At 38.9% G+C, this 288,358-nt stretch overlaps 3 protein-coding genes and 1 long non-coding RNA gene across 5 annotated transcripts; 1 reads left to right on the forward strand and 3 right to left on the reverse strand.

Annotated features, from left to right (window-relative positions):
- Window positions 1–4,140: 4,140 nt before the first annotated feature.
- PLCXD2 (phosphatidylinositol specific phospholipase C X domain containing 2) lies at window positions 4,141–57,315 on the reverse strand. Its single transcript, XM_001097679.5, has 4 exons — window positions 56,584–57,315; window positions 23,010–23,470; window positions 17,262–17,503; window positions 4,141–10,287 (listed from the first exon to the last, which is right to left on the reverse strand). Exons 1-4 carry the CDS (start codon window positions 56,744–56,746, stop codon window positions 10,128–10,130), a joined length of 1,026 nt encoding a protein of 341 aa, XP_001097679.3. The 5' UTR covers window positions 56,747–57,315; the 3' UTR covers window positions 4,141–10,127.
- Window positions 57,316–65,987: 8,672 nt separating this feature from the next.
- Window positions 65,988–74,854, reverse strand: LOC144339541 (uncharacterized). The gene is made up of 2 exons (XR_013414571.1): window positions 74,718–74,854; window positions 65,988–66,456 (listed from the first exon to the last, which is right to left on the reverse strand). It is a non-coding gene; the product is annotated as an uncharacterized LOC144339541 (long non-coding RNA).
- Window positions 74,855–77,466: 2,612 nt separating this feature from the next.
- CD96 (CD96 molecule) lies at window positions 77,467–186,341 on the reverse strand. 2 transcript variants are annotated; one of them, XR_001442807.3, is made up of 15 exons: window positions 186,016–186,341; window positions 182,928–183,284; window positions 166,819–166,943; window positions 156,731–156,938; window positions 150,294–150,349; window positions 137,626–137,716; window positions 134,902–135,090; window positions 128,958–129,050; window positions 111,927–111,995; window positions 111,348–111,419; window positions 98,411–98,476; window positions 97,482–97,571; window positions 81,618–81,741; window positions 79,500–79,660; window positions 77,467–78,949 (listed from the first exon to the last, which is right to left on the reverse strand). XR_001442807.3 is itself a non-coding variant. In XM_001102509.5 (14 exons), exons 1-14 carry the CDS (start codon window positions 186,074–186,076, stop codon window positions 79,552–79,554), a joined length of 1,710 nt encoding a protein of 569 aa, XP_001102509.4. In that variant the 5' UTR covers window positions 186,077–186,341; the 3' UTR covers window positions 77,467–79,551. The 2 variants fall into 2 exon arrangements, 1 of the variants encoding a protein (XP_001102509.4); XM_001102509.5 differs by having other exon boundaries at window positions 77,467–79,660.
- Window positions 140,407–142,926, forward strand: ZBED2 (zinc finger BED-type containing 2). Its single transcript, XM_001102599.5, has 2 exons — window positions 140,407–140,529; window positions 140,763–142,926. The coding sequence occupies exon 2, from the start codon at window positions 141,624–141,626 to the stop codon at window positions 142,278–142,280; it is 657 nt and encodes a 218-aa protein (XP_001102599.2). The 5' UTR covers window positions 140,407–140,529; window positions 140,763–141,623; the 3' UTR covers window positions 142,281–142,926.
- Window positions 186,342–288,358: the final 102,017 nt, after the last annotated feature.

Here is a 288,358-nt window from a genome sequence, read left to right on the forward strand (position 1 = left end):
TAAAATGGTCATTCATTGGTCCTAGCTCTTCCCTGCACATAAGGCACTCGGGGAGGCAGCTGGAAATGGTGGCAAACAGCACTGGGAAGTGAATCAGAATCTGGATTCTAGTCCCACCTTTGCCTTAGCCAGTCGGTTCTCTCTGGCTTTCAGTTTTCTCTCCTATAACATTAATGCCTTGTACAAATGTTCTTTGATCCCTTCTATATCTAAAGCCATAATATTCTAAACTCTAGTCATGCAACAATTTAAAAATACTTGAAGATATCCCTGTCACCTTGCTCCAAATGTTTCCTGTTCCAACTACCCCAGTTTTCCATGTGACATGACTTCTGGACCCTTCCCTCTCCAAGTTGCTCTTCTCTAAGGCGGCTCCAATTTACCCATTTCCCTCTGAAATGTGGTGCCCAAGTCTTCACATAGTGCCCCTGCCATTTCTTGTCTCCTAGTGTGCCTGGTTCTGCTGGCTCCTCTGACCACACTCTCTTGCTGGGTCTCATCTAACTATTCCTTAGGATCCCTTGAACTTGGGCTAGTCTATTTCTTTTCATGTTGTTTGATCTGACCTTACCTCTCGAAACAGAGCACCTACAGTGAGCAATTCTACAAGAATCTTAGATTTTTTTTTTTATAGGAAGGACCAAGACTTGCCAGTGCTAGCTTCAATTAGTCAGCTTTGCTTGCTTAATAACATTTAAATGATAATGCATTCTTATAGGCATTTGAAAGGCAGTGGTTTATCACATTTTAAGATGATAAATTCCTTGAGAATTTGATGCAAGTTATGGGTCCTCTACCAGAAAAAAGTGCACATACATCTAAAATTGTATGTGTCAGTTTGGGGCATTTCAGCCCCCCTGAAGTAGTCCACTGCCCCTCTGATGTTCACACAGGTAAGTTAGTTCTACACTCACAAGTTTTGGTGGGGGAAGTTTTTGCAAAAGGCAGCTTAATGTTTTCTTCCAGATCTCCTTACACTTCATGGAGGTCCTAGAAACACCTTCTGGAACTGGATTGTGCAAATGCCCAGTGAGGATCAAGGTAGGAAAGTCTCCAGGCTAAAAAGCAGCTCAGTCCTCAGGTTAAACAAAAACCAGCATTCAGTGGCCTCCTTTTACAAGAACATTGCTTCTTATGGCCTTTCTCTACAGGATAAATCCTATTCTTTAGATGCTTAGTTCCTTAGATTAAAGCCATCTGCCTGCCTAAGGCTTCTCTCAATTGCAAGATGCTACTGGACAGAGGCTGACACTGTTGTGGCCTCCTCCCCACCCATGCTGTCCAAAAACACTGCCCAGCTGTGAAAACACCCTGGTCTGACTAGTGCTTTAGTCTCACTGGCACTTATCCAGGCCATCCCGGGTGAGGTTTGAGGCACATGGGCTTTGGCCACTGTCCCTCCCTTGCAACCTCCCACCCTCTCTGAGAATGAAAGGTTTCAAATCTTAAAAATAATAACACTCCTTTGGTCATACCGAGTAGATTTGCAGAGGGATAAACACGATCACGTCTTGCTGATCGGGAAGAATTCCTCAGGAAAAAAAACACAACAAAAATCCAGGACATTCAGGCAACCTGACCTCAGGGATTAACAGAGAAGGAATCAGTTTCAAAGTTGAAGAAATGGAGTTTGCTCTGCGTTTCTTGTTTGTCAAGCTCAGCCATAGATGGGACTCAGTGACTCCATGACCTTTCTTTCCCTAGTTTAAACTGCTCTACAGGACAACACAGAGATAGATTATCTGAGCATGGACTTCCACAGGAAACATAAAAGAAGTTCCTTTATGAAAAACAACAGATAATTTTCTATTCCAAATGGTCGTTTCTTCATGTATTTAGTTAGTAGGAAATATTTAGGAAGAACAAAGTCAAACCCAGTTCTAGGCAAACATGAATGGTACAATTAACTGTATTTTTGTATTCAACCTGGAAAGGATCATAAACTTAGGTCATTCTCATAGCTTTTTCACAGTGGGCTCTTCAAAAAACTTAGATAAATTTATTTTGAAAGGGGACTTTATATCACTATTGAACACCTAGGACTGCCTGCTACAAAGAGAAGGTAACTACAACATAAACACAGTGCGAACAAAATGAGATTAAATGTTAGCTAGATACTATCGCCTTTTTGGTTTTGGTTGATAAGCAAGGGATAGAGAGGTTTCATTACTAAACTGAGAATTCTTTCTTGACTAATCAGGACTGATTAAGTGATTAATGATATTAATGCTATTTAAGGATATGGCCATCTTCCAACTTACATCATCTTGCATACCACCTGTGGCATAAATGCTACATTCTGAGTAATGCATTTTTGGTTCAATAACTCTCCAACTGGTTACACACCAAAATATATATTTCTAAGTATTCCTCCTAAGATATGCCCTAACATATAAATAATCATAATCTTCAGGGATCAGGTCCAGAAATATATATTAATATGAGTACCACCAGATTAGGAAGCTTTCAGAGGTGGAAACCACCAATAGCCAAAGCCCAGGACTTCGTCTCTAGTGCCTTCCTCACACCTACTGTTCTACTTTTTGTCCCTTACAACCATCCCTCTCTCACCTACACACACACAAACACATATACACCCAGAGAGAGAGAGAGAGAGAGAGAGAGAGAGAGAGAGAGAGACAGAGAGATGAATGACCAAGTCTAATCACTCAGCACCATCCAGCTGCCTTGACCTTCCACTACAGAGCCTCAAGAATTTGCCACACAAAGGGCTTTCACATTTTCTTTCACTGTCCAAATTTATATTGACTTACCTCTCATTAATTAGTTCCTGCTAAATCATCTACCAATCAACACAAAGTTTATCATGTTGAAGGGATCGTTGGGTGCCACTTGAAGGAGGAGGGTGCAAAGTCCCTTGTTACTAAGACTAATAGCTACTCTTGAGTATTTACTATGTGCCATGCTCTATGCTAAAATGCTTTCTATGCATTTCCTTATTTTGTCTTCTCAATTACCCTTCGTGGTAGGTATTTTTAGCCCTATCTTCTATGTAGGTAGAGACGTTAATTTGCCTAAGGTTACTCAGCCAGGGTATGGAGTTGAGATAGAAACCCAGGTCTGTGCACTTCTGAAATGCCTATACTTAACTTCTGTGCTAAATAGAATGTTCATAACCTTGTTGTAATATGATAAATTAATCTGTGAATAGATGATATAAAATAATTCATACATAATGTGAGAGCTCCATTGTTACAGAGGCAATGTTTAAATCCAAGTATATGTTCAGAAATTGAGGCAGGCCAGTAGTATCTTTGCAATTGCACCATGCAGGTTATACACACTTTGCTTATGTTTGGACCCAGCCCTATTTACATCATGCAATTTATTATTAAAAACTGCACAGGATTGACTGTAAGTGGTAAAACCAACCAGAGGACAGTATGGTAGATTTACTTAACAATAACTATAAATATAAGTTAAACATTCCGAATATGACTATGTTGTTAAATTGCTATGGTAACTTCAACACTTATAATTATTCTTGCTTACCTGTTTAAACCTTTGACTATATGAAATTAATAGTTACTTAGAATTAATTTGATCTTTGTTAAATTCATACAAAAAAGTCTTACCTCAACCAATTATTTTTGTAGAGGATAGGGGAAACACAGAATTCACTTAAATTAAGTGGTCTTGGATATTTTATTAAAAATAATTAGAAACGAGGAAGATATTGACATCTTTATTGCAGCAGAAGCTGCAGGTCCACCCTTATTTACTCTTTGTATACACAAATATATTATCTCTGCATTGTTTTATTTCTGGGCATTTTAGCAATCACTCAAATTAATGTGGGTAGAGATGGTGGTCATGCGTACAGTGTGGATGTGCATATGGATGTCAATAAGAGCTGGTCTAAGCTTAATGGAAATAACTGAATTGCTAAGGATGAAGCTTGGAAAAGCATGGGGTCAAGGTTGTGTACACATTTCACGCACTGCTCAATCTTGGGGACTGCAAGCACGTTTACTTAATCCAAATATGTGTCAGACATGCTCGAGAGGGTTTTTGTCCAATATTATATAACAAGATGTTTTATTGACACCGAGTTTATAACTCTTTAAAACAAAATTAGAAGTGGACCAATAACAAAATATCATCCAACCAAAGGAAAAGTGCCTGTCAAAACTGTATATTTATTATTAGGGTTAAGCCTATTTAGGTAGTTCAAATCAAATACAAGAGAACACATCAGGTCATCATGTTTTTTTCACTGTTAAAATGAGGTATTCTGGCTTTACAATGTTGTAAGTTGAAGTAAGCAGTTTAATCAAAATTACAAGAAAGAAGACAAAATATATACTTGAACAATCATTTCCTAGGGGTAAAAAGCCAAGTGAAATGTATATGAATAAGATAACTAAGCCACAGAATACATTTCAGAATATCAAGAAGCATATACGCAAAATTTTAATTATAACCTTAAAATTGGTATACTTTATTATTATTATCATTTTACTTCGCAAACAACATGCACCATACTGTAAAACAAACAATACAGGACAAAATATCATATCTATTAGAGCATTTATCAGGGTCACGTATCATCTGAATTGACCAAGACTTATTTTCACTATGACAATTTCTGTATTTTTCTAATTGCTGATCAGTGAGGTTAAGTAGTACAGTTGGCATATACACACAATGAATGCATACACAATCTGTATTTAACACTTATTATTATATTGGGGTATAAATTACTAACTATAATAGCAGCAAGGTACCACTATTTCTAGAATATGTTCTAAGACTTACCATATTGAGACTATAGATTCACGATTGAACTGTTATTAGTGCTATAAACTAATAACAAATGTAAAATTGCAAATGTACAGAGCTACCAAAGGCCTATTTGACTTTTCAAAGTGCTGTGCTTTTTGTTGGGCTTAATGTTTGTGATCAAGCCCCTGCTATTTGAATTAAGTATTGGTCCCAAGTTCTGGGCTCTAATCAGGTATAGTTCTAATGATTGGATGTAGGCTGAGGAGTAGAATAATGCATTTGAAAAGAGTAAGAAGCAATAACCACTGTGATAAGAGTGTATTGGACATCACCGAACACATGTGCCTATCACTGTAAGCTTTGCCAGCATCCTGTGGTTAGCAATAATCAGCAATGATGGAGAATGGCCCGGATACAAAAGGAAAAAGTAGTATTCTATGAAGGAGACGGGAAGGAATGACACAAAATATGCCTCTAGACTATTGGCGGGCTTGCCTTGGCAAAGTGTGAGTCTGAATTCCCCCCAAATATAAGGGTAAATATTTATCTAAACTATTTGGCTTAGATATGAGTTTGAAAAGTCCTAAAAAAGTTTTGTTGGAGAACATAATAGAACACTATATTCACTGTAGGGTAGAGAGAGTTTTCTTGAATTATTTGTATAGTGTTTAAGACTGTGATATTTTGAGAAAATCAATTGCATTTTGTAGTGTATTCTTCTGGGTTAGGGCCTGTTCAGGGTTCTAGTGCTATTGGTGTCCCTGTTTCTAAAAGGAAACTGGGGAATACAGAAGCTATGGAGAGTATCCCTTGGGGTAGGTAGTAATGAGCTGTTTGGTATCATTTGAAATTAAGGGTAAAGTTTCTAGCTAAATGACTTATCACTCAAACAGTTCACTCTGTGTGTCCCAAGGCAATGGTTTTAAGTGACAAAGCTATGGTGTCAAATACCAGGCAGCAGCCTGAGGCAGAGGGCCAAGATATCCTGGAACATTAGTGGAACTTAGAAGGCAACCATGTTCTATGCTATGCAAAACAAACTTCCTGTCAGTTAGGATATTTGATGTTATCATTTCTATTCATTTCCTCTTGGCATAACAAGTCTACTTAGCATGTATTGGGAAAGCCCACCTCTCCAGAGCCCACATACATGTGGGCAGATTTCGTTAAGCTCTACGCATTTCATTATATGGATCATCAAAGGTGCCATTCCTAGGTAAGTTCTATCATCCTACGTCACCCTGTTGGGAAATAAGCCCAAGCAGCTTCTCCACCCAAGCTACAGAAGCAAGAATAGCACATCTGCACAGCCCCCAATCATTAGGGACCTTATGTTTTGGGGAGCTAGTCAACCAAGATTTGCAAGTCAGTCAGCACTAAAGTAGCAGACAGCATCTTGAAAGATGAAGGAACCAAGAAAGATTTAGCACACGATCACATGCTCAGCTAACAGAGCGGGGTCTCATGGCTGTGCTCCAATCATTAGCCCACTCTGTTTCTTAGAATCTAACAGTAAAACTTGAAATTAGCTAATAAGAAACATCACACAAACTTCAACTGTGGTATGAACTAAATCTGCAGGACGGACTGGTTTCCTGTAGCTCTTTTACTTCCCAGGAAGTAGTTTCATTTCCATCTGAATTTCTTCTGTTGCTCCACCTTTAGCTTTGTGCTAAGCCTCCTAGCTGGGAGGTAGAATGTCTCATTGGGAAGCACTTTCTGAAAACCAGAGATAGAAAATCCTGACATACCATAAAACTGCATTTAATTCCAGAATACTCTACTACATTGTCTTATTGAGAAGAGACATAATTTCTTTGGATGAATATGAGATCATGTAAAAAGAACTAGGATTCCTAAGATGGATCATTACCTGGGCTCAGATTTTGTGCTTTTCTTTGAGTTTATAATAAAATCCTGGGACTGTGGCTTAACTGCTCTCAGTAATTCAGAGTTTAGATTCACTGCTAAGGAAAATGACTAAACGTAATTACTATTGAGTTTAATACAGCAAATATAAAAACTTTTTTTTGGCATGACCCTCTTGGAGGTCTGCCACTAATTTAAAATTTAATCTTCAATAACTTATTCCCTTCCATTAAGTCCATCTCGACCTCTCTCTCCAATCCTTCTGTATCCATGAAATCATGGTGGTATCTCTAAAAGGTTCAAAGTTCAAGCCTGTAAACACTACTCTAACCGAACTAAAACCTTTGATAGTCCCCTTTGCCACAAAGCCATGGAAATGTGGCTGTGTGGGAAATGGTCCAGGGAGCTCATGAATAGCTTAGTTACATTTCAGAATAAATATGACCTCAAATTCTGTGAAACTAAAGTCCTTTTTGGCTCAATCAAGTAGCTTCTTAGCTGATCTTCAAGTTAGTTCTGAGCAAGTATGAGAGACTTGTTTTGATCTGAAAGGTCTCTAGAACTTGTGAGAATAAGTGATGCGGTTGGGTCACTATTTTATTGTTTGCAGTTGCAGAATGAGTTATGAACCTAAAATCTATTTTCCCTCTGTCCCACATGCCTGAGTTCTCCTATCTGGTCTTATGGTCAAGGAGCAGAAGGCACACATCTTTTACAATATGTTGAGCAACTTCTTCTCGAGTCAGAGATTCTGCCGATGCAAGGTGTTTATCAAGGGAAAACTGTAAATAATCCTCCTATCTCCCAGAACTCTTGTGCAGATTTTTCAAATTGCAAGCAAGGCTGGCAGCTCCAAGCAGCATGAAGGAGCAAGCACCTGCATGCACCATGCAAAGCAGGACTCCGTGCATGCAACCTTGGTACAGTTTTCTGGGCTTTTGTGTCGTGCTTGATGACATTTATCATGCAAACACTGAGGTGCACTTAAATGTTAAAACCGAAGTGAAGTGCAACCATATATTTAAGAACTAAAGGACAAAATCATGTAAACATTTCAAGGAACAGTCAGCAGCCCTTGGATGTTACTGGCATCCTGTGTAGATACTTGTCAACACACCTGACCTCATAGCACCAAACACCTGGACAAAGCCGAGGCTCAAATAAAACAGAGAACAGTAATTCTCCTCTTGCCTCCTTATCTCTTTGCCAAGTAACAAAGGGTAAAAAGTGGGGAAAAGATCTAGCCCCTAGCAATTGACCAAAAATTAAAAACAAAAGCAAAATGAAACAACAAAAAAAATAAAAACCCTGAGGGTAGACCAGGGATTTCAGAGCTTGTCATGAGGGTTTAGCATCAGAATTGAAGGAAAGTTTAGAAAGCAAGGGAACACACTTTCTTACTCTTATGCACAGAAGGCCCTACAGAATTTGACATTATTTCAGAAAATCCTTTGAGGAGGGGTTCAAATGCAAAAAAAGGAAAGTTCAACCAGATTTTCCCAGAGGCATTTCTATTATGACCTCCTCAAGGTGTGCAAGCTAAAAGCGAGGGCTTAAATTATTTTACAGAAAGTATAGGGTGGAAGACCAAGAGTCGGGGGTGTGCATGTGCTTTTAGTAGCTCACCTAGGACACCCCTCTCTGCAAGCAACATGCAAAATCCATCTATGGGCATCAAAAGACAGAAACAGGAAACTGCTAGAAGAAGAGTCTGACAATCTTTATAAATGCATACATCCATTCGGGACTCCATGTTTATATTTCCTTCTTAAGAATCCAGAAGCTGCCACTTCCTTAGGGATTCTCAGATGGTGCTGAGGAGCAGAAAAGTGCACACACTTCCATGCCTAGTTTTCTTTCTAGGTCCTTTCTTTTCACCACTCTTCTGGAGGGTCTACTTATGAACGAATAGTTCTTCACGACCCATTTTATCTTCATTCATGGGCATGGCTTGGTAGTGACTTCTCAGATCTAGGCCACATCCACACATGTATACTGTCCCCAAGAGGACTGGGGGAGCCAGGACATGAACAACAGAGTCAGGGGTCACTCACAGCCCTGAGATGCATGGTCCTGTTCAGGAGAGAAAGACCATAGCAGCATCTATCCTGGATAAGAAAAGTGCAGTAAGCTCCTGTGTGAGTGCTCTTGATGTAAGAAGCACGGCAGATATTTAATGTATTAATAAATAAATAAATAAATAAGTCAATCAAAACACAAGAGGGCCCCTTTATAGATAAGCACCTCTTATCAATTAAAAAAAAAAAACCCCTCTTGAGTTTCAAAGCCCTCATGCAGTAGTGATTGGTAGGCTCAAAACAACCTGCAGAAAGTAGAACCATCAAGAGAAGGACTGGAAATGTTCCAGCACTAGGTATTTATCATCACTTGGTGACACACGAGTCATCCCAAATATCCCCGAGGTAGTCTTGTTTTCAAGGAGTTACAGAATGGCTCCAAACCCACTTGGAGCTTCCTCCTTTAATGCCATTGCACTTTCCCATGCATCCTGCACCTGCTTCCATGGTGCCACAGATAAGGTGCCCTCCACTTCGCGTTGTGTCCCACAGCGCAGACCTGAGTCCTAGGCAGACAATAATAAAATGCAATTCCAAGATCAGGCTTGAAGACCCCACTGCAAAGAGGACTTTGCCAAAATGATGCAGGTGCTCTACCTGGCAGCCATTCTGGAAAAGCTGTAGAATTAAATAAAAGATATCAGGCATGCAACAAACATGTATGTCTATCTCTTGTTGGGCCCCATGCTGAAAAGATCTTCCACCATTGTTCTTTTCACTTTTAAGAAGGGGCCAAAAGAAATAGAAAGGAATCCAAGTTTTAAAACTGGGAAGCATATTTCTGATACTAAGGGTAGTATGCACTGTTTATCTGAAGAATGAAGGTGACCAGTTACCAGCATACGCTATGCAAGAACAGCTTGTGTTTGAAACATCTTAGTGATAAATGAGTCCTACTCTCAGAGAAGTGGTGACATCCAACAATCCTAGAGAGAACTGGTGCTTGGCTCTTTTCCCCCTCAGAGCCCCAGGCTGATGTTAGCTCCACCCCGATAGTGGTCCACACCTGCAATGAGCCAGTCTTTTTCACCAGGAATGTGTTTCTGGTTCCACTTTCTCACTGGCTCAAACACAGCACCCCAGAAGACAATAGGGAGCAGGGCCAATTAGGGGGACACTCAATACCCCAATGGGTCCTAGAGATCCTATTTCCAAATTCCATTCACCACCATAAGCCACTGGGGAGGTCCTGACCTTGGTCACATGAAGCATGCTTTCTTCCCTTGGACTTAAGTTTTTTAAAAAGTCTCATTTGGGAAAAATGCAATTAATAGCCCTGTAATTTTATCTAAATGGCCCTGTGAGGAAGGGAGAAAAAGAAGCCTTCTTCCTCTTACTTCACCATCACTGCCCAGGGGCCATCCGAACAGAACATCCTTCAGAACTCTACCCTGGATCAACAAATTCAACATTAAGGTTAAATTAAAAATTAAATCAGCATTTAGCTAGAGCTGTGTCCTCCTGTAGGAGGTCATTCAACTTGATGACAGTCGCAGCAAAGTCCACCAGGTCCACGAAGTCAGACGTGATGATGTTGACACCCATGGCTCCAGGTTTCTGAGTTTTCACCCAGTCCAGGATGGCAGGAAGATTCCTATACAGAGGAAAGTGTTGGAGGAAGAGAGTGGATACAGTACAGCTTAGAAGGACTTCTCCAGACAGGGACATAAAACATTTCCCTTAATATAACAAAAGTATGTTAATAAGAGCACAAGCTTTCAGAGGTATTTCCATTTAAGCTTTATATCTCCTTCAGGGATGAAGTGCTCTCTATTCCATTACAAAATTACACTTTCCAGGGTTTCCCTGCTGGAAGAGGAGATTATTTGCTTCAAGCATCAAAGAAATACCATGTCAACAGGAACTTGAAAAACTAAGATCAGGCCAAGTGCGGTGGCTCACACCTGTAATCCTGGCACTTTGGGAGGCTGAGGCAGGTGGATCACTTGAATCCAGGAGTTTGAGATCAGCCTGGGAAACGTGGTGAAATCTTGTTTCTGAGGAGGGGGAGTCACCCGAGCCTGGGAGGTCGAGGCTGCGGTTAGCCAAGATCTGCACTCCAGTTGGGTGACAGAGTGAGACTCTGTCTCAAAAAAACAAAACAAAACAAAACAAAACAAAAAAACCAGAAAAAGAAAAGAAAAAGAAAAACTAAGACCAAGAGCCTTAGTTTTAATGGGTTCTTTAATTTTTTTCATCATGAAAATATTCAGACATATGGCAACGCTGGAAGAATTTTGCAGCAAATATATCCACCACCTAGATCCCACCATTAACTATACTTGCTTACTACGTATCTATCCATCAATCTGTCATTATCCTTCCATCAGTCCATCTTGTATTTTTGACATGTTCCAACTGCAAGCATCTATACACATTTCTTAAGTACTTCAGCATGCATATGATTAACTGGAGTTCAATATCTGTTTTTAATTTGTTCTTCTTTTAACATAAAGTTTACACTCAATAAAATTCACAGATCTTAATGGTACACTTGTCAAGTTTTGACAAATACATACACATAATTCAAACTCATATCAAGGTATAGAACATAACTGGTACTCCAGAAAGTTCCTGCAAGCGCCTTCCTCATCAACACCTGCCCCATCCTCCCTGAGGCAACAATTACACTGATTTTTTTTCCACTGTAGATTAGATTCGCCTGTTTTAAAACTTCATATAAGCCATGAAAAATACATTATTTCATGTGAGTTTTCACTTGGCATAATTGTTCTGAAATTCATCCATGTTGCTGCATGTATCAGTGGTTCGCTGTCTTTTAAAATCAACGTAGAGAATTCCATTGTATGTATATACTGCAGTTAGTTTATCCATTTTCCTACACTGGCTGGACGGACACTTGGGCTATTGCCAGTTTTTAAACTGTTATCTGTTCAATTCTCTTACTCATTTTTTCATTTTCTTTAAAAAAATTGTTGAGTTGTGAAAGTTATTTATATAGCCTAGATACTGGTCTTTTGTCAGATGTATTTTGTGAATATTTTCTCCTAGTCTATAGCTTGTCTGTCAGTTTTCTCAGTGACATATTTTGATGAGCCAAATTCCTTAATTTTATGGATTCTAGTTTGTCCATTTTTTTCTTTTATGGCTTCTGCGATCTAAGAACCACTTAAGTTCACTCTCAATTTACAAACATATCTATGTTTTCTTCTAAAAGCTTTATGGTTTTTAGCTTAGGTTTAGCTCTAAGAACCATCTCAAATTGATTTTTGTATATGGTATAAAGTAGGAGGTCAAAGCTTACTTTTTTCATATGGATATACAGTTATTCAATCACTAAGTATGGCTTCTTAATAGACCAATATTTAATCAGTTGTCTCACTGATGGTCTTTCAGTCTCATTTTATTAATCAAAGGCTTCCTAGGTAACAGCCAATTGTTTAGTGACATAAATGAATAATGACAATTCAGTGTGATCATTTCTGCATTAGTAGAAAGTGTAAACTACCACAGGCAGCGTAGAGAAGAAAGCAATAAAGTGTACTCACAGTTTACATCATAGTAAAAACAGCTCAATACATACTCAGTAGGCTGAGAATGCTTTAAGGAAGACAGAAAAAAACTAGGGCTCAAGTTTTGGTTAAGGAATTAGAGATTTTTTAGGAAGATCTGGTCTAGGTCAAAAATGAGAATAAGTAAAGTTAATTATCTTAACTGGCCACTTTCTCTTCTTTGGGTACCCCTCTCTTTGACTGTCATCCTCTCTTCCTTCTCTCCCTCGATGCTGCCTGCCCTTCTTTCATCAGCACATATCTTGACTCCCCAGTTTTCCAGACAGCCCTGTTCAGACCTTGGTAGCATTTTGTCCTTCTCCACTTTCTTTTTCTCCTACCGTAACAACTATAATCAGTCCTGGGTCTCCTCCCTCTCTCAGTGGACTCTACAATCAGCCACGGGCTAAAACACATATCATAAATCCATCTATCTATCTATCTTTTTTTTTTTTTTTTTTGAGACAGAGTCTTGCTCAGTCGCCCAGGCTGGAGGGCGGTGGCATCTCGGCTCACTGCAAGCTCTGCCTCCCGGGTTCCCGCCATTCTCCTGCCTCAGCCTCCCAAGTAGCTGGGACCACAGGTGCCCGCCACCACGCCCAGCTAATTTTTTATATTTTTAGTAGAGTTAGGGTACACCGTGTTAGCCAGGATGGTCTCGATCTCCTGACCTCGTGATCCGCCCGCTTTGGCCTCCCAAAGTGCTGGGATTACAGGCGGAAGCCACTGCGCCTGGCCTATATTTTTATATTAATAGCTGATTATTACTTAATAGACCACCCTCCCAGGGGTACTTCCATTTTGAACGGGGACTCCTGAAGACTTAATCATCTCAGTATGACTTTAGCTTACTGAAGTTGGTGGTCCCTCTGCCTCTCCCTCTAAAATGGAGATAATAATGCTTCATACAGATTTTTGGGGAATTAAACAAAATAATACATGTAAAGTGTTTAGAAGAGTTCCTGTGATATGGTAAGTGTGGTAAAAAAAAAAAAAAAAGGTGGGGGAAGGAATCATAACCGGAAGAGTGAGGTAGAAATATTTGGTGGCTGGGGGTAAGAAACTACACCTTAAAGAGGTCACATCCTACTGCTTAGGTGACAACATGTTGTGGTTTGGAAATGAGAAGCTGCAAATACAGACTTCCTTAAAGATAGACCAATGACCCACACCAATGACACAGTAGTACTGATCAGGCCTGATAGATTCAAGACTTCATTTTAAAAACCCGAGTCAGTGTTGAAGTATGAGGTGCAGGCGCCCTCTGCTGGTCCTCACCGGGAGATGAGCCTTGAAGGCTTGGGGCAACTCCAGCCACTGCAGCCAGAGCCTCCTCACATTGGAGGATCCCTGGAGCCTGAGCAGAGAAATGTGGTGAAAGGTATGTACCTGTGGTTTCCGGTGACAAAGAGCTCTGTGTCAGCTTCGGGTAGCATGTGTCACCCTTCTCCAAGGCAAGGGTCAAATAATCAGGATTAAGTACAAAGAAGGGGAAATGCAGAACCCGCTGTGAAGAGGAGCTACTTTATTTTCTCAACTCTTGGTATTTATCAGGACAAGGGATCTGTGCAAAAGGTTGAACCTGACAGTGCTGACAGGCCTGTGAGGCAACAGTTCCCATGGATGGCAGAGCAGGAGGTTAAAAACTTCCCTTTGACCTTGGGGCCCAGCTGGGAACCAGGGTGGTCCATGGTGTTCCTGGGTATCTTTACAAATAGGGATAGCACGTCTGTTTTGTGCCAGCCACTGTGGCTGGCATTTTCATGTTAAGGCTACAATCTGATGAGGTATTATTAATCCTGTTTAACTGGTGAGAAAACCACAGCTCAGAGACCTCAGAAAACTTGTCCAAGGCCACCCTGTTGCTCAGGGACTGCATTGGTTTGCTAGGGCTACCATAACAAAATATCACATACTGGTTGGCTTAAATGACATAAATGTATTTTCTCTTGTTTTAGAAGTTGGACATCCAAGATCAAAGTGTCGTCAGATTTTTGTTTCTCCTGATGCCTCTGTCCTTGGCTTGCAGACGGCTGCCTTCTTAATTGCATTCTCACATGGCCTTTCCTCTGTGAACACACATCTGTGGTGTCTCTTTGTGTGTCTAAATTTCCTTTTCTTTTAAGGATACCAGCTAGAATGGATTAGGGCTCACCCTAACATCCTCGCTTTGACTTAATTACCTCTTTAAAGACCGCATCTGCAAAGGTAGCCACATTCTGAGGTAACCGGGAGTTGGGACTTCAATATGTGAACTTGGGGATGGCGGGGATGGGACGGGGCACAAAACAACGCACCCTGGAACAGGGAGCATGTCAGGCTGCACTCTCAGGCCTTCTGATTTCAGTCCATGTTCCCTTCTGGAGTTCATGGATGCTCTGTCCTCAGGCTGAGGCAAAGCATTTTCATTTGATTTCAGTGGGAATGCCATGAACCTGAATTTCAGGTTTCTATAAGTCTGGAAGAAACCACCATGGAAATTAAGTCAGGTGGCTGTATTTCTTTGGCTTCCTTCTATGGTGTTGAACCAAAATGAACAAGATCTTAGCTCCAAAGTTTATTGAAGAGTTAGGGGGTTACATCCCTGCCGAGAAACCACCTCTACATTTGTAAGAAAACATACCCTGTCTTTTTCTTCTTGGTTTCAGCTGACCACCAGTGCCAGAGACCAGTTGTTAGGACAGACCCTCTGGGTATTGGTACACAGGGGAAGGTCCTATGTTTGTTCAACAGCCCAGAGGAAATGACAGCCACACTCTGCACCGGCCTTTTGGAACAAACTCAACCAGAGCTGTATTTTCCCCCTTCAGTTGATATGCAGGGCTAGGAATGCATGATGCATACTTGTAATATTCTTACGGCCGGCAGGGGGTGAGATGCCAAAGAAAGTATCTTTCCAAGCCTGGGGACATCGGCTTGCTGCTACCAGCAGTGCAAGGGCTCTGGCATAGTAGGATCCCTTGGCTTTGGGCGCATGCCAGCATCATTATCTCTCATCATAAAGGAAAGAGCCAATGTGTCACTTGCAGCCAGATTAGAGTTTTAGGAACGTACCGGTATGAAAAGCTTTGTGACATTGTGGGTTACCAGTTGTAACCTGTGAGATATTACCAGATTCAGATTCAGGTACTAATAAGACAACTTCAGACCTGTGGAGCAGAAAAGAATAAGCAGGAAAATATGCGGTATCCAAGTCAGTGTCCAATGCTGAAAAGGGCAGTGGTCTGACGGTCAGAAGGCCAGAGTCTGAGAGGCATTCTTGACTTTTACTAGCTGTATGGATTGGGGTCACTTAAGCTCCCTGAATCCCATCTAAAGAGGGGATGATAATATGCTGTAGACAATGTGCCATCCTAGAGGCTGACTTAAGAATCAAATGAGGGGAGGGGGTAGGGGGGAGGGATTGCATTGGGATTTATACCTGATGTAAATGACGAGGTGATGGGTGCAGCACACCAACATGGCACAAGTATACATATGTAACAAACCTGCACGTTATGCACATGTACCCTACAACTTAAAGTGTAATAACAATAAATAAATTAAAAAAAAAAAGAATCAAATGAAATCATCTGCAAAAAGGCATTTGATAATCAGAATATAGTGTACAGATATAACTTATCTTTCATTTTCTAAATACTCCCTCTCCCTTATTAGTATTGCTGTCTGCACAGACTTCTTTACAGTGGTATTTCACATTGCTTTATAGAAATTTTCATGCCAGTTTCTGCTGCTAGACTGTGAGTTTCTTGACAGCAGACAGTATACTATTCACCTTGAATCTTTGTACCTAGCTCTTCCTAGGTACTCAATGTTTGTTGACTGAATATATAAATAATGTTGATCTACAAATATACCAGAGGCACGAGGAAAACAGTGTGGATACACGAACATATATTATTAAAACAATAAAGCTTCTAATTCGGGATCTTTCAAAGAGATAGAGTACTGGTTTATAAAATTCACTTTTTCAAGTTCAGCATAACGAATTCAGTCAAGACTTAGTAGAGCCACACAGAAAAGACTTTCTGGTTTTGTCCATGGTTGACATAATCGGGAGCTCTCACAAAGAAAGAAAAATCCAGTCCTGCTCTCTAAACTCCTGCTAGGTGAACTGCTGTTACCTGAACTCATGTTACCTAAACTCTGGACCAAATAAATAGAAACATATTTTTGGATGAATCTTCCATTATCTGAACTCTGTTCATCAACCTGAAACTCAGGGACCAAACTGATTCTTGTAAATATCTTTTGCTACCCAAACCTATTAGCTTCCTCAGCTTGGATTGCAAGGGATTCCCTGTTATCCAAATGTATTTATAACATTCCTTTTATATTTATACATATACACATATACATGTACAGGTACATAGACACACACATACACATACTCACATATATGTGCACACACACACACAAACATGCATACAAAGAAACCATCCTTTTTCTGGAGCACATGTATCATTCATTGGTGTCCAGGATAAGGAACACCATCTGATACAAAATTCCTGAAGCTTCTCCTACCTAATTGTACAGCCAGGCTCCATTCTGCCCTGAGGAAGTATTTGAAGCTACAGCATGGGCATGGTGGGTGGCATCCTAAGCTGCTTCTTCAGTGACTTATGGTCACCAAGGAAAGGAGAACAAATTCTTGAAGGGCCAGCTCTGAATCCTTAGCACCTAGGACAGCGGTCTACATTTAATGCTTCTTAAATGAGTGCCTGGACCAGCTGCTAGGCATAGGCAGGACCACATGTGGCCAGGTGCCAGTAATGAACAGACACCGTGGTGTTGGCTCACTGTGCTTTGCCTTATAGCAAAATTTAGAGAGTACAGTATTTATGGTATGATGTGTACTTATGAACAAAGTGTTTAGAGATCCTTTGTTAATACAATCCACCTCAACTGCATGGTTTTCTCAAATATAAAGATTTTGCTTGTTTTGTTGTTTTTCTAAATCCTCAGACTACATGACTTTGTTGCTATTTACTCAGAATAGGATCAAGATAAATGCTTTTTAAAAAGCTTTCCTTGTAGGGTGGAAGCAAATTCTTACCTATGAACCAGCGTGTTCTTGAGGCCCCCAACCAAGCCCCGGGCGATGGTCTTCACTCTGGGGGTGAGGATCGCTTGGGAGACGTGGAAGGAGCCTCGTGGGGCCCGCTCACTCAGAGTGGTCTCCAAGAAGAGGATTAGTTTGCGCACACTTGTGGTGTTTGCCCAGGGCGCTGGAATCTTCTTTCCTGGCCACAGGAAGGGATACTGCTTGTAGAAGGGACAATGGTAGAAAGTAAGAACCTGAAATATTCAAAACACAAAAAGGAGAGCAATCCATAAAAATGCTGAATGTTAACTCCTTCATTTTACATGGATTGCTAGGAAAAAGGCAAGAAAATATAATCATATGTGGAAAGTCAAGAACTGTTTATATTAATATATATTTTTAGGAAATCAGCAAAGATTTACAGAGCACTTGCCATATGTCTGACTCAAAAATTCTTAACTTTTTTTTAGCATAAATGCCTTTGGAAGTATACTAAAATCATGGGCCCCCTTCTCAGAATCACATTTTAAATGAATGCATAAAATATACAGGATTACAAAGAAAATCTATGATATGGAAATATAGCAAACAATGTATTAAGTAAGTTTGTAATAAATTAATGTATGTGCTGCATGATAAATGCATTCAATAGACATATTCTGTTGTATAAGTCTAATAAGGCCAGTAACTGAGTTAGTGATGAGCATAAGTGGTATCTCGGATACCTGCGATAACCGAAATGTGAGACGGACGCATCTAGGGAGATAAATATCAGGCAGGGCGAAGATTGCTGTGGGTCACCGCCTGCCCTCATAATCAATGGGTATACTAACTTTCAGTTCAATTTTAGTAAAAATGAATACGTACTTTGTTTCCCATCCAAATTTAAAGACTTCTTAAATTCTACCCTCATATCCCCCGGGGAAGCTTTGGACCTCAGGCTGAGAACTCTCAGACCGAGCAACAAGTGCTGTCTAGAAGTTATGTCTCCTGTAACTACAAAATTGACAGCTTTTGGAGTTGAAAGGCAAACACTGAACTAATTTGTGGGTAAACAGACTTTCGATCGTGTGTGCTGGCTCTGCCTGGAACTGCCCTTCCCAGGAGAGTGGGGAGCGTGCCACTTGAGTCAGGGGAGACTTTGCAGAGGCAACTGGTCTCCACAGAGACCGCTCAGGATGGTGGTGATGTTGGAAATAATTAGCAAGCTACATCCACAGCATTAATTAGTTTCTGGGAGGCAGCTGTGGGATAGGAAACTGCTATTTTGATCGTCCCAATTCAGAGCTCTGCTGTGAAGGTTTCTAAAGGAATATATTTTTCCCTGTCCCAGGCACTAGTGATCTTTTCCTGGAGGAATGCCCTGCACATGCTCACGAGGCCTGGACTGCCATCCCCGGATAGCTGGCCACAGAGGGTAATCCTCCAGGCACCCGAGAACAAGAGGTCTGGATGTCAGCCTCATTTCCGGTGTGCATTTAGCTCGTGACTAAGGTGCCTGACTAACTGCTCCCCGAGGCCCAGAGCTGGGGTGCACCAGGCTGGTTGCACTGAACTGGGTAATGGCTGTTCTTGTTGTTTTTAATGGTTTTGAGTCATGTCTGACTGCTAATGACGTCTGTGGTAAACGCAGTGTGTTAATGAGGTTAATCACAGGCTCATGATAAGCAGATTGCCTGGGGGAAGGGGAGGATTTCCTTGTAGCGGTGTAATTGACCAGGTGGTAAGGCTGGGGGCTGTGAGGAAAGCCGTCCTGTGCAGTGGACGTGGGAGAGGTGGGAGGTGGTGCGGTCCTGTGACAGGACCTGCTAGACATGCCCTGTGCCTGCTGCCTGCCCCTGGGCTGCATGTCAGGGAACGAGAGGACTGTGCCATTCTTTACTCTGCCTTGGAAAAAGTGCATAAAGCACAAATTATCCAAAAGGGTCTTTATGCCTTTCTCCAAGAGCCTTCTTGAGCAATCTGACTCTAAAGGTTACAGGGAGAATTTCTGTTTACAGGGGGAGGCTGGCCTTGCAAACCAACTCTCACTCTACAGGTGACTCTCACTCAGGGCCTGTGTTTCACACCTGCCCCCCGCCCCCAACTCTGCCTGCTGTGTTTTTCTCTGAAATACTCTCCCCTCTAGCTCAGTGGTTCATGTTCAGTTTTTCTCTTGAGACTCAGATTAAAAATCTCATTTCCTTCAAGAATGATTCCTTGACGGACCTCCTCTTATTTTGGTCATTCTTTTACTTGGAGCCTCTGGGATACAGACTTAATGCTACGTTCTACTTTTCAACTGATTTATTACAAAATCCCCTTCTTCATATAGTACAGAACATTTGAGGCACTTTTATCGTGCAATTGTCTATCAGTTGTTTTGTATTCTCTAGTGTTATGTACTCTTACCATTTCATTAAGATCCTAAATACTTCCAAGATGTAGATTAAATCTTCCAACTCATTGTACCCTCAAAACCCATAGCCACTAATGTACAAATAAATATATACCTATGATGTAATTGCATGTTAAGTAAATGAAATTTGACTGAATGGTAGCATACTTCTTTCTACTAAATTGTAGTAATAAAATATGCAGGGGGTTACATGTGAGGCAGCTCATTACATGAAGAATATTTAAAGTTTAACTCTGCCCTGGCAGTAGCAGGGATGACTGGTGCCTCTGTTTGAAATCTCTTTGTTTAGCTTTTTTTTTTTTCTTTTGAGACGGAGTTTCACTCTGGTCGGCCAGGCTGGAGTGCAATGGCATGATCTCAGCTCCCTGAAACATCTGCCTCCTGGGTTCAAGCCATTATCTTGTCTCAGCTTCCTGAGTAGCTGGGATTACAGGCGCATGCCACCATGCCCAGCTAATTTTTGTATTTTTAGTAGAGATGGGGTTTCACCATGTTGGCCAGGCTGCTTTTGAACTCCTGACCTCAGATGATCCGCCTCGGCCTCCTAAAGTGTTGGGATTATAGGCATGAGCCACTACGCCCGGCCTGTTTCGCTTTTAAGAAGAGATGTGGCAGGAATAACAAGGGAAAGAAAGGAGTACAGGGGATCTTAAGATTTAAACTGATGATGCTCTCCCTTTTTTCTGAGATATCATCACAGTGTCTTTCCTTCATAACTTTAGAAGTATTTGTAGTTGGATAATACGGTTAAAAAACTGCTTAAAAAACTATGATAGATCATCACTCTACTGTTAGAAATTCACTGCCTGCACTATTCTTTATTCCTGAAGATACTCGTTACTCCTGCAGATTTGTAAGCAGTTTACTATGCAATATGTCAACCCTTCTCAATCCTGGCCGTGCATAAAATTGTATCTGTACTCACATTTAACCTTACAGAATCCCCAAATTCCAAAGCTCTCCATCCCTTTCTCCCATTCTGCTAATTCTCTGAGATCTTCTGATAATAGCAGCTCATTAATAAAAGCCATGTATTTCATTAGCCTAATATACAACACCAGTTCTGAAAAACACCAATGTGCCTAAATACCCCTCAGGGAGCATGAGAAGCTGTAGGAACTCTGGAAAGCCAGAAAGAATGTGACTGGATCCTGGTTCTCACTAACCAGGATTTTAAAATTTGCCCATTTTTTTCTTGGGCGAGTTACTTAGTGTCTCCATACCTCAGTTTCCTCATCTGTAAAATGGAGACAATAACAAAGTACCCATCTCATGGTGTCACTGAGAAGATCAAATGAGTTAATCCATGTACCTAGCTCATTGTAAAGGTCCAATAAACGTTAGTTGTTGTTACTATTATCTCATATTGTAAGAGAGAAATTCCACTGGGAAAAACGTCTCTCCAAGTTAGACATGAACAGATATAAACTTACTCTTATGGGATAGATATGTGATAAATATTTAGCAAAATATCACTTACAAAAGTCTTAGTGGAGAAACTGGTTTAGATAGATTTTAGCAGATACTAAGAGTTAACTCGTGAAGCCTCTATGGTGTCAAAGACATTTAGAACTTCTCAGGGTGTGCAAAAACAACTTGGTAGTTCCAGTTATTCAGGCCAAGCCTGGGAATCATCCTTGAATCCTCACATTCTTTCATACCTCAAATTGCGTCCATTAGGAAACCCCGTCGCCTCTATCTTCTGACAGATGCAAAATTTGACCACTTGCCACTAACAGTCTCACTGGGTTCCTTACTTCTGCCGGATCCCCTTGCCTTGGCCTCTTCCTAGCACTGCAACCTGAGAGATCTGATTAAGACCTAAATCAGGCCACAACATCCTGTGCCAGAACTCTCCTCGCTTAGAGTAAGTGAAGGCAAGGGTCTTCACAGGGCCTTCTAGGCTCACATGACCACCAGTCACCTCTTTGACCTCCTCTCACTGCTCTGTCATCACCTGCTCTCCAGCCACACTGCATGCTCCTTTTCCTCAAAGATGGCAGGGACACTCCTGCTTTTGGGCCTCTGCACTGGCTGCTTCTTCTGCCCCCAGATATGCATGTGATTAACCCCTTCAAATGTCATTTTTTTCAATGAAGGTTCTCCTGATCAACCTTTTAAACATTTCAACCAATCCTCCAACCCACAGAATCCTGGTTCCCTCTTACCATGCTTGACCTTTTCGTTTTCCATAGCTCTTATCACTTTCTAACACTTAACGTGTGTGTGTGTGTGTGTGTGTGTGTATATACACACATGTATGGAGAGAGAGAATAAATATACATATATGTATATATGTGTGTCTGAGAATATACATATATGTATATACGTGACACACAGACATATACACACACATATATGTATGTTTACTTTCTCTATTATCTATGATCTGTCTCCCTCCACCAGAATGATAGCTCCATTAGGGCAAGGTATCTTTGTCTGTTTTATTTACTAATTTATACCTAGTCCTTAGAGGTTACTTGGCACATACCTGGTGTTTAATAAATATTTTCAAGTGAATAACCTTTAAACTATTTTTAATCAAAAGCTCCTCCTTGAGTTAAAAAATATCTGCCTCTTAAAGATGTTTTGGTTAATGCACTGCTGAGCAAGTGAGTAACTTTGAATGAGAGATACATCTTTTTTTTTTTTTTTTTAAGAGAGTGTAAATTAAACATTTTCCTGAAGCTCTTTTCTCCTACTGTCATCCTTTGGGATTAGAATGGAATACATCTGAGGCCCACATTCCTCTTCCTGAGCATGTCCCTCATGGTCCTAGGCTGGGAGGCTCTTCTCAACTTAAGCAGACTATGGAATGCTCTCCTGGGCTGGAGCCCCTTCAACAGGCTCTTCCTTCCTTAACTCTCTCTCCCTCTAAGACCCAAATACTTTTATAATATTAACACTCCTGAGATGAATCACTATGTTTCAGTCAGCTAATACTTTTCCTAATCAGTCAATACCTTGGCCGGGATTATCTGACACTGAGTTGAAGGCAAGATGGAACAGACTATCCCTGAGGGAAATTAGAAGGGTAAAAATGGTCCTCAGGAAATAGAGAACGGGAATGACCTACTGGCCCAATTTTGCAACTTTGCCTTGGTTGGTTCTGGCCAGGCCACTAAAAGTCAATTAGATGGCAAACAGTTTGCTGGACAAGCCTTAGGTATTTGGCAGGGGTTAGCCCTAGCCCTTGAACCTATCCTAGAGCCCAGGAACTAGTTTGTGTATGTTTAATGTTCCGAACAATCCACTCTCCAGCCTAAGAGCCCTGGATTGAGTGATTTTACAGATGGCAATTCGGGAAAAGCAGGAAGAGGTAAGTTCTTGTCCTTGGAAGCTTATCTCTCCTTCCCTCCTACCTGGCAGTTCTTCTCCCACAGAGTTTGCAGCGTCAAACTTTCCACACTGCAGGCTGGGCATAGCTTGTTTCCAAAGGCCTCCTGGATCCGGAGAACCAGGCATTTGTGATGGGTCTCATCCATGGCATAGAAGTGGTTGAAATCCAGGAAGATAATCTCTTGGGGGTGCTGTGTAAGAAACGAGTCAATTTCCATCAGCCCATCCCAGACCTTGATGCCAAAAAGCCCATGGATGAAGTAGATCTCCTGGTCGGCATCCCCTGGTTTGGAAGACACACGCAGGTCAAAGTAGCGGATCCCAGCTTCCAGCTGTTCCCGAAATGTCAGGTTCTGAGTCACAGACCACTTCTTCATTAGCTTCTTCACCAAGGAGATCCTGGCGAGGCGTTTGATAGCTTGGGTTTGGTCAGGCCCTACTGGGGACTTTTCATCCACCCAGTAGCTGAATGAATCATGTGAGCCTGTACAAAGGAATAAAGGTGAGGAAAGCAGATGAGGTGGGAGCTGGGAAAAATAAGCCAATTGATGAGAAAACAAACAAACAAAAAATTAAGAACCAAATACACACACTAAAACTGCAAATGAATAGTAGCAAAATTTGCCAAGCTTGCTAGGAATAAAATAAACACGAAGAAAAGTAATGCTGCAGCTTGTTAAGACTGGGGTAATACTATAGTTTTCATATATTTTGCTGGCGTAAGATAAATTAATAAATAACCTTTTGCGAAGCTGTTTAGAAATATGCTGAAAATAGGGGCTTTAAAATAGTCATCCAATTTGCTCTAGTAATTTCATTTCAGGAAAGCTATTCTGAGGAAATAAACTCTAACATTCAGGAAAACAAAGATGTCTGCCAAAGAATATTCATAATAGAGACAAACTGGAGATAGTGCTTAAGTGTCTCTTATAGAAGAAAGCTTCATTGTGGTATATCCACTTTATTCATGCCATCATTGAAACAGAGGATATGAAAACACTGTGTCTATCTCAATAATGCTGAGAAAGTGATTTAAATTCTAGGAAAGGCAGAATTTCAAGAAACCCAACTTACTTTCTTTTTATGTTTTTAAAACATTTAAAAAATTATATATATTATTTTACTATTGTAAAAGTCGGAGTCAGTAGGAATGATTTATTGACAGATCAGCTAACCATTTTGATGGGCTCGACACAGTTTAGTTAATATGTTCCTCTTTTTGAATTCGTACCTTAATGAGCCAAAACTGCTATTAAATGGTCCAAATGCACATTCTGTTCCTCTGTCTTAACCAAGGGATAGGATGAAATGTTTTGTAAATGTCTGTTATGCCTGTTGGGTCTATAGTGCAGATTAAGTCTGACGTTTCTTTGTTGATTTTCTTTCTAGATAATCCATCTGTCCAATGCTGAAGAAGTCTGCAACTATTATTCTACTCGGTCTACCTATTTAGCTCTGATAATATTTGCTTCATATATCTAGGTGCTCTGGTGTTAGGTGTATATATATTTACAATTGTTATATCCTCTTGCTGAACTGATCCCTTTATCATTATGTAATGACCTTCTTTGTCTCTTTTTGTGTTTTTTTTTTTTTGCCTTAAAGTCTATTTTGCCTAATATAAATATAGCTAATTTGCACACTTTTGGTTTCCGTTTGTGTGGAATATTTTTTTTCCATCCCTCACTTTCAGTAGACTGTAAAGTGTGCCTTTACAGGTGAAGTGAGTTTTTTGTGGGCAGTATATAGTTGTGTCTTTTTTTTTTTTCTTTTAAAATCCATTCAGCCAGTCCATGTCTTTTAATTGGGGAATTTAAACCATTTACATTTAAGGCTATTATTGATAGATGAGGACTTACTCCTTGTCATTTTGTTAATTATTTTCTAATTACTTTGTATATTCTTTGTTCCTTTCTTCTTCTTTTATTGTTTAACTTTACTATAATAAAACATAGAAGAAATGCTTCAAGACATTGGTCTAGGCAAAGGTTTCATAGCTAAGACTTCAAACACACAGGCAACAAAAACAAAAATAGACAAATGGGCCTATATCAAACTGAAAAAGTGTCTACACTATCAAAGGAAACAATCAAGAGTGAAAAGACAACCTGTAGAACGGGAGCAAATATTTACAAACTATTCATCTTACAAAGAACTAATATCCAGAATATCCAGGGAATTCAAACAACTCAACAGCAAGAAAATGAAATAATCAAATTAAAAAGAGGACAAAAGAATTAAATAGACATTTCTCAAAAAGAAGACACACAGTTGGGCATGGTAGCTCATGACTGTGATTCCAGCACTTTAGGAGGCTGAGGCCGGTGGATCACTTGAGTCCAGAAGTTTGAGACCACCCTAGGCAACATGTGTGAAACCCTATCTCTACAAAAAATACAAAAACAGTAGCCAGGAGTGGTGGTGCACACCTGCTACTCAGGAAGCTGAGGTGGGAGGATTGCTTGAGCCCAGGAGGTTGAGGCTGAAGTGAACGAAGAACATCGTACCACTGCACTCCAGCCTGGGTCAGAGTAAGACCCTGTCTAAAACACCACCACCACCACCACAACCACCATATAAATAGTAAGCAAACATAGGAAGCAACGCTCTGTGTCACTAATCATCAAGGAAATGCAAATCAAAACCACAATGAGGTATCATCCCTGCCCAGTTACAATGGCAATTTTATAAAAAAAAAAAAAAAAAAAGACAAAAATAACAAATGCTGGTGAAACTGTGGAGATGTATGTAACTATTGGTGGAAATGTCAAGTAGTACAGTCATTATGGAAGACAGTATGGGCGTTACTGAAAAAACTAAATGTAGAACTACTATACAATCCAGCAACCCCAATAATAGGTATGTAACCAAAGGAAAGAAAAGCTGTATATCAAAGGGATACCTGCACCCCCATGTTTACTGTAGCACTATTCACAATAGTGAAGATATGAAATCAACCTAAATATTCATCAACAAATGAATGCATAAAAAATGTGGCATAAACATACACTGGAATACTATTCATCCATAAAAAAGAATGATATCCTGCCATTCACAGCAACACAAATAAGCCTGGGGACATTATGTTCAGCAAAATAAGTCAGGCACAGAAAGATAAATATTACATATTGTCACTCATACCTGGGGACTCAAAAAGCTCTTGAAGTTCATGGAAGTAGAGAGTAGAACTGTGGGTATTAGACTGGGAAGGGTAGCCGAGAGGGTAGGATAGAGAGGCTGGTTAGCAGATACAGAATTATGCTAGGACCGGGCATGGTGGCTCATGCTTGTAATCCCAGTACTTTGGGAGGCCGAGGTGGGCAGATCACTGATGTAATCCCAGTACTTTGGGAGGCCGAGGTGGGCAGATCACTTCAGGTCAGGAGTTCGAGACTAGCCTGGCCAATATGATGAAACCCTGTCTCTACCTTAAAAAAATACAAAAATTAGCCAGGTGTGGTGGTGCATGCCCGTAGTACCAGCTACTTGGGAGGCTGAGGCGTGAGCATTACTTGAACCCAGGAGGCAGAGGTTGCAGTGAGCTGAGATGGCGCCACTGCACTCCAGCCTGGGTGATGGCTAGACTCTCTTTCAAAAAAAAAAAAAAAAAATGTTGCCAGATAGGAGGAATGAAGTCTGGTGTTTTGCAGCACTGTAGGATGAATATGGTTGACTATAATTTACTATATACTTTCAAAGAGCTAGAAGAGAGGATTCTGAGTGTTCACAACACAAAGAAATGATAAATGTTTGAGGTGATGGTTATACCAATTACACCAATTTGATCATTATACATTGTATACATGTATTGAAATAGCATTCTGTATCCCATAAATATGTGCAATTATTACTGTCAACTAAAAATAAAAGGGCAGGGTGTGTGAGAAAGAAAGCATGAATCCCCCTAGACAGAGATTATCTTTTTCTGAAGTATGAGTGACCACCATAGGCACATTCCTAATTATAGTGAGAAAATATTTCAACAGTAACTATTTCTAGATGAAAATCATCTTATTTAGCAAATATCTTTCATTTTAGTTATTGGTTCTATCCAGGGTGAATCATTCTTACGTTTATCGTCCACTAACTCGTGCAGAAGCTAATTTGGTGAGTGCTGTGACTGGCTCTGAGGTGAGGGACTCCACAGAGGTGGCTTCACTTTGCAAGTAAAATCTAGAAGGAAAATGCCTTTGCTTTGGCACTACTAACCTTGTTCTTAACCGCTACCCCCCATATTACCATCAGAATTCCTGTATTCATACTCATTCACTGTCATCCATTTTCCATTTTTCTAAATTTTAGTGTAGGTATTTCACACATAATGCAAAATTTTACAAAACACTACCATTTTATATTATTTCAATTTTCTTGAAAACAAATAATTCTGTGATGACTTCAGTGTTTTGTTTCCTAAGAAATAAAGTGAAAAAGGAAAAAAAAATGACAAATAATGCTTTACTTTTATGTAGCATCTGGAACACAGAGACTATCCAGTAAGTATTAAGAAAAGACCTATTTATTCATCCTTAGGCAAACTGAATTTTGCAAGTGAGAAAATTACCAGCATATTTCAGGTAAGAAAAATTGCCATTACTAATAGAAATGTGGAACAAGTCCCCCTGGATTTTCCACATTGGTTATCTCTGTTAATGAGGCTCCCTGGATACCTGCCTAATGCTCTGCTTCCTTTGGCTGTACAGCAACAGGAAATTTTTATACCTCCTCATTGAGAGATTTATTATGAATACATTAGATATAGATGGTGAATAGCGAGTTCTCTCTTCTTTTTAAATTGCATTAACAGCCCAGCTGTTCAGGATTGAGTGTGTAATATAGTGCAAGGCACATACTGAACTTAATTCTTCCCTGGGCATTAGGGAATAGCCATTATCCAAGCGTGGAGGAGAGACAAATTCCCTCTGGTGTTCTCCTGTTGGTGTTGAGCCCAGTTTCATCTCCAGAGGGAGATGTGCTAACAACCTCCAACACTTTTCTCTGTGTCTGAGGACTGTTCAGAAATGTGACAGCAATGGGACCCCAGGGATCATTCTGAATACACAAGGACGTACATGGTACCCAGATCATCCCACAGAAGAGGGAGAGCGTGTATATTTCCTAGGAACAGAGTCTTTTTTTACCTCTTTGTTCTCTTTTCATTTCTCCGGCCCCACCTTATGCTTTCTGACCTCCTGTGCCCAGTACCATCCCTGCATCCCTCCAACCCCTTTACAGGACAGGACAGGACAGAACAATGAAGCAGACTGCTGAATGTTTTATAGCACTTGCCCTATATAGGCCTATAGCAGCCAAAGCCAACCATCACTTATTAACCACTATCAATATTTTTCCTCTTCTACTTATTTCTTTTCCAGAAAGCTTTTGTATCATATGGAGTGGGTGAAATAACATTTAACTGCCTAAGTACATTAAATTATTTCTTTTTGGAAAAACAGGCTAACAATGTCCCCCCTTCCCTGCACATACAATATTTATAAACCACGTAATCTGCCAACAGTACTTACAAATAGAAAATCCTAATATTTTATAATCCAAATTCACTTTCAAAGTTTGTTCCCCTATTACTCCCCTACAACTCATGGAAATTATTTTATTCTTTAAAGACAGTGATTCTTCCCCTTCTGTCCTGGAATGTATGAATATAATTCTAGCATTTCTTCAGAAGAGGAGGAAAATACCCTGCACCACTAGTCCTTGCCTTATTCTCTAAGAGAATTGCTGCTTGGGAATTGGTAGGGATAGCAGCTCCATGCATTCTAGCTTGTTTTATGATAAGGTCAGCAAATAGCTTAGGACTCATCCCACTGTAATGTCTGCTGCTAAAATAATCTTCGCTGCTATTACCTGGCATTACCTATGCACCTTCACTCACCTCTCTCTTTGGCTTCTTCATCTCTGTGTAAAACATATTTAAGTGGTACCCCTTTGCCTTAAAGCAAAACAAAGTACTTTTCCTTACATGCCTTACTCCACACATGACTGTCTTCTCTTTCTTCCTTGCTGTCAAAGTCTTGAAAGTGTAGGCCAGTCCTGCTGCCTTTGTCTGCTATGACACACTCACTCCTTTCCATCTGAGTCCACTTTCTCTCCTTCTGTTGCTACTCTTGATCCTAACAACTCTCTACTTCAAATGGCCATATTCTTCTTGTTTTCTATGAGGGTTTGCCACGTCAGCTTGTTTGTGGAATCTTCCATTCCCTTGTGCTCAGTGTATATTTCTGCATATTTCTGGGTGTTCCCATCCTGCCTTTACCTTCTGTCTGCTTTTCTGACTCCTCTTTATTGTCCCTAAATTTAAATGTTTTCCAAGGATCTATTCTGTATTCTCTTCCTTTGTCCACCTTCAGAGACTTCAGTTCCACTCCCCAGTTTACCACAGTATGCAGATGACACCAAAAGCTTCCTTTCTAGCCCAGACTCCTGTAAGTTGCAAACTTACCTTCCCATCTTTCTGCTATGGCCTGCCTCCAACGGCCTGCTCACACAACAAAGTGCGTATTTTCAAAGTCTAGCTTCTCCTGCTGGCCCTCTCATCCCCCAAAGTGTCTCTCCTGAATTTCTGCCAGTAGTTACCCAATCACTCAGACTTGAAATCTTGGATTCTGTTTAAACTCTTCTCTCTCTCTCACCGTCTTCATTTAACCAGTTACCAAAACTTTACATTTGACCTTTGCAACATACATCAAACCTGTCTCTTTCATTAACCTTCAACTGCCACTGTTCTCATTGATACACTCATTGCCTGTCAAATAGTACCAAAAACCAACCAACCACCAAACAGAAACCCTAATTTGGATCCTTTCACTCTTTCTCATTTGTTCATACTCAAAAGGCAGTTTTCTTAAGATACAGCTTTGATTATGACACATTCCTCCCACTTCCCGCCTTCCAAATAAAGCTCAAACTCAACACTGGGGTTTTAGAATTGTCTTCAATATGGTGCCAATGCATTATTTCAGACTCATCTCTTACCAGGCCCCTACATATAGCCTGGACACTGTTGGTATGCAACATAGACAGATAGGCAGGCCTCTTTCTGGACTCTGTTCACTTTTGCTGATACCTTCTGTAAAATATTTTTTTATCCCAACTATGTCTATATTTTCTCCCCAGCATTTATAACCCATATTAAGTTACTTTTTCCATATCTCAGTTTCCTCATCTGTCAAATGGGCCAATAGTACCTATTGTCACAAAATTATTGTGAATATTGGAATGTAAGCAAAGTGCTTAGAACAATACTGACACTTAGTACGTGCTGAACTACAATTATTGCTGTTATTAGTCATTCTTAGTTAGTCGGAAATCAGAGGGTGAAGGGCTGATTAACTGAAGCTTCTTGCCTTAAATGCTGATGGTCTAGAGATTTTATTTTCTGTACCTGATTCATCATTCCTCTCTATCTTATTAGTTGACATGGAGATGACAGCTTAGCCTCCACTCTGTTGGTTATAGCCACCACCACTCTTTTGGTCACAGTCTAAGTTGTCATCACCCACAATGAAAATCTTAAAATTTAATTTCTGACTTTTTGATCACAAGTTCCTTTACTTCTGCCATGCTTCAACCTGACTTTTATATTCCTCCCCTGTCCTGCACCCCACCCCTTCCGGTCTGAGAGCCCAGCATTGGCTTTACTTCTCCTTCAGCTATATCCAAGATCATCCATTTGCCAGCTTTCACATGCAGAATTATTAATTATAACTATCTGAAAGCTGTTAGGAGCCTGCTGAGGTACATTGTCTGTCTATACAGTCCTGAAATACACATAGAAATATTAATATGACATTTTCTAACCTACCTTTTGACTAACAACAAATGTTTTTCTTCTCTTCTCCAATGTATTTCATTTATAGAGGAGAAGTAATATGATCTTAGGACGTAATTGGCATCAAATACTAAATGATTGTTTTCAGACTCCTTTGGGCAGAGAATTTTGTTGTCATCTAAAAACTATTCCATATATAGCAGTAAATATGGACATATAAGTCCCTCCTTAATGTTCTATAAGCCTAGGACTAATTTTAGCCCTTAGAAAGGTGAAATTTTTTCCTCCAGTTTCTGGAAATTGACTTTTCTCTAATCCTTTCATTTTCACAATTACTACCCGTTTCTTCCTATTTTCTTATATAGTCAACAGTCATTAACAATGTTTCTTTTTCCTTTCTGTATGCATACAAAAACCCTGAATCATGTATGTGAAAGCACTTTATAATGTAAAGCAGTGATTCTCAACCTTAGATGAACATCAGAATCACTGGGAGGTGGCAGAGCAGGGGGCGCTTTTAAAAACCACCAGTGCTCATGAGCTCACCCCAAACCTTCTAAGTCAAAATCTCTCTGGGATGAAAGTTGACAAGCTTCTTGCTGATTGTAATGTATACCCAGGCTTGATACTTACAGCCACAAATGTGAGATTATAGTTTCCCAAAAGTTTTCTGAATTCTGGGCATGGTCTTCTCTGGTTGGTCTTCTAGTACTTTCAAACCTTCACATAATAATCTGGTGAAGTGCCTTTCCCACATATTGGTAGATGCTTTCTTTATCACTCCTTTTGTTCTAAGATACACCCTGCCCTTTAAACAATGAAATCACCACAGCTTGTTTGTGAAGAAGAAAATATTGGGAGGCCTTGGTTTCCTTATCATGCCTCCTAGTATGTGATTAGATTAGGTTACTTAAGGTTGATTAGGATCATTGGGATGTGCACTGGGTTACAGAGCTCAGAATAAAGTCCCTGTGGCAGCAAAGTCACATGGGAAGAGAGAGATTTGAATGGGAAAAGGTTAGCAAGATTCTTGCTCAGTGTTATAGTTATTGCCTCCTAGGTGGTGTTAGATTATCTGAGAGGTAAGGTAGGAGAAAATGAGCTAGCTGGCCTTGTGAGACCAGGCACAATCAGTTTGCTCTTTATCTGGAACACAAATTACTGCTTGATTCTTTCAGAGGGCTGTCATTTGGGGATTAGAGATCTCAAATGAGTGCATACTAGTTTTTAGTTAAAGCACTTTCATTACCCATTTCTTGCAAATTGGAGTAGTTGCCATTTTCTTAACTCAGATAAAAAGAATTTAAAGCTAGCTTCTTGGGAACCTGGTTTCTAAATAAAACAAAAAGAATTCAAAACACACACTATGAAATGATACATTTCATTACAGTACAATGGCATTTCAGATTATAGGATGACCACACTTCTAGCCATGGAGGGAAGATTGAGACAAGAGTTAAGTGAAGCATAAAAAGATAGAAACTCCCCATCTGGGGAGGTGAGGATGGTCACCCCAAGTCAAATAACTCCTGACTTCACATATTTAAGAAAACCTCCTGTTTCACCTCCCTTAGGTTCTCCTGTCTCTAAGTCCTTCTAACGTTGAAGCCCATTAGTTCCTCCAGGTGTTTCACTGATCCCACTCTCCCCACCCCATGTGTATTGACACCATTCAGTGTATCTGTGCCTCTAAGCATTGACATCGAAAAAATTTGTTCTTAGGGGGCAAAAAATCTTACTCTTCTACGTACAAAGTACAGATATATCTGAGTGTTACAATTTCACAGGGGAGGAGTGGGGGAAATAAGGAATAGAAATGCCTAAAAAGACTCCTTCGGGGAGTGATTACGAAAAAAAGGTTGAGATAGACCACTGCCCTAGACTGAGGTTCCTGGCTTATCTGGGCAGAACCTTTGACCCTGTCTCTTTTAACCTTAACTGGCCTGCCTCTCAATGCCTCCAGCAACGTTTCCCTCCCATCCACAAGGTGACCCAGTACTGGAAGGTTCTATTCCCATCCCCTGTCCCTAGAACACTAATGGGTTGGGAACCACTGAATTCCTTCTTTTCCAGTAACCTTTTTAAGTATTCTCACTCACAATTTCCAGGACCACCAACAAATCATTTTTCTGTCTACACAGTCCCAAAGGACCCAGACTTGCACTTTGAAAGATACTAGTTAAGAAAGAAGAACTTTACAAATGGTGAGTCCTGACACCTAACTGAATGAATTACCATAGCTCTGGATAAGCTAAATGGAGTGTCCACGCAGTGGTTAGGGGCACAGGGTCTGTTGCCAGGCTGCCTGAGTTCATAATCCTGGCTCTACTGCCTACTAGTTATGTGAATAAAATGCTGGGCCTCAGTTTCCTTATCTGCACAATGTGGACAACAGCAGTACTAACTTCACTGGTTTGTTGTGAAGACTAAATGAGTTAACTCAGGCAAGCACTCAGAGGAGTCCTTGGCTAATAGAATGAGCTCAAACATGTTATTATTATTAATTATTAAGAAATTTGTGTCATCTTTTATTTGGATGATACTATCTGAGAAACAAATAATTCTGGTTTCTAAATAAAGCCATGAAACCTCAGTAAATATTTATATTTGAGGATCTGTTGTGGCAGTTAACATTTAGGGCTAGGAAAAACGAAGTTTGTAATTTACGTCATTTATTTTAGGTTACACCCAAAATCGACATCCAAAGAGTTAAGTTTGGATCATAGTATTCTACAGTTGAAGTTCAAATTGGCACTAAAACTAAAATTATAAATTATTAATATCTCTAATCTGCTCCTATGTCAGTACTTGGAAATAAATACAGTGACTACACAATTTGAAAGTATAAGAGAGAAACTTCTGAGGATATTCTTAAACTTTTTATTTAAAAAAATATAAAATTAGATGTCATCAAGTGATTTTTATGGAAAAACAAATACAACCTGTTGCCAAAAATATGTTGAATGACAGATTTTTTTGAGAGTAGAAGCCTATATGATCCATTATTTGAAATGGAAAAAACAGTAATGTCTTCCCAACCCACCAAAAAAACCCTATCAGTTTTCTCAAATATCAAATATCATTAAAACAGTCAAACACCAATGTAATCATCCACAGATAATCTTTCCCTAATATAAAGAGCAGAACCAGCAATATTTTCAGAAATTTTTCTGTATTTTTTTTTTCTACAAATTGAAAATATTAATGCATAGTTCTTAGAGATGTAAGCATGGCCAAGTTTATGTTAGTTCATCTCTCTCAATATGCTTTATCACCCAATTTTTCTTTTTAGGCCTCTCGAGTGTGCTTGTTTTATTCACAGGCTTTTTGCTTTTTTAGAAGACACTTCACTCAATAATGTGGTAAGCTGACAGCACTCATGCACAGCTCGTGCCTGCTGGGAGGGTAGCTGAACTACGGAAGCAACACATTCTCCATCTTTTTGCCAAGGTGTACCTGCAACTTAAATGTTTTTGCTAGCTCCCACAATGGGATTTTTTATTTAGGTAGTGAATTCTGGATAAAATAAATCTTATAAGTTGTTATAGCAAATGTTTGGACAGCAAGAGTTTGGATGAAATATTTACAGAGGTGTTTGGAGCTAAGTTCCTCTCAGTTACCAAAGTATTTATATGCATGTCTATGTGTATATGTTGGCACTAAAACTGGCCCATCTGAAATGAAATCCAGAAAATTCTCTTATTCAGTGGGAAAAAAGTCCACTTTTCATTTATTTGGAAATATTTTTACTAATATCAATAGAGAACTTCTAATAGATAATACTTATTCTCTAAAAAATTCTTTTAAATACAAATATTATTTTGAGTTCATTTTTGAAAGAGTCATCTATATTCCATGTAAGCTCCAAATTTTTATCAAGACCTAAATAATATTATTTCTATCAAAACTAAGACGGTCTGGTCCATTGTAAGCTTGGGCTAAAAACATATACTGGATGTGCATGTATTTTCTATAACGAATAGTCAGAGTGTTCAATTAAAGCTTGTCTATTTTATCTCAGTCTGAATTTTAGGTCACATGTCTGTAATTTGCATATTTTTTCTCTATTAGCCTATACTTTGTCAAGTGAGGTCGAAGTAATGCAGGCAGCTTGCAAAAAATCCAGGTGCAGCTATCTTTCCAGTTACCCACTATAGCTGATGCTGCATAAAATTGCACTGAATGTCAAATTTAGTTTTCCTAATTAATATAAAATATATAAACTAAAAAAAATTCTAGGCAAATTAATAAGATTTCAGCTGCAAAGACTCTTTCCTGCCCAGCAACAGCAAAAGGATATTAAAGGTGCCCAAACACAAAAGACCAAAAAAACCCTTTGCTCACACTTTATCTTAATAAAGCTAAGTAATTCATATGATGCTAGCTACCAGAAGGTGTCTGGGCAGCAGTAAAGGCTCAACTAGGTCAGAAGACAATCTGTGCAAACAGCAGAAGAGAAAGCAGTATCATGCTTATAAAAAGATAAAAGATATAAGTGTTCAAGCCAAGAAAAAGAGTAATTTGTTCCCATCTCCGAAGCAGGCAAAGAAGAGAGAACAGATGCCCCTTTCTGATGGAATTGGAATCAGAGATGTCCAGCTAAACAACAGCTCCTCCTCCCTCATCACTGCCAGTCCATCTTTGAGGGTTTCAGAGATGTCAACCTCGTGAGTTGTTAATCAATTTTAAAGAGTTGAATTTTTCTGAGAAAATATAGTAGTCCCTTCTTATTTGCAGTTTCAATTTCCACAGTTTCAGTTAGCCACAGTCAACTGTGGTCCAAAACTATTAAATGGAAAATTTAAAAAATAAACAATTCATAAATTTTAAATTGTGCCCCATTCTGAGGACTGTGATGAAGTGTTTTGCCATCCCACAGGCCTTCCAGTCCAAGATGTGAATCATCCCTTTGTCTAGCATATCTACTTGGTAGAGGTTCCCCAACTATTAGTCACTTAGCCATCTCAGTTATCATTAAAACACTCAAACACCAATATAACCATCAACAGACAATCTTTCCCGAATGTAGACAGCAGAACCAGTAATATTTTCAGAAGTTTTTCTGTATGTTTTCTACAAACTGAAAATATTAATGATGACTTCTTAGAGACGTAAGCATGGCCAAGCATGACTGTCGCAGTATCACAATGTTGGTGTTCCAGGAAACCTAATTCTACTTAAGAATGACCCCAAAGTGTGACAGCAGTGATGCTGGCATATTGTTATAACTGTTCTACTGTATTACTAGTCATTGCTGTTAATCTCTTACTGTACTCAATTGATAAACTTTACCATAGGCATGTATGTAGAGGAAAAATCACAGGATGTATAGGGTTTGGCTCTATCCATGGTTTCAGCAGTCATTGGGAGCCTTGGAACATACGACTTGAGATAAAAAGAGACTACCGTAAGAAGATTTTATGATTTGATCTACAGAAAGCCAGAAGACCCTGTCTTCATAGAATTTCTATTAAAAATGTTTCAACAAGATTTTTTTTTTTTTTTAGAAAATGGGTTAAAAACATGAGATTTAGGCCCTCAAACACATTATCTCGCTAAAAGTGCTTGCATTTTAATAACCTATGATTTTTAAGAAATTCAACTTTTTTTTTCAAATGTACTAAAACGAAGGCAGTCAAAACATTTCCATTCAAGTTCACCTGATTAAAAACTCTGAATATATTCCTGAGGTTTAGAGAAACCACTACTTCCTTTTACAAATGGCTGAAAACATATGTCTCAATATGCATATAGGCAATACGGGCAAAATCAGCAAGGCCAAGTTTCTGGAAGAAGAGCCATTTAGGAGCGGCTCCTCCTTCAGCATGAATGTCCACTCTCAGACTTAGACAGTGATGAGGATATGCCAGAACAGCTCTCTGGCCCTTCAGAGACACCGGCCCAGCTGGAGGGCTCCAGCTCTGACTTCCCACGCAGACCATCACCAGCTCACTTCCCTGCAGAACATCTTCCTGACTCCCGACAGCAGCCAGCTCTGCCAGGATGATGGGCTTCCAGGTATAGCCATGTTGGCGGGCACACCCACAGAGCAGTGACCAGAGGGACCAGTCTACAAGGGATGTTAAGATATTGCTCAGATAAACTGCAAATTTGGTCCCAGATGCTGCAGGTTTTCACCAGGGACTCCTTATGAAATGGGCAAGATGTTTAAAAAAAAAAAAAAAAAAAGCTCTCTTCAGTGCACATAGTAAACTCTTTATCTTGAATGTGAACATGTGATAAGAAAAAAAAAAGTCATTTTTAATCACCACTCTCCTCTAAGCACACTGAATCCTGGTAGCTGGAGTATCTTCTGTTTGCTGAGCACAACTGCAATATTCATCTCTGGCATTAAGAGCTTTTGACATACTTGAAGCGGTATTAAGCAGTGGGTGGGGGGTATGCCAATGTAGAGACAGACTCTTGGAAAGACCTCAGTGGATCTGCTGAGGAAAGACAGAGAGGTTGAGAAGCTGGGAGTGAAGGCTGAGGAGGCTGAGAATCAAAGGGGGAAGGGAGGGGAATCAGAGCGGGCTGCAGGGCTCAGAAGAGAGACTCAGGAAAGGAGGCAAACCTAATAGAAAAATTTCAAAGCTGCAGAACACTTTCAATTCTACATCTTTTACCAAATGAGGAGTAAATATTTTTAAAGTGACAACTCGAAGGGGTAGCCTATTATTAAGCTGTCTGAAGCACACGTGTCTCAGTTCAGCCCTGTTTTGAGGCCCCATCCCTCAAGGGGCTCTGCTCTGTGGACCTTGCCTCCTGGCTTCATCTCCCCTGGTGCCTGCACCAGAGTCCCCAAGCAGGGGTAGACCTAGCTGAGGAGTGGGGTGGTACCACACAAAGGGGTGAAGGAGGTGGGAAAGTACAAGAGAAAGCTTTCTCTCTGATTGAGATGAACCCCTTAAAAGAGACTCCTATATGAACGAATTTTTTTCACGGTGTACTGGAGTTAAAACCCTACCCAAAGAGCTAGCAACATAAGCATCGAGAAGCAAGATATATCGATCTGGGGGCATTCGAAGGAGAATGATGTATAAAGTCACAAAAGCACGAAGTAGAAAATGAGAAAAACATCAGGAATAGAGCATTTCACAGATACTATTGAAGTAACTACAACAGCCAGAAAATGTAGTGTTCAGATAATCCACACAAATAGGTGACTTTCAAGGATGAGGCCGGGAGTATCTTTTCATTAGTTGACTAAAAATTTATGACCACAAAGCGTCCAGCTTAAGCTTCACGTTGCCCAGAATAGCACTGCACTAGTGTAGAATGCAGCAGGTCGTCACTGCGGAGGCTCAGAGACTCCGACTCTGCTCCTCCACAGCCATAGATGAGTCTGATGAGGAACTTTCTATAAATAATGAATGCCTCAGCCTTGTGCTGCATTTGCCTTATTTAAAGGTAACAGATTACGGGAAAGAGTAAGCAAGCCCCTGGGGCTCAGGGGTAAGCCTCACAAACTCTGCGCAGCCTTTTATGAGCTCTTGCAGTACAATAATCTATATAAACCTCCTGGTGATTGTCCTATCTAGAATAAGTATTTAGATAACAGAGGCCAGCCCAATTCTCCCTTTGCTTTTCCCTGGTATATAACAAAAAGATGGTGGCATAGATGATGTGTTCCTTCTACCCCTCCTTCTTCCCCATTTGCATGCTATTGGACTATTTCCCTTAATTCTCCTGTAAGCTGGTGGAAGATACAGACAGAATGGCCAGACTCTACACTTCCACTGACATTTAAAGGTCAAGTCTCCTTGTATCATAAATAACGATATCTCCCTTCCACACGTAGGGAAAGGATAACTGAAAATTAGCTAAGGTCAGAGGGGGAGGGAACCTTTGAAAGTTCACTTGGCAAAAGGACTTGATTTACTGCAATTTTGCTGAACACTGTAGCTGAGATAGCTTGTTTCATGAAGAGTTGAAGGAAATTAAAATCAAAGGATGGATTCATCCAGCTATTGTTTTCCACCTCTGTTCTTAATTGATTTTAATATGGTTACCCCCTCAATAAATAAAGACTTCTAAAACTGGGTCAATGACATAAATAGAATCTGGTTTTCAAATATTTTCTTTCATACAGAGACTTTAAAAAAAGTTGCTGGACCTTTAGTGCCAGGTGTTCCCTTGGAGAGAGAGCTTCTATCTGTGGTCAAGCCATGTGGCTTAGGTCCGTTTAAATTTCCCCATCTGAAGAAGAAATTCATTTTTCAGGAATCACATATTCAGTACATACCTCTTTAAAAATTCTCTCTCCCTTTCTTCTGCCCCTGGAACTCATGGAAACCTTTTCATCCAATAACTAAAAGCATCCTGAAGACATTCAGTTTCTCTCCCTAGTGTTTTTACCTCAGCTCTTTCATCATTAACTTTTTTTTAATAACCCTGGTGGGAGCTCTTGTCTGAAAATAACTGAAACAACTTCAATCTACTGAGTGCTTATTATGTACCTAATGACAGGCTGGGCATTTTACTTACATGATCTCATTTTACAGATGAGGAAACTGAGGCTCAGACTGGTTTTGCAACTAGCTCAGGGTTGCAAAGATTGCATGTGGCTGCCTGGGACATAGACCCAGGTCTGTCAGACCTCAGTGTACACAAAGATACTCTAGGGATGATATTATTGGTTCTATGTCCTTACTGATTAAACAAGTCAAGTGCACTGCTCATGTACTTTCTTTTTTTTTTTTTTTTTTGAGACGGAGTCTCGCTCTGTTGCCCAGGCTGGAGTGCACTGGCGCGATCTCGGCTCACTGCAAGCTCCGCCTCCCGGGTTCATGCCATTCTCCTGCCTCAGCCTCCTGAGTAGCTAGGACTACAGGCGCCCGCCACCGCGCCCGGCTAATTTTTTGTATTTTTAGTAGAGACGGGGTTTCACCGTGGTCTCGATCTCCTGACCTTGTGATCCGCCCGCCTCGGCCTCCCAAAGTGCTGGGATTACAGGCGTGAGCCACCGCGCCCGGCCTCATGTACTTTCAATAACATGGTGATTGCAGAGTTTGTCTTTGGACCTAAATGCCTGGTCCCTGCCCCAGTGCAGGAAAATTGATGAAGAGATTAAGCTATTTTAAATTTTGTAAAGACCTAAAGAATTTCTACATAGGGACACAGGAGGGCACTCTAACCTTCTCTCAGTTGAAGAAACTGTCTGTAATTCCATAGCTGAGCCTGATTCCCAGTGCTAGTTCTGCTATGATTACTTCCGTGAACCTGGGCTTCCAAACTTGTACTTGGAGTTCTGTTTCTTCATTTGCAAACTTAGGAAAGTGAGCGAAATGGCACCTAGGGTCTCTTCTATCTTAAGAATTGGATAATTCCACTTATTAACAGCTTATTAAAGGCATTTGTCACCCTATTTATGAAGGACTATTAATCACTGCAAAGAAATAACATTTTTCTTTCACACTTACCATACTTAAACAGAAAATAGGCCTGTAAATTTTACTCATCATATTTGCAGAAAGCAAATCATTCCCAAGTCTAAAGTGGTATTTATTGCTTTTTGGCTCATCTGAGAATTTCGTCAAATTGCTGGAGACATTCTTTCTGCTTACACAGATTCTTAGGACCCATATTTCTGTTGGGCCTTAGGTCTGTCTTACAGTGATTAAATGCATTGGTCAATAGTTCACTTATTGTTTAGCATTTATGTGACAGTGCCCTTCACTTTAAAGGCTGGTGTTTCATTATTTTGTGGGTCATTTTAATGGAATTTATCATTGGGACTTCGAAAAAAAAATATTTATGGTTACCTAGTTTTGCTGGAATTTTTCACAGGGCAGGGTTTTTATTTTATTTTACTTTAGTTTTTCATTATTTAATTAATTAATTATTTATTTAGAGATGTAGTCTCGCTCTGTCGCCCAGGCTGGAGTGCAGTGGTGCGATCTTGGCTCACTGCAAGCTCCACCTCCCGGGTTCACGCCATTCTCCTGCCTCAGCCTCCCGAGTAGGGGGGACTACAGGCGCCTGCCACCCGGCTAATTTTTTTGTAGTTTTAGTAGAGATGGGGTTTCACCATGTTAGCCAGGATGGTCTCAATCTAGGGCAGGGTTATTTTAAGATTCATTTGATAAACTGAAGAATGACTGAGATACAGAGAAGCTTCTTAGCTAGTTCCCCTCGAGAACAAGAAGAGGTCTTTTCTCTTTCTTGTAAATAAAGGCCTAAGCTAGGTGTTCTGACAGAGGAAAGGGAAAAGGGAGGAGAGAAAATCCAGTAAGTAGCAGTTTAAATTACATGAAATGGTGGGCTTCAAGGGAATTTGTACATTACACCCAACGGAGAAAGTGAATGAAAACACACCCCACCCTTGAAGACCAGCGTTCTGAGAGCTTACACACCTGCTAAAGCCTCATGCTGGTCTTTCTGTGTAGAGGCAGAATAGAGGCCAGAAAGGTTTTTTTTCTGTGCCGGAGCCTCACTGGGTGATTACTACACAGACCACTTAAACCACTGGGCTGCTTTTGTTCTGAGTCAATAAAAAGCCTCCTAGATGTCTGGTCTTGAAAAAAAAAATGTAACTTGTTCAGCCAGAACAGGTCAGCATGTAGTCCTTCAAACATAACCATCCTCATGGGTGCTCATGCATTAGAGTCCCGACATGGGAGCAAATGGCCTCAGATGAAAAGAAAATTACCCTTTATTACAACCAACAAAAGAAACTAAAGTTACAACCCAACACTGGGTCAGTCTTCAACTCTATGAGTGTCTTTTATTCAAATGCAATTTAATGAATTGGGCATGACCTAATTTTTTACAATTCTGGTATTGTTATCAGGATTTTGGGGGGCAATCTGCTTAATCTCTCTGTGACTAAATTTCTTCATCTGTAAAATGGGGATAGTAGGAGCATCTACATCATTAATTTGTTATAAGAATTAATTGGCTTTATATAAATCAAACAGAGCAATATTGGTCTCCTAGGAAGTGCTCTATAAATGTTAAATAAGCAAGCTATTCTTCTTCTGTTTCTGTTATTATTATTATACTTGTTCTTATTCTTAAAGCCTTGAGGCATCTTGGAAGACTGCAATGCAGTTATAAGATTTTGTCTTACCTTAGGCATTACTACTTGCTTCCTGCCTATCCTAGTTTCTCCTTAACTAGAAATATAGATTTTTAAAATATCTGTTTTTTATGCTTAAATTCTTTGTAGATATATTTCAAGATTCCATGTCTCTCCCCTCCTCCTTCTTTCCCTCCACTTTTATCATAAGGTGCTCATTCTGACCAAGACAGCAAGTATACATAAATGACAAAACAGCTGTATACAGCAGAGATAAACAGTCTCAATGGGGTATACCACGTCCTATAATGGAAATGTTTACAGAGGTCATACCTCAGCTGAATTGTAACTGGACAGGCAAAGTGAAGGTGGGTTATTGGAAGGGAGGGTGTTCAAAGACTGGAATTATAACAGGGACAGTGCATTTTCTTTCACGGTTTTCTTCAAGCCCAAAATTGTCACTGGTTCCCTATAGTCTACAACACGAAGCATAAAGTGCTTAGCACAATGTCGAAAATCTCTCTCCAACTGGCTTGTCTGTCTTTCCTTACCTTTTCCATTTCCTTCTCCTGTCACTTCCACAGGTGACCATGGCAGCCCTTCTCTGCTTCCTGAAGGTGCCGTTGTTTTCTCATCTCTAATTTTGGGCACTTGCTTCCCTGTCTCTGGAACGTCCTTCCCTCTTCATGTTGAAATCCTACCTGTCTCTCACAGCCAAGCTCACAGGTGCTCTTCTCCTGAGGCGGTTCCTTAACCCCATCTAGAAGTAACCTTTCCGTTTCCAGGTCCCAGCACAGTTTGCTTGTTTCTTTATCAAGGTACTCACCTCATTCTGCTTTTGTCTGAACTCTTGTATATCTCTGATAAGATCTATGAACTACATCTTGTTCATTTTTTCAAAATTTCCTACAGTAGCTATTATGATATTAGGTACATATTAGGTAATCAAAAGGATGTTTAATAATCATAGCTGTGTATATATATAAAACATTTATTTCATACTAGGTAATAATGTAATCACATTGTATATATTATCTTATTTAATTCTTAAGTAACTTTGTTGTGTAGCAAAAAATTTAAACCTTACCCAAAGAGAGGTATGGTCTTTGCCCTCAGTCCTTGGCAGGCAATTGCTTAAACCCTTGGAATGTCCTATCTGATCAAAGTATCTTTATTTACCTGAGAGCTTTGGGCCATAAGGGAAAGTCTAAGGATGTGAGTTATGGTGCAGGATTTGAGTCACATAGGTATGGGCTTAACCTCTGAAGGGGCTGGATACTTATGTCAGCCATGTGGAAGCCCAGAAGAGATTCTGGACACCAAAGCTCAGGTGAGCTTCCCTGGTTAGCAGTCCTTTGTGTGGTACTGTCACACATCAATACAAGGAAAGAAACACTGTCCATGGGGAGAGGACAACTGGAAGCTCCACATTTGGAAATATCCTGACCTTTGCCCCATGCACCTCTTCCTTTAGCTGATTTTGATCTGTAGCCTTTCATAGCAATAAACAGTAACTATGAGTATAACAACTTTCAATGAGTTCTGTCAATCTTCCTAGCAAATGATCAAACATAAGGCTGCTCTTAAGGCTCCCAAACCTTAAGATTATCTTTACCTTAAAATTATAAATTATCTTAAGATTATAATTATCTCAATTTTACAGATGAAAAAACTAAGAGACAGAGGGGTAAACCTTTTTACTAAATAAAGATCATGCAACTATTAATAGTAGCTAGGATTTGAGCCTACAACCTATACTCTGAACTACTTTTTCATAGTGCCTCCTGTGTGAATAACAAAGAGAGAGAGAAGATAAAAGATGTAAGAAGAGGCTGGGCAGAGTGGCTCATGCCTGTAATCCCAGCACTTTGGGAGGCCAATGTGAGAGGATCCCTTGAGCTCAGGAGTTTGAGACCAGCCTGACCTGGTCTCTACTAGAAAAAAAAAAAAAAAAATTAGCCAGGTGTGATGGCACGTGCCTGTAGTCTCAGCTACTCAGGAGGCTGAGATGGAGAACTGTTTGAGCCAGGAGGTCGAAGCTTCAGTGAGCCATGATCATGCCACTGTACTCCAACCTGGGTGACAGAGCAACACCCTGTCTCCAAAAAAAAAAAAGAAAAAGAAAAAGAAAAAGAAAAAACCCATAAAGAACAGACACTACAATGAACATGTGTTCTTAAATGCTGAAGATGTTTAGGGTGGCTTTCATAGAAAAACATCTTGTATTCCGACTCAGGTATTCAATCTATACAAATATTACAATAAATTTAATATGAACAGATAATAATTTTGCATGTTAAAATATCTGAGGCCTAAGCTAAGAATATATTAATTTACAAAGTTATTAATACATATGAGAAGTATACCTTATGGTTATTGAATGTAGCAAAAGATTTGTCTAAGAAAACAAAAAACCATTAGAGTCCTTGGGGACAATCTTATCATCCCTTGCCTTTCCATTTTAATTACCATCATTAGTCTGTGAGCTCACCTAACCCCATCAAGGAGACTGACCTGCTCTTTCCTCTGTGTTTCCATGGCAGTGAGTTGATATTTGATGAACTTAGGACATTGAGTGCTATTTATCTCCACATCTGTCTCTGCCACCTAAGTGTAAGCCTTTGAGGGCAGGATCATATCTAATTCATGCTTATGTCTCCATACTTAGTTTCTGGAATTTAGTAGGTACTGAATGCATCTATACAGAATAAACACAAGCACGAATACCTGAATAAACGGATGCTAAGAGAGTTGCCTAAGGCTGGTAGGCCTAGGTCTTCTGATCCTTTCCCAAACTTCTATTTGGTCCATCCAACATTAAACAGGTAGAGTTCCCTCTCTGCTCCTTTTCACCCCTTGTACCTGTTTACACCTAGCTCCATTTATCTCCCTTTGTCCTTCTAGCTTGAGTTATCTGGGTCAATGAAGAGGAATGTGTCAGAAAACATAGAGGACAAAATTAACCAGAAAGGATGACCAAAGGAACAACTATAATAAAATATTACATTGAATAATTTTAAAAGAAAGGTACCAGAGAGTAGATTTCCTGCAACTTATGCCTGCATAAATCATATTCTAATAATATCTCTGTGGAGTCACCAATCTCACACTTCTGAATTAGGTCCTTGAGAAAAATGCGACATTTGTAGAGAACTTCACTCCACATTAACAAGTGGAGAAAGGCTGAGGCATCTTTAGGGCATACAAAATTAGTTATTATGAATCCAAGATTCCAGATGAGGGGGGCCATTTCGTAGTCCCTTGAACCAAAGATAACACCTTTAAACATTCTTCTCAACCTATCATACTTGTTTATTTTCCATGAGGCATGTGGGAGAGTATTCATAATAACCATCAAACTGCCTGCAAAATCAGAGAGCCATGTGGCCCATTTAATTTTTAATCAGTCGCCTATTAAATTCATAATTATCCACAATGCAACAAAGCAAATGTTTAAGGCAGAATACTTGGAAGCAGAGGATGTTGATCAACTTATTCTTTTTTATGTGCTGAGAAGCCGAGGGGCATCTCACTGTCTCCGAAGAGACAGCCTGGGAATTAAAAGAGTCAGTCTTGGTCTATCCCTGCAACTGGCTGGATGAGCTCAGAGATAACTGAAGTAAATCAGAGGTTTACAGGGCACTTTTTAGACCTGCAATACTTTCAAATGAAGTATCTATGTGTAAAACAAGTGCAACCAGACCTTCTCTAGTTGAAGTTTCTCCCCAACAGTCTCCACCCCTTGCCCTGAGGTGGCCAGAGGGGCACCATAGGGGTACCAAACCTTCCCTGCTCCGCAAGGCACAATGAGCATTCCATTGCCCAAGGTACTCTCCAAGTTAGCTCCAACGTCCTATGATTTATGTGAGTCAAAGGATTTTTAATCCCATGTCGGGGGTGGGGGTGCATTTTAAAGCTCTCTACACAGGGAGGGGTACCTATTCTCTTTTGAAAGATTTTCTCTTCTTCCATTGTCCAATAGACCCCAATCCCTACTCCAAATAAGATACTGTAGATAATCCATTCACAAGAAATCCTTCTATTCTGCTACCGTGCAACCTGCTCTGTCTCCAAATAGATGGCATCACCTTTGTATGAAGTAACCCCTTGCAAGGGGCACTTGGTCATTCCCTAATAAGCCTTCTCAGCTCTGAGATAACCATATTTGCTTTAAAAACCTCTTTGGAAGCACAGAAGAAAGAACAATAATAAGCTTTAGGAAAAGCCAGAAAAATGTTTAGGCTAGGAGAAAAAGTTACATTAAATGAACTATTCTACTGTAAAATTCTCCTGCTTTTATTGAGTCTATTGGTGCAACCCGAGATGTCCATGTATGAAATAAATCGTCTTTGATGATTGTGGCAACTAAAAGTTTCCATTTCACAGTTGGTTTATGGTATAGTATACAGAAGCTAACTCCTATGCTCGTGCCCAACCTGCCAAGAGACAATTCATACAGAATAGGCAGAACACTGGACACTAGACGAACACGAAGGGGCACCTCTCTGGGACTAGAAACTCGACAAATTTTCTAAAAGAAGTACAATCTTAGTTCAAATATAAAAGACATAATCTAAAAAATGAGGTATCAGCTTTAAATGGAAACCATCTGATATTGGATATAATAGTAGCTGTGGGTGAGGGTAGAAGATTGGGCAAATTGTGAAATGTGAAGATTTAGCTCTGAAACCATCTCCACTGTGTGCCACCTGTGCCCTTCTCCCAATTCTGAAATGTCCCACAGGTGCGTCAAATTCAGCCTGCTCCAGACTAAGCACCTGCTTCCTTCCACCACCTCTAAATCTGCTCCTTCTCTTTTATCCATATTCCTGGGAATGCCACCAACTTCCTCTCACTCAAGCCCACTGCACCTTCTCTTTTGCCCTCCAATTAATTGCCAAGTCCTGCTGACACTTCCTCCTAAATAGCTCCTAAGTCTGTTCTCTTTTTCTTTGTCCATGTTGTCACCCTCCTCCTCAAGTCAGGGTCACCTCCCGCTTGGATGACCTCAGCAACCTAATTGGTCCCCTTGGTTACAGTACTTCCTGGTTCTCATATATTTTGTGCTGCAGCGAGAGTGATCGTTCTAAAACACAAAGTGGACCTTGTGATTTGCATGCTTAAAATGCTTAAAACCCTTCCCACTCCTGTTCAAGTAAAATTAGTTAACTCTTTTTTTTTTTTTTTTTTTTTTTTTTTAAGATGGAGTCTTGCTCTGTCACCCAGGCTGGAGCACAGTGGCACGATCTCGGCTCTCTGCAACCTCCACCTCCTGGGTTCAAGTGATTCTCCTGCCTCAGTCTCCCAGGTAGCTGGGATTACAGGCGCCCACCACCATGCCTGGCTAATATTTGTATTTTTAGTAGAGACGGGATTTCACCATGTTGGCCAGGCTAGTCTCAAACTCCTGACCTCAAGTCATCCACCAGCCTCGGCTTTCTAAAGTACAGGTATTACAGGCATGAGACACTGTACCCAGCCTGAAGTTAGATAACTTTAACATGGCCTTTTTTTTTTTTTTTTGAGACGGAGTCTCACTCTGTCACCAAGCTGGAGTGCAATGGCGCGATCTCGGCTCATTGCAACCTCTGCCTTCCGGGTTCAAGTGATTCTCCTGTCTCAGCCTCCCGAGTAGCTGGTACTACAGGCACATGCCACCACGCCCAGCTAATTTTTGTATTTTTAGTAGAGATGGAGTTTCACCATGTTGGCCAGGCTGGTCTCGATCTCCTTACCTTGTGATCTGCCTGCCTTGGCCTCCCAAATTTCTGGGATTACAGGCGTGAGCCACTGTGCCCGGCCTAACATGGCTTTTAAGACCTCTAAGTATGTTGCCACTTTACTCCCTGACATTCTCCTCCTTGTAACCCACAGTACAACCATAATAAACTATTTTGGTTTGTTAAATGCGCCATTCCCTCTCTTCAAGATTCTCACCTGTTTGATTTCCCCTTCTAGAGCATCCTTACTCTGTCTGTCTTATCCTGAGGGCTAATTTCTGTGTATTTTTCAGAGTTTAGTTTATTCATAATTTCCTCCAGGAGGCCTCCCTAGTCTTGTTAAGATGCCCTTGCCATACGCTTCTTCCAGCAGTAATGTATACCTCTCCAGTCATCCTACATAGCATATTGTGTTATAACTGCTTGATTAAATGTCCATTTCTCCAACTAGACTGTCAGCTCTCTGAAGGCAAGGACCATGTCTGTATTGATCATCACTGAATCACCAGTGCCTAGGAGAGAGTCCAGTATGTGGAAGAAAATTAACATACATGTTGAATAGAGTAAAAGAAACAATGAGTTTCTCATCTTAACCCACAGTATCCATAATAACTGCTGGATCATTTTGTTTCACTTCACTCTTATGCAGTTATTTTAGGGGGGGCTTTCCACCCATTTCTGACTAACTCTTTCAATGGCTGCTTTTTGCCATCAGGATGACATTCAATCTTGGCATGGGCATATAAGGCTCATTAGGATCTAGTTCTTGCCTACTTTTCCAGCCTCACATCTATTCCTTTCTTTAAATAAAATCCGTGCTCTAACCACACCAGACTGGTTGGCTTTGCTTAAGGTCACCATGCTGTCTGACTCCTTAGTCCCCTCTGCACTGTGACATCTGGCTTTCTACTCCTCACTATTTATATTTCAACCCAAGGGTGCTCTTGGAAGTCCAACCAACCAAGCTTTTCTCCTACTACCAGTAACAGAATTGGGTATTGGTTTTCTGAGTGTTACAGACCCCATGCATTTTCTCTATCATGTTTGAATTTTGGCTTTCTTCTTCTTTTTTTTTTTTTGAGACGGAGTCTCGCTGTGTCGCCCAGGCTGGAGTGCAGTGGCCGGATCTCAGCTCACTGCAAGCTCTGCCTCCCGGGTTTTTACGCCATTCTCCTGCCTCAGCCTCCCGAGTAGCCGGGACTACAGGCGCCCGCCACCTCGCCCGGCTAGTTTTTTGTATTTTTTAGTAGAGACGGGGTTTCACCGTGTTAGCCAGGATGGTCTCGAACTCCTGACCTCGTGATCCGCCCGTCTCGGCCTCCCAAAGTGCTGGGATTACAGCCTTGAGCCACCGCGCCCGGCCAAATTTTGGCTTTCTTCTAAGGTCATATTTTCATGAAGAGCAGGGAGAAGAATCTTGCTGATCTGCGTGATCACCTGATTTAACACAGTACTTGGCACAAAAGGGCATTCAGTAAATACCTTTTGAGTTAATGATTTTCCTTTAAATGAATACAATTTTTAAAATATAGGCAATGAGAACCAAAAGAAGCAAAAGGAGTAAGCAGGCACTGATGTATATTTTTAGCCAAATTAACACAACACACTCATATAATTCTTGTGAGGATCCATATGGACACCTACTGCCAAGATGATCACCTACACTCAAACCTGGGGAGGGTGGACGAGAACTGTTTACACCTTTCTTTGTTTGGCATTTATTTAGGGAGGGGTGTATCTGGTTTCAATTGCACTTTAAAAATAATGCTTTTCATATATAAGCCTTCAAATCATACATGTTCCTAAAATATTCATCTCAGTCTGACAGGGCCTAGGAATTTTTCAGTTCCACCATTACTGCAGACTGCTGCCGCACTCCAAGACATTTGCATTATAGCACACAAATGGGTACTATTTTTTCCTTTATTTTCATCTTGACAGGTCTGAACAGAAATAAAAATACTGATAGAATATTCTCTAAGAAGAAATGATACTTTACAGCTGACAGTTCTAGAGTAATTGGACATTAACAAAAAAAACCCCAACCTGTTATTTTCTTAGAAAATTTTAGCTGCTTAGTAGACAATGAATCCACAGAAGACTGCCTGTGTTTCATAGATCATATAACCTAGATATCCCCCTTAGAGCAATGCAGACCTCTGTAGCTCAACCTGTTTTATCCTGAAGTTACCTAGAGACCTACTAATACAATCCTCCCATGTACTTTGATCCTCACAGTGTTCAGTAATATAATCCAAATTCCTGTCGATGTTTCACAACACAAGAGAGGTGGAAGACTCCTGCTTAACCACAAATGTAAATACTAAAACAAATTTAGCCACAGATCTCCTCCACCTAAATTTGGTTCTTGATGCGTGTTCAAATTCTTTTCACACACACAAACACACCCACCTATTACAATGTCTACAAATAATCCCTCCTCTGCAGGCCTAGTTTGAAACTCTAACTGGGGTTAGTCAGCATTGGCAAAGTGGTGTGCGATTTTCCCAAAGTTGCAGGACGCTAAAGCACTTCACTAGCATTACCTTTAGTGTGCCTGTGCTCCTAAGTTCCTAGAGGCAGGAGAGAAATGTAGAAGCTACCTGTCAACCTAGCAGAGGTCAGGTCAGATCACATGTTAGAAACCAACTCCTCAGCTTCAGAAACATGTCTGAGAGAGGAGCTTGCAGGTGGAAGCAGCACGCTCCAAGGGTCTGAAGTGTCAGTGGGTGTGTTTTGCAAGATATTTATGACGGGTGAACGATAGCAGGTATTGAGATTTGGGCCCAGTGGAGGTTGAGGCTGAGGCTAACATCACAGCTAAGTATCTGTGCATGTGTGTGTGTTGGGTAATGGGTGGTGTATGTGTGTTGCATGTATAAGTGACGTATGTGTTTGGAGGGATGATGAAGCTATTATTCCAATAGCTGGGGGAAGGAATTATAAAATATGTATAAGGATTTGTTCAAAGAAAAGCATTTTGTAACATTCCCACTCTCGAGCTAGGAACAAAATGACTGGGTTAGGAAGGCAAGTGATGAGGAAACGAGGAGAGCAGAAAAAAAGCTAAACAACATGCTTCTGTCACAGAGGGCTGAGTTTTTCCCAAAGGCTCTGGATGTCTGGGGATGACAAAGTCTGACAGCTGAATTTGGGATGGGACAGGACAGAGTAAATAACTAAAGAAAGTTTTCTGGCATCTTGATCAGCCACCCCATATAGCATCTAAGACATCCTTGGCACTCACAGCCTAAGCAACCCTCTGTATATCCTTCCCTTAACTTTAAAGCTTCCTTTGCAGGGCAACCATTCAAGTTACCCTAATCTGATCAGACAAAGAACACTGAGTCAGAGACAGTTTAATTGGACAGTCAGCTCTCTAACTAGATTGTAAATTACCTGAGGGTATGAACTGCATTTTACACCTCTTTTTTGTTGTCCATTCCAGGCACAGGCTTTCAATAAATGAATGTTCTGATTGATTTTTTTTTAAAAAAGATACATAGTAACAATTGTTATTATTATATAGTGCTTATTTTGTGACAGAAAGCATACTATATGAATGAATTTATTTCTCACACTAAGAAAATGAGGTGGTGCATAGATTACCTCTGTGTTACAGAGAAGGACACTGAAGCACAGAGAGGTTAAGTAATTTGTCCAAAGTCACAGGGCTTGTAAAGGGCAGAGTCTGTATTTAAATCCACATAGTCTGGCTGTAGCATTCATACTCTTAACCAATCCATGATCTTTCTTTTTATAGACATGTGTGATTCTGGAAATCTTTGTGGCTTTTGTGATTTGCGGGAGGACAGAGGGCTAGAGAAATGATGAGCTTTTTTAGGAGTGAAACCTACTAATGAAACCACCACAGTCATAGCATCTTTTTATTTTTCACGGTGGCCACCCAGAGGGGGGAAAAGCAAAACAAAACAAAAATAAACTATCCTCATTTAAGAGACCATTTTGGTCTCGTATGATTTTTTTTTTTTTTTCATGATTGAGTCAGCCTTGGTAGATTCAGCTTGGTCCCTGGTTTCCCACAACCTCAAATCCTGTAGAAGAATGGATTTGTTTTAGGCCAACTCATGGTTCATGCTATCCTCAGAGTAGAGCCAAACAAAATTTCTTGTTACACAATTTATTTTGTGCCCTTTTGGGGTGGTCCCCAAATCTCCTTCGGATATGCCAGATCTGGTTCAACTTTCAGAAGCAATATCTGAGTAATGACTCCATCCTGCTCCACTCAGGGATTTTGTCTCCATGTCACACATGTGGGAAGAGGGTGTGGGGCCACAGGAGGAAGACCTATAGAAATCACCAAGTGCTCAAGGGCAAAACTGCTAGGAAAAGGACAGGATTCCAGAAAGGCAGAAAAGAAGAGAAGGGAATGATCACTAGCAACATGAGAACAGAGAATCGTCTGGGAATCGGAGAGCAGTGAGCAGCACCTGTGGAAGGGTTGATCCTGGCAAGGGAAGACCGGGGACCAGGTCAGATCAGTGGAAAGAAAGCAAAGAGGGGAGCAAGAAATGAGATCTGGTAGAGGCAGCAGCCAGGCAGCAAAGATGAAAAGCTCTAATCTGACAAGGGAAGAAGGAAGGCAGGAGGGATGTTGGGTGAAAGAATTGCTCCTAGAACAGAAGTTACACAAGGCCTCTTCTTCTGACTCTTGTGACCATTTCAGCCTTAAAATTTTCATTTCTAATGGGGCTTAGTGATGAGCCTTATCAAGCCTAATCTTCAGGAATATTACGTGCAATAACAAGAAATGGATTGGAAAATCTTCATATGGTTTCATGTGGTTATTTGTGAAAGCTGAACTTAACCAAACTCTAGCTCCCATCACAATGAAAAACAATGGTGGCTGCAAACCATGTTTCTAGCATTCTTACTCCATACTTTCCATACTTTCAATTATTCACTCAACTGTTACCAATGGGCTGCTCTGTTACCTTCTACTGGGATTTAGGATTATAAAGTGAAATAAGATATTTTCTGTCAGCAAGTTGTTCACATGGGAAAAACATACACTTAAAAATAACAATGTGTTGAGAAGTACTATGACAAAGAAACTATAACAGGGATATGGAGGGACCAGAGAGGGTGTCCTCTAGCCATTTCCCTCATATACCCCCATTTACCCCCATACACCCCCATCCACCTGGAAAGTCTCCTTCCCAACCCTAACTCTCAACCCATATCCCTTGAAGTCCTGACCATTCCTCACATTATAGATCAAATGCTATTTTCTCAACAAGGTAGTTCCTAATCTCAGAAGGTGGAATTAATCTTTCCATTCTGTGTGCCTCTGTAACATGTTATTTATATCTCTGGTGTAAAATTTATTCTAATTAGTTCTTTTTAAAAAAACTATGTATGATGAAGGTAGAGATAGATAGATAGATAGATAGATAGATAGATAGATATCTATGGAGGTTTCTTAAAGTGCAGTTAGGGTCTGGTGAGGTAAAAGTTCATTTACATCAAGTAATCTACAGCCCCCTTTAAGAGGCTAAAGTGAATAGACCCTGCTGCTTTCTGGCAATTGTGAAACCTTGTTTGTACATTTTCTTGTTTTGAAGAGGCATAAAAGAAATAGCCTTTAGACCTAAAATGACCCAGTCATTCCTTCCAGCTCTTTCTACATTGGACAAAGAACAGGGAACAAAATAAAACAAAACAAAACAAAACAAAACTCAAATTAGTCACATAATTTTTAATCTGGAAAGGACTCTATATTTCATTTAACCCAATAGCTTAATTACAAATAAAGAAACTATATTCTGAGAAATTTAGATACTTATTCAATATTACACAGCAAGAATCAACGATAAATTTTGCAATCCTTAAGTTTGAGGCTCTTCCCAATAGAACCTTCCCAAAATGTAAACCAAGCAGTTTACCTTTAATAAGAAAGAAAGTGTTTTTTTAAAAAATGGGACAGCATTAAAATGTACAGAGAAAAAAAAATTCATTGAAAAGCAGTATACATTATAGAGAAATGTCTTCCCATTAGTCCATTTGTCCACAGAGAACATCATGCTTTCACAAACATCAGTGAAAATGTTTGTAGAGTTTAAAGCTTTAATTTAAAAATCTGTCCTTTATGATGTCTGGATCCTTTATCCTTCAGACATCAAATGATTCTATACAGTTAGCAATAAGAATTATTTTGAGGTTCTTCTCCAAGATATTTTAGTATGTTTGGTGGTAGTGGCCATTAACAGGTGTTCTTAACAGTTGCGGAAGTAAAATAATACATCAAGGCTCTGTTGAGAGGTGCACATTCACACATGTTCTCTCCTATCACGACTTAGGCAAAGGCAGCAGGTGCACTCAAATGTGACACAGTTTACTCCATCTCAGTCCTGCTATTATTGCCAGAGGGCTTGTCTTTTCCCTGCCCTTTCCCACGTCCCCCTGCCCCATCGCCATCCTGATAGATCTGACCCAGTCCTATAGACACCCCAGATTGGGCATGTGGTGCATGCCCACACACACACCAGGTTGAAGCACTAAAATTGAATTTAAAACTTACTGGGTTCCAATGCTAAACAGGCATATGTATATATAATATGTATATATGTACATGTGGATAGGTACATATAATATGTATTTATCTACCTATATATTCAAAGTGATAATCCCTTAGATAAATACCACTCGCTTTTAAAAATTCTTTCATTCACTGCACAGGATGGTCTGAAGAAACTGGCTTTTAGTTAGAGACTACACCCACTGCTCTGCCATTCCCAAGGACCCCTCAGGGGCACAGAGACAGTACCTCAGTTTTGCAGCTACATAGGGGTTTAAATACAACTTCTACCACTTCCTATTTGTGTGATCTTGAGAAAATCACTTAACCTCTTTGAACAATAATTTCCTTAATTCTAAACTGAGGATGTTAATACCTACTTTATGAAGTTAGGAGGACTGGAGGTATTGTATGCCAATGGGTGCTGCATGGTAGTGCTCAGTACATAATAGCTATTATGATGCAGATGATGATAAGAGGGAAGAGTTAAAGAGGAAATGGGGGACGATCATGGCCCCCATTTCCCAAATGCCTTCTATATTTCGGGATTTCTCAGCAAGGATTGGTAGAACTTGACTGCTAGCCTTTATCTGGTGAGTATGAAGCTCGAGGTAGAGGAAAGAGAACTAGTAGGGGGAAGTCCATGAATGGCTGGCATTTAATGTTATTTTCTTGTCTTGGGCCTACACATACATACACTTAATGTTCCTTCCACTGCTGAGGAAACGGCATTTCACAGTAGTGAATTCAGCATCTTTTGAGGAATCAAAGCCATTTTTTTTCTTTTTGCTTTAGCAGGACCGGACTGCACAAAGCAGGGTGAAAGAATTCACGTGATCTCCATGGTGGCTAATTATACAATTTCCAGTTTCAACAGCAGGTCCCAGCTATTTGCTCCCCCGCTACCCCAGCAATTCTAGTAACTGTGAGCTATCCTATGGATCACAGAACAAATGCCCAGCTCCATTCTACAGTCATGGGGTCAGAGTACACAGCCAACCCACTAGCAGAGCTGGTGTTGTGGTTTGAGCCATCCAAAGTACAAGGAAGGAGGAAGCCCCAACCTACCCCGGACATGCCCTGAATGACACAGCCATTTAGGGCCTGCCTAAGATGCCATTCTGTTTGCAAACACATACTACCTGCCGTATCACTCAACAAAATAATTCTATCAGAAGGCCTGAAGGCAAATGACTAATGTTAAAAGTGGCCCATGCATCATTTCAGTGACAACTCCACAGGCGCCAATTAAACATGGAAAAGACCTGTTCCGAAGCATGCCCATCTGGCATTTCCCAAGGAGCTGTAGTCAATGGCTGATAAAACATACGTGATCATAACTATAAAGAAATTTCGCAGCCCTCTCCTTGCTCAAAAGCAACCGGGGCCCATGAGGACAATCAACCTGGAAGACACCCAAAAGATGAGGTGAGTAAAGAAAAGCCTGCATCTGAAGCCAGCACTGCTCTTCCTTGTGCACAGAAAGCAAAGATCGGGAGTTGCATGTGGTCATATTTTCAGCCACCAAAAACAAACAAAAAAACCAACCAAACCTCAAAAAAGCCCAGACGGGTCTAGGGAATGCTTGGGAGTTTGTCTGGTAGTCTATGGTAAACTTCAATTGTTATGTCTCTGAGTGAAAGAAAGGATGGGCAGTAGTCCATCCCCTGCTTCTAGGAGTGCTTTCCAGTATCCCCATTGTAGGACCTGCTCAGCACACCAGGCCAAACTCACTGTCCAAATATCCTTCCCTAGAACCATACAATAACCACCTTCTGAGTGGAAGGAAGAGGACACACTTAACAAATGAAGTCAAGGCATAAAACCTCCAGCAGAGAGACAGTGGCTGGAGCAGAAATGCTTTTCAAGGCTGCAGTTCTAAATCAGTCAGGCAGACACCTGTATACATACATACACAGAGAGACAAAGCTTCAAACACCACCACCTCCTCACACCTAATGACTGCCTGTGATGAGAGTTTGCATTCTCTATTCTGGCTTTTCTAACAACAAAAAATGTGTCTTTATACTCAGTTCTGATTCTGAACCTATTCTCTAATGCTTATCCATTTTTTGTTTTTCCAATACACAAGGTCAGATAAATGAGAAATAAAATATTTTTCAGTTTTAATTTTGATCCAGATCTAAATCATTTGTCACTTTTAATTCATTACCTTTGATTTCCCCTTCAAGTGATTTAAGTCAATGCACCCCTCACATACACATAACAACAGTAAGAAGGATAATATTCTTAGATTGGGGCTAGCAAATATAAGCAAAACAAACAAACAAACAAATAAAAAACCCACAAGCAAAAACAACGATGCTTCCGTTTTCATGAGTCCTTTTACCAATGATGCAGTGTACTGAAATCTCTTCAAAGCAGTTGCTTCAGTGTTAAGTTTTTGGTTCGAAAATAAAAAGGGGTCACTGACAATTAATTTCTCAGCACAATAGAAAAGCAACCCAACCCCTTAACAACACTAAAATGGCAGAATTAAACACAGTGGGAACAAGTAGGAATAGACGAATACCTGGGATTGCCAGATTGGAAAGGGGGAGGTTGTGGAGGTGAGGGGGGAGCGAGGCCATCCAGTCGGCATTGCAGACCTCCGATGATGTCTTTGTCCCGCTGGGGTTGGGAGAGCAGATGGTCCCCATTCTGAGTTTCCTCCTAGCCTTCCTAACTGCTAGCATCCCTGTTGTTAACAAACTGGCCAGTCTCAGCCCAGTGCCACTCACTCAGTGATCATCACTTCTCCGGCTCTGTGGACGTTTCAGGGCGACGCTTGCCACGCCAGCCTTTCCAAAATGCCTTTCTGGCTGGGAGACGGGGCAAACAGATGGATCCCTACCCACTAGCACCCGCAGTCCCCACTCTCCCCGGCCCAGCCTCTGCTCCACTCCCTTAATCTGCTCAGTCCCAGCTCCGTTAAACTTCTTACGTTCCCCTCTGGAGATGGGGGAAGGTAGGCCCCTACAGATAAATCTTACAGAAACGGAAAGTCCGAGGAGTAGCCACACCCGGAGCCACTCACAAGACAGGTGCCCACCCAGTGTACAGACATGCCTGCCGGTCCATACACATGTGGCGCCCGGGCGCGCCGGCTCTAACCTGATTTATGTTTCTATATGTGTCACTGGGCTGGTACACAAGCTGGGCCTGCCTGCTACTCACTCCCCCGCTTCTCTGCACAGACGCCCCCTGCCCTGTGGCTTCCTGAAAGACACACAGAAGTGCAGCCGGCGGCACCCCGACTCCCGGCAGCCCCTCCCCGCACTGCCGGGCAGATTTGCCGGGCTAGGCGGCCCGTGATTGGCCGCTGGCGGAGCGCGCTCCGATTGGCCAGCGCCCTCCGGGCTGCCCCTCTGTCCCGCTCCCACGCCTCCCCTGCTCCCCAGTCTCCTCCCTTCGTTACTCCTGCCTTCCTGTGTGTGTGTGTACCCAGAACCCGCGGCAGCGGCTGCCTTCGTGGAAACTTGCAGGCTTCGGCCAGTCGGTCCTCAGATAGGTCCTCTTTCCTCCAGCCCCTCACACAGTCAGCACTCAGATGTTCACACACGGAAAGGGTTACGTTTTCCGTAAACCACAGAAGCAGCAGAAATATGATAGGTAAGAGGCCCAGAAAGGTGTTGTATCTCATATTTGGATGACAACATCTAGGATGGTTTGTGTTTCAGGCATTACATAATTAAGCTTCACCTACACATTACTAGGCAGTAGTCCCGTGCAGTTATTACCGTTTTACAGAGGAGGCAATAATGAAACATCTTTGTATTGTCCTGTTGTTTAGAACCTTTTTTTCAAATTCCTTGTCCCATTTGCTCTTCACAGTACCCCACCAGGCAGGGAGGGTTGCTGATATAATTCCCTTTAGTAGATGAAATGAAAGTCTGGAAGCATTCAGGGAGCTGAATGTGGTGGCACTATTGGAAATCCCATTTTGGAACGAGTCTCGCTAGTATGGAGGCTCGTAGGCATACAAACCCATTTCCCTGCTTTCTGCAGTGTTCCCTACTCCTTCAAATGGTACTTTTCCGTGACGGAAAACTATGAGGTCTCTGCTGGTCTGAGGACTTTGCACATGAAAATCACAGGGACATCCTGGCAAACAGACAAATCAAGAAAAGCACTCTGGGCTTGATGGTAGGGTTCCGGAGGGCTTGATGGTAGGGTTCCAGATACTCGATGATAGTGTTCCGGAGGGACTCAGGCCAGACAGGTCCTCAGTAACTCAGGAGGACCTTATGGGAAAAGAAAGCGGTTGCCTGAGCTAAGGCAAGATTGAGGGCTCATATACAGATCTGTAGGTCAGCTAACATTTAATCACCAAATGGCCCCACCTTATCTCCTGGGCCCCAAAGCACCTTTCCATACACATAACTCCTGCTGCGTAGTGGCCCCTTTTGACATCTTATTAACATTTCCTTTTCCAGGCTATTCTTAACATTCATTTAAACCTGCTTTGCTACATAATATTCCCAGTTTTTCTGTTTTGTTTGTTCGGTTTGGTCTGGGGGATTGTCACTTGTATGTCAAGAAGGTGTGTTATATTTTTTCGTTTATCTTCTAATACTTACAGGGCACTTCAGTATAAACATAGTATTCTTTGTTTTTAAGTATACCACAGGATATTGGGAATATGTCACCTAGCTGTTTGCATCAACAATGTTTTTGGGTTTTTTCCTCCCACCCACTCTCCTAGAAAAATCACTCTGTGAAGTAATATCTTAAGATTTATTTTTGAAGTGACAGCTTTCAGGGCTTCCCCTTCAGCCTAAAATTTCCAAACATAAAACTTTATGGAAACTGTCTAAAGCAAACACAATGTATTCTTTAGTCTCTACTGTGAAATATTAATTTTAGTGCCTTTTTTCCCCTTATTTTTCAACTGTTAACCAAAGGAATGAGTGATATTTAGAATGCATCAAATTTGGCTGGGCGCGGTGGCTCACGCCTGTTATCCCAGCACTTTGGGAGGCGGAGAACGGCGGATGACGGGGTCAAGATATCCAGACCATCCTGGCAAACATGGTGAAACCCCGTCACTACTAAAAATACAAAAATTAGCTGGCTGTGGTGGTGCGCGCCTGTAGCCCCAGCTACTCGGGAGGCTGAGGCAGGAGAATCGCCAGAACCCAGGAAGTGGAGGTTGCAGTGAGCCGAGATCTGCCACTGCACTCCAGCTTGGCGACAGAGCGAGACTCCATCTCAAAAAAGAAAAAAGAAAAAAGAAAAAAAGCATCAAATTTTAGACACTTAGCGACATCACTGAGTGAGAACTTGAAAGCAAGTAGAACCACTTCAGAATGAGATGATTTGCACCTCTCTGAAATTGGCTTATAAATTTACAGCTACTTGATTTGCCCAAGAAAACAATTCAAAAGGAGGGCAACACTTTTTCCATATATTCCTGAGTCAGTCCTGGGAAAAATCTAGCAAATGAAAACACAGTGTCTAGTACAGTACTTGGCATATAGCAGGTACTTAATATTTATTGGAAGGAGGGAGATGCTTGGTTAAAGCTCTTGATAAATGTCATGCTCTGCTGGGCTCTAAGTAGTGTCTTAGAGCAGTGCTTTTCAGACATTAATATGTAAATCAATCATATTCTGATTAAATCAATTTGAGATGGACCTGATATTCTAAATATTCAACAAGCTTCTAGCCAATGCAGATACTCCTGGCCCAGACTACACTTTGTGAGTAGCAAGGCCTTAGAGAACAGGCTCATGTTTGATAGGTAGGATACGCAGTGCTTTTCTCTCTTTTCCAAGATTTTATAATGTTTTTACATAACTTTTATAATCATAAAATAAATGTGCTTAAAAAAACTCAGCTAACAATCTCTAAGATAGTCTTTTTTTAAATCCTATTATGTCATGGAAACCAAATTACCAGTGAGATTTTTCTACGATGCCATAGGTGTATAGGGAAAAATATTTTTAAAATAAAAATTAATATTTAGAGTTTGGATAGTTAATATTTTTATACATACTATATTATGACATCAAAAGAAGAGAACTCAATTAACAGGAGGACTGAAATTTTGAAGTAAGTAAATTTTAATGAATAATTACAAGCAAACGGAGTGCTTTTTGTGTATAAATCATTCTGGTAGGTCCTAGGAGTAGAAGAAAAGTGAAATGATCCTTAGGTAATATATAATCCAGTAGAAAAGAGAGTCAGATATGTGAATTATGCATCATAATATCAGGCAGAATGAAGGGATAACAGAGATACACAAGTGGAGGATAATAAAGAGGTATATATTTTGATGGAGGAAGAGCCAAGGGATGCACCGTTAGAGGATGAAGTATTCAAACCAGGTCTTGAATTCTGAGAAAAGTTTCTGCCCATGGAAAATGGGTGGAGGATTTTGGCATGGGAGAGGCATATGTAACTTGGAAAACAGAGGCAAAGCTATGACAATGAATGATAGATGTGAGAAACAGAAAATATACTAGAGTGACATATGAGAGAAGTGGGAAATACAGTTCATTTACTCTCATTTAATCTTCACATGAGCCCCATGAATTAGGCACTCTTATTGTTCCCATTTTACAAAGGATACTGAGGCTTAGTGGCTACATAACCCTGTCCAAGATCTCATGGCTAGTGAGTTGCATAGCTGTGACTCCAAGTCTCTTGATCATTGTGTCAAGGGCTTCCCATTACATGTTACCTGTTATTGTAAACCTAGTAAAGGCTGTTCATGACCAAAGCGTATTAAAGAGTTGCACTTTTTTTTCTATTGACAAAAATGGCCACTGCAGGTTGTTGAGAAAGGGAGGAAAATGATTCACATTGTACTTTAGGAAGGTAACTATGGCAGAATGGAGAATGCTTGGGGAAGTGTCCAATTTCCAATGTCCAGTGATATGTCTTTCAGATAAATCACTGAAACCAATTATCTAAGCTATGAAAAGTGAGAAAAAATGCAAAGACCTGGCACATAGAGACTAAATGCATGGCCTTTCTTAACTCTGATGCTTGCCTTCCCAACCCCACTTCTCACCCCAAGGACCTGTAATTCTAAGGCCTGAGTGGGTAGCTTCCCTACCTCTTAAATTATTTTTCATTACTTGAACACCTCATCAAACTGTTCATCCATTTTTATTAAACACAACCAATCTCATTTATGTAAATACATATACAAATTTCTTTTCTGGAAATTTTTTCTCCGTTACGCTCTTAGTTCCCCAACCATTCCCCATTCTGTCATAATCATCTTCCTAAAATACAATGTGAATAATTTTGCTCCCCTTCTCAAAAACCTGAAGTGGCCTCTCTTGTAAATATTAAAAAATTTTCCAAGCTCTTTAATATGCTTTATTCATAAACAGCCCTTACCAGGTTTACAATAATAATAGGTGACATGTAATGGTAAAGACCCTTCTGGATTCCTGAAGAGCTGACTACAGCCTTTGCCCTCTATTTGGAGACTCCATTATTGTTTGAAATGTCTGTACTTTACAAGTAGTTTGTTTTGTTTGGATTCATATGATAAATGAGTAGTGAGGATCCCAGATAAAGCACCAAAACAGCTTGCCGTTCAGGCATGTGTAGTTGGTAGGATAAGCTGGTCTGATTTTACTTGATTAAAGGCACCCAAAAAGCCTTGGAGGAAGCATATTGATTTAATGATATTGGGACCAGGGCTGTCCCTGGTCCCCAGAGCTAAGCCTCAGGACTGTCTTACTTCCCAGGCTGTGTGCTAGGTGGGGAAGGGACAGACCCCAAGCAGAATCAGAACACAGGCATGTATTTGGTCTAGGGATATTGCCTAGAGGGGAGTGAGGTTATATGATGCTTTGAGTTCCACAGTGATGTGTCACACACAATTTTTTTTTTCTGTCTGGGGAGTGGGGTGGCTGGAAGGGGAATAAGGGTGAAATGAGGAGCCAAGTAAATGAAAGATGGGATGGAGTAGAAGCTGCTTTGCTTTATGGCCTCGTGCCGGTAGAGTTTATTCCTATTCATTCCCAACCTTATTCACCCAGCTCAAGCCAAAACACTGTATGATAACGATCAGAGGAGAATAAGGAGATGCAACCAACATAGGTGGTGCTGGGACATGACGACAGCAGCAGCAATTACCTCCAGGAAGAGTGACATCATTGCAGCAACTGGGGATCTTCAGGAGCCTCCAAGGAAATGGAGACACTGAGGTACACACTTGTGGACACATGATACACCTTACACATTCCTGACATCAGAAGACAGAAGATTGGGATCCAGTTATTTTGTTGATTGGGTTAGAGCCAGAGACCATTGTTTTGTCGTTGTTACTGTGACCCATTCCCAGATTATACCCAACTGGTGTGTCCTTGAGAAACTGGGTAGAAGAGAAAAAAGAGCTTAAGCAGGAAGTAGTGTTGTCTATATTATCTCACGCCCACTTGGTATTTATGGCCCACAACTGGAATTCTGTAATGAGACAAGAGTGAATGGCAGCAATGGCCATAATATTGCTTCTCCCAGATTTGAAAGCTTGATGTTCAGGAAGACCCTAAGAGCCTCTGTGCCTTTTAAATTTATTGGACATTAAGTTTTTCTGGTATGCTTTGAGAAAATTTCTTTTAACAATAGTGGTTACTATATACTTTTGAGAGGAGCCACTGACAAGTGTGATGATTGTAAAATTTATTTTAATATCCATTCATTTCCGTCTACCACATCACATTCCAGCATCCTCTTCCATTTATCCTTCCCACGCCACCTCCAACCCCTGAAAAGGTAATTGAGAGGAAATAAAGGGCTCAGAGCCTTCATTTTCTAGCTAGTTAGCTGCAAAGCCCCTGATTTAAGATGTTATAGAGCCACCTGCTGGTAATCAAGGCTCACTTCAGACACACATAATATTTTCTTTCAGTGTCAATTATCCTAAAAATGTCTGTAGATCACCAGCAACAGGAACAACTAGGAGTTTATGCAATATACAGATTTCTGGATCAAATGCCAGTCCTCATGTGTCAGATCCTCTGGGGACGGCATCTTTTCTTCCTGTCTTTAAAATATGCTCCTCGGGATTTTTACGTCTCAAATGTTTGAGATCAAGGCTTTGAAATGTCAACAAATTTCTCTTCTTTAAAAGAGTTAGAATAGGTAGAATGGCAGAGTAAACAATTCTTATCCATGCTGCATATAACTTTATGCAATTAGAGAAGAATATTTTGGCAGAGATAGTTGATATCAACTAGCAGGGAAACCAATTGATCTGCCACCCTTACCTCTTTTTTTCTCCAGGCTACCCCACCGCAAGGTTCCTAGAGTTATAAGAATTATATCCATTATTAGGAGACGTTGTTGTATTAATGTGTATATTAGTAATCACTTGAGCTTCAGTCACAACAGAATGACCTCTGTACATTTGTTATCATTTAACCAATCTAATCTTGGGAATGCATTATTTTAACAACATGACTCTGCATTTTGGGTTGCCACCATCAGTTGGAAGTAGCATGATGCTGCCTCATCCATGGAGTAAAAATTAGTAATATTATCATTACCTAATATTATCATTCTCTTCCAACTTTTTAAATATTAAAATTGCAAGTTTGTACAAACAACCTTGACCAACAAAAATATTTCTTTTTAATAAAGTAAATAAATTTCAATGTAAAGAAAAGTAATGACTTTTTAGTGTGTCAGCAACTCTCTCTGATCAACTCTCTCTGAATGTTAGGTTGTAGTCAAAAGCCCTTGTGATGCTTCTTAGCCTTTTGATGATTTTATTTCAAAGGATTCTGATTTGCTTAAGTGTCTGTGGTTAACTCCACAACTCAGACACGTGTTCAGCTCTGCCCTTCCTAAACTGCAGAAACTGGTCATGGAGGAAGTCATAGTTTATCTTAGCAACATCTGCACCCACAGCTTCCTCTTCCTTTGAGTAGCAGAAGTAAAAGAGAAAGTAAAATTTATGCCACACATCTTTCTGTTTCAGCCAAATATAAAGGAGAATATTCTAGAAGTCAGAGTTAGGCAATATAATGAAGTAGAGGAGGAAGTGAGTTCCTATAACTGGAAGCATCCAAGTCAAGCTTGGCACCAATAAGACAGTAACATGATAGAATTGAAGCACTTGATGGCATGATTGAACTCCATGAACTTCATGGTCTTTCCAACCATAGTCTGTTTTTTCCCTCTGCTGGCTATAGATACCTTTTTATCTTTGCACAGTTAAGCATTTCTTTCCTCTTTATTATCTTTCCTCACTCAAATCTTTGACTTCATTTGCTGTAGTAGGACGAACAGAACTTCTATATAAATATGGACTTGATGTTCTAAAATCATGCTGCTACCAGCAAAAGCTTGAGATTGTGTTTTGGGAAGTATCTTTATGCTGGTAACACGTTCTAGCCTCTGGGGACACCTCAACATTTTCTCTACCCTTTCCCTGCATTCAGCACTCAGGATGAGATACTCTTAGCTCAGGAAGCCAGGCTCAGAAAACACATAATGAAGCTCTCAGAGTGGGAAGTATGAATGACCTGGATGGAAGTCACCTTTAGTGCCTCCATCACCTCCACAGTGGTAGGATTGATGTGTGTGCGGCTTGAGGGCAGAGCTTCTCAACTCTTGCACCGGAGGTGCCCTAATCATGGAGCTGAGTAAATGCACACTCCCCAGAGCCCTATATGGCAAACATGACAAGCATTGATCCTGGCATTTCTTTCAAGCTGCATAGTTTGTTTTTGTGAATTCATTCACATTTTGTTACACACACATGCACACACACACACACAATTGATGTTCTGGATGTGCTATGTTTGCCCTGTGGCTTTGAGTCCCTTCTGGCACACGCCTGTATTCTTGAGTACTTGTGACCCGTAATGTGAAAGTCCTAGGACTGGAAGAAAGGCACCAAGAAGTCAGTTAGGCACAAGAAAGCTCTATTCATTCATGGTCCAGCCCAGTTTAGTAAAGTAAAAGACTACGAGTGGATTTGAAACCAAAGCTTGAAATCGTGTCCATTTGCCCAAACCTTAGGCAACCTGGAGCAAAAGCTGGTGAAGAATCAAGATTGTGAGTCATTAGAGACATGACTGTCTCCTTAAAGAGAGTAGAGGACTGACAACTTCCCACCTAAGCTTCACTCTCTCTTCTTGAGTTGACCAGGAGGAAGTTTCACTTGTAGGGGTCATCCTGCCCTTCTGGTACCGAATGTACAATATTAAAGCCCGATGAGTTTACACAGAGGAAGTAGAAGACAAGAGACCTCTGATTCAGGTCTCAAACTCCTATGACTCTTTAGCCTGCTGAGGTATGTTCTTGCTCCAAGAGTTGTACACCAAGCTTCCTCACCTGGCTAGACTGGTGTTCTGTGTCTACTTACTTGAGTCTTCACTGATTCCTTGGATCTGTTCTTTTTTTTTTTTTTTTTTTCCCTCTGCACCTATGATGCCTGTCTGATTCTACCAATCTGGGCTAAACTTTGAAACTGACTCAGTGGCCTATTCAGCCTAAGGCATCTGCCAAGCCACCCAGATTTAGGTCCTGACCTCTCCTGGCCTGACTGACATGCCACAGTAAAGACCATTAGAAGAAGAGCATTGATTTAAAGTGGATCTATCAGTCTGTGATGTGAAGTGAGTCAAAAGAAAAGCTCAACTCACCATACTTGAGTGACAATCACCACTTTCAGCAAATTCCCTGTTCCACAAGGCATTTTTCTTTCTCCTACTCACTCATTCGCCATTTCCTGTCATTCATTCACACGATATTGAATTGAATATTCCTTTGTGTCTGGCCTCATCCTCACAGTGGGGGTGGGGAGGAGTGAAGGCAACTTTCCACATTTGAGGACATTTGGGTCCAACAGAGTTCACAGCCTGCATTCTCTCATCTTGGATTGACATTGCACATTTTGACATAAACATTAAAGAAACAATAGCAAACCGAAAAATTTCATCTCAGTGGATAGAACAGAGAGTATCTTCAAATAGTATTTATTGAACAAATAAATATTGGTCAAGCTGTGTACCCAAAATTTGGGGTAATGGGTAAAAGTTCTGTAGGGGGAAGTTCTGCAGAAGTGATTGCTGAGCCTTCTTCCTGCCCCTGCTCCTGTGTCGAGAGCCCCCAGTAGGAATGTTGGGCAGGAGTCCGCCCAGTTCTGCCACATGTGTGGGATCTTGCTGCAGGGACTGCTGTAAACTGGAACTGTTTCCGTAGTTTCTACTAAAGTAGCAACAAAAAACACTGCCCAAGGGTTTGAGGGAGGAATGAAAGTCTCTATCTCTTGGGTGAAGTCTGGAGAAACACAGCTTAGTTTCCTTTGATATGAAATGATTTAATGGTGAGAGGATAAGTTTGCCCTGGAGTTTTGGGAAAATCAAAGGGCTCCATTTATCTCCTTAAGAAAGGAAAATTGATTGAAGTTTTGGTGGATCCCAGCCAATACCTAGGGCAGAATAAGACCCAGAAATGATATAAAAACAGTGAACTTATGGGCTGAATCCTTGCTTATTTTCTTTCTGAACTTTCAGATTAAACAACGCTCAGAGAAAAGAGAGAATCCTGCCCCTCCAGTGAAACAGCATTTTAGATTTTGTCATACTGTATAAAGGCTGCAGTCTTGGAAAAATAGGGTAGTGTTGACTCAAATTAAGAATCTTTTATTAGGTCTTGCTCAAGTACCTTTTGTTTAAACTTTCTACTTGGAAATAATTCCAAACTTCAAAAAAAGTTTCAAAAGTAAAAATATTAAAAGACACACACATACACACACACATACTTATTCCGTCTACCTAGATTCATCTATCTTTAACAATTTACCCCCTTTGTCATTTGCTTCCATCTCTCTCTGTATGCATATACATGTATATCTATACATGCATGTATGTATGTATAAGTGTATGCATACACATATACATGCACACATGAACACACACCCTTTGAGGCTAAGCTATTTATATCATGGCTCTTTGACTGCTAAATAATAACTGTGTATTTCCTAACAATAAAAATATCTCTTACATAACAACATCAGAGTTATAAAAACTTTTATCTAGTTGTCTGTCCATATTCTAATTTTGTCAACTGATCTAATAAATTTGTTTTATAGCATTTCCCCCCATCTAGTACAGGATTCAATCTAGAGTTAGGTATTGCAATCAATTGTCATGTCTCTTTAGCCTCCTTTAATCTAGAATATTTTTAGAGCCTTTCTTTATATTGACATTTTTGAAAAATACAGTCCTCTCTTTTTTATAGAACTTTTTTTTGTTGTTTAAAATTTCAACTTTTATTTTAGATACAGGGGGTACATGTACAAGTTGCATGAGGATATTGTGTGATGCTGAGGTTTGGGGTACAGATCTTTTCACTTAGGTAGTGAGCATAGTACTTGATAGGTAATTTTTCAAACCATGCCTTCCTCCTTCCCTTTATGCCCATTGCTCCCATATGCCCATTGCTCCCACATTGCCCATTGCTCCCATATTTATGTCCAGATGTGCTAAACGTTTAGCTCCCACTTACAAGTGAGAACATGTGGTATTTTTTTTCCTGTTCCTGCATTGCTTCACTTAGGATTTTGGCCTCCAACTACATTCACGTTGCTGCAAAGGACATGATTTCATTCTTTTTAATGGCTGTATAGTATTCCACAGTGCATATGTACCATATTGTTTTAATCCAGTCCACAAATGATGGACAACTGGGATAATTCTACATTTTTGATACTGTGAAGGGCACAGTGATGAACATACATGTGCACATGTCTTTTTGGTAGTATAATTTATTTTCCTTTGGGTATACACCCAGTAATGTGATTGCTAGGTTGAACAGTAGCACTATTTTAAGTTCTTTGAGAAATCTGCAGACTGCTTTCCACAGTGACTGGACTAACTTACATTCCCACCAAAAGTGTATAAGCAGCCAGGCGTGGTGGCTCATGCCTGTAATCCCAGCACTTTGGGAGGCCAAGGCGGGCGGATCACAAGGTCAGGAGATTGAGACCATCCTGGCTAACATGGTGAAACCCCGTTTACTCTAAAAATACAAAAAATTAGCTGGGCATGGTGGCAGGCGCCTGTAGTCCCAGCTACTCTGGAGGCTGAGGCAGGAGAATGGTGTGAACCCAGGAGGTGGAGCTTGTAGTGAGCCGAGATCGCACCACTGCACTCGAGCCTGGGTGACAGAGTGAGATTCCATCTCAAATAAATAAATAAATAAGTAAATAAATAAATAAATAAATAAATAAAATAAAAATAAAAGAAGTGTATAGGCATTTCTTTTCTTCACAAACTTGCCAGCATCTGTTTTTTGACTTTTTAATGATGCCCACTCTGGCTGGTGGGAGATGGTATCTCACTGTGGTTTTGATTTGTATTTCTCTAATGATTAGTGATGTTGAACGTTTTATCATGTTTGTTGGCAACTTGTATCTCTTCTTTTGAGAAATGTCTGTTCATGTCCTTTGTCCATTTTTTAAAAAGGAGTTGTTTTTTGCTTCTTGATTTGTTTAACTTCCCTATAAATTCTGGATATTAGGCCTTTGTTGGTTGTATAGTTTGCAAACAGCTTCTCCTATTCTGTAGGTTGTCTGTTTACTCTATTGATTGTTTCTTTTGCTGTGCAGAAACTTTTTAGTTTAATTAGGTTCCACTTGTCTACTTTTGTTTTTGTTACAATTGCTTTTGGGGACTTAACCAAAAATTCTTTGCCAAGGCTGTTACAGTTTGGCTTTGTGTCCTCACCCAACTCTCATGTTGAATGTTGGGAGAGAGACCTGGTGGGAAGTGATTGCATCATGGGGGCAGATTTCCCCCTTGCTGCTCTTGTGATAATGAGTGAATTCTCACAAGATCTCATGGATTTGTTTAAAAGTGTGTAGCAAAAAAGTACTACTCACTTTTTTGTTTAAAAGTGTGTAGGACTTCCCCCTTTGCTCTCTCTCTCTCCTGCTTACTTCCCCTTTGCCCTTCCACCATGTTTGTAAGTTTTCTGATGTCTCCCAAGCCATGCCTCCTGTATAGCCTGTGGAACTGTGAGTCAGTTAAACTTCTTTTCTCCATAAATTACCCAGTCTCAGGTATGTCTCTATAGCAGTGTGAGAATGGAATAATATAGCAAATTGGTACCAGAGAAATGGGACATTGCTATAAAGATACCTGAAAATGTGGACACAACATTGGAACTGGGTAATGGGCAGAGGTTGGAACAGTTTGCAGGGATCAGAAGAAGGCAGGAAGATGAAGGAAAGTTTGGAACTTCTTAGAGACTTGTTGAATGGTTGTGACCAAAATGTGGATAGTGATATGGACAGTGAAGCCCAGGCTGTGGTAGTCTCAGATGAAGATGTGGAACTTATTGGGAGCTGGAGTAAAGGTAACTTTTGCTATGCTTTAGCAAAGAGACTGGTGGCATTTTGCCTCTGCTGTAGAAAACTATGGAACTTTGAACTTAAGAGAGATGATTTAGAATATCTGGGAGAAAAAATTTCTAAGTGCAAAGCAGGTAACTTGGCTGCTTCTTAAAGCCTATGTTCATTTGCATAAGCAAAGAAATAACCCGAAACTAGAACTTATATTTAAAAAGGAAGCAGAGCATAAAAGGTGGAAAATTTGTAGCCCAACCATGTGGTAGAAAAGAAAAACCCATTTTCCGGGGGGACATTCAAGCCTGCTGCAGAAGTTTGCAGAGCCTTCTGGCAGTCTTTAGGATTTTCTATGTGGAATCGTGTCATAAGTGAAGAGAGATAGTTTGACTTCTTTTATTAAGGGGATGTCTTTTGTTTCTTTCTCTTGCCTGATTGCTCTGGCTGGGACTTCCAGCACTATGTATAACAGGAGTGGTGAGAGTAGACATACTTGTCTTGTTCCAGTTCTCAAGAGGAATGGCTTGAGCTTTTGCCTATTCAGTATGATGTTTGCTGTGGGTTGGGCATATATGACTCCTATTATTTTGATGTATGTTCCTTTGATGCCTAATCTGTTGAGGATTTTCATCATGAAGGAATGTTGGATTTTATCTTAAGCTTTTCCTGTATCTGTTGATATGATCATATGGTTCTTGCTTTTAATTCTGTTTATGTGGTGAATCCCATTTATTGGTGTGAATATGTTAAACCAGCCTCACTTCCCAGAAATAAAGCCTACTTGATCATGGTATGTTAATTTTTTGATGTGCTGCTAGATTTGGTTTGCTAATTTTTTGGAAATTAAAGAACTTCCTCCTGAATAACTACTGCATGAAATAAAAAATTCATTGAAACTAATAAAAATAAGAATACAAGTTACCAAAGTCTCTGGGCTGCAGCCAAGCAGTGTTAAGGGGAAAGTTTAAAGTCCTAAGTGCTTTCATCAAGAAGTTAGAAACACCTAAAAATTAACAGGCTAACTCTGCACCTAAAAGAACAGAAAAAAAAAAATCCCAAAACTAACAGAAGTAAAGAAATAATTAAAATTAGAGAAGAGCTTAATGAAGTTGAGATGCAAAAGATCAATGAAACAAAAAGTAGTTTCTTCAAAAAAATAAAATAAGAGATTGATAGACTACTAGCAAGATTTACAAAGGAAAGAGAAGATCCAAATAAGAACAATCAGAAACAATATTACAACTGATCGCACATAAATAGAAAAGATCCTCAGGGACTGCTGTGATCAACTCTATGCACAGAAGTTAGGAAATCTAGATGAAACGGATAAATTTCTGGAAACACACAATCTCCCAAGATTAAATCAGGAAGCAATTGAAACTTTAAATAGATTAATATCAACTTCTGAAATTGAATTAGTAACAAAGAACCTACGAAGCAAAAGAAGCCCTGGACCTGATGGATTCACAACCAAATTCTACCAGATGTACAAAGAAGAATTGACATGATCCTACTGAAAGTATTCCAGAAAATTGAGGAGGAGGGGCCTTTCCCTAACTTATTCTTTGAAGCCAGCATCAGACTGATACCAAAATCTGGCAGAGACACAATGAAAAAAGAAAACTTCAGGCCAATATCCCTGATGAACGCAGACACAATAGAATATATCTTATTTTGTATTTACTTGATACTACTTTGTGATTGGATTTAGTTCGGTTATTCTCTGCCCTAATACTGCATAGGTGATATTGTGTCCTTCCCAGGGTATTACATTTGGAGGAGCACAATATCCCTCTCTCTCTCACTGATGATATTAATTTTGATCACTTCATCAACTTCTTGTCTAATTTCTCCATTGTATAATTACTGTTTCTTTTTCTCCTTTGCAACCAATAAGATTTTTACAGGGAGGCACTTAGAGACCATGCATTTATCCTGATCTTCATCAAAATTTCCTCGATTTAGTATCCATTGATTATTCTAGCCTGATGCAATCTTTATTATCCTGATTACAAAATGATAACTTCTGAATTTCAACACTCCCTTCATATTTCTTAATCTGCTCTTGAAGTTTTGCTATAGATGAGAGCCCTCCTTTCTCTCTCTGACTCTCTCTGACTACCTATCTACCTATATATATAGCTATCATTTATTACTGGTAAGGACTCATGAATTCCTGCTTTTCTCAATGGTTTCTAACTCTTTAATATACTTAACTATATTGATGTTCAAATCTTCCTAGATGTGTACAGTGGGAGTCTTTTCAAACTGACTCCTATATCCTTCTGACATACCCTAGCAGTTTTTGGACTATGTTCTTATTTTCTGACCTAACAAAGTATTTCCAGTTCACTTATGTCTACTTCGTCCTTAGACATTTCTCTGAGTTCAGTTCCTTTCAACAGGAAATTTTATTGAAAATCAAGATGTGGATGTAGGTATGCTCTTTGCTACTGGCATATCTTTGCTCCTTAGTCCTTTCAAAAGACCCATCTAGGAAATATATGCACATATACATATTTGCAATGCAAAACACACATGCATGCTCAAGCACGTTTACACACAGATGTGATTAAGATTAAGATTACCGATGAAGGACAGGTGGACATCATGGGGTCTCCAGGTGTGATACTTGGGAAGGACACTAACCTTCATGCACATACACATGCATACACACAAACACATACACACACATATTGTGGAAATCATGAGTTTGCATTGGTACTGCCAATTTGACTCCATCCCTGCATCTACACGGGGTTCTTTCCAGTCTTTCCTTATTCCATATTTCTATGCTCCTTTTCCCTCAATGAGAACCTGGGCACCCAATGACAACACATTTACACATTTATGTAATCTTATAATACATAACAATGTTTCAAAATTGCTTTGCTCGTTATCATTACAATAAAAAAATCAATCTTACTACCAAGCCTTCCAGATTTGCTTACAATTCTCACCTTGTTCCCATCCACCCCCATCCCACCCTACATGAGACGGGGGTATATAGTCAAATATATAGTCAAATTTTGTGTTCTTAGCTACTTGGGTTAGGTTTTTATTTTTTATTTTTTTTTGAGATGGAATCTTGCTCTGTTGCCCAGTCTGGAGTGCAGTGGTGTGATCTCGGCTCACCACAACCTCCACCTCCTGGGTTCAAGCAATTCTCCTGCCTCAGCCTCCTAAGTAGCTGGGACTATAGGCATGTGCCACCATGTCTGGTTATTTTTTGTATTTTTAGTAGAGATGGGGTTTCACGATGTTGGCCAGGCTGGTCTCAAACTCCTGACTTCGTGATCCACTCACCTTGGACTCCCAAAGTGCTGGGATTACAGGTGTGAGCCAACACACCTGGCCTGGATTAGTTTTTTCTTTCTTTTTTCTCTTTCAGTGTGCTTATGGTATTTATTTAACATACAAATGCTTTCAGATTTAGTTTTTTTCCTGTTATTTAATTTTATTATTTTAATACGTAGAATACTAATATTCTTTTTTTCAGACAAAATTATACAGAAAGGTATATACAGGAAAGGTCACTCCTCCATATTTCCCTCCCACTCTGTTCCTTCTTTACCCCTCAACTCCATCATTTCTTGATTTATCTCTCCTGCTTCTTTTTGTAAAAATAGGCATATACATACTTCAATTTTTTTAAAATTTTCCCTTCTTACACAAAGGTAGCATATTACATGCTGTTTGTACTTCACCTTTCTCACTTAATAATATCTCTGGAAATCACTCCATATCAGTGGACAGAGATTTTCTTCTTTCTTGTTTTTACAGCTGCACATTAATTCCATTTTCAATCTCCTATATTGGGCATTTAGATAATTTCAAATACTTTGTGAATCCACATAAAGATGCCAAAATAACCTTGTACATATATATTTTGATATTGTTGGAGGCTGAGCTTCAGGGTGAATTCCTGAAGTTGAATTACAATGTCAGTGAATAATACATAGTTTAGCTAAATATCATCATATTCTTCTAATATTGGTGGCACCATTTTGCACTCCCTTCAGCAGTATATGAGTGTGCATGTTTTCCCCAAAGCCTTGATGACAGAGAATATTGTCAAACTTGAAATTCATGACCATTAAATGGAGAAGAACTGATGTCTCAGTACATTTAAAATTTGGATTTCTTTTATTATGAATAAATTTCATGTTTTTCAAGTGATTAAGAGTATTTTAATTTTTGTGTGTGAATTATTTGTTCATGGCTTTAGCCCATTTTTCCATAGGATTTTTCAGTTTTTTATCCTCAATATTTGTAAGTTATCAACTAAATATATTGATAAAGATATGTATATTGATATATCATCTGAGATATATGTTGTAAATATTTTCACTTACTTTATTATTTGCCTTTTGACTTTGCTTTCTCTCTCATGCATATTGTTTTTATTTTTAAGTAGCTAAATTTATCCATCTTTTCTTTCATTGCATATACATTCATACAATTGTAGTTATATATATTTGTACCATACAGTATATGTATATGCACACATATATAACTATATATAGTATTTATATACTATAATTGTACATATATATGTATCTACAAATATAGCTATAGATAGATATGCATGCGTGTATTATGCATATATATAGTTAAGAAAATATCCTTTTTCTCAAGAGGTTTTAGTAGGAATGGGTGTTGAATGTTGCCAAAGATTTTTTAAACAGCTATGGAGATTATTCCTATCCTTTTTCTCCTTAATTCTGTTTATATGGTAAATTATATTAAGCAATTTTCTATCATCAAATGCTTCTTGCACTCTTGGTATAACCCTTAGGTAATGTTTTCAATTCCCATCACTATGTCTCAGATATTGGGGTCTCTAGTGCAGTGGCCTTGCCTCTATTAGCAGACACCTTTCTGAAGTCTTTAAAAGTATTTCTCACATGTTGTCCCTGAAATCATACCTTTTCCTTTATTATTTTCTCTTCTTTGTGCATATTTTTTTATATGTATCACACTGTATGTATTTGTTTAAATGTCTAGCTCTTCCATTAAATTTTACATTCACTGAAGGCAATAAGCTGTTCTTAGATTTTTTTTTATATCAATTTCATGAGTGTGGAATCCACAAACCCTAAACTGGCCATCCAAAAGAGGTATTCAGGAAAAGTGCTTGTCAGACTTTTCTAGTAACTAGCCACAAAATTAAAATCAATTCTTATTTGTTATTGTGTTAGATTTCAGATCTATTAGTCACCAAAGATGTCCCTTTGAATCAGTGCAATGACTTTATGTTTAAGAAAAATCCAATGCAACCCAATTATCTGTAAGAGTGGAATTAGGCTTATCTTAAACCAGTCATGCAAAAATGATTTTACCATAGATGGAATTCTCAGATCCCTGTTCATCTTCCCATTCAGCATTAACAGATACTTATGCTCTGAAGAGAGAAAATGCAGAATAGAGAGGTTAACTCTTACACGTCGCTGTCAGGATATCAGGTGCACTATCAAACTTCTCTGCAGGATTCATGTAACTGTTGTTCTATCCCCTCCAGCCTACCTTCTTGGCACTTTTAAGTATTTTCTGGTGATAGTTGAATGGTATAATGCTGTAGCCAATTTTATTTGCTGATATATCTTCTTTGGACAGTCAATGGGACTTAGTCTGACACAACTCAGGGCAAATGTGCATAAGTTTCTGGCACTTACCGAGGGTAGCTGGATATGGCCCCCGCCATGCTCTTTTCTTTATGTTGTGATATTGGGTTTGTTGCTCTTCCTTATTACTCCCCGCAGTGTCCCTCCCCACAATCACAATGCCACAGTCTTTGAACAAATAGGAGGAATCTGAGTGAGCAGAACAGGAAAGACTTTGGAGATTTCGCTAACAGAGATTGGAGGATACAAAGATGCTGTCTGAGGAGAAAAATTCACATTCTGTTATTCCCATTTCTATGTTATTTATACCCACAAAATATCAAGACCCATCACAGATGTACCATTCAAGCTTTGAGAATAATTCCAATGGTGTTCTCTGGCCCTGACCTAGCTTAAGGTCATAGTGTCCTGCTTTCTGGTCATGGCTTCCTGACTGCAGCATGGTGCCTTTGTTAGTAATCCCGGAAATCCAGGAAAAAGGCACCTTTGTAGGAGCTGGGAAATAAACTGCCTTAATTCCCCAATTCTCACTATGTGTTTCTGCCAGTTAATGTGGACACCCATCCTTTAGCTGGTTGACACAGCCATGATTGCTGCTGTCAAAAAGTCAATTAGGCTCTGCATCTCAGCCTTCATCTCAGAGAGAAAAAAGTTTCTGTATTTCTGAAGATTCAACCTTCAGGTTCAAAGTCACCATCCTAAGTCCGGGTGCCAAAAGGGCTGCCTTTAAGGACCTCTTCCCCTGTTCAGAGCCTCTGAGACATTTTTCATTATCTCTCACCTTAGTAAATTTCTCTAAACTTTCTTTTCAACTTCTGATCTTGATTACTCTCTTTTCTCTTTTCATTTCCTCATGTTCTTTGACACTTTCTAGAGCATCCCACCCCATAGGGTTAATTATTTCTACTTTTCTTTATTTTCTGTTACAATTTTTAGCATATACTACCAAGGCATAAAAAACCAATGTTTACTCAAAAGCACACAGAGCAGTAGCTCTTGTCTATAGTAAAAGAAGATACCAAAGCAATTAAAGATCAATTACACTCTAGGCTAGAAATCAGAGAGCTGGGTCATCATTTTGGTTTTACCATTTCTAATTGTGTGACCTTGGACAAGTCAATTTCACAGAACCCTTAACTCATTATTTGTAAAATGACCTCTAATACCCATCCTGGTCAAATGTTCTATGATTTTTAAAAAGTTATTTTGGTGAAGTCAACCATATCTTCCTGTTAAAACAAAACTCATGTTGAACCAAAGAAAATAGAAAATACTCTTTTTTTTTTTAAAACATGCATTAGGCACTTACATATGAGCTAAAATATGCCTACCTTTGGATCTATACGTGTAGGTTAACTATTGCTACAATGTTGTGTAATAATCACACAATTTCAGTGGCATGCAACAGTATTTAACTTATGTGCCTGTTGAGGTAGGCTGTGGGTTTTGCTGATCTAGACTAGCCCAGCCTTGGGTGGTTCTGCTCCATGAGCCTTTCTTTTTCTTCTTGACACTAGTAGGCTAGTCTGAAAATGATCTTCTCATGGTGATAGTAGAAAAGAAGAGAGTGAAACCAATCATAGAAGTACTTTTCAAACCGTGGGTTAGTCATGCCCATGATACTCCATTGCAAAACAAATCACATTGTCAAGTTGAGGTGTGCTCCTGGTGCAGGTGGGTAAGGAAATGAATATATGCATAACAATGTTAACTAACACATAGTGCTTTGGAAATGAGTGACAAACATGTTTACATATGGCTTTTTCTAAGTGAAAATGAAACTTTAGGGATTAGAGTCTAGTATTGCTATTTCTCCTATGAGACAGAGCTAAATTCACTTCTAGCGACAGGAGTTGCTGGTTGAGACACTCTATGAATTTACTTGCACACAATTTAGGGTTCAAATGAAACTGTCATTTTAGTCAAATAAGGGTGGTCAAGCTCACTGCACTACCTAAAAGGCAACTGGAGCCCCTCCAATTTGCAGGTTTGTGAAAAGTTCCTCTGAACTACTCACTGAAGATCCCTCCATTTATAAGCAACTGCTCACTCTATTCAAGTGGTAATGAATGTACAAATGCTGGCTGGAACTTAATTACGAGACTAAAAGAGTGTACTTCAAAGAAGAGCTAATATAAAAACACAGTGAGACACCTGTCATGTGATAGATTGATAAATTACATGGATTTATGTTATACTGTAAAACTGTCTCTCCCTTTAGTGAAACAATCCAAATACCTCCAACTCTGCCACTCTCTACCCCCACTTTCTACTTATATTCACATGTTCTAGTAAAACAGTAAAATAAAGCCATAATGCTTTGTACACAAATTACTGATGATTAAGTCGCATTAAATACAAATAACTATACACATGAAGCAAAGCAACAGCCATATATATGAAGCTAGCATGTGTTTCTTGAGAGCTAATAAGGAATTACAGATAAATAATTAAGGCAGGTAAACCATTTATTTTTCTAGTTGTTGAGCTGTATTTTAGTAATCTATTGCTATGTAACAAATTACACTCAAAATTAATCGTGTTAAACAATAAGCACTTATTATTTTATATTGTTAGAAGTTCAGAAGTTTAGAAAAAGGCTTAGCTGGGTAGTTCTGGCTCTCTTTAGGTCTTGGTCAAAAGATCAACTGAAGTTGCAATTATCTAAAGACTTGACTGTAGGCTGGAGAATCTGCTTCCAAGATGGCTCCCTTACATGGCTGGCAAGTTGGTGCTTATTAGCAAAATACCTCAGTTCCTTGACAGGTAGATTTCTCAATAGGGTTGCCTGGGTGTCTTCATGGCATGGGAATGGACTTTTCCCAGTGTCAGTGGTCAAAGAGAGATCAAAGTGGAAGCCACAGTGTATTTTGTGACCTAGCCTTGGTCATTTCTAAGCTTTTTTGGCTATAACAAGGATGAGACTGGTACTCCATCTCAACATTGTGCAAGTGCACTACCCTGAGTGTGAATACCTCCTTAAATTTTTTTCCCTAGATACATTGATTGCCTCACCTTAATCCTGGCCCCAGGTTACACAAATCATCTGTATTCAGCATCGGAGGGAACAGTATAAGGGTGTGAATAGTAGGAGGCACAAACATTGGGGCTCATCTTGGTGGCTGGCCACCACAAGAGTTAAGCATCTACCTAAGATTCTGAGTGATGAGAAAGAACTTCCACTGGCTCGATGGTTCTCAACTTTGCTGAATATGTGAATCATCTGAGAGTGCTGATGCCTGTGCCTCACTCCTCAGACGTTCTGATTTAATTAAACTGAAGTGTGACAGCCATGGTATTTAAGAAAAAGACATAATCTCCAAATAACTCTGCACAAGGTATTCTCATGTGCAGTCAGGGATAAGCATACTGCAAGTGAACTGAAGTTTCCTTTTGAGACTAAAGTCCACACAGAATTTGCCTATCACTATCTGTCAACAACATCTGTTTTTCCCTCCTGGAGCAGGGAGTGTGGGAAGGTTTCAAGAGACGAGGAGGATTAGTCATTTATTCCCTCACAAACTGTTGCTGAATACAGAACATGTCTGGCTGACTAGGTTTCTTCTCTGACACCTGCACATTCTGCTTCAACTGTTCTGTAAAAGATTGGTAGGAGCAGGGTTAATTAATCAGTGCTGATCTGATTTGAGGCTCTTTCTCTTTTTCAAAACAGATCAAAACAGGCAGGTTAAACGAACAGGAAAGTCCCCAGATGAAAAAGAGAAAAACAGGAATTAGATGAGTAGCGTTGGACGTAGGCTGCCTGTTTACTTACAAAACAGTTTGGTACCGGTTTGATGGACATACACACGAAGGCACTCAGATGAAACCACTCTTGGCTAATATAGTTTTAGAGGCCAGTGGAGTTTTATATCTTCCGTGCTACTTGGTTGTTGGCTAGTTATCTCTTTGATCCCTCTTCATCCGGGTCCACGTGGCAGGAGTCTGGGCTGAACATGGTGGGAAGACAGTGAAAGAGGATTGAAAATATGGTTCCTGTGCAAAGTATTCTGTTTTCCGTCCATGAAAATAAACAACAGAATTTCAATATGAAGACTAACCATACTTCTCCATTACTTGGCAGCCTCGTTAGAACTTTTACATTTTCTTTTTCCTGTAATTATCATCTTAGGGAATGCAACAAAGGCCCAGGATTTTGGCAAGGAGTTTACAATGTTGATAGATGTTCAAATAAGAGGATCAGGCATAGGCATACACTTGAAACCATTGCTGTCCCTCCCTCAGAGAATTTAAGTGAAAATACCATATTTTTTTAATGATGGCAGACTAATGTGTACTTCTTACATAAGCAAGAAAACCACTACAAATTGCATTGAGTGTGAACATGACATATCCTCTCACTCTTGGTTAAGCTTCAGGCATTTGGAGATGAAGTGGGGTGAGTTGCTGGGAAAACAGGTCACTCACTTCTGAATTCCATTTCAGCTGCAGCAAAGGCGTGGCTGAAGAGCGACTATATTAATAAAGCACAATGTCTACCTTCTCAACAGGATTCCAGCAGAGTTCTGCCATGGGGCAAAGTCTCACGAGACTAGAGGGTCTCCATCTCATGATAAGGCGGATCACTTTCGTTGGGCTCTTGAATGCAAGTGTACTTGATAGGAGGGGGTGGTGGCTTGAAAGGTGGAGGTCTTTCCATGCTAGGAACAAAATATTGGTCTTTCAGTGCCAAGAATGTGAGGCAGTCTTATGCACACACACACAGACGTGCTTTGTTTCTTTAAAGGAGAACACAGATTGATGAGAAAGAGACATACCCTCCCAGTTCTTTCAGCATTCTTGCTGGCATAACCCTGTGCTTGTTAGTCCTGTCAACCATTTGAACCTCATGATGTTACTATTAGTTAATATTTAGATGGTACTTTGTAGTTTGCAAAGCGTTTTTATCATAACATTATTTACTTTGTGTGCAGGAAATGCATCACCATCTACAGATAAAACTGAGGCTCAGAGGTTTTAAACAACTTGCTCAAGAGAACCAGATGGACAATTCAAGTCTTTTCACCAGAACTGATACTCTGCATGAAAACTGCCTCCTAATAGAAGAAATGTTTCTCTTATGTGGATTAAAATTTTCCTCCTGAGACTAAATCTTAAAATTCTAGGATTTAAGACTGAAGCTTTTCATATAGCCTCTTTGCTAACCCTAGCCCCAGCCTTTGCCCGAACACTCACTATGTACTGTGGGGATATGGTAGAGATGGGAAGTAAATCTCTTCTTGAGCCCTGAGTACTGGCTAGATAATGCCTAAATCCCTTTTGTTTGAATCAGTGAACATTCTTAAAGCCATCTTTGCACAAAGCACTATTTTATGTTAGTGCAAGTCATCTCTTTTTCAGAGATGCGTTAAAGAGCCAAGTTAGTGTGGAATTTAGCTATACAAATGCTCTAGCTATCTTGATATCAGGAAACAGAAATATATCTGTGAACATCTTTATGTCCATCACTCAAACACTTCCATGCCGTGGCAATCCATAGCCTCTTAGGAGAGATAAAGAGTGGGTGGTGGGGGAAGGAGGATGGAGAGATTGATTCTCATCTCCATATAAAACAAACATTTGAATACAGAACAATTTAAAAAATCAATTCAGATTTTCAGATTTCATTTGTTCATTTAATATAAAACTCTCTAATCCCTGTTACCCAATTTTCAGATGCTTTAATGGAGACTTCATATGTATTAATAGGTAGGTACAATGCTACGAAATGTGCACTTTTGTTTTACTTTTGTTTTTTGGAGGAATTATGAATTTCTCAAGGTCATGTGGTGGCCAAATTGTAGTCCTTGGAAAAGAATCCAGAATTTCTAACTTCTGGTTTAGTGTTGTATTCACCACTCCCTGTATGGGGTTATAGAGTCTTCAAGGATACTCTGCAAAAGGTAGAAAAGCATATGGCAAGATGGTTAATGTTATCTTAGAGCAGTAGTAAGACAAGTGGAAGATCAGCTCTGGGTACTGGGGTCTCTTCCAATGATGGCCCAATCCAGACTGACTCAAAATAGCAAGTCAGAAAAATGAGGCTTAACCTTATGTACCATTTCAGCCTGCTGATTGGAGAAGGGTTTTGGAAAACATTTCAACAAGACAAAAATGAGTAACCCAATGCTTACTTTCTTTTCTGCTTGGGAAAAAAGGAAAAGGGCAGTAAAAGCCCACCCTAGTAAAAAAAGCGGCTGGAAATCTCTTGAAATTACCTTTCTCACTCAATTTCACACTCGAGCACCTAGGACCAGCGGAGCCTAGGCAGTTCAAAGATGCATGAAAATGAAAAAATAATGAAGATTGAAAGAAAAATCAGTTTTAGTTTTGAGGGGAGGTAAGGCTCAGTTCTCATTTCATGTCCACAGACTTGCTCTATCTGATGAATGTTACAGCCTGACTAGGCCAATGCAGAGAGGGATACTGAGTCAGGAGTTGTGTATTTAATCCCAGCTGTGTGATGTTGGGAAAGCTATTTAATCTCTCTGAGCTTCTGTGAGCCTTATTTCTTCATTAAAATATGGGAGGAACTTCACAGAGTAATAATATATTGTACTGATGAACATTTTACAATGAGAAGTTGTCAGTTCCTATATATGTTAATATTATACTCACATTTCTTTTTGGTATTGACACCATTTTCTCACTCCAAGACCAAACAATATCATGCAGCAAAAGAGTAAAGCTGCTACAATCACTGGCCAGGACATTCCATCTTTGGGCTTACTGACCACAATACCTGAAAAGGGCATAAAGAAAGATGAACTTTAATCCCAAACTTTGGCTTTTGGAAAACAGGATTAATTAAACTTTTTCTCCTATGTGAAACATATTTTCTTCAAAGGCCATGGGGATTCTCATTGGCTATGATCATACTCTGGAGGTGGGCATGTCTATGCCTTGTTACCTACACGAGGTGATAACTTTTAAGAGTTAATGATGTATCCTATCAGAAAATTTCCATGGATATATATAAGCATACATATGTACCATGAATATATACCTCTTTTATTACAATTGGGGGCATATTATACACACTATTCTGTCCATGGCTTCTTTTTCGTTTTTTCACTATTTTAGGTTCAGGGGTACATGTGCAAGTTTGTTATATAGGTAAATTACTTGCTGTGGGGATTTGGTGTACAGAGTATTTTGTCACCCAGGTAATCAACATAGTGCCTGATAGGTAGGTTTTTTTTGTTTTTGTTTTTTTTAATCTTTACCCTCCTCTCAACCTTCAGAAGGCCTCAGTGTTTGTTGTTCTCTTCTTCGTGTCCATATATACTTAATGTTTAGTTCCCACTTATTGGTGAGAACCTGCTGTATTTGGTTTTCTATTCCTGTGTTAGTTTGCTTAGGATAATGGTCTCCAGTTCCATCCATGTTGCTGCAGAGAATATTATCTCATTCTTTTTTATGGCTTCATAGTATTCCATGGTGTATATGTACCACGTTTTCTTTATCCAGTCACTGTGGATGGGAGTTTAGGTTAGTTTCATGTCTTTGCTATTGTGAATAGTACTGTGATGAACATATGTGCTCATCTGTCTTTATGGTAGAACAATTTATATTCCCTTGGGTATATATCCAATATAATAAGATTGTTGGTTCAAGTAGTAATTTTTTTTTTAAGTTCTTTGAGCAGTAGCCAAACTGCTTTCCACAATGGCTGAACTAATTTACATTCCCACCGGCAGTGTATAAACATTCCCTTTTCTCCACAATCTCACCTGCATCCGTTTCTTTCTTTCTTTTTTTTTTTTTACTTTTTAGTAATAGCCATTCTAACTTATGTGAGATGGTATCTCATTGTGGTTTTAATTTGCATTTCTCTAGTGATTAGTGATTTTGAGCTTTTAAACTAATCTAAAAATGTAAAAACCATTTTACATTTTTAATTTTACATTTGACATGTTTTTAAAGAATAAGAGGCCAAAAGATGTACACCTGGCCTCTTTTTCTTAAAAAATATTCTTGGAATACTTTCCATAGCACTGCACAGAGATTTATCTCATTCTATTAAATGACTGAATAGTTCAATGGATATACCAGTTTATTTAATTTATCTCACAATGTTAGATTGTTAAATTGTTTCCAGACTTTGTTATTGCTAATGATACTCCAGTGAAATTTCTTATACATGATAGATAGATCTTTAGGTACTTCGATTACATAGATCATTTGGGCAAAAAGCTATCTGGATTGGTTTTCTTTCCTTGTCTCAACTAGGTAGTAAACTGCTGAAGCAAGGATTTAAATTTCTTTCATTTCCCCGTTTTTATTACACTGCTTTTCATACAGCAAAATCTCAAAAAATACAGGTCAAAGAACTAGATTTAATATTCGCTATCACATCTTTTCTGTGTTTGTACAAAGCCTGGACTGAAACCATGTGATGTTATCATGTTAGCATTGGCTAGAGTATTGAAGACTTTTCCCTTTCATACAACATACATCCAGGGATTCGAGGTCTTCCTGATTCTCACCCCTGTCAACGTAGCAACTGAGGGTTCCCTGGAGACTCATGTAGTCCAATAACACATAATCTTGTGATACATTGTATATACAGATGACTAGAAAGTTTACATAGTTCAAACCACTAGAGTAGCATGATCATGAAAGAGACAATTGGTCAACTCAGGTCTAGACAAAGTTCTGTTTCACACAAGTCAAAATTTACTAAGCTCCACCATGGTAATATGGTGAGATATAATATTTTACCTCCAAAGTTTTAGATAAAGGAAAGAACAGAAGGTTTTATTTTATTTTTCTATAAGTTATTGGGGTACAGGTAGTATTTGATTACATAAGTTCTTTAGTGGCTATTTATGAGATTATGGTGCACCCATCACCCAAGCAGTATACACTGCACCATATTTGTAGTCTTTCATCTGTCACCCCCTCCCACTCTTCCCTTCAAGTCCCCAAAGTCCATTGTGTCATTCTTATGTCTTTGTGTCCTCATAGCTTAGCTTCCCACATATCAGTGAGAACCTACAATGTTTGATTTTTCATTCCTGAGTTACATCACTTAGAAGAGTAGTCTCCAGTCTCATCCAGGTCACTGCAAATGCTGTTGATTCATTCCTTTTTTATGGCTATGTAGTTTTCCATAGTGTGTGTATGTGTGTGTGTGTGTGTGTATGTATGTATGTATGTATGTATGTATGTATCTATCTATCTGTCTATCTATCTATCTATCTATCTATCTATCTATCTGCCTATATAAAAAACAGTTTCTTTATCCACTCATTGATTGATGGGCATTTGGGTTGGTTCCACAATTTTGCAATTGTGAATTGTGCTGCTATAAACATGCATGTGCAAGTATCTTTTTTGAATAATGACTTCTTTTCCTCTGGGCTGATATCCAGTAGTGGGATTGCTGGATCAAATGATAGCTCTACTTTTAGTTCTTTAAGGACTCTCCACACTGTTTTCTATAGTGGCTGTACTAGTTTACATCCCCACTAGCAGTGTAGAAGCATTCCCTGTTCACCACATCCATGCCAACATCTACTGTTTTTTTATTTTTTTGGTTATGGTCATTCTTACAGGACTAAGGTGGTATCTCCTTGTCATTTTGATTTGCATTTCCCTGATTATTAGTGATGTTGAGCATTTTTTCATATGTTTGTTAGCCATTTGTATATCTTTTGAGAATTGTCTATTCATGTTCTTAGCCCACTTTTTGATAGGGTTGTTTGCTTTTTTCTTACTAATTTGTTTGAGTTAGTTGTAAATTCTGGATAGTAGTCGTTGGTCAGATGTATAGATTGAGACAGTTTTCTCTCACTCTGTGGGTTGTCTGTTCACTCTGATTACTGTTCCTTTTGCCATGGAAAAGCTCTTTAGTTTAATTATGTGCCAGCTATTTATCTTTGTTTTTATTGCATTTGCTTTGGGTTCTTGGTCATGAAATCCTTGCCTCAGCCCATATCTAGAAGAATTTTTCCAATGTTATCTTTTAGAATTTTTATAGTTTCAGGTCTTAGGTTTAAATCCTTAATCCATCTTGAGTTGATTTTTGTATAAGGTGAGAGATGAGGATCCAGTTTAATTCTCCTACATGTGGCTAGCCAATTATCCCAGCACCATTTATTGAAAAGGGTGTCCTTTCCCCACTTTATGTTTTTGTTTGCTTTGTTGAAGATCAGTTGGCTGTAAGTAGTTGGGTTTATTCTGTTCCATTGGTCTATGTGTCTATTTTATACCAGTATCATGCTGTTTTGATGGCTATGACTTTATAGTATAGTTGGAAATCAGATATGTGATGCCTCCAGATTTCTTCTTTTTACTTAGTCTTGCTTTGGCTATGTGGGCTCTTTTTTGGTTCCATATGAATTTTAGAATTGTTTTCTCTAATTCTGCGAAGAATGATGGTGGTATTCTGATGGGGATTGCATTGGATTTGTAGTTTGCTTTTGGCAGTATGGTCATTTTCACAATATTGATTCTACTCATCCATCAGCATGGGATGTGTTTCCATTTGTTTGTGTCATCAATGATTTATCTCATCAGTGTTTTGTAGTTTTTCTTTTAGAGGTCTTTTGACTCCTGTGTTAGGATATTCCTAAGTATTTTATTTTATTTTATTTTTTGCAGCTATTGTAAAAGGGGTTGAGTTCTTGATTTGATTCTCTGCTTGGTCGCTGTTGGTGTATAGATGAGCTACTGATTTGTGTACATTAATCTTGTATTCGGAAATTTTGCTGAATTCTTTTATCAGTTCTAAGAGCTTTCTAGAGGAGTCCTTAGGGTTTTCAAGGTAAACAATCATCATCATCAAACAGTGACAGTTTGATTTCCTCTTTGCTGACTTAGATGCCCTTTATTTCTTTCTTTTGTCTGATTGCTTTGGCTAGGACTTCCATTACTACGTTGAAGAGGAGTGGTGAGAGTGGGCATTCTTGTCTTGCTCTAGTTCTCAGATGGAATGCTTTCATCTTTTCCCCATTCAGTATTATGTTGGCTGTGGGTTTGTCATAGATGGCTTTTATTACATTAAGGTATGTCCCTTGTATGCCAATTTTGCTGAGTTTTAATCATAAAGGGATGCTGGATTTTGTTGAACTTTTTTTTTTGTATCAATTGAGGTGAACATGTGATTTTTGTTTTTAATTCTGTTTATGTGGTGTATCACATTTATTGGCTTGTGTATGTTAAACCATCCCTGCATCCCTGGTATGAAACCCACTTGATCATGGTGAGTTATCTTTTTGATATGTTGTTGAATTTGGTTAGTTAGTTTTTTTTTTTTTTTTTTTTTTTTTAAGGATTTTAGCATCTATGTTCAGCAAGGATATCAGTCTGTCGTTTTCTTTTTTGGTTATGTCCTTTCCTGGTTTTGGTGTCAGGGTGAGGTTGGCTTCATAGAATGAATTAGGAAGGGCTCCTTCTTTCTCTATCTTGTGGAATAGTGTCAATAGGATTGGTACCAATTCTTTTTTGAATGTCTGGTAGAATTCTGCTGTGAATCCGTCTGGTACTGGACTTTCTTATGTTGGTAATTTTTTTTTTTTGAGATGGATTCTCACTTTCTCACCCAGGCTGGAGTGCAATGGCACAATCTTGGCTCACTGCAACCTCTGCTGCCCAGGCTCAAGCAATTCTCCTGCTTCAGCCTCCCAAGTAGCTGGGATTATAGGTGCCTGCCACTGCACCTGGCTAATTTTTGTATTTTTAGTACAGACAGGTTTTCACCATCTTGGCCAGACTGGTCTTGAACTCCTGACCTCATGATCCACTGGCCTTGGCCTCCCAAAATGCTGGGATTACAGGCATGAGCCACTGCGCTCGGCCCTTGTTGGTAATTTTTAAATTGCCATTTCAATGTCACTGCTTGGTTTTTTTTTTTTTTTTTTTTTTTTTTGAGATGGAGTCTCATGCTGTCGCCCAGGTTGGAGTGCAGTGGCGCGATCTCGGCTCACTGCAAGCTCCGCCTCCTGGGTTCACGCCATTCTCCTGCCTCAGCCTCCTGAGTAGCTGGGACTACAGGCGCCCACCACTGCGCCCGGCTAATTTTTTGTATTTTTAGTAGAGACGGGGTTTCACTGTGGTCTCGATCTCCTGACCTTGTGATCCGCCCGCCTCGGCCTCCCAAAGTGCTGGGATTACAGGCGTGAGCCACCGCGCCCGGCCTTTTTTTTTTTTTTTTTTTTTTAAAAACACTTTATTCAAGCCGCTATTTGAATATTTCTAATGCCATGTAATCTGCCCCACAAAGTGATTCATTGCATTTTCAACTAGCTTTTATTGTTGAAAGGTTCATCATTAATGTTAAATCTAAACTTGTAACTTTCTCTCTTTGGATGGTCTAAGATCTATCATGTATGGCTATACATTATCTAAATTATCTTCCATGACAATATATTAATTATTTAAAGACTCTGTCATAACACCCTTTGTTTTCTCTGTGCCAAGCTTTCCGTTTTATTCAAATGTTTATCATAGACATGATTTCTGGACCTTTCACCATGTGGATTCAGCTCCTGTGGACATCACCAGATTTTTAATATCCACTTTAATTTGTACTTCCTGGAAACGGAACCCACTACATGTGACTGGTGTCAAGTACACAAATGCCTTTTCCTTCTTTTTTTTTTTTTTAATTATTATACTTTTGAGTTCTAGGGTACATGTGCATGATGTGCAGGTTTGTTACATATATATACTTGTGCCATGTTGGTGTGCTGCAGCCATCAACTCATCAGCACCCATCAACTCGTCATTTACATCAGGTATAACTCCCAATGCAATCCCTCCCCCCTCCCCCCTCCCCATGATAGGCCCTGGTGTGTGATGTTCCCCTTCCCGAGTCCAAGTGATCTCATTGTTCAGTTCCCACCTATGAGTGAGAACATTCGGTGTTTGGTTTTCTGTTCTTGTGATACTTTGCTAAGAATGATGGTTTCCAGCTGCATCCATGTCCCTACAAAGGACACAAACTCATCCTTTTTTATGGCTGCATAGTATTCCATGGTGTATATGTGCCACATTTTCTTAATCCAGTCTGTCACTGATGGACATTTGGGTTGATTCCAAGTCTTTGCTATTGTGAATAGTGCTGCAATAAACATACGTGTGCATGTGTCTTTATAGCAGCATGATTTATAATCCTTTGGGTATATACCCAGTAATGGGATGGCTGGGTCATATGGTACATCTAGTTCTAGATCCTTGAGGAATCGCCATACTGTTTTCCATAATTGTTGAACTAGTTTACAATCCCACCAACAGTGTAAAAGTGTTCCTGTTTCTCCACATCCTCTCCAGCACCTGTTGTTTCCTAACTTTTTAATGATCGCCATTCTAACTGGTGTGAGATGGTATCTCATTGTGGTTTTGATTTGCATTTCTCTGATGGCCAGTGATGATGAGAATTTTTTCATGTGTCTGTTGGCTGTATGAATGTCTTCTTTTGAGAAATGTCTGTTCATATCTTTTGCCCACTTTTTGATGGGGTTGTTTGTTTTTTTCTTGTAAATTTGTTTGAGTTCTTTGTAGGTTCTGGATATTAGCCCTTTGTCAGATGAGTAGATTGCAAAAATTTTCTCCCATTCTGTAGGTTGCCTGTTCACTCTGATGGTAGTTTCTTTTGCTGTGCAGAAGCTCTTTAGTTTAATTTGATCCCATCTGTCTATTTTGGCTTTTGTTGCCGTTGCTTTTGGTGTTTTAGACATGAAGTCTTTGCCCATGCCTATGTCCTGAATGGTACTACCTAGGTTTTCCTCTAGGATTTTTATGGTATTAGGTCTAACATTTAAGTCTCTAATCCATCTTGAATTAATTTTCGTATAAGGAGTAAGGAAAGGATCCAGTTTCAGCTTTCTACTTATGGCTAGCCAATTTTCACAGCACCATTTATTAAATAGGGAATCCTTTCCCCATTTCTTGTTTCTCTCAGGTTTGTCAAAGATCAGATGGCTGTAGATGTGTGGTATTATTTCTGAGGACTCTGTTCTGTTCCATTGGTCTATATCTCTGTTTTGGTACCAGTACCATGCTGTTTTGGTTACTGTAGCCTTGTAGTATAGTTTGAATTCAGGTAGCGTGATGCCTCCAGCTTTGTTCTTTTGACTTAGGATTGTCTTGGAGATGCGGGCTCTTTTTTGGTTCCATATGAACTTTAAAGCAGTTTTTTCCAATTCTGTGAAGAAACTCATTGGTAGCTTGATGGGGATGGCATTGAATCTATAAATAACCTTGGGCAGTATGGCCATTTTCACAATGTTGATTCTTCCTATCCATGAGCATGGTATGTTCTTCCATTTGTTTGTGTCCTCTTTTATTTCACTGAGCAGTGGTTTGTAGTTCTCCTTGAAGAGGTCCTTTACATCCCTTGTCAGTTGGATTCCTAGGTATTTTATTCTCTTTGAAGCAATTGTGAATGGAAGTTCATTCATGATTTGGCTCTGTGCTTGTCTGTTACTGGTGTATAAGAATGCTTGTGATTTTTGCACATTAATTTTGTATCCTGAGACTTTGCTGAAGTTGCTTATCAGCTTAAGGAGATTTTGGGCTGAGACAATGGGGTTTTCTAAATATACAATCATGTCATCTGCAAAGAGGGACAATTTGACTTCTTCCTTTCCTAACTGAATACCCTTGATTTCTTTCTCTTGCCTGATTGCCCTAGCCAGAACTTCCAACACTATGTTGAATAGGAGTGGTGAGAGAGGGCATCCCTGTCTTGTGCCAGTTTTCAAAGGGAATTTTTCCAGTTTTTGCCCATTCAGTATGATATTGGCTGTGGGTTTGTCATAAATAGCTCTTATTATTTTGAGGTACGTTCCATCAATACCGAATTTATTGAGCGTTTTTAGCATGAAGGGCTGTTGAATTTTGTCAAAAGCCTTTTCTGCATCTATTGAGATAATCATGTGGTTCTTGTCTTTGGTTCTGTTTATATGCTGGATTATGTTTATTGATTTGCAAATGTTGAACCAGCCTTGCATCCCAGGGATGAAGCCCACTTGATCATGGTGGATAAGCTTTTTGATGTGTTGCTGAATCCGGTTTGCCAGTATTTTATTGAGGATTTTTGCATCGATGTTCATCAGGGATATTGGTCTAAAATTCTCTTTTTTTGTTGCGTCTCTGCCAGGCTTTGGTATCAGGATGATGTTGGCCTCATAAAATGAGTTAGGGAGGATTCCCTCTTTTTCTATTGATTGGAATAGTTTCAGAAGGAATGGTACCAGCTCCTCCTTGTACCTCTGGTAGAATTCAGCTGTGAATCCATCTGGTCCTGGACTTTTTTTGGTTGGTAGGCTATTAATTATTGCCTCAATTTCAGAGCTTGCTATTGGTCTATTCAGGGATTCAACTTCTTCCTGGTTTAGTCTTGGAAGAGTGTAAGTGTCCAGGAAATTATCCATTTCTTCTAGATTTTCCAGTTTATTTGCTTAGAGGTGTTTATAGTATTCTCTGATGGTAGTTTGTATTTCTGTGGGGTCAGTGGTGATATCCCCTTTATCATTTTTTATTGCGTCAATTTGATTCTTCTCTCTTTTCTTCTTTATTAGTCTTGCTAGCGGTCTGTCAATTTTGTTGATCTTTTCAAAAAACCAACTCCTGGATTCATTGATTTTTTGGAGGGTTTTTTGTGTTTCTATCTCCTTCAGTTCTGCTCTGATCTTAGTTATTTCTTGCCTTCTGCTAGCTTTCGGATGTGTTTGCTCTTGCTTCTCTAGTTCTTTTAATTGCGATGTTAGAGTGTCAATTTTAGATCTTTCCTGCTTTGTCTTGTGGGCATTTAGTGCTATAAATTTCCCTCTACACACTGCTTTAAATGTGTCCCAGGGATTCTGGTATGTTGTATCTTTGTTCTCATTGGTTTCAAAGAACATCTTTATTTCTGCCTTCATTTCGTTATGTACCCAGTAGTCATTCAGGAGCAGGTTGTTCAGTTTCCGTGTAGTTGAGCGGTTTTGATTGAGTTTCTTAGTCCTGAGTTCTAGTTTGATTGCACTGTGGTCTGAGAGACAGTTTGTCATAATTTCTGTTCTTGTACATTTGCTGAGGAGTGCTTTACTTCCAATTATGTGGTCAATTTTGGAGTAAGTGTGATGTGATGCTGAGAAGAATGTATATTCTGTTGATTTGGGGTGGAGAGTTCTATAGATGTCTATTAGGTCTGCTTGCTGCAGAGATGAGTTCAATTCCTGGATATCCTTGTTAACTTTCTGTCTCGTTGATCTGTCTAATGTTGACAGTGGAGTGTTGAAGTCTCCCATTATTATTGTATGGGAGTCTACGTCTCTTTGTAAGTCTCTAATGACTTGCTTTATGAATCTGGGTGCTCCTGTATTGGGTGCATATATATTTAGGATAGTTAGCTCTTCCTGTTGAATTGATCCCTTTACCATTATGTAATGGCCTTCTTTGTCTCTTTTGATCTTTGATGGTTTAAGTCTGTTTTATCAGAGACTAGTATTGCAACCCCTGCTTTTTTTTTTGTTCTCCATTTGCTTGGTAAATCTTCCTCCATCCCTTTATTTTGAGCCTATGTATGTCTCTGCATGTGAGATGGGTCTCCTGAATACAGCAGACTGATGGGTCTTGACTCTTTATCCAGTTTGCCAGTCTGTGTCTTTTAATTGGAGCATTTAGTCCATTTACATTTAAGGTTAAGATTGTTATGTGTGAACTTGATCCTGCCATTATGATATTAACTGGTTATTTTGCTCATTAGTTGATGCAGTTTCTTCCTAGCCTTGATGGTCTTTACATTTTGGCATGTTTTTGCAATGGCTGGTACTGGTTGTTCCTTTCCATGTTTAGTGCTTCCTTCAGGGTCTCTTGTAAGGCAGGCCTAGTGGTGACAAAATCTCTAAGCATTTGCTTATCTGTAAGGGATTTTATTTCTCCTTCACTTGTGAAACTTAGTTTGGCTGGATTCGCAATTCTGGGTTGAAAGTTCTTTTCTTTAAGAATGTTGAATATTGGCCCCCACTGTCTTCTGGCTTGTAGAGTTTCTGCTGAGAGATCTGCTGTTAGTCTGATGGGCTTCCCTTTGTGGGTAACCCGACCTTTCTCTCTGGCTGCCCTTAAGATTTTTTCCTTCATTTCAACTTTGGTGAATCTGGCAATTATGTGTCTTGGAGTTGCTCTTCTCGAGGAGTATCTTTGTGGCGTTCTCTGTATTTCCTGGATTTGAATGTTGGCCTGCCCTACTAGGTTGGGGAAGTTCTCCTGGATGATATCCTGAAGAGTGTTTTCCAACTTGGTTCCATTTTCCCCCTCACTTTCAGGCACCCCAATCAGACGTAGATTTGGTCTTTTTACATAATCCCATACTTCTTGCAGGCTTTGTTCATTTCTTTTTCTTCTTTTTTCTTTTGGTTTCTCTTCTCGCTTCATTTCATTCATTTGATCCTCAATCTCTGATACTCTTTCTTCCAGTTGATCGAGTCGGTTACTGAAGCTTGTGCATTTGTCACTTATTTCTCGTGTCATGGTTTTCATCTCTTTCATTTCGTTCATGACCTTCTCTGCATTAATTACTCCAGCCATCAACCCACTTTTTTTTCAAGATTTTTAGTTTCTTTGCACTGGGTACGTAATTCCTCCTTTAGCTCTGAGAAGTTTGATGGACTAAAGCCTTCTTCTCTCATCTTGTCAAAGTCATTTTCTGTCCAGCTTTGATCCGTTGCTGGCGATGAGCTGCGCTCCTTTGCCGGGGGAGATGTGCTCTTATTTTTTGAATTTCCAGCTTTTCTGCCCTGCTTTTTCCCCATCTTTGTGGTTTTATCTGCCTCTGGTCTTTGATGATGGTGACGTACTGATGGGGTTTTGGTGTAGGTGTCCTTCCTGTTTGATAGTTTTCCTTCTAACAGTCAGGACCCTCAGCTGTAGGTCTGTTGGAGATTGCTTGAGGTCCACTCCAGACCCTGTTTGCCTGGGTATCAGCAGCAGAGGCTGCAGAAGATAGAATATTGCTGAACAGTGAGTGTACCTGTCTGATTCTTGCTTTGGAAGCTTCCTCTCAGGGGGGTACTCCACCCTGTGAGGTGTGGGGTGTCAGACTGCCCCTAGTGGGGGATGTCTCCCAGTTAGGCTACTCAGGGGGTCAGGGACCCACTTGAGCAGGCAGTCTGTCCCTTCTCAGATCTCAACCTCCGTGTTGGGAGATCAACTGCTCTCTTCAAAGCTGTCAGACAGAGTCATTTGCGTCTCAATGTCACTGCTTGTTATTGGTCTGTTCGGAGTATCTAATTTTTCCTGATTTAAGCTAGGTGGTTGTATTTTTCCAGAAATTTATCCATGTCTTCTAGGTTTTCTAGTTTATGTGCATAAAGGTGTTCATAATAGCTTTGCATGATCTTCTGTATTTCTGCGGTGTCGGTTGTAACATCTCCCATTTCATTTCTTAATGAGGTTATTTGGATTTTCTCTCTTATTTTATTGGTTAGTCTTGCTAATGGTCTATGCATTTTATTTACCTTTTCATAGAACCAGTTTTTGTTTCATTTATCTTTTGTGTTTTTGTTGTTATTTCAATTATATTGTGCTCTGATCTTGGTTATTTCCTTTCTACTGCTGGATTTGGGTTCAGTTTGTTCCTGTTTCTCTAGTTCCCAGGTGTGACCTTAGATTGTCTGTTTGCACTCTTTTAGATTTTTGATGTAGGTGTTTAGGGCTGTGAACTTTCCTCTTAGCACCACCTTTGCTGTATCCCAGAGGTTTGTTAGGTTGTGTCATTACTGTAATTCAGTTCAAAGAATTTTTAAATTTCCATCTTGATTTCATTTTTGACCCAATGCTCATTCAGGAGCAGGTTATTTGATTTCCATGTATTTGCGTGGTTTTGAAGGTTCCTTTTGGAATTGATTTCCAGTTTTATTCCACTGTGGTCTGACAGAGTGCTTGATATAATTTCATTTTTCTTAAATTTATTGAGGCTTGTTTTATGGCCTATCATATGGTCTATCTTGGAGAAAGTTCCATGCACTGTTGAATAGAATGTATATTTGGCAGTTGTTGGATGAAATGTTATGTATATATCTGTAAAGTCCATTTGTTCCAACATATAGTTTAAATCTGCTGTTTCTTTGTTGATTTTCGGTCTTGATGACCGGTCTAGTGTTGTCAGTGGAGTACTGAAGTCCCCCACTATTATTTTGTTGCTGTCTATCTCATTTCTTAGGCCTATTAGTAATTGTTTTATAAATTTGGGAGCTCCAATGTTAGGTGGATATATGTTTAGGATTGTGATATTTTCCTGTTATACAAGGTCTTTTACCATGATATACTGTCCCTCTTTGTCTTTCTTAACCACTGTTGCTTTAAAGTTTGTTTTGTCTGATATGAGAATAGCTACCCCTGCTCACTTTTGGTGTCCATTGGCATGAAATGCCTTTGTCCACCTCTTTACTTTAAGTTTATATGAGTCCTTATGTGTTAGGTGAGTTTCCTGAAGGCAGCAAATAGTTGATGGGTGAGTTCTTATCCATTCTGCGGTTCTGTATCTTTTAAGTGGAATATTTAGGCCATTTACATTCAAAGATAGTATTGAAATATGAGGTACCATTGCTTTCATCATGCTCTTTGTTATCTGTGTACTTTGGATTTTTGTTTTTGCTTTTTAACTTGTATTTTTGTTTTATAGGTCTTGTGTGATTTATGCTTAAAGAGGTTCTGTTTTGATGTGTTCCCAGGGTTTGTTTCAAGATTTAGAGCTCCTTTTAGCAGTTCTTGTAGTGGTGGTTTGGTGAAATTCTCTCAGGATTTGTTTGTGTGAAAACAACTGTATCTTTCCTTCATATATGATGCTTAGTTTCATTGGATACAAAATTCTTGGCTAAAAATTATTTTGTTTGAGGAAGTTGAAGATAGGCCCCCAATCCCTTCTAGCTTGTAGGGTTTCTACTGAGAAATCTATTGTTAATCTGATAGATTTTCCTCTGTGGGTTACCTGGTGCTTCCATCTCACAGCTCTGAGGATTCTTTCCTTTGTCTTAACTTTGGATAACCTAATGACAATGTGCCTTGGCGAAGATCTTTTTGCAATGAACTTCCCAGGTGTCCTTTGTGCTTCTTGTATTTGCATGTCTAGGGCTGTCACAAAGCTGGGGAAGTTTTCCTTGATTATACCCCAAATATGTTTTCCAGGCTTTTAGAATTCTTTTCTTCCTCTGGTACACCGATTATTCATAGGTTCAGTTGTTTAACATAATCCCAGACTTTTGGGGGCTTTGTTCATATTTTCTTATTCTTTTTTCTTTGTCTTTTTTGGGCTGGGTTAATTTGAAGATCTTGTTTTTGAGCTCTGAATTTCTTTCTTCTGCTTGTTCAAGTCTATCACTGAGACTTTTGAGAGCATTTCACATTCCTAAAAGTATGTCTAAAGTTTCCTGAATTTTTGATTTTTTGTCTTTAAGCTATCTATTTCCAGAAATATTTCTCCCTTCACTTCTTGTGTCATTTTTTTGGATTTCTTTGGACTGGTCTTCACCTTTCTCTGGTCCCTCTCTGATTAACTTAATAACTAACCTCCTGAATTATTTTTCAGGTAAATCAGGAATTTCTTCTTGGTTTGGATCCATTGCTGGTGAACTAGTATGATTGTTTTGGGGGGTGTTGAAGAGCCTTGTTTTGTCGTATTACCAGGGTTGGTTTTCTGGTTCCTTCTCATTTGGGCAGGCTCCATCACAGGGAAGGTCTAGGGCTGAAGGCTGTTGTTCAGATTATTTTGTCCCACTGGGTGTTCCCTTGATGTAGGCGCTCTCCCTTTTCCTATGGATGTGGCTTCCTGGGAGCCGAACTGCAGTGATTGTTGTCTCTCCTCTGGGTCTAGCCACCCAGTGAGTCTTCCTGGCTCCAGGGTGGTACTGGAGGTTGTCTGCATAGAGTCCTGTGATATGAACCATCTATGGGTCTCTCAGCCATGGATACCAGTGCCTGTTTTGGTGGAGGTGGCAGAGGGTGCAATGGACTCCATGAGGGTCCTTACTTTTGGTGGTTTAATCCTTTGTTTTTGTGCTGGTTGGCCACCTGCTAGGAGGTGGAGCTCTCCAGAAAGCATCAGCTGCAGTAGTCTGGAGAGGGACTGGTGGTGGGCAGGGCCTTAGAACTCCCAATATTATATGCCCGTTGTCTTCTACTACTAGGTTGGATAGGGAAGGACCATCAGGTCGAGGCAGGGCTAGGCATGTCTGAGCTCAGAGTCTTCTTGGGCAGGTTTTGCTGCCACTGCTGTTGGTGATGGGGTGAGATTCCCAGGTCATTGGAGTTGTGAACCTAGGAGAATTATGGCTGCCTTTGCTGATTCATGCAGGTTGTCAGGAAAGAGGGGGAAAGCCGGCAGTCAAAGGCCTCATCGAGCTCCCGTGCAAACTGAAGGGCCAGTCTCACTCCCACTGTGCCCCCACCCTGCCAACAGCCCCAAGTCTGTTTCCAGGTGGAGGATGAGATGGGCTTGAAAATTTGTGTGAGGCTATCCACCTCCCAGAGTATTTGGGGTGTCTCCTGGGTGCTACAGAAGCAGTCTGTTTCCTTCAGAGGGTCTGGGGGTTTTCTCGGGATTGCTGGTTTGTTCTTGCAGTTGACCTGGAGCTAAAATTCACAGTGCAAAACTGCATGCTGCAGAGTTGTAATCTAGTCCTGCTTTCTGTCTGCCACGATCCCTCATTTTTGCCAAACAAAAGATTTTAAAGAGGTCTTACATCAATGCCTACAATTTTTTTTTTCCAACCAAATATAGAAAATGAGACCACTGCCATCACAATGGAAGTGGAAAAGCGGAACTCCACTCCTGACCCATCTCTAAACTAGACAGCTCTTTAAGGCACCAATATCTTAAAATCTTTGTAGTACCTTAGTTTGCAGCTTTATTGCCACGACATGTGCAAGATGATGCTCCAATGATCAGAAGACTGTATGACCTTTGATACAAAATGAGCTGAGTACCTAGGTGTTGCGTTCACTAGTCAAGTGAACACCCCTGAAGTTGATTATGCTTGTGAACTTACAATCATGACCTTCATTAGGAGGGTCCTAACTTTATTGAATCTTTTGCCCTCTCATGATTTAAAAGAGGGATTACATTTTGCATGACAATATTATATTAGGTGAATTATAGGAGTACACTTTGTTCCAATGATTTCTATCTCAGACTTTGTTTTCATAGACCTGAAATGTTTTTTGCTACTTTTCACCTGGATAATTCTTATTTATTTTTCTCAGATTTTAATTTAAGTATCATATCCTCATAGAGTCCTGTCCTATCCTCCAATTAAAATCAGGACTGCCTGTTTGACTCCGACAACACCTTATCATAGTACTTGTCAAAAATAAATTTATTTGTGATTATTTATTTACTATACATGATCGCTAATAGATTATGATCTTCAAAAAGCCAGTGTTTTCACTGTATATCCAACAACTGGCATAGTGCCTGGCAAATGGTAGGTACTTGATAAATATTTGTTGAGGGAATAAAGCATAAAATCTCCCAAAATAGGACAAATGACTTACCAGTGATATGGACGTGATTAGTTTTCGTAGATCCATTGGCAGTTGTGGGGACTTCTGATAATGCTCTGGTTGTGCTGGTAAAGACATTGTCTAGGAATATAACGGGGATATCTGGACAAGACATCTCAACTTGATCAAGTGGTATAATATCATGACTGGGTTTCATATGCTATTTGAAAAAACTCAATTTAAATTGTCTAAGTATCCCTTAAATATTATGTGTAAAGTTTATTAAGAACCAATTTATCGCAAGGCTGGAATCCTGAGATTTGTCTAACAATTGCCAAAGGAATAAAATTTCCTATTGGTTGAAAAAAAAATTCCTATTAATTGAAAAAAATATCCTATTGGTTGAAAACAGGAAAATTTCCTATTGGTTGAAAAAAAATAAAAAAGAAGCTCCATACTTCCAAACAACAAAATGATGTCTGCTGAAGAATCTCCATGAGAAATGTAAGTGGTACAGAAAAAGGCCAGAGTTGGGGGTCATGGATAAGTGAGGCTCTAATCCTATTCTCTTGGTATGAGAGGTTCAGCTGATCAAAGTACTGATTCTTCTCCACATCAATGTGTTTGATAAGGTTAATAAAAACTCCTTTGCAACATTAGACTAGATAAATACATGTTGACTAATTATTCTATTTTCCAATAAAATACTGAAATATATTTTTCATAGATATAACTAGTAAAAAATGCTATTGTGTAGATTTTTTTTTGAAATAAAATGTATAAAAATCTAAGGCTTGGTCTCTATCGTCTTTGAATGGCTGAAAAGAATTTTGATTCCATTCATTGTAATTTTCATCATCAAGATGTACTTTTATGTATCTATCTGAGGCTGGCTTCTTATCAGTTCTTGTTTTTACACCTGTGTCCAAATAAAGCTGACCACTACCTTCAGTGTCTCTAAATCTTCCCCAGGTACTCACCATGAAGTGTTGAGCCTGCGCCCGAGGGGGATGAACTGTATGTTTCACTGGGTATCTGTGAAAATGCTAAAGGAAGAAGATATCAGAAGAGTTAACCTATATACACTAGTTATTCTATTATCTCTTCTTGACTGCTAATTTAATCTAATAATTATAAAAAAAGGATATTAATGAATACTTAAAGCAAAATCATTAAACTGTTCCATAGCACACACTAGAATGTCCTCAAACAAAGTGGGAGTTGAAGGGATTCTTGCAGTTCCGATGTCCATATGGAAAGAAAACACTAGAAGGGGTTCCTCTAGCCAGAGTGTGTCATGCTCATTCCATAGATGAGCCAAAAAAATGGAAGAGAATGAAGGTCCAGGTGTGTTATGGTGGCGTTTAGTCAAGGAAAGCTGCCAATAGGACTTTGAGGACCTTGCTAGAACATGCATAAGGGAAGAAAACACTTTGTACTTGTGGGTCAGCTGACAGTCTTGCTGAACTGAGAAAACGAAACATGTCAGCAGTGAATTATCAGACCCCTGTGGCCACAGGCCTTGTCAGCTGCTGAGTGAGTCCTTTTGAAGCATTTAGAGGCAAACCTTCCCCTTGAGTGGATGGCAGCAAACTCAGACAGCACATATGGCTTTTGAAATAGATCTAACAACTCATTTTGTTTATTGCCCTGTCTCTGGCAAGAAAGATTCGCTCCTTGGCAGACACCACATATCTGTATTTGATAAAAGGCCTGCAGTGCAATGTAAAGTAAAATAACTACAGTAATGCATGGTTGTAATCAGTACAAATATATTACATCCATTCATTTAAAATATTAGCATACGTGATGTTCGTAGTTAAAAGCTTTCTTGTATGTCAAGACCAAATCAAATGAGCAAAACCAAAATAAAACAAACCATACCCTCAGCCCTCCCCTTTCCTTGTTTCTCCTTAGATGCCAACAGCAGCTGCAGTTGCTGACAGAGGTGTGTGATCAGGCCCTCCAGAAGAGGTGAGAGTCCATTCTTTAGGGCTTGATTACAGGACAATTGGTCATAGCTATTTCCATTTGGGGTCACCTGAGAAGTAAGAGTGGTTTCATACGCAGCTTTTTTACAGTCTTAGTTCAGGGAGATGTTCTTATTTTCAGTGTAACTCTCTGATCCTGCATACGTGATCTTTATTAATTTTTTGTCCTAGACAGAATACCAAGGCCTATTGACGATGATGGACTAAGCGTTTTTTAATGATTATACCATTAGCCAAAATTTGATATCCAAAGAACAATAACTAACTGAAAAACAATTGGGACCAGGCCTAGATTTAGGTAAAAGTATGAAAAAGGCAGTTAACCTTGTAGTTTTTTTTGCTAAATATGGTATGGTGACTCCTTTAATTTCTTACTTTCTAAACTTGATGTCTTTATTTTGCATCTCATCAAAGTATGTTTGCAAGAAAGAATGGGATAAATTAATTTATGCTAAAATCTAAACGGCTGAATAAGTGCTATCCATTTAAGGAAAATGGGTATTTAAAAAATATTTTCCATTTTATGTTTATTATCAGTGAGTCAATGTAGAACATTTTGTAATGGTTAGTGATGTGTGGACACTAATAGTTTTCAGCAAGTATACAGTGCCAGGTTTTTCTGGTCAGTATTGATTTTCCCCAAGCAAAATAACCTAACATAACACAATTTCAGGAGATGGTCATACCATCAGCACAATTACAAATTACAAACATTACAACACTTAAAAGTATGCAATTTTCTTTTTGTAATTTCATAAAACTTCTTTTTGGACTTTTAGTAACTTTCCCAATTTTAAAAGACCCCTCATAATAATTAAAAAATCAAAAAACATAAGCCACTTTGGAAAAGTAGGGAGTTATTTTTCTAACTTTGACTTTGAGGTTTTTTGTTTTTGTTTTTAATCTGTTAACAACAGGTAGTGGGAAGTATGGTGAGAGAGATGAAGAAAATGGAGTTTCCTGTTGATGGATTCCAATGTCTGAAAATACTTAAATACATAAAGGTAAACTTTCAAGACCAGAAATATATTGTAAAAAATAGTCTTTCATCAAGGTGAAGAGATGAACAATTCTGGTATCACTTGCTCTTGCAGAAGAGAACATCCTGAAGAATGCTTGTTTATAGAATCCTCTGTAAGACACAGTTGGCTACTTCTAGTGATTCATCTTTTGATGAAACAATACTTTCTTGAATGCTTATCCACTCTATCATTTAGAGATCTAATTTTCAGAATGTGAAAATTTGGTTAATTTGTACGCCCTTTTAAAGTCTTCTTGGGAGTCTCAGCAGAATTATGTTACCATTGTTTCTTTTTTTTTGAGACAGAGTTTCGCTCTTGTTACCCAGGCTGGAGTGCAACCGTGTAATCTCACTCACTGCAACCTCCGCCTTCCGGGTTCAAGTGATTCTCCCGCCTCAGCCAGCCGAGTAGCTGGATTACAGGTATGTGCCACCAAGCCCGGCTGATTTTGTATTTTCAGTGGAGACGGGGTTTCTCCATGTTGGTCAGGCTGGTCTCAAACTCCTGACCTCAGGGGATCCGCCTGCCTCGGCCTCCTAAAGTTCTGGGATTACACGCGTGAGCCACCGCACCTGGCCGCTATTGTCTTTGAATTGACTGAAATGTTCTGTGTACTTCAAGGCAACATCATGTTCATTAACTGCATGAGGTAATTCTCCTTTAAATCCTTTGAGTACACATTTTCACAAATCCACAAACAAACGCTACGTTGACATTCGGATGACAAACACCAGCTTGATTGATAAACTTCTCTACAGCACCAATATCTGCTGAAAATATGAACATGGATACCGTGTTACTGGAGCTTCTCAAGTAAATTATTATATCCTGCCTTGAGCATAACATCAAGTTCTTCCACAATTTCTTTAAATTTCATTTTTTGGTAAAGCTTGTTCAACAAAGACACTATGTTGGGCAGCATACTATTCTACCATAGATGGGTACTTCTTTTGAAGTTAACAGGTTCAACTTCAATAATAAAATATTTTTCCTTCAGTTGCAATAACCTCTTTGACATTCGCCTGTGACAAGTTTATAGTTGTCAATCATATTATGACACATTAGGCATCTTTTCCCATGGTAGGAAAATCTACTTAGTGTCATATCAAAGTCCATTATTATTAAAGTTTGGCATCTTCCTTTAATAAAACCACAGATAATTTGTTACCTTTGCAGGGTTCTTGATGCAAACTGAACTTTTCTGGAATTCTTGCATCATTTCTACATGCACAGCAGACTTTTGATAAGTCACTTCTTAGCTATTCAATATTCCTTAAGGCATTCTGAGTTCTTCTGCTTTTGATTGTATCCTTGAAACAACAGTATAGGTGGCAAACAATATCCAGAGATGCAAGGCCTGGCCACAGGAATCTTGATGATCTTGATTTTTCATCTCATCTTCCTTTTCAAGGTGAGTATGTATTGGGCCAGCACCACCTCTGCCACCCAGGTGCACACACTGGTGCTAGCTTCTGTGCCCACTTTTGTCATGTCCACCTGGTCCACAAATACGGCCCTCATACTCTTGTTGACAAAGATGACACTCACAAGCTTTGGAATCTTGGGGCTTGTGCCTTAACCATGGGGAAACCCATGAAGCTCCCAGAAATTCGTGTAGGCATGCCTGACTTTATTGCACATCACAGACACAGATACTGCTTTATTTATTTATTTGTTTATTTTTTTTTTACAAATTGAAGGCTTGTGGCAACCCTGTGTCAAGCAAGTCTATAGGTGCCATTTTTCCAACAGCATGTGCTCAATTCATGTCTTTTCATGTCTTTGTGCCACATTTTGGTAATTCTTGCAATATTTCAAACTTTCATATTATTGTTATATCTATTATAGTAATCTGTGATCAGGGATCTTAGATGTTACCATTGAAATTGTTTTGAGGCACCACAAACTGCACCCTTAGAAGATAGAGAACTTAATTGATAAATGTTGTGTGTATTCTGACTGCTTCAGTTAGTGGTGGTTTTCCCATTTCTCTTCCTCTCCTTGGGCCTCTTTTTTTTTTCTTTAATCTGAGACAAAACAATATTGAAATTCGGCCAATTAATAATCCTAAAACAGCCTCTAAGTGTTCAAAGGAAAGAAGAGAAGCACATTTCTCACTTTAAATCAAATGCTAGAAATAATTAAGCTTAGTGAGGAAGATATGTCAAAAGCTGAGACAGGCTCAAAGCTAGGCCTTTTGGGCCAAATCCTTAGCCAAGTTGTAAATGCAAAGAAAAAGTTCTTGAAGGCAACTCAAAGTGTCACCTCAGGGAACACATAAATGATAACACTGCTGATATGGAGAAAATTCGAGAATATGTGGCGTTTGATTTTCTGTTCCTGCATTAGTTTGCTGAAAATAACAGGTTCCATCTCCATCCATGTCTCTGCAAAGGACAAGATCTCATTCCTTTTTATGACTATAGTATTCCACAGTGTATATGTATTACATTTTCTTTGTCCAGTCTATTATTGATGGGCATTTAGGTTGATTCCATGTCTTTGCTATTGTGAACAGTGCTGCAATGAACATACTTGTGCATGTGTCTTGAATAATAGAATGATTTATATTCCTTTGGGTATACACTCAGTCATGGGATTGCTGGGTCGAATGATATTTCTGCCTCTAGGTCTTTGAGGAATTGTCACAATGTCTTCCACAATGTTGAACTAATTTACACTTCTGCCAACAGCGTAAAAGCATTCCTTTTTCTCCACACCCTCACCAGCATCTGTTGTTTTTTGACTATTTAGTAATAGACATTCTGACTGAGATGATATCTCATTGTGGTTTTGATTTGCCTTTCTCTAACGATCAGTGATGTTGAGCTTTTCTTTTTCATGTTTCTAACCACATGCATGTCTTCTTTTGAGAACTGTCTGTTCATGTCCTTTTCCCACTTTTTAATGGGGTTGTTTGTTTTTTGCTTGTAAATTATTTATTGATGCTGGCTATTATACCTTTTTCAGATGGATAGATGGCAAAAATTTTATTCCATTCTGTAGGTTGTCTGTTTGCTCTGTTGATAGTTTCTTTTGCTGTGCATAAGCTTCTTAGTTTAATTAAATCCCATTTGTCAATTTTTGTTTTTGTTGCAATTGCTTGTGGCATCTTCATCATGAAATCTTTGCCTATCCTATATCCTGAATGGTATAGCCTAGCTTTTCTTCTAGGGTTTTTATAGTTTTGGGTGTAAGTCTTTAATCCATCTTGAATTGATTTTTGTATATGGTGTAAGGAAGGGGTCCAGTTTCAATTTTCTGCATATGGCTAGCCATTTCTCCCAGCACAATTTATTAAATAGGGAATCCTTTTCTCATTGCTTGTTTTTGCCAGGTTTGTCAAAGATTAGATAGTTGTAGGTGTGTGGTCTTATTTCTGGGTTCTCTATTCTGTTCTATTCGTCTGTGTGTCTGTTCTTGTACCAGTACAATGTTGTTTTGGTTACTATAGCCCTGCAGTATAGTTTGAAGTCGGGTAGCATGATGCCTACAACTTTTTTCTTTTTGCTTAGGGTTGCCTTGGCTGTTTGGGATCTTTTTTTGATTCCATATGAATTTTAAAATAGTTCTTTTCCAATTCTGTGAAGAATGTCAATGGCAGTTTAATGGAAATAGCATTGAATCTTTAAATTGTTTTGGACAGTATGGGCATTTTCATGATACTGATTCTTCCTATCCATGTGCATGGAATGTTTTTCCATTTGTGTCATCTCTGATTTCTTTGAGCAGTGGCTTGTAGTTCTCCTCGAAGAGGCTCTTCACTTCCTTTGTTAGCTGCATTCCTAGGTATTTTATTCTTTTTTGTGGTAATTGTGAATGGGAATTCATTCATGATTTGACTGTCAGCTTGTCTGTTGTTGGTGTATAGGATTGCTAGCAACTTTTGCACATTCATTTTGTATCCTGAGATTTTGCTGAAGTGGCTTATCAGCTTAAGAAACTTTTGGGCTGAAACAATGGGATTTCCTAGATAAAGAATCATGTCATCTGCAGACAAAGATAGTTTTCACATCTTCCTTTACTCCTATTTAAATATGCTTTATTTCTTTCTCTTGCCTGACTGCCCTGGCCAGAGCTTCCAATACTATGTTGAATAGAAATGCTGAGAGAGGGCAACCCTGTACTGGTTTTCAAGGGGAATGCTTTCAGATTTTGCCCATTCAGCATGATACTGGCTGCGGCTTTGTCGTATAAGGTTCTTATTATTTTGAGGTATGTTCCTTCAATCCCTAGTTTATTGAGAATCTTTAACACGAAGGGATGTTAAATTTTAATGAAGGTCTTTTCTGCACCTTTTGAGATAATCATGTGCTTTCTGTCTTTAGTTCTGTTTATGTGATGAATCACTTTTATTAATTAGTGTATGTAGAACCAGTCTTGAATCCTGGGAATGAAACCAACTTGATCATGGTGGATAAGCTTTTTGATGTGCTGCTGAGTTTGGTTTGCTAGTATTTTGTTGAAGATTTTTGCATTGATGTTCATCAAGGATATTGATCTGAAATTTTCTTTTTTTGTTGTATCTCTGCCAGGTTTTGGTGTCAGGATGATGCTGGCCTCATGGAATGAGTTAGGAAGCATTTCCTTCTTTTAAATTTTTTAGAATGGTTTCAGTAGGAATGGTACCAGTTCTTCTTTGTTCCTCTTGTAGAATCCAGCTGTGAATCCATATAATCCTGGGATTATTTTGGTTGGTAGGTTATCAATTCCTGTCTCAATTTCAAAACTTGTTATTGGTCTATTCAGGGATTCAGTTTCTTCCTGGTTCAGTCTTCAGAGGGTGTATATGCCTAGGAATTTATCAATTTCTTCTAGAGTTTTTAGTTTATTTGCAGAGAGGTGTTCATAGTATTCTTTAATGATTGTTTGTATTTCTGTGGGGTCAGTGGTAATATCCCTCTTATAATTTCTGATTGTGTTTGATTCTTCTCTCTTTTTTTCTTTATTAGTCTAGCTAGTGGTATATCTATTATATTAATCTTTTTGAAAAAATCAGCTCCTAGATTGGCTCATTTATTGAAAGGTTTTTTGTGTATCTATCTCCTTCAATTCAGCTCCAATCTTGGTTATTTCTTGTCTTCTGCTAGCTTTGGGGTTCGTTTGCTCCTGGTTCTCTAGTTCTTTTAGTTGTGATGTTAGTTGTTAACTTGAGATCTTTCTAGCTTTTTGATGTGAGCATTTAGTGCTATCAATTTCCTTCTTAGCACTGCTTTAGCTGTGTCCCAGAGATTATGGTACGTTGTATTGTTGTTCTCAGTTTCAAAGAACTTCTTGATTTCTGCCTTGATTTCACTATTAACCTGAAAGTCATTCAGGAGCAGATTGTTCAAATTTTATGTAGTTGTATGGTTTTGAGTGAATTTCTTAATCTTGAGTTCTTATTTTATTTTGCTGTGGTCTGAGAGACTTGGTTATGATTTCCATTCTTTTGCATTTACTGAGGAGTGTTTTGTTCCTGATTATCTGATCAATTTTAGAGGAAGTGCCATGAGGTGGTGAGAAGAATGTATATACTCTGTTGTTTTTGGGTAAAGAGTTCTGTAGATATCTATCAGGTCCGCTTGATCCAGAGCTGAGTTCAAGTCCTGAATGTCTCTATTGATTTTTGTCATGATGATCTGTCTAATATTGTCACTGGGGTGTTAAAGTCTCCCACTATTATTGCATGAGAGTCTAAGTCTCTTTGAGGGTCTCTAAGAACTCGCTTTATGAATCTGAGTGCTCCTGTATTGTGTGCATATATATTTAGGATAATTAGGTCTTCTTGTTGAATTGAACCATTTACTATTACCTAATGCTTTTCTTTGTCTTTTTTTTAATGTTTGTTGGTTTAAAGTATGTATTGTCAGATACTAAGAATGCAAGATCTTCTCTTTCTGGTTTTCAATTTGTTTGGCAAATTTCCCTCCATCGCTTTATTTTGAGCCTACATGTGTCTCTGCATGTGAGATGGGTCTCTTGAAGACAGCATACACATGGGTCTTTGTTCTTTATCCAGCTTGCCATTCTGTGTCTTTTAATTGTGGCATTTAGCCCATTTACATTTAAGAGTAGTATTGTTATGTGTGGATTTGATCCTGCAATCATGATGCTAGCTCATTATTTTTCAGACTTGTTTATATGGTTGCTTCATAATGCCACTGGCCTGTATACTTCAGTGTTTTTTTGTAGTGGCTGGTAATGGTCTTTCCTTTCCATTTTTAGTGCTTCCTTCAGGATCTCTTGTAAAGCAGATCTGGTGGTAATGAATTCTCTCAGCATTTGCTTGTATGAAAAGGATCTTATTTCTTCTTCATGTATGAAACTTAGTTTGGCCAGATATGAAATTTTGGGTTGAAAATTATTTTTTATGAATGTTGAATATAGGCTCCCAATCTCTTCTGGATTGTAGGATTTCTGTTGAGAGTTCCACTGTTAGTCTGATGGGCTTCCACTTTGTAGGCGACCTGGCCTTTTTCTCTGGCTGCCCTTACCATTTTTTTCTTTCATTTGACCTTGGAGAGTCTGATGATTATGTGTCTTGGGGATGATCTTCTTATGGAGTATCTTACTGGGGGCCTCCATATTTCCTGAAATTGAATGTTGGCTTGTATTGCTAGGTTGGTGAAGTTCTCCCGGATGATATCCTGAAGTATGTTTTCCAAGTTGGCTCCATTCTTGTCTCGTTCAGGTACCCCAATCAGTCATAGATTCAGTCTGTTTACATAATCCCATATTTCTCAGATGTTTTGTTCATTTCTTTTCACTGTTTTCTGTTTTTGTTGGCATGTCTTATTTCAGAAAGACAATCTTCAAGCTCTGAGATTCTTGCCTCCATTTGGTCTATTCTGCTATTAAAGCTTGTGATTGCATTGTGAAGTTCTTGTAGTATGTTTTTCAGCTCTATCAGGTCGGTTATGTTACTCTCTATACTGGCTATTTTGGATATCAGCTCCTGCATTGTTTTATCATGATTCTTAGCTTCTTTCCATTGGGTTACAACATGCTCCTTTAGCTCAGTGAACTTCATTTTTATCCACATTCTGAAGACTACTTCCGTCATTTCAGTGATCTCAGCCTCAGCCCAGATCTTAACCATTGCTGGGCAGGTGTTGCAATTATTTGGAGGAAAGGGAGCATTCTGGTTTCTTTGTTTTTTCTTTTCTTTTCTTTCTTTTTTTTTTTTTTTTTGTGCTAATTCTTTCTCATCTTTGTGGGCTTATCTGCCTCTGATCTTTGAGTTTGCTGACCTTTGGATTTTTTTGTGTGTTTTGTTGTTGCTGTTGTGTTTTATTTGTTTTTCTTTGAACAGTCTGGGCACTCTTCTGTAGGGCTGCTGTGGTTTGCTGTAGGTCTGCCCCAGACCCTAGTCACGTTGGTTTTTCCAGTACCTGGAGGTATCATCAGTGAAGGTTGTGAAACAGCAAATATGGCCACCTGCCCATTCCTCTGAGAGCTCTGTCCCAGGGGTTACTGACCTGTTGCTGGCCTGAACGTGCCTGTAGGAGGTGGATGGAGTTTCCAGTTGTAAGATCTCACCCAGTCAAGAGGAATGGAATCAGGGACCTGCTTAAAGATGCAGTCTGGCTGCATTTTGGTAGAGCAGCTGTGCTGTGTTGGGAATCCCTTCAGCCCCCAGCTGATTTGGGCTCTTCAAGGCCCACAGCCTGAACCTGCTAAGGTGCCCAAACAGTAAATGTCTGCCCCACCTACTGGGCACTCTGTTCCAGGAAGAAATTAGAACTCTGTTGGCCATAGAACATGGGTGGGGCTGGCTGGAGGCCCTGGCTGGGAGGACCCACCCAGTGAGGAGAATGGATCCGGGTCTGTTTAAAGAAGCAGTCTGGTCATGCCTCAACAAAACAGCTGTGCTGGGGAACTCTGCTGTGGAACTGCCTCTGCTCTGTTCAGTTTGGACTTTCCAATGCCTGCAGGCTGGAAGGGCTGAGTCATCCAAACAACCAAGGTGATGACCCACCCCTCCTATGGGGCACTCTGTCCCAGGGAGACATCAGAGTTCTGTCCATAGAATACAGCTGGGTGGGGGTGGCTGGAGGCCCTAGCTGCGAGGTCCTGCCCAGTGAAGAGGAATGGATCAGGGTTATGGCTATTGTTTTGGCTGGCTTCATAGTATTTCATTGAGTTATCCTATTTGCCATTTCTTATTACTGAACATATTTTTCACCCTCTTAATATCCTCTTACTCCTAACACCCTCTTACTCCTACTCCTGTACACAGATTTTGGGTTACTATCAATAAAACCATAAATGTTTTCTCCCTGTCTCATCCCTTATATCTCCATCAAAAGCAAATGCTGTCCTGAATGTTTATAATTATTATTCACTTATAAAGCTTAAAATTTTGTATCACATATTATGTCTAAGGCATATGGTGTTTGATTATACTTGCTTTAAAATTTCATTAGAAAATATGCCATATGCTTTTATTTGGTATTTACTCTTTAATTCAACATAATGTTATTAAGATTCATTCATGCTGTTGTATATGGTTGTCATTCACTTATTTTTCATTGCTCTCTAATATTATATTTTATTAGTATACTACAATTTATTTATCTGTCCTCCTGACTATGGCCATTTAGATTACTTAAAGTTTTTGCTATATGAACAGTGTTTCCTCCAAACATTTGTGTGCATATCTCATGCATACATGTACTAATTCTGGAGGGATTTTTATATCTAGGAATAGAATTGTTGGATTGTAGGTATGCACATGTTCAGCTTTAAAATGCAATGCCAAAGGACGGTGGAAAGTGATGGTACTATCAGTAACATATAAGAAATTATGACAATAGGATGTTGGATAAATCCTATTTAATAGTTGGCAATATCAGATTTCTTAATTTTTGTAAATTGATTACATGTAAAATGATTTTCTAATTCTAGTCTTCATTTATATTTCCTGATTGTCAGAGAGACAGAGATGTTCTTTTCTTTCTTTCTTTCTTTCTTTCTTTCTTTCTTTCTTTCTTTCTTTCTTTCTTTCTTTCTTTCCTTTTTGAGACGGAGTCTTGCTCTGTCACACAGGCTGTAGTGCAGTGGCATGATCTCTGCTCACTGCAAGCTCCACCTCCTGGGTTCGTGGCATTCTCCTGCCTCAGTATCCCGAGTAGCTGGGACTACAGGCACCTGCCACTATGCCCAGCTAATTTTTTGTATTTTTAGTAGAGACGGGGTTTCACCATGTTAGCCGGGATGGTCTTGATCTCCTGACTTTGTGATCCACCCACCTTGACCTCCCAAAGTGCTGGGATTACAGGCATGAGCCACCAGTCCTGACCAAGACTGAGCATTTCTTTAGATGTTTCTATCTACGTGTGTTTCATGTTTTGTGGTGTGACTTTTGTTCATTTTGTCATATTTGTTATTAATTTGTAGGCATTCTTTGTAATTTCTTGATATAAAATTTTGATCCTTAGTCAATTATATATTCCTGATTCATTTTCAATTATATGCATGGCAAATATCTTCCCCAGATTACAGCTTGCTTTTTGTTTTACTTTTTTAAAGATGTCTTTTGATTAACCCAAGCTTCTTAATTTTACTCTAATTTTTATGTATTTTTTATGGTTATGTCTCTTTGTTAAGCCCTTCCCTACTCCAAAGCAGGAAGAAATTCACATTTATTTTATCACATGTTTTAATGTTTTGCTTTTGACATAAAGATCTTAAACTATATAGAGTTATTTTTGTGTAATGTGCATGGCAGGGGTACATATTATTCTTTTTTTCTTATCAATAATCACTATTACTAGGTCCTTTTGCTGAACAGTCTCCTCTTTTCACAGTAATCTGCCATACCATCTTTGATAGACACTTAAGTTTAATTTATTTTTAGATCTCTTTCTATGGTCCCCCTTCTGAATACTGTCTTTTCAATTCTTGTATTTGGGTACTGGGTTCACAGGTGTCTATTACATTATTAACATATTTATTAAAAGAAAAATGTTAAATTACAGAGGGTCATGCATCGACCAATGACGAATGTGTCTCATGAATTAAATATTATGATTAATTCAAATCTGTGAGCCTGAGGGCCATTAAAAAGATAAAATAAATAAATAATGCTACAAAGAACAGTCTTATTCATGTTCTTTTTCTCCCTTTCTTGCCTAAGGACAAGTTCCCAGGAATGAGGGAGCAAGTGTATACAAAATACTTTTAAAGGTTTTAACTGTGAAACTTAAATGCTTTCCAAAGGGACATACACATTACCCTTTGTGGCAAAGGGTCTAGCAATTAAATTCAGAGTTCTGGCCCTGGGGCATCCATTGTCCTGTCTTCTTTTGCTCCAGTCTCCTTCCTTACCCCTTCCCCACCACACTGATCCTTGTCGAATCCCACTAAGAGGCAATATATTTCTTCTTTGGACCCTGTCTGTACTTGCTAAAGCAGCACCCACAGACTCTACTGCTAGTTGGCCAGATTAAAAGTAACAATGAAACAATTTCTGGCCTCACGTTGGTCTCCGTCTTTTCATTTTTATTACTGATGCGCATTTTCTAGCTAGTTTGCTCTTTCCCCAGATATACTCACAGCTTGCTCTTAGGGTTGACTGGTTATAGCATTGCTCAGATGTCACCTTCCTCAGCAAGACCTTTCGAGACCACCCATTTAAAATGGCAACCCCTCACTCTCGATTCCCACTGTTTCCCTCCTGTTCTTTTTTTTCCCATATAACTTATCACCACTTGTCTGTTTCCCCTTCATCAGAATTTGGAGCTTAGATCTCTTTTGTCCATGGGTGTATTCTCAGCATCTACAATACTTTAAACATGACAGATGCTTTGTGAACATTTGCGAATATTATTACAAACAAAGCACATAGATGTTGTTCAATATGTGTGTCGGATGAATGACTGAAGTCCAGAGGACTCAAGGAACCCACGATTATACTTAACATTTTTTGGCATCTGTCCCACTGGAGGTCCAGGGGTAGTTGAAGTCTTGGGTAGTCACACTGGAACTGCTGGCTGAAAGACAAAATTATTTTCAGAATCCAGCTTTTTTAGAAAGCTGTAATTTAACTTTGCTTTGATGCACAGAATTTTTAATCTATGTGACTTTGGGGAAATCTGAAATTGAAAATGTGCTTCCCTATGCAGGAATACTAGCTGGCATATTAAGCAAACGCTCTGTAGGTTAATGCCAGCTTGTCACTGATTTGTATTCTTTTTCTGTTCTTGTCACAAACTCAGATCACTGAGAGTATTGTGAAGACTACTTTAATATTACCTTAAAATCCCTTGACAAATAAAAGGTACAATATAATAACAAATCATCACCCCTTATTTTTTAAGATTATAGAAATTGTCATATCAATATGTAGTCACCATAGAGTAACTCAAAACCAAGATATTAACAAACATCAAATGAAAAATACAGCTGTTTACTGAAACGTCAACATTATAGAAGCAGTAGTAAAACTTGTGAGTGTGTTGTCTCTTTCCAGTCATGGAGGAAAACCTTGCTGAACTCACATTGAGGAGTAGTGTTTGGCCTCAAGGCACTCACATCTGCAAGGGTCACTGAAGACGTAGCTGGATATCCTATTTTGAAAATAAGATTCCCAAATTATTATATGTATTTACATTCATATGTTTAACTATGCCACTACATTTAAAAAGAGCCTGGAATATTAGAGTTGGAAAGAATCTTAGTGAATAGCCTCATTTTATAAATGATGAAACTGAATCCAAAAGGAATAATATCCAATATCATTTCTTTGCTATTAACCCAGTTCTCCTAATTCTAAATGTATTATATTCATACTTTCAAAATATATTATATCGGTGTCTACCGTATGCCACTCTATTCCACATGCTGGGGATATAGCAATAAACAATGAAGACAGGGTCCCTGCTCTCATGAAACTTACCTTATAGTGAATTTTCACAAATACAATTGTGAAAATATATCTTCACATACTAAATATGGTTTCATATTTACTTCAGTTGTTAGTTTGCAAAGTCATTTCTCCATCTTTATACTCCATAATTGTACATTCTCTTCCTTCCTCCTCACTCCTCCAAAATGAAAGACTGATTCATATTCATTTGAAAATACCTCTATATTTTAGAGCTATTATATATAGCAAGGTAGATTAAAGAAGAAGAAAAATATCCAACCACAGTCCTTTGAAATCATGTTTATATCTCTTGGAAAGAAAAATTTTGAGTACATTTTGTGTGTATTTCTCCTTTGTTCCAAAATGTATTTGAGGTGGTTTATATCAATGTGCAATACAAGAAGATAAAAGCAGAAAGGCAAAATAGGAACAAGGAAAATATAGTAGAAAAATTATGTTGAGTCCTGTTGAAACCTAAACAGGGATAGTGGACAAAGTGCATTTCCTGATGTGCTATGCTGTTAGTAGATGTGGGCCCCACATTTGGTCTGACATTTCTGGTAGCAAATGCTAAGAAATAAACAGTAGCGGTTACATGATTGATGAATATAATAAGTTAGAAACAGTATTATTATGAATAGCGAGAGAAAAAGTTATTCTTTTTGTTGTGATTAAAAAGAAACTTTTCCCCAGATCGTCATAAAAAGAATGCTGTATAATGTGTAAAGTATCCTATAAAATATCCTTACAGTATCATAGCCAGTATGTTCACTCATCCTCAAACTTTAGTTAGTAGTGAAGGGCAGCCAGCTTTCCTGGTACCTCAATTATGTGAAAGGGAATGTCTTAAATAGAGAACACGGGCAATCAAATCAAATGAATAAGTTGGCATTGTGGTTTTTGCATTTATAAGTAGTTCACATTCAGAGGTCAGCAATGATAACCTTTTTTTTTTTTTTTTTTTTTTTTTTTGCAAAGCAGCGTATCAATGAACTATAAAAAGATACTTACCCACCGTGCCTCCATGATTAAAAGAGTCATACATACAAAATACTTAGAAGAGTGCCTGACATTCAGTAAATGCTAAAAAGTATGTCTTAGAAACTGTAAAACAGGTCACTTGCAGTTTATCAGATGTTAATACCAGCATATTCTAACTATAGGCCACTTGAATCTCCTGAGGAGTTCCACAATTGTCCCATTTTCCTTGGTCTTTTTGGAAGAAAGTTGATCTAAGGTAACTCATTCCTTCTTCTTCAGCCTGGCTCAAGTCAAGAACTACATTCCAAAGTGTTGTACTAGAAAAGAGCTAATAGAAATAAAGAGTGTGATAGTAGGCTGGGGCATTAGCTTTGTGGTAGGGTAGTAACTTCTCACTGGCAGAATCACCTACAATTCTTTTCCTCTGCTATCCCACTGAGCCATCGGTACCAGATTCTTGTGCGGTAATTTTAACTTCTAGCTCACTGCCTCCCACCATTCATCAAAGGCTGTATTAATAGAAAAAAATGCCCAAGATTGACTACGTAAAGCATATATGATGCTTTTGTAGATTGCTTTGAACTGAGTATTGAAATCACATTCCTAGTCACTGTGGAATTCCTCTTATATAATACTGAGGATTTTCCCATTGGCTGACACTAGATGACACTCTAATACGATGTGGGGAGGGGTGGGGTCGCCATTGTTCACTTAGAGTGAGAAAGTTCCTGGGACTGTGCTCCACCACGCCCTCTAGAGGAGGGTCTCCAGGCTGTCTCTGCATTAAGAGCAGCTGTGCTTCTGGACAACTGCCTTGTTATACCATTTTACAAATCTATGGATCACCAAATGATTTATAATTTTATTTCTCTCATTGAGAAGACTTTGCTTTTTTTTCTCTGCAGCAATTCCTTCAGTTACCTCTTTTCAAAATTGTATTGTTACGTATTTTTAAAGTTACTTCATATTCCTTTTGGGACAAGACAAGGTAAAAATATAGAGAAGAAAATAAATAAATTAGGTGTAAGTAATTTGAACACTGTGAGATACTGAGAGATATGACAGGCTCTTCCTAATGAATAAAGATGGTTCTTTCCTCCTTCCTCCCCTCCCTTCTCTCTCTCATGCTGAAATTAACCTCCAAAAGTATTTGCTGAGAGGCTTGGTAAGTAAATTCAAAGGAATTGTTTTTAACAGTGGTGCTATGATAACAATAGTCATAATGAAGATGATGAAAAAGATCTAGGAAATAAACATCAAAGAACTTAATATTTATTTGTAAACTACATGACCACTACCTAGAAATCTCAGTCTAAGAAGCAACTGCCAGCTGCCTTTAAAAATATATCTTACCTGCAAGCAACAGACACTTTCCTATGCCAGCCTGGTTGCCCGCACTGGGTGCTGGCACTGACCAGGACATGTGATTTAATTCTGGCAGGAATCTCAGGAATCCTGATGAAGTACAACTTGATTGGGAATTTCATTTATATGAAAATGACTGGTTAAATGTTCTCTTCTGGAGGTCAGAAAATAATGTGACATAAGTCATTTCTCAAGGTTTTCTGCAGGAGAAGGAGAACTCATTCATTTGATTCTACCTATTATGTTATTTAGGTACCTTGTTGAGGGAGAAACGTGCTGAGGAATGCATGCTGCCTTAATCCTCGTGTGACTATGTCTCTGCCCCAACTTAGACATCTATGTTGCTTTACCCTTCTCACACACAAGACTGTGGAGTACATTGAGGGCTGAATACATGCCAAGGGTGGGGAACAAAAGGATCAATGATACCTAGTCTCCTAGTCTCTTTCCCCAGGGAGCACAAAGTTATTTCGCTCATATTGATCTCCAGCTGAATGTTCTTTAGACTTCCACTTGAGGGTCCGAACCAACTTGCACAGGTTATTGAGAGAATGATTCCTTTACTATGAGACCTCACTCATTATGTGGAATTCAGAGTTAAAGTTATTTAGAGAACTATGTAGTTCCTAGATAAATTAAATCTACCACTCTCTCTTCCACTTTACACTATGGTTCCAGGTTAAGGCCCCTTCATATTCCATGACCTGATCTCTAACAATCTTCACATAGTCCTCTCTTGCCACTCCCTGCATACATTCTTTCATTTGTTCAACCAATATCTGGAAGTCTCTGTATTTCAGGCATTGTGCTTGGTACTGGGAATACTGCTCTCCTGGAGTTTAAGTTCACGGAGGAGATGGACATCAAGCAGAGGATCACGTAAGCCAATTCAAACACTAGAACATATTAAAGGGGGGATGGCCCAGCCAGAGTCCCAGGAAAGCTTTCCCAAGGAATGTAGTGGGAGATTGTGGGCAGTGGAGGGAGGGTGGGAGCTTTCAGGCAGAGGGCATAGCCAGTGCAAAGGCCCAGTGTGTGGTCTCACATATCATGGGTTAGTAATAGCCATTTCTGGCACCTGTCTATTCCAGGACTGGGCTTTTACAAACCCTCAGGGTGTTTTTTCCATGTGCTGAGTTGAACTGGATGTGAGAGCTAGGTGGGGTGTTACCTGCCAAAGTGCATATCCGAGACATAAGCAGCAGCAGGAGAACAGTGATCAAACTGTGGTACAGGGTGCAGCAACACTGCTTATTTTTTAGGAGTTTTGTTTTGTTTTAAAAAGTCCCTTCTTAAAACCTGACCTAGAGATTCTGTAACTATATAAGAACATGTCTGAGTGTCTCTTGATACCATGTAGAGAATTAAAAATATTTTATTTGCATTCCTCGTAGCCATGTTTTTGAAAGATTCATATTGATCATGTATTTCCAGATGTGAGAAAGCTTGCTTTGTACCTCTTGTTTTAAGGCTAAGTTTATATTTCACAACATAGCAAAATCTCTTCGATATTCAATAGTGTGTTCTAAATCATGAGATACTATATAGGCAAGTAAGATGCCAAACTCTGTGATAGGGAGTTGATGGCTTTGTTTGCTGATTGTTTATTCCTTCTTCAATGTGAATGTTTAGTATTATTAAATCTTGCAAGTATCCAGAGTTATACTATAATGACCCATGTCTCCAGGAAATAAGATGAAATTTAGAGGTAAACACTACTTCACACAAAATGTTTTGTTTATACTAGTTCAGAAATGGCCATGAGGTTGCATGAGGAGGTTTGAAGCCTTCTTGGCCCATTTCTATTTTAACTCTTTAAAAATTTTCTCACTAGGCCGGGCGCAGTGGCTCACGTCTGTAATCCCAGCACTTTGGGAGGCTGAGGCGGGTGGATCACAAGGTCAGGAGATCGAGACCATCCTGGCTAAAACGGTGAAACCCCGTCTCTACTAAAAATACAAAAAATTAGCCGGGCGCGGAGGCGGGCGCCTGTGGTCCCAGCTACTCGGGAGGCTGAGGCAGGAGAATGGCGTCGGCCCGGGAGGCGGAGCTTGCAGTGAGCTGAGATCGCACCACTGCACTCCAGCCTGGGCGACACAGCGAGACTCCGTCTCAAAAAAAAAAAAAAAAAAAAAAAAAAAAATTTCTCACTAAAATAAAATAACGCCCCCCTTTTACGCTATCACTGGAAATTCAATTAAGTTAGAAGACAGCTCCAGTCAGTGCTGAATTGAGTGGGCAGACAGAAACATGTTCTAAAAGAGCTAATTTTGGTCATCTCCATGTGACATCGTTAAGCAGAACTGAATCTCTTAATCTATACTCTTGCCAGTCTTCCTGGTGACCTAATTGCTAGAGAAAGGAAAGGTACAGGAAGGCTAGAAGATCTATGGTTGGTTAACTTTTGGGAAATGCTGAAATATTTTCCAAACAACATAGATTTTAAAGATAATTTAATATGGACCTACTATATGCCAAATAAAAGAAGCAAGTGAGCAGTTGCAAAGTAGCATAAGGGGAGCATAAAGGATAAACTGGTAACTGAAAAAAAAAGAGAGAAATAAATTTGGTCATTGTTTCCTCCTTCAAGGAATTAAAAATTACAAATAAAGGTCTTGATTTATTTTGAGATGGTTTTTGCTTACTAGACTCATGACATTTCTTCTCAGACTGGACAGTATGAGTCGTAGCTTCATTTTTGTTTTTTATGCACTTTCACATTTGATTCTCATAATAATCATATGAACTAGATAATGTTACTCTCTATTTAAGACAAGGAAACTACTACAGAGGTGAAATTGTCACAGGATCCTTGGGGTGTCGCTTTGCCAGCCAGAAATTCTGTGGCCAGTGGTGCCTTCTGCCTGGGTATTGCTCACACTTCTGGGCTTGTTCCACCCACTTGATTCGGCAGGCTGTGCTTGGTCTGTGCTACCAGCCTGGATCCCACACCTGCCAAGGGTGAGCCAGGTGCAGAGCAGTAAGGGGTGTGTGAACGAGTCAGCGTGGGGTCTGGCCACTGCATACAGCCAGGCACACTGGCTGCTGAGGCAGAGTGGGAAGCTCCAGGCTCCAGCATGGGTGCTGACTCTGTGTGAGGTTGCTGCTGGACCAGATGTATTGCAAGCGGTTTCTGCTGCGGTCACTGGTGTCTGGACAAAGGGAACACTGTGGCACCTGAAAGCCTGGAGATGCCAGGAACTGTAGAGCTCCAAAGAGGGTGTTACAGATCTGGCTTGGGGGGCCTTAGGTCTGGGCTCCCCAAAGGGCCACAGCTCTTCTGTCTTTCTCATTGCTTGCAATGTGGTGAGCAGGTGGGAGGTGTGTTTCAGCCCGGTTTATGTTACAACTATTTCAGTCCCGCCATTCAGTAGGTCCCGAGTTCTTGTCTCACCTCCAAGAAGAATGAGGTATGCAGACAACTGGAGGGTGAGCAAGGTGGAGAGGAGCTTCATTGAGCCACAGAACAGCTCTCAGGAGACCTGAAGTGGGTAGTTCCTTTCCACAGGCAGGCTCTCCAAGTGAGTGTCCAGCTCTCAGTGGAGAGGAGACCTGTAGTGGGTAGCTCCTTTCTGCAGGCAAGTCGTCTGGACGAGGAGACCCATAGTGGGTAGCTCCCTCTCACAGTCGGTAGTCTTGACTTCTGTCTGAGTCTGACTGAGTCCCCAGTTTTTCATGGGATTAGAAGGGAGAAAGCGCATGGTGATTGGTCCATGGACAGCCATAGGCAGGCCTGGAAAAAGCACTATCCAATTGATCCAATGGTCATCAGTGAAGTTATCACTCCTATCCATGGACTTCACCTGGAACTGGCAGCCCAGCTCCCAGGCTTCAGGCCATCCCTAGCCTGAAGGTGGGGTTTCACTGGGGACCTATGCCTTTCCATCCAGGATCCTAGTCAGCCTCCCACTGTCATCATGTCTTCCATAGCCCAGGCTGTTTGCACCAAAGGGCACCTGCAGGCCTGCATCCAGCTGCCCTTAGCCCACCCCCACCTGCTGCCTTCCTCCTGTGCTCCTTGGCACCCAAAGTCCGGAGGGGGCCAAGGTGGGGGATTGGTGTATCAGTGCTGCCCCAAGCGTGCACACACCTGGCCAGGTTGCGACAGTGCCTGGGCTGAACCTCAACCTTGCTCCGAAATTGGAGCAGGTGCTAGGAGTGGCAAGAGTCCAGGGAGTGGAAGAAGGCTTTTCTGAGCCTGCAGAAGTGGGGGTGTTCCCAGCCCCCGAGAGCCCTGGGATGCCAGGGTATGGAACTGCAGCTGGGTGGCTACAGCTGCCCTGAGAGCCCAGGGCTTCTACCCCACCAAGTCAGTAGGGGGCAGGCTCCCTCCTGTTCCCAGCCTCCGCGGGTTCCACAGTCCCAGTCATGCCTCCCTCGCTGCAGCTGGCATCCTCACAACAGCTAGTCCAGTCGGGCAGCTGCTGCCATCAGAATGACTTGCTCTAGGCTACAGAGCCTGTAGGTGGCAGAGACAGGAACTGAACCCAAGCCTGTCTGACATTAAAGACTATATTTATTCCATTCTGGTGGCCTTATAACTGTAGTTAGCCTTACTGCAGCATGCATCATCAGAACCGGGGCCTAGTCATGGAAGAGCTCACTCGTGATGTCTAGTATACAACCGCCCAGAATAGCAGGCCTTTGGTAGCTTCTCTTCCTGTTCCACCATCACCTTTCAGCTTCCTGTCATAAGACTACCCAGACGTCAGCCCTAGTCAGATGGCTTTTTTTCAGGGAGATATCCTCTGCATTCCCTAAAGCCTTCCTTTGTTAATCTCTTCTTTTTTTTGTACTTAAAAAAATTCTCCATTTAAAAAACATTTACTGAATTATCAACACATTGATAACCATGTGTTATCATTGCTCTAGGTGGTACAGCTATATCAGTAGACAAATAAGATAAAAAACACTGCCCTCATCAGATTTACTTTTTTTTGTGTGGAGAGGAGCCAAACAGGTAACTTACAGACGGTGTTAAAATGTGCTATGGAGAAAATACAGCCAATAAAGGAGAACAGGAAGTGGGGTGGGAGGCAGTTGCAATTTAAAATAGGATGGTCATGGAGTACCTCATCAAGAAGGTGACATTTGAACAAAAATTTTGAGATGAGGGTGTGATCCATGTAGATATTTGGGGGAAGAAGTTTTCAGGCATAGGAAGTGAGGTTAAAAGGCCCTGAGATGAGAGAAACCCTGTCATGCTAAAGAAAAAGTTGGAGGCCAGCTTGACTGAGCAAAGCAAGAGAAAGGAGAGTGCAGTCATGGGGGATATAACAAGTAGGGTATAATGTGGCTTTTTATGCTAACTGTAGATTTCTGCTCCTCTTTACTGTCCACTTCCCTCCTCCCCTCACTAGACCTTGGTCCTTGTGAGCCTGGTTTTGTTTACATCAGTATCTGTCTCAAGTAGATACACATAATTCTAAACCTATATAATTTGCTTTTATTCTAAACCTATATTATTTTTATTAAAACACACACACACACACACACACACACACACACACACACATACCCCTTAGACAAAGACAGACTGGTTAATCAGCCATTCTATTTCCTACCTTGGGTTCTTACTGTATTTCCGAATGGATTTAGAGGGTCTAATAATAGAATACAACATGTTGACACTTGCTGTGAACCAAGTGCTATGTAGGTATTTTGTTTGCTTAGTCTCTTCTGTTGCTTTTAATCACCCTTAGAGGAAGGAACCACCCACATGAAAGCTTTCCCTTTTCTCCATTCTCCTGTCTCCCTTCATGTTCCTCAAGCATCCTCACCTTTGGTCAATGCTTCTAGAACTCAGTGTTTATTTTCCATCCATCACACTATTGCTAAGAACTACAGCTTTCTGTGGATCCTCTCAGTGCGTTAGCCATCACCTCATCATGTTTGCTTCATTTTCACTTTATTTCCTTTAACTCTTCAATGGATCATGCAGAATAAAATTTTTAAATGGAATCCTTGTACCTTCATTTCAGATGAGGTTCCAAAGGTTAAGAACCATAACACAGGGCACAAGCCACCTCACGTTGAAAGCAGGGTTCTAGTCCATCTAGGCAGGACATGTGAGGCAGTGTGGAGTGGGACCTGTCAGTGCTGGTCCATCATCAACCTCAAAGCTATGTGACGGAGTGGGAGCAGCCTAGCTAAGAGTTCCTTTGAAGGGTCCTGTGCATCAGGCCCTCCCTCATGGAGAAGATGAAGAAGAATCCGTTCCTTCACTTTAGACCAAGTAAAGTGTGGATCTGGGAGAACTACTCAGATCTCTTGACCTGTGTGTCCTGCAATTTAGGACAAAGGGGCATGGTGCCTTACTCAGGCTGGAGAGGCTACATGAGGAGTCCATGGTTGGTTAGCAGCTCGGAATGGGCACGGAGAAGAGAGACAGGGCCACCCTGGTGAAGAGGAGCACTTTCCCCATAGAGTAGGCAAAGGTGCATATCTTTCCAGACATAATAGGGTGCCATGAAAATAATCTCACTCAGTAAGAATGCCTAGAGGAGCAAAGAAGCCCCCAAGAGGAGCTGACCTTCAGAAGTTTAGAGGCTGCAGGGAGAAGGAAGCAGAAGACCAGAGGAGAGGCATGGCCTGCACCAAGGGAAGCAGTCATAGGATAGTCAGGGATTTCTGAAAAACCTGCCAGAGTGCCCCATGAAGTCAATATGGCAATTTTTATTCTCCTCATCCAGAGGACACCTAAGTCAGATTACAGCCAGCCTATTAAGGAAGGTCCTTCCTTACCTACCTCTCCCTTCTTCTTCTTATGCCCATGCCCCATAAAGAGGGGCCCAAGCCAGCAGCTAGGAGTGGAGGAGAGGATGGAGCCAGGCTAGGGAATCAGAGACATTCCCTGTCTCTTCCATACCCCCACCTCACATATCCCAGTCTTTTCAAGTTGAGTTAGACCCACACTTGGGGGAAGGGAGAGGAAAGAAGTTCTGGACTAAATTCACTTTTTTGAGTTTTGAGATTACGTTTGACAAGAGTTTTTAATTACTGACACAGTCTGTTCTTGAGGCTGAAAGGGACCAGATGACATTTATTATATGAAAATTACCAAAAAAAGCGAAGTAATCTGTTGGAAATTTCTTTTAGAGGCCAAGAAAAAATTATTCAATAGATCTCATTTGAACAGAGAAGAATGGAAAAAGTAAAAATTATTTTTTGCTAACCTACCCAGTTTAGCTTATTTAATCAACAAAGTACAAAGGTAAAAGTTATTTGTAAGTTTCAAGCTGCTGGTTAACTTATCTGGTTAGTCAGACGCTGTCATCTAAGATTTTACCTTACTCCAATGTAAAACTGAACCTAAAAATTTAACTTATTTTCTAAAATAGAAATATTTCCATTTGGCCTTTCATTCTATCACTACAGCACCTATTGGCATAGCACAGACTTAGACTTATCCATCTAGTTTCTGGACAAATGTGTAATTGCTCTCCATCAATTTACCTGCAGCACAAAGAACCTTTAAACACAGTGGTGACATTAACTGGATAATACAGGGCTTCAACCACATCTAAACACATATGAATCAGCCTCATCAATCTGCGTGGTCAGGATAACGTGGGCACTGACCTTCAGCCCAGCATAAAGGAGACATGTGGTGTGAAACCTAAACCTAAACCCTGCATAAAATTGGTTTCATGTGGGAGGCAGATTGTTCAGGACATGTGCTGACTAAATGGGGAATAATAATGTGTATTGCTGGATTACTGGTCCAGAAAGGGTTTCAGGACTCCCTTGGGGAAGATGACAGTAAACAGGACAGAACTCATCACGCATCATGTGGTGAACTTGTAGATACTCAATAATTATGAAATAAACTGAAAAATAGATCATCCGCTAGCTTTTACCCTGAGGAACCTCACCCCAAAGGGGAATAATTGAATAGACAAATATGCAATGTAAACTAGTCATCAAGAAGGCTGAGCTTGACTTACAGGTGACAGATAAAGAAAAAAGAGAAATCCTTTCAACAGTCTGTTTTGTGTGCCCCAGGTGGAAGGTGGTGAAAAAGATACGATAAACAGAATTTCCTAGGATTCAAGGAAAAGCATTGGAATTTTGTATGGATTCTGTAGATTCACACCTACAGTGAGAATTACATGATAAAAAGTGTTGATGGCGGGGGAGGGGGGTGGGCTACAAATGCAGGAAGGGTTTCTTTAATTTATTTCCAACTGAGGAAATGCTAGCTTCACTCTCAGATGCTGCATGTCTCAGGAAAACACTGGTCTAAAAAAGGGAGAGATTAATGTAAGCATAGCTGTCATGTTTGACCTTTTCCTGAGACCTATAACAGCTTCACACTAGAAGGGATTTATTCAGTGTCTAAAGACATTTATTCAGCACCAACCATGTACTCTCTGACAGTAGGACTCAAGGTCTGAAGTCTGTCTGGGCTCAATACTGGCTCATCTACTTTCTGCTGGACTTTGGGTGAGTTACTTAACCTCTTTGTGCCTCAGTATCTTCATCTGTAAAGTGGGATAATAATAGCACCTAAGTAATTGTGTTGTTGGGAGGATTCAATGAGAAAATACCTTTACTAGTTTAGAACAGTCCATGCATATTGGAGGCAACCAACAAATATTAATATTTTTGCTTAGTGTTATTATACAATCATGTCAGTTGGTAAACATTTTTATGTAATTGCTAGGAAAAAAATGGAAAGGTCCTTGTATGATTGTTCTCTGAAAACCTTTTATTTAGCCCCTGCATTTATGCAAACAATCCTGGTAGGCCTCCTGTTGCAGCACTCTCCATTTCTACCAATGCCCATTCTAGTTCAGACCATATCACTTTTTTAACCACCTTTGTGATCACGGAAAATAAACTTAAACCACTTTAAATCTATATCATTTAGTCTTCTTGCTCCCTGCTCTTGCAACTATCACCTAACATATACATAGCTTCTGTTTTCCTGACATTTTCCCACATACTAAAAAAGCCATACTGGCTATTTGTTGTTCAGATCACAGCCCCAATTCATAGCCCATTAGTTGACATTTAAACACAGTAGTGACATTAACTGGATAACACAGGCCTTCAGCTACATCTAAACACATTTGAGTCAGCCTCATCAATCTGCGTGGTTAGGATAACGTGGGCACTGACCTTCAGCCCAGCATAAAGGAGACATGTTGGGCTGTGGGCTATGAACTGGGGCTAAATGAGTTGAAGCTCATCTTTACCTTGTTCCACCCCACCTAATCAACCCTTACCCTTCTCCCAACAAGCAATGTCAGAACTCCTGCTTGTCTTCTCATGTCCTGCGCTCATTTTGTTTTATGCCTTTGCTTATGATGAGAATGTGAAGATCCATTTCTCATCTTTCTTCCACCTGAGTCAGTATTTTCTTCCAGACCCTGTGTGAAGACTTCTCTGATTCCCCTTCCTTTCCCCCAGCACTCACTGACTTTTCTTACTTTTCAGCAGCAGATACATATTGATAAAGGCAGAAACTATTGAACAGCAATTGAGGTGCCCTGTTGGCACCTGAACACAGGCATGGCATGACTAGCAAAGGGGTCAGAAGTTGCTGTCACAAACAAATCACTGGAGCCTTCTCACTGCCTTGCAGACTCTCTCTGGCATTCCCCTGTTAACATTAGAATCCAATACCCCTATCAACTGCTGAACTTCTGATCTACTTTCTTCTAATCTCATCTAATGACATGTCTTCTGGGTTGATCCCCCACCATTTCTGACATTCTTACTCATAAATCAGTAGTTTTGTTGCATCCCCTGGGCAGTTGCTTCCTTTGGTCTGTGCCCCTCAGTGCCTGATCATCCACTTGGCAAGGATAAGTTCTGTCTACCTGGGGTGCTGGCTGAGGATTAGAGGCAGACTGGACCTAGTGTTTTACTCTAAGTATCCAGGAGTAGAAAGACCCAGATAGTGAGGACCAGCTAAGTCATTAGAAAGGGCTTAATATTAAAATCAACATCATCAGGTCTAAGGGTCATGTGCAGACATAACAATAGGAGGCAGAGCGAAAGGGACTGGTGGGCAGTAAAATAAGAGGCAAGGCAAATGGGTCACACAAGATTATAAGCTCTGTAAGCAACAGGAGCCCTGTCTGTATTGTTCATCACTGTATCCGAGCCCCTCAAAAGTCCCTGACATTGTAGGCACTCCATACTTATGAGTTTCATGAATAAGTGTCTTGGATGATTGCCACACTGGGTTGGCATCTCTTAGGCTACACAGCTCTTAGCCGAGTCACAGCCAGTGAATTGAAAGGCACAAGGCTCTCTCCTCAAGGCTATGGAAGCTCCTGAATTGTGTCTGCACAGCCCCACCCTGGATTCATCAAGTGTCTCTGATTGTTCCACATGGACTTGTCTCATCTCGCCACTTAGCTTGTCAGCCTGTCTTCCTTGAACTGCACTGAGAATGCGGTTGGGACTCAGCAAACACTAATTGGTTCAGGTTGAACTGAGCTGGGCTTCCCTGGATAACTCTTGCAGTTTGTTATGAGTTATTAAGTTCTCCTCCCCTCGTTAAAGAATATTGCTTTCATGACCTTCAACATTTGTTTAAAAAATATCCTTTCATCGAGGAAAAAATAAGAATTGGATGCTTGCAGCCAGACGTGTAGCTTCGTAATGACGACTGGATTATAAAGCTCATTACATCTTAGAATTTGGAATGAAACCACAGCCTTTGAAGTTGGTTTCCATGACATGCTTCATCTCGCTTCCTTTCTTCAAAGAACATGCAAAGGTGAATCCTACCAGCTTCTGAGGCAGGAAGTCATCGTGTGATTTCGCAATTACCCTCCAGTTTGTCAAGACAAAATTTGGATTTTTCAATAGTAATTCAGTGATTATTCCAAAAAGATAAGTTTATTTAGACATAATCTGCCACTGGTTTAACATGAGTTTTATTGACATAAAAAAATCAAACAAAATTATTCCACACATAAACTATTGCTGCCATCTTGACAGAAATCCAGATTTGATTTTGAAAAGTAAGAGATACCTACTGTAATTACACCTAAGCCTTGATCTGAAACAAGGCTTCTTGGCCTTGGCACTATTGACATTTTGAACCAAATGATTATTTGTTGTGAGGGCTGTTCTGGCTTGTGTTGCACAATGTTTAGCAGCATCCCAGGCCTCTATGCACTAGATGCCAGTAGCACCCTCCCACCCTCTTTGTGACAACCAAAAATGTCTCCAGGCACTGCCAAAGGTCCTCTGGAGTGGCAAAATTACTCTGGTTGACAACCACTTATCTAACACAATCCTCAGGTCCAGTGTGGTAGAACCTCATTTTACGGAGGTCTTTTGATTCTGCACAGACTTCCCAACTATATCGTCTTAGTGTGATAGTAGATCAGGTAGCATTTTCCCCCCTGCTTTTAAACAAATATGGTACTTGACTGTGCTTTCTTTCCTTCATTAATACTAAACCTATATTAAATTGTAGGCTTCTTAAGTGTAACAACTGCTTTCTTTTGCTTTGAATTTTGTCACAGAAGTATGAACTGTGTTTGTAAGCACTGATATAAGCACTTAGTGTATGTAGACTAACCCCATAAAAATTCAACTAGAAGAAATTCATGTCTGCTTTTAACCAGCAGAATATAAATGCTATGAGGACTTTTTTTTTTTTTTTTTCAGTTTTGTTCATTGCTGTATTCACAGCACCTACAAGAGTACCTGATAGGTAGGTGCTCAATAAATATTTGATGAATGAGTTATATCACTTTCTTTCTAAAATAAAGTGGAATGAGGTCCTTCCCCCGTTTCATAAAGGATAGCATTTGGAGTCCTTAAACTGGGGATCAAAGCTCTGTTTAGTTTGCATTTTCCAGTCTTCATCCCTGCTTTTTTAATACACAATACCACCTCTTTGATCCAAGCTTATCTACTGATGCTTTCTCAAATGCCCATAAACATCTTTGTCACTGCACAGCTGCTCACTTTGTTTTCTCTGTTTAGAATGTTCTTTCAAGCTCTCCACTGAGTCCAACATATACAATATATACTTGAAAGGTCGAGTTATTTCATGTCTCCCAGGTAACGTTTTCTGAGCCCATGAACTCATAAAGAACTTTCAAAGCCTAATACTTACGGGTTTGTACCTCCCCCTGGGCATTTTAATTCTGTAAAGTACACCACCTTTCATCTTACTATTTTGAATTATTGTTTTTATGTGTGTATACCTTCTCTTCCAAGTAGATGCAACCTTCCTGAAGGCAGAAATATATTTTTATCTTTTTTCTTTAGCATTAAATAGTCTATTAAATAACATCTACACAGTGAAGGGACCTTATTGTTATTAATTCTTTCATTCATTCAGTTAGTTATTCAACTAATAGTTTTTGACTGCCTACTCTGTGCTAGGAGGCAAAACAAATACGGTTCCTGTTCTCATGATACGTTTGGGCCAACTGGAGAAAAAGTGGTATCTAATGTAGTGAGAACTAAATTTAGTCATAAGACTGTGGTGTGAATGCAAAACACTGTCACTTACTAGGTATGTGATCATTTAAGCTCTCAGCATCTCAATGTCCCCATCTCGCAAGTGGGAACAATAATGCTTGCTCTGTCTACCACCCATAATAAAGAAGCTCAAACCACATTGCCTTTTATGTGCAGACACTTCTAAATGACACGGTATGGTGGCTTTAATTTGTTCAGAGATTCTTTGATACCTGGAGACTAATTCTCATCCCCTTGAGTATAAGATGGACCTAGTGACTTACTTCTAGTAGATAAAATAAAGCAGAAGTAATGACATGCAATTTTGGAGACAAAGCCATAAAAAGACAATATGGCTTTTGACTTAGTCACTCTGTTTCTTGAATTACTTGGTCCAGAGGAAGCCAACTGCCATATTGTATGCAGAGCTATAGAGAAGAACATGTGCTGAGGAACTGAGATCATCTATATGCTAGAGCTTAGAAGCAGATTCTTTAGCTCCAGTCAGACCTGCAGATGACTGAAGCCCCAGTCAACAGTGTGACTGCACCTCACGAAAGAACCCAGGTTAGCACCTTCCAGCTAGGCTGCTCCTGAAATTTCTGACCCCCAGCAACCATATGCGACAATACATGTTTTGTAAATTGCTAAAATTTGAGTTATTTTTAATGCAGCAATGGAAAACTAATACACAGGATACTAGAGAGATTTAAGGTTTTATTATTTTTGAATATGCTAATACTTGTTGAATGAAAAGTGCCATAATTAACTGTGGTTTATGATCGGTGGTGAGTTAAAAGTAGAAGAAAAAGAGGCTTCAAAAAAAGAAGAAAAGAAAAATTACAAAACATTAAGAACATGAGAAAATCAGATGGATGTGAAACTTTTGATGGGTGGTTTACAAGCTTCTCTGCCACTTGCTTCATTTTCTGAGAAGTATCAACCTATGACAGTGACTGCAGGCTAGATGCCAAAGGTTACCAGACAAAGGAATTGTTCATTCCTACTGACTGCTTTTGTTTTATTCCATTTTTAGTTCTCATTTTGAGCGAAAATTGATAGTTTTAATTAAATGAGAAATGAATCTTACTTCTACTTTACATAGAATATAAACTTTTTTGTATTAGAGAGTCACCACGGTTCTTTGTTAGACACAAAGGCCACGGACATGGGAATTTATGATGTGTTGCATCAATGACAACTTTTGAGAGTCACTGCCACTCCTTTGCCATAGTATTGCTGACCCAGGCTGACCTCCATTATTAATGATGCCTCAGATGGGAGGGCTGAATTCGTAGTCCTCACCAGTCAACTTTGTCACCATTAATTTGAACCAGAACAAATTTAAATTTAAAAGGATTTAACCTCCTTTGGCCTATCCTGATTTACAACCAATCTCTTAAACTCCCCACTGAGAACATTGTTTTGGAGAACGACTATCAATTTATTAACCTATTTAATAATAAATACACAATTTAAATTCCTCACTGAATATTTATTGACCTTAATTTTCCCAGAGCTTCAAGTAAAGGATTTTGGAAGTTATGTTAACCCTTTGAAGCCATGAGAATGACACTTTAATATGTTTAGGAGTTTCTTTACTAGATGATGAAAATGTTCTGAAATTGGCTGTGGTGATGGTTGTACAAGTCTGTGAACATACTAAAAACCATTAGATCATACATTTTAAATGGGCAAGTTAATGTGATGTGAATTATATCTCAATAAAGCTGTTAAAAAATAAAACTCAATTTCAGCCGAAAAAAAGTCATAGCTAAGAAACAGGCATGAACCATGCAAGTTTGCTAAAATTTTATCTGCTTGGTTAAATTATCTGCTTGGTTAAATTAATAGCTCAGTGTGAAAACATTCTTACTTGTAGGAGATACACTGCTGGCTGGAGAAGGTTGGGTGTCAAGGGTGGATTCTGTAACACTCGGTGGAGGGTCCGTTGTGGACATTTCAGAACCTGAAAGGATTGGAAAGATGTTTATAATGAACAAAATATTGCAATAGTATTGCCTTAGTTCCTAAATACACTTTCCTTTATTTATTCATCATGTAACAAATCAATATATTGGGGGCATATTATGGTCAAGGCAGTGGGATATAATGATGAATGACAAAGACATGGGATTGTCCTTAAAGGGCCGATGGCCTAGAAACTAGGCAGCCAAGCATTGTGTTAAGTACTATGACATGGAAGTATAGGTGGCCACAGGAACGCAATAAAGGTGCACCGATAAAGACTGGGAGGTCTGAGAGGGCTCCCTGGAAAAAGTTACACTTTACCAGGACCTGGTAAAACTATTATAGCATTTAATATTTTGAAGTGTTTGATAAGCAATCATGTAGTTTACAAAATCCATAAACTCACAAAAATTTTTATATCAGCAAGAGTAGAAACAATGATACAACTATCCAATTGGATGTAACATTAGTAAACTTGTGATGTTATTCTGCTTTCTAAAATGTCAACTTTTGTCATAATATTTTTGTTTGGCCTCAACTTTTTCGTGTGTGTGTGTGTGTGTGTGTGTGTGTGTGTGTGTGTTGAGGGGAGTTGAAATAGAGGCTAGAATGTGGTTTTACTTATGTTTTACATTTATGTCAATTCCTTAAATCTCCATTACTGTATTTAAAAATAGCCCTATTGGAAGGACAATTTACAAATGCCAGAAGGCTCTATTGACTTTAGGAGCGTGTGGGTTAAATGTGCTTAGATGATTTTGAAGTTAGAAGATTTTATGATTTTTGTAGATATAATGTTACTGCATACAGTGTTACACATCTGAAGAACTACATCAATTATCTGGATGTTTAATTAATAATTAAACTATTGGTTCTATTCTGTAATGTACTTTAAGGGACAAGTATATTTTACTTACGTTATGTCACTGGAGAGCACATAGCCCAGTGGGAGGAATTTGTTTTTCTAAGCTAGATGCATGTATGTTCTCTTCTCATTGTTAGTAGCATTGCTATTGCCATTGGCTGTTGGGGGCACTCATAGCTAGCTCTGACCTACTACTATATGAATGCTTTTGTGCAAATAATCTCTGAGGAGCTGGAGGACAGTTAAATGGGAAGTACATGACTAGGTTAACAAAATGACCATCCTTTTTCTTCATACATCCCAAATGAGTTTGAACTCTTCAGCATGACACACAAGTCTAATTATTGTTTGAGCTGTCATTACACTCCCAATTTCCTGATGTTGCCTATCATTTTTTCCATCTCTCTTAAATAATACCCTCTATCCAATAAGCAATATTTCAACCCAATTTCTGAAACACAGTATTCTCTCTGTGACTTCTGGGACTTCTTGGTCTTAATTTATGTGGTTTGCTGACATTTTCTTATCCCCAAACTTCCCTGAATGTACCTTCTCAAGCTGAGGAAGCCTGGGGATCTTTGTGGTGTGCTCACCCCTCAGGGTTTACCCTAGCAAATGCCTCATAACTCTGTGTCATCGTGTATGCCCCTCAAGGGAAGTCACTGTTTTGCTCCACACCATATTTATGGATTCTGGCAAATGGAAGTAGGTGAATCAATGCATGCAAATTTATTCTTAACACTGAAAGAAAGAAGACCAGCATTAAGTGTGTGTCTGACAGCTGGCGGATCATAAGCATTATCTTCCAAAGTGCTACCTTAATAAGACAGGGCATTGGCTTGGAAAATAAATGCCTAGACGTTTTTCTCTGTATATTGATTAAAATAGAGGTTGGCAAACTATGGCCTACAGTGAAATCATGTTTATAAAATTTTTATTGGAACACAGTTTTTCCCATTTTTTTTTTTTTACATATTGTCCATGGTTGCTTTTGTGTTAAAGTGACAGAGTTGAGTAATTGTGATAGAAATTAAAAAGTCTACAAAGCCTAAAATGTATTTACTATCTAGCCCTTTACAGAAGAAGGTTGCCAGTTCCTGGAACAGAAGATATTGATACGTTATGCTCAATTTCCACAATGGGAAACTTTTATTTTTCATTGATTGAATATTTCAGTTTTAGGATACTTTTCTGCCATATTTCATCACCAAGTGATTTTGTAAGCTGAGGTGTTCAGCCTCATAGTGCATTAATAATATGTTGTTGTAAGATGTGCATTTTAAGATGAACACTTTGTCCTGTGACAGAGGTGAAACATAGCATTCAACATAAAATATGGGGCCTAAAAATGTCTGTCTAGTTTTAGATTAGACTGTAAAGTGGAAACTCTGCCTTGGTAAAAACAAAACTCAGGGGGTATGAAAAGAGTGGTTAAAACCTCAAAAGGAGAAACAGTTTCCCAAAACCCAAATGCAGAATTTAGCAGAAACACCTCTGCCAGTTTCCAGATCATTGCATTTACCATAATGTCATAAGACAGTAAGCTGCTGCCTAAAGCCACTTCATCCATTCCTGGGTGTGTCCATTCGGTTCTGGCAGGGCTCTCAGAACCAACCTCATGGGCAGCAGTAGCCATGGGTGTGTCCCACAGGGCAACAGGCTTAATTCTGGGGTTTCCTCAGAGCTTGTATAAGCCCTTATCTTGTCCACCTAGAAGTAAGCCAAATCCGAGGGTTTGCTAGGTCCTTTCTTCTCAAAGTGTTGTTCATAGACAAGCAGAATAGGTTTCTTTTAGGATCTTGTTACAAATGCAGAATCTCAGGTCCCACCTAGACTTACTTAATCAGAATTTTTGTATTTTAGCAAGATCCCTGGGTGATTTGTATGCATATCGAAGTTCTCAACTGATACTCTCAGAAAGGATCAGTCACGGGTATGAGGTCAGCTGCACTGAGGGAAGTCATGAAACAGGAAGTATTTGTCTGACATCTTCCACACCAATATGCAGTGGTCCTCCTGTTCCACTATTAAGATATCTTTTTGTTACTCATCTTTCCACATGCTAAGATACACGTGCATACCTACACACACATACACCTACATGCCTGTCAATGCTTAACTCTCTTTCTATCCCAAAGGTCTTGATCTCAACAGCTACAGTCAGAAATCCACTTAATAAACAAATCCCTGTCAAGGGTGATGACAACCAAAATATTATCCACCCCAGGGGGTATTGTACTCAACTTTTGGATTAAAACAAGACAAAATATCTCCCACCCACTCCCCAAAACAAAACCCACGAAACCCAGCTCTTTAAATCTGCCAAAAATAGACTCAGCATTGCCATGATTTTAGACATTTTGACAGGCTAGCAGGGCAGGATTTTCTTTTTTTTTTTTGAGACAAGGCCTTGCACTGTTGCCCAGGCTGGAGTGTAGTGGCATGATCACGGCTCACTGGAGCTTCAGACTCCTGGGCTCATGCAATCCTTCCACCTCAGCCTCCCGAGTAACAGGGGTTAATGACATGCATCACCTTGCCTGGCTGATGTTTTGAATTTTTTAGTAGAGACAAAGTGTCACTATGTTGTCCAGGCTGATCTTGAAGTTCTGCGCTTAAGCAATCCTCCCGCTTCAGCCTCCCAAAGTTCTGGGATTACAGGCATGAGCCACTGTGCCTGGTCCATGTTTTCTTTGAAAGACTTTTTTTCTTAGTGGTAGTTACTGTGGATCGTGGGAATTCTGCAGGTCCTGGTGCACAGATAGCTGCCTGAAGAGTCACTGATCACCCTAACCCTAATCCCATGCCCTTTCTGAGTTTTCTAGAATAGGGATCACTGAGCACCAGAGCTTCTTGGGAGACCAGGCATAGGTGGAGAAGGAATCACCTCAAAGGGCTGTTACCTCGCAGTCTTCAACATTAATACCCTTTTCTGGAAACAAGAGGGAGCAAAGAGAGTAAAACTTCTTCCCTTTTCTCACTAAAACTTTTTCCTACTGTGTAATACTCTTAGCATTTCTCTAATGTAGCACTCAGGGATGGCAGATTTTTCTTCTGTGTCTTCATCTCAGTCTCTTGTCTACAATAATAGCTTGGTAAGGCAATGACTCTTGCACCACACATCAGAAGTTTACTGCGGAGTTCACAAAGCGTCCAGCAGTGCCATCACAGACAGAGAGCATGTGTGGAAGTAAGTGTTTAAGAGCTTGCAACAACAGGGAGACATAACACAGTGATGACATTGCTTTATAGAGCCTTGACTGCATCTTCTAAGTCAGTCACATAGCTAGATGCCAGAATGGGATGAGAATGTAAGCTTTAATTTTGAGAAATTGAACTCCTCAAGATTGATTTTCTTTCATATTTGATCACAAAGGATAAAGACTCATTTGGCAATTTAAAATTAACCACCTGTTCAGAGCCCCAAATTATGCTAGATCAAGGTCTGCCTTATACAATTGGAATTATGATATGTTTTCAGTATCAGAATCAGTGTTCTTCCTATTACCTAAAAAGGTATTCATTATTTTCGGATACTGAAATCAAGCACTGTTTTAGCATCAGAAAATATTAGTTTTACAGACACGGTTCTGCCTATAATGGGAAGAGGGTTCTCTTTAGGAATTTGAGCTTTTGGGGTCCGTTAGCTCACGTCCTTAGATTCTGCCAAAGCTACTGACAGATCTGTGTGAGAATCAGCTACCTGCACATTGTTCCAAGACTGCAGCCCTATTATGTCCAGCTTTCCAGGAAGGAGCTGACTTATTCCTGAGGGAATTAGGTGAAGCTGAGTAAGGCTATATATAAATATATCACGATTTCTGAATGATTAACTCAAAGTACACAGGTTGATGTGTTCATACATATACATATACATAGACATAGACATAGGCATAGACATAGACATAGACATAGACACAGACACACAGGCAGGGCTACGGGAGTGATGCCAATGCCCCAGCATCAGAATCACACCTGCTTCTGAGTAGTGGGGATAGATTTGTGTTGGGCATACACTCTTCATAACCAACCACTGCACTTGTGAAGGAACTGGACAGAACCCAAGATGGGGATTGGGCCCTTGGAACAAAGAAAAACTGTTTCCTTCTTAAATTATTCTGGGTTTTTATGAGTATGTTATAGATTATGATATCTCTGAAAATAGGATGTGGTTAAATAGATTAATGCTCCTATAGAGTTGTAATAATGATTTGCAAATATATTTACATTTTATAAGATTACTGTTAAATATGAATATTTGACAGTTGTCATTACTTCTATTTTTCTTCAGGCATATCTGTTGTCACTGTATTTATTGAGGTATTAGTTCATCTTTTATGTAGTAAAATCTTCATTATTTTGTCTGGTTCAGGGTAGTAAATACTCCGGTTAGTCAAATGATATAATAACTACAGTAATCCTATATAACAATTTTCAAGTCATAAAAGTCTTCTATTAGCTAAATACTGTGCTTGAACCAAGGGATACTACAAGTATTAAGATACAACCCCTATTTTTATGGTATTTTTATTGTACACATCTTATCCCTTCCTAAATATCAAAAGTATATATGTTGCACATAATGGAATGTTTCTAAGGATGCAGAAGGAATTTTAAGGTCTTTTAAATCTTTTTTGATCATCAGTATTAGTATTAATTTTCATTATGTGATGGATTAATAAAAATGCTAGCTAATTAAGAGTTAGATGAATTAAATTTGAACAAAAAATTTGCAGTATTCAGCAGAAATTCTTTGTGAAAACATGAATCAACTATTTTATTTTTATTTGAAGAATTCTTTTCACTGGAGTCCTACTTGTCAAAAATGTTTGATAATTTGAAATAGTTATGAGTTATATAGAAAGTTTTCTGATATTAAAACGTTATGGATGTGATAAGCATTTTACTTGTTCCCACTAAAGATATTCTGAATTTATGGCAGTCTTGTCAAATGCTTGTTGAGCTTATTAAATAGACAACTCACCTAAGAGAAAAGTGATCTTTTCTGATGAGATGTTCCACACTTTATTTCCTGGGACTGGAGACAGAGCCATACACCAAATGGTCAAGTTGTCTGATGGGGCTGGTTTATCACTATGTACCCTTGTTAAAACAGACTTCAGTTCCAGAAATCCATCTTTACCTTTTCTCTCTTCATTAGTAATATATATTCCTGCCAGACAGATAAGAACATGGTTAGTCACTAACATTTTATGTAAGAGCCATACAATAATGCCAAGGCATGGCATGATCCATTTATGGTAATGTAGAGTCTAAAGTGGTCAAATGGCAGCTTCTCTGCAGTGAGGGTCAATTTCAGCAGATCTGGAATTAAATTGAGCTGTTTGCTCAAGCTTCTACATGTCATCAATCCATGGTCAGGGTATAAAACATATTGATCAATAGTGTTGCTTTGTTTGTGACCATGTGTCCAAAATGTTTTGAGGCAGATTATCCCAGCTCACCAGCATTGTTTGTTGACAACTGTGAGACTGATAATTTACACCTAGTCTAGGTTAGACCTTGCGAGAGCTCTCCTGTGGAGTCTGGTTATGTTGCAGGAATATACCTAAGTGACCAGTAAAACATAAAGCAATCTTGGTTGGGACTCTGTTTTGGACTACCTACTTCTGAGCTCTTCTGTGTATGTATCAGTAGTCTCTGAGCTGAGAGAGAAAGTGTGTCTGGCTATGGCCCTTAGAGAGGGAGGACGAAGGAGCTCATATCTGACTTCTCTGAACTCCTGGCTGTAAGTGTAGGATAGGATATGCTGCATATTGTAATATTTTTGTTACGTCGTCTCCTCTTCTTGAAATAAGCTGTAGATTTGTAAGCATTGCATTTTGGGTCCCATGAGTCTTCTTTACAAACCAAACTCTGTTTTAAACTGTTATGTTAGTACAACCTCCAAATAGCATAATAGGCAGCAGAAAATTAATGTAAAACCAACTATCACTATATGTCAGAATTTTCTGGATTCTCACAGCTTTTTCACATTAAAGATTCTTAACACCAATTCTGATATAATTATTTACCAAAGTAATAGCTAAATGCAGTTGTGTGCCGATGCAATTCTGACCACAAAATCTAGCCTCTAGTGTGGTGAAATCTGGGTGCTTTGCCTGTGCAGGGCTTATTGAACAGGATAATATATTTATAATAACCTTTTTTTTTTTTTTTTTGAGACGGGATTTCCCTCTTGTTGCCCAGGCTGGAGTGCAATGGCACGATCTTGGTTCACCGCAACATTCGCTTCCTGCATTCAAGCGATTCTCCTGCCTCAGCCTCCCAAGTAGCAGGTATTACACGTGTCCACCATCACACCCAACTAATTTTTTGTATTTTTAGTAGAGACGGGGTTTCACCATGTTAGTCAGGCTGGTCTCAAACTCCTAACCTCAGGTGATCCACCTGCTTCGGCCTCCCAAAGTGCTGAGATAACAAGTGTGTGCCACCGTGCCTGGCCTATAATAACTTTTAACCTATATTTTTAGAATTGTATTCTGTCATTGTTGTGGGTGAATTGCTTTTTAAAAATAAACTAATAAAACCAATAACAATCTCAAAATGCATCAAGTGATCAATACACTCATTAACATAAGCTTTCAATTTTATCACTTAAAAATAATTCAGAAAGAGGCCAGGCATGGTGGCTCACGCCTGTAATCCCAGCACTTTGGGAGGCCGGAGGTGGGCGGATCACGAGGTCAGGAGATCAAGACCATCCTGGCTAGCATGGTGAAACCCCGTCTCTACTGAAAATACAAAAAATCAGCCGGGCGTGGTGGCGGGTGCCTGTAGTCCCAGCTACTCGGGAGGCTAAGGCAGGAGAATGGCATGAACCTGGGAGGCAGAGCTTGCAGTGAGCTGAGATTGCACCACTGCACTCCAGGCCTGGGCAACAGAGCAAGACTCTGTCTCAAAAATAAAATAAAATAAAATAAAATAAAATAAAATAAAAATAATTCAGAAAGAGTTGTGTGACTCAGTTGTTATTGAAGACAGATTGAACTTTGAGGAAAAATGACTCAGGAGAAAGGAGAATGGCTGTTGTTCAGGCAGGGACAGCTGAGATTATTCTGGTAGAGGCCGTCATGGTTACTACTTATAAAAACATGGCTTTGTGAATTATCACCTGAGCTTGTCTTGATGTGTGTTCCTCCTCCAGGAATTTTTAATCCTCCTGGGGAACATGTGCCTTGTCAAGGGGCCAACTCTTTTACATAGGCTTCCTCTAGTGCTTCACCAACACCTGCCTCAGATCCTCACATAAAAAGGTAGAAATTATTTATTGGCTGATGTAAAGCAGTGGTGCTAAGTTAATTGAACACATTGTATTGAAATAAGAAAGACATGGAAAAACAGGTAGCTATGTTATAAAGGCAGAAAACGTTTTAATAAATATATGTAGACTTAAACTTTTTGTCCTCATCTAAGATATTCTTTTTACTGATAGTTAAATAAAATGTTTGGATGTTGTTTGTCTGAATCAATTGTATTTCTTTTATTCTGGAAAATGTTACATTCCACTCCCTTGGAAGAGCCAGATGAAGCATCAGAAAATGACATTTGGTAGGCAGAATGATGTTTTTCTTGGAATAAGAATCATTCTTAAGTGCCAAGATCAACTTGGGCAATGACAATTTCTGATGTCCTTTGTTTTCTTTCTTTTTGTACAGAACTTATTTCCATTGTTTAATTTCCTTACCTTCTTTTTCATCATGAAGAAAACTTCCATCTATAAACCATATGATACTTGCTTTGGGGAATACATTCTTTAGTAAGCAGGTAAATATTCTCTGGGGTAAAGACAGAAAAAGGGTTATTTGCAAATTCCTAAGAAACTGGTACTCCTTACAACTTACTAACATTCATATAACATAAGTTGGTAAAAACGAGTTTCTCCACTTTTAGCTGAATAAATAGAAGGCAGTGTCTACTTTTAATATAGGTTGTGTTAGAACGTGCACTATAAATGGGTTATCTCCTATAGAGATGTTATAAACTACCGACTATACTCCTAGGTCAACTAAGGGTTAAAGATCTAGGACTATACTGATGTTCCAAGTCTGGATTCTGGGTTATGTTAAAGAGAACTCTTAACTCTGTGTAGGCAGAATAAAATAATACTAAATGGAAACCAAAGAATAGAAGGAAAAAGCAAACAGAGTCAAGAGAAGAATAGTCTGTTAGGTTTAAAGCTCAAGGGGATCTACACATTGTTTCTGTGTCCCAAGTAATGTACAACACCATTTGTAATAACCACAGAAATCAATTTATATAAATATCCTGCTTTTTACTTGTGAAGCGTTTTACTAATTTTTAAAAAAATTTTATTGGATTAATCTTGAGGATAGGTAGGGCATGCCTTATTTTTGCCATTTGACAGATGGAAAAATCAAGGCACCCAGTGGTTCAAGGAAGTGGAAAATAATTAATGGCACAATTAGAAATGATGTCTCGTTAATCTCAGTCCAACATATTTTTTAATAAAAACTGTATTGAAATAAAAACATGAAAGAAGTTGCTATGTTATGAAAGCAGAGAACTTAGATGCAGGGCTAGTTATGTTTTATTTTCAATGCTATGTTTGTTCTTTGGGGGATGATACTTTCTTTAACAGTCTGGTGAAAACATCCAGTGAGAATTATTGGATTCCCATTGTTTTATCTGAGACTCTTCAAAATTATAATTCCATTTATAATTACTTGTTTTCTCAAGAGATGTATATATTTTACATATGACGAGCCCGAGTTCTTAGTTCTCAGATATTTTCCACAGTTAATGAATATGCTAGTTAACATGTACAGAACAATTAAATGTATGTGATGATTGGGGTGTCAATCCACAGACTAGTTACTCCTAAGAAGTCTGGGCCTATAGAGCTGAGAAACCACACTCAAGAATGCTAAGTAACATTTTCCTGGTGAAATCCTACAGAAGTTTACCATTTCTCAGTACATTGCTACCGAAATCCCAAAGAAACAAGAGAATTTCAGAGGGGGTTGTCTAGTATATCCAAGATGCTGGGTGACACACACTGTAGCTCCCAATATTCCCATCCATTCAACACTTGCCTTTCCAGATAATGGGGATACATACATGGACCAGGGATGCTATTCTCTCCACTAAAAAATTAAAAGCAAAACCAGATCCTCTAAAATACATTCTTATTAAGTAAAGGAGAGTGTTCAGTTTAATTTAATAGATGCCAAAGATTGATTTTTATCTCCAGCTGGTCCAGGAAGAGATAAAAAGGTATAGGAAATAAAACTTTTTTTGTAAAAAAAGAAAAAGATACAAAGGTTTGCATTAATCCAGTGACATTAACCATTCTCATGATTCATTTCCTTTATCTTTAGTTAACCCACCAAAGATGACGATATGGTAATATCAGGAGTAGGTGGGGGTGTTATTATTTTATGAAGGCAACTGGCTCACTGAAGAACTCTTTTGTTAACTTCTAAAAATGTTGAAAAGATTTGACTTTCATGAATTCTCTAGATTCAGATTTTCTGAAATGGTTCAAATTTCAAATATTCTAGACTCTCTCTAGACTTTGTGTTCCAAGATTTGGTTTAGAAATGTGGTTCATGTTCTAAAACTCCTGCCAGTTTCATTCCTATTTTGAATCTTTTTCCCCCATTTTTTTTTCTATTTTAACTTAACCGTCAACCTCTACGTATTTTCTGCTGTGCCATTTCTTTTTCTTTTCTTTCTTTTTTTAAATTTTTATATATTTATTTATTTTTTTGAGACAGAGTCTCCCTCTGTCGCCCAGGCTGGAGTGCAGTGGCATGATCTCAGCTCACTGCAACCTCCACTTCCCGGGTTCAAGTGATTCTCTTGCTTCAGGCTCCCGAGTTGCTGGGATTACAGGCATGCACCACCACACCTGGCTAATTTTTGCATTTGTAGTAGAGACGAGGTTTCACAATGTTGGCCAAGCTGGCCACGAACTCCGGACCTCAAGTGATCCACCTGCCTCGGCCTCCCAAAGTGCTGGGATTACAGGCATGAGCCACGGCGCCTGGCCTGCTATGCCATTTCTATCTTTTCTTTTATAACACAAAGTTTTTTTTTCTTCTATTGACGTCTTCTTTAGAGTCTTCCTATCTCCTCTTGGTAGGCTTTCCTTTTCAATCTAAATATGTATACACACACATATATTATGCATATTATATATAATGTATGTATATATATAATCTATATGTGTATACACATTTCATATTTCAGTCTTTCCCATTCTTCTTCCTTCAAATCACTTGCTTTACTTGAGAGGCTAGGTAATCTAGTCTTCAAAAAAGAGAACTAAGACTTGTAGGTGCTTGACTTACTGTATTGCTGCTTGACATATGCCAGGAACATCCTTTTCTTGGTAGTGGAGGGGGTGGAGAAAAGGTTTGCATCTGTGTCTAAGTGTTGCAGAAAAATCCAACAGGCACAGACACACCTACTTGAAAACAATGCTGCCCTAGAAGTGGGAGGAAACCAGAACTGGAGGTGCCCTCCTTCTAGGGGTAGGAGTCAGCTAATAGCCATCCAAGGTGTGCAGGAGTGCTTTCACTCTGCGCTGGAAAGATCAGAGAGAAGTCCAGAGCCTTGCCTGCTTGTAAGTACCCACTTGTGGCTAGGGGGGAATTTCCTAACTGTTCAGGTTGCAAAGCTTGATTAAATAACGCTCTTATTAATTTAAGAAATGACCCAAGAAAGGAGAGAGAAGTCGGGCTGTTTTTAAATGCAACATGATTTTCCATTTACTTATTTATCTTTAAAATGAGTTAAAGAGCAAAACACCTGGAGTCTGGTGCTTCAGGAAGGACTTATTGGCTGTTGGCTTTGCAGGTGTTCCTGCTGGAGAAGGAGTATGGTGAGCTGCTGGCTAAGGACAGCCAGGCAACATCATGTTTGTGAAGATGTGCTCCATCTTCCCCTCTGTGCATCCCAGCTCCTCCTGCTGAAACAGCTGAGCTTGCTTTTCGGATTTCTTAGACTCCTGGCCTCCGAGAGACGCCTCTAAGGACAAACTGATCTTGCATTGGGAACTTTATTATCCAGATCCTCATAGGCTTTGTCTACTCTGGATTGCTTGTTGCAACAGTTTTTAGGAAGCATGATTGTCTCCTACACCAGCATCTGCCTGTGTTTGCTTTTACCTACTCTGAGCAAGACCCAGTGAGGCCATAGCCCTGTTGGTCCTGAAAAGCCTGAAACCTGAGGCTGTTTCTCTTGCCTCCAAAATGCATTTATAGGCAATAAGAAGCACAGAAACAGTGGAAACAAGCAGGAGGAGAAAAAAGAAAACCTAAAATTTTCAATATTCAAAAATACCTGTCGTGGTGGTTGATGCAGAGAACACTGAGTTCATCAAAGAGCTTTGTAATTGTTGGACAGAGAACACCTTTGCTACAGGAACTGATATGTTTTGTCTTTCTGGCCTAGTCAAGGGAGGATAAGTAAGTATCTGGGGCATGGAAGGAATGCACTCTTGGGTCGTTTTGCTTGTATCTGACTCACCCCTGACTCTCCAGTGAAGCAGAAAGGAAGAAACCTCACACCACCCAGGTGTGGCCAGACTTTGGCCATTATTGTGAATCCGCAAGAGTTACCACGGGCCCTTCCCAAATATATATTCAATCTTGTGGTTCAAATAAGCTTTTGGCTCACATCTAGCCACATCATAAAGAACGCTGTAGAAGAGGTGACATGATGAGGCGGGAAGAGGAGGAAGAGGAGGGAGCCATGATGAAGGCAAAAGGGGACTTGGAGATGAAGGAAGAGGAAGAGATTAGTGAGACAGGAGAACTGGTTGGCCCTTTTGTGAGTGCTATGCCCACTCCAACGCCCCACAACAAGGGCACCCGGTTCTCTGAGGCATGGGAGTATTTCCACCTAGCCCCTGCTCGTGCTGGGCACCATCCCAACCAATATGCCACCTGCCGCCTGTGTGGCAGGCAGGTGAGCCGTGGCCCTGGGGTCAATGTGGGCACCACAGCACTGTGGAAGCATCTGAAAAGTATGCACAGAGAGGAGCTGGAGAAGAGTGGCCATGGTCAGGCCGGGCAGCGCCAGGATCCAAGGCCCCACGGGCCCCAGCTCCCCACGGGCATTGAGGGTGACTGGGGTAGGCTCCTGGAGCAGGTGGGCACAATGGCTTTGTGGGCCAGCCAAAGGGAAAAGGAGGTGCTTAGGAGAGAAATGGCAGTGGAATGGCGGGAGAGGGCTGTGGAAAAAAGGGAACGAGCCTTGGAGGAGGTGGAAAGGGCCATCCTGGAGATGAAGTGGAAGGTGAGGGCTGATAAGGAGGTATGCCAGCAGGAGAAAGAGTTGCCGGCAGCAGTACATGCCTTCCATTTTGTTTAAATTGGGCTTGGAGAATCTATCCTGAAAACATTGACTCTAGACTTGTACAAAAGAGCCACTTTAGTTTCAACTCAAATGTAAAGCAAAGTAGTTTAGTGACATTTTGCTTTTATGTGAAATAGTGCACAGTATGAGTTAATCTGAGCAGGTCTGAATTGACCAGATGCTTCTCTATGAGGTTACTAGAGCTCTGCTGACCCTTGGCCGAAACTCTAAAATGTACCTATTAAAGATAAATGCTGTTACCAAAGTAAAACTCTGTGAGTTGTTTCAGGGCAGAATGTACCAGCCAGTCAGCATTGTTTACCAAAATAATCAGATTTTTGCCTAGCACTCGGTTTTGGTGGAGCTGAAGATTTTGAGGGCTGAGGCTGGTTAAGTAGCTGGAATGTGCCTATGTGACCAGCTCACTTGCAGACACCCTGCAGGAAGCAGAGCTTAATCTTCCTGGGACTGAGGTCTTAGCACATGTACTGGTGGTGCTTCCAGACAGCCAGTATGAATACAAAGCTTGTTCTGTGTGACCCAGCAAGTGGAAGGACAAAGAATTGTGAGCCTCAGATCTTTGGATCCTTGCAATGCGTATCTTTCTCCTGTTATTGCTGCGATGTATTTTCTTGCTTATATTAAAGCTGTTTCATCAGTATAATCTGAGTCCTGTGCATGTTTTTAACAATCTAATGCTTAAACTAATTAATGTGTAATTAGCACAGAGAAATGACAAACCTCTCAACTTACTTGGTTTAAACATTCAGTATAGAGTATATGAAACTTATTCATAAATACTTAAAATATGATCTAATTTCATATTAAGGTTTATCAAGGGAAAAGGAGTTAGTGAGGAAGAGCTGAAATAAACTCAGAATGAAAAGGAAGACAGAGATATAAAGGAAGTAAGGAGAAGTAAAGAACAGAGGAAGGAAAGTTAGAAAGAAATGGGATGAGAAGAAATGCAAAGATGGGGAAGAAAGACAGTGCTCTAGGGAAAATTTATCATGAAAATAGAAGAGAATACGACTGTCTGAATGAGGGAAGGACAGAGTACATTTCTTAGATCCTGAAGTCAATTTGAATGAGTTAACTTGGTTTTGTTTTGCATCCACAGAGCAGTTATCTATTTGAACAGTAGGTTTTAGATTTTACTCACACCTCCAAAATGCTAACTGCATACCAATCCACTGTTCTCTGATTTTTTAAAACTGTTTATCTTTAAATGTTCAGAGATGCTTTGAAAAAAGAGATTCTAACACAATATAGGGAGAGAATAATTTCCTGAGTTGCTGAGAGTATGCCTAAAATATTAATTTAGAAATAGAATAAAATCAAACTGGAAAATACTCTGGCCTTTGCACTGGAGCTGACATTTGTTATGGAAGATAGACTCCTCTGTAACCGTATTGCCCTCCCCAACCAAACACGCATATTAAAAAACAAAACAAAATAAAACAAAATGTGGGTTGGGAATGGGGATGGAGTGGGGAAAGAACTAGGGAAGACAGGAATAGATAAAGACAGCATCCCATTATCTCATAGATAGCCCAGGTACTTTGTGGGCACCAACCTCTCTGAAAGCAGAGGATGTCCTTGTGTAACAATGGTGTCTTGCCTCCTTTGGTCCTGACCTATGTAGTTCACTCATATTCTTCCTAGACTTGCTAGGCAGCCCTAACTTCCAGACCTGTCTTCCCTAAGAGCTGTTTGTAGAACAAACAAAAGTCCAAATACCAGGCTTGTGAAATAACCAGGCTACACTGAAGTCCCATCATGTTCTTTTTTTTATCTAGAGATCTGCCTGATATTAAAGATTTCATTGTCATATGGTCTCCCCACAGGGGTATGATGTCCTTTTAGAACCTTCTCTATCTGTGGTGCAAGCTCAGGTGCTCACCAGTGCAAGTGACGATGGCTAGACATTTGGACTCAGAACCTTACTGTGTCGCAAAAGATGCTAGAAAAAAAAGGAGGCTGTAATACCTAATCATTTAAAAACCAAAAACCAAAACACATACATTTTGAGTGGGGCTTAGGAAGCTTGAGGAAACCACAGGGTTAAAACTTTGCAAAACCCAAACCAAATAAACACAACTAATCAAATTCTGCACAAAGATGCTGGAGCTCTGCTAATGCCAACCAGTGTGGTTTTTAGATTCTGGTGTCTTCTTTTTTTTTTTTTTTTTTTTGAGACGGAGTCTCGCTCTGTCACCAGGTTGCAGTGCGGTGGTGTGATCTCAGCTCACCACAACCTCCATCTCCCAGGTTCAAGCAATTCTCCTGCCTAAGCCTGCCTAGTAGCTGGGACTACAGGTGTGAACCACCACACCCAGCTAATTTTTGTGTTTTTAGTTGAGACGGGGTTTCACCAGGTTGGCCAGGATGGTCTGGATCTCTTGACCTCATGATCTGCCCGTCTCAGCCTCCCAAAGTGCTGGGATTACAGTCATGAGACACTGTGCCTGGCCTCTGGTATCTGTTTTACATGGTTATTAATATTGTAGATGCTCTTCCTTTGTAGGCTTCCTAACCCCAAACTGCTTTTGTTTCTTATGCTTCATGACAGGTAGTTTTCTTTAGACTTTTTTCCCCCTAATTTCTTTCAAACATAACAAAAGTAGCAAGTGATATGAACAAGACCCATGGAGATGATGGGGCTAAAGTATAAAGCACAAGCATAAGAGTGAGAGACGTATGAGGCTTGCGGAAAGTGTGAACTGTTGAGTACATGCTAGGGTTTTTATGCATCCCTCTTGTGCCTTCTACGCTACATCATCAGCTGTGAGTTGAGGGCTCTTTGGCTTGACATCTTTTGCTCTAATGCAAAAAACTGCTAAATGGAGGGGCCCTGAAATTTAGGTTAAAGACTCTTTTCTCATTGTAGTGCAGGAGTGAAGCTGTGTGCCATGTTGAAGCCCTGGCAAAATCTCAACTTTGGGAATGCACAAGATACAACATTCACAGGTGTGACACTTTCCTTAGACATCTATGGCAGGTCCAGGCCTGAGGGGCATCATACTTTTGGGTCTTTTGTATTTTACAGAAATACTAAAATTAACCATAAACTTTGTAAGTTTAAAAACACAGGAAGACACAGCTCACAACTGACCAAGTCCCCAGAGTATTTCCACACTGCGGGCTGCTAGTGTAGTGGACAGGTAGCATAGCCAGTGCGTGCGTGTTGACTTCAACAATTTCTAAGGAATGAAGGAGGGGCAGGAAATTGCCAAGACCAAAAACTTGTGGTTGCTGGATGGTAGGTATTTTGCATACCTTCTCTCACTTCATCCTTATATCACCCTTGTGGGATTGGAACCATTGCCCTCACTTACTGTTGAGGAAGTTAAGGAACTGAGCTCGTAGGGGCCAGAGTTAATAAGTGCTGGAAGAGAACTCAAACCTGGTTCTATCAGATCCCACAGTCTATATTCTGGGTTTAAAAAAATTATTCCACAGTATCTGCTGGAATCAGTCACATAGCTGATTTATGAATGTAAGAGAGTGCGTAAATGATAAATAGTGGGTAGGGAAGAAATATTCCTGAAATGTCTACTCTGTGCCATGAACTTCATTAGAGCATAAATTTAATCTTCCTAAGAACCCTCTGAACTATTTGTTATTATCTCAGTTTTAGATGTGAGTTAGCTGAGGCTTGTGGAGGTTCACTAGTTGATGAGGGTATGTAACCAGCTAAGTAGTTGAATTAGGATTTGACACTTGTGTTATCTGACTCCGAAGCATGATATCCTTTTATCATAATAATACTATTCTGCCTGGATACAGGCACACTAAATATGCATCCCAGCTCTGCCCCTTATTAGTGACTCAGCCAGTTGTTAAGACTTTCCAGGCCCCAATTTCTCATCTGTAAAATGACTGATGCTCTATCTATTTCAGAGGCTCATTGGGAGCAACACAAGATAAAAGTCTGTGAAGGGATTTTGAAGAGTTAATAAATTATTAAAAATACAGCAGGGATTGTAAGAATATTAGAGTGAGGAGTTACTAATGCTTGGCAAGATCTGAAAAGATCCAAAGACAAGCCATGTCCTGTAGCTGGTTATGTGTGATTGGAGAAAGATTATTCACTAATTTTCTAGGAAGGAAAACTCTCTGTTTTTTTTTTTTTTTTTTAGTCAGCACTGAAGCAAGGGTAGAGAAGAGGAAATTTTATGGCACATAGGCAAATTTCTTTTTTTTTTTAAACTGGGATTCTTGGATGCAATTTATGGTCCTGTATCTGGATTGTGCCCATATTACATGTAAACTCTGGTACCAAGAATCTATTAGAGATCCTTATAAGAAACAAAAACACCTACCAAAAGCTGTATGATTAGTTTATTTTTGAAATGTAAACTATTGAAATGAAGTTCACTAATAAACTTAGAAATTAAGTTATGACACAACAAAAATGAATTAAGCAATTAAATCTTCTGCTGTATAATCAGGATTATAATAGCAGTGATATGGTTTGGCTGTGTCCCCACGCAAATCTCATCTTGAACTCCCATGTGTTGTGGGAGGGACTCAGTGAGAGGTAATTGAATCATGTGGGGGCAGGTCTTTCCCATGCTGTTTTCGTTACTGTGAATAAGTCTCATGAGATCTGATGGTTATTATAAGGGGCAGTTTTCTTGCACATTCTCTTTTTGCCTGCTGCTATCCATGTGAGATGTCATGTGCTCCACCTTGCCTTTGGCCATGATTGTGAGGCTTCCCCAGCCACATGGAACTATAAGTCCAATTAAACCCTTTTTCCTGTATAAATTACTCAGTCTTGGGTATGTCTTTATCAGCAGTATGAAAATGGACTAATACAGTAAATTGGTATCAGCAGAGTGGGGCGCTGCTGAAAAAATACCCAAAAATGTGGATGCAACTTTGGAACTGGGTAACAGGCAGAGGGTGGAACAATTTAGTGGGTTCAGAAGAAGACAGGAATATATGGGAAAGTTTGGAACTTTGTAGAGACTTGTTGAATGACTTTAACAAAAATGCTGATAGTAATATGAACAATAAGGTCCAGGCTGAGGTGGTCTCAGATGGAGATGAGGAACTTGTTGATAACTGGAGCAAAGGTGACTCTTATTATATTTTAGCAAAGAGACTGGTGGCATTTTGCCCCTACCCTAGAGATCTGTGGAACTTTGAACTTAAGATAGATGATTTAGGATATCTGGCAGAAAAAATTTCTAGGCAGCAAAGCACTCAAGAGGTAACTTGGGCGCTGTTAAAGGCATTCAGTTTCAAAAGAGAAACGGAGAATAAAAGTTTGGAAAATTTGCAGACTGACAATGCGATAGAAAAGAAAATCCCATTTTCTGGGGAGAAATTCAAGCTGGCTGCAGAAATTTGCATAAGCAATGAGGAGCTGAATGTTAATCATCAAGACAATGGGGAAATTGTTTCCAGGGCATGTCAGAGACTTTTGCAGCAGCCCCTCCATCACAGGCCTGAATGTTTAGGAGGAAAAAATGGTTTTGTGGGTGATGCCCAGGGTCCCCATGTTGTGCACAGTCTAGGGACTCAGTGCCCTGTGTCCCAGCCACTCCAGTCATAACTGAAAGGAGCCAAGGTACAACTTGGGTTGTTGCTTCAGAGGGTGGAAGTCTCAAGTCTTGGAAGCTTCCATATGGTGTTGAGCTTGTAGGTGCACAGAAGTCAAGATCTGAGGTTTGGGGACCCCTGCCTAGATTTCAGAAGATGTATGGAAGTGCCTGGATGCCCAGGCAAAAGTTTGCTGCAGGGGTGGGGCCCTCATGGAGAACCCCTGCTAGGGCAGTGCAAAAGGAAGATGTGGGGTTGGGGTCCCCACATGTAGTCCCCACTAGGCTACTGCCTACTGGAGCTGTGAGAAGAGGGCCACCATCCTTCAGGCCCCAGAATGGTAGATCCAATGACAGCTTACACTGTGTGCCTGGAAAAGCTTCAGACACTCATCACCAGCCCATGAAAACAGTCAGGAGGGAGGCTGTATCCTGCAAAGTCACAGAAGCAGAGCTTGTGTCCTTAATGGGGCACCATGTAGTGGAGATGTGAGAAGAGGACCACCATCCTTCAGACCACAGAATGGTAGATCCACCAACAGCTTACACCATGTGCCTGGAAAAGCTGCAGACACTCAATGCCAGCCCATGAAAACAGCCAGGAGGGGAGCCATACCCTGCAAAACCACAGGGTTTGAGCTGCCTAAGACTATGGGAACCCACTTCTTGCATCTGCATGACCTGGATATGAGCCATGGAGTCAATGGAGATCATTTTGGAGCTTTAAGATTTCACTGTCCTGCTGGATTTCAGACTTGTTTTGGCCAATGTCTTCCATTTGGAATGGCTGTATTTATCCAATACCTGTACCCCTACTGTATCAAGGATGTAACTAACATGCTTTTGATTTTACAGGTTCATAGGCAGAAGGGACTTGCCTTGTCTCGGATGAGACTTTGGACTCTGGATTTTTGAGTTAATGCTGAAATGAGTTAAGACTTTGGGGGACTGTTGAGAAGGAATGATTGATTTTGAAATGTGAGGATATGAGATTTGGGAGAGTCAGGGGTGGACTGATATGGTTTGGCTGTGTCACTATCCAAATCTCATCTCAAATTCCCACGTGTTGTGGGAGGGACTTGGTGGGAGGTAATTGAAGCATGGGGGCTTTCCTGTGCTGTTCTCGTGATAGTGAGTAAGTCTCATGAGATCTGATAGTTATTATAAGGGGGAGTTTTCCTGCATATTGTCTTTTTGCCTGCTGCCATCTATGTAAGACATGACATGCTCCTCCTTGTCTTCTGCCATGATTGTGAGGTTTCCCCAGCTATGTGCAACTGTACGTCTAATTAAACTCTTTTCCCTGTATATTTTACCCAGTCTTGGGTATGTCTTTATTGGCAGCATGAAAACGGACTAATACAAGCAGTTATCTGAGAGATCAATATATGAAACTGGCAAAAGACACAAATACTTGGAAAAAATATATATATAGTCATTGCAAAACCATCTCAAAGAATCTAAGCTATGATTTGTATGCAACTATCAAATTAAATGACTGATATTCAGTGAGACCAGAGATTGTAAGTTAATGTCATCGGTGCGAGAATAAACTAGAATATGAGTATAATTTTCTCTCGCCCCATGTAATAGAAAATGTTAGAGAATTAATGAGAATATTTTTTATATAGGGTTTTTAAAAGCTAGGCTGAAGTCATAAGGCCACAGGACAGTTGATTGACACAGATAATAGTAATAACAACAAAAACAAGAACAATAATGCTGATTAAACACTTAATATATGCCACACTCAGACTTTTTCATATGTTATTTAATTTTTTAAAACAGCTGCTATGTGAAGATAGTATTATTATTCACTTCATATAGATGGGGAAACTGACTGCAAAGACATGAAGTAATTTGCCCAAGGTCACAGTTCGCAAGAGGAAGAGCGAGAAATTGAGTCCAGATCCTAGTGACTAGAGGTTGGTAACTACCACCCAGAAGAAGTTAAGTCAGAGGTCCCTATTCAATTTTCTTGTTTCTCCTGCCCTTCCTCTTTACCACCAAAGACATAGCCAGGGTTCTGCAGGAGTACAGGAGGGCATATTTTCTCTCATCACTTTGAAATAAAAACAATGGGAAACCAGGTAAAGGAAATGGAATAGAACAAATCAAACATCAGCTGAGCCAAAACTTCATTCTTACACCAGGATTCACACAGCTTTCTGCCTTACTTCGTCCTCACTATCCACCTCAATTTTTATTAAAGAGAAATTTAAACAATTGTAACTATTTTTTTTTCCTGAGAAATTTAAGGACTAAAAGTGCAGATCATTCTGAGAACACTAAGTCTAAAAATGAAAATTCCCATTCACTTTCCAGAAACAACTCAGCTTCCCTTCATCCCTATTAGCAGTTAATTGGTCAAGGGCCAAGGAGTAAAGTTCTTTGAGAGAACATTCCTGGCAACTATGCAACCTGACACACCTTACATGTAATGCTGTAGATTTTCAAAGGCTTTTATGTGACTCACCTCTACCAAGACATCCGTGGAGTTATTTTCCACAATCATGGGGATTTCCGGTTTAGCTTAAAGGCAAATAAAACATAGTTAGTGGCACCAAATGTCATCCTACCTGGCCACTAGTGTGAGTATGTGTCTGTGTGTCTATGAGAATCTTCATTCATCAAATATTAATATTTATTTATTAATATTTATAAATTAATATTTATTAATATAATATTGCCAGGCCTGCTGTGTACCTGGAAGTATGCTAGATGCCTAGGAAACAAAGGTGGACAAATAGTATTCACTGTTTTTAAGAAATCTGCAATTTCTTGGGAATACAGATAAACAAACTGGAAGTTATAATACACTGAGATAAGTACAATGATTAAGGACATGTAGTATTTGAAGACAGCTTTTAAATAAATTTTTTAATCTAACCTTGGAGGATAGGAGGAGGCTTTTGGAAGATGTGATGTGGTTACCAGCGATGAGTTAAGTAAAATTGGGAATGTGGAAGACTGGTAGTACAAGCAGAGGATGGGTGGTGGGGAGGGAGAGAAAAGAGGAATGTTCTACATGCACAAAAGCTTATGATATGGTTGGACTGTGTCCCCACTCAAATCTCAACTTGAATTTATCTCCCAGAATTCCCATGTGTTGTGGAAGGGACCCGGCGAGAGGTAATTGAATCATGGGGGCTGGTCTTTCCTATGCTATTCTCGTGATAGTGAATAAGTTTCATGAGATCTGATGGGTCTATCAGGGGTTTCTGCCTTTGCTTCTCCTCATTTTTCTCTTCCCATTGCCGTGTAAGAAGTGCCTTTCAATTCCCACCACAATTCTGAGGCCTCCGCGGTCATGTGGAACTGTAAATCCAATTAAACCTCTTTTTCTTCCCAGTCTTGGGTATGTCTTTATCAGCAGTGTGAAAACAGACTAATACAGTAAATTAGTACCACCACAGTGGAGTGTTGCTGAAAAGATACCCAAAAATGTGGATGTGACTTTGGCACTGGGTAACAGGCAGAGGTTGAAACAGTTTGGAGGGCTCAGAAGAAGACAAGAAAATGTTGTAAAGTTTGGAACCTCCTAGAAATTTGTTATATCACTTTGACAAAAATGCTGATGTTGATATGAACAATAAGGTCGAGGCTGAGGTGGTCTCAGATAGAGATGAGGAACTTGTTGGGAACTGGAGCAAAGGTGACTTGTTATATTTTAGCAAAGAGACTGGCAGCATTTTGCCCCTGGCCTAGAGATTTGCGGAACTTTGAACTTAAGAGAGATGATTTAGGGTGTCTGGCAGAAGAAATTTCTAAGCAGCAAAGCATTCAAGAGGTGTCTTTGGTGCTGTTAAAGGCATTCAGCTTTATAAGGGAAGCAGAGCATAAAAGTTTGGAAAATTTGCAGCCTGACTACGGGATTGAAAAGAGAAACCCATTTTCTGGGGAGAAATTCAAGCTGGCTGCAGAAATTTGCATAAGTAGGAAGGAACCTAATGTTAATCTCCGAGACCATGGGAAAAATGTCTCCAGGCTATGTCAGAGACCTTCACAGCAGCCCCTCCCATCACAGGCCCAGAGACCCAGGAGGAAAAAATGGTTTCCTGGGCTGGGCCCAGGGTCCCCTTGCTGTGTGCAGCCTCGAGACTTGGTGCCCTGTGTCCCAGCCACTCCAGCTATAGTTGAAAGGGGCCAATGTGCAGCTTTAGCTGTTGCTTCAAAAAGTGTGGAAGCCCCAAGCCTTGGCAGCTTCCACCTGGTGTTGAGCCTGTGGGTGCAGAGAAGTCAAGAACTGAGGTTTGGGAACCTCCGCCTGGATTTCAGAAGATTTATGGAAATGTCTGAATACCCAGCAAAAGTTTGCTACAAGGGTGGGGCCCTCATGAAGAACCTCTGTTAGGGCAGTGCAGAAGGGAAATGGGGGGTTGAAGCCCCCACACAGAGTCCCTAATGGAGCACTGACTAGTGGACCTGTGAGAAGAGGGCCACCATCCTCCAGACCCCAGTATGGTAGGTCCACCAACAGATTGCACTGTGCTCCTGAAAAAGCTGCAGACACTCAACACTAGCCCATGAAAGCAGCCAGGAAGGAGGCTGTACCCTGTAAAGCCAGAGGGATGGAACTGCCTAAGATCATGCGAACCTACCTCTTGCATCTGTGTGACCCGAATGCAAGACATAGAGTCAAAAGAGATCATTCTGGAACTTTAAGAGTTGACTGCCCTGCTGGATTTTGGACCTGCATGGGGCCTGTAGCCCCTTTGTATTGGCCAATTTCTCCCATTTAGAATGGTTGTATTTACCCAATGCTTGTACCCTCATTATATCTAGAAAGAAACTAACTTGCTTTTGATTTTACATGATCATAGGCAGAAGGGACTTGCCTTGTCTCAGATGGGATTTTGGACGTGGACTTTTGGGTTAATGCTGAAATGGGTTGAGAATTTGGGGGACTGTTGGGAAGACATGATTGATTTTGAAATGTGAGGACATGAGATTTGGGATGGGTCAGGGGTGAAATTACATGGCTTGACTGTGTCCCTACCCAAATCTCAACTTGAATTGTGTCTCCCAGAATTCCAACGTGTTGTGGAAGGGATCTGATGGGAGGTAACTGAATCATGAGGGCCGGTCTTTCCCATGGTATTCTCATGACAGTGAATAAGTCTCACGAGATCTAATGGGTTTAACAGGCATTTCTGCTTTTGATTCTCCTCATTTTTCTGTTGCTGGGAAGAAATATGCTGGGTTTAGGGCATGTGGAATAGGTCTGTGATACATTTGGGTGTTGATTTCAAAGTTTTCATGGGTGTTTTGGGGAGACTTATTCTATATGAGGAATCATCAATGGATGTAAAGTAGGTTCTGATAAGATATGTGGTCAGGGCCACAATATATACTTGGGTAACACCTCAAAGTAGGTTAAGGACTGGATAAGACTCCACCCAAACACAACCCTTCCAGCCAATTTACTAAATTCAAAAGCCAGGAAGAAGTGCCTTTCACCTCCCGCCATGATTCTGAGGGCTCCACAGCCATGTGGAACTGTAAGTCTAATTAAATCTCTTTTTCTTCCCAGTTTTGGGTATGTCTTTATCAGCAGCATGAAAATGGACTAAAGCAGCTTACAAATAAATTCTCGTTATAAAGATCCCTGAAGTGGAGCAGAGAAACATTTGGCTCTTGTTTGGTTGCTTGGTACTAGGAAATATCAGGGAATATTTCAGTGATTTTGTTGTTTTACTAGATTTTAAGTGCCTCAAAGCCAGTATTTTATCAATTTCTTCATCTCCAGCACTTAACAGTGCCCAGCACAAACTAGACATTAGTACATCATGTTGAACAGAAGTGGCTTCAAGTACATTCTTGAGCATAGCAAACACAGCGTTCTGTAACTCAGTGGAAAGAATGTTAAACCTCCAGTCACAGATGTTGTCAGTGCCTGCTACAGCCACTTGCCATTTACCTCGGCACACTGAAGACCTCTTACTGGGATAACTCTTTGATGACTAGATGACTCTTTGCATAACGATTTATTGAGATTATGGGAGTACACTTAGTCCACAGGTAGTAAAAACTGGGAGTCCCAGAGAGTTAATAGTGATAACAGATGGAGAGATGGTAGATAAATACCCCAGCTTTCTTGCCCTTCATGTGGGATAACTCTAATGTGTGTTCTATGCTGTCTCCCAGTGAGATGAGTTCTAAACCTATGGTGGTAACTGATGTAATCTTGTACGTTTTATTATCTTCCTTCCCTTCCCTTCCCTGACTCACTTTCTCACTCCTTTTCTGATGTTTCCAAGGATGGTCTTTCAAATAAATTAATCCCAATCCTTATCTCAATGTTTTATTTCAGGGGAACCCAAAACCAAGATACAACCTGAAACACTAATGGGTGGAGTGGTATCTCTTACCTCCTGTTAACAAATACCAGCAGAATAAAAGCCGTGAAAGAACAACTACTAAAATGTGCAGAGGTGACAGGGTGAGAAAGATTTTCTTTGAGGCTGAGGACAATCAGATTTGGAATTTAGGAGTGGAACAGAGCAACCCTGTGATGGGCAGGTGACTCCCTGCCAAGGAAAGGAAAAACAAAGGAGACCAGTGAAGGAGATGCAGGAAGTGGCAAAATTGCTGGAGTAGCCCCTCTTGTCCCTGGTCTGTTAGAGAATGAAGAGTTGAGTAATGAGCACTGTTTGAGAAGAGGAAATATGCTGGGTTTAGGGCAGGTTGAATAAGTCTGGGATACATTTGGGTGTTGATTTCAAGGTTTTCATGGGTGTTTTGGGGAGACTTATTCTATATGAGGAATCACCAAGGGATGTAAAGTAGGTTCTGATAAGATATGTGGTCAGGGCCACAATATGTACTTGGGTAACACCTCAAAATAGGTTAAGGACTGGATAAGACTCCACCCAAACACAACCCACCCAGCCAATTTACTAAATGCAAAAGCCAGGAAGCAGGAAAAATGTAATTTTCTGAACAAGCAGGCAGAGCTTCATATTTTAAAGCATCCACTGAAAGGACTTCAAAGAAGAAACAAGAGAAATGTAGAGACAGAGATATGTAGAATCCAATAGGGTGATAAAAGTGACATATAAAAGAGTGAAAAACATTTAAGATCAAAGTAGAGGTATTTTAATGCAGCAAAGAGATATAGGACACAGCATAGATGTTGACAAGGCAATTAGATCAAGTTATGGTGCAAAAAATCTTGATCAACAGGGGACACAGCTTGCCTAAATTACAATTGATATTTCTTTCCACACTGAGGATGGCTGCCTTCATTGGTTTGCCAATAGACCAGAGGAGGCAGTTGCATGTTTGCACTAAGACAGTCACACCCTGGTAAATAAACAAATGGTGATAACAAAAGAGATGAACAGCTTGTTTCCAACTCCTCACAGGACACTGTTTAGGCTCCGTAAGGAACCTGGTCATCAGGGATGATTATTGCCTAGTCCATCCCTGAGGAGAGATGAAGAGAAAGAGAAGAGGGAGGATGCAGAGGAAAGGGGAGGACAGAGGAGGGAAGGGGGAGGCAATTTTGCGTTTTCTTCCAAATACTACATTGTATGACTGCCAATAATAAGGCAATACAATTCCAAATAATTTTTTTTTTGCTTGCTCTGCCCTTTAGAGAATTGAGGAACAATCTAGCAGCCTGTGCCCATAGGTTTGTGAAGTTGTTTTCCCTTTGTTTATCTCATTTTCAAAAATAATTAATTGCCTATCCATCTCACTGCTTTTCTCTTTGCCTTCTTTAAAATTGACTTTCCAAAAGACACAGATCTTTGTCACAAAAAATGAAAAAACATCCAAAGGCAGGGGCTTCTCTTTATTAACGGTGTTTATTAATTAGTGGTACTTTCTTGTACCACTGGGGAAAATAGAATTCTAACCTTTCTTCCTTAAATTTGCACCCTGCAAATACTCTGCATTTTGAGTGAGGCCGCAGTGGATTTCACAGCTCAGCTCCACAGTCCCGACAGTGCAGGTTCAGAAGGCCTTTCCTGAAGGCTCCTTTGCCCGAAGGGCTGGACCTGACTGTCTCACCCCAGCTGGCCTTGGCAGGATAGCAGGGGAGGAGGAACTTCTGCAGTTTCCCTGGGGCTATATTTATCACCTTCCTTTTCTCACTGACCTTACTCCACCTTGCTCTAGCAAGCAACTAAGACAATTAGACAACTAAGCAATTAGACTTTGGCAGCTACAATTAAAGAGACTTCCAGTATTCTGAGAAACATTAAAGTTGTAAATAAGATAGTGGTCACCAGGAAATTGATCTGTCTGCTATGGTTTGAATGTCCACTCCAAAATTTATGTTGAAATTTAATCTCCAGTGTGGCAGTATTGACAGCTGGGGTCTTTCATGGGTGACTGAATCATCAGGTCTCTGTCCTTATTAATAAGATTAATCCATTTATGGATTAAAGGGTTATTGGAGTCATGAGTTATGATGGGAGGGCAACTGGTGGCCTTATAAGAAGAGGAAGAGAGACCTGAGTTAGCACATTAGCAAACTCTGTCCCCTTGCCATGTGATACCCTGTGTCACCTTGGGATTCTTCAGTTAGTCCCCCCATCAGCAAGAAGGTTCTCACCAGATGCATCCCCTCGACCTTGGATTTAGCCTCCATAACTGTAAGTAACAAATTCCTTTTCTTTATAAATTACTCAGTTTCAGGTATTCCATTGTAAGCAACAGAAAATGAACCAATACAGAAAATTATTGCTTTCTGTGTGATTTTATTCTGTTAATGGAATCATTAATCTTTAGCATTCTACCATCATCCTCATCTCCAACAAGAATGACAAGTATCCAGGGAAACAGACTCCAGCATTGTTACCCACGTGTGGCGGCTCTGCAGCATAATAGAGTGCTTCCTCTTCAGGGAAGAGCAGGGCAAGAGACAGGAGGGTGTCAGGGAGTCTGTAGAACAACAGCCCTTACCAAAAACCTTGATTGTGGTGGAGCTCCTCAAGATTTTGTCAGGACCGACTCTAATGTGGCAAGAGAACTTCCGCCCATCATCGAAGATTTGGACTGGAGAGAGGTGGAGTCTGTAGTCTATACCAACCTTGACTCTATCTTTAAGTAATGTGGAACTGCTGATGAGGTGATCTTGGGAGATAAGTGTTTGCTGAGTTCCATTATCCTCCTGGTGAGAAAAATCGTTACCAGTTATTGAGCCCTCAACTGTGCCAGCTCTGAACTAGGCGTTTCACAAGCATCGACTCATGTATTTTTTGTAAAGTAGAGAGGAAGAATGAAGGATGGAAATTAAGAGACATTTAGTATATTACTAGAGAAAGTATACACTTGACTTTCAGTTAAAAACTATTGTCACCCTCTCCTAACAAATGGAAACATTCTGTTCTTCTGACTAGACCTTCTCCTTCATAATCTTCTATGAACTGCATATCTGGAGTAGGATTTGGGGGCTGGAATGGGTGTGGAACTAATGGCAGATTTTAATTTTCATTTAAGAAGTTCTGGCATCTTACTGCTAAGATGTGCTGAGAAGACTGTATCAGTGTGAAGATTTCATAAAATCTTCACTTAAACTGGATGATTACAGTTATCCCTGAATTCCTTTAGAAAGGACTCTTTTCAGCTCCTCCCTGAGCCTGGACTAGGATCAGGTAAAGTGACGTTCTCAAAGTCTTGCTAGTGAAATGTTGGCACCCAACAGTGAGTACCTCCTTAAATTTTGTGCCCTGGGCACCTCCTTGCCTCCTTTCACAGCCTTGTTCTGGTCCTAACCCTATTCTCTTTATTTCTGTGTTTGTGTTAGCTTCAAAGAGGATGCATGAAGAGTAGGCTGAAAATGTTAATCTGAATTTTGGAGATCAGAGTATATTTGAGGTACTTGGTTTTTCTATCGCATATCCTTTCTTCCATCTGTGATGAAAAGCACTATTATTCTCTCTGTGCCTGGAATTTTTTTGGACAAGCTCCCTGGGTTGTCACAGTGTTGACTGATGTCAATAAAAGTGCTCACTAGGGGCCCAGTGAGGAGGGGATTCTTGACGGGCACAGGGGTAGAGGATGGATTAGGTCTTCAGACCCCGTTAGTATGACTCAGCATTCTCGGTTGAGCTGCTTTTAAAACACCCCGATGCACACGCTTCTCTTCTAGAGATTCTAATTTAGTCTGTCTGGGATAAGGCCATGGTTAGGACAGTTGTTTTTAAGGTACTCAGGGGATCCAGGGCTGACATCTACTGGCCTAACTCTAAACAACAGATGAATCCTTGTGCACAGGCATCAGGGGAAATGGAGGGAATTAAAATGGAGAAGGATAAACAGGAATGCATTCAATGGGGGGAAATGTTACAAAATAATGATAAGATCTATGAATTGGAATCTCTAGTTTTAAAAATGAGACAGATTAGGTTACATGAAATGGAAACCCCATTCAAGTATGGGCAGAAACAGAGGAAGGACTAAAGCAGACTTCTTAAATAGTTTAAAGAGATAATTCCAAAATATACTTAGTAGAAACTCTTATGTAAGACACAGTTCTTTAGCTGAATCTGGCTAGGATTTGTGTCAGTCTTACATGCAGATAGTATTGTGTTATTGGCTGCAAATAATCACACTCTGCTGAATTCTTTTTCCTGAAGCAATTTACATACCTTTTACCCTTAGAAAGAAGGACCCAAGAATCTGTGCTGCTGTTTTCTTTAAAGAAGAAAAGCACAAGAAAAAGGGAGAAAGACTGTATTACAGAGACAGGATCCCCCAGAGGAGCTCTAAATATTGGGTGGGGACAGGAGAAGAAAGTGGAAAGCATGTCACTCAGCACTGGCAGGTCTGGAGGTCAGTAATTAAGAAGGCAGGTAACCCCTGCAGATCTTTTGGCACAGGTATGTTTGGCAGCCTCTTGCTTTTTTGTGTGTGTCAGGATTTTAGAGTTGAAAATGTTCCTTGGTCATTTGGTATGGTATGGTATGACTACCATTTGGAACAGTTCCATCAACTGTCACTTTGTTGTGGGAAAAAGAGCAGTTACATGCTGAAGTTGGAGACTGGTGAGAAAAACCACTTTTTTCTTTATTATATAGCAGATTGTGACTAGGTGGTTTAGTTGATATAGAAAAAATACAAAACCTTTCAACTTTTTCCAAAGGTTGCTTTTTTTCCCCTGGGCAGTTGACTTTTGCAGAAAGAAGGTTTGTTCCTTCATTGGAAAAGATGGGATTCAGTTGCAAAGAATGCCCTGTAACCTACAAGATAAGGAGATCCTGAGACATTCTAGAGTCTTCAGTTATAAAGGGGGCAGTAGCAAGAACTTACAATGAGTGGCTGCCTTCATAGAGCAAATGGGAGGAGAGGTGAAAAAATTAGCACAGGCAAACAACAAAATGCCTAGGGATGGGAGAGGGAGAAAAATACTAATATTATGTTATGACCACTATTAAAATTTCATATTCTTATTAGTCATAGTTTAAATTTATTTAGTACCTATTATATTGTAAGAATTCTGCAAAGTCCTTTCACGTCTTGTTTACTCCTTACAACCATGTAAAATAAATTGAGGCTAAAAATTTGCTCAAATATCACACAAAGTAAGAGGTATTTAAGAAACAGCATCAGAAAGCAAGGATGCCCGGAACCGGGGACAAATGTCTCAGATACAATTTGTACTAATAAGAACCAAACTATGAAATAACAATAATAAATTTAAAAAACCTTTCTGAAGTATACAGAGTGAGAAGTTTAACAGAAACTTTAGAAGGCTAGAACCTTTCATGTGAGTTGTAGGTTACAGGGTGTGGGCAATTTGCTGATTGAAAGGGGCCTTTGTATGACATATTGACCCACTTTTGGTGATAGGTGTTTAGAGCATACCTCAACTCCTACTTGATAATAATGCTCTCAGCTAAGCTAGTCTTCAGGAAACAGACTGGTGGAGGCTAGAACCTGCATGTGAAAGCCTGATTTCTATCAGGTTTTTCTTTTCCTGTTCTTCAAAGAAAAAAATTGCTCGCTTTAAAAATTATTAATAAGTATTTCTAAAACTTTATGGATTCATACCTTGGTAGACTCTCACATTTTAATGGGAAATATAGATTTAATGAGCTAACATATATGATATACTTACTCTAGTCCTGACACTTAATAGCTGTTCAATAATACAAGCTTATTATTATCTAGTCCAGCCTATGAGATCAACCTGCTATTTCATGAGTATTCATTATGTGCCTGGCTAAATTGAGGAATTATGGAGATTCATTGCTGTGGTTTGAATGTTCTTGTCCCTTCCAAAACTCATATGGAAACTTACTCCCCAACGGCACAGTGTTGGGAGGAGAAGCCTCATGGGAGATCCAAAGAGCTCTGCCCTCATAAATGCATTAATGCCTCGTACAAAGTGCTGGTAGTAGTGAGTTCTCTCTCTTCTGCTCTTCTGCCATGTGAGGACACAACTTTTTTGTCCTCTCTGGAGAGTACAGCATTCAAGGTGCCATCTTGGAAGCACAGAGACCAGGTTCTAACCTGCTGGCACCTTGATTTTGGACTTCCCAGCCTCCAGAACTGTGAGAGAACAAATTTCTGTTTATAAATTTCTCAGTTTCAGATATTCTGTTATATGCAGCAGCACAAAATAGACTAAGACAGTTATAAAGTCATGAATAGCTCAATCTGCTCTCTTGCCAGTGTCAACCCTTATACACTAGCCCTTGGGGGACAAAATGGCCATGAAGCCCAGAAACAACAAGTTGATTGAAAATACTGTTCCTTAAACAATATAAATGTAGTAAGGTCTCAAAAACACACAAGCAACAGTCCGCCTTTATTTACAAATTTGATATTTTGTTCATCATGGATTTTCCCTAACTTCTGATTTTTAAAAATATTGTATTAAAATATTTATCTTGATTGCTAATTTTTTTGTGCTCCCTTAAATTTTGCTCCCAAGATTAAGAGCCTTACTTGCTTCACTCTAATCCCAGCCCTTAGGTCTCATAGCTAGTAAGTAGTGGAGATCCAGGTCTTGAAAACAGCAATTTCCCTCCAAAAGTCACATTGTTAATGACTTTGCTATATATAGTCTCACAAAACTAGTAGAAGAAACAGTCTTTGCCTTTCCTACATATAATCTACTTAAGGGCTGAGTTTGGTGGCTCATGCCTATAATTCCAGCACTTCGGGAGGCCAAGGCTGGTGGATTGCTTGAACTCAGGAGTTCAAGACCAGCCTGGGAAACATGGTGAAACCCTGTCTTTCCTAAAAATACAAAAAAATTAGCCAGGTGTGGTGGCATATACCTGCTGTACCAGTTACTCGAGAGGCTGATGTGGGACCTGAGCCTGGAGAGGTCAAGGCTGCAGTGAGCCAAGATTATGTCACTGTACTCCAGCCTGAGCAACAAAGTCAGACCCTGCCTCAAAAAAAAAAAAAAAAAAAAAAAAAAATCTAAAAAAAATTAATTTTTAAATATAAATTTTAAATAGATTTTTTGCACTAAAAAAACTACTTAAGGAGAAGAACAAACACACATATGAAAATCAGGAGCCACAGAAAATAAACAAATGCATAATTAAATTATGTATAGAAGCTTAATAAAATAATTAGCATGATAAGGGCTGAAAGGGATCATACTGAATCATGAAACTGCTGTTATATGTCCCTTAAGTACTTGACAAATTCTAAAATAAGTCAATGAGGCTTTGTTTTTGAACTAGAATCAAAATTTTCAATTTAGAAGAGGAATGTTTGTACTACAGATTGAGTGTCGCTTATCTGAAATGCTTGGTATCAGAAGTATTTCAGGCTTCAGATTGTTTTGGATTTTGGAATATTTACGTTATGCCAGTTGAACATCTCAAATCTGAAAATCTGGAATCTGAAATAATCCATTGAACATTTCTTTTGAGCATCATGTGTGTGCTAAAAAAGTTTCAGATTTTGGAACATAATTTCAGGTTTTCAGACTTGGCATGTTCAGCCTCCTTGATTTAGTGATGATATTTCGTCTCTGAGCTATCCTGAGCTCCTTGAAACCAGCTCCATGTCAAAGCTGGATGCACTGACCACAGCACGTGGCAGGTGCTGAGTGTACAGAGCTCATTCGATAACTGCTGTTAACTGTATTGATTGCTTCTCCTTTTTTCTCCAAACTGTTTCCTATCTTCACATTTCCTCCATTTATTCTCCATCCAGTCAGTGCTGTCAAAGCAAGCTGCTTGCAAAGCTTCCTATGTCCATTTTGTAGAGCACCAGAACAATATATTTCTAGTCATTGTTGTTGGTTATCAACACTTTGCAGTTCGGCTAGCACTTTAATTTTTATTAAAGACAATTAGAATCAGCTGCCATCAGGTAAGAGGTTACAGTTTTGTTTTCTGAATAGTGAGGCATCCATAAGCATAACAAACATTGTCTAGAGTACCATTTACCTTTTCACATAAATAGCACAAATATTAAATAAGAGCATATTGAAGATATACATAAAAATTTTAAGATAGATGAGCATCTGTAGTTATGTGCTTTGGTCACTAATATTGAATTGTTTGAATTGGAAATATTCTTGTCCTTCTCTTCATGATTTTAAAGAGAATAATCATGAATTTCTTTATTTTCACTGACTTTGGAAACAAGTATTTCCTCATACACATTTTCCCATCTGCACTACCAATTTGTACTTAAAGTTCCCAGGGTCTTGGTGTAGTGTAAGTCCGTCTTTTGCCAGCCAACTATTTAGTTATCCAGCTCAAATATAACCTTTTCTAAGAAACTTTTCCAGGTCCGTCTAGTCGGAATTGAATGATTTTTCCCATGTTGCCATTTTTTACATTTTTATTAAAGGTGTATGTCATGGTAGGAAATATGTCCAATATAATTTTGTATCCCTGCAGGACTTAGCTCTCAAAACAGATTCACATAAGTTTATTGGACTGAACTGAAATTTATGCTGTGGGAAATAAGGACGATAGTTTGCTATGAAAACAGAGTATTATCGTATATTTAGAAGCTTCCAGAATAAGACTGCCGAATTTCCCTAATGACTATATGCTTATGTCCCAGTGCATAAAATGGGAAAAATATTACTTATCTTTTAGCTTCCAACTGCATCCCATCAAAATATACATATTCTAGGATTTCTTATACATTACTCCTCCATTCACATAGATTATTAGTCTTCATTAAAGGGTTAACCCTTTGTGTTTACTTAGTTATCCCTCATGCTGGATGAATGTTAGATACACCGTCCATTTGCGCCTGATGCCTGTCTACCTCAGTGTATTCCCAGTCCTGCAATGTAACTTCCCAAAATGCAGAGTGTGTCCCATTAACACATTTAACACAGCCTTAGCATGAGATCAGGCACATGTAGCATAAGAGTTTATTTTATAAGAGAGAATCCCAATAATAACCTTTCCTATGAGGGTCATGATTGAATTAATTAGCCTTTATAAAATTACACATACAGGAAGACATCACTTTCATTTTTCAGTGACTTAGATAATTTTAGTTTGTAAATTGTTTCCAAGGTTTCATGAGTCACTTGGGGCAGAAGGCCTTTGAAGCTTCCCAGAGTTCAGTATAGGAAGTTTCTGCTCTCCTGAGCTCACCTTCATCACTTTCATGTTGTAATCTCTTTCTAAAGAGATTATATAATGTTTGTAGGAACAATAGACTTATCATTATGATTATTATTATTAGTTTAAAAAGAGATTAAAGACCAAAAATACGGATAGGCTGGAATATTTGTGTCCTTTGCAGACATGTAGCAATTATGATACTAAGAGTTGTAGCTTATTCCCTAACATAAGTGTTGCCAGTGGCATCAGTTTGTTTTTGACTTCACTGCACAAAAGAATTTGAGAGCAATTTTACCGCACAAAAGAATTTGAGAGCAAGTTCAAAGTGGAAGGAGGTAAGAGAGCTTACTGCGAAGCAAAAGTACACTCACCGCTGATCACAGAGGGCTACTCAAAGGTGAGATGATGCTGACTGACACTAGAGAAACTCCCTTTATGAGTTTCATATGATTATTCATGAAGGGGTAGGAAGGTGTGTTGCTATTAAGCACGTTCTGGATGGTCCTCTGGATGTGCATGTGCTATTTTTGTACATGCTGGTAGATACATGGCATGTCTCATTAACATCTGAAATCTCTACTCATGGGTGTATTTTTTACTATTCTAATGAGCATGGGTCAGCCCAAAGACACTAATCATGGGTTTCTGCACTTGCATGCAGGTGGGAATTTTTCCTTTCCGCTCCTTTACCTCCTTGCTCTAGGATGCTCTAACCATGAGCCCAGGGTGTGGGTTGTGCACTGTCAGGCAGTTTGTTCTCTCCATTTATTTAGGAAGTTTGTTCTCCTTTAAGGGAGACTATAACCACCCTATGTAATCTACTTTTTAAGGACATTATTTGGTTTAAGAGACTGGCCGAATCCTACAGCCATCAACAGTGTGGGGCATAGATGTAAATGAGAGGACATTTTGAAAGGACATGCACTATAGGATTTTAATTAACACATTTGCCAACACCATGTTCCCTTTGAAGAAAGGTTTCTTTAGAAAGATTCTTCAAGTTGTCTGTATCATCTTTAAAGTGGCAGCATGGCTTGAGGTTCTAGTGGATGTTTAAGATTCACCCTCTCACTGTGTGACCTTACGTGCACTCTCTGGCATTCATTTACTCTAAAGGTCCTGGCAGAATCCAAAGGTAATGTCTATATGGCCTTCTTAGTTTCTTTAAAGGTAGCTACTTGATACACAGTGACTCATCAGTCGTCAAGTCTTTGAGACTTAATGAGCTGCCACTCAGTAAACAATCAAACAGCATGAATTTAGTGATCATCAATTTAATATGAGAACAATGAATAAGACTGTGGGGAAAGAGGACAAATAGAAACAAATTAATTCAAGTATTTATTAAGTATTTATGAGTACCCATGTTCTGGACTCTATACTAGATGCTAGAGATTTTTAAAATGAGCGATACAACTTTTTGTCCAGGAGAAGCTCAGAGTCACATAAAAGACACACACTGAAGGCTTTGCATTTGCTTAGAAAAACAGATTACATACCCATGAGACAAGATAAGAACACTACAGTAAAAATATGTACAGTAAAACTTTATTAAACCAGTTGCCATTGTTGGTGAACCTGTGATAATTTGGATAGGAACTTTCTGCTCAACATGTTGGGGGAAAATATTGAAGCAAGGTATGCATTTCATTACTAAAAGGTTTAGTATAGTACATTTCTGTTCTCCTGAAATTATCTCACTTCTTAACCTTTTTCTCAGAAGTATGTTGTATCATGTTTGTTAAGAACAATGGACTTATACTTATCCTAATGATAGGCATAATGTCCAGGAAGCCTTACTTTTTGGAAAGCAAATCCTATAAAAGGGCAAACGTGTTTTGTGACAGATGACAAAGAGACATTGTAGGTTTTACAACCATTTGGGAAAGTTATTTTAAAATATAATTCTTTTTATTACTTACTACCTGAAAAATAGCTGGACAGTGAAAAATTATCAGTAGGTTGTATTTAAAGTTCTTCGTACAAGTCAATTATTTCAGGTTTGGCACAAACCCAAGGAAATATTTTTATATATAGGGTCTAGTTTCCAAGACTGTCCACAAAAATCTAGGTAGCTTGTAATGTGAATAATCAACCATCTGAATCACAGTATTTTCCAAATTGTGCCAGCTGTTATATTCATGAGGATCCGTGAGTTTAATAAGAATTTTTAAATCCTGTTTTCATTTTGACAAAAATATAAAAATTAACATACAGTAATCATATTCTGTATCATCTAAATGAATGCCCTGTTATGTGATTCTTGAAATCATGTTTATGGTCACCTCTATAATTGTGTTTGTCTCTTTGTTGTCATTTGTTTTTAACAGTTTTAGGGGTTTACTGTATACACTGGTTAGTAGCTGGCTGCCATTTGATTGACTAACATTAAAATTATAATGACACAATTCTTTCATATTTACTATTATCCTCATGTTGATTTTGTTTATCTGTTATGACAAAAAGCTCAGACAATTTTAGTTTTTAAGATTAACTTTAGATTTTAAAAATAAACTGATGCATTAGGCAGAATAGTGTAGACTAATGATAAAATAACAAAGGCAGACAAAGTGGATAAATGATGCAGTTATGTTAAGTGATAGGCCAAATTAAATCATAAATCCAATTAGATGAAGATCTGTATAGATGAATTCTGCAGTATTTCAAGGAGAGAAAAGTAGCGGGAGAGTTTAGTCATCACACAGGACACGTTAAGCAACTTAATAGTCAGCCCACCATAACTGCCAAAGTGAATACTCAGTGGAATTTTTTAAATTTATAACTAGGGTTATATCTTACAGTGCCTTAGCAAAATAATAGACCAGTATTTATTTTTGCCCTACACATCATTTTTAAAATTGGAAACATTTTCATAAAAATCCAGATTTCTGGCCTTTTTTTTTTTTTTTTTTAATGAGAAGGCATGGTAACTATAGACCTGTGGCCCCCTGTGGCATTAATAGAGCTGGGCAGTGACTGTTTCTTATACAAGTCCTGCTTGTCTCCTATACATTTGCTGCTTATATTTCACAAGCATTAGAGTCTGTGCTTCCCAATCTAAGCCAATGTTGGATATTTCCCAGGATGCAGTAATAAGGGTTTTTGGAAAAGGGAGTCTGTAGCTCTGCATATGTTGCTTGTGAAACAAGTATTTGTGAGTAGGGGCTTCTGCTGAATATGGCTCCTTTCTAGGGCACTATCACACTTTGTTCTTTCTGTAATCGTGGTTTGGTATGTAGATAGAAATAAAAATCGATCTTTAGAAGCAAATTTATAAATTAATTCACTGCATTGATAGACTCAGAGGCTTGTCTGTGAGAAGGAATATGAGTGTCCTCTCCTTCCTTCCCTACCCCTCCTCCCACCACTGGCATAATGCCTGCCTGTCATTTGTATGCTTCCTTCCCTATTATTACTGCTTATTCATTTTACATCATTAATGTTTAAAGACGATTGCAGTTATTCACTGAAAAGGGCAACACTTACCACCAACCATGCATAGGTGAACTCAGATGAAATTTCTGAGGAGCTATTTTGAAAGCATGGTATTTCCAGAGTCTGATTTATCTCTATTTCTATTGTATGGTTGCTTTTCCACTCATCTGGTGTAACTGTAACAAAACATAAGGTAGAAAATATATGAATCTCTGATTGGTTTGTCAAGTGTTTTTATCAAACAGACAAAAACGGTTTTAGTACAGGGATTCATCTATCCTTAGGGTACACCTATGAAGCAGAGAGGTGTACCCTCATTGTATAAGTGGCTAAACGGAGTCACTGAGGAGCACAGAATTGTTGCTAAACACTGAAAAATTACAAGGACATGACCCTAACAGAATCAAACTCATCATTTGGCGTGTTCCTCTGCTTTAGCCCCAAATTGGTGCTTTAATCTTCAAGTTCCATTTCCTTGATCAGATAGAATATAAAACTTCATAACCTAGCCTAATTGTCTTTTTATTTTGTTGGACTTTATTTTTTAGAGTAACTACTAAAATTAGGTTCACAGCAAAATTGAGCAGAAAGTACAAAGTTCCCAGTATATCTGCTTCCTCTACCCACCCACAACCTCCCCAACGGTGGACATCCTGTTCCACAGCCGTACATTTGTTAAAATTAATGAACCCACACTGGCACGTCATTATCACCCAAAGTTCATAGTTTACATTAGGGTTTACTCTTAATTTTATACATTCTATGGGTTTGGACAAATGTATAATGACATGTATCCACCATTATAGTATCATACATAATAGTTTCGCTGCCCTGAAAAGCTGATGTTTTTACAGTCTTCATATCTAATAGTCTTCTCAGAGCTTATAAACATTCCTCCCACAAAGGAATTACACAAAAATGCATAAGGAAACTTTGAGGAAGCAGTGTTAATTATTTTCATTTTTAAGGTAATAGAAGATAAATATCCATTTTGTAATCTCTCCTATTGGGAAAGTTTTATATACATACATATAAATTTGTGACTGAACTATAACATCAAAAAAATTTATAAATAAAGGTAACTCTATCATCCAAATATCCTAAAAATCTTATATTCTTTTTTCTATATCTATTCAAATCTTGTTTGCATACATGCACGTTTTTCTCACAGTCTGCAATCTTATTTACCAATGAATGTTATGTATATTGTTACTTTAAAATGTTTTGTGTGATTCTTGAACTATTGGTGATTTAAATTTATGGGGGCTTCATGTCATTTTATCATATGTACTAATCATCATTCATTTAGTCATTTCCAATTATTGAATCATTATGCTCTTTCAGTTTGGATTTTTTACTTTATTTTAAACCATTACATGCTATATAGCAAGGATCATCCTTATGCTAATAGCTTTCTTCTGACCATTCGGCTACTTAAGATAAATTCTCAGAAGTATAATTAATGGATCATTGAGTATGAACATTTTATTGCTACTAACATTATGTGTGTGTATATATACATATAAAACATATATATGTTATATATATTATATATTAGTCCATCAAAATAAAAAGAAAAGGGTAGGTTATGAAGTTTTATAGTCTATCTGATCAAGGAAAAGGAAACTGAAGATTAAAGCATCAATTTAGGGCTAAAAATATTATATATAAATATATGCTATATAACGGTATACATTTTTAATGGCATGTTTCTCAGTTTATAAATTTTATATCTAGCCTTTAGATCTTTGTTATATTTTAATCTCTTATCAATATCATCTAGCTTCTTTACTGGTAACTCTTTCCTCCTCCTTTTCCTAATTAAAACCAGATCCCCACAGCATTTCTTGCACTCTAATTCCTCAAGTTCTGGAGGTGGGATCAGTGTTTTCTTTGCTCTCCACTGCTCTTTCCAAATAGTACTCCAAGCCCATAATTGAAAAAAAGAACCCTGTCCCATAAGGGGGAAAAAATCACTTAGCTATCACAGCACTTCCAGATGGAGTTGTTTTTATACCATCTCTACTATCATATTTTTTTTTGCCATATTTGCATATGATCATTACTACTATTTAATTTTATTCTTAAATTATTGTAATTTTTTACATATATATATATTTCTTTAAAATATACTGAATATCTCTGAAGTCCATGCCATCCAAATGTTAGTTATATTTTAATAAACATCAATCAAATACATAAGTATTATATTTTTGTAAACTTTGTCCCGAATCTGGGAAGCTGGCAGTATAAGTCGCATTACTTTTTGAATATACCAGAAACTCTCTATAAAAACAAAGAAGATAAATAGAGTAACGAAACTAAAACTACATAGACCATATCTACAAGAACACTAAATAATAACACATCCCTCTTAATTAGTGGGGAAAAATCCACTGAACCACTGTGTTATCAGCAACTGTGCAGAAAGAAACAGAGGAAGGTCAACTGGGCTTGTGATGGATCTTAGAACTAGAGAACCCACACCACCTCCCTCTGTCTAGTAACAGGTAATCACTGGAAAGATAGGTAGATTAATCCAAGGATACAAGAATAGTAGCTGAAATGGAGAAGAGAGTTTGCAGACACCAAATCACCAGTGTCTTCAAGAAAAATAAGAAAAAGGTTGTCAGTGCTGGAGCAGAAAGGACTTCTCAGGACACATGCCACGGGGAGAAAAAACTGCTGGACATAGAATCCAATAAAACAGGACAGGTCCAATAAGAGAAATCAAAGAGGCAATTTAGGTAAACGTGAGGGATAGAAGCAAAGGAAATATACTCAGAAAGTACAATGGTAAAAAACTCATCTTTAAAATAACAGAAGAGGTGACTTTAGGGATACTGAACACTCTAGAAAAGCTAGCCTGGCTCACTCTTCTGTGATAAGAATGCATTTAACCTAAACATGAGTAACAGAAAGGGAATGAGATAGAATAACCTATAAAGATACCAGAAGCAAAAAGAGAGCAGAGAACAAAATAACGTTCCTACAACAACGAGAGCATATTATCAAGACATGACAACAAAGTAAATAAAAACTATAGCCAAATTATTCAAAATGAGCTAAAAGAAATAAAATGATGTAAATTGTGCACAATTTTGGAAAGTTCCCAATGAGTCCCATGGAAGAAAAAAGCTGACAAAGCATAGGTAACGAAATTCAAGAAAGGGTTAGAAATAATAATTTTTTAAAAAATCACTCCAGAAATTAAGACAAAATTAGAACAAAACCAGAAACATAGAAAAACAAAAGCTAATTCATTAAAGTTCATTTTCAAAATAGAATGAGGGAGATTTTGAAATAAATAAAGCAATATGTAATTATAAAAAAAGAAAAAACTAATAAAAGAGATTCAAAGGAAATGATATGCAAAGAAGATAAAAATATATGTACAATAGAAAACGTTAAAGAAAAAAGATGAAAGCAATGGAACAGAACAAATATTAAAAACTATAATTCAAGAAAAATATAATAAAATTTAAAATGACTAGAAAATGCACATTAAATGATTATACTGCAAAATTGGAAAATAGGCCCAGAATGGACAACTTTAAGTATGTTTGTATAAAAGTATCGAGCAAAGTCAAACATGGGGAAAGAAAATCTGATTGTTATTAGCTTTTTGATAGCAGTCCTATGCCAGAAAACAGTAGAGTAACATAGTTAATCTACTCAGGAAAGAAAATGTGAGCCAAAGATTTTATATTCAGCAAAATTAAATTTTTAAAATAAAGACTACAGAAAAATGTTAGAGTTATGCAAGAACTCAGAGAATATTGCTGCTATGAGCATTTCCTGAGGATTCTCCAACAGAATACATTTCAGACTGGAGATGCATTTACATAAAAGTTAGTAAATGTTGATTATGTATTTATCTTTAGCACTAAGAACATGTAATTGTTATAACAAAGGGAATAGTAATGAATATATGTTTTTAAATAAAGATACGCTATAAATATCAAAATGTGGGGTGTAGGAATGAAGGACTTCTGGTTATGGGGGCATAAGAAGGTCAGTAAAAACAGACAAGTACAAAACTGGGGAAATGTGTTTAAAACAACAACAACAATTTTAGGACCTTGGAAATTGACTAAAGGTAGTCATTAAATTGCAAAGCATTTCTTACTGAAAAATCACTAGAGCTTTAGTAAAAACAGCAGGAGACTTCAATCTTTTTGCCTCGGCTCCATCCATTCCCTTCTCCAACTTGGTCATTAAGAAATGTAGTTTCAGCCACATGGAGCTGGTTGCAAAAACCACCAGCTTTTTTTCCACAATGGGCAGACTTAAATTAGGTCTAGGGGTAGAAACCTTTCACCTTTTCCCGTAACAGGGGCAAACTTGGTAGGTGCCAAAAACCTGAAGCTTGGTTAGTTGGAGTTTGTATTCCCATTTGAGTGAGTGGCTGCCATGATTCGAATGCTTCTCCCCTCTGAAATTTGGTTGCCATTGTGGCAGTATTAGAAGGTGAAACCTTTGGGAGGTGATAGGGCAGAGCTCTCATGAGTGGCATTAATGTCATTATAAAAGGGCGAGTTGATTCACCTTTGTTTCTTGCCCTTCTGCCTTCCACCATGTGAGGATGTGGCATTTCTCCCCTCCAGAGGATTTAGCAAGTGGGACCTCACCAGATGTCAATGGCTTGATCTTGGACATTCTCAACCTCCAGAACTGTGAGTAAATAAACGTCTATCCTTTCTAAAGTATCAGTCTGTGGTATTCTGTTAGAGCAGCACAAAACAAAGACAGTGGTAGGCCAGAAGGACCTTTAGCATGGAGATCCTGGAAACTAGAGTCATGGAATGGCTAAGATAAGGGCTTCATAGATTGTACCCTCACTAGAAAACTGCACACTGAGTGGGGGAGACCCGAAAGAGCGTAGCAAAATGTAAAAGCCCAGGAAGTCTGAATAACTAGCTGTAACTTTGAATGCACTCCCTGATGGACGCATAAATCTATGTAAAAAGAGTGGAAGCCTAATTGGTTTAAGGTGTTTGAGCATAACTTTTGCCAAAATCATTGCTGGACCAATAAAGAGGCTTTGCCAATGCAGGGGCAACTTCTTGTGAGCCAAATTTAAAAATTACTATTAGTATAAAAATCTGAGCAGAGAGATCAATGGCCTTGCACTGCAAAGAAGACATTCAATTTAAGCACAGAGAAGTTACTAAAATGAAACAAAATGAACCTAAATAAGACAGAATATAGAGTTGCAACATATATATATATATATATATATATATATATATATATTCTATGCTCTGTCTATAAATATATATATATATTTTTTTTAAATGTCCAGTTTTCAACAAAAACTTATGAGACATGGAGGAAGCAGGAATGTGTGACCCATAATCAGGAAAAAAGTAATTGCAGCTGAATCTGGGTGAACCCGGGTGTTGAATTTAAGAGACTTCAAAGAAGCTATTATTAGTCTACTCAAAGTATTAAAGCAAAATATGACAATGACTCAATAAATAGGAAATGTTAACGGAGAAATGGAAAACTATAAAATGAAGCAAATTTATATTTTAGAGTTGAAATATCAATAACAAAAATAAAAAATTTACTAGATGTTCTCAATAGCAAATTTGAGATGAATGAATAAAAAATTAGTGTATTTGAACATTGTTCAATATAAATTATCTAATATTAAGGGAGAAAAAGGATTGAAGGAAATGAAAACAGCTTCAGAGCCATATAGGACAGTATCAAGTATGCTAACATACATGAAACAGGAGTAATAGAAAAAGAAGTGAAAGAGTAGGGGGATGGATCAAATATTTGAAGAAAGAATGGCCAAAAACCTCACATATTTGATTATTTAAAAGCTTTCTTAAAATTAATCTACATATCCAAGAACTTTAACAAAACTCGAATAGGACAAACTCAAAGAGACACCCATGTAGATACATCATAATCAAACTTCTGAAAGCCAAAAAGAAAGAGTAAATTATAAAAGTAGAATTGAAAGGAGCAAAAACCAACCAACCAACCAAACAAAAACAAAAGCTCACCCCATTCAGCAGACTAATAATATAACTAGTGGCTCATTTTAATCAGAAATAATGGAAGTCAAAATAGATATTCAAAATGCGAAAAGAAAGAGAAACAATCCACTCTGAAATCTATATCCAGTGAAATTATCCTTTAAAATTAAAAATGAAAAAATCGGAAAGAATTCATTGCAAGTAGATTTGTCTTACATGAAATACTAAAGTTCTTCAGGCTGAAAAGAAATGACAACAAACAGTAACTCCAAATCATGGGATAAAATAAAGAGCACAGCAAATGGTGAATACATGAGTAAATATGAAAAATTATATGTGTAGTCTTCATATGTGAGTAAATAAAAACCATACATATATTTATTTTTCTTTTCTCTTAATTTCATTAAAGAACATGAAATTCTTTAAATCAGGGGTCCTTAGCCCCTGGGCCATGGACTGGTACTGGTCTGTGGCCTGTTAATGAACCAGGCCACACAGCAGGGGGTGTGTGAGTAAGCAAAGCTTCATCCATATTTACAGCTACTCCCTGTCACTCACATTACCACCTGAGATCTGTGTCCTATCAAATCAGTGGCCGCATTAGGTTTTCACAGGAATGTGAACTCTATTGTGAATTGCACATGTGAGGGGTCTGGGTTGTGTGCTCCTTATAAGAATCTAGTGCCTGATGATCTGTTGCTGTTTACCATCACCCCCAGACGGGACCATCTAGTTGCAGGAAGACAAGCTCGGGTCTCCCACTGATTCTACATTATGGTGAGTTGTATAATTATTTAATTATATATTACAATGTAACAATAATAGAAATAAAGTGCACAATAAATGTAATACGCTTGAATCATCCCCAAACCATCCCCCTCCACCTCAGTCTGTGGAAGTTGTCTTCCATGCTGGTCCCTAGCGTCAAGAAGTTGGGTACTGCTGCTTTAAATCCTTAATTTAACACTGAACTGTTGAGTTTAATACATATATTATTATATATGTGCACTTTATAGTTTGATATAGATGCAGTATATTTAAAATAATAATACAAAGTGGTTTAGAGGAGATATGGTGGAGCAAGTTGCAAAAAAAGAAAATAAGAGAAAAATAGACATGAGAATAGACACACAAATGCTTCTGACTTTGGAGTTAACCAACAAAGATTTAAAAGAACTCTTTTTCACATACTCAAGAAAACAGAGAAGAAAGGGAGGAAGTAGATCAAAAGGTGGACAAATTTATCAAAAATTAAAAATCTATCAAATGTGATCAATAACTTACAAATACAATATCAGAAATTAAGAACTAATTTGATGGGGTAAAAACTTATTGGACATCATAGAGATAGAGTTCATGATTGGAAGACAGGTCAATACCTAACTCAATCACAGAAGGGGAAAAGAAGTAGAAAATATAGAAGAAGGCATTAGAGATATATAAAAATGTGGATTTAGGTGTTTTTATTTTGCTCCAGAAAACTAACATTACAAATTTAAATGCTCATAAAAGAAAGAATGCAAGTATCAGAAATCATGAGTGAATTCTTATATAATTTGGAAATGAAGAAACTTTTCTTGACCAAAACTTAAAATCAGGACCAATAAAGGAAAAGAGTAATAGATTTTATTTCATAAAAATAAGAAATATGCTGCATTGCAAACAATATGAGAAAGTAAGAATAAGTGACAAACTGGGAAAATATTTGCAACTTATATGACACAGGACTAATAGGTTTTATATATGGGACATTTTCAGTAGAATAAGAATAATAACCATAATGAATTGAAATTCACCAGTATGTTTAAGTTCATATGAATTCATGATACTTAACATAAAATACTTATGGGTCACTTTTTAAAAATACTAGTGAACCAACTCATTTGAAAACTCATGATTAAAGGGAAAGAATCAAGTATCTAGTCTGCTTTTCTGATACAAACTATATATCAAATAATAAGTTGATGACAGGAAGTTTTTCTTTATAGAAATACTTAAGCTAATAAATTAAGGAATGATAGAATATCACTAGTTGGCAAATCATAATGATTTAATGAATGCAGGGAATGCTCATCAGTGGCTCTTAACATCATGTAACAGAATTATGTGCTCTGATGTAACTATACATCATCTATCATGTAGTCTTGCCAAAAAACAAAAAGAAAACCTTAATGTGATCAAGTCTCTATCAAGAATGTAAGATAACTTAGAGTCTACAAGGCTAACTATAAGGTGAAAACATAGAGATACTATGGGACTATAAGAGCAAAATCCAGGCTGGACAAATCATCAAATTTATTCAACAAATATATGGCAAAGGAAAAATAACAAATGTAATATAGCTTTCAGATTAAAAGAGAATTTCCAAATAATCAAAATTTATCTAGTTTATCTGCATCCTAATTAAAAAAAACCCAAAATATAACATTATAAGGCTGATGGGATATTGAATAATATTAAATACTATTTTTTTTTTTTTTTTTAGTTTTGGTGATGGATTATGTCTTTTCTTTAAAACAACATCTTTATCTTTTAAAGATTCATACTAAAATAAACAAGATGTCTTGCATTTTCTCCAAAGTAATCTTGGAAGGCAGCAGTTGATAAGTGTTTAAATAAAAGAGATTGGCAATGAGTTGATAATCGCTGAAGTTGTATGTTCAGTATGTGGGAGCTTATTCTATATACTTTTCATAATTATTCTATGTGATTTTTGTATATTGTTTAGAGTTTTCCACAATTAAAGCTTTCAACATTGTTTCATGAATCACCTAAAACCGTCTCCAGTATTGTCAATTATGCATAACACATTCTAAGAAAAACCAAACAATCCCTTTCTTCCTTGATCCACTGCTGTTATTCTCTAACTCAGAGGACATGAAACTTGGCCTGTGGGCCAAATCTGGCTTGTTGCCTGTTTCTGTAAATAAAGTTGAATTAGAACATAGTCAGGCCCATTCGTTTACATATTCTCTGTTTTTTATGCTACAGTGGCAGAGTGGAGTGGTTATGACAGAGACTTTATGGACCACAAAGCCTAAAATATTTAATATCTGGACTATTTCAGTCTGTTTTGCGATGCTGCAAAAGAATATCTGAGATTAGATAACTTATTTAAAAACATATTTATTTATTTATCTCAGTTCTTGAGGCTGGAAAGTCCAAGATCAAAACATTGGCAGGTTTGGTGTCTGGTTAGAGGCGAGCGTTCTCTTTCAAGATGGCACTTTGAATGCTGCATCCTCGGAGGGAGGAATGCTGCTCCCCACATGGCAAAAGAGCAGAAGAGCCACAGAGAGACAAGAGGGGGCTAAACACACATTTTTATATTGCCACAAATCTTATCCAGAAGAGTGGAGCCCTTATGGCCTAATCACCTCTTAAAGGGTCCTGGGTCTAATATCCAGAGTCTACAAAGTAACTTAAACAAATTTATAAGAAAAGAAACAACTCCATTAAAAAGTGGCCACAGGACATGAATCAACACTTCTCAGAAGAAGACATGTATGCAACCAACAAACATGAAAAAAAGCTTAACATTACTGATCATTAGAGAAATGCAAATCGAAACCACAACGAGATACCATCTCACACCACTCAGAATGGCTGTTATTAAAAAGTCAAGAAAGAACAGATGCTGGTGAGGTTGCTGAGAAAAAGGAATGCTTTTACACTGCTGGTGGGAGTGTAAATTAGTTCAACCATTGTGGAAGACAGTATGGCCATTCTTCAAAGACCTAGAGGCAGAAATACCATTTGACCCAGCAATCCCATTTCTGGGTATATACCCAAAGGAATATAAATCATTCTGTTATAAATCATTCTGACCCATGATGGGGAACAACACACACTGGGGCCTGTCGGAAGATGTGGTGGGGTGAAGGAGAGCATCAGGAAGAAGAGCTAATGGATGGTGGGCTTAATACTTAGGTGATGGGATGATCTGTGCAGCAAACCACCATGGCACACATTTACCTATGTAACAAACCTGCACATCCTGCTCAGGTACCCCTGAACTTAAAATAAAATTTGAAAAAAAAGAAGGTCTCATCTCTTAATACTGTTACAATGACAATTAAATTTCAAAATGATATTGGAGGGGACAAATATTCAAAGCACAGCATGACCCTTCAGAGAAAAAGTTTGTCAACTTCTGCTCTGATGTCCCAATCACACTCCGTTATCTTTGAAACTGTTATTATGTAGATTGCAATCTTTTGCAGCTCCAAACCTGACATAACCTAGGTGCTTTCAGTGACCATGCAGATGACTTCTCCAATATCTGGACTCTCAGTTCTTCCCGCTGTCATCTTCATTAATTGTCTCCACTTAATTTTAGCCATCTACTCTCACAATCACATCTTGGATCTTGTTATCATGTAAAATTGCTCTATCTATAAAATCACAAATTCAAACCTACAAACATCTATTCTTCCAGCTTGTGCAACTAGTCCCATTTCAACTGTTCTCCAACCTCATTAGCTCTTTTAATGAGTTAATCACTCTACTTCTTTCCAAACTGTCAGCTTTATTTTTTCTTTATGTCTCTTATTATCAAGCTAAAGTTCTATAGTGCATTATGTCAATAATATTTTTGCTTATACCCCAAATCCTTTGCCCTTTTTTATCTTTTGGCAACAATCTAAAAGGGAATCCAAATGTGGCACTATATATTTTTAATGCCAGACTCAAGCAGCCAGTCACTGCTGGAGAAGGCCTGATGCAAATTGTTTTCACTACCATTTCATACCATACCCAAATGGATGTTCAACACAGACCAAAAATCCAAATGTGTTTAGTTAGTGAATTCATTTCGCTTCTATCCATAGCAGCTCTTTCAAACCTTTCTCAATCTTCTTTTCTGAAGCTTCCTTCCTCTCTCTAGCTGAAGATGGTTTTGTTTCTATTTTAAAGAAATAGAGACAGCACCTCCCTCATTATATGCACTCATCTTATTTTCCCTCCCTCCTGTTACAATAAAAAAAGAAAACCTTTTTTTATTGTTTTTTTTTTTTTTGTATTTTTTACTGTATTTTTTTTTTCAATATCAGGGTAGTCCTACTTGTGAGTATCATTGTCCCCATTTTCTTAGAAACCTTCATTTATTATTTTATCTTCCATACTGTGTATTTAACTACTCTTTTTAAACTAGATCCTGCCCATTAACTTTGAAGCACAGTCAAGTGTCTTTTATTAATTGAAACCGCCACCACCATCTCTACTGCAATATCAACAGAATCCCGCATTTGAACACCTCTACTCTTCCTGTTACTACTGGCAGATTTCTTGAAAGTCATATCAATGTGCTGTCCCCATTTCCTTGCCTCCCACTCATTCCTCTTCTCCCTCCAGCCTGACTTCCATTCCATAATGCCACTAAACAGTTCCTGTTAGGTGATAAAAAAGTTCATGTTTTAATATACAATCGAATAACTATTTTATCTTCTTAGAAACTTTATGATTGATGGCTATTCCTTTAACGTAATATGTTTCTAGGTTTTTGTGACCCAATTCACTCCTGATTTTACTTGTGCCTCTTTAATTGCTCTTCATTACCCTCTGAAGACTCATCTTTCTCCATCCGTCACCATGGACTCTGCTGAAGTGCCACATGACTTTTCTTGCTTGATTTTCTCTTCCTAGATGATTTCTTTCACTCCCAGAACTTTAGTTAGCACTTACACTCAGATGACTCAGCAGTCTGTATCTTCAGCTTAAACTTCTCTCCTAGATCAGAAATTGTATATCCAGATATTTACCTAATATCTTCTGTATATCACAACTTCATGCCTAACTCAACATGTAGAAAATGAAATGCAAAATAGTTTCTGCATAATCTGATCATATTCCAGTGTTCCCTAATACAATGTTCCCCTATTTTTTCTGTGTCACATATTAGAAATTAAAGCATCATCCTTGACACTGCTTTTTATTCCTCCCTTCACATAGGCAATCCACCACTGATCCTGTGGGGAGAATCTCCTACACAAGTTTCTAATCTAAACATTCCTCTCTTTCTAGTTCATTGCCACTGTACTTAATGGTACCAGCATCTCTCATGCAGCTTTCTGCTGTTGTCTTCTAACTGATCCACACTGTCCTCTCTGCCTTCTTCAATTCATTCTCCACACTTGAGCCACAAAGGTGCATTTTTGAAATGCAAAACAAAAAAAAATCAAACAAAACAACCACCTTTCAATTAGTTCCCACAGCTCTTAGGATGAAGACAAAACTCCTTAATTGGACTAATCAATCTTTCTAAACTTATCTTCAACTGTCTCACCTGTAATCCCTCTGCTCGAGCCATAATACCTTTTAAAATCTCCCCTGCCTACCCAGTTGCTGTAACTTCCTTTCACCATAGAGCCTTTGCATGTCCTGTTCTTTGTAAAGCTCTGTGTTCACTTGGTTAACTCCAGTTGAAGCAGCACTTCCAAAGGAAAGGAAAGGAGAGGGGAGGGGAGAGGAAGAGAGGGTAGAGGAGTGGAGAGGGAAATGAAAGGAAGGGGGAAAGGAAAGGACAAAGAAAAGGAAAGAGGAAAGAAAGTTTTTTCTGATTTTCCTATTATACCCTCTCATACACTGTCTACTTCCTCACTTCTGGAGCACTTCTCACTGTTGCAATTTGGTATTTGTTTGCTTGATGAATGTCAACTTCTTCCTATTGAATGTTGTGATTCATGAAGGCACAGTTATGCATATATGCCTACCCTGTGCCTGGTGCCCAGCACTGTAAGCACTCAAAAACACTTGTTGGATAAAGACTAAATACAGGAATTTAAGAAGAGCCAGCATTCAGGCTCAATACAAACTAGACAGGATAATAACATGCTTTAGACCAAGCTTATCAACATTATACAATCAAAATTTTATTGCTACTATTACTACAACTTCCAGGACCATGACTTCTTCAACCACTCTCACTGCTACTACTGCTTCCAATAACATTAAGGTCCCACCAAGGCATTCACTGTGAACTAGTAAATTAAAGCCATGTTATACTCTTATAACTGATCTTAATAGCTACAAATTTTAAAATGCACCAAAATCTTACAGTCTGAAGCATTATGGGATCCAGTAGCATTCAAATGAATGAAATCTAGATTATGACAATCCAAGGCTTAACTCAGAGAACTGCATTTCTTGGAGTGACTCAAAAGCTCCTAACCTAGGAGGAAACCCTGTCAAGTGAAAGTGGAAAAGAGGCAAACCCCACACTTCTTATTATATTTCCACTCTTGTCCACAGCCTCAGAGCACTGAGACACACACAGAGACAAAATATTGTGAAAAGAGAACAGAATCCTTTCACATCTAGGCCCTTGGGGAACATGGGAACAGGATTTAGACACACACTGTATTGTGAGCAGACATGAAAGAATGATTCAAACGGCAACGGAAAAGAAACAGGAAGAGATGATCAACCCAAACACCTCAAGTCCCTCAGCATTTTCAAATTAGGTTCTTATGCACCACTTCAATTTGCATTTGTTTATGTACTACATAAGTGTTTGCACTTCAGGTGTGTTTTGCTTACCCAACTAGCTTGTAAACTTAAAGATTGCACAGGGGCCTAAGAGGAAAACTGTATAAGTAAGAGGAGAAGAAGCAAGAGAAGATTGAAAGAGTAAAGGGTAAAAAGGAAATATGCTATTGGTTGTGAACTTGACAGAGCTCTCAGATGGCAATTGCCTCCTTTTAGTCAGCTGCCTACTCTGTAGCTCCACACCAGGCTAACATTTTTGGTCACTCTGTGGTGAAGGATTTGTTTCCCCCTTCTGTTTTGCTCTTTTCTATTTTACTCCCTTTGTACCCAGAAACACAATACCAGAACCATCCATTGCTTTTCATCTGATTCAGATGACAGCAGCAAAGTTACGGTCAGAAGACTGGAAATTTTCCAACCACAAAAAGTATAGATATGGTGTCTGCCTCTCCAGTGATCTGCAGTTTTTAGTAGCTACAAGCTTACCTCCTTTGGTTCTCTTTATTCTAAGAAATTCATTTTCTTTAAAGGCAACACCATTCTCCTTTCTGGATAATATACTATCTGTTCTCCATTGCTGTCTTCATTTTGTGGCATCACATATTCTATTTCCTATAAAAGTTACATCAATCCATGTTGCCAAGTCTCAATGAAGGAAACACTAAGTCCTCAGTGAGGCAAGAGTATTGTTCACTGGTTCAGGCAGAATGTACCAAAAAATCTATGTATGAAGCCAAGGTCAACGTGTACTTGTGCTAATATTACATGGCAAATGTCTTACTGGGTTCCAAATGAGGTCAATATATAAAGAGAAGAAGCAGGGCTCATATGTAATCAGAACTGAGAAACAGAATTTGCTCAATATAATTAATACTACTCTTAATTGAAAACTACCATTTGCCAAACTCTTATCCTTTAGCAGGAACTATACATTTAAGTGCATTACACAGATTATCTCATTTAATCATCAAGCTAGTGATACCTATAAAGAAAGTACTATAATTATCCATATTTGTTATGTAAAAAACTTGAAACAACTTGGGAATGATGAAATGTATAGTAAGTGATAGAGCCAATGTTCAAATACAGGCTACCTGAATCAAAGTATGTGTAGCTAAACAGTGTTCTACGTAGGTCTTCCATTTCTCTTTACTTCAATCCCACTCCACTCCATCCTTAATTGAACGAAGTGTGTGTGTAGTGTGCTTTCTGGAAAACAGCAAGGGAATTGGGCATTGTAAGATAGTAGTTGATAGGACCTTGGCCTATAGGTGGACTGTTCCAGCATATTTTTAGAGCAAGTAAATTATAAGACATGGAGAGGAGGTAATAAATCCATATCTGTTGCTTGTTCTGGGCAGCTCTATGTCCCCTTTAATATGATCTTCACGAGTTATTTTTTTTTGTTGTTATATTACCAGGTCACTTTGCCCTGAGACAGAACTAGTCCACTGCCAGTGCATTTTGCATTTGTTGGCTTTCACTTTCATTGTTTTCCATTAGCAGAAATGAAAATCATTTACTTTAGGGCCAGGTAATTTAGAGCAGGCATTATTATAATCATTTTCCAAATAGGCTCAGAGAATTTACATGATAGGCCCCAAGTCAAATTTATGTCTATTCAGAAAGGAGCTAGAACTTAAATCTAGGATTCCTGCTTCTAAATGCAGGCCTCCAGAGTATGTTGGTGTGAATGCTGCATGGCGAGCAGCCTCCTTTGCCCCTTTACCTGCCCTAGACTAAATGTTGTATACCCAGAACCACTTTCATAAATTCACCCACAAATCTTCCCTCACAGTGAATAGCACCACCATTCAGGTGTGCATGCCAGATACCCAGTTGTCACCTGCAACTTCTTTCTCTCCTTCACTCATACTGCCCTTATCTTATATTCACTCTATGATCATATCTGTTTTATGCCCAATGCACAAAATGTGCCACTTTCCTTCTGTATCTACCTGAACTACCACTCTCTCTTTTCTGGGCTACTGAGATGGTCTCCTGAGTTGTCTCTACCTGCTTGTTCTTGTCCATCTTCACCTCATTTTCACGGGAAAGTCAGTATGATTTTTTTTTTAACAACACAAATACAATCAGCCTATAAATGTCATGCCATCCTTTTGTTGGAAATGCTTTTATGTCTTCTCATGGTTTTGAGATCAAAATAGAAACCTTTTAAAAGGGAATCTGACCAGGTCCAACATGATCTGGTCCTTACCTGCCTTATCCTTTAATCGCAGTACTGCTGTCCCGTTGGCATTTTCCCATTCCTTCAAACACTCCACAGAGCTTCATGCAAGCTCTTTTCTCTCTCTGGGATTATTCACAATTCCACTCTGCCTCAGCCCCACCCCCTAAATTGTGTTAATGTCTATTCATTCTTTAGACTTAAGCTATGGTGTTAATTTCTCAAGGACAATTTCAATGGCCTCTGTGATGTGCTCCTTCACAAGACTGTTACAGTCTTTATTATTGACGCTTATCACTGCTGCAAGGTTACACTTATTTGCTTAAATGCTGTGGTCACTTCCTGTCTCCCTTATCAGACAGTGGCTCTTTCTGCTCAGCCTTTGTATGCTGAGCACCATGCCTAACCCTGCTTTTCTTACAAGGTACATTTGTTGAATGAGAAGGGAGCTGAGTGAAAGCATGTGCTTCCATCCGTCTTCCAGTTATGCTTACCGTGTGTCTGAATGAGAAGGTTGTAGATTTTAGTCTGCATGCCCTCTGGATACAGAGTAAGCATACACTCGTACCTTCCACTGACGGAAGAAGACATATTCCTTAAGTGCAGAGTCCATTTTGACCCATTCTCAGGAGTTTGTGTGAAGGTCACCAGTGACTCACAGGGACTCCCATAGGCACAGTGGAAGCCGTATTGGGGATGATAAAGAGCAATCAGGTCTGCCTTATCGGTGACCTTGGACCATTGCATCTGCACCAAGAAGCCTTTCGCCTGTGTTTGGCAGGTCAGGTTGACATCAGAGCCAAGTGTAGCATAAATGTTTTCTTCTGTGTTGAATGGTTTTCCCCAAACTCCTGAAAAGGAAGAACGTGAGCTTTGAGTTTAAATAATTCACATAGAATGACTCTTAATTAAAAACCCTAGTCACTTCAGTAAGGTGAGGGGAGAAACTGAGGAAATTTTTCCCTGACTGCTTTAGGAGTAGAGTAGAGCTTGTGTCTGACTCAGATAGAGACGCATGAGACAATATAAATGAGGAGGCATTTACATAGACAAGCTAGAGGAAATTACTGACTTCTAAATATTTATCTATGTGTTGGTCTGACCAAAATATAATTGAAGGTTTCTAACTACCTGTGAATAAAATCAAGCCTATTTGAAAATTGAAGCATACTAGCAAACTTAGTATGACAATTCTTCTTACGTTTAATATAATTGGCTTTTTGGGTTATAAAACAACAGCTGAATATAATACACACGTGATGCTTTCTGAAACTGCAAAAATAAATGATATGTGTATAGGAATTTATTTGAAAAATACATGTTTACAAGGGCCTTTCATATGTTATCTTGTTTAATCCCCCCCACATGCCGTAAGTGATGTTGTTAACCCTTTTTTATCAAGGAAGAAACTGGGGCACAGAGAGATGAAACGGGGTATGCTCACAGTCACACCTCCAGGCCTGGTGCAGTGGCTCACATCCCTAATCCCAGCACTTTGGGAGGCCGAGGCGGACAGAGCACGAGGTCAAGAGAACCAGACCATCCTGGCCAACATGGCGAAACCCCATCTCTACTAAAAATACAAAAATTAGCTGGGCGTGGTGGCGCATGCCTGTAGCCCCAGCTACTTGGGAGGCTGAGGCAGGAGAATCGCTTGAACCTGGGAGGCAGAGGTTGCAGTGAGCCAAGATCATGCCACTGCACTCCAGCCTGGCAACTGAGCGAGACTCCATCTCAAAAAACAAAAAACAAAACAAAACAAAAAAAGTCACACCTCCAGTAAAAGAATGAATTCAGTTACCGAGAGTTTGTGTCTTTCTATAACCCTCATAACTGTCGCAGTAAAACTCCAGCCAAGGAAGACAAAGAGACCTTTGGAGACCAAAAAGAACTTTATTTAATTTGGGCATCCAGGCCCACAGCAGACTCACGCCCAAAATGGCTGCTGACTCTGACAGAGAAAGCAGGCTTGTTTATATGTCATTTGAGGTGGGAAAACAAGGCAGGATACAGGTTTCAGGCAAAGACAGTAAATTATTTAACTCGTGACAATTCTGAGCAAACTTACGATTTAGCTATCTTGACCAGTCAACCTTAAAGCTGGACAGAGGTGGGGTGAGGTAAAACAGGAGTTACAGAAACATAGAGGGGGGTCTGGAGGCAGGCAATAAGCTTGGAAGGTTGAGGTAAGCTCGCAGCTGCAACTTGTTAGCAATGCTGGGAGGGGCTACTTAAATTTCTTAGCCTACGTATAACTTCTAAGTAACCTATACTTAATGTTAACTATTACCTATGTTATGTTTATTATTTTAAACTTTATTATTACTTATTTTATTTTATTTTCCTTCCACATAACCCCCAAACTGCCTCCCAAATTCAGTTGATTAGAGTAAGAAATTTCACTTTCAATATATAAGGATTGAAAGGACCTCATCTAACCTTAGGTAGAGGCTCCACTTAGTATCACCTCTAATTGATGGTCTGAAATACTAGACATAAGTAGAGTCTCTTTCCCATTAGCAGTCTGACCAAGTGATACAGGACACTTAAAATGTGGTAAGCATTGAGACTGTGACATGCCTTCAATAGTGTTGCCCTCAGTTTTAGAATTAACATGGAATCCTGCTACAGAAATGATATATATTATTGTGACAAGTACCACTGAAGCTCACAAAAGGAAAAGATAAAAAGACGACAAGCAACTGAGAAGAAACAAGGCTCTTAAAAGTAAAAAGTACTTGACAAATGGGAATTATCATACTTCTGTGGATGCAAAAGTTTGGTAGGCAGAGGTTAGTACAGTTTAATGTAACTTCTTGTGAGCTGTCCTTTGCCTGAAAACATGGCTCTGATCCTATCTACAGCATTATATTCCAAATCTCCTTTGATTTAGAGATTCTCCTTAATATTTTCATAGCTATATCTGAAAAGCACAGTTAATTCTTCAGACACTCAGGCTTACGATAATACTCTCATACTGTGGAATACAGAACTAATCTTCCTTCTATTTTTAAATAGGCCCATTAGGCTCTTGTTCCTACTGTCATAAGGATTCCACTTTGTCTCCCAGGTTCCTACCTACACATACCTCATTAAAATTCAACGTGCATTCAACTCCCAAAGACCTTAGTATTTGGAGGAGAAATACTTGTTATATCCAAAAGAAAAAGAGTACTTGAGAGAGAAAAAAGTGAAGCAAGGATCTCTGAGCGTTGACGGCTTTGTGATTTTTAATTTTTCCGCAGTTGTTTTGACTACCATTTGGAGAGCATTTCATTTCCAAGAAACACAATTTCCCAATTACTCCAGAGATCCTGTTAGAAAGGAAATGGGTGAAAATGCCTCAGAGCAGTGGCACAAACGACCCATTCGCTTCTTATTTTTAGTGTGCATTAATAATCATTTCTAGATTCTAGCATCTCTCCTATACCTGCCACTGAAATACGTAACTGAAACCCGTAGTAATGATTTGTCCTTTGGTGATCAATTTCAGCAGCAGTCACAAGGCATTTTAAATGAACAGAGGCCCCATCCACCCCTAAAGTGGCCCATCCGACAAGAAGGGACAACTGGAAGTCTTACCCTTGACGAAATGTATCTGGATGATGTAATAGACAGCACAGTATTTCCATTTTTTCTCCATTGTCTTCTGAATACCTTACACCAGCATTTCCGTAATGATCACTTGATGATCAAAACAAGTCAATTGATGTTTTCAAGCAAACCCCAGCCACCCACTTCGTGCTAAAACAACCCAAATCTACCGCACACGCCTGGGTCTGTTTATCACTTGGCAAGCCCCCAGGAAATGAAACGTAGACAGGAAAGTAATGTGGTTCAGGACTGAGTATAACCTTCAATAGAACAAGGTTGAAATTGTTCTCTGAAATCTGTATATCACCTTCTTTAAAAGACTTTTCAGTATCCAAAGAGTCTCTTATTCAGGATCTCTGTGTCAGTCAAGCAGCGTCTAAAATCTAAACAAAGGATATCACGCAGAGCAGTTGGCAATGTGCTTTTTATACATTTCTTTTCAAGAGCACAAAGTCATTTAACAAATGTGAGCTTGGTGTCTTTCATAATAGTTTTTCTGTTCAATCTTAAGATATGTTTTCTTTCCAGAATTGCCCTGGGGTGAAAGAACAAAGAATTAACACGTTTAATTTTAATAAAATCTGAAAAGTAACAGGGAATAGTGTCAGCTATCAAACCAACTGTTATTGTCTCTCCTCTTGCAGGGAAATGCACATTTCCTGGGAGTGGAGGAGCGAGGGCTACTTTTCTACCCTTCGTCTGGGAAGGTTGGAAGTCAGATAGGGAGGTCTCCCACCGGGTTGGCTGGAGGCCATTTTTGCTCACCACGGAAGAGCTTATCCGTGCCTAAGCCAAAGCAAGGCAGTAATAATCAGAATCCAAAGGCAGAGAATTCCCCCCTCAGTGAGCTATTAGGCTTATAACATCTGCCTAGTTACTTCTATTTACAGAGAACCGCAAACAAGTTTCAGGAAAGTGACCCCTTGGTAAAAATGTCTGGTTATTCGTAGAAGAACATGATGACTATTCCCTGTTATGATTCTCTGATTGATTTAATTGTATTAGTTTTTCAGCCTGAGATAAAATAGGCTGTCATCACCCTCCAACATTAAGAAAACAAGCATTAGGCTGAAGACTACCGTAAGTTTGATGGACAAAGAATAACTACAAATAAACATGTGTGTCTTCATACATACCGTATGCATGATTAAAATATACTGTGACCCTAATCTCATTACTAGGATATAGGTACCACCTAGGAAGACCAAAGACAAATGAAAAGGCCAATTGCAATCCTGAGATGGGAATTCTTTTCAGGTGAGGTGCAGATAATTTTGGTCAGGTTGTTATCATCTATACACCAATCTCTCCATGCAAGGACTTGTGGGGAATATGGACGATGCTAAGACACAAGGAAATGCTTTTGCCATTCAGGAGATTAAATTTAAATGGGAGAAGAGAGATTGTCATGTAAATAAATAACAGCTACTGTCTTCCTGGATTTCCATACCACCCCCTATACCACCACCACAAATACTTGCCATGGTAATTGCCATACTTATTCAGTATTCCTCAGCTAATGATTTCTTGCAGAATTTAGAAGAGATAGTTACTTCTTGCCTAGTCCAGTGCTCCCCAAACCTTTATTATCGCCCCTTCCCAACTTCCCATGAGTTTCAGGTCACTGGGGATATTGGGTCAGGTGGTGCTGACAGTGATTTTCCAGGGAAGGCTGGGGAACTCAAAGTCCTTGATAGAGGGGCAGGAAGAGACATAACTGCTCTGGGTAGCTACATCTTTTCCCATTGCCCCTGGAAATTCTGGTAAATCAAAATTATGAAGCATAGCAGCAGAAACAGTCCTGGAGATGCACTACGAAGATCCTGATTTGCACGTTGGCATCCCTATTAAATCGGGACACATTACAAGCCCAGAGAAGGGATTCTATGATCTCGTTCCATTTTTCATATTAAGAGGAATTTACCTAATAGAAACCAATGCAAATCTACATTTATCGAATTCTCTAAGAACAATACCCTCTTTGGGGTATTTAGACTTCTCCTATCTATTATTGTATTAAAGTGAAGTAATTGTTCCAAAAAAGTCTGTAAACTCAGAAACATGGAAATGGTTGTTTATTTTCCAGTGCTACAGACTTACTTTCAGCAGAATTCTTGCCTCTCATTGGGGCTGGGCTACCTGAGCCATGCATTTAGTGGCTATATGACAAATCTGTCCTCTGGGTATTGTTCAGGGCTTAGTTCATGATTCTTATATATAGAAAATTCTATGGCCTGAAGCCATCAGATTTAGCTAATTTTGCTTTGGGACCCAACCAGGTTCTGAGAGCATAACAATTTCAGATGCGTGGCCACAGAATATTAACTGAATGCTTTCACATCGGGTGTCCTGTAGCTGCAAGACCCAGGCGACAGCCCCTCCATGGCTCTTTGCATGCAGCAGGTGGCAGCAACACTCCGCCGACTGGCACGGCTATCCCAGGTGATGGGAATTGCCCCCACCGCCTTTCAATCCTGGTAATATTTTCTAAAGGCTCTTTCAGCATGGGGATAGACAGGCATTCTCTATACTTAAAAATAACTCTTCTATGGAAGTCATGTCAATCTCTTCTATTATCCTCCCTACTCACCATATCCCAATTGCACAGGGTTTCTTCTGCCTTATAGTCTGCTGCACATAAGGAGAAAACAGAAGCAAGTCAGTTTCACACACAAAAAGAAATCGTGATCTTCTTGAACTGCAGAGGCAAATTCAATTATTTACAAAGAGAAGCAGGAACACACATTATTTCTGCTAAAGGCAAGCCATGATTGTGTGTTTTGGACAAACTTTTTAAATGCTCTAGCTAAACATACTCAATGAGAAAAGGACATTTTCAGAAACAGGAAGTTGAGCAAAAGGTAAACTTACTTTTGTGGTTTTCATAATGGTTAACTCAAATATTACTTACTTATCGTTAAACACTTACTAAAAAGAAAAATGGGGAGTGTTATACTTTTGCATGTTTTCCAAAATGCTTAGAAAACATGATGGTTAAAGTTTCACTTAATTAAAAAATACTTACTGTGTGGCACTTCTTAAGGGATTCCTGAAGAGGCACAGTTTTAGTTTAAAATACCAAAGATAAAATATAACCCTCAGTCTTGAGGCAGTTACCATTTAGCTGGGAGGAAGCATCCATGTTCACTAAAAAAGTCAAGTAGCATAAAGTACATTCCAACCGAGTTGGTAGGACAGGACTTTAGCAAAGGGGGAGTTATCTTAGGGGTTGAGTGGGCCAAGAGCATCTGAAGTGTGGAATCTAAACTTGGCTTTATAGGAGTCAGACTGGTAGAAACCGCAAGGTAAGTGATTCCAGGCAGAAGAAACAGGAAGAGCCAGCACTTGATAGTGTTGAAGTTCAAGGCCATTTATTCAGTGGGCTATTCTGGTTTAGCAGAGGCTGTATTAGGGGACTTGGGGCAGCCAAAGCTGTCCAAGAGCTTTGAATTCTAGGCTAAAGGGTGTGGGTTTTCTTCTCATGTCAGAGAGACTCCCTAAAGAGATTTCAGCATATGAGTCATATATTTAAAGTAACATTTTAAAAGGATAAATTGGGTGGGCATGTGTGAAATGAATGGAAGAAAGGAGAGCAGAGAAACAGAAGACCTGTTAGGAGTTTATGTTTCTTTAGGCACTTTAGGATGAGAATGGGCTGACTGGCATGGCAAAGCATGATGAAAGCAAGGTCATTACCAACAAAGAGGCTGTAAGGTGAGATGTAGGATTGGGCATGGAATCAAAATCTCCTATAAAGTTTCATGCCTCAAAATTAGGAAAAAGGGAAAACTAAAGGAGTTGGATTCCCACTGGAAGAACCACCCTAATCGAGGAGCAGTTATTAAATGATCAATAGATTTTTGATGGATGTGAAAGATAACCTATTATGGCACAGCTGGCAGTCCTGCTTGCATCAGAGTACAGTTCTTCTGGGTTTCCTCAGCTTTCCTGAGTTTAATGAGTTAGCATGTAATGAAAAAGAGTTTCATGAGACTTTCAGCATAGCAATCTGTTTTATCACCACTATTTTCACCATGCTCAATTCCATCCATGAAAGACTAATTTTAGTTTAATACATTTTTTCAGTTACAACATCAGTATCTGCTCATTACATGAAACCATTTTAAGTGGATGAGAAAGAAAATTTAAATGGATAAGAAAGAATTCTAACTGCCCAAAGACTACCAAGACCTATATGTTGTATTTTTGTCTAGATTTCTTCATAAACACACATATATATAAAGAAAATAAATTTTTACCACATGTATGTTAAAAATTCATTTTATAGATGTACAAAAAATAATTTTAGGTAAGATATATATATGTAAATTTCACCTAACATTTTATTTTGAGAAATAAAATTATATAATTCAATTGGATAATTACAGTAAATAATCTTTGAGTATTTATTTTGAGTAGCAAACTGAAACAAGGAGAGAGAGAGACAGAGAGAAACAGAGGCAGAGATATTTTAATATTGCCAAAGCCCTGGCAACTTAATAACTCAGTAATCATAATGTTGACTTTTTCAGAAATACATTGAAGAAACCATTCATATTTCCAAGGTTAAGTTAGCATAGCCAGAATTAGAAGAAATAATTTTAAGTTCTACATTCGACTTGGGTGGAAAACATTAAAATTTATTAAAATGTCTCTTCATAGTCAATGAAGAAAGAAAGAACACCTTGAAAAACTGAGAAGAGTTGCAATTGATTTTATAGCTTAAAAATAGATAGTGTGGAGCAAAATCACGTACTGTGGCTCTTTGATAGACTGCGACAATAATATTCTTAATCACATTGTAGTTTTACAACTATAGTTCACATAGAAATTGTCGTGTTTCTGTACTTAGTGGAAACGATAGGCTAGGTAAGGTCAGCCAAGGACTGAATTACCCCCTCTGTCCCCTGTTATTTCCCCCAATAATTTCCTTTTAAATGGAGTCCTGCATTTGAGGACAAGAGTGAAAGAAATAGGGCATGCACAAGTGCAAGAGGGGGAGGGAGACAGAGTGAGAAAGAGAGAGAGAGAAAGAGAAAGCACACTTTTGTATTTGTTGCTTTTAGTAATGGTATAGCTCAATACAACCTCAATAAAATAATATTATCAGGGAATAGGAGATTGTGATTAATAGCATTTCCTGGCAATTGAGAGCCAAACCAAATTCTTTTCTTGGAAGAGGTGGGGTTGTAATGGGGAGGAGAAGTAATTAGGATAGAAATTAGTCCTTGTTGGTGAACATCTTTTAAAAATGCATTGTTTCACATTTCTGGCTCAATGAAAACCTTATCATGAATATAATTTTATTTCAAGATTGAAGATCTTACAGAGACCAGGGACGTTGTTCTGAACCACAGTCTCCAGAAAGTAACTGTAACAAACAAGAAGATAGTTGTGCATAAAAATATGCTCCTTCCTTCAGAAAAGAAGTCTAACTTTGTAAAGATTTGACTGTTTTGTGAAAGTGTTCAAAGCAGACGCATGAGCATGCTTGCACACATAGATTTTCTATTTCCTACCAAAACCTATAGAATGTTGGAGTTAGAAGAAACTGTATTGGTCATTTGGCATAGACTGAGCCCTTTATTTTACAGATGAAGAAAATGACACCCGAAGAGGTAAAATGTCCTGCCGAAGATCAAAGGGTCTCTTATAAAAAATCTTGTACTAGTTACAATGAGTCTTTTACACTATTAACCAATACATTGAGCTTCATAACGTATTCAATAATAAAACCAATTATTCCTCAATTTAAAATGCAAATTGTCTCTAATATTTTGACAAATAAGAAGCAATCCAAAAAGCATACTTTTTTTTTCATTCCCATGACATTCCTCTTGACAAAACTACACCTGTATGTCACAGAGGAAAAAATAAAGATTTATAGATACTCAACTATACACACACACACGCACACAAAATAGATTTTTATCTCAATTATATATATATATTTGAGAAGTTTTTGTTGTGTATTTGTTTGTTCTCTTGCTTGTTTTTAAATTTAATTTCCTGGAGAAATTCTGACTGACTCTGGGTGAAACCAAGCATGCTATTTTTTAATTAAAGGTATTGAATTAGCTTCATTCCGGTGTTATATAACTCAGCATCAATTTTACTTTATTTTCACTGGTCTTTAGTCATTTATTATTCCCTTTGGTTTTGCTCAGGGAAGATACTATAGGTCTCATATTTACATCTCCAAACTCTCTTTCTCTTTTGAGGCTCTCGTCTATCTCCAATATACATGACTGTGACTTAATGGGGAAGCTTCTCTAATTACCCAGCACCTAGTGAGGAAGGCCACATTTACAGGGGTGCTAGAGGAGGATGGAGACAAATAAACTGTAGAAAATACTCTGTGTGGAGGTTTCTTTTAAGCAAGCTGAAGATCCTCAAAGCTCATTTTTTCTAAAAGTATGCCTTATTGCTTCAGAGAAAGTTAGAATCTACTTGGCATTAAGAGTATTTTATCAGTTTCACACTTTAGCCATGTAGAGCCATAGAACCTCAGGAGAATCAACTCCCTTATTTTATAAATCAGGATACTGGTGCCCAATGGTGGGAAATGCGGTCTGAAGTCATAGTTATGTATATTTAAAATATTGAAGTGTTTGGCTTTATCTTGACCTTTTTTTCATAAAGAAATGAACATTAATCAGATCATGAGTGTTACTACTTACATGATGGTGAGCAAAAGTCCACAGAATGAGGTAGAAATTTGGGTGTTGGCAGTTAACTAGGCTCACTCTCCTGCAGAGTGATTCACAGCACACATAATTCAGATGTATCACTTGGTAAAATAAAATATCAAAGAACAATGTGTCAGGGACCCTCGCTGTAAATGTCCAAGTTGCCCTTTTCTTATGTCTCTAGGGCATACGCATGCTTTCTTATGTCTCTAGGGCATACGCATGCTAATGGCCCTAAAGGCCCCATGAGCCCCTGGCTACTTCTCTCTCCTTCACCCCATGCTCCTCCACTTATCACAACCCTCCTACTCTTTCCTTTCTGTCCCTCAAGCTCTCTGTGCCTATCCAACCCCAGGGCCTTTGCATTTGCTCTGCTTGGAATACTCTTCCATAGGCTACATACATGAATGTTTTCTCTCGTTCTGTGGTTGTTCAAATGTCCTCACCACAAAGAGGCCTTTCCTGAATGTCATGGCTATCTAAAGGAGCCCTGCCATGGGTCTCTGTCACAGCAGCAGCTGTATTCTTTCCACAGGGCTTATTCGCATGAGACGTTAAGTTGCTTACTATTATTATTATTATTATTTTGGTATATTGGCACTTTCCACTAGACTGTAAGCCTGGGAAGGACAGGAGCTTTATGTATTAGTCACTTCTTGACTCACCAAACATTCTCGCAACGCACCATTAAAGATGGGAAAAGATCAAAGTGGTTTTCCTACTCCCTTGCACAGTCAGTCAGCACTTCACTTCTGACACCAGCTGTCTGGGGGTTTTCCTCCACACACCAAGCAGTTTTTCAGTTTTCTAGCCGACACCAACTGGATGTCCTATAATTTTATTCAGACGCATATCTACCTAGATATAGTGTCAGTCTCACAGATTGAGGACTTAGTCCCAAAAGACTGTCCCTCACTGCAGATGTCAGTTACAAGTCCCAGCTTGTGACCTGTGCTCTTGATGACTGGCTTTAATTCAGGGTTTCCATGATCCCCTTCTCAGGTTCATCTAATTTGCTAGGGTGACTCACAGAACTCAGTGAAACAGTTCACTTATGTTTACCCATGTAAATAATGTTATAAAGGATGCAGATGAGCAGCCAGATGGAAAAGATGCATAAGGCAAGGTATGTGGAAGGGTGCGGGGCTTCTGCGCCCTCTCCAGGTGCTCTGCTCTCCCAGCACCTTCACCTGTTCGGCAATATGGAAGCTCCCCAAGCCCAGTCCTTTTGGTTTTAATGGAGGCTTTATTACAATCATAGGCATGATTGATTAAATTATTGGCCATTGGTGACCAACTCAACCTCAACCTTCAGGCCCCCTCCCCTCCTCAGAGGTCAGGGTGTGGGGCTGAAAGTTTCAACTTTCTAATCACATGGTTGGTTCCCCGGTAACCGGCCTCCCATCCTGAGGCTATCCTAGAGTCCCCAGTCATCAGTCATCTTGCTGCATACACAAAGACATCTATCACTTAAGAGGCTCCAAGAGTTTCAGGGGTTGTGTGCCAGGAACCGGGGGCAGAGACCAAATACATAATCATTACATCACAATATCACACACACCTTTTCAATCCAGCTGTCATGGGTCCAACAGGCTGCTCAAATGTAAGCCCGAAAGCACCTCTCCTCAGCTGCCCTAAATATCTCTTACTTTCTGACTTGGTCATCTCTGGCCCCTCAGTGAGGGGAGGGCGATAGGTGGGGGTGGAGGCCTCATTCCACTCATCCGTGCATACACATGCATGACTTTGGAAGTACAGGGAGTCAACACCTCATGGGGCAACCTTTGACCGATGGGGAACAGGAGCTTGTGTTGCTCAGGTGAAAGATTCTAAGGTGCATTCTACACAGATCCTAAGAAAGTGCCCAGAGGGACCCAGACAACAGTGGATCATAGTGTAAGCTGCTTGATATTGCACCCTTGCATTGACTTTCCCTCCTTCCCTGTTTCATTCTTTTTTACCCCCACTCCTCTTCCATGGGATTACATCCCAAAGTAACTGTAGGCAGGCCCTTGTCTCAGTCTGTGCTTTTGTGGAGAATGCATGCTAAGGCTGTCTGATCACTCCACTGCTCTATTCTTAGCCCCCAGAATGGTATTCAGCACATAATAGATACTATATGAATATTTTTTGCTGAAACTCTCTTGAGTAAGTAAATCCATTTCCCATCAATAGAAACAATACAGCATAGTCATTTCACAAGGTCCACAAAATTGAAATAAACTAGTCAGAGTTCTAAAAACAGATACATTCTTAATTCTGCTGAGTGTCTCAACAAATACTGAGCTCCACTTAAAAGTCAGGCACTAGGATTGATCTGTACGGGAGACAAAGATAAATAATCTCTCTTCTTCCATGATATTATCTCAGCGTTATCAAGAAGAGGGGTGCCTACAGTAGCTATGAGCAGTTTAAGGAGCCCATTAGATCTGCCAGCAATTATTACCTGTAGGTCTCCTGTGGAGTATGTAAGATGAAGGAAATTAGCAGCACATAAAAAAGCAGACAATATTTGCCCTGCCAGAGAGAATATAAATCTTAAGACATTTTATGACTGGCTTTCCAAGTGCTCAAATCAACTGTAGAAAATAGAGAAATTCTTGTTACCTAAGGGATGGAATTCAATAGCAGTACTTAAGATAGATAAAAATAAGGATGACAAACTTATCTCTACCAATGACAAGATTCTTTCTTTTTGAAAGCCAGAGGGTTAAAGGATCTAAAGCTATAACTATGGGAAAATAACTATTATAAAATCCAAGTCTCTTACATATAGGCACATAATATTACAAAATCTCAGAAAAGCTGCAATACAACTTTTGCTGTCACTAGTGGCTTAGCATTGACTGAAGTCATTGCTCCCTGGGAGCTAAATTACCCCAGAGTTGACAAGCCAGTCTAGTCTCAGTGGAAAACAGAAGGCACACTCAAAAGTGATAATTGAATAGAGTTTAGTATAGGGGCTATTTATAAAGATGTAGTAGGGCTTAGGGGAGACCAGGGCAGCGTAGTTCTTAGGGATTAGCAACATTGGGAAGTCACTTTCTTTCCTATGACTGAAGGGAAATGAGAGACAGCCACCAGTGAGGGTAGCTAAAGGGAGAGAGCCTCCCAACAGGAACTGTGGCCTTCAGCATGGATGTGTAGCCAAACCTTGGAAACCACTCCAGTGGAAACCTAGGGATATAAGTATCTCAATGCCACTCTCCCTCCTACTGAGAGTTTTAAGAATACAAATTTTATGTAGCGATTAAATGGTATAAGATGTTGTATTAGTTTTCTAGGACTGCTGTCGCAAAGTGCCACAAGCTTGGTGGCTTAAAATAAAATAAATTCAGTTTCTCACAATTATGAAGACTAGGTCCAAAATCAAGGTGTTAGCAGAGCTATGCTTCCTCCAAAGGTTCTAGGGGACAAATTGTTCCTTGGCTTTTCCAGCTTCTGGGGCTGTGAGCTTCATTCCAGTTATTTCAGTCTTCCCATGGACTTCTCCTCCTTTCCCTGTGTCATCTCCTCTTCTGTTTCTTATAAGGACATTAGTCATTGGATTTAAGGCCCACCCCATGGATTCAGGAGGATCTCTTCTTGAGATCCTTAATTTAATTACATCTGCAAAAATCCTTTTTCCAAATTAGATCATATTTACAGGTGCCTTTTGCATATATCTTGGGTCACCATTTGGCCCACTAAAGATATAATGAAGTAAAATATTTTCGGAAAATTAAGCATGCTATCAACACTGAGAAAACTGGAGGTATGTAGTGGATACTGTGGTGCACTGTCCCACTTCCCCATTCAGGACTGAAGCACTAATTTTTTCTGCTGCTGGGAGTGTTGCCTGCTGATGGCTCATAGCTGTATCACTCTCCAAGAATTTCCTTAATCTAAAGAAAGCTGCCTCTCTAAGTTTTTGCTTTCTCCCTGGGAACAGCACACAGGTAGTGAGTGGATAATGAAGGAGGATGCACAGAGGTCTGGCTTTGTGCCTCAATTCTCGATAACTCTGAAGGGACATCCCCGTTCTAGAACTCTCTTGTGGGAAGGGCTGAAGCTTCTGTTGCAACTTTATTGGAAGGCAACTTCTCCTTCTATCCCCTCTTGCTTCCCTCATTCCCTTGTAGGTGTTGTTCTCAAGAGCACTTCTCGATAAAGCTTTTGTAGGCAAATTTCACCACAGTGTCTGTTTTCCAGGGGCCTTGATTTAAGACATGCTCCCACATGAGATGAACCATCAATAATCTAAGTAGCTCAGAAGGAGGCTTTTTGGAGAACCATCCTCCCAATGCGTAAACAAAGTAAGTTTTATTCTCTCTTGTGGGCTCTCTGTCTCACTATTGCCCCTGTGATAAGAAACATGAGGTAAGAAGTTAAACACAAAAACTAGAAGGACGAAAACCTTTTCAAAATAGAAGTAATATTTTTCAAGAATTGGACAGAAGGTTAAGTGGATGGTTAGTGGGTATTGAGAAATTAAACCGGCCGGGCGCGGTGGCTCACGCCTGTAATCCCAGCACTTTGGGAGGCCGAGGCGGGCGGATCACAAGGTCAGGAGATCGAGACCACGGTGAAACCCCGTCTCTACTAAAAATACAAAAAAAAAAAATTAGCCGGGCGCGGTGGCGGGCGCCTGTAGTCCCAGCTACTCAGGAGGCTGAGGCAGGAGAATGGCGTGAACCCAGGAGGCGGAGCTTGCAGTGAGCCGAGATCGCGCCACTGCACTCCAGCCTGGGCGACAGAGCGAGACTCCGTCTCAAAAAAAAAAAACAAAAACAAAAACAAAAAAAAAAGAGAAATTAAACCAAGATCTTATTGTGTCATAAAAGATTTGAGAATGTATTTTTAAACAGAAAATGAAAGTCAAAAGTCATGGATATTGAGAAAAGAAATTAAGAAAAAATATCTAAGTGTGGCTAAAGAAAAAGGAATATGGACTAAAAGTAAAAAAATAATGAATCCATAGCAATCTTGGGATTGCACAAGTTTCCCACAGTGTCAAATCCTCTCTTTTGACAGTGGAGACAAGCAGTGTGGAGTCTTCCTCCTCAGTGATTTGCACCAACAGCCAACTTTTCAAAAGGAGTGGTTTCTCAGTGACCTCTAAGCAGCAGAGACTAAGCAGCATCCAGCCTGGCCTCCAGACACTTCCTGTCTGTACTCCCAGTAGAAGTAATTTGTAGAAAGGCATCAAAAGCCTCTCCACTGGAGCTTGTTTTGCCATGTCAGAATCCAAAATAATTTTTGAAAATCAAACTTAAAACTTTAAAGAGATATATATAAAAAAAACCTGTGCTAATTTGGGCTGTTCAGCACAGAGAAAATCTTGTACAGAACATGGATCCATGGCATATCAGATATGCTTTGGTTCTTGGCTCTGTCATTTTCTAACTCTGGCCTTACACAAGATGCTATATCAGGAGAACCTGCCCGCAATATTTCAAGGTAGGTTCTTTCTATTTTCCATAAGTGTTGACTGGCTGAGAAACAAAGGCAAAGAGAGGAATTTTACAGCTGGGCTGCTGGGGGTGACATCACATATCGGTAGGACTGTGATGCCCACCCAAGCCTCAAAACCAGCAGGTTTTTATTAAAGATTTCAAAAGAGGAGGGGACGTACGAACAGGGAGTAGGTCACAAAGAACACATGCTTCAGAGGGCAAAAAAGTGGAACAAAGATCACATGCTTCTGAGGAAACAGGACAAAGGGCTAAAGGCAGAACTTCTGATAAGGGTCTATGTTCAGTGGTGCACGTATTGTCTCGATAAACATCTTAACAGAAAACAGGGTTCGAGAGCACAGAATCAGTCTGACCAAAAATTTACCAGAATGGAGTTTCCCAATCCTAGTAAGCCTGAGGGTACTGCAAGAGACCAGGGCGTATCTCAGTCCTTATCTCAACTGCATAGGACAGACATTCCCAGAGCAGCTGTTTATAGACCTCCCTCCAGGAAGGAATTCCTTTCCCAGAGTATTAATATCAATATTTCTTGCTAGGAAAAGAATTTAGCGGTATCTTCCCTGCTTGCACGTCTGTTTATAGGCTCTCTGCAAGAAGAAAAATATGGCTCTTTTTGCCTGACCCCACAGTCAGACCTTATGATTGTCTTCCCTTGTTCCCTAAAAATTGCTGTTATTCTGTTCGTTTTCAAGGTGCATTGATTTTCATATTGTTCAAACACACGTTTTAGCGTTAGTGTGTACAGTTAACACAATTATCATAGTGGTCCTGAGGTGACATACATCCTCAACTTAGAAAGATAACAGGATTAAGAGATTGAAGTAAGACAGGCGTAAGAAATTATAAAAGTATTATTTGGGAACTGATAAATGTCCATGAAATCTTCACAATTTATGTTCCTCTGCTGCAGCTCCAGCTGGTCCCTCTGTTCAGGGTCCCTGACTTCCCACAACATCTCTCCCTATCTTTTTATACAGATGTGCCATGGCGATGAAGGCTTGTTCGTTCTGTTAGTTTTGATGCAGGATTCTTTGACTGGTCTGGCATACTAAAAACAAGCTGATTAAACAGAGAAACCTAATCTAAGTCGTGGGGTTTAGTCCAGAAAGACTTTCTGCCACCTGATCTAATGCCTCAGCTCCAGGCACAATGGATAAATGAGCTTGAGAGCCTTCAAAAATTTGTTTCTTTAATTTAGTTATGCCCAAGGATAAATTATCTTCCCTACCCAGAATGTGTCCTTTGACCATTTCCCACGAATGATCAGTCTCATTGTAGGAATATGGTGTGACACAGAAATCAGAAGTATTCCAATCACACTGCATTTGCATGTGATGTTTGAGACTCACTACCTGATCTTCAAGCCAAATAACAGACTGTCTTAAATCATTAATTTGATTAGCTAATCTTTGATCAATGCCTTGTTGAGAATTCCACATTTGGGTGGAACTGGCTTGCCGATCATTAACAAAATGAGCCATTTGAATAGATTGGTATAATGCCACTCCGGCAGTGGTGGCCAATGCAGTGACTGTAATTAGGCCCATGATCACAGCAATTAAAGTGAAAACAAATCTCTTAGATCATTTGAGAATTCATTGTAACACTTCATTAATTAAATGTACTGAGGGGGAAGATTCTCAAGGTCTGGGTAAAGTTACCGGTATCCAGATTCCTTCTCGAGCTCGAACCAACATTACACTTTACCTGGAGTCAAAACAGGAGTTAACACAAGTGTATAAATGACAATTAATGCATTAGACAGTTTGATTGTTCATCCAAATTTTGATATTTCCCACTAACAGCATGTAAGGAGGCTTAACACAACTTTGTATAGGAATAGTCAGGTTGGAGGTAAACAAAGCAGAATGTTTGAATCTATGTTGATACTGAGGGAGAGGAGTGGCAGTGGCAACACCTGATGCTTTCCACTGTAAAGAAGCTATCTGAGGTGCCCGGGGATGCTGAAGAGGTAGAGGGGTATACTTGGGTCAAGAAGAATTATCATAATGCCAATCGGAGTCCCATAAAGGAGGATTGGCATCAAAAAGAGGAAAAGGGTTTAAAGGGGATTTATCATGGGGTTCAGCATCACAGATGCGAGGGGCAGTAGTGGGGACAACAGACAGAAAAGTTTCCCCTTCCCATACTTGCAATCCTGACATGGCAATAGCCAATTTCCAAGTTCTAGGTGTTCTGGGCTCAGAATGGGGAATATCATACGAGGCCTTGGGGGGGTGGGTAGTGCTCTTATCTTCCCATTTTAAGGGAAAGAACGAGCTGAACCTCCTATGCAATGTAGGATGATGATTCTCATCTTCCCAATAAGAAATAAAATAAGTAGCCTCCAGGCATTCCCTCCTGCCAGAGGAGCAATTATTTTTTAAATAGCCCTTTGGTGCCCAGTCTGTTACTAAACTATATGAGTCATTTTTGAATACTGCTGCGTGTGAGTTAACACAGTCTTCCCAAATTAAAGTTTTAGATGGGCCCTCAAAATTTTTAGGACATGGTTTTCCTACAGGTTTATATTGAAAGTATGAAGTATCTCCTATTACTCCCCTTTTTATTTGTCTTAAAGGAGAAAGGGAGAGACCAGAGACCAAATGTCCTCATTCCCTTTTAGCTAATCTCCCCGGAAGATAAACAGCCCAGACTCGAGTTTCTAGATGGATACAACCAAGTGCATGTCCGAGGCACAGAGGAGGGTATTTATAACCCATAGTAACATTAAATGCAGTGCCGCCTTCTCCTGGTTGAGCGGGGCCATGGTCATCTGTAGCTCCAGGCATCCACACACTATTGTTAGTATAGATTTCCACAGGAGCACCCATCCAGGTGAGAGGTCGAGTAAGCGGAGGAAAAGGCACATAAGCCCAATAAGAATACTTTTGTGTAGCAGGTAAATCACTTTGAGGGGAAACTGGTGAGACAGAAAGTATAAGGAGGAGAATTATTAAATAAAACCTATTTAAGCAAGAACCAGTGCTGAAGGAGGAAGAGAAGAACAGAGGGATGTTATTTTCAGGCTAATAGAAATGGTGAGATTTTTAGGTTCATAAGGAGAAAAAGAAAGGGAATTAGGAGAAGTGGGATTAGTTAGAGGGGTCTCCATTGCCATTAGGGAGGATTGAACCAGACCCATTTTGATTTGGCATGCCAATTTCTGAGGAGGTGGCACAGATCTCACCAGGTTTGAGGGTGGTCTCTGATGCGGACGTCTTTTCCTTGTGGTTTTCATTGTCAGTATTTACACAAAGTTTAAGTCTTCTAGTGGGCACCCAGACCGGGGATTGATGATCTCCTGATGAAACACAAGCATACCATCTTTCCCACTTTAAAATTGTTCCAGGTTCCCAGGTATGGGTCTGGGAGATTTTCCATAACACTGGCTTGCCTTCATTTAGGGAGAATTTTTTGTCTGTATAATGGTGTTCATCTGCAGTTAGAGTATTGTCTTTAGGAACATTTGAAAGTTTAAAGTAAACAATGCTAAATGTAATTGGGAGTGGGGAATGGTTAAATTATGCTTTTGTTGCTCAGACTGTTTGGACAATTGAGTTTTTAAAGTGCGATTGGCCCATTCCACCACAGCCTGTCCCTGAGGAAGTAGTTTCCATTGATAACGAGTTGCAGGCTCCGGATTATTGATAGAGGATACAGTAAAAGCAAATTTTTCACAATCTGATTTATGTAAAACAATATGAAAGAAACAGTTTTTAAGATCAATAACTATAAGAAGCCAATTTTTAGGTATTAAAGCAGGGGCAGTCATGCTGGGTTGGACAGCTCCCATAGGTTTAATTACAGTATTAATGGCCCTTAAATCAGTTACCATCCTCCACTTGCCTGATTTTTTTTTTTTTTTTTTTACTAGAAACACAGGAGAATTCCGGGGGAAAGAGGAGGTTCCACATTTCCAAGTTGTTAACTGTTCAGAAACCAATTGAGTTAAACCTCTAGTTTTTCTTTGGAGAGCAGCTGCTGCTCAATCCAAACAGGTGTTTCAGATTTCCATTGTAAAGGAATAGGATTAGGAGGCATGGCAGTGACCGTCATCAAAAGGGATAACCTAAATCAGCCCTGTCTTCTTTAATAGTAACTTGAAGAGGTTTAGTAATTCCTTCATGTCTTGGACCAAGACGAAGTCTGGGAACAAACCCCATGTTTTCCATTATATGTTGACTGGAAGCACTATAAGAGTTACATGGAATATTAATTTTAGCTCCCCATTATGCCAGCAAATCTCTACCCCAAAGATTAATGAGGATTGGCGCGATGTAAGGCTTAATTGTACCCTTTTGACCATCAGGGCCAGTGCACGGCAAGATAAATGTGCTCTGGTGAACTTCATCAGCTTTTCCAACACCTACTAGTCCCATGTTAGCGGGATGTTTAAGCCAGGAGGAAGGCCATAAATTAGAGGAAACAATAGAAACATCTACCAGGTCCTCAAACTTTTTTCCTTGAATGTGTATGGTGCAGGTGGGCCATTGTTTAGAAATTACATTAATCCAATAAGCAGCTTTTTTGCCGCCGGAGCCCATCCTAGGGCCCCATGTCTTATCTCCTTTGTTTAAAACAATATTAGGTAGTAAAAGTAATTGAGCAATTGACTCACCAGCTGGGATGGAACCAGGAACTTTGGCAGACACCGTAAGTTTAATCTCATCAAGGAATCAGAATTAATGAGACCAGTATGAACTATGATAACTTCAGCAGAGGTGGATGCCCTGCCTAACACCAGACCCACGGAACCTTGAGGTAAAGGGCCAGTGACTCCCCGGGGGGACAATTAAAGGCAAAGAATTAGGTAGTAAATTTAGAGGAATGGTACTACAGAGATCGACCACCCCACCTCCTACTGTGGAGGTCTAATATTCCATTTTTAGGAAACCAAGGACAGTGTTCTTCTACTGCCCTGAATAGGGTGACCATATTTTCCATGGGCACTTGAACTCCTCCCTGTTTTAACAGGAATTTAATATAGCAGAGATAAGCATAATGTTTAGACTCCGCGTGATCTTTAATTACCCAGACAATACACAGACAACTCACCAATAGTCAGGGAGCTGAAAAAGCGTTTCTGTGGACTGGACCGATGAACATTTCTCCACACCTACCAAAGGGAATCGGGTTCCCACATGTACTTAGGAAAAAGAAAACCATGTTGATGCACCAGATATCAGGGGAACCCGCCCCCAATATTTCAACATAGGTTCTTTCCATTTTCCATAAGTGTCGGCCAGCTGAGAAATAAAGAGAAAGAGTACAAAGAGAGGAATTTTACAGCTGGGCTGCTGGGGGTGACATCACATATCAGTAGGACCGTGATGCCCACCCAAGCCTCAAAACCAGCAGGTTTTTATTAAAGATTTCAAAAGAGGAGGGGATGTACCAACAGGGAGTAGGTCACAAAGAACACATGCTTCAGAGGGCAAAAAAGTGGAACAAAGATCACATGCTTCTGAGGAAACAGGACAAAGGGCTAAAGGCAGAACTTCTGATAAGAGTCTATGTTCAGTGGTGCACGTATTGTCTTGATAAACATCTTAACAGAAAACAGGGTTTGAGAGCACAGAATCAATCTGACCAAAAATTTACCAGAATGGATTTTCCCAATCCTAGTAAGCCTGAGGGTACTGCAAGAGACCAGGGCATATCTCAGTCCTTATCTCAACTGCATAGGATAGACATTCCCAGAGCAGCCGTTTATAGACCTCCCTCCAGGAAGGAATTCCTTTCCCAGAGTATTAATAGCAATATTCCTCACTAGGAAAAGAATTTAGCGATATCTTCCCTACTTGCACGTCTGTTTATAGGCTCACTGCAAGAAGAAAAATATGGCTTTTTTTGCCCCACCCCGCAGGCAGTCAGACCTAATGATTGTCTTCCCTTGTTCTCTAAAAATTGCTGTTATTCTGTTCTTTTTCAAGGTGTACTTATTTCATAGTGTTCAAGCATACATGTTTTACCATCAATTTGTACAGTTAACACAATTATCATAGTGGTCCTGAGGTTATGTACATCCTTAGCTTATGAAGATAACAGGTTAAGAGATTAAATTATAATTAGATTATAAAAGTATTATTTGGGAACTGATAAGTGTCCATGAAATTTTCACAATTTATGTTCCTTTGCCATGGCTCCAGCCAGTCCCTCCGTTTGGGGTCCCTGACTTCCCACAACAATGCTAAATCTCTCTAAGCTTCTGTGTTCTAGCATCTCTTAAATGAGTATGTATGAAGACTGATGACATGTAAAGTGCCTGGCATCCAAGTAAGCCAGGGGCAAAACAAGCTATTCTTAGCATAAAATGCATAGTCCTTTTTGTTTTTCTAATGATAACAACAACTTTTGACCAACATGTTATTTTACATGAATTGCCTAATTCTTTCCTTGATAAAAACAAATGCAAATTTATTTTTCTTTCCCCGTGTCAACTGTACAGATTCAAAAGAGCTGAAGAAGAGTGATCTGTATTCTGGTTAGTGCCATCCATTATTAACCAAAGTTCCCAGCTCTGTTTTGGATCCCTAAGACAGAGAGTGATATATGGAGCAAAAGATCGTCAAAGAGAGTGATTTTCAGGCAAGGATTTGAGCTCATATCATGAACAATTTAGAAACTCACCTTTTGCCCTAAGGAAGAAGTTGGGGAAATGGCAAAAGTGGCAGAACACTGCAATGTCATCTTTCTAAGCAATGTTATGTATAGGGTATGATTAGGAGCTTAGAATTTGTGTGGAAACAAACTTTAGCTTAGTATCGAGGATTCACCCAGCTTTTAGTTGAATGATCTTGGTCAAGTAACTTAAATTCTTTCAGCTTAATTTCCTTACATATAAAATTATGGTAATGACAACGCCTTCCTTCAAGATTGCTGTGAAAATTCAAAGGGATTACATATGTGGAAGTTTCTGGTGTAGCATCTGGCCCATAGTACAGCTAACAAAGTCACAATAATGCTAACAAAAGTAAGAAGCAAGAGAGAGGAGTCAAGGGAAGGAAGGCAGTTTCTACATATAGCTCTCCTCCAACTCAGTGATGTTGGGTAGATAGGTCATTTAACTTTTCTGGGCTTGCATTTCCTCATTAGTAAAATGGTAAACTGCTAAAGATTACATAAATGAAAATGGTCTTCTAGTTCATTGATTCAAGACGAGTTTAATAGTCATCACCAGATGACTTGGCCTGAATTAAGTTATAAAATATAAGATTTCCATGAGATATATAGAAAATGATAGGCCATGTAAAACAGAAAATTACAATAAATTATATGAGTAAATATCTTAGTTTTGGCAGATGTAGCCTATAATCCCTTAATGCATTTTTTCTCCCTGAACTAAGGAGGCCTTTTCAATGATCCTTAAAAAATCAATGCTGCAGTAAATTAATCACAGCCTGCTGCTGTGATTGGATTAATGGGAAGATCTTGCTAGGGCTTACATAAAAGCTTAAAGTAAATAGCTACCCAATACACAGATCTACTGGTTTGGGCACAGAAATGCTATAAAAATATTAATAAATCCATCTGCTTAAAAAAACAAAAACTCTTGCTAAACAAGAAGAAGCTGAAACTTCAGATTCTCTGTCCTTTTGCCCCCTTATCAATTTTGTTCAAATCAAATTTAAGTTTTATTAAAAGCATAGATCCCATGGAAGTCATAGGAAAGTTAGCATCTGCCTCAGTTGCTTCCTGGAGTGATGACGACTCTAGACTCTTTAACATACATCAAATAAATGTCTAAATTTTCATCAAATTCACTGTGAATTTAAATTAGCCACAGAACATTCAACATTGTAATCTTTTAAGCTAAGCTTGAGAAAGTCTCTTACGCTTCCACTGTAATAGAAGGAAAGGTACAGCTAAGAAACTGAGTCCCCACTAATTTGTAAGATTCTAGATGTTCAGCATAAAAGTTCAGGGAATGATGAGTCAATATGCACTCAGAGGTTGCCATAATGCTCTGATTTATCATGTTTTACTTTCCTCACAAAGCAGGTGACAAAATGGGAATAAAGCCAGATGAATCTATTCTTATTAGATTGGGCCCATAATCTCATATTGGGTTTAGATACTGGATTTCCTGCCAGCTCCTTGTATTGTCCGCTTATTGCTTTCAAGGAAGCCAGCAATGGCCTGGGATAACAGTTTGTCTGTGGTATGAGACATCTTAAATGGATGACACAATTTCCCTGGGCTCTGCTGCCAGTGGAGTTCCCTAAGCAAGTTAGTGTTTATGTGCTGCTGATGTTTGTGGGCCAGACGGGAATGATCTTTGCCTAGAATAATGATATCATCAAAGAAAGTGGGAACACAAAGATAAATATTCTTACAGATGACATTTACTCAGGGACAGTATTGTCTATCTGAGTGAGGAGCTGTTTTCTTTTGGCTAAGAAAGGTTCAAAGATTCTTTCTGCACTGATTTTCCCTCTCATTTCCTCTTAGGTTGTTATGAAGTACCCTTGCCTTTGACATATCCTTTGTATCCAGTTGTGGGATATTCCTCTTTCCCACATCAAATATGACATATGCTCCCCAAATCCACATGTTGTAGACTTGGTCCTTTAATAATTTTCTGACATAAACTTGACTGTATGGCTCAAGGCTCCAGTGTGACAAAACAATAAAGCACTTTTTTTTTTTTTCCGTTTAAATTATACTTGAGCCTTGGTCTGGCTACTCTTCTTATAAATGTAAGTTTGATTATAATAGTCATAATGTTTGCTGATAGGTTGGAAAAAAAACCAATATTTTTCATTAACTTGAATTTCAAAGACACATCTGACATGGATGCTGAGAAAACAAAAGGCAATCAAATCAGTACGAGACCTATATATTAGTAACGCTTTGTTAAAAACTGAAGTTCCTGGGGCTAGAAGTTGTGGATGGATAGGTAGGTAGAGAGAGGTGACGGGGCACCACATCCCTTAACCAGAAGATTCCTTCATCTCCTAGTAGCTCCTTCCAGGATTGCTGGTCCCCCTGGCATTAGCATCTGACTGTCCCCTCTGTCCAGCAGTGTCTTGCAAGACAAAGGCCAGCCTTACACCTGCTGTACTGGTCTTCACTTCTCTGTCCCAGCAATGCAACCACAAATCGACTGGGTAAAGCCCACCGGGCTGGAATGGAGGTTGGGTCTTTCCTCTCCTGATACACTTTGCTCAGAAAGTGGGGCTTCTGTGGACCTTGGTCTGGCTTTCAGGGTAAGTCCAGGGCCGTGCTCTCTTGCCCCCATTCCTAACCCCATACACACTTCTGTGGCTAGCCTTTTCCCATCTTCTTCGTAGGTGATTCCACCTTCTACTCTTGGAATCTTAACCTTTCAGCAGTTCTGTTTTCTTTCTTCTTTCATTCTCTGTTTACACTCCCAACTTCATTTATCATTAGTAAGTTAAAATATACAGTGCCAGGGGAGTGGTGTGCACAGAGGCCAAACTTCAAGTCACAAGGCAAAGAGGGAGAGGATTCTTTGGAGGAAAAAAAAAAAAAAAAAGAGGATGAAAGATAGCAAGAGGGGGAGGCAGTTAAGTATTGTTGGGATGAGACGTTTTTCATAAGATAAAATTTATTTTAGGTAGTAGGAAGAAGATAGTGAAGAGGAAGAGATCAATAATTAAAGAAACAGGAAAAAACTCACAGGGAAGTATTTGGGAGATTAAGAGAGTGAGATAGAGCACTGATGGAGTACGCAGACTGAACAAGGAAGTGCTTGCTCTATAGTAGGGTGGTTATCAGAGAAATTATGGTAAAATTGGGATGTGGAGAGTAAGAAAGTTGAAGTTCTGACTTGAACCCCCAACCTTGTGTGTAAATAGAAGAGAATATGGGTTATTTGTGAAAATCAGTGAGGAAGGAGCCCCAAGGAAAGTGGAACAGGGAATTTTGGGTCAGTGACTGGGAGGATGGTGACAGGAGGCAAAAAAAAAAAAAAAAAAAAAAAAAAAAAAAATTCTGAGCATAGGTGAGAGTGTGATTGAAGATGAAGGGCTGACTTTGGACTGGAATCAACAGTACCTGGTGTTAGGGAGCAAGATAGCAGAATGCTGGATAGGAGGCTGCAGCTTGACCAGGTGGTGATGTTAGGAGGCTGAGGGGCCTAGGTACAAAAAGTTGAGTGAAGACAATTAAATATGCTGACAATGGGGTATATTGTCAAATATACTTAATTGCTTCCCCTTCTTGCTATCTCTCATTTTTTTTTGCTCTCCAAAGAATCCTCTCCCTCTTTGCCTTCTGACTTGAAGTTCAGTCTCTGTGCATATCACTCCTCTGGCACTGCATATTTGAACTATATGGAAAAAGAGAAACTAAGAAAGTGACTGAGGAATGGTGAGAATAGGAGGTTTGGAGGGGACAAGAGAAGGAAGGAAGGAGGAGGTCAGCTTTCCCTCAATGCTTATGTATTGTTCTCTATTCTCATTAGTTTATCATTTCAGTCCAAATTTTACTAGTAGGTTAAAAGATGAGCACTTGTGTGAATAACATCCAATTTAGTAGTCAGCTGCTTCTTACCCCAACGGCGCATTGTTGTTCCAGTCAACACCAACTTATATGGGAAAACAGACTTTTTTAGAGGGGAAATAACATGGTCTTTCTGAGTGGAGTGAGAAAAAGGGGAGTGCTTGCTGTCTGAGAGCAGTAATCTGGGAACCACAACCTTTGGACTTTAGGTCAAGGGAGTGAGGGATACCTCTTAGAGGAAGCAGAATGCCAAAGAATAACCTGGCCTAGCCATATTTGCCATATTTTGTCTTACAGGTGTCTGATGCTGAGGTAAATAAATTATTATGAAATTCTGTCTGACCCCTGACCCAGGACAATGCGAGTGCTCAAATAGGAACCAAGAACTGGTGGGAGGGAAATTGCCTACTTAGACCGTGAGTTTTTTCCATCAAAGTACAAATGGTGCCAGCCCTCAATTGTTTCTTTGTCTTTGGACAGCTGCCAAGTTTTGTCTCAGGAGGTCCTTATTTTCTTTCAAGAGACTAAAAATCAATCACTTAATTCTTGGTGAGGTTAAGGTGGAAGATTAGAAGGGATTAGAGTCGATTATAAACACAATCCCTTCTGCCGTGCTTCCTGGGAACCAACAAAAGCCCATCAGATGCCTCATTAAAACAATTACTCTCACAAGCCAGTGATATGGTATCTATGTTATCTATTGATTAGACCTCAGTCTACACTGAAACCAAACCAGGGAAATTAAGAGAACAAAACAGGAAATAAAATGCCTAAAGGATCACACAGATCCCAGATTGAATGGACATTGCTCACAAACAATCTCTCTCTCTCTCTCTGTGTGTGTGTGTGTGTGTGTGTTTTACTTTAGATCAAGGCTGGCAAGGACCTTTAACTTCTAGAACTGACCAATCTAGATATCAATATTAGATCCACACTTTCTGAGCTAAAATAACTGAAAACAATGATGGTGATGGTGAGAGGTGAAAGGAAATTGAGTGTTAAGTAAATGACAGAAAGCTGTAGGCCAAAGAGACAATTGAGGCTAGAAAATACTGCTGGTGCCTCTTCCACACCCCACGAAAATGCTGGGCCTCCACGTTGTGATGAATAGCACATCTGCCCAAGTGGTTCCTCTACCAGAGTAGATTCTGTATGAGGCATTCCTATTACTCAAAGAATGGCTAAGTGTTCACAGATGTGTGGTTTAAATGTCTGCCGGGTACCAAGAGTGAATTGGGGCTTGACAGCCTAAAGTCCCTACTGTGTGACCTCAGAATCATTTCAAGCTGTCTCTTCATCTTTTATAAATGTTATGTGAGCCAATAACACTGACGAGTAATTCTTTTTAACATTTTAAGCCTTAGAATAATACTTCATTTTTAAAGAATATTTCATAAAATCAGTGAATTATGGTTGAATTAATGCAGTGTCAAAATTGGTATTTTAATCACATAGAAAGGCAGAACATGTAAAGTCATGACTCTCTGTGCTACTACCATACAATATCCTAGCAAATATTTTTTTAAATTTAATAAATATGGTATTTTTTCCCTCTCTGCTGGTACAATGGGTTCTGCTATGTTTGCCTCGGGGTTTTAAATCTGGGAATTTTGCTTGCATTTACATGATTAAAGACACAGCATTAATTTTGTCCTAATACTTAGTTGTGATTTATTTTTAACTTTCCTCTTTAAGAAATAAAAGTTAGTAAGAGCAGAAAGGGGACAGGGACATTCATTTGGTAACTTAGTCAGAGACTGAGTTGCTAATGTAAGCCTTATGAAGGCCCCTGAAGGCAAACATGAAATGCAGGGCAAATAGCAATGCTCTCACGTGTGGTTACCCACAGTCATTCTCCACTGAACTGTACCAGCCAATTGATTTACAAAGGGCCTCTCCCACCCACAGGATTACAACTGAATTTTAACTGTCAAAAGCACTGGATTTAGAATAACAAAACCTGGACTTGAGCCCTAGCGCTATCATTTACTAGCTCTGTGAACTTAGGCCAGTTGTTTTACCCTTTGAGTCTGCCATCTTATCCAAAATGAGAATATTCCAGGGTCTTCTTAACTGAAACAGGAATTTTCTTGGCTTTTTAGAGGGCTTAAATGAACTCACAAGGGAGAACCACTTAACACAATGTCTGGTGCACAGCAGACATCAAATAAATATTAGACCATTTTCTTTCATCCCATTTTAATTAATAAAGAATGGCTTTTGAAAAATTATTTCTGGGCATCACATTTCCAACTACTTATAGCTTAGGCAAAGATGTCTATGCAAATCATTTTATAGTAATTTCCAAAGCATTATTAATCATACATTATCCCAGTGAAATGAGGTCTGATCCTGAGAATCTTCTAGTCAAGTTGTCTCATTTTATGGATAAGGAAATTGACCCAGAGACGTTCTGTGAAACACCCAAGGTCATCCAGATACATGGTGGCAGTGAGAACCAGAATCCAGTTCTTTTGCCTCACGCCCAGTGCTTCCCTCCTTTACCAAGCTGGCACTATTGCTGCTGTGCCACAGAAGTGCACAGGGCCAGGGTGCCTGTGAATCTGAAGGTTCAGGGGTGCTTGCACATTTCCAGTCAGCTCACTGGTCTGAGCCAGTGGCCAAACCTGGCATGCGCCCAAATCCCTATGGAAAAAGGACTACTCAATCTGATCAATAAACACATCCGGGAATTTATGGAGGAGCCGAGAACTAACTTTGAATCTAACCTAGATCTGATCTCACACACTTATCCTCATAGCTCACAGTGGTCTGATTGACTGTGTCCTAAATAGTTCTACCCAATAGTGACAAATGAGAGTCTAGACATGATGGATGGGATCAAAAATAGACGGGTGAATTCTAAGTTTAGTACACACCACTTTTTCCCATAGGCGTCTCCTCTTCAGATTGTGCTCGCAGTCGAATCTTTAAAAGCAGATAACATCATGTGGCATACTTCAGGGAGTACTCCCCAGCCCCACTGATGGACTGTATGGGATTCTGATGGAGGTCATTTGGAGCAATGGTTTCCAGAGGTCAGTCTGAAGGCTTGTACCAGGCTGGCTGGCTGTACATCTAGGGAGTCCCTCTGGGGAGACAGCTTTAAGAGAGCTTTACCCCTCCAGATGCCTTTCCTGAAGATTCTCTCTCAGTCAGCCTGTGGTAAGGCTTGAGGATTACTATTTTTCAAAAGCTTCTCCAATGCTTTGATATGCAGCCATTGCACTAACTCAGGGTGGGAGGGGTTGGCCGAGATCTACGGGACTGGTATAAATGACAGTGTGAGGGCTTCTAAGCCAAGAGCATCACCTCATGGCACAGACATAATATAAAAGAGGACAGTGAAGCATCGTCACCTCATTCTGCTCTACCATAAGCTACTCCTCCCTGCAGAGTCAAACTTAATTGCCCATCCACCAGAATCCAGCCTTACACTTTGAGCATACCTCCATTTAGTATTTACTCTGCCAGGTGGGTGTTCCTGTCTTTCTCCTTTACTAGATGCAGGCTCCTTGAGTTGAGAATAGAGCCTGGCATATTCTTCAGTGACCGCTGTTCCTAGTGCTGTGCCTGGTGCATGGTAGCAATAGCCTCCTTTCTATCAGGAAGTGGCATTATCTCTGCTTGGACTTTAAGCAAAAGACATTGATGTGTTTGGGGAGAACCTTACATCACTAAAATCCTGGAATTATTTTTCCAGGGAACTGGTAGATTCAGTCTCTGAGCTTAATTTCTGTGAGACACATCTTAACCTGATGACAAATAGTAAACACACACAGTATCACCTCAGATGAGCCATGTGGCCCCTGGGCCATCCACATGGCTTCATAACTCTCAGAGTCATTCAGCCAGTGGCTGTTAAACAAATAAAGATGCTGATCTGTGAAGCAAAATGAGGCTTAAAGCTAGTGAGTCCACAAACCTACAATAAATTAGCCCCTAAATCAACTGGGATACTTTGGGAAGCATGTAGTCTTCTGAAGCAGATTCATCTTCAGCTTCTCTGAATTAATTTGGGGGTTTATAAAACTGAAATTTCAGAATGAGAAAACAGCAAAAGAGTTATTTGCCACGATCCAAGAGACAATTATACTTTTTATTGAAATGAAAGATAGTGGCGGTCTCAGTTGAGCCTAAACTCTGTTCCTTCCTGACTGGGGCTCAGACAAATCTGGGCAATGCTAGCCGACTCAGGACTGGATCTGCCAGAACTTTGTGGGACTAAGAGTAGTCTTGGGGAGAATTTGTCTCAGGGAAGGAAACAGACAGTCAGACTTGACTGTGAAGTGAAGCCTCAGCTTTAGGAGGCAGTGGGAATTCTTTGGACATCTTGTTGCCTCTCCTTCGTATTTGTCTCCTGACCTAATCCTATGAACTTATGTCTTGGTGTATAGAGAGGAGAGGAATAGGGTGAGAATATGGTAGTATACCATACATTACTACTGAAATATTTACATAAGTGTCTATAAAGCTGCACCTGGTCCAGGCTGAAAAGTAAAACTTTATCTCTGAAGCATCATGTGAATAGAGAAATTTTGTTCGCAGTTATTCTAATGAAAACATGCTGTCCTCTCCAAATTCTTGGCATCCTTCCACTGCTGAAAGTCCCTCATTCTTGCTTCCTAACAGAATTCTCCCATCTACATAGTCTTGTCCTCACCATCCTGGTCCATCATCTCCTTTCTGTGCACAGAACTTTCACAATATGCATCTGGCATGGCATAGCTTTCTACTACAGGCCTCAATCCTCCAGGAATGTGGTTCTTTTTCCTCGATTGCTTTACTCAAATTAATCCATCTACTTAGATTTTTTTCCATCATCTCTTCAGAGAGGGGAGAGGCAAAGGAGCTAAAGTTGGGGAAAAAAGGAAGAAAAAAGCTGTGAACACCTATATGTCAAAAGTTTATCTCATCACAGCTTTCAATAAAAATTCTGTAGAGCACAGGACCCAAACAGCCCTTTTTTGATATCTCACTAAAGAGAAGAATGCAGTTTTTCACAGAGCCCCATTTAGTATTGGACAGGGTTTCTTGATGGTTCCTGTGCAAAAACAGGCCCAATGTAGGTGATGGTAGCATGTATGTGATGGTAGCCAGAGTATGTGTTGGGGTGCATTGAAATGGCAGTGGCATATCATAGCAGAAGCATCTGATAGCACTCTGAAAAAAAGCAGTACCAGGGAAAGGCCACGCCTAGTGGCAGCATCAGTGCCCTGTGGAGGTGAGGCAATACTTATGAAAGCAGTGGTACTGGTGAGAGAGAGAGAATCACATTGGGCTCTGCCAGTGGATATGAGGCACCTTAACATGGTCCACATACACTGGAGACTTGACAGCAGAGCCGTGGCTCTGGAGCAGAAGTATACAAACAGGGCCTATCCCCTGTGGTCAATAAAGGAACTATTTGAAGCACATGTGAGATACCCTTAAGAGCTGGAGGATTGGTGTTGGAGCTGGTGATGCTATAAAGCAAATAGCAAAAGACTGTGCTAATGTCACTGTGTTTTTCCTATTTTATGCCTTTGTAGAGAATAACACAAATCCAGGAATGAAGACATATAGCTTGGAGACTCATAGATCACTTATTACAAAAAGTTACAGTATGCAATCCAAACTGACATTCTGATATCCAAGTTTTCATAGCAAAATCTAGGCAAGAATTTCCTTGTTTTAATTTAAATTATTTTTGGAAGTCCCCGGGAATCTATGATCAGAAGCCCTGTATTATGTGTGTGTCTACTCCCTGGTCAGTGTTCTCTCCCATTTAGGATCTGGAATATATGCCCCCCCACATAGTCCCTGAAAGACATGCTTCTATCATTTAGACTTTGAGTGCTTGAGAATTAGATGGATTTATTATAGTATTTGTGCTGTAACAACTATATAATCAGGAACAGATTTCTATTATTGGCCTATATCTCTTTGGCTAAAGATGGAATGATAAATGCATAAATGTATGCAGATAAATATGGTTTAATATGGTCTAGAGTATTCTGAAGTAGCTAATAACATCGAATTAGGCAGCCGTTGGAAAGATATTTCCTCAGTCTTCATTCTTTAAGTATCACTGACATAGAAAAATAAGAAAGAATATTAGAGTAGAAATCAATAGATTTATATCTGCAAATCACTATGTATACTCAGACATGTTTCTTCATTTCTCCCTAGCTCAGCTTTCTCATCTGTGTAATCAGAGAATTGGATTGCCACTTAAATCACTTTTGGTTCTAAATTTTTATGATTCTGCTTTTCTTCTGTTGCTTTAAATAGGGTAGATCAATGATTTTTCAACTTCTTAAACCAGTGGCTCCCTTAATCCATATAACATATGGATTAACCTTAATATATACAGAAAATAAAGGCAGAAGTTCTTGAATGAAGTGTGGATGGGAGGGGAGTTGACAATTCCTTGACACTCCTCAACTTTCCTGCTGATCCCTTGAGTGTTTCTTCTATGCCAATTTATAAACCATTTTGCTAGGAAAGTGGGAACTAAAGAACTTGAAACTAGATACCTCTGAAGTGATAAAGTAAAAGCTAAATATTGAATGCATCCCAAAATTGAAGCATCAGTAGTTCTAGTTAGTTCGGGAGTCAGCTAGGAAGAACATAAAAGTTTCAGAGAGATGCTCAATATGAGATGGGCTGATTCAACAAAACACCAATTTTCTTTCTATGATTTCAAGACCAAATTTAGTAAAACCCTTATGTCAACTTCTCATCCCTTGAAAAATGAAGACATGGAAAGGGAAGCATTCCTGGAGGAATTTTGGACAAACAAACTTAAATCAGACTCATGGAAAGAAAAATGCCTTTAAAATTTTTTCAAGTAGCATGATGCAATGACACATCAATAACAAATGCCTGTAGCCACATTTTTAAATGATGGCTTGGAATCTATCCCCATTGCCCTCCCTCTCCCTTTCAAAATAAATGAAAAAATCAGGTTGAGTAAGAAATGTCATTTATGCTTTTCTCATTCTTCTTCAATTCAGAAGTGAAAATGATGTTGATGTTTTATTTTGGTTACCTTTTGTTAAAATCCTAACTGCCATCCATCATGTCCTCTAAAAATATTAGCAATTCCTTTTGACCTGGTAGAAGACAGTAAGTTTCAAATTGAGTCACTGACGAGGGTACGTGATAAACTATGCTACTTTTCAGCTATTTTGGGTAAAGCCTATTCTTGACATAACTCTAATGGATGGTAGTAAAACACACCATGGGCAAAAGTAAAAAGGAGGCAATGAGAAAAAGTAATCATGATATTTTCTCCACCTTTCCCTCTCACCTACCTCCCCACAAGAGAATGGCATGTCAGAGAGACCTCCAATATGAAATTTATAATTGTTCCTTTATTTAGCACAGCTCAAGGCTGTAACTGACTGTATCACAAAGGACTCTTCAGGAAAACTTGTTGAAATAGTTATTGAAAGTAAAGAATAAAGAATAGAAAAAAAACTTCTTCAGTGATGTCATTTCCTGCAAATGAGAGCTACTATCTCTTTAATCCTCAGGTATTCTTAATTTATCCTATCTTCAACTTTGTTTAAAGAGAATAAGATTTTGTTAATTCAGATTTTAGGTATAAATTTCTCCTTAGTGAAAAATTAAAAATCAGAGATTTATCTGCATAATTTTTCACACATCTTTTGGCTTATTCATCCAAACATTAAGAATTTATGAAGTTCCTATGTAGTAAGCACTATTAAGTGGTGGAGAGACAACAAGTGAGTAATACATGAATCCTCTCTGTGTTAGTTCATTTGCACTGCTATAACAAAATATCTGAAGCTGGGCAATTTATTAAAAAAAGGTTTATTTTGGCTCATGGTTCTATAGGCTCTATCTAGCATCTGCTCCTGGTGAGGCCCCAGGAAACTTTCAATTGTGGTGGAAGGCAAAGAGAGAGCCAGTATATCACCTGGTGAGAGAGGGGACAAGAGAGAGAGGTGGGAGGTGTCAGCCTCTTTACACAACCAGATGTCATGTGAACTCAGAGCTAGAACTCCCTCATTACCGTGGGGATGTCGCCAAGCCATTCATGAAGCCAAACAGCCTCTCACTAGGCTTCACCTCCAATAGTGGGGATGACATTTCAGCATGAAATTTGAAGGGGACAAATATTCACACCATATCAACTCCCCTCAAGAAGCCTAAGGTTTTATTTTTCTGCATTAAAATCACAGCTTGGGTCTAGATAGAGTTGTAACTAAACTGAATGCATTATCAATAATAGGAAACTAAAAGTAAAACCAAGATAAGCTGGGACTTAATAGCAGAAATACAATGAGAAAAAGATCAGCTAATTCTTAGTGCAGTATTACAGCCCAGTTGCTTATCATTATACTCTCTCATTCTCTCCTATCTCATCTGGACAGGAGGTGCAGTGCCTTTGTACCAGGCCATATCCTCCTTTCTAATACTAATGGCAGACATAAGCAGTGATTTCAGCAGAAGCAGATCACTGGTCCTTCTTATTTTTACCTAATGTACGAAATGTAAATCTAAATTTTGAAAGGAAAACAAATTCTAAAAAGCAAAGAGAACTTTTAATTTCCTTGAAGATTTTCTCCTTATTCCATCTTTATGTAAGACAATGTAGTGGGGATTATTTTTATGTCTGTCTAATTTAATTCTGTCAATGCCACTGTGAGGGAGAAATTATTGATATTGAAATTCAAACAACTGGGTAATTTATAGGAGGAAGAAAGTGGCAGCAAACATATAGTGGAATGGTTGCAGATTGTAAGAGAGGCTCTGAAATTTGGTTTGTTAATAATGATGTGTGTTTATTATTAGAAATGTTTATCTATTGGAAAATGTTTTCTCTTAAGATATTTCTTCAAGAAAGGAATTTTAGTAGTATCAAGAGACATCATAAAATATTTTATCTTTCTCGCTCTGTTGCCAAGACTGGAATGCAGTGGTGAGATCTCAGCTCACTGCAAGCTGCACCCTCCGGGTTCACGCCATTCTCCTGCCTCAGCCTCCCGAGTAGCTGGGACTACAGGTGCCCATCACCATGCCCAGCTAATTTTTTGTATTTTTAGTAGAGACGGGGTTTCACCATGGTCTCGATCTCCTGACCTCATGATCCGCCCACCTTGGCCTAAAATATTTTATCTTAATCTACACTTATAAATAGCTATAAACAATTATCTATGTAGAATGTGTGTTCCGGCTGATAAAGAATTAATGGTAGAGTAGGAGAAAGGAAGGTACAGAATGAAATAGTTACAGAATCATGTAATTCATCTGTTTAAGAACATGCGGGTATGAAATCATAGATTGTCGCTCTCAGTACAAGTAGAGGAGGATTGCAGGGACTCTTCCACTTAAGGAAGTTCAAGTGTACCAACTACTTATCATGGATATATTCATCTGCTTTGGTCTAAATGTGTCCCCCAAATTCGCATGTTAGAGACTTTGTCCTCAGCATAGTAGTGTTGGGAGATGGGGCCTTTCGAGAGGTGTTGAGGTCTTGAGGGATCTTTCCTAAATAATGGAATCATGTCTTAAAAAGGGGTTGTAGGGGTGGGTTTGCTTTCTCTTGCCCTTCAACCTTCCTCTATGTGAAGATGTGGCAGGAAAGCCTTCACCAGAGGCTTGTATCTGGATCTTGGACTTTCCAGCCTCCAGAACTTTGAGAGAATAAATTTTTGTTATTTATAAATTACCCAGTTTGTGGTATTTTGTTATGGCAGCACAAACAGACTAAGACATCATGGTATAGAGTACATTAGAATGTCTAAATGAAGTGAGTTAACTTTTCAGTGCAGATGAACAGAAACATAGCAGAAACAGCATGCCCACTTTTAAATAACTATACTGCTTCACAAGTAAGGCAGGTATCTTACAACAAAGCATTCCCAGTTCTTCTCTCCTGTCCCTTATTACATTGCTGTCATTCATTTCACTTATCCATAAACTATACTCACCTAGTACATTGTTGCTCTTATTATTTTGAACTGTTATCTTTTAGATCAATTAAAATTAATAAAAATAAAAGATTTCATTTTACCTCCATTTATTTCTTCTCTAATGTTCTTCCTTTCTTTGCATATAAACAGGTTTTTGTCTATAGTATTTTCCTCCCCTCTGAAAAACTTCTTTTTTTTTTTTTTTTTTTTTTTTTTTGAGACGGAGTCTTGCTCTGTCGCCCAGGCTGGAGTGCAGTGGTCGGATCTCAGCTCACTGCAAGCTCCGCCTCCCGGGTTTACACCATTCTCCTGCCTCAGCCTCCCGAGTAGCTGGGACTACAGGCGCCCGCCACCCCGCCTGGCTAGTTTTTTGTATTTTTTTTTAGTAGAGACGGGGTTTCACCGGGTTAGCCAGGATGGTCTCGATCTCCTGACCTCGTGATCCACCCATCTTGGCCTCCCAAAGTGCTGGGATTATAGGCTTGAGTCACTGCGCCCGGCCTGAAAAACTTCTTTAAACACTTCTTACAAGGCAGGTCTCCTGGAGACCAATTCCTTCAATGTTTGTTTGAGAAAGTGTTTATTTATACTTCACTTTTGAAAAATAACCCAATTCAGAATTTCGGGTGTTAGTTTGTTTTTTCTTTCAACACTTTGAATATCTGATTCCATTTCCTTTTTGTTTGCATACTCTCTGAATGGAAGTCCATTGTAATTCTTATCCTTGTTTCTCTCTAGGTAAGGTGTTTTTCTTCTGGCTTCTTTTGATATTTTTCTTTGTCTTTGATTTTCTGCAGTTTTAATATAATAGGCGTAAGTATAGTTTTTTTTTTGGTATTTATTTTGCTGCTTGTTCTCTGAGCTTCCTGAATCTGTAGTTTGGTGTTTTTCACTTCAAATATTTCTTTCCTTTTTTTCTCACTTCCTTCTTTTGGTATTCCCATTTTATGTACCTTTTGTAATTGTCACAGTTATTGGACATTCCATTCCATTTTTTTTCTCACTTTTTTTCTCTTTGCTTTTCACTTTGAAACTTTTTATTAACATATCTTTGAACTGACTGATTCTTTCCTCAGTGTTGTTCAGTCTATGAATGGGTCCATCAAAAGTTTTCTTCTTTTACTTTTGCAGTGTTTTTTACCTCTAGCATTTTGTCATGACACACTATGCCAAATGTCACGCTCAGGGTCCAGTTCCAACCCATGCTGAGGTCTGAAGGGAGTGAATGGGTGGCAGATAGCTGAAAGAACACTTGGGTAGTTGTGGGGGGTGTAGGCAGGTGAAATGTAGTTTTATTCAGCAGCTTTCTCATCAGCAGCTTTCACACTGTCTGCTCTGGCCCTGTGGCTCCTCTCAGCAGCCAGCTCTACGGCTCCTACCACCCCCATGCCTGCAGCTGCACTCTCTGGCCTGCAAGGCCAGCTCTCCCTTGCAGGATCAGCAGCTTAACTCTTTTCCTCTGGGTACAAGTCAGTTCCTGGCTCCCCACAGCTTGCCTTCAAGGTGACTGGTTCTCCCTTACAGGGGTCAGTAGCATTACTCTCTCTCTCAGCAGGTTCCTGGCTCCTCGCTGCCTGCCTTCAAGGTGACTGGCTCTGGCTCTCTCTCTTTCTTTAGGCATGTCAGTACAAGCCCTGTGCAGTGTCAGCAGGACAGTTATACCTTTTACAGACAATAGTGGCTTACAGCCAACTATGAGCTTACACAAACAAGGGGAGTTATACACCTGTGCTCCAAACTCACTGTCACTCTGGCCCAGATGTCTGCCTCAGCCTATTCCTGACCAAAGCACATCCATGTACCTCATGCATTTCCTTTTGATTCTTTCTCAGACTTCCACCTTTTCCACTTACATTACCCATTTTTTTCTTGTGCCATTAGAACCATCAGGTTCCATTAGAATCCTGAGCATATCAATTAAAATTATTTTAAATTTCTGGTGTGATAATTCTGAAATTTCTGCCATATCTAAGTCTGCTTATGAAGTTTGCTTTGTCTCTCAAGACTATTTTTGCCTTTTGGTATGCCTTGTAAATTTTTGTTGAAAGCTGGACCTGATGTATAGGTAAAAGAAACTGAGGTAAATAGACCTTCATTGTGAGGTTTTATGTATCTGGGTAGCAGTTAAACTGTGTTTACTGTTTGTTGTAGTTGCGTGTGTCAGCAGTTAAAATTTTCTGCAGTGTCCTTTCTGTTGTCTTTTAGTGTCCTAGTGTCTTTGTCCTCTTTGTCCTGTTGTCCTCTAGTGTCTTTTCTATTGTCTCTAGGTTTTCTGTTGTTCTGTCGTTTCTGTTGTCTCTAGGTTTCCTTAGAGGCTTCTTCTTAAATAGAATCTGAAACTTGCAGTTCTTTTATCTGTAATCCTCTGTTATTACACAGAAGCCCTATTGATGTGGTGGTAACATATGGCAGAAACGAAGCATTCTATAATTACATGATTAGGTTTCTGTCTTTTAGTGAGCTTGTGTCCCTGGGTTATGACCTTCACAAATGCTTGTCATTGCTACCCTTTCCTCCACTTACGTGAAACAGGAAAGCGAAAGGAGACTAAAGTTGTATATTTCCCTTTCCTCAGGTAAATTAGGCTGTGACAAGACCCAGGTAGGTAGGCTCTGGTTAAATAGTTTCCTTTGAGGACAGGCCTTTGTTAAGAACAGAGCATTCTGGACTTATTTCAAAATGGTTACTTAAACTCTCCCTTCACAAGAGATATGACAAATTTTTCTGTGATACTTACCCTGACGGCCTCATGGTTCTGGGCCCGCTGGAGTTTTTATCTCTCAAGCTAGTTCCATGCTCAGTCTCTGTCAATTAGCCAAATGCCATTCAATTTAATTATTTTTAATAGGCTCCAGCAGTGGCTTCTAATTTCAATAAGCTGTGGTTCTCAGTATTTTGTCTCTCCAGTTTTCAGGGCGGTGGTTTGCCCTGTGACCGCAGTTCTCTGATAGATCAATTAAGCATTATTGTTTTTTAGTTTGCTCAGTTTTACCTTGTGAGGATAGAGTAATGGCTTCTAAACTTTTTACACGTCAGACCAGACACCAGAAGTTTCCAAATTTTCAACTTTATAATCTATCTACTTACCTATTCTGATCTGAGATATATGTTGGAAATGATCTTTTTTAACAGATTGTCATTTGCTTTTTTGTCTATAGTGTTTTAATTATAATTTTATCTGATTAAGGCCAGGTGTGGTGGCTCACGCCTGTAATCCCAGCACTATGGGAGGCTAAGGCGGGTGGATCATGAGGTCAGGAGATCGAGACCCATCCTGGCTAACACGGTGAAACCCCATCTCTACTAAAAATACAAAAAAATTAGCCGGGGGTGGTGGCGGGCACCTGGAGTCCCAGCTACTCCGGAGGCTGAGGCAGGAGGAATGGCATGAACCTGGGAGGCAGAGCTTTCAGTGAGCTGAGATCTCACCACTGCCCTCCAGCCTGGGCGACAGAGCAAGACTCCACCTCAAAAAAAAAATTTATATAATTAAATTTATAGACTTTTAATCTTATTGCATCTAGATTTTGAGTCACATTTAGAAAGTTTTTAACCACCATTGAATTAAAAATAAATTGATCAATATCCTATATTAGAAATATGAATGGTTTTATATTTATCTTCAGAGATGTGATTCATTTGGGGTTTATCCAAGTGTGTGATTTGAGGCAGGGAATTAATTTTTATTTTTTCCAAAATGACTATTCTGTTGTTTTAATACAAATTATTAAGTAGTCCATCTTTAACTGAGTGAATTGAGATTCAGTCTATTCCTATACCAAAGTTTCCAGATGTGCTTGGGTCTATTTCTGGAGTTTGTGTTCTGTTCCATTAGTCTGCCTGCCTAGCCATATGTGAGTACCATCTGTTTTAATTGCAGAGGATTTGGTGTATATTTTAATTCCTGGTAGGGCTAGTCCTGCCTTACTGTTTGTTTAGTGTTTTCCTAATTGTTATTCCTTGATTTTCTTTTGCATATAAACTTTTAAATGAACTGTCTAGCTCCAGAAGACAACTATTGTTATTGATATAAGATTAAATTTATGTGAAAATTTTTAGATGGTGAATCATTTTGTTAAAAAACAAGAAGTGTTTTTCCATTTGTTCAAATCCATTTCAGATCTCTCAAGGATCTTTTCAGGAATATCTTTTATAATTTTTGCTTATTTGTTTTCTATAACTTTATGGAGGTATAATTGGAATACAATAAACTATGCCTATTTAAATGTACAATTTGAACAGTTTTGACATGTACAGACCTGTAAACTAAGACCATATTCAAAATATAAAACAATTCCATTACCCCCCAAAATGTTTTCATGGCTTTCTATAATTTATCCATCTTTGCACCCTGCTACCCAGGAATCACTAATCTACTTTCTGTAACTACAGATTACTTTGCATTTTCTAGATTTACATGAATAAAATTATAGAGTATGTATACACTTTTGTTGGCCCGGCTTCTTTTACATAATTTTGAAATTCACCCATGTTGTTACGTGTATCAATAGTTTGTTCACTTATATTCTTGAATAACATTCCATTGTTTAGATACACCACAGTTTATCCATTCACCTGTTGATCATCTCAGTTGTTTTTAGTTATTGGCTATTACAAATAAAGGTGCTATAAGCATAAGTATACAAGACGTGGCGTGGGCATGTTTTCATTTTCTCTTTTTCTTTTCTTTTTTTTTTTTTTTTTTTTTGAGACGGAGTCTCGCTCTGTTCCCCAGGCTGGAGTGCAATGGCACAATCTCGGCTTACTGCAAGCTCCGTCTCCTGGGTTTACGCCATTCTCCCGCCTCAGGCTCCCGAGTAGCTGGGACTACAGGTGCCCGGCTAATTTTTCGTATTTTTAGTAGAGACGGGATTTCACTACGTTAGCCAGGATGGTCTCCATCTCCTGACCTCGTGACCCGCCCGCCTGGGCCTCCTGAAATGCTGGGATTACAGGCGTGAGCCACCGCGCCCGGCCTTACGCTGGCTGTGTGTTCAACTTCCTCATAAATTACTAAACTGTTTTCTAAAGTGGTTTTACTATTTTACATTTTCACCAGCAGTATTTGAGACTTCTACTCTCTTCACGTTTTGCCAACTGTTGGTATGGTCAGTTTTGTTAGTTTTAGTCTTTCTAGCAGGTGTATAGTAGAATCTCAGTGAGGTTTTAATTTACATTTCCAGAATGACTAGTGATGACCGTCTTTTCATGAGCTTGTTTTCGGTATTTCTTCATTATACAGTGTCTATTCAAATCTTTTGTCTCTTGGTGGTGGAAGTGGGGAGCAGGAAGTGTTTATCTTACTATTAAGTTGTGTGAGTTCTTTATATATTCTGAATACAAGTTCTTGGTCTGATATATGTATTCTGAGTATATTCTCCCATATTATGGGTTGCCCTTTATTTCCCCCTTAATTATGATTTTGGATATGTCCACATTATTTTATGGCATTTGCTTTTTTGTGTTCTATTTAAAGTGTTTTTCCTACTCTGTTGGAAGGAATTTCTTTGTATTTTCTTCTAAATGTTTTGTAATTTTGAGTTTTACGTTTAGGTCTGTAATAGATTTTTAGTTATTTTTACAAATGGCAGGAAGTGAAAGTCCATTTTCTTCCCCAGTCAGTTGATTTAGGACTACTATATGAAAAGGCTTTTTTTTTTTTTCCTCACCTGTTGGGTTACCTTGGCACATTTTTTATAAATTGAATGATCATATTTATAGGCAGTGAGATTTTGGATGTCTTTTATTAGATATATTTCTGCACATTCTAATTTTTTGGTGCTTTTTAAATGAGATTATTTAAATTTTCTTTTCCAATTGTTTCTATAATGTAGGCCAATATTTAATCTTGTATATTAACTTTGTGTCTTGTGATCATACTCAAGCAATTTATTAGTTTTAGTAGCTTTTTTTTTTTTTTTAGATTTTCTGGCATTTTCTACATCAACAATCATATTACCTATGAATAGAGACTGCTTCACTTTATAATCTTTATACCATTTTTTCTTGACTTATTGTAATGACTAGGCTTCCAGTACAATGCTGAACAGAAAATAAAATTAGTCATATTGTATTTGTTTCTCATCTCAGAAGAAATAGTATCATTTAACATTAAGTAAAATGTTAGGTCTCAGCTTTTTGTAGATGCTCTTTATTAATTTAAGGAAATTGCTAAATGTTCTAGTACGCTGGATTTTAAGAAATTATGAATAGTGTTGTTGAACTTTGTTAAATGTTTTTTCTGTATCTATTGAAATAATCATATTTTTTCTTTATTCTATTAATGTGGCAAATTATGCTGATTGATTTCCTGAATGTTTAACCATCTTATATTTCTGGGATAAATTCAACTTGGCCATATAGTTTATTGTTCCTTTAATATATTGTTGAAGTCAATTTGCCAATATTTTGCAAAGAGTTGTTGCATCTGTATTCATGTATATTCATAAAATATATGGGTCTATAATTTTCTTTTCTTTCCTTTCTCTTTGGTTTTCATTCTCTCATGGTTTTGGCAGGTTTTGACAGTATTAGAGTAATGCTAACCTCATAAAACTAGTTGGGGAGTGTCTGAATTTGCTAGGGCTGCCATAATGAAGTACCACAAACTGGGTAGCTTAAACAATAGAAATGTATTGTCTCATAGTTCTGGAAGTTCAGCCTCAATGTGTTGGCAGGGTTGGTTTCTTCTGAGGTTTGTGAAGAAAAATCTGATTCATGCCTCTTCCCATGATTCTGGGTGGTTTACTGGAAATTTTTAGTTACCCTTGGCTTGTAGAGGCATGACCCCACTTTCTGCTTTCATGTTCACAAGACATTCTCTCTGCAGCATGTCTACCTCTAAATTTTCTTTTTATAAGAACACCAGGTAGATTGGATCAAAGTCACCCTCATGACCTCATTTTAACTTGATTACCTTGGAAATGACCCTATCACTAAATAAGCTCACATTCTGAGGTACTTGGGATTATGCTACAACTTCAACATAAGAGATTACCCATAATATGGGGGTAATTTCACCTTCTTTACATTCTAAAAAACTTGTGTAAGATTGGTGTTATTTCTACTTGAAGATTAGAAAAGATTCACCAGTAAAACTACTTGGGTCTAGACTTTCCATTTTGAGAGGGTTTTTGATAAATTCAATTTCTTTATTAGTATAAGGGTATTCAAATTTTCTTTATCTTCTCATGCCAATTTTGGGAGGATCACTTTTTAAGGACACTTGTCAATTTTAAGTTATGATCTTTTTAATGCCTGGAGAATCTATAATGACAACCTTTTTAAAAAATTCCTTGTAACTGTGATTTATGTGTGTATTCTTTTGTTCTTAATCAATCTAATTAGAAGTTTGTCGATTTTGTTGATCTATTCCAGGGATCAGAAAACTTTTTTTCTGTAAAAGGCCAAGTAGTAATAAGCTTGTAATTTAGTGTAAGCATTGTGGACCATATGATCATCATTGTAACAATGCAACTCTGCCATTGTTGAATAAAATCAACCATAAACAATCCATAAACAAATGAGTATTGCCAAGTTCTTTTATTCTCTTTTTGTGAAGATAGAGTCTTGTTATGTTGCCCAGGTTGGTCTCTAACTCCTAGGCTCAAGCAATCCTCCTGCCTTTGCCTCCCCAAAATGATGGGATTACAGGCCTGAGCCACTGTGCCCAGCAACTGTTGCCATGTTCTAATAAAACTTTATTTACAAAACCAAAAAGAACCACAATGAGTTAATACTCCACACTCACCATATAATCAAAAAGAGAGAAATAAACAACTGTTGGCATTTATGTTGAGAAATAAAAACCCTCATACATTTCTGGTTGGAATATAAAGAGTTACAGCCACTTTGAAAAATGATTTTGAAGTTTCCTAAAAAGTTAAATATATATTTATCATATAACTACTCTCCCAAAGCAAAAACATATGTCCATACACAGATTTGCATGTAAATATTCATAGCAGAATATTTCATATCCCCAGTGGGGAAACAATCTAAATGGATAAACAAAATTTGTTATATACATATATTCTAATACTATTCAGCAATTAAGAAACTAATAAAAAATGGACACATACTACAACATGGATGAACATTGAAAAATTATGCTATATGAAAGAAGTGAATCACAAAAGAACAGATACCATATGATTCTATTTATAAGAAGTATGTATAAAGAACAGGCAAATATATAGAGACAAGAATTATACTAGTGGTTTTCTTGCAACTGGGGGTGGAAATGGTGATTAACTGTAAGTGATAAAAATGTTCTAAGGAGATGGAGACCATCCTGGCTAACACGGTGAAACCCCGGCTCTACTAAAATACAAAAAAAAAAAAATTAGCCGGGCGCGGTGGCGGGCGCCTGTAGTCCCAGCTACTCGGGAGGCTGAGGCAGGAGAATGGCGCGAACCCGGGAGGTGGAGCTTGCAGTGAGCGGAGATGGTGCCACTGCACTCCAGCCTGGGCGACAGAGTGAAGACTCCGCCTCAAAAAAAAAAAAAAAAAAAAAAAATGTTCTAAAACAATTATGTTGAAGAGTATACAACTCAAGGAATTTACCAAACATCACTGAGTTGCACACTTAAAATGGATGAATTTCATAGTATGTAAACTATACCTCAATAAAATTGTTATTGTTTTATGAAACAATTTATTCTCTACAGGAAAACAAAAGTAAACAAAAAAATAGGCAGATTTGTCTTGTGAAAAGTACTTTTTTATGGCCTGTGATCTATTCAGAGAATCAACTGATACAATTTTCTCCATTGTCTTTGTTTTCTAAATCATTGATTTCTTCTTTAATCTTTATTTTATTTCTTTTACTTAACTTGGGTTTACTTCTCTTCTTTTTCTAGTTTCTTAAGTTGAAATCTTAGGTATTGATTTAGATGTTTCTTTTTTTCTAATACAACATTTAAAGCTATATTTTTTTTTATCTAAGCACGCTTCAGGTGCATAACACAAATTTCCATTGCCATGCAGTTAAAATATTTTTTAATTTTCTGGTGCTTTTGTTTTTAACACATAAATTATTTACAACTTTGTTGTTCAATTTTCAGGTATTTGATCATTTCTACTTATTGTTATTGATTATTTAATTCTATTGTATTCAGAAAATGTACTTTTAATAATTTTAATTCTTTCAAATATATTGAGATTTTTTATGGCCCAGGTCTTATTCTATGTTAATGAAGTTAATATTCATTGCAAAGAATATGTATTCTGCAGTTGTTGGATGTAGTGTTCTATAAATATCAATTACATCAAGGTGGTTGATAGTGTTCAGAGCTTCCTTTTCTGTGTGTAATTATTCTAGCAATTGCTGAGAGAAGGTGTTAAGACCTCTTACTATGGCTATATCTCTTGGTATAATATTTTTGGTGCTTGATCTAAGGATTACAATATTACTTAATCTTACAAATTCTACCTTGAGTTAATATTGTACTACTCCAAATAAAATGTAGAAATCTTGCAGCCACATATGTTCCTCCTGTCACTGACCTTTATATTATAGTCATCTTATGTTTACATCTACATATTTTGAAAACTCAAGCAGGTGATGGTTTAATTATTGCTTTCAACAGAATTACGTATTTTAAAAAACCCAAATGGAGAAACATTGTTTATATTTACCCAGTATTTGCCATATATTTTGTTATTCCTTTATTCCAGAAGATCTAAGTTTCTCTCTGCTATCACTTCCTTTCCACCTAATGAACTTCCTTTAGTATTTCTGGTAAAACAAAACAAAACAAAACAATACAGAAAAACAAAAAACAAGCTGGTTAGTGATGAACTTAGTTTTCCTGTATCTTAGAATCTATCATGCTTTGAAGGTTATTTTTGCTGGATGCAGACTTCTGTGTTGAAAATTGTTTTCCTTCAGCACTATAAAGACACTGCTCTAGTGTTTTCTAGTCTCTCTAGTTTATATTGAGAAATCTGTAGTCATTTGGAATCATTATTCCCCTGTATGTAATGCATCATTTTGTAGCTGCCTTCAAAAGTTTTTCTATGTCTTTGTTTTTTCAGCAGTTTGATTACGATGTGTCTAGGCATGTTCTTTTTCCTTTAGTTGTGTTATATTCTCTTTAGGGTTTAGTGAGATTCTTGAATATGTAAATTTATCTTTCATCATATTTGTGCATTTTCAGCAATTATTTCTTCTGCCACATAATTCCTTTTTCTCTGGCACTTCAATAGCATGTCATTTAGACTTTTGATATTCACCTACAGGTCACAATGACTCTGTTTGTTTTTACTCTTTTCTCTTTCTTCTTCATATTGGATAGTTTCTATTGATACATCTTTCACTGACTCATAGTCATTTTCATGCCTTAATTAAGGTCTTTTGGTAAATTTTTTAATTTCAGAAATTACATTTTTCAAGTCTTATGTTTCTATTCAGTTCATTTTCATAGGCTGTAGTTCTTTGCTGAGAAATTCTATATTTCATTTATTTTATTAAATGTATTTTCCATGACCTCATGGGGTATACCTGCTTTAAAATCTTTGTCTCATACTTTAAACTCCAAGACATTTTATGGTTAGTGCTGAGAACTGGTTAAATTTTCTGAGTAGTATTTTATTGTGTTCTGTACCTTACAGAAAATTACATCATATAGCCCCTGGGACCTGTATGATCGATCCTCTGGTTAATTTGGTAACTTGTTTAAGCAGGCGGTCAACTCATTTAGGGTCAGACCCCAAGTGCTGTCTCACTTTCTCTTAGTTGTTGTTCACATATCAGTTGAGCTCTGAAGGTTTTGCTGTGCTGGTTTGGGTCTGTCCCACACATGCATAACTCAGAGGTGAGCCAGAGATCTGTAGGTTTATATGCATAATTAGGGGATGCCTTCTGTAACTCTTTCTGATCTGGGATTTTCTTCCTTATGCTCCAGCCCCCATGGTTTCTTTTCCCTGATTCCTCCAGAAGAATAAGGTTGTCAGAATTTCAGCGCTCTGCCCTAATCACTTTGCAGCTTGGCAACTAGGGTCTGAGAAATGGAAAAGCCTAGCATAGGAGGCAGAAAGCAAACTGGGAAACTCAGTTTGTATGGTCCCTTCTTCAAGTTTTAATTTCCCTCCACAATCTTTTTACTTTTGTTTAGCTTTGGGGCTCTAAGTAGTTTTTCATATTCTGTCCAGGGTTTCTAGTTGTATTCAGCTGCAGTAGTGGGCTATAGGGGACTTACACCACCATACCAGAATTGGAATTACTATGCTTATTTCTTTTAAAGCTTATTTCTTTTAAAGCTTATTCTTAAGTATTTTATTTTTAAATTGTTGCTAAAATAAAATGAGTTTTTCTTCCATTATAGGATTACATCTTTTAAGTGGTTATTACTGGTATATCTGAAGGCTCTTTATTAGCATATATTAATTTTATACCTTCCTACCTTATTAAGTTATTTGTGTTAGTTTTATCAGTAATTCTTTTGAGTTTTATAGTTATTTTATCTTTGCTTCTCCAAAGTGATATAGTTTTGATTCTTTATTTTCCATCTTTCATGTCTCCAATCATTTTATCTTATCTAATATTAATTACTAATACCTGTAATACATTGTTAAATTATGGAAGAAATAGTGGGTATCTTTAACTTATTCTTGACTTTAGTTAGACAACCATTAAAGTGTCTCTTCTAAGTGGAAATATGGCTTTAGAACTGAGTTATATATATTTAGTGTTAAAAAAGAACCAATTTTTATTTTACTCAGTGTATATCTTTTAATAGGAATGGGTGATGAATTTTTTCAAAGCTCTTTTTATTATCTATAGAAATAGTCATATATTATTTTTCATTAGGTATTAATGGCAGTGAGCAATATTAAGAGATTTTCTAATATTAAAACATCTTGGACTAAATCACATTTGATGATAGTATATTTTATTAATATACTATTAGAATATGTTTGCTGATATTTTATTTTGAATTTTGGCATTAATATTCAAAATGAGACTGGTTTGTAAGTTTTCTTCTTATATGTGATTTAGACATCATTATTATATGTGTTTAATTAAAGTAATTTAGAATTTTTCTCCTTTTTCTATGCTCAGGTGCAAAGATGTTCAAATGTCCCTGTTACTATATCTTGACCTTGATTTTCTGTTTCTTTGGGATAACTGTTATTACGTTGATTTTTCCTGTGAAAAACTGTTTTAAGCCTTTTATCTCTACTGAGGTGAATTTTAGTACATTGTATTTTTCTAGGATGCTGTACAATTATTTAATTTTTCAAATATACTTGTATAGAGTTATACAAAAGAGTCTGTAAGAACCTTTTAAAATTTACTTTGTTTCAAGGTTATTTCCCCCATAGCATTTAAAAATTTATATATCTGTACTTTCTCCTCTTTTTCTGAGTTAGATTAGGTGGTAGTTTATCTAGTTTATTAATTTTTCCCTAAGAACAAGCATTTGGATTGATCTATCAATTTTGTTATATTTTTGTTTCCAGTTTTATTAATTTCTATTTCTGTTTTAAAAAATTTCTTTATTCTGCTTCCCCCATTCCCTACCTACTTTTCGAGTTGGGGATTTAATTCATTTATTTTTATTTATCTAAGTACCATAAGTACATAGAGCTGTGCATCTTCCTATAGTCACTGCTTTAATTGTATCTCATAAATGTCTTAGGAAGAGTTCATGAATATTTACTGAGTTTCCATCTGTATCAAACTGTTTCCCTATAGGCTTGGTACTTTAAAAACAGTCTGCCTACATATAGCACTCTGGGCTCACATTTTCTTTTTTTGAGTTTCTTAAAATTGTTCTTCCATAGTTTTCTTGCTTTGTATGCTATTTTATGATCTTATTTCCTTTGTAAGTGATTTGGCCTTTTTTGCTTGGATGCCCAGAAGATTGCTTGTATATATTTAATGTCTAATAGGCCTATTATACTGTGTCTCAGATGTATGTCTATATATTACAATTGACCATTCTGGGTTAGTCTTCTCAGGTACACAAATATATCCAAGTTTTCTTTTATTTATAGATAGTTTTGTGTGGTTTAATATGTGATTAAATATGTGATTTCTCTTGTTTTATTGTTTTTGTTTTTCTTGTCAGAAACCTAAATGATAATGCCCATTCTTCTTTTCCTCTGATGGTTTTCACCTTATTTATTTTGTTTTCATTTTCTTGGAATTTTTCATATATTTGTAAACTTCTACTTTCAGAGAAATCAATTTTCTCTTGAGTGCTTTGAAATTATTCTTCCTATATAAGATGTTTTTTCCCTTTTCTTTAATTTCCCTCCTGGGGTCTATCCTTTTTTTTTTTTTTTTTTTTTTTTTCGTATATTACCTTAATTCTGCTTTTCTGATTTAACATTTTTTCTTTTTGCAAAATGTTTGTTTAAAATATTTAATTCAGGATGGGGTGTTATGTTACAGATTGTTTTCAGGGCGGCCAGTTAAATTGGGGTTCCAGCACGAGTGTGGCTAGCTAAGGGGAAATGAAGGGGAGCTGGATAGGGTTGTTTACAAGGTGTCTTTCACAGGACACATCTTTTACCTGGCAGACAGCCTAGTGTCTAGTTATCTAACCTGTGACCAGGAAGATTCCTCGCACAGGAAACTTGTTTACACTGGCAGATGCCCTTTTGGCTCTTGTCTGACCTGTGTTCAGTTTATGCCTGCCTGACCATCGCTCTGGTTCTGGGAGCTCAACTTTGTGCTTCCCCATCCCATGTCAGGGAAAGATAGGCCTGGCGTAGCCCCTGATTCTTCAGATAGAAGGTGGACATTCAATACGCCACCACAAAAGGAAACAATTAAAAGATTGTAGGTACAGATCTTGGGCAAGGAAGGTGGGAGGGCAGTCCTCTGTCCAAGGGTCGTGTGAGGCAGAAATGAAGGAGTCAGGCAGAGAAACAGAGCATGTGGCAACTAGTAGTATGTATAAGGGAATACAGTGTAGGTTATTTTAAGTTCTTAGGCAAATATCATGATGATTCATTTAAAGGAAACAGCAGAAGAGTGGGTAGTCCTTTTGAGAGACAGGACTAGCTGAATTTCCTAGGTCAACTAAGAATTCCTAAGCCTAGCTGGGGAAGGTGACCACACCCACCTTTAAACATGGGGCTCGTACCTCAGCTCACACCTGACCCATCAGGTAGTAAAGAATACTCACTAAAATACCAATTAGGCTAAAAGCAGGAGGTAAAGAAATAGTGAAATCATCTATTGCCTGAGAGCACAGGGAGGAACAATGATCGAAATATAAATCCAGGCATTCGTGCCTGCACTGGCAACCCCCTTTGGGTCCCCTCCCATTGAATGTGAGCTCTGTTTTCACTCTATTAAATCTTGCAACTGCACATTCTTCCGGTCTGTGTTTGTTCCGGCTTGAGCTGAGCTTTCATTCACCATCCACCACTGCTGAACACCATAGTTGCAGACCTGCCCTTGACTTTCACTCGTCCAGATTCGGCAGGGTGTCCACTGCACTTCTGATCCAGCAAGGCGCCCATTGCTGCTCCCAGTCCGGCTAGAGGCTCGCCATTGTTCCTGCATGGTGAAGTGCCCAGGGTTCATCCTAATGGAGCTGAACACTAGTCTCTGGGTTCCATGGTTCTCTTCCATGAACCACAGCTTCTAAAACAGCTGTAACACTGCATGGCCCAAAGTTCCATTCCTTGGAATCCCTGAGGCCAAGAACCCCAGGCCAGAGTACAAAAGGCTTGCTGCCATTTTGGGAACAGCCAGCCCCATCTTGGGAGCTGCCTGCCACCATCTTGGAAGCTCTAAGAACAAAGACCTGCCCATAACACTATCTCTGGCCACCTATCTCTGGTCTATCTATCTCTGGTTCCTATCTCTGGCCATGGTTTGAGCCATTGGGGATCAGTGAAGAGCAGGAAACTGTGAAGAGTGACAGCCCTGCTTCTACAAAATGGATGCCAAGGTAACATAAAATTGCAAGAATTTACTACATAGATCTCTGCTTTGTTGTTAGTTTCAGTAGGGGAGAATTTTCATCAGTAGAAACGTTTATCTTCTCATAGTTTTTTGTTGTTGTTGTTTTGTTTGGTTTTATAGCTGTTTTTATGGCTATTGCCAGACATTTTTTATTCATTCCCAGTGAATGGCAGAGAGAGAGAGAGCATGTGACAACTAGCAGTATGTATAAGGGAATACGGTGTGGGTTATTTTAAGTTCTTAGGCAAATATGTCTTATTTTATTCTGACCAGCCTTAATGTGAAGGGGTGATGTATCTGGGAGGTTTACTAGGTTTCTTGCTTCAAGAGAGCTTTCTTCTATTGATTTGTTAATGCAATTTTTTTTTTTTAATTGGTGGAACTATTTTGAGGCAGAGGAAGAACCATGTTTTTGTTTGTTTTTGTAAATCTCTGGATTCTTTTGTTTCTGTAGGACCTTTAATTTCCATTGCTGACTTCCTTCTTTCCCTTTATCACTAAGCCTTCAAAGAATGCCTCTCCTTTCCAGATTGCCTCCTTTCCCCCAGAAATTATATCATACCAAGAATTCCAAAACTTATCTTTCACCCTTTAAGCCATTTCCTTTGGATTACTCAGAAGCTGTGTTCTAAGACCTGTTCTAAGTGTGTTCCCATTAAGAATGGGATTCTTATGGGGGGTGATTTTATCTATGTTCTGCTAAGCTAGTCTCTCATTTACATTACACTTTTCCATGCCTAAACTGCCCTTGGAATATTTGCAACATTTATTCTCCCATACACATGTCATTTGATGCATTACACTGTCTTCTAGTTAAGCTGTAAGAATTCATGGTGGATGGTTTTATTTACTCTCCATGTGGATCTGCATGCTTTTTAGATAATGTATAGGGATATTTAAGAAACTTCATCATCCTACAGGAATGAAAAAGTCTGTAATTGTATCCTTGGTTTCCTTTTGATTCAGTGGCTTTATAGAAGTTGCTCCCCCCTCATCCCCACATCTCTGTATTTACATTTTTATTTATTGTCATGAGATATTTATTATTTTAAAAAATAAATTGGCACATGGCTATTTGGCATCAGACTTATACATACACATAATTACATTATGTATGATTAATATATCATTTATATCATGTGTATATAATGTAATTAGCTTTAGTGTTCATAATCTTTTTATACCATTATTTTCCCCATTTCTTAATTATTTATTTTCCTCAGTTAAAACGTTTTAAAACCTAGTTAAAACGTTTTAAAACAGGTTTCTCAGGCACAGTGAATAGGTTATTTATTTTACAAAGCTTTGTATATCTAAAAGATTGCTTTTCTGTTACCTTCACACCTGAATGACAACATTTTCTAACTCACATTCTTGGGTCACAAGATTTTCCATTGCTTTATGATTTTCTGGTGCTCAATATCAAAGAAGTTTAAGGTCCATCTGGTTCTTTTCTTTTGTAAATATCTTGTTTTTTTGTTTTATATGTTTTTGTTATCTGTGGTTTAAATATCAATGTTATGTACTCACTTTATAAAATTAATTTAGATTTCCTTTTTATTCTATCTTGGTGAACATTTTAAACAGCATTAAAGTTATATTTGCCTTAGAGCGTTAGTAGAATTTCCTTGTGATGCCACATGAGAACTAGTGCATTTTAAAAAACTAGCTCTATAACATCTTCACGTATTTCCTCTATAGTAATTGATCTGTTTATATTTTCTGTTATTTAGGTCAGTGTTGGGTATTCATGATTTCCTAGAAAAATCACGTGTTTTATCCTAAAATGTATTCTCTTAAAACTAATAAAATAATCCTTTTAGTTACTAAATCTGTCCTATCTCCCAGTTTTCATGACTTGGTAACCTATGAATTTTTCTATTTTATTATTGCTATTTTCATTATTATTAGAGTCAGCTCTTGGATTTATTAGTGCTACCAATGTCTAATTTTGATCTTATTAATTCCTAGTATTTAATTAGGTTTAGTTTTTTTGTTCTTTGTTTTTTTGGTGGATTTTTGGCAATTCCTTTTTCTAATCTTTTCATTAGATTCTTAATTTTTACATTTTCTGGGCATACAAACTCTATATTCTGTTCTGGATTATTTCTTTATATTTGCTTAAGGTTCAGATCTATAGCTGAATGATTTAAATGCTCATTGTCACACCTTCAGCATTTGTATTTGTTTGGCTAAAGTTTCCTTATGTATTCAAGCATTTGTAACTCTGGTTCAAGGGATCTCAGACCTAGCATATTCCAAATGACTTGTCATTTACCCTTACATTTTAATAAAAGATTTGGTAGGTATGAAATCCTTGGATTAAACTTTCTTTCCTCGAGAATTTTATAGCAACATTTACAGGTAAAAGTTGCTGTGAAAAAGTCTGAAATTAATATTTTTTCTCATAAAAATGATTAGCTTTAAATTCAGTCTCCTTTTCTTACCTTCGAAGGTGATAATTTTACCAGAATATATTTCTTAGTGTTGATAAGTGAGTAAGCACTGTTTCCATGACAAAGTGTGCCCTTACAAGCTAAACATGAATGGTTTTATTAAAAAATTGGCAAAATTATGAATATTTTTGTTATTTATTTTTAAAATTATAGATTTAAGGATTACATGTGCAAGTTTTTTACATGGGTATATTGCAGAATGTGGGGGTTTGGGCTTCTGATTAACCCATCATCAAAGTAGTGAGCATAGTATCCAATAGGTTTTCAAACCTCACCCTCCTCCTCCTCTCCCCATTTTTGGGTCCTCAGTGTCTCTTGTTTTCATCTTTATGTACATTGCGCCCATTGTTTAACTCTTACTTGTAAGTGAGAGCATACAGTATTTGATTTTATTTTTGTGTCAATTCACTTAGGATAATGGCCACTAGCTACATCCGTGTTGTTGGAAAGAACATGATTTGATTCTTTTTTATGGCTGTGTAGAATTCCATGGTGTATATGTACTAAATTTTAAAAATCCAGTCCACCATTGATAAACATCTTGATTGATCCCATGTCTTCGCTATTGGGAATAGCAATATTCTCCCTTAATTTCATTGTTTGCCCAAAAGTCATTCAGGAAAGAGTATTTTGATTTCCATGAGCTTGTGTGGTTTTGAGAGTTTCTCTTGGTATTGGTTTCTGATTTTATTCCACTGTGGTCTGAGAAGATTGATATGGTTTCAATTTTTTCAATTCATTGAGACTTGCTTTAGACTATGTGGTCAATTTTAAAGAATGTTTCATGCACAGATGAGAAAAATGTATATTCTGTGGCTGTTAAGGGGCATATTCTGTAGATGTCTACTAGATCCATTGGGTCAAGAGTCCAATTTAAGTCCAGAGATTTTCAGTTTTCTGCCTCAGTGATCTGTCTAGTGCTGTTAATGGTGTGTTGAAGTCCCCCCACTATTCTTGTATGGCTTTCTATCTCTTTTCTTAGGTCTAGTAGTATTTCTTTCACGGATCTGGGTGCTCCAATGTTGGATGCATATATATATATATATATATGATATTTAAATCTTCTGGTTGATTTAAACCCTTTATCATTATATTATGCCTTTCTTTTTTTTTCGTTGTTGTTGTTTTTTACTATTATTGGTTTAAAGTCTGTTTTATCTGATAGAAGAATAGCAGCCCCTGCTTTTTTTGTTGTTTTCCATTTGCATGCTAGATCTTTCTCTATCCCTTTATTTTGAGTTTGTAGGTGTCATAACATTTGAGATGGGTCTGTTGAAGGCAGCAGAAGGTTGGGTCTTTTTTTTTTTTATCCAATTTGTCTCTTTAGTTCTTTTAAGTTGAGCATTTAGGCTGTTTACATTCAAAGTTAATATTGATATGTAAGGTTTTGTTCCTGTCCTACTGTTGTTAGTTAGTTGTTTTGTAGTCTCTGTTGCATAATTATTTTATAAGATCCTTGAGCTAATATATGTGCTTTCATGGTAGCAAGTATTGTTCTCTTGTTTCCATGTTTAGAACTCCTTTGAGCATTTCATATAGAAGAGGTTTGGTGGCGATGAAGTCTCTTAGTGTTTGCTTGTCTGAACACAGTTTATTTTTCCATTTTTGAAGCTTAATTTGGCAGGATATAAAAATATTGGCTGGCATTCCTTTTTCTTAAAGAAGCCTGAAAGTAAGTTCCCAGTCTCTCTGGCTTGTAAGGTTTCTGCTGAGAAGTCTGCTGTTAGTCTGATGGAATTTTCTTTATAGGCAACTTGGCCCTTTTCTCTAGCTGCCTTTAAGATTTTTTCTTTCGCATTGACTTTGGGTAGTCTGATGACTATTTGCCTTACAGTTGGTCATCTTGTGTAGTATCTTGCAGGTGCTCTCTGAGTTTCTTGTATCAGGATATTGACCTCTTTTGCAAGATTAGGAAAATATTCCTGAATTATTCCCTCAAATATGTTTTCCAAGTTTCTTACTTTTTCTTCCGTTCAGGAGTGCCAATAAGTCATAGGCTTTATTGCTTTGTGTAATCTCATATTTCTGAAAGGCTTTATTTGTTTTGCAAAATCCTTTTTTCTTTATCTTTGTCTGACTAGGTACATTCAAAAGACCAATCTTTAAACTGAAATTCTTTCTTCTGCTTCGTCTAGCCTATTCTTAAAGCTTCCAACAGTATTTTGAAATTCCATTTGTGAAAATTTCAATTCCAGAAGTTCTATTATTTTTTCTTAATATTGCTGTCTCATCTTTCATATCCTGAATACTTTTTCTGGTTTCTTTGTATTGGGTTTCAACTTTCTCTCAGATCTCATTGAGTTTCCTTGCAATCCATATTTTGAATTATTTATATGTTATTTCAGACTTCTCAGTTTGGTTAGGATCCACTTCTAGAGAACTAGTGCAATCCTTTGAAGATGTTAAGTCACTCTGGCTTTTTGTGTTGCGGGTGTTCTTGTGCTGATTCCTTCTCATCTGAGGGAGCTGTCACTTCATATTTTTGAATTTGTTATTGTTTGGATGAGACTTTATTATTTTTACATTCTTTTCTCTCGCAAGTGTATAACTATTGTGTATATTGTCTATGATTGTTTGGCTTTATTTCTGGGTGTTTTCTGGGAACCAAGGCTCTGTATGGGTTCCTTGGTTGTGGATAATTTCTGTTTGGTGGCTTTCTCAGATGGTGCTTGTTGTAGCAATGTATTGGACATAAGAGCCGACACACTATCTCCTGTGGAACTTAGGATACAGGGGTCTCAGGAAGCTTATCTTGTGGGTTAGCACTGAAGTCCTTCTGGCACTAGGATTTTTATTGGGTGATGTAGTTCATTATGCAGACTAGTAGACAGTGCTTAAGAGTAACAACTTTGCCCTCAGGCAGGCTAATGTTGAGTGGAAACACCTGCCTTATTAGGGGACCTGGAGTGGAGGGATCATGTTGGGTTGCACTGAGGTCTTGGAAAAGGGGTGTGGCATGTACCAGCATCTCACCCTGAGCTGACAGGAATGTTGTCTGATTCCCTATCACACCCCTGTTGCATGGCTCATGACTTCAGTTCATAAAGACTTTGTCCTTTGGTTTCATGGTGCAGTACCATTGTGGGTTGCAAATACGACCCTCTGATGGTTACCACCAAAATGGGCTCATGGTAGAACCTCTTACTCTAGTCCAGAGAAGACAACTCTATAACTTTTCTGTCTTCTGTTGCCAGATTCTGCTGCTCTGTGTAGAGAGGGAGAGTTGGGCCTCACTCTTATTTTAAACCCAAGTGGCATGGACTCACTTTCACTAGGGGTGTAGCCACTGGGAAAAACATAAAGAATGCTTTCTCTGAGTGCAAACATGCTGACCCTCAGCATGAAGAACCACTGCTGCATTCACAACAGTGCTGTGAGGGTGGGAGATGACTCCATCTTCCATGTCCCTTCCTAGACATAGATACTGGCCCCTTCAGCAATTGATGTTGGCCATTTCTTTTGTCCCAAAGGGGAATTTAGTGGTATGTGCCTGCCTTCCCTTAGGGGAGACCCACTCTGAGGGTTAGAGCTCCAGGTAACTGAGGACCCACCAGTCCTCTATGCTTGCCAATATCGGAGTGGGCTGTGGAGTATGTTTGCAGGGCATCTGGTGGTGTGCTGACTCAAAGGCAGAGAATCCCTGGCAGGGCAGCAGCCCACATCAGATGTATAGCCAGAATGGTTCACACCTTCTCAGTTTGGCTCTGAGGAGAGTGTGTGTACATCTTCATAGGTTGGCTACCTGGTTCTCTGTCTCCAGAAATTTCCCAAATTACCACTGATAGCAATGTCCTGAGCCATGAGGACAGAGGGTCTCCATAGCAGTTTGGCAGTAAGCAGATTGTCAGAAGGGTAAGGGGAGCAGGAAGCACTCCATCGACCCTTTCTGTGGGGGTCTTAGTTCCTTTGGGATGAATCTCTACCAGACTCTTGCCGATTTCCATTTTTGACCCTAGTTTCTTCCTGAGGGCACTCCAACAGATCTTGGTTCTCTTCCCTCAATTTTCTGGGTTTTTTTTGTTTTGTTTTGGTTTGGTTTTTTTTTTTTGAGACAGAGTCTTGCTGTCTCCCAGGCTGGAGTGCAGTGTGCAATCTTGGCTCACTACCTGCTGGGTTCAAGCTGTTCTGCCTCAGCCTCCCAAGTAGCTGGGATTACAGGTATGCACCACCATGCCTGGCTAATTTTTGTATTTTTAGTAGAGACAGGGTTTCACCATGTTGACCAGGCTGGTCTCAAACTCCTGACCTCAAATGATTCACCTGCCTCAGCCTCCTAAAGTGCTGGGATTACAGGTGTGAGCTGCCATGCCCACCCTTTTTCCTCAATATTCTTTGGAACTTGGACATTCACCAGTAACTTTGATCTTTCTGAGGATAACTGACATCCAATGTCCCTAGTCAGCCATCTTGAAAAAAGTCAAAACTACAAAAATTTTAAAATATTTTTTGTCCTATTATTTTAGATCTTTTTTTGGGGTATGGTGGTGGGGAAAGAGGGCACAGAAGAAGACATCAATTATATTTATGTTGGGTTTTCTTTGCCTGATGTCCATATAATGTTCTAACACTTTTCTTTTTTATAAACAATTTTTTATTTTACTTAAAGTTCTGGAATACATGTGCAGGACGTGCGGGGTTGTTACATAGGTATACGTGTGCCATGGTGGTTTTCTGCACCTATTGACTTGTCCTCTAAGTTCCCTCCCCTCACTCCCCACCCCTACGACAGGCCCTGGTGTGTGTTGTTCTCCTCCCTGTGTCCATGTATTCTCATTGTTCAACTCCCACTTATGAGCGAGAACATCTGGTGTTTGGTTTTCTGTTCCTGTGTTAGTCTGCTGAGGATGATGGCTTCCAGCTTCATCCATGTCCCTGCAAAGGACTTGATCTCATTCCTTTTTATGGCTGCATAGTATTCCGTGGTGTATATGTACCACATTTTCTTTATCCAGTCTTTCATTGATGAGCATTTGGGTTAGTACCATGACTTTGCTATTGTAAATAGTGCTGCAATAAACATATGTGTGCATGTGTCTTTATAGTAGAATGATTTATATTCCTTTGGGTATATACCCAGTCATGGGATTGCTGGATCAAATGGTATTTCTAGTTCTAGATCCTTGAGGAATCACCATACTGTCTTCCACAATGGTTGAACTAATTTATATTCCCACCAACAGTGTAAATAACACTCTTCATTTTATTTGTTTTTATTTTATTTTGCTTCTTTCCTCAAGCCTATCATTTGCATCCTTTACTGTGTTTTCCACAGTTTCCAATTTCTGCTTCTAATTTGTCCTTTATTTCTGTTATAGTTTAAGTTAGTTTTTGTGACTTCTTTTGTTATCTTCCCTCTTAGTTTAGAGAGAATTTTTAAAAGGTAATTAAGGTTCTGATTATTTTAGTCTTTATTTTTATGAAAATTCACTTGCCTACAATATTATGTGCTCCATCAAAAATTTTTAGAATGAGTATATTTTATCTGTCAGTAATTTCTATATTTCTTTCCTTTTTTTATTTATACTACCTTTGTCATAGTTCTGTGTTAGTTCTTTTGATTTTATTACAATTCATATTTGAGTGAAGTTAGCACTTCTTAGACTTGGAATTCACTTTGAAGCTTCCTATGGGCTAAGAATAAATACTATATTTTAAACTTGTGGAAATTCTCCTTATGACCCAGAAGTGCATGTGTGTGCGTGTGTGTGTGTGTGTGAGACTTCTTTTTGCCTTTACTTTTCCTAACACACTGAATTAACCTGGCAGTGTGACTCACAATATGCAAAATCTTTTATTCCCTGCCTTACTGACAAATATCTTTCAGCAAACATGGCATCTCTGTGTTATTTCTTACCTACCCTTGATTTACCTGTTGTTTGAGATATTGTAGCAAAATGAGTCTAGAGAAGTGATTGCTACCACGCAATATTCTTATTCTCATTAATTCAAACCAGGGCTCATTAGTTAGGAGTCTGCTTATTTTGGAGATCTGTGCTCTGACAGGTTTGTCTGATATTTATAGACATGAGCATATGTTCTACATTTCTTTCATGCGTCTGCTGGACTTTATTCAGTAGCTCTTTCTCAGAAATTTTGGTAAGTTATAGTTGTTTCTTAGTTTTGTTGAAAATGGAGATAGTACTCTTATTGCTTATTTTCTTTGAGTTTTTTTGTGATATCTAAGAATGGAAAGGAGAAACCACAATCTTTTACTGACATTTTGAAACTGGGAGTACTCTCCTTTCACAATATTTTGAAGATTCAAAGCAAAGACAAAATAAATCTAAAACAAATGAAAACAAAATTTTCATCAGTTTATTGTAGAAAATCATATTAAGAGTTTTTTCCTTGTAAATCTTCACAGTACTCTCTTTATTGCTGCATTTTTTAATGGGCCTAATGTTGGCCTTTCTTCTGGTTACTGACAGGGTACATTTTAATCAACTAAATTTTAGAATTTGCATCACAAAGGATTGGTGCTGTGTTCTAGGTCTCCACCATCTACTTCTGGGGGTCTGAAAAATTATCTTTCTTAAACAAACTTTAAGTTTGATCTCTGTCCTTGTTAGAATGCAGGTGTTTAGTGCAAGTTTTCTGGATCTTTTCTTGCTCCATCGGATTCTATCACTAAACAAAAAGGTATGATGCAATTTAAAATTTTTTAAACAGTGGAATTACATGAAATACTATCGCTTTCTACTTGTGCTTCTAACAGTCTTCTTGTCTCTGCCTAGGTTTGGAGGATTAAATATGATATGTTTCAGTGAGTCTCTTCTCATTCCTATATACTTTCTTCTGTGCCACCTTCTGGGAATTACCATTTTAAAATGATGATAATAAAAACAGCATGATAGGAATAAATGTGGAGAGGGTAAAACCTTGGCTCTATTTGGTTCCTCTGGAGTTGGAGAATGGGTACTTGTTTTTCTAGTCAGTACATCTTCACTGTTTCGGAGTTAGGCACTTACAGAGAAGGTGAATAAAAACTTTTTCCCCAACTTTACTGGGTCCATCTGGCCTGTTCTGGTTCAGAGATTAGAGCATGTGTTGTGTAGTTCAAGAATGTACTTCTTGATTTTATCCACACGGCTGATGCAATTAGTTGAAATTCCACCCAGATTTGGCATATGGTCTTCTGTTATCTTGAATTTACAGTAATGTTGCCAGCTTTAAAAAAAAGCTTTTATATTTTAATGAATATTTTAATAGGAAGTTGGGAGAGCTGCCATAAGCATTTTAAGCTTGCCTCCATATTAACTTCCGTATTCATACAATGAAGCCACCCGTTAAATGCCTGCGAGCAGGGCTTCAGGTATATATATATATATATATGTATACTCTCCGGGGCTCTTTACTAAGTGCCCAATAAGCACATTTTCCTCTAGAACTAATAAAAGTTAAGCTGTTCTAGGTTTTTACTCTAATATACTAATTATGAACTTTATATTAACCTAGCTCTGGATAGTATGAGTACGTGAAAGTGATAAAACTAATGTGTAAAAATATATATTTCAACGTTTTTGTTAACTTTACAAATATTACTCTACTTGAAGTTTATCTTTTTAAAGAAAAAAAACTCAATGTAAATAAATGTGGCTTTAAAAAGACTTAGAAGTTGTACTCTTGTTAACTATGAATAAAGTTTCCTTTGGTTCGATTTGCCAAATTGCTCACAACACATAGTGAAACATTCAGCTTTGTCACATTAGTAAATAACCAATTAGTTATAAAAATTTCCACTATTGTCAAGAGACACACAGGAGTTAAAGGAGCCTGCATATCATCCAGTTTACTCCAGGAATTATTTACTTTACTTATCAGTCTTCACTACTATATTCATCAGTATCTTAGTATTTACTTCACTTATCAACAGCAGTATCTATCTATTGCCTAATGACAATTAGTACTATAGGGTCTATTTTTTTCCTTTTGTTTTTGTTGACATGTGATAATTGTACACATATATGGGATACAGGGGGACATTTTGATACATGTGTTAATCTGTTATGATCAAACCAGGGTAATAGGCATATCCATCGTCTCAAATATTTATCATTTCTTTGTGTTATGAGCACTCAAAATCTGTTCTGCAGCACTGTAGGATAAATATATTGTATAGGGTCTATTTTAGACTGGTACATTCTGCAACACCATCAAAGATCCCATGCCTGTGGAACTAGATTGTAAGTACTCCTTCACTTATATCATACCTATCTTAAGGCAAAGGTTATCTTTTTATTTCCTCCCGTTACAATGACTACTGGGCACAAAGCGTGCCATAAGTCTCAATCTAGAAGTTTGCTTTAGTGGATGAAATGTGAAATTTACAGTTAGAAGACCTGAATTTGAGTTTCAAGCTCTGCCATTTATGAGCTGTATGACTTTGGGCATGTTGTTCTCTCTCTCTCTCTCTCTCTCTTTCTTTCTCTCTCTTATTTCAGAAAGGTATGTGAATGAGTAAATTTATTTGAATAAGCTTGGTAAACTATAAATATGCTATAAAGCAGTAAGCTGCATGGACTGTGTGTAGTGTTTCTTCAGATAGATGGCATTCAATTATGACCAGAGCCAGATCAACTGGGCAATTGACTAGACTGCTAAAATGTCACATAAAATGTTAAGAGATGAAGAAAATGTATTTATCAGAACTCCTGGATAAAGAGAGATGGGAAGTGAGTCTGCATGTGTTTTTAAGCAGCATTTTGATAAGCCACTTCGGATGGAGAAATAGACCCTGAAAGGATATTCTCAACTATCCACAGATGGTACCTAAAATGCTGTCTAAGGAAGATCAAGCAGGTTAACTCCAGCCTTCTGTTTTTCCAAGGTGAAGACAGAATCTGGAACTGCCAATGGGGCCTTCTTTTCCTTTCCTTCCTTCAACACACCTGAGATCTCTCTATAAATAAATACTGAACTGTGATTTAGAAAAATATCAGCTTAATGTGCTTACTACATCAATAGCCTCTCTGGGACAAGCACAGGATGTGATCTGGTCATCATCACAATGATATTTAAATTTTGCAGTGACATGGGAGTTGCAGTAAATAAGAGCTAAGTGTCTTCAGTGCTAAGTTCTTGAACATCTTCATCTCCTGGCATTACTCGTTCTGACTTAGATCTCTGTGGGTCAGCTTCTAACTTACTGATCAACATCTGTCAGATTTCTTGTAAACTTATAGCCCTTGAAATATCCAATGGTGGCTTCCTGCTTTATTTAGTATTAAAGAAGTTTCTCATCACCTCTCCATGCTAGAGTCAAATGTCAATATTTGTGGGTCCGCTCAGCACCTAGGAACTAAATTAGCCATCTTCTGTCTTTCAGGGATTGGTTGCATGAAATCCTGATTATTTTGCCTTATGAGCCACCCTTGGTATGCGTAGGTAAGAAGTATAGACCACAGTTGATGTGGTTTGAATGTTTGTCTCCTCCAAATCTCATGTTGAAATGTGACTGCCAATGCTGAAGGTGAGGCCTACTAGGAGGTATCGTATCTTGGGAGCAGATCCCTCATAAATGGCTTAGCACATTCCCCTTGGTGATCAGTGAGTTCTCGCTCTGTTAGTTCACACAAAACCTGGTTGTTTAAAAGAGTCTGGGACCTCCCCACCATCCCCTGCCTTGCCCCTGCCAATCCCTCCCTCTTGTTCCATCTCTTACCACGTGACATGTCTACTTCTTCTTTGCTTCACCTTCTGCACCTTCTGCCATGAGTTAAAGCTCCCTGAGGCCTCACCAGAAACCGAGCAAATGCTGGCACCATACTTCCTGTACAGCCTGCAGAACCGTAAGCCAGTTAAATCTCTTTTCTTTATAAACTACCCAGCCTCAGGTATTTCTTTATAGCAATGCAGGAACAGACTAACACGAAAATAGACGCCACTGCTTGGTCTAAAGATTGCTTTTTTAAAATACTAAAGTTCAAGAGATAATTTATAAAAGCTGACAATATTATGTTAGTTTCCCTGAAAATTGTTTTGATTCTCTGGACCTCAGAGCAAGCCCTTTTTAGAACAGAAACTACTTATTTATACAGTCTGACTTGGAGGATGATTTATTATATATTCATCTGAGAAAACTGCAACTCAGGCAATTTAGGACTTTTAACCATTTTTAAAATCTCCAACAGCAATGGGATATGTTTCCAGACAAAAGCAATGTCACTTGATGAATAATCCACTTGTTATTTATCTTTCTGCTTTTGGGAGACAATGCTAAGTCAGCTAAGGACATCTCCAAAAGGGTGTTATTATCAATAGAAATTAAGTGGTATACCACACAGAATATGTTTTCTTCAATTAAATTCTAAAATGTGATGGAAAATAGTTCAATAACCCTAGAGCTGATATCTGATTTAGGATATTTTTCTGCATATAATTTAATTTAATCTTGGCTTTGTATGAAATTTATAAAATTTCAATGAGATTAAACCATAGATGCTGGTATTAATTTGCTTAATGCAATCTAATCCTTTTGGTCTTGCTTATGGTCTGAGAAGCATCTCAGGACCTTGACCTCTTTTTACTCATGGCTTTAGGGCTTTGGGACAATATGGGTGGTACATAGACGGGTGAAGCCATAAAGTAATATAAGCTATGTAAATGTGAATCCATCACTTTCTTGCTTAAAATCATCCTAAGGGTCATCCTAGTTTTCAAGGCAAAATTAAAATTGTTTAATATGCAACACATACCCACCATGATGAAACCCTTGATCACTTTTTAAATTTTATCACTGATCAATCCTTCCCAACTTCCCCTGCAAGATACACAAGATACACATACATATACTAACATGGGCACACACACACCCCATTGCAGCTTCTCAAGAATATTTTGTTCTGTCATGCTTCTTCACTTTTGTCCTGCTCTTTTCTGTGTCCCAAAATGTTTTTTTCTCCCTTATTTACCAGACCAATTTATTTATCTTTAAAGAGTCAGCTCTCTGCTTTAGTACCACTTCCCAGGTTTGCCCCTTCTTTGCATTTCCTTGTTACTCTGTTCACATCTCTATCATTAACATTCATCATCCTGCGTATAATGGTTGATTTCTTCATCTATCTCCTCCAACTAAACTGTGAGCTCCTTATTAAGGTAGGATCATTACATTTTCTTGCTATATTCTGAGATCCAAAGTAGAATTTGGGCTACAGGAGGCATCCAAAATCTGTTTTTGATGGGTGAATGAATGAATGCATAAACTAATCATACAATTGATCAATGAACAGTGACTAAGTAAGATTAGTAGCTAGTCTATGGCCATCTTCTGCTCTATATAAGGGATCAGAGTAGGAAGGAGACTGAAATTAGAGCACATAGCAATTTTAGGGAGGGAATTTTAAGTTCAGAACACCATAGCTTTTATTTCAATAGCTCTGCAGTAGTTCCTGATTTTCCAAAAGGGACACTTTTTAATGCAGAGGAGCTTCAGTCTTTTACCTGACCCAGGACTTATCACTCTATGCAGTTAGACAGAGGTCCATTCAGAGTTGGTAATGGAAGAGGGTGAAGTTTAAGGACTAATATAGACAGCTATCCAAAGATAATTATGTCAGATACGTTTGAACCAGAGCAACTCCATCTTGAATAGGGGCTGGGTAAAATAGGGCTGAGACCTGCTGGGCTGCACTCCCAGGAGGTTAAGGCATTCTAAGTCACAGGATAAGATAGGAGGTCAGCACAAGATACAGGTCATAAAGACCTTGCTGATAAAACAGGTTGTGAGTAAAGAAGCTGGCCAAAACCCACCAAAACCAAGATGGCAACAAGAGTGACTTCTGGTCATCCTCACTGCTACACTCCCACCAGCGCCATGAGAGTTTACAAATGCTATGGCAATGTCAGGAAGTTACCCTGTATGGTCTATAAAGGGGAAGCATGAATAATCCACCCTTTGTTTAGCATATCATCAATAAATAACCATGAAAATGGGCAGCCAGCAGCCCCTGGGGCTGCTCTGCTTATGGAATAGCCTTTCTTTTACTCCTTTACAGTCTTAATAAACTTGCTTTCACTTTACTCCATGGACTCGCCTAGAATTCTTTCTTGAGCGAGATCCAAGAATCCTCTCTTGGGGTCTAGATTGGGACCCTTTTCTGGTAACAATTAGACTGATCAAAAAAGCCAGTAGACAGATTACCATTAATGTGGAGCAGTAACGTGTCATGGTTACCATTTCTAGACATTTGTTGAGAGAACATACATCTAGGACAGCAATTAAATTGGACACCGATTCTCTTTGGAGTGCTGGGGAAATGTGTGGTTCTATAAAGGTGTATTTTGCACACACAGCCATAAGCCCATATACATATTTATGTACACACAACTGAGAAAGAACAATTAAACTGCACTTACTCTTAGGGTAGATAAAAGAGATTCTCTAATTTTTTGTTTTTGTTTTCTCTCACATCCAAGAACTTTATTGCATACAGCTCTGCACAGAGGCAAGGGCTGGTGAGGGTGGATGCACCCAGGAAGTCTCTAACAGGAACCCACAAGGCACACTCTAGCTAACATTCTAGGTACCTGGGAGATGAGGGCGACTCCCCAGATGTGGGAACAGGCCAGATCTTTATAAATAAACATCTAGTGAAGAGAAATGACAACTCTAATTCATTTGCATACACAGAGCACTCTAGGAGGATGAGGCAACCGAGGACCTGGAGGGGTGATGAGTGTGCCCAGATGTCTGCGGCACTGGGTGGCTGCGAGCAATGCCAGGGCAGCAAACGATGGGTACTTGGGATACGGTGCATGTACAAGACCAGCTACTTGGGGCGGCTGCCCGGTGTGTGTGTGTGTGTGTGTGTGTGCATGCATGCATGTGTCAGGCTGTTCGTTCTGGAATGAGGAGGGGTAGTCTTTACATCATATTCTGTGGCTGGTGGGCTCGGAGAGGGACTACTTTGTGGAGAGGATGAGGGCCACGATGAGACTATAGAGGCCGAGCAGTTTGGCAAAGACGAGTATCAGAATCATGCCCATGAATAGTCGGGGCTGCTGGGCGGTGCCCTGCACACTAGCTCCCCCCATGAAGCTGATGGCACAGCCAGCTGCCAGGCCGCTCAGGCCCACGCTCAGGCCGGCACCCCGCTGGAGGTCCTATGAAAATAAAATTTAAATCAGTGCACATACTCTTACCTTAAAATCTCCACATTAAATGAAACAGTAAGAACAGATTTGTTGGTCAAAATCATGACCTGCCTTATGATTAGGCAGAGTGTCCACATTTTGGGCAAGAGAAGGATCCCATTGATTCAACCACTTGCCAGAGGGCTTGACATTCGCATCACTAGAGATTAATTTGTTTAGGATGTCATGCTTTTGGAAATTTCCTATTGAAATATTAGTTCCCCTAGAAAGAATATATCACATTTACTTATTATGAACTCTAGACACTTAAATGAATCAATTAGTTTAACATTGCCTAATAGAGAGCCAAAGGAAATGGGACAATGGAAATTTTCTTTTTTATTTATAGGTGAGAAAAGTCCAGCACCTGGGATATTGCCCTAAGAGAGTGAGCATCATCAGGAAGGTCCATCACAGGAGACTGCACAGCCGTAGGCAGCAGGAGGGAGGTGGTCACCTGGGGAACTGGGGTGAAGGCAAATTAGAGCAAGGAACTGACAAAGGAAGATGAAGAGAAGCTGAAATCAAATACATCCATAATTTTGTTAGTATTACAAACTAATTGATAGAAAAGTACCTAACAGAAAGGGAAATAAAAATAAAAAATATATCTAGTCTATGTTATACACTGTGGAGACAACTTGGATGCAGATTTTAGACCAAACTTAAGATTTTCAGAATACTAGTCATAGCTAACTTCCACAACCACAGTGACTGCATCTATTCTGCATATCACATTTAGCCTTCATCAATGAGATATCTAGGAAATATATTCTTCTCGGCATGTGTCAAAGACACTAAAATCCAGATATCTAAGGACTTGTGTTTTAATTGCTTCTCTAGAAGTGGTGATAATTATGCATCCCACATTCTAGTGACTTAATCCTTATTGCCTCCAACTGAATCCCTTTTAGAGAATTTATCAGAAGTCATGTGTATTTGTAGATTTACTATCTAACTATCTTATGTTTACATTAACTTGTACCAAGCCAAAACAACCCAACCCATGGCACTGTCTCTACAACTACAGAGTTAATAAGTAGGAGATAGCTCCAGTCTTGAATTCTTTAGAGGAGATACAGTTAATTACACTGAAATAGAATTTTTTATTGAGAGATACATGAAGGGTGAGTAAAAAGAAAAAAAAAAAAAGATGACCAATGGCTAGCCTCTTGATGATCGAAGATAGGCTTCATTTGGGTTGTAACTCATCTATTTATGAGGTACGTGATTTAAAAAAAAACAAAAACATATTTGGTTTCCTTACCTAAAATATAAGCTCAGCTAGAATATTGCCCAATCATGGAATTACTAGGGTTTATTTCCCACCCACTGCTGGGGTTTAAGAGAGAATTTCCAGACAGGAGGCATGAAAAGCATAAAGACCTAGATGGCTGATTTCGTCTTTGGAGTGTTTGGCTGTGATCCATGAGCATTTTTAAAAGTTCAAAGGGCAGAGGCAGGTCAGAAAAGGGGAGTCAAGAGTCAAGGGTCAGAGACCAAGTCAGGCCTTAGCTTAACAGGAAGGAATAGGGCTAGGATCCCATGGAAGTGGGTGACAGCTGGGGACAAATTAGAAGGGGTTATGACTTGCTACAGATCAGCTCAGACAATAAAAATGCATTAACTCACAAGGTAATTGTGAGCACAGACTATTAAAAGTCATGTAATTTGAGGCATTTAAAAAAACCATACAGCCCTAACAGATATTACTATTTTTATCTTATGCAGTAAAGATGAAACAACTGCCAAGAAAAAGTTTGTCAAGATAACCCCATTAGGGGACAACAAACAGCTGTCCTCCTTTTATCCTATGGAACATGCACTTGGCATTCACAGAAAATGTGCCTTTGCTTCTCCTCATGTGTCTGACACTCTATCAGACTCAGGGCATTCACCTTCTGCTTTGATCTCTGGGTGCTTTTAGTGAATCCTCCAATTTCCAACCATAAAGGCTAATGCGATAGCAGGACTTCAGGCATTTTTCATCAAGAAATCTCTCAACTCCTGCTACCTAAAGTTAAAAAATGCGTTTCTGAAGGGCACAGTTATTTTTTTCCTGTTCTCCTATTTGTTGAGTTCATTGTCCTGGTGGGGTGATGTGCTTATGTTCCATTACCATAAATTCAATTGTTGGAGAATTTGCTCTCAATATTTTGCCCTCTGGAGACAAAGATACATTTAGAATGAATTGTCTTTAGCAAGTTGCTTGCTTTCGTTTTGTTGATGAGTCCTCTGAACTTTTTACTGCCTGTTTGAAGCTGTTATTCCTTTTAAACAGCTTTTTATTTTCTCAAACATTACTGGTCACTTTACTGTCCAGTGAATACTTTTTCTAACTACAGGTAGACATTTAACTGCTAGCCGTAGAGGAACTAGTGTGCTAAAGATCCTTCTTTTATGTGTTAATTCAAAAGATCAGTTTCTCATTGTTTTTCTTATGGAACCATCTCTCTCTTCATTGGTCCTATTTCTTTTCCCTCATTCTTCAATGCTGCACATATTCTTGGGCAGCATGTTATGCTGCCCCTTTTTTATAATATTAATCTAACATTCAGTCCACGCCATTAATATGCCTTGCTTCAGAAACACAAAGTGGAATGCTCATCTCAACCTCGTTATCAAGAGCAGTTGTTGTTCTACACACTGCAGTATTGGGGGGTCCTGAGGTCACAAACCATATGCATGTTCTCTGCATATAGAATATTAAACTCACAATTTAATACAGCCACAACCTAGTGTGAGGAAGACAACCTTGGATTAGAAGTAAGGAAACCTTCTAATTTCTGTTCTGCATCAAAAAATTTAGAAATCTTGATCAAATGATCTCTAAGGTTCCTGATAAGTTTAGAACTCCGTATTTTTAAAATTTCTTTTCTTCCTCTACACATACAGCCTATCAGCAGTGGGAAAGGAACAGAGTGCTTGGGAAAGTCTCAACAATATAGCTATTTGAGCTGAAGCTTGAAAGATGAGTGTAACATTCCCAGATAAATAAAGGAAGAAAGGAAATCTAAGCAGAGAAAATAGTATGTGCAATGTCACAAAAGAGCAAAATAACATGAAGTATTTTGAGAACTTCGGTCAAATAGCTAGTTTTGGACTTAAGGGAATCTCAAACCCAGAAGAACAACTTTTAAGCTAGTGAACTTTGTACTGTCACATCGTATCACTGCCTGAATAGGTAGAATTTAATAGCTGACAAATTGACATTGAATCACAACTATATGAGGGATTGCAAAGGCTGGTGGGGTAAGTGAGTTTTCCTAGCTCTCAGAAAGAGGGAGCTTCACAACAGAGGCTCTAGGTCCAAGACCAGCATATTTTATTTCCAGAATGGTCTGAAGCTTCAATCTGGTCTGAAGACCAGACCAGTGAAAGGTTTTTGGAGCTTGAGTAAGAAATAGATTTGAAGGATATTAGTCTTAGTATAATTGTCCATGGTGCAGCCAGAATGAAGAGCCAAACACAGTATAGCTGCTAGACAAAGAGGCAAAAACTAGATATGAAGCTCTGGGAAAGCAGGCTCAGAATGGAAGTTTGGAAGTACAGCCCGGAGATGATAGCAATAATATCTTCTACACAGGAATTTTGTGGTGATTAAATTACATAAGGTAGTTAAAGTTTAACATAGTTTCTGACATATAACAGGCACTCCATAGTAGCTTTTGTTGTTTAAGGCACTGAAATGTAACCACTAAAGGCCTTACTCAAGACCTTACCAGCTTCAAGTATAAAGGAACCAGACCAAAAAAGAGAACAATTGGTCACATGTTCCTGAAGCCGAGAAATTGTTTCATTTTCCCCTTGTCTCCATGGGGTTCCATGTGATCTCCCAGAGAGCACTCCCTAGTGCTTTTGTACTCTTACTATGGGACCCAGGCCTTATTTCACTCCTCCAGTGTCTGGGGTTACAGTACATTGAGTTTGACATGGTGCCAACATGACACCATAACTTTGAACTAGAAGTTCTCCACACCTCCCACTCAGAGGCCCAAGGGGCAGCTTTGGTGAACTGTAGTCAGAGAGCACTAGGGTGTGAGTTGGAAGACCTGGGTTTTCTTTGAAGCTCTACCATTAACAAGCTGGGTGTCCTGTGTGAGTACTCAATTTGTCTCTACTGAATTTCTTATCTGGGAAAAGAGATGACTGAACTGGATGACACCCAAGGACTTCTCCAACTCCAGGACTATGAAACAATGACAGCACCTAAAGAACTCTTTATCAAAGTTGCCAAAAAGGCTTGACACATCATCTTGAGCATTAAATTAGCACCAACTGTATAATGCCAGATACTAAACTTTTGCTAGAAAGTGACAAAGAGAGAAATAATGCCCACAATGCTCCAAAGTCATTCTTTTAGTCAACAAGATGTTCTTCTCAATATCTCTGAATTTGGATGAAAAAAGACATCAAAAGAAATTAGGAGGGAGGGACCACCATGGCCAACTCAAAATAGCTGCAAATGGAGGCTCCAGCTGAGAAGAATGAAAACAGTCAGTGAATACTGCACCAGCAACTGAGGTGTCCAGGTTCTCTCATGGGGACTGACCAGGTGGTTGGTGCGACCCATGGAGAGTGAGGAAAAGCAGGCTTGTGTGACAGCCCACCTGGGAGCCACACAGGGCAAGGGGAGCTCCCACCCCCAGCCAAAGGAGGCAGGGAGTGATCATGCTACCCCGCTGGGAAAACCACACTTTTTTTCATGAATCTGTGCAGCCTGCAGATCAGGAGATCCCTCTCATGAGCCCACGCCACCAGGGCCTTGGGTCCCAAGCACAGAGCTGTGCAGATTCTCCGCAGCCACTTGGCAGCAGACTGCCAAGACTACTGAGTTCCCGAGGGGAAGGATTGTCTGCTGCTTAAGATGACTGAGATCCCTGGCGGGAGGAGTGGCTGCCATCACTGCAGCTCCAGTCGGCTATTTTTTCCCCTGCTGGTGCTGGGGAGATTGGACGATTTGGACCCAGGGGGAATTACCCACAGTGCAGTACAGTGGCCATGGCAGATTATGGCCAGACTGCCTATTTAGGCTGGACCCTGACCCATCCCTCCTCACCAGACACGGCCTCCCTTCAGGAATTTCAGCAACTCCAGCCAGGGGTTTAGGGACAGAACTCTGATCTCCCTGGGAATGAGCCCCTAGAGGGAGATGCGGCTGCAGTTTCCACAAATCAGTACACTTAGTCATTCCCCTGCTGGCTCAGAAGATTCCAGGCTGTCCGGATGAGTGGGATTTTCCCCCAGCACAGCACAACTCTTCTGACAAGGGGCAGCTAGAGTGTTTTGTTAAGCCATCCCAGATCTTTTGCCTGTTGACTGCGTGAGACCCCCAACAGGGGTCACTGGACACTTGATACAGGAGCATTCCCACTGGCATCAAGTCGGTGCACCTCTGGTATAGAGATCCCAGAGGAAGGCACAGGCAGCCATGTTTGCTATTCTGCAGCCTCCACTGGTGACACCTCCAGGTACAGGAGGGACCGTAGTGAATAGGGTCTGGATGGACCCTCAGCAAACCACCTCAATCCTATGGAAGGGGGGCCTGACTGTTAAAAGAAAAACAAACAGAAAGCGAAACAACATCAACAAAAAATCTCCCACAAAAACCCAATGCAAAGACCAGCAGCCTCAAAGATTGAAGCCATATAAACTCGTGAAGATGAGAGAGAATCAATAAAAAAATGCTGAAAACTCAAATAGCCGGAGTGTTTCTTCTTCTCCAAATGATCCCAGCACCTCTCCAGCAAGAGCAAAGGATTGGGCAGAGGGTGATATAGATTAATTGACAGAAGTAGGTTTCAGAAGGAGGGTAGTAATGAACCTCACCGAGCTAAAGGAGCATATTCTAACCCAATGCAAAGAAGCTAAGAACCACAATAAAACATTATAGGAGCTGTTAACCAGAATAACCAGTTTAGAGAGGAATCTAAATTACCCAATGGAGCTGAAAAACACAGCACGAAACTTCACAATGCAACCACGAATATCAATAGCTGAATTGACAAGTGGAAGAAAGAATTTCACAGCTTGATGACTCTCTTGCTGAAGTAAGATAGGCAAATGAGATTAGAGAAAAAATAATGAAACAAAACCTTCTAGAACTATGGGATTATGTAAAAAGACCAAACCTATGACTGATTGGGATACCGGAAAGAGAGAATGGAACTAAGATGGAAAACACACTTTAGGGTATCATCCAGGAGAATACCCCAACCTAACAAGACAGGCCAACATTCAAATTCAGAAAATCCAGAGAAACCTAGTGAGATACTCCATGAGAAGATTAATTCCAAGACACATAATCACCAGATTCTCCAAGGTCAAAATGAAGGAACAAATATTAAGGGCAGCCAGAGACAAAAGCCAGGTCACCTATAAAGGGAAGCCCATTAGACTAACAGTGGACCTTCTCAGCAGAAACTCTAAAAGCCAGAAGAGACTGGGGTTCAATATTCAACATGCTTAAAGAAAAAAATTTCAACCCAGAATTTCATATCCAGCCAAACTTCACTTCATTTTATAAGTGAAGAGATAAAATAAAATCCTTTAAGGCAGAAATAGATTCCTTTTCAGTTAAGCAAAAGGCTGAGGGAATTTATCACCACCATGCCTGCCTTGCAAGAGCTCCTGAATGAAGTGCTAAATATGGAAAGGAAAAACTATTACCAGTCACTGCAAAAACATACTGAAGTGCAAAGACCAATGACACCATGAAGCAACTACATCAACAACTCTGCAAAATAACCAGCTAGCATCATGATGACAGGATCAAATTCACACATAAAAATATTAACTTTAAATGTAAATGGGCTAAATGCACCAATTAAAAGACACAGAATGGCAAGCTGAATAAAGAGTCAAGACCCACTGGTGTGCTATATTTAGCAGACCCATCTCACCAGCAAAGACACACACAGGCTCATAATAAAGGGATGGAGGGAAATTTACCAAGCAAATGGAAAGCAAAAACAAAGCAGGTGTTGCAATCCTAGTCTCTGATAAAACAGACTTTAAATCAATGAATATCAAAAAATGCAAAAAAGAGCATTATAGAATGGTAAAGATCAATTCAACCAGAAGAGCTAACTATTTTAAGTATATATACACCCAATACGGGAGCATCCAGATTCATAAAACAAATTCTTAGAGAACTACAAAGAGACTTCCACACAGTAACAGTGGAAGACTTTAACACTCTACTGTCAATAATAAGTCATTGAAACAGACAATTAACAAGAATATTCAGGATTTGAACTCAGCTCTGGATCAAGTGGACCTGATAGATACTACAGACCTCTCTACGCCAAAACAACAGAATATACATTCTCCTTGGTACCACATGTCACTTATTGTAAAATGAGTCACATAATTGGAAGTAAGACACTCCTCAGCAAATGCAAAAGAACTGAAATCATGACAATCTTTCAGACCACAGCACAATCAAATTAGAACTCAAGATTAGGAAACTCATTCAAAACCACACAGCTACATGGAAATTGAATAACCTGCTCCTGAATGACTCCTGGGTAAATAATGAAATTAAGGAAGAAATCAAGAAGTTCCTTGAAACCAGTGAGAACAAGGAGACAATGTACAAGAATCTCTGGGATGCAGCTAAAGCAGTATTAAGAGAGAAAGTTATAGCACTAAATGCCCACATTAAAAAGCTAGAAATATCTCAGATTGACACCCTGACATTAAAACTAAAAGAACTAGAGAACTAAGAGCAAACAAACCCCAAAGCTAGCAAGAAGACAAGAAATAACCAAGAGCTGAGTGGAACTGAAGGAGATAGAGACACAAATGACCCTTCAAAAAAATTAATAAATCCAGAAGCTGTTTTTTTAAAAAATTAATAAAGTAGACAGACTGCTAGCTAGACTAATAAAGAAGAAAAGAGAGAAGAATCAAATAGATGCAATAAAAAATGATAAAGGGGATATCACCACTGATCCCACAGAAACACAAACAACCATTGGAGAATAGTATAAACACCTCTATGGAAATAAACTAGAAAATCTAGAAGAAATAGATAAATTCCTGGATACATACACCCTCCCAAGACAGAACCATGAAGAAGATGAATTTCTGAATAGACCAATAACAAGTTCTGAAATTGAAGCAGTAATAAATTGCCTACCAACCAAGAAAAAGCCCAGGACCAGGCAGATTTACAGCTGAATTCTACCGGAGGTACAAAGAGAAACTGGTACCACTTCTTTTGAAACTGTTCCAAACGATTGATAAAAAGGAATTCCAACTCATTCCATGAGGCCAGAATCATCCTGATACTGAAACCTGGCAGAGATACTACAAAAAAAGAAAGCTTCAGGGCAATATCCTTGATGAATATCGATGCAAAAATCCTCAATAAAGTACTGGCAAACTGAATCCAGCAGCACATCAAAAAACCTATTCACCACAATGAAGTTGGTTTCATCCCCAGAATGCAAAGCTGGTTCTACATGCACAAATCAATGAATATAATTCATCACATAAACAGAACTAAAGACAAAAACCACATGATTATCTCAATAGATGCAGAAAAAAACTTCAATAAAATTCAACATCCCTTCATATTAAAAACTCAATAAACTAGGGATTGATGGAACACGTCTCAAAATATTAGAGCCATTTATGACAAATCTACAGCCAATATCATACTTAATGGGCAAAAGTTGGAAGCATTCCCCTTGAAAACTGGCACAAAAAAGGATGCCTTCTCTCACCACTCCTATTCAATATAGTATTGGAAGTTCTGGTCAGGGCAATCAGGCAAGAGAAAGAAATAAAGGGTATTCATATAGGAAGAGAGGAAGTCAAACTGTCTCTGTTTGCAGATGCAATTGTCCTATATCTAGAAAACTCCATTATTTCAGCCCAAAAGCTTCATAAGCTGATAAGCAACTTCAGCAAAGTCTCTTAAATCAATGTGTAAAAATCGCAAGCATTCTTATACACCAACAATAACCAAGCAGAAAGTCAAATCATGAATGAACTCCCATTCACAATTGCTACAAAGAGAATAAAACACCTAGGAATGCAGCTAACAAGGGAAGTGAAGGACCTCTTCAAGGAGAACGACAAACTACTGCTCAAGGAAATCAGAGAGGACACAAAACAAATGAAAAAAACATTCCATGCTCATGGATAGGAAGAATCAATATGATGAAAATGGCCATACTGCCCAAAGTAATTTATAGATTCAATGCTATTCCCATTAAACTACTATTGACAGTCTCACAGAATTAGAAAAAAACTACTTTAAAATTCAAATGGAACCAAAAAAGACCTCATATAGCCAAGACAATCCTAAGCAAAAAGAAAAAAGCCAGAGGGTTCAGGTTACCCAACTTCAAACTATTCTACAAGGCTAATGTAATCAAAACGCCATAGTACTGGTATAAAAACAGAAACATAGACCAATGAAACAGAATAGAGATCTCAGAAATAAGACTGTACACCTACAACCATCTGATTATCAACAAATCTGACAAAAGCAATGGGGAAAGGATTCCCTACTTAATAAATGATGCTGGGAAAACTGGCTAGCCATATGCAGAAAATTGAAACTGGACCTGTTCCTTACACCTTATGCAAAAATTAACTCAAGAAGGACTAAAGACTTAAGTGTAAAACCTAAAACTACAAAAACTCTAGGATAAAATCTAGGCAATACTATTCAGGACATAGGCACAGGTAAAGATTATTATAAAGGTAATGACAAAAGCAATTGCAACAAAAACAAACATTGACAGATGGAATCTAATTCAACTAAAGAGCTTCTGCACAACAACAGAAACTATCATCAGAGTGAAAAGACAACCTACAGAATGGGAGAAAATTTTTGCAATCTACCTATCTGACCAAGGTCTAATATCCAGAATCTACAAGAAACTTAAAAAAATTTACAAGAAAAAAAACAACCCCATTAAAAGGTAGGAAAAGGACATAAACAGTTCTCAAAAGAAGACATTTATGTGGCCAATAAACATGTAGAAACAAGCTCAACATCACTGATCACTGAAGAAATGCAAATCAAAACCACAATGAGATAACGTATCATGCCATGCCAGTCAGAATGGCGATTATTAAACAGTCAAGAAACAATAGATGCTGGTGTGGCTGTGGAGAAAACACTTTTACACTGTTGGTGGGAATATAAATTAGTTCACCCATTGTGGAAGACAGTGTGGAGATTCCCCAAAGACCTAGAAATAAAAATACCATTTGACTCAGCAATCCCATTACTTCCCATTACTGGGTATATACCCAAAGCAATATAAATCATTCTATTATAAAGATACATGCACATGTATTTTCATTACAGCACTATTTACAATAACAAACACATGGAATCAACCCAAATGCCCATCAGTGATAGACTAGATAAAGAAAATATGTTACATATGTACACAGTGGAATACTATGCAGCCATAAAAAGGAGTGGTCATATACAGGGCCATAGATAGAGCTGGAACCCAACATCCTCAGCAAATTAACTCAGAAACAGAAAAACAAACACTGTTATGTTCTCACTTACAAGTGGGAGCTGAACAATGAGAACAAATGGACCCATGGTGGGGAAAAACACACATTGGGGCCTGTTGGGGCAGTGGAGGGAGAGAGAACATCAGAATAAATAACTAATGCATGCAGGGCTTACTACCTAGGCTATGGCACATATTTACCGGTGGAACAACCCTGCACATCCTGCACATGTATCCTGGAACTTAAAATAAAATAAAATATTTAAAAAGCAATATAAATAAATAAGTAAATAGACATCAAAAGTGTTACGTAGCTACTTTTGGATACCTCAATAATTTGGTAACTGCATGCTATGTGATTCTTTTTTATAAGGTAATTGGAGAATCATACCTTCATTGTATACCGACAGTATGTAGGTGTACTAGAGAGGTCCTCTCTGAACTGTATTTGTTTAATGCTTAACAAATACATAGCTTTAAAAACATTTTCTATAACTTGGCTGATTCTCCCTAGAGGGGAAAAAATCTTATTTTCTATTGCAGATGACATATGGTCTAATGTGTGAACTAATAACTAGATTCATTAGTTTACACATTCCTGATAAGGGAAATCTAACTTTCATAATTAAGACTTTGCACAACAATTGTGTTATATTGTTATCCAGAGATAAATTCTTTCCAAACATTCCCTGTTCTGAAGCAGTTTCAAAGAGTTTTCCAAAGGTCCTTTTCCCATGCAAAGTCTTAATTTCCATTGTTTTATGAGTTTAATGTTGTCATTCTGCATAGCAATTCTCAGGAAAGCTGTGAAAAAAATTTAAAATTAGGTATTTTTGATACATTTCAGATAGTCTTGATTATCAAAGTCAGCATAAATAAAAAGATTCCTGTTAAAAATTTAAAGACAACAATATTCTTGTAGGAGTACAGTCTGTAAAAAGAAATGCTTCAGCTTTAGTGGAGTGAAGGAAGAACCTTCTTGAAAAAGAACGGTTAATGGAGTGTGTGAATAAGGTTTTTTTGTCTGTTCTAAAAATGGATTCTTCCAAATCACATCGTAGTTCAAGACTGTTTTTGAGAGAGAAAGATGCACAAACAAGAATATATGTATATTGTTTATTCTGTATCTTAGGAGAAACAGAATAAACTACAGTATGAGTGATTCATACTAGGTGTTAGGAGAAATATCATGATAGTTTACAATAATATGCTCTGGAAGGGGTCACAGAGGAAAGAATTCAGTTATCTTTTTGTGGAGGCTCTAAAAGTAGAAGAGGACATTTAATCTGAGGGAGCTGGGACAAGTTAGTAACTCTTGTTCCATCATTTGTAAAATGGGAGAATCTCTCAGCATCCTTCTGATTTGGAAAATACTTCTGTTATACAAAGCGTATCTTTGGTTGAAGTTGCTACTCTTGGAATGGGGGAGTTTAGGTGAAACTTGGCTACTCATGAGATCTCTGCCTCCTGTTCTAGGCACAGTATTTTCCCTCTCCTGGGGCTCTCTGCACCTAATAAATAAAACTGGAAGCAATAGAAGAAACGATGACTTTTTAATATTCTTATATTTAGGCCATTCTTAAGTTTTAGTTCTTTAATGAAGTTGCTGCCATCCCATCAACCCCCTACTGTATTTGTTTTTCTTTTATTTTCCAGCATCTCTGACTAAATGCAATTCACAGAGGTCTTCTGGGTCATGGGAGAGCTATCTTTCCTCAGAATCCTCAGATGACTTGAATGTATGAAGATGACCTGGCAATTCATCCTTGCTCATGGCTCTAGTGCTCCTACTAGTGAAAGCACTTAGGTGTTTGAAATGACACCAAAGAAGCTCTTTCTGAGTCAGCGTATGGGAGCAATTGGTAACAGTATAACACCTGGCGAATATTATCATCATTATTATTGGAACCCACTTTTTCTCCTTTATCTATTTTGCTCATTTCCATGGAGCTAAAAGACATTGTGAATGATAAAGTAGAGTGGAACCTGACCAGTGTGGCCCCTTCAGACTATACAGGACATGAGGTTATCAGAAATTCCTTTTTATAATGCAAAAGCAGAAATGTTGAAACAAAGGTTTTGATGAATTATATTTTTAAGGCCAGACTGGTTCTCTATGTTCAAACATAAGCATGAATTAGTTCCTTCCCCAACGTATTTGTACTGTTATATACACCAGTTTATGTCTCTTAGTAGTATATGGTTCATTAAAACCAAGAAATGTGACAGTGAAACTACTGATTTTTGACCATTTACCAAAGCAACTCATCATGAAAAATAACACATTATAGCACTAACTCAGAAAAATATTGCATCATGGAGACAGTAAGGTTATTAAGAAAAAGATTTTTTTTCCTAACTTTTAAATATTAGGATGTTGTACTATGAGTTATTTCGATGTAGAAGTTAGAGAAGCAAATTCAATTTATCAGGAAAATTACCCTCATATTTTAAAGCAAGAAATGGATTAAACAAAGAGATGTTTCAGAAAAAATATGATCTCCTAAAAACAGCGCTATATAGTGTGTCTTTTTCCACCTTGACAATCTACTTTCTGTCCTTTTTGTATTCATAAGATCAAAAAAGTGGCAATAAATTGTTGCTTTTCCTAGTTGTGCCTGGATTGTGTATAGTATATGTTAGACAAACCTACTTTCTCCTGATCGCAGCAAAGGGTTATAAATCTATCAGCAGAGAGATTCCCAGAGCATATGGCTCACGGGGGAAAATAGCTTGCATTTAGCCAGCTGTCCAGAGTTCAACAATGTTGGTAACATATTTCAGACCAGATAAACTAGAAAATATATTTAGAAAGTGCAAGCCAAGAAATTTACATTAATCTCTTCCATTTGATTCAAAAACATAAATTGCCATTGCACTATTTCTTAGATTAGAACTTAATTAAATTATTTCTGATCACACAAGATCTGATTGAACAGGAATAATATTCAGTATTTCAGATCTTGAGCTGATGACATCCATCTGGTTAAAACCATAACAATAAGCTTTCTGATAACTAGTAAGTTATTCAAGTGCATATCTGACATGATTTCTGAACCTGTAAAAGTTAAAAGAGCAAGGGAAAATCCATATACATAAAATGAATCATCTGCAAATTTTCACTAGCCTTCAGACATTTAAGTAAAAATAAAACTCATTTTAAGATTCAGAGTCTATGAATTAAAAATTAGTGAGTTAGGAAAGGGCCCTGGAGATATGGCTTAGTTAGGGGCTGGGACAGGGAAAATGTAAGATGAGCCTAAAGTATCTTGTAGTACCAGGACGAAAGGAAGTACTTTTTTTAAAAAAAAAGGACAAAAGAAAAGGGAAAAGAAACAAAGACGGATGTCAAAAAGATATAGTAGCCAACCTGATAGAGCTTCCAGTGGTCAAATCTGAAGAAATTTGAGCAATAAAATAAACAACTATAGCACTGAATTAAAATCTGGTGAATTTAAAATAATCCGTGAATCCATACTAATAAATAAAGGGCTGAATAAGAAATAAATGGAGGATAAGGGGCAAATCTTTCATACACAATAATCCCAAGTAATATACCTCTAGAAAGCAAAGCTTAATTCCTTTTCTCTTGAATGTGGGCTAGAGTTAATTTCACTTCCAAAGCATAGAGTATGAAAAGAAAAAATGGTAACGTTAGAGTGAAGAGACATGATAGACCCCACCTTAAGCCAGTAACATCACTAATGATAAATTATGTTGATAATATGTGCCCATTATGATATGATGTAATTAAAAAGGCACTTCACCTCTCTGGTATGTTTCCCCAAAACTCATAACCCCAATTTAATCATGAACTAACATCAGACAAACCTAAATTGAGGAGCATTCTACAAAATATCTAACCAGGCTCTTCAAACTTGAAAAAAAGAAAGACTGAGAAATTGTCACAGTCTAGAGGAGAGCAAGATGGCATGATGACTAGATGCAGTGTAGTATCCTGGAGCAGATCCTTAAACAGAAAAACAGCATTAGTGGAAAACTGATGAAATACAAATAAAGTCTGTAGTTTAGTTAACAGTATTGTAACAAGCTTAATTTCTAAGTTTTGCCAAAGATACCATGATTATGTAAGAATTTAACATTAGGGGAAGCTGTGTGAGGTGTAATGTTGAGTTTGAATTTTCAAAAATATCTAACACTCAGTTTGTGAGTTTGCATATTCAAAATAAAGCCAGACCCCCATTTAAGGGTGTTAAAATAGCTGAGATGGGCAGATCACTTGAAGTCAGGAGTTCAAGAACAGTCTGGCCAACATGGTGAAACCCCATCTCTACTAGAAATACAAAAAAATTAGCAGGGCATGGTGGTGCACTCCTGTAATCACAGCTACTCGGGAGGCTGAGGCAGGGGAATCACCTGAAGCTGGGAGGCAGGGGTTACAGTGAGCCGAGATCACCCCACTGCACTCCAGCCTGGGTGACAGAGTGAGACTCTGTCTTAAAAAAAAAAAAGGAATGTTAAAATAAATAGAAGATCGCTTTGTTAGAAGAACATTGTGCTCCACACAGGTCCTCCTAATGACCTTTGAGAAAGATGAGATGGCCATCTATTGATGTATTCATTCTTGGCAAGATCTTTCAGTTTTTATAAAGGGTATAAAAACTTAATCGATGAACAAAAATATGGGTATGTATGAACAAAACTTATTAGATTATTGCATTCTCGAACCTTGTCAGGAAGGAAAATAACAAATTCATTATTGCTTATGCACTAAAATTTGAATAAAAGAAATAATATTTATGGAGGATTGTTTGAAAGATATGCAGTATGTCCATTTTTCTAGGCACTTTAAACTCTAGATCTGGTTGAAATATCATCAGGTTTGTCCAATGTGTTATAGGCGTCATACTAACCCTCCAGGCAATTGATTTATACTACATTCTTCTTTGATAAAATTCTGTTAACCTGAATTGAGAGCTATATAGACTAATCCATGAGGTTATCACTGTATTTTCTAGAAGAATGCTGCTAGAGTTATTATTTCTCACATTACTTCATGTAATTCAGGTGTAGGATGTTTCCCAAGTATCAACAACAGAATTAAGCATATCTTTCTTGAGAAGTTGATGGGGGATTTAAACCTTATGCATCTTTTGGATTATGAAATTGATGTGTTTCCCTTTTTGGAATGAATGCTAGAAAACTCAGGATCAAATTTGTGGTGGGCATCTAACAAGTATATATAACTTCTGAGCATGCACTCCAAACGTTAATCTCACTTTGACTTCAAACATTTTGTTATTGCTCTTTTCTTTTATCATTTATATGTATTATTTATATCATATTGTTGAGATGTGTTTATTTTTGAGAAGTTTTGAGAATGCAGATAGACAATTTTTTTTTCAAGAAAATTAGAGATTAGCCTATCACTCAGATAATCATTGTTAACATATTTCAGTATAAGCATAGGAATGCTAGACTTATAGAATCATGCTGTATTTTATGTTACTACCTTTTTAAAGTCAGATTCAAGTCTTCCGTTTTGGAGAAGAGCATGTATAAAAAAAGGTATAAATAAATAAATTGATATAAAAATTTTTTAAAAACCCATTTAAGTCCTTGGTCTTATTTTGTCTTGGTTAGATCTTTTCAATTTGTAGGTTAAATAAATTCTGTTTCTTTGTCTTCATATAGGCATTGAGAATCTTAACATTTAGGAATATACCTGTAGTCACCAATTTATCTATAACCCTGAAGATATAGAACATATTTTGCCCAATGCATAATAATACAGTGACTGATCATTCAATGATTCCTTAATTAATAAGGAATTGAGCATAAGCATTCTATTTCTTTTTGTCTTAATTAGAACTTGGAACAAATTTACCTTTTCTCTCTTAATTGAAGAATGGCAACATTCATTAGGTAACTGTTGAAGTAGAAGTTTTACTCAGGGGCCTCTTTAGCATTCTGCTAGTCCAAGAACTTAAGTAAATGAGATCTTAGAAGTCATAACAATTTTGATACATAAGGCATTATAGAAGCATCAATGCTGTAATAATAATACTAATAAGTTTCACACCTATGTCTTTTTAAAATAGTGAAGAGAAGAGGAAAATAGAAGATAAGAATGAAATACATGGGATGTGTAAATAATTTCTATTGGAGAAATCATGATCTTAATCCTTTTAAGCATGTCTTACTAAAGAAGATCAAGGAGGAGAAGAAAAAGGAGGAGGAGGAAAAGGAGATTTTTAAATAAAGGAAAAAATAGAGACAAGCTAATGGATTTTCATGGAGAAGCGTTAAAGAGGAATAAAATAATCTCATTCAAAAAGGATGTTAAAAGCATTCTAAGGCCATGAAAAATGCTCACTGGTTCACAGCTTTGGACTGTTAGAGCTGGGAGGGCATCTTTAATCTACTTTAATCTCTCTCTCTCTCTCTCTCACTTCCTCCTGTTCCATTTTTCTCTCTTTCTCTGTCTCCCCATTCTTCCTCTGTCTCTTCATTCTCCTTTGGATGAGGTAATTGGGATCCAAAATGTTAATATAATCTTTCTCAAATTATACAGCTCTGGGGCAGAGCTAAGGTTAAAAACCTAGACCTCTTGATTTCTAGCCCAATTTTCTTTTTGCTTCAGTGGATGGGGACACAAGTATAGCAATGCCAAAACACAGTACACTCAAACATAAATCATGGTTAACTAAACTACTGCTGAGGTTGGGTGGCTCAAGATACCGGACTTCTGTGTGTGTCTAAATTGGGAGTACACAGTTAAAGATTTCAGCAATTACTTGTATTTCTCTCCTACTGATTTGTACATAATAAGTGATGAATAAATATAATCTATAATAAACTATTGGATTATTGTTGAATTTCTACCCAGGCTGATTCTTTAATTAGACCTTTGATGGTGGAGTTACTATGACCTTGAGCCCTTGGCTGCTTCCAACTTCTGCCGCATTCCCCATGCCAATCATGAACCCTAGATCACCATGTTCTGTAAAACAGCTGGAGACAGTCGCACACTGAGTAAACTTCATTCTCTAACCACTAGCCCTTGATAGATTCAGACAGTTGCTCCTAATTAATGTTCAGGAATTCTTCCTTCCCCAATTAATTCTCTGGAAAGTTCACATTATAGACGCTGTTGTGTTTTACATCTATCTTCATGTCTAGTTTTATATTCTGAGCCAATAACCCCATCTATTATTTCACTGAGAAGCTAGAGGCCATTTTCTTTTCCTATTTCCAGAAAATATGTATGTACGTAATTTGGGCACATATCTATGTACTTCTATACACTCATCTTCTTTCCTAGTTTAACTGCTACATCTGCCTCCTAGTCCCGTTTTCCCCTCTCCATTTCCAATCTTCCCAATTTCCCCACCTCTTCAGATTTTTCCTGTCCGGTTTGCTCAAAATATTTCTTTAGTAATTCTCTCTCTCTCTCTCTCTCTCTCTCTCTCTCTCTCTCTCTCTCTCTGTCATACCTTTAAATATGTTCATGTCTCCACCCTCTTGCTGCTCATTTACCTGGCCCTGGCTCTTGGAAAATGCATTAACTGTCAGTATTTGAGTTATTGCTATTGTTCAAATCCTTTGCAGACTTGTATCTCCAGCCCACAGCTTTCTCCTGAGCCATAGCTAAATTCTACTGAATTATGTTCAAGACCATTCCAGTTTAGTTCAGTCCATTTAAGAAATTTGATTTCCCATCTGTTATCACCTTTCATTTTTTAATTTCTGACTTGTTACACCTTTATTTCATTTTCCTTGGTTCTCTGATCTCCTTTTATATTTACAATTACTCCAGTATTCCTCCCTTCAGTTTCTCCTTGCTTCTATCACATTATATTATGGTTCAAGTTGGCATTTCCATGTAGCAGACGTCACTCTTCTATTTCTGCTTTGGTATTACATGTCAGGTATATAAACACCCCTACTCATGGAATTGATAAATGTGTTTCCTGCATAGGCTCTTCTCAAGCAGCTGGCGATTAGGCAACTGTCTGACTAATTCCTTATTATCTCACATTCCAATGATTAACAATGGCCTTCATGCAAGATTTGTAGTCAGTGGATTCTGAGCAAAAATGAGAGATTAAGCTCCCCAAAACATGTTTTTGTTCACATCATCCCTCTCTTCAAAATTTTTCACTGTCTTTCCATGATATATTCTACAGAGTTGAGTCCAAATCCTTCAGTCTGGAATTCAGAGTTTCCACTCAAGTCCACATCTCTGATCTCCTCACATCTCTCATCAACATGAATGTCCCTCTTTTTACAAATCTACCAGATTTATCTACCCAGACCTGTGTGTGCATTTTCACTGCAGCACTTTTGCTTATGCCATTCTTTCCACTCTAAATCAGACAACTATATCGATCTACATCTTACCTATCTGATGCCAACAACATTTTTTAAATAAAATTCAACATCCATTACTGCTTAAAACTCTTAGTTACCTAGGACCAGGTAGACTCTTCCCTAACTTGATAAAAGATTTCATCCTAAACCAATAGCCAGTATCATATTTAATAGTAAAATTCAAATTACTTCTATGAAAATTCAAAATAATATAAGGATGCTGGCTATTACCAAAATGATTTCATACTGCATTTGATATCTTTATATTAAGAGCCATTTATTTTGGAAAGAAGAGACCAAAGTTATCTTAATTTGCAGATTATATGGGTGTTGCCTACTCAGACAACTCAAGAGAATTAAATGTAAAAAGTAATAGAACTAATAAGAGAGTGCTCCAGGTTTGCTGATTATAAAATAAATATTCAAAAAGCAATAGATTTCTTACATACCAGCAATAACTAGTTAAACAAAAATAGAATGAAATAATGTTATTAACAATAAAAGACACAAATATTTTATAATAAGAAAGAATAAATTTAACAAGAGATGTTCAGGATGTATACGAATCTGCAACATTTTAATGAAACCTATATATCGTATCAGTCATTCAATATTCAATTCTGTCACCAAAGCTTTCCAAAACCAAGATAAAAACATTCTCTCTCATCTGAACTCCTGTCATTTTTATTATGAATAACAGTCAACTAATTCTTAATTACATAGTTCTTTACATTTAGACTGAGATTCTCAAAAACAAAGATTGTGCTATATGTATGCTGGTTATCATAAAACTTTGGTCACTTTAATCTCTAGCCTTGCTTTCTTATCTGTAATATGGGAATTATGTGTATATGTCCATCACCAGGTTACTATGTAGGTTAAAGGTACAATTCATAAATAATGGTAATTTTAATATTTTATAGTAAATAACATTTGATAATTATAAAATCATATATTAATTATTTAAATTACTAGATTAAAGTTGTAGTTCCCTAGTGTACAACATGGCACATAATAAGGCCTCAACAAATGGTACCCCTTAGTCATAACTCTTGGTACAACTCTTGGTTACACAGAGTTGACCAAAGTATTGACAACTGTCAAGAATAAATAAGCCCTTTATTTCTAGGGATAGAAATATGGGAAGAAACACATAAAAAAACACAGCAACTGCAATTCAGAACTAAAGAAAGTCAGGAACCAGGTAAAACAAGGTAAGGGACTAGGAATCAGGAGAACACATACACAGTTTGGGACTGCTTGAGAATAAAGGCTGCTGAGAAAGAATGGATCCAACGGATACTTCAGAGATCAGAAGTCTCTGAAGTAATGGAAAATCCTTCACATGTTTTTGAAAGAATATTATACTTATGCCAGTAGGAAGATGAATGTATTCAGGAAGATGACAATTCGGATTTGCTAATGTTTTAAGAACTAATCATATGGAAAGATTAAAATAGTAGCTCTCAAATCAGTGGGAATATGAGTGTGGTGGCGGCAGCCAAACTGTACACTATTAAAATGTCACGTCTATTCCTATAGTAGATGCACAGTAAATGTGCTTTGGATAAATGGCATGCACTTTAACAATAATTAAGATCACCTAGAATGATCTTGATTTAAGGTGTAATGAAACGATTATTATCAACTGGTTCAAAAGCCAAATTCCAATTAAAAATATTTATTCCACATGAGCAACAAAACTACCAAAGGATATTCTGAATCAGCATTAGGCTAGCCAGTTTGACTTTGAGAGAAATTAATTTTTAAAATTACCCATCTTCGAATTCTTCAAAAAGAATTTAAAGAAGCAAAATTCCTATTTTTATTCTAATCTGGTAAATAGTATCAAATCCCACTGCTAGAATAGATGCGAACCCTTGTGTAATTTATATTATGTAACATTTATATGTCTCTAAATGTTTTATGATCAGCAAGTTTTCACCTGTACCTGTGTAACAAACCTGAACGTTCTGCACATGTATCCCAGAAATTAAAGTGTAAGTTAAGAAAAGTTAAATTAAAAAAAAAAAAAAAGAGAGAGAGAGAGAAATGATAATGTTTTGCCTAAGACCTGGGTTAAAATTCTGACCTTGCTGCTTACTAACTGTTACTTGGGTGAGTTATTCACCCCCTTAAAAACTCATTTTCCTCATCTATACGTTGTTTGACAGTAATCTCCACCTTTTGAGTTGTTTTGAAGATAAAGTGAGATAATTTGTATAGAAAAACCTTAGTAAATTGTACTAATTAACACTATGAAAATAATATAAACACTATAAAATGTGTGTGTGCTTGTGTGTGTGTATGTGTGTGTGTTTCAAGGCCTTAAGAAGGCATGTTTATCAAGTGAATTGACTAAGCTGTAAGTTTTATGAAGGTTGGAACCGTAACTGATTTTCTTTAAACTTGGAGTTTAGCTCAGTACCTGGTACTCCACAGCTATTTGTTGAGTGAAAAAAATGAATAAACAGATACACAGACATTCAAGAGGAGGCAGTTTTTAGAAGGAAGGTTTAGAAGGAAACTGGGTTACAATCACCTATGCACCTCTTTTGTTGCCTCATGTGTTTTTACCAAGACAACACAATTTCAAGGAATTCAGGGACACTAAAATCTGTATAGTATAAAGTGAAAGCACTGCCATCCAGCTGATGAATGTTTATAACTAAGAGTAAACAAGATAACATGGATCATAGCCTAGTTGTTGCATAGTACTTCTATTCTTCAAGTAACCCTCTGGGTTTCTTAGTAACCTCATGCTCTCAAAGATAATCATACAAATCAGGATGATGCTTATCAAAAAAGATATAAAAGCACACTGATAAACCATACATCCAATCAAGAACTAATCACACACCTTTGAAGATTTATGAGCTGTCCCCATAGGAAAGGGTTGGTAAACAATAGGCAGCAGGACAATAAAATAAAATAAAATAAAATAAAGGGTCTACTAGAATCTGAGCTCACAAATGTACCCTCCTTCTTCCCAGCTTGGATAGGAGATCTTAGGGGTCACTCTGAGCCTTTGAGGTGTGGACTGCTTTGTCCTGGACCCTGTAGGAAAGTGAAGGAAAGTGAAGCTTGAAAGCACTTATCTAATAAAGACAAACGTGAATGCAAAAATATGTGAACCCCATGCAAAAACTAAAGAGAATATGGCTAAAAGAACCAACTTCAGAATCAGGTCTATCAGGGCCAGAATCCGGGCTCCATCACTTATGAACAAAGTGGCCATATTAAAGTAACGTAAAATTTCTGTGTCTTGGTTCTCATGGGAATGATGATATTTTGTAGGGTGACTTGAGTACTCAATGCAGCAACACAGGTCATCCATTTGGTGAAAGCATTCGATAATGAAAGCTATTATTTTTATGTTAGGGAAAATGATCTCAGTCTTGGAAAGAGAAGCACTCTTTCTCTTACCTAAAAATCAATTAATAATAATCTTGCCTTTCCTTAAGTTTTTAAATGCCTGAACAATGAGGGTTGAATTGTTGCTAATTGAGAGTATAGACAAACCAGAGAAAAAAGAGACACGGGGCCATTGCTGAGGAAGAAAGACCTCTGTTTTTCATTTCTGATTTAAGCCTTAGATGAAACCAACTTTCAGTGTAGACTGTGAACTGGACAACCAGATCCTAGTGGCATCCTGCCATTGTGTCTGGAATTGGTTCCTTCTGGCGGGTTCTTGGTCTGGCTGACTTCAAGAACGGAGCCGCGGACCTTCGCGTTGAGTGTTACAGCTCATAAAGGTAGTGCGGACCCAAACAGTGAGCAGCAGCAAGATTCATTCCGAAGAGCAAAACAGTAAACTTTCTACAAAGCGGAAGGGGACCTGAGCTGGTTACTGCTGCTGGCGCCGGCGGCCTGTTTTTATTCCCTTATTTGCCCCTTCCTCCCCCCGCATGCTGCTGATTGGTCCGTTTTTACAGAGTGCTGAGTGGTGCATTTACAAACCGTTAGCTAGACACACGGCACTGATTGGTGCATTTACAATCCTTTAGGTAGACAGGAAAGTTCTCCAAGTCCCCTACCCGATTAGCTAGACAGAGCCCTGATGGTGTGTTTACAAACCTTTAGCTAGACAGAAAAGTCCCCATCCGACCCAGAAACCCAGCCGACTTCACCTCTCACCATTACTAGCTGTGTTACCTTGGGCAAAATTCCGACGTTCCCAAGCCTCAGTGTCCACCTCTTTTAAGATGAGAATGGTGCTACCCGATGCAGAGAGTTGTTGGGGGTTTAAATGAAATTAGAGTATACAATGATTAGCACAATGTCCCGAAGGTCTAAGCATTAAAAAAATAGATAACAATGAAAATAATAAGTAGGACACTTGCAATCTAGAAGTTTAATGTCATTGAAGAATTCCTTATAAGGACTTAAAACAGTGAATTCAAGGTGAAATGAAGTATTACCGGCACTACATATTTCATAACTAGAGTTAAAATTGATATCAATTTGGGAAAGGTCTTTACAAACTTGTGATAGATAATAAGCTCTTATTTTCTGTCTGATTTCCCCCCAAATTCTCCATTATTTTTCTCAAATCCTCACTAACTTTTGGTTAATTTCTTTCCTCTTAGTTTTTCATGATGAGATATTTGTCAAATATTTTATACTTAACTACGTGCTGTCACATAAAATATCTCCAAATAACTTCAAATTCTAACCTGTAACCAAATGTGAAACCCCTGGGAAGACTGGAAAGTCTAGCAATGTCAAATTGAGCAACAAGGACACTTTGGGAACTCAAACCTTCAGGTGCAGTTAAAAAGAAGCTACCACTAATTGAATACCTTTTACATATCAGGTATTATGCTAGGCTTTTTACCTCCTTAAGAGAATTCTCATAATAACACTGAAGGGTAAATACTATCATGCTCATATTTGGAAAGCAGACCTTGAGATGTGAGACAATTTGGTTAAGATCAAAGAGTTAAGGAATGGCAGCATCAGAGTTGAACTCTAAGTCTGTCTGACTTCAAAGCCTGCCCTTTCTTCCTTAAGCCTCAATCCCTCTCCCCAGGAAACTGGGCACCCACCCAAGCCCATGGCAGGGACCACAGCATCCTGCTGGTGACAACAGGGCCCACGCATCATTGCAGGCAGCATCATGAAATCTAGTCCCCATTAGAAGGTGATGCTAAGGCAACCGAGAGACTCCCTGCCCCAGATAGGATTGGCAATGGCACCAAGCTTGTCTGCAGGTGAGACCCAGAAAATCCAGCTTCTGTTGGCTTGCAAGAAGAAGGCAGAAGGGCAGGTGGAACCTGCAAGAGAGGGGTTTACAATTAACCTATTTTGTCCAGCAGATTTCACAGGTCATTACTGCTTACAGAGATGTTTAGTTTTGCTGTTAACATGGTACTTTTTTCAAATGAACTTTTATGTGCAGCCTTTATGTAAATGAATATGTAAGTAAAAGCTCAAATGTTCTCACGTGAGATCATCAAGGTACAGAGAACTAGGGCCTCTAGGCCTTTGCTGGCTTACATTGGCCCCCACAGCGCCTCTGTGGGTCCATGTAGTTCTCAGGAGTAATTTAAAAATCACTACATTACATATTAATTATTATTTCCCAAGTGTGCACAAAAATCAAACATAACCGTTTTTACAATGCAGATTCTTGTTCCCCAGCTAAGACTTGCTATTTGGGGAGTTCTTAGTTAAGTATCTAGAAGATTTCCATTCCTTGCCTTGTTCCAAATAATACATATATATATATATATATATATATATATATATATATATATATATATATATTTTTGAATGTTATGCATATATAACATATATATAATATATGGTTTAAAAGATTCAGAATATAAAGAATTCCATCATTCAGAAGGTCCTTTTCTTTCTCTCATTTTTAAGTGGATAATATATTTATTTTAATTTTGAGGTCTTAAACTAAATTTTCTTGGTATTTAAAGCTTTATTTCTGTAGCTTTCAGTACGGAGAAAAAGAGTAAATTGAAGTTTAATTAATGTTTTTGTTTAACTTGTATTTTAGCTTCAGGGATACATGTGCAGGATTGTTATATAGGTAAATCGCCTGTCACAGGGGTTTGGTGTACAGATTATGTCATCACCCAGGTAATCAACAGAGTACCTGATAGGTAGTTTTTTTGATCTTTACCCTCCTCCCACCCTCTACCCTCAAGTAGGCCCAAGTGTCTTTTGTTCCCTTCTTTGTGTTCATATGTACTCAATGTTTAGCTCCCATATATAAGTGAGAACATGTGGTATTTGGTTTTCTGTTCCTTTGTTAGTTTACTTAGGATAACATCCTTCAGTTCCATCCACATTGCTGCAAAGGACATGATCTCATTGTTTTTTATGGTGTGCAGTATCTCATGGTATATATGGTACATTTTCTTTACACAATCTACTGTTGATGGGCATTTAGGTTGATTCTATGTGTTTGCTATTGTGAATAGTGCTGCTATGAACATACGCATGCATGTGTCTTTATGGAAGAACAATTTATATTTTCGGGGGTATATATGCAGTAATGGGATTGCTGGGTTGAATGGTAATTCTGCTTTGAGTTCTTCAAGAAATTGCAAAACTACTTTTCACAATGGATGAGCTAATTTACATTCCCACTAACAATGTATAAGCATCCCTTTTCTCTATAACTTCACCAGCACCTGTTATTTTCTGACTTTTTAACAGCCATTCTGACTGCTGTTAGATGGTATCTCATTGAGGATTTGATTTGCATTTCTCTACTAATTAGTAGTAATGAGCATTTTTCAGATGCTTGTTGGCTGGGTGTTACGTGTCTTTTTTTGAAAAGTGTTTATTCATGTCCTTTGCTCACTTTTTTAATGAGGTTGTTTGATTTTGCTAGTTCATTTGTTTAAATTCCTTACAGATTTTAAATATCAGACCTTGTCACATGCACAGTTTGCAAATATTTTCTCTTGTTCTGTAGGTTGTCTGTTTACTCTGTTGATATGTTTTTTTTTTTTCTTCTGTGCAAAAGTTCTTTAGTTTAATTAGGTACCATTTATCAATTTTTGTTTTTCTTATAATTGTTTTTGGTGTCTTCGTCATGAAATCTTTGCCAGGTCCTATGTCCTAGGCACCTAGAAAATAGATTTTTAAAAGATTTTTATAGTTTTAGGTTTTACATGTAAGTCTTTAATTTATCTTGAGTTGATTTTTGTGTATGGTGTAAGAAAGGGATCTAGTTTCAATCTTTTGCATATGGCTAGCCAATTATCCCAGCATGATTTATGAAATAGAAAGTCCATTCTCCATTGCTTGGTTTTGCAAACTTTGTCAAAGATCAAATCATTGTCGGTGTGTGGCATTATTTCCGGGGTCTCTATTTGTTCCATTGGTCTATGTGTCTGTGTTTTTACCAGGTATCATGCTGTTCTGGTTACTGTAGTCCTATAGTATAGTTTGAAGCTGTATCGTATCGTATCGTATCATATAGTATAGTATAATATAGTACAGTGTAGTATAATGTGATTCCTCCAGCTTTGTTCTTTTTGCTTGGGATTGTCTTGGCTATTCGGGCTAATTTTGGTTTCATATGAATTTTTAAACAGTTGTTTCTAATTCGTGAAGAATGTCATTGGTAGTTTGATAGGAATAGCATTGAATCTGTAAATTGCTTTGGGAAGTATGACCATTTTAACAATACTGATTCTTCCTATCTGTGAGCCTGGAATGTTTCTCCACTTGTTTGTGTCATCTCTAATTTCCTTCAGCAGTGTTTTGTAATTCTCACTGGAGAGATCTTTTACCTCCCTGGTTAGGTGTATTCTTAGGTATTTTATTCTTTTATTTGTGACTTTTGTGAATGGGATTGTGCTCTTGATTTGGCTCTCAGCTTGAAGGTTCTTGGTATAAAGGAATGCTGCTAATTTTTGTACATTGATTTTGTATTCTGAAACTTTGCTGAAGTTGTTTATCAGATCAAGGAGTTTTGGGGCAGAGACTGGGGTTATCTATGTGTAGAATTGTTGGGAGCAAGCCTCCCAAAATCTGGCCATAAACTGGCCCCAAAACAGGCCATAAACAAAATCTCTTCAGCGTTGTGATATGTCCATAATGGCCCTAACGCGCAAGCTGGAAGGTTGTGGGTTTACAGGAATGAGGGCAAGGAATACCTGGTCTGCCCAGGATGGAAAACCAAACCGCTTAAAGGCATTCTTAAGCCACAAACAATTAGCATGAGGGAACTGTGTCTTAAGGGCATGTTCCTGCTGTGGTTAACTAGCCCAACCTATTCATTTAATTTGGCCCATCCCTTCGTTTCCCATAAGGGATACTTTTAGTTAATTTAGTATCTATAGAAACAATGCTAATGACTGGTTTGCTGTTAATAAATATGTGGGTAAATCTCTGTTGGGGTTCTCAGCTCTGAAGGCTGGGAGACCCCTGATTCCCCACTTCACAGCTCTATATTTCTGTGTGTGTGTCTTTAATTCCTCTAGCGCCGCTAGGTTAGGGTCTCCCTGACTGAGCTGGTCTTGGCATGGAATCATATTATCTTCAGACAGGGATAGTTTGACTTCCTCTCTTCCTATTTAGATGCCTTTTATTTCTTTGTTGCCTCATTGCTGGACATCCAGGACTATGTTGCATAGGAGTGATGACAGAGTGATTTTTGTCTTGTGCTGGTTTTCAAGGGGAATGCTTCCAGCATTTACTCATTCAGTAAGATATTGGCTGTGGAGTTGTCGTAGATGGCTCTTATTATTTTGAGGTATGTTCCTTCAATACCTAGTTTATTGAGAGTTTTTAACATGAAGGGATATTACATTTTAGGGGAAGATTTTTATTTCTCTATTGAGGTAATCATGGGATTTTTTAACATTCTGTTTATAAAATAAGTTATATTTATTGATTTGTGTATGTTGAACCAACCTCGCATCCCAATGATGAAGCCTACCTGATCATAGAATATTAGCTTTTTGATGTGCTGCTGGATTCAGTTTGCTAGTATTTTGTTGAGGATGTTTGCATCAAGGATATTAGCCTGAAGTTTTCCTTTTTTGTGTGTCTCTGCCATGTTTTGGTATCAGGATGATGCTGGCCTCAGAATGAGCTAGGGAGGAGTCCCTCCTCCTCAATTTTTTGAAATAGTTTCAGTAGAAATTGTACCAGCCTTTCTTTATATATGTGGTAGAATTCAGTTATGAATCCATCTGGTTCTGGGATTTCTCTGATTGACAGGCTTTTTATTACTGGTTAAATTTCAGAGCTTGTTATTGGTCTGTTCAGGAATTCAATTTCTTCCTCTTTAAGTCTTGGAAGGCTGTATATTTCCAGAAATTTATCCATTTCTTCTAGGTTTCCTAGCTTGTGTGCATAGAGGTGTTTATAGTAGTCTCTGAGGTTGTTTTCTTTTGTTTTGTTTTGTTTTGAGACACAGTTTCGCTCTGTCACCCAGGCTGGAGAGCAGTAGCTCAATCTTGGATCTTGGCTCACTGCAACCTCCATCTCCCGGGTTCAAGCCATTCTCATGCCTTGGCCCCCTTGAGGGTAGCTGGGACTACAGGTGCCTGCCACCATACCTGATAATTTTTTTTTTTTGTATTTTTAGTAGAGATGGAATTTCACCATGTTGGTAAGGCTGGTGTTGAACTCCTGGCCTCAAGTGATCTGCCTGCCTCTGACTCTCAAAATGCTGGGATTACAGGCATGAGCTACTGTGCCTGGCTAGCGTTTTTTGTATTTCTGTGGGGTCAGGTCAGTGGTAATATCTCCTTTTTCATTTCGGATTGTGTTTATTTAGATCTTCTCTTTTTTTCTCTGGTAGCCTACCTACTGGTCTATTTATCTTATTAATTTTCTGAAAGTACCAATACCTGAATTCATTCATCTTTTGTGTTTTTTTTTTTGTTGTTTTTATTTATTTTTGTTTGTTTTTTGCATTTCAATTTCCTTCTAGAAATTCAGCTTGATTTTGGTAATTTTTTTGTCTTCCATACCTTTGTGGTTGGTTTTCTCTTGTTTCTCTAGTTCCTGTAGTTGTGATGTTAGTTTCTTAATTTGAAATTTTTCTACCTTTTTGATGTGGGCATTAAGTGCTATATACCTTCCTTTTAATATTGCTTAGCTGTAACACAGAGATTCTGGGATGTTGTATCTTTGTTCTCATTAATTTAAAATAATTTCTTGTTTTCTACCTTAATTGTATTGTTTACCCTAAGATCATTCAGGAGCAGCTTGTTTAGTTTCCATGAATTTGTATGGTTTTGAGTGATGTTTTTAGTATTGGTTTCTGTTTTTATTGTGCTGTGGTCTGAGAGAGTGGTTTGTATGATTTTTTTTTTTAATTTGCTGAGTATTGTTTTATGTCCGACTGTGTGGTTGATTTTAGAGTATTTGCTAAGGTGTCAAGCTCAGGTCCTGCATATCTTTGTTAGTTTTCTGCCTCAATTTTAGGTCTAATACTGTCAGTGGGGTGTTTAAGTGTCCCACTATTATGGCTATATAAGTTACTTTGTAGTATCTAAGAACTCATTTTATGAATCTAGGTGTGCCTGTGTTGGGTGCATATATATTTAGGCGAGTTAGATCTTGTTGAATCGAGCCCTTTTTCATTATGTAATGCCTTTCTTTTTCTTTTTTTTGATTTTTGTTTGAAGTCTGTTTGGTCTGAAATAAGTATTGCAACCTCTGCTTCTTTCTGTTTTCTGTTTGCTGGTAGATTTTTTCTCCATCCCCTTACTTTGAGCTTATGGGTCTCATTGCATATGACATGGGTCTCTTGAAGACAGTGTACCGTTGGGTCTTGCTTCCTTTTCCAGCTTGCCAGTTGCCTTTTAATTGTGCCATTTAGTCCAATTATATTCAAGGTTAATATTGATATGTGGGATTTCATCCTGTCGTTACCTTGTTAGCTGGTTATTATGCAGACTTGTTTGTGTGGTTACTTTATTGTCAATGGTCTATGTACTGAAGCTTTGTTTTTGTTTCTGTTTTAGTGGCTGGTAACAGTCTTTCCTTTCTATATTTAGCACTTTCTTCAGGACCTCTTTTAAGGCAGGCCTGGTGGTAACAAATTCCCTCAGCATTTGCTTGTCTGAAGAGGATCTAATTTCTCCTTTGCTTATGAAGTTTAGTTTGGCTAGATATGAAATTCTTGATTAGAAGTTCTTTTTTATAAGAATGCTGAATATAGGTCCCCAATCTCTTCTGGCTTGTAGAGTTTCTGCTGAAAGGTCCACTGTAAGCCTGATTTGGCCCCCTTTGTAGGTGACCTCCCCCCTTTCTCTAACTGCCTTTAACATTTTTTCTTTCATTTCAGCCTTACAGAACCTGATGACTATGTGTATTGGAGATGGGGAATGGTGTTCTTGTGTAGTATCTTGCAGGGGTTCTCATGCCCTATATTTCATGAATTTGAATGTTGACCTCCAGTGAGGTTGGGGAAATTTTCATAAATGATATCCTGAAATATGTTTTCTGAGTTGCTTGCTTTCTATTTCTGTCTTTCAGGGATGCAATAGGTCATAGATTTGGTCTCTTTACATAATGTGCTCATTTGTGCCAGTGATGACGTTGACCTGGGGGTAGGGTGGTGGTGGGCATTGGACTGGCTGTCTCTATGCGTGTTTGTGCCAGCTGCAATGTTTTTCCAGGATAGGGACTGGCAAATAGGGACTGGCAGCAGTGGTATGGGGAAAGGAGAGGCAAGATCCACCTGCCCACCTGCACACCAGCAAAATGATGTGGGGGGTGGTCATGGGTGAGTGCATGCTGGAAAAGTGGCACAGGGGAGACTGTGGTGGAGGGAAAGTATGGGTAGACTGGTGGGGGCCAGTGGGGGGAGAGTGTGGGTGGGCTGGTAGGGGTCAGTGGGGGCCACTCTACTGGAGCTCTCCAAGAGTCAGGAGTGGTCTGTCTGTGCAGGAGCTGTGATGTGGATCCTGGGGAGGCACCCTGGCTGGGCATCTGAGGCTGCACTGCAATCAGACATGGCCAGGCTGGGGCTATGGGAGTTGCCAGCAGACAGGAGAATGCTCAAGTCTGACCAGCCCCATATCATGAACAAGATCACCCTACTCTGTTCAGGTCTGACAATTCACCTAAAGTTAAATTCTTCTAGGGGAGCAAGGTGGGTCTTGGGGGATGTGCATCCCTGGGCATGCTCCACTGCAGATGATCCCACACCAAGACTTCTGGGCTTTGTACTGGTTGGAGTTCTATGCCTACTATGTCTCTAAGCAGCTCTTCCTGCCTACTTACATATTTGTGGCATCTCCTTCTGCCAGAATTTCAGAGGTTTATGGTAAGAGTGGGTCAGTTCTCACACGCTCAACTCGCCCCTTATTCAGGAGGCATTGGGGGACGGGAATGAGTCTCAGTGCACAGCAGCCCAGTGCAGGATTCCAGGTTGTGTTCTTCCATCCACTCTCAATGCCTTTTCTTTAAAGATCTTTTCAGAGTGCACCAGTTTTCCCAATGTCTCAGTCCCTCGGTGTTAGGTGTTCCTCCTGGCTGCATCTATTCAGTGATCTTGTGTCCCGCCTTAGAAGGTCTTTTTCAGTAAAGACTACAACTTGGCTGCAATCTCTCCCTGCTGAAATTACTTGCCTCTTGCTCTTGACCTAAAAATAATGACAATGATGCCATTCAGTGACAACCTTTTCTTGCTTATGTGAGTTATGGAATTCTTCCAATATCTAATAAAAGTGTGAAAAAGTACAGACATACAAAAACTGTCATGATATAAAGGAAAAAAAATATTTTGAAAAAATCTAACAACATTTTGTTTCCTCCCCTAAGTATACCTTTCATGAAATATTTCAGAGGAATAAAAACATTGGGAATTTTGGCAAGATGGCAGAATAGGAACAGCTCTGTTGTGCAGCTCCCAGTGAGATCAATGCAGAAGGTGGGGGATTTTTGCAATTCCAACTGAGGTACCTGATTATCTCATTAGGACTGGTTAGACAGTGGGAGCAGAAGCAGGGTGGGGCGTCACCTCACCTGGGAAGTGCAAGGTGTTGGGGAACTCCCTCCCCTAGCCAAGGGAAGCTGCAAGGGACTGTGACGCGAGGAATGGTGCACTTTGGCCCAGATGCTGTGCTTTTCCCTTGGTCTTTGCAACCCGCAGACCTACACCACCAGGGCCCTGGATTTCAAGCACAAAACTGGGGGGCCATTTGGACAGATACCGAGCTAGCTGCAGGAGTTTTTTGTTTGTTTGTTTGTTTGTTTTTTCATACCCCAGTGGCTCCTGGAATGCCAGTGAGACAGACCATTCACTCCCCTGAAAGGGGGCTGAAGCCAGGGAGCCAAGTGGTCTAGCTTAGTGGATCCCACCCTCATGGAGTCCAGCAAGCTAAGATCCACTGGCTTGTAATTGCTGCCAGCACAGCAGTCTGAAGTTGACCTGGGATGCTTGAGCTTGGTGGGGGGAGGGGCATCCACCATTACTGAGGCTTGAATAGGCTGCTTTCCCCTCACAGTGTAAACAAAGCCACTGGGAAATTCAGACTAGGCGGAGTCTACCACAGCTCTGCAAAGCAGCTGTAGCCAGACTACTTCTCTAGATTCCTCCTCTCACGGAAGGGCATCTCTGAAAGAAAGGCAGCAGCCCCAATCAGGAGCTTATAGATAAAATTGCCATCTCCCTGGGACAGAGAACCTGGGGGAAGAGGCGGCTGTGAGTGCAGCTACAGCAGATTTAAACGTTCCTGCCTGCTGGCTCTGAAGAGAGCAGCAGATCTCCCAGCATAGTGCTCAAGCTCTGCTAAGGGACAGACTGCTTCCTCAAGTGGGTTTCTGACCTCCATGCCTCCTGACTCCCAGCAGAGAATGCTATAAACACCTCTATGCAAGTAAACTAGAAATCTAGAAGAAACGGATACATTCCTGAACACATACACCCTCCCAAGACTAAACCAGGAAGAAGTTGAATCCCTGAATAGACAAGTAACAAGTTATAAAATTGAGGCAGTAATTAACAGCCTACCAACCAAAACAGTCAAGGACCAGATGTATTCACAGCTGAATTCTACCAGAGGTACAAAAGGGAGATGGTACAATTTCTTCTGAAACTATTCCAAACAATAGAAAAGAGGAATCCTCCCTAACTCATTTTGTGAGGCTAGCATCATCCTGATACCGAAGCCTGGCAGAGACACTACAAAAAAAAGAAAATGTCAGGTCAATATCCCTGATGAACATTGATGTGAAATCCTCAATAAAATACTGGCAAACTGAATCCAGTAGCACATCATAAAGCTTATCCACCACGATCAAGTTGGCTTCATCCCTGGGATGCAAGGCTGGTTCAACATACATAAATCAATAAACATAATCCATCACATAAGCAGAACTGATAATAAAAACTACATGCTTATCTCAATAGATACATAAAGGCCTTTGATAAAATTCCACACCCTTTCATGCTAAAAACTCTCAATAAACTAGGTATTGATGGAGTGTATCTCAAAATAATAAGAGCTATTTATGACAAACCCACAGCCAATATCATACTGAATGGGCAAAAACTGGAAGCATTCTCTTTGAAAACCGGCACAAGACAAGAATGCTCTCTCTCACCACTCCTATTCAACACAGTTTTTGAAGTTCTGGCCATGGCAATCAGGCAAGAGAAAGAAATAAAGGGCATTTAAATAGAAAGAGAGGAAGTCAAATTGTCTGTTTGCAGATGACATGATTGTATATTTAGAAAACCCCATCATCTCAGTCCAAAATCTCCTTAAGCTGATAAGCCACTTCAACAAAGTCACAAGATTCAAAATCAATATGCAAAAATCACAAGCATTCCTATAAACCAATAATAGACAGAGAGCCAAATAATGAGTGAACTCCCATTCACAATTGCTATCAAAAGAATAAAATACCTAAGAGTACAACTTACAAGGGACTTGAAGGACTTCTTCAAGGACAACTACAAACCACTGCTCAAGGAAATAAGAGAGGACACAAATGGAAAAACATTCAATGCTCACAGATAGGAAGAATCAATATCATTAAAACGGCCATATTGCCCAGAGTAATTTATAGATTCAGTGCTATCCCCATCAAGATACCATTGACTTTCTTCACAGAATTGGAAAAACTACTTTTAATTTCATATGGAACCAAAAAAGAGCCCAGATAGCCAAGACAATCCTAAGCAAAAAGAACAAAGCTGAAGACATTATGCTACCTGACTTCAAACTATACTACAAGGCTACAGTAACCAAAACAGTAGTGTGGTACTGGTACCAAGACAGATATATAGACCAATGGAACAGAACAGAGGCATCAGTAATAGCGCCACACATCTACAACCATCTGATCTTTGACAAACCTGACAAAAGCAATGGGGAAAGGATTCCCTATTTAATAAATGGTTCTGGGAAAACTGGCTAGCCATAGGCAGAAAACTGAAACTGGACCTCTTCCTTATACCTTACATAAAAATTAACTCAAAATGGATTAAAGATTTAAATCTAAGACCTAAAACCATAAAAACCCTAGAAGAAAAACTAGACAATACCATTCAGGACATAGGCATGGGCAAAGTGTTTGGAGTTTTCCATGACTAAAACACCAAAAGCAGTGGCAAGAAAAGCCAAAATTGACAAAGGTGATGTGATTAAACTAAAGAGCTTCTGCACAGCAAAAGTAGCTTGTCATCAGAGTGAACAGGCAACCTACAGAGTGGGAGAAAATTTTTTTCAATCTATCCATCTGACAAAGGGCCAATATCCAGCATCTAAAATGAACTTAAACAAATTTACACTAATAAAACAAACAACTTTATCAAAAAGTGGGTGAAGGATATGAACAGAAACTTCTCAAAAGAAGACATTTATGTGGCCAACAAACATGAAAAAAAGCTCATTATCACTGATCATTAGAGAAATGCAAATCAAAACCACATTCTCACGCCAGTTAGAATGGCGATCATTAAAAAGTCAGTAAACAGCAGTTGCTGAAGAGGATGTGGAGAAATAGGAACGCTTTTACACTATTGGTGGGATTGTAAATTAGTTCAACCATTGTGGAAGATAGTGTAGTGATTCCTCAAGGATCTAGAACTAGAAATACCATTTGACCCAGCAATCCCATTACTGGGTATGTACCCAAAGGATTATAAAACATTCTACTATAAAGACACATGCACACATATGTTTATTGTAGCACTGTTCACAATAGCAAAGACTTTTTGGATTTTGGGAACCAACCCAAATGGCCATTAATGATAGACTGGATAAAGAAAATGTAGCACATATATACCATGGAATACTATGTAGCCATAAAAAAAAAAATATGAGTTCCTTTCCTTTACAGGGACATGGTTGAAACTGGAAACCATTATCCTCAGAAAACTAATACAGGAACAGAAAACTAAACACCACATGTTCTCACTCATAAGTGGGGGTTGAACAATGAGAACACATGGACACAGGGATGGGAACATCACACACTGGTGCCTGTCACAGGGGGAGGCTAGGGGAGGGATAGCAGTAGGGGAAATACCTAATGTAGATGACTGGTTGATGGGTGTGGCAAACCACCATAGCAAGTGTATACCTATGTAACAACCCTGCACATTCTACACACGTATCCCAGAACTTAAAGCATAATAATAATAAAAAAAATTAAGCTTTGCACTTTCAGATTCTCATAGGAACAGTTTATTAGACTTTTTATGAATGGAATTCAGGAATCTGCAACTTTATTAGCTCTCCAGGTGATTCTTAGGCACACAATAACTTCAGAAACAGCAGCCTAAAACCTTTCTGTCAAAGTGTGACCTGCAGAGCAGTAACATGGTCATCCCCTAAAAACTTGTTGGAAATGCAGAATCTCAGGTCTAATTCCAGACCTGCTGAATTTAGATCTTTGTATTTCAACAAGATTCTCTGGTAGTTTATCAGCACATTCAAGTTCAAGATGCACTGGTTTAGAAGAGGCAAAGCAGACTTTTCAATCTGTAGTTGGAAGGTAGAGGTGAGGGAACCTGGTAACGTGTCCTCCTGGCATGCCTGGTATGATCAGTCATAGGTTCAGGACTTCAGTGGAAGATGCCTTTCCACAGAGAAGGCAGCCACTTTCATGCTTGTTCCTTAGTTGGTCTTTCATCTCATCATAGCCTGGCAAGGAGATGGGTGCAGAACAATTATTCCCCTTGATGTTTGATTAGGAATGTTAACATTCGCTATTAATTAAAAACCATTTATTCATTGTCTGTGCATTCCAGGCAGTGAAAGAAGCCATTGTCCCACTCCTCCAGGCCTCACTCATTCCCACATCAATAGATCTGGCCCATACTTCTCAGTCCTCTCTGCCTGCACCTCCTACCACCTAGACGTTCTGAATCTAAATAAGGAGCCTAATGTTCCACTTAGGTGAGGCCTTCTGTGATTTGCTGGAGCTTGGCTGGGCCACATTTCACAATGCCCTCAAGGATAGCTGCTGGCTGATGTACTACAATAGCATTTACTTTCACCTCACATTGGAATTTGCTCGGCAAGCACTTCCTGGCTCTGACCTGCAGCCCCTACTCAGGTGAAGGAGCTGGACAACCCCACAGTGGGGTTGCCCTTGATTGCTCAGACCCATTATCTGAAGACAGACCCTCTGATTGACTCTCTCATCCTTGTGCCCCTTCAGAAGACAGTTTCCTGCAGCTGTACTGCCTGAGGGTTAAAAGGAAAGGCAAATCCCTATCCATGGCATTTTGATTCTCCTGATCAGAAGGGATTTCAATTCCTCACTGTATTTGCAATGCTGTGTTGCTGTCAGCCAGTCTCCACACTGTTCTGCTCCCTTCAAATGTGTTCATTCTATTTAGTATTCAGTCAGGTGGAAAAACATCTGTCCCTTTCCCACTATATGTGTCCCTTCACAGAGGATGGAGGTGAAGGTGTCTGTGTGTCCCTGAGCTTATTTTCACAGTCATCCTGTGGAACCACAACATTGCTGTAGAAGCTCCTCCAGAGAGCTTTTCATCACAACAACATTGAAACCCAGTCAAGTCTGCTTTACATGTGAATTTATCTCCTTTCACCGAGACAATGAAAGTGAGGGTTTCTGTGTTTTCAGATGTTGCTGTTGTTACTGATTCAAGATTGATTTTGGAGCACACTACGTAACTATTAAACCCTCGCACCTTTTCCCACTTACTCCACACCTCCTATTAGTGCCATAGCACAGCCCGTGGAATAGGCCCCCAGCGGGATAGGCATGGTGATTTGCTTCACTCTCTTTTCTCATTTATTTTTCAAAGAGCAAAGTTCCAAAACTTTGGATGATATGTCTCTAGGATAATAGGGAACTGCCGAGTACACTCAGGAAGGAGTCTAAGCTCACTTGTTTTTGAAATAAACTCAAAACCCATTTTCTATAGATAATTATAACTTTGAGCTTCATAAAAGTCACTAAACTACTAGGGATGCCACATCTGTAAATGCAAATGTTCCTATCTGAAGGCTGGAGGTCATACAAGTTGACCTTCTAAAGTCCTTTTTAGCACCAATACCTATGAATCTGTAAACTTCTCTCCTTCTGCCTAATCTCACCCCTTTTCCACAAAGTCTTCCTTATTCTCAGAAAAGTAAGGGCTTTGTAACCTCTACTTCAGTTTTACTGTGAGATAGTTTCCACTTGGTTTAGAAGACTGGACCCACGGGGTCCCATGGATGGGCTATTGTTACTCTTTCTGAATGAAAGGAGACTGCTGTTTCTCACTGCATTTATATTCTGCTTCCTGTCCTCCCCAGTTTTTACAACCTGGCTCTTCTAAATTCATCTCCTAAAGCTGGACCTTATTCCTTTTTTGTTCTTTTATTTATTTATTAATTTATTTTATTTCAACAAATGTTCATGGAATGCCTTCATATGCCAGACATTATGCTAGGTACTACAGATTCAAAGGTGAGCTAGTCTCATGGAGGTAATAGTGTGGAGAGGTATGTAAGTATTCACCAAAACACAGAATGCATAATCACAGAAAGGAATAAGGATCCCAAAGGAAAGATACACTCTTCCAGGAGAGTCTGTTACAATTGAATCTGCCTGGGCCAGTCTACATGATGTCAAGCTTCATAAGGAAGTTAGAGCCCTAAGAGATTTATTGGCACAATTGGACAAGCCAGACAAAACTCTCCATCAAAATCTTGTCTGAAGGCCCTTGTATTCTGTCACATCATGGAGCACTCTCCAAATAATAGTTAATTAGTGCTTCGTGAAGACAGATGAACTCATGTGTTAGGAAGCAACCAACATTCTCGCAACCTCTGTGCAGGCCTATTAATTAATAGTATTGTCACTTTATCAAGTCTTGCTTGACAGCTGCCAAGACTCTGAACTGTAGAAACAAAGTAACATGACAGCTTAGAAGCATTAAGGAAGAAGTCCCAAGATAGACTGATCTCAAATAAGCACAACTTCTACACCTCTCTTCATTTCAGGTGGCCTGGACAGGCCTTGAACTCATATTCAATCAATTGTATTAAATTGCTTAGTTTTATAACAGATTATAAAAAGAGGATTTTCCAAATTAAGTTCCCCTTTAGTCTTTTAGCAATAATGCTAAAGGCAAGAAAAGTTGTTAGAGTTTGATATCAATAATATAAATGACAAGGTCCAAAACTAGATCACAGGGGGCAAGAACTGGACAACAAGAGCCAACTGCTACCTCCTCCTTCCCATTGGTACCTTTGGCCAGATAGATAGGGGTACTCATCATGTATGTTTCAGATGTAACTACGAAAACCCAACTCCAGTTTACCATTTCAAACAAGTGATTTATTTGTTCATATATTGGAAATGTCCAGGAGTGGGTCTGGTTCCAGTCAGAGGCTGAAATGATGCAAGCTGTATCTGGGCTCTCATTTTCTTCTCACTTCATCTCTACTTCATTGTTTGTATTGCCTTTACTCAAAAGTAGATTTTGTCCACATCATGCTCTCCAGAAGATCCAGACTTAGATCTTCTAGGGGTAAAGAGAATTTCTCTCTTCAGTAATTCCAGAGAAACCTTATGGAAGGTTCTCATTGGCTCAGTTGTTCATATATTCATCCCTAAACTAATCATAATGAACATGGTTCTGTGGTTTCTGCTGAAACCTGGATTTGATGCTAGACCCACTATACTTTATGACTAAGAATGATGTGGAGAGAATCTCACAGCAAAATCCAGGGAGCTACTAACAGAATAGGGAATAGGGCTAGATAAGCAAAAACACTATATGCTCTTCACTATGTACTAATGTTAGGACTTAGCAATAGAATGGGTGTTTTGCAGGTAGGATCAGCAGGGCTTTCCAGATGGGTGAAAAAAAATCAGCCTACTTATTTGAGAAATAGATAAAGTTCTCTGGCAAAATGTGTGACTTAGGATGATAGTCCAAATTACATCAGGCAAGATCCTGGAAGAAATAGTAGAAAAGACAAATAACATTATTCTTAAATGGGGGTCAAATTATCACATCATTAGGTGTT

Source organism: Macaca mulatta, chromosome 2 (genome assembly GCF_049350105.2).
Source record: "Macaca mulatta isolate MMU2019108-1 chromosome 2, T2T-MMU8v2.0, whole genome shotgun sequence".
In the NCBI taxonomy this organism is placed as follows: domain Eukaryota; kingdom Metazoa; phylum Chordata; class Mammalia; order Primates; family Cercopithecidae; genus Macaca; species Macaca mulatta.

Bases quoted from the DNA above. Each gene is read 5' to 3' on its own strand.
- PLCXD2 (XM_001097679.5), bottom strand. From the start codon at position 56,746: ATGCTAGCAGTTAGGAAGGCTAGGAGGAAACTCAGAATGGGGACCATC. The intron at 23,471-56,583 runs GTATTCGTCTAT...TCCTTTGTACAG, and splicing joins TTCCAATCTGGCAATCCCAG to GCTCACATGATTCATTCAGC. The intron at 10,288-17,261 runs GTAAGAATTTGC...TCCTCTGTATAG, and splicing joins AAGAACACGCTGGTTCATAG to GAATCTTCCTGCCATCCTGG.
- CD96 (XM_001102509.5), bottom strand. From the start codon at position 186,076: ATGGAGAAAAAATGGAAATACTGTGCTGTCTATTACATCATCCAGATA. The intron at 111,420-111,926 runs GTGAGTTCAGCA...TTTGTCTTTCAG, and splicing joins GCCAAACACTACTCCTCAAT to CCAGCAGTTCCAGTGTGACT. The intron at 97,572-98,410 runs GTGAGTACCTGG...TTATATTCCTAG, and splicing joins CGCAGGCTCAACACTTCATG to ACAATGTCTTTACCAGCACA.
- ZBED2 (XM_001102599.5), top strand. From the start codon at position 141,624: ATGATGAGGCGGGAAGAGGAGGAAGAGGAGGGAGCCATGATGAAGGCA.